The sequence below is a fragment of the Pan troglodytes genome, chromosome 7 (genome assembly GCF_028858775.2).
Source record: "Pan troglodytes isolate AG18354 chromosome 7, NHGRI_mPanTro3-v2.0_pri, whole genome shotgun sequence".
NCBI classification, from domain to species: Eukaryota; Metazoa; Chordata; class Mammalia; order Primates; family Hominidae; genus Pan; species Pan troglodytes.
In genome coordinates, this window is record NC_072405.2 from 35,590,262 (window position 1) to 35,835,597 (window position 245,336).

The 245,336-nt window shown below is 46.8% G+C and overlaps 4 protein-coding genes across 11 annotated transcripts in view; 1 reads left to right on the plus strand and 3 right to left on the minus strand.

The window, feature by feature from the left end:
• Positions 1-12,854, minus strand: part of STMN4 (stathmin 4) — a 21,941-nt gene extending 9,087 nt beyond the window's left edge. For all 5 annotated transcript variants that reach the window (XM_528096.5, XM_009455072.3, XM_016959259.3 and 2 more), the window contains exon 1: positions 12,740-12,854. The gene's annotated coding sequence lies outside the window, so the exon portion shown is untranslated. The remainder of the gene's footprint in view (positions 1-12,739) is intronic.
• A 26,498-nt stretch (positions 12,855-39,352) lies between these two features.
• Positions 39,353-65,872, minus strand: TRIM35 (tripartite motif containing 35). 2 transcript variants are annotated; one of them, XM_519674.9, is made up of 6 exons: positions 65,272-65,872; positions 52,923-53,018; positions 48,537-48,767; positions 44,620-44,642; positions 43,626-43,744; positions 39,353-42,591 (listed from the first exon to the last, which is right to left on the minus strand). In XM_519674.9, the coding sequence occupies exons 1-6, from the start codon at positions 65,704-65,706 to the stop codon at positions 42,014-42,016; spliced, it is 1,482 nt and encodes a 493-aa protein (XP_519674.2). In that variant the 5' UTR covers positions 65,707-65,872; the 3' UTR covers positions 39,353-42,013. The 2 variants fall into 2 exon arrangements, with proteins under 2 accessions (XP_519674.2, XP_016814756.1); XM_016959267.4 differs by lacking the exon at positions 44,620-44,642 and having other exon boundaries at positions 65,272-65,818.
• A 74-nt stretch (positions 65,873-65,946) lies between these two features.
• On the plus strand, positions 65,947-214,562 carry PTK2B (protein tyrosine kinase 2 beta). The gene is given in 36 exon segments (XM_009455073.5): positions 65,947-66,841; positions 67,659-67,741; positions 76,872-76,969; positions 77,730-77,889; positions 80,026-80,143; positions 152,051-152,291; positions 174,574-174,752; positions 175,336-175,423; positions 176,980-177,059; positions 184,729-184,791; positions 185,000-185,054; positions 185,505-185,555; positions 185,557-185,664; positions 186,042-186,116; positions 186,904-187,005; positions 188,081-188,198; positions 188,739-188,778; positions 189,159-189,205; positions 190,390-190,440; positions 190,898-190,995; positions 191,767-191,851; positions 192,041-192,141; positions 192,410-192,525; positions 194,222-194,322; positions 194,500-194,589; positions 195,427-195,631; positions 198,066-198,174; positions 199,415-199,480; positions 201,003-201,128; positions 205,952-206,098; positions 206,246-206,281; positions 206,666-206,690; positions 208,294-208,340; positions 209,332-209,469; positions 209,709-209,789; positions 213,470-214,562. Coding segments are annotated over 31 exon segments (3,048 nt in total). The 5' UTR covers positions 65,947-66,841; positions 67,659-67,741; positions 76,872-76,969; positions 77,730-77,889; positions 80,026-80,143; positions 152,051-152,087; the 3' UTR covers positions 213,686-214,562.
• Positions 214,563-214,931: 369 nt separating this feature from the next.
• CHRNA2 (cholinergic receptor nicotinic alpha 2 subunit) lies at positions 214,932-234,370 on the minus strand. Of its 3 annotated transcripts, none has more exons than XM_054656410.2 (7): positions 233,933-234,370; positions 226,138-226,325; positions 224,908-225,128; positions 224,498-224,542; positions 222,394-222,503; positions 218,154-219,163; positions 214,932-216,930 (listed from the first exon to the last, which is right to left on the minus strand). In XM_054656410.2, exons 6-7 carry the CDS (start codon positions 219,138-219,140, stop codon positions 216,805-216,807), a joined length of 1,113 nt encoding a protein of 370 aa, XP_054512385.1. In that variant the 5' UTR covers positions 219,141-219,163; positions 222,394-222,503; positions 224,498-224,542; positions 224,908-225,128; positions 226,138-226,325; positions 233,933-234,370; the 3' UTR covers positions 214,932-216,804.
• Positions 234,371-245,336: the final 10,966 nt, after the last annotated feature.

Here is a 245,336-nt window from a genome sequence, read left to right on the forward strand (position 1 = left end):
AGCTAGCAAGTTAGAGTGCCCATTTGAACCAAGGTCCAGCTGGACTTAAACTGCTTTGTTCTCCTTGTTCTTGTTGTTGTGCTTTGGAGCCAGAGGCCCCTGTCATTGCAGCACAATGGGTCTTCTCTCTGCAGAACTAAGCTGGTCCTGACGGCACCAGTGAGTCCCTGAACAGAGAGGCAGGCCTGGTGCCTGCATGCGACTTCCCTGGTCATGACACCCCATCCCACAGTCTCTGCTCATGGCCAGGCTGACTGACAAGTCACTGGCAGAGTGAGTAAGCCCTTGCCAGAGTGGCAGTGGCCTTGGACTTCTACCTGGGGAAAGGATCAGAAGTGGAAGCCCAAATAGGTGGAGGGGAGGCAGAGAGGGATGCCTGAGAAAGAAGGCAGATGGAGTAGGAGCAGGCAGTTGGAGTTATGGAATGTGCCTCCAGCCTGAGCTAGAAATGATGATAGGACCCTGTGCTCAGGGGGCACTCAACACCCACCACATTATCCTAGTCTAACTTTGCATGAAGCTGGCTTAGGCTGACAAGACAGGCATCATCAGCTTTGCTTTCAGATGAAGAACCTGGAGTTTGGAGAAGTTCAGACGCTTGCTTGAGGTCACACAGCTCTAAGGGTGCAGAGCTGGGTCTAGTCTCCAGGTCTCTCGACTTGTAAGCTCTTCCATTGTAACCAGTGGAAGAACTAGATACTCACTAATGCTTCCTCTATGGTCCTGAGGAATCACAGAAAGCCAGCCTGGCCTGGGGATATGAGTTAACTTTAAAATATGTGGTAAGTGCTTTCTACATGGAAGGAAATGGGCTAGGAGTTTTAGGAACACAGAGAAGGTCAGAAAGCCAGAAAAGGAAAACCAGGGCAGGAAACGAGATGTTGTAGAGATGGGCAGAGGTATGCATGGTCATGATCAAGGGATTTGCAATGGAGACCTCTCAGTGTTAAAAATGTGTGCTTACTGAGCAGCTGCTATGTGACAAACTCGCTTTAATTTTCATAATAGCCTCGTAAGGTAGGAATTACTATCCCCATTTTATAGAGAATGAAATCGAGGCTCAGGGAAGCTAAGTGCCTTTTCAAGGCCATTCAGTACAGTAGGTTAAATAATGTCCCCTACATGCATACATCCTCAGCCTAACCCCTACAACCTGTAAATGTGAGCTTATTTGGAAAGAAGGGCTTAATGAAGGATCTCAAGAAGAGATCATTCCTGCTTGCCTGAGAAAGCCTTAAACCCAATGGCAAGTGTCCTTATAAGAGAGACTGAGAGAAAAGGCCATGTGCAGATGGAGGCAGAGATGGGGGTAAGGCAGCCACAAGCCAAGGAACCTTTGGGTCCGCCAGAACCTGCAAGAGACAAGGACAGATCCTCCCCTGGAGTCTTCAGCAGAGTTCAGTCCATTGACATCTCAGCTTTGAACTTCCAGCCTCCCGGTTAGTGGTAAAGTGATGCAGTAGCCCCGGGGAAACTAATGTCCTCAGGAAGTGACAAAGCCAGGGCTCAAACCCATGGTTTTTTCCACCTCAGGTACCAGCATTCATACATGGGCTGATTTATTCCTCAAGATGATCTATGTGGCCAGGCGTGGTGCCTCATGCTGTAATCCCAGCACTTTGGGAGGCTGAGGTGGGCAGATCACTTTGAGGTCAGGAGTTTGAGACCAGCCTGGCCAACATGGTGAAACCCCATCTCTACTAAAAATACAAAAATTAGCCCGGTATGGTGGCGCATGCCTGTAATCTCAGCTGCTAGGGAAGCTGAGGTAGGAGAATCACTTGAGCCTGGCAGGCGAAGGTTGCAGTGAGCCGAGATCGTGCCACTGAACTCCGGCCTGGGTGAGAGAGCGAGACTTTGTCTCAAAAAAAAAAAAAAAAAAAAGATGATCTATTTACTTGTGCCTGTGGGTCCATAGGGCCCTTATAAATCCTCATGCCAACAGTCACATCATTTCTTTTGCACTCAAGACCCAAAAGATATGCCCAGGGGACATTCTGAGAAAGGACACAGAAGATAAAAAGGTGGGAAGCAGAGGGCACAGAGATGAAAGGAGTCTTTGCCACTGGGTGGCGCCAGCCATGGCAGGAAACCCAACTTCATCCCTAATAACCTATGGCATCTGCGCCCGGTGGGGCCGGTCACATGTGCCTCCCCAGCACCTGGCCTGGTTGTGTGATGCTAGGTTTTCTTGTGGGGTTTGTTAAATGGCCGTGATCATGTTATCATGCCACAGCAATATACAGCCTGCAAGAGAGCGAGGGCCACCAAACCTCTCCTGGAACTGTCAAAGAAGGACAGTAAAGGTGTTATGCCCAAGGTCAGAGCACACAGAGTGCCAGGGATTCAGGTGGCATGATGAAGATGCAGAGACAATAGAGGCCACAGGAAGCATAAGGCAAGGAGTGCAAATCCTCAATGGGAGATTCTATCCAAGACGTCAGCCAGCAGAGCAATGGAAGGCAAAACCCAGTGCAGAAGCAAACCTCCATCCCCATCCCTCAGAGGTTCCTTATGTGTTTTCTGTTAGGTGAGAGCCAATCCTAGCCCTTTGATTGCCCCTAAGGAAGACCAGGAAATTCATTGCACCCAGCAGCAACAAAGATCAAAGGAGCCCCAGACAGAAGGTCAATGTGGCAGTCATTCAGCCAATATCCAGAACCAGAGCTAGAGCTCAGGATGGCAGGCCCTCCAGCTCCTGCCTGGTGGTCACTGTCAAGCACTTCTGATGGACACAAACTGGTTGGTCAAGAGCCAAGGCCTCCCTGGGCAGCTGAGCCCCTGTGCTGGCAGGGATTGATCCAGTGGAGCAGGTACAGAGAGGACTCTATTTATTTATTTATTTATTTAGTATATAATTCTGTGCCAAGCCCTCTGCTAGATCTTCAGATGGCAAAGGTTCGAGTGTGGCCTCATCCCAGACTGTGATGAGGTTACTATGCAATTGAGGTTCTGCAGTGCCTATCACCTTGCAATGACTTTGAACCTGACTGTGTGCTGGGGATGTGGACTGGGTTTACTCAGGAACACAGGAGGCCCACTGGGCTGCATGCAGGGTGCAGTGGGACAGAATGCTAGAATAGGAACTGGAAAATTGCAGAGACCTCTGGACCAGTGAAGGACTTTGTGCTTTATCTCCCACCCAGTAGGAAGCCACTGACATCTTTTGAATGAGGGGAGAAGAGAACAGTGATGCTGATAATAATAGCAATAATAACAACTACCATTCTTGGGCAGGAAAAGCACAGCTGTTATCTCATTTTTCTATTAGGTTCTTTGAGAATGAGGACATTGAATCTCAGCAGTTAAGTAAATTATACCGTCGTCACACAGGTAGGTAGGGGCAGAGCTGGGATTTGAGTCCTCATGTGTTTCATTGGAAAGCCTCTCTGTCTTTAGGTTCTGCTGCGAGTGTAAAAAGATTCATCTGGCAGCATTCGTTTGGGGAAAAATTAGGAGGGATAGGCTGGAAGCCAAATAGCAATCTGGGTACAAAGTGTGGGTTGGACTTGCTGGATTGAGTTCCACTCTGAAGTTTTCACATCTCACCCAGCACTATTTTTCCATTTACAAACTCATCCATACATTTCCCCCAGCACCAGCATCTAAGAGTCTGTACAGAAAAGCAAGGAACCAGAGCTTTTTGTTGATGGCTTGAACCATTAGCATAATTGTTAAGAAATAAATTAGTGGGTGATAACCCCCCCAAGCACAGAGCCAGCCGTAAGGAAACACAGAATGAGTAAGTTTTGATTGGAGGCAGACGTGGCTGAGAGTGAAGTTGTAGGCTGTTGACTGAGGAGGGATCTCATGGTGGGACAGTGGGGAGAAAAAGGTGGTTAAAGTGAAGAGATCAGAGCCCTCGATTTCACCCAGAACATTTGAATGTCAGAGATGGAGAGAACAGGCAATCACAAGCCCATGGTTCTCGACTCAGTGCAGTCTCACTCCCGGGAACTACATGGGACTTTTCAATGGTCATGAGACTGAGGATGCTACAGGCATTTAGTGGGCAGAGGCTGGCGAGTCTAAATGTCTTGCATTGTATACATCAGTTCCACACGATAAACAACTGTCCCTTCCAAAATGCCAATAGCCTCCTACTTGGGGACCAAAGATTCTGAGGTCACGCAGAGAACTCCTGGCAGAGATGGGATGGATTCCAGTGTCAATGCCCTTCTCCTTTATACTTGCTCCTTCTCTGCCCCCAAACACCATCCTGGATGAGAGGGGACAGCCCACATGGTCACCAGAGCAGCTCTGAATGAGAAGATGGATACACAGAAGGGAGACCCCAGCAGGACACTTTCATGCAACCCACACTTCCAGGCTTTCCGTAATTCAGCTGATGTCCAGGGGGCAAACAGAAAAGCACCAAGTTCTCAGATGACACGTGGCCACCTACTGGGTGTATGCCAGACCTCTTAGTGCCTCTGACTGCCCATACGACAGAGTGAACAAGCATTTTATTGGTCACTGTAAGAAATGCCCCAAGAATGCTTGCAGGATGTGTCAAATTCCATCTGGACTATTTTTGAGGGATGAGCAGATAATGCATGTCCCAGTGGCTTGAATAGAGTTGTACCTGGCAAGGGTTTCAGAAGACAAATCTAGAAACTCTGGCCAAGAATCAGGATGAATACCTCATGGTTGTGGGGGCAATGAATTCTGACTGAGGTCCTTTAACCACAAGCAGTACAGGAAGGTGGTTCTTTAAGTCTGTGCCCTATTGCCAATCTTCTTCAAAATCCAGTTGAGGTCATATATTTACCCAAAATTAGCTGCATAAGCTATCTAAATGCCACATTTATTTTTTTTGCTTTGGGATGAATCATGTCAGCTCAGAACAGTGGCCCTGGTTACTTCATGCTGATCAAAAGGCTCTGATTGGCAGCCATGTGTCTTCTTTGGGTTTAAAATCAAAAGGAGATAAATTATTTTTTCATAAATGTGGTTTTCATTCTTTCTACAATATTTACTGAGTATTTAATTATGTGCCAAGCCCTCTGCTAGATCCTAAAATAACCACGGGAGTTTTTGTTGGTGGAAAAGTAAAACAGGTCCCTGGATGGGTATCTAGAGCCATTGGAGCCTTTGGAGGCTCTGCAGATGCTCTGCGGGCCTCAGCATGGTCTTCCGCGATAATGTGGACCATGCCATAAAGGGAGAAGGAGTGGGAATTAGAGTGCAGACCAAGAAGGAACCAGCGAGACCTACAGAGGGAAACTGGGCAAAACAGAACAGTGTGTGATTCACCGGGTCTGGGGAAACTGGCATTGTTTAATCACCTCTTAGGCTCTTGCTTCCAACAGCATCTAGAGGAAGAGATGATGGGGACCTGGACAAGGGCAACTCCCAGAGGGTGCCCAACAGGCTTAGGCTTCTAGGAAATAAGCACCTATGACAAAAGCAGAACTCTGAAGGCCTGAATCTGAGGAGTCCTTCTTAGCACTAACAGCTATGTTGAGAGGCAAGTCAGAGAAGGAAAATTAAACTGGAAAAGTGACAGCCCCAAATAATCCACAATGATGGGATTTTCTGGGCAATTTTTATTTCCAATTTAATATATGCAGAAGCGGCTGAGTGCGATGGCTCCTGCCTGTAATCCCAACACTTTGGGAGGCCGAGGCAGGCAAATCATGAGGTCAGGAGTTCGAGACCAGCCTGGCCAACATGGTGAAACCCCATCTCTACTAAAAATACAAAAATTAGCCCAGCATGGTGGTGCATGCCTGTAGTCCCAGTCCCAGCTACTCGGGAGGCTGTGGCAGGAGAATCACTTGAACACAGGAAGCGGAGGTTGCAGTGAGCTGAGATCATGCCACTGCACTTCAGCCTGGGTGAAAGAGTGAGACTTCATCTCAAAAAATAAATATATATATACGTATATACGTATATATATAATATATATACATATGCAGAAGAATCAGCATCACAGAAGTCAAGTTCAGGGGCATGGACTTCCATTCTGGGCTGCTGGAGAGTGTGCAAGGCATGTGACCCAGGAGTTCTGTGAGGGCCTTGGTTAAAAGCACATGAAGCCATCAATATACAGGGCAAGCCCTTTTAATCTTACTCCCAATAACAACAATGTGATTGAATATTGCTTTATGATTACATCTATAGGCATATGTGCATCTTATAAATAATGCTTTAATTACAAACATATTCACATTATATTTTGGAAATTCTATGTAACAGAAAAAAAGAAAATAAATCCTTGTAGTCTTGCTACTTTATGCTATTGGCATTTTCTTCTAGGTTTTTTCCCCTCTGTCTACTATTTTTACATAAGCCAGGAACCAGGGCTTTTACAAAAGCAAGGGAATCCACATTAAAAAAAAATTTTTTTTTGCCATCTTTTTTTTTTCTTTTTTTTTTTATTATTATACTTTAAGTTTTAGGGTACATGTGCACATTGTGCAGGTTAGTTACATATGTATACATGTGCCATGCTGGTGCACTGCACCCACTAACTCGTCATCTAGCATTAGGTATATCTCCCAATGCTATCCCTCCCCACTTCCCCCACGCCACAACAGTCCCCAGAGTGTGATATTCCCCTTCCTGCGTCCATGTGATCTCGTTGTTCAATTCCCACCTATGAGTGAGAATATGCAGTGTTTGGTTTTTTGTCCTTGTGATAGTTTACTGAGAATGATAATTTCCAATTTCATCCATGTCCCTACAAAGGACATGAACTCATCATTTTTTATGGCTGCATAGTATTCCATGGTGTATATGTGCCACATTTTCTTAATCCAGTCTATCATTATTGGACATTTGGGTTGGTTCCAAGTCTTTGCTATCGTGAATAATGCCGCAATAAACATACGTGTGCATGTGTCTTTATAGCAGCATGATTTATAGTCCTTTGGGTATATACCCAGTAATGGGATGGCTGGGTCAAATGGTATTTCCAGTTATAGATCCCTGAGGAATCGCCACAAAGGGCTAATATCCAGAATCTACAATGAACTCAAACAAATTTACAAGAAAAAAACAAACAACCCCATCAAAAAAAATTTTTTAAGGTAGAGATGGGGTCTCACTGTGTTGCCCAGGTTAGCCTCAAGCTCCTGTGCTTAAGTGATCCTCTGGCCTCAGTCTCCCAAAGTGCTAGAATGACAGGCATGAGCCACCATGCCTGGCCAGGGCATACATATTTTATCATTTTATTCCGCACACCAAATCTTATACACACTTAATAGATCATCAATTTAGGTAAGTGACTTGATTTGCCCAAAGTCATACAAGTAGAAAGTGGTAAACATGGGATTTGAATTGAAATCTTCTTATATCAAAGCCCATGCAATTTCTGATAAAGCTCCATGCTATGTCCTTATATCCAAGACTACCCTAGATGTAAGTGCAATGGATGATTGCTGATGGCATGTGATTGAAGGGCAGGCAAATACCCCATATCAGCCTCCCTTCTATGGGTGCATTCCATGCTTAAAATTCTCACCATTATATCTATCCTTCAGCTCAGGCATTGCCTCAGAGAGTCCCTGTTAAAATGCACACAACTGACCTATCAAGTGTACTAAATTAACTCATTTTCATATCAGCAGAGGACAACCAATGAACCTTGTAGAAATTCCCAGAGGTCAAGCTCTCTGCCCATTCTGCAGTCCCAGAGTTAGTAGCAGCCATGGAGCTCTCTAGAGTTTCCATTCCTACCTCTTTTCAGAGGAGGAGACAGGGAGCCCAAGAAGTGCCTTGCCTGAGGTCTCAGAGAGAACAGAGCCAAGCTTCTGGCCCACATTGAACTACGCTGAAAGAAATTCCTTATCTTTTGCAATATTGCTCTTGTTTTCTTTATTCTTTCATTCTCCAATGCTTTGTAAATTTTACATATTACTTTTAATTTTAGCTTTATGTTAAAATCTTTTATGTCTATATTTCACTACATTAAGAACATTAAGAATAAAAGAGTATCTAATGATTTTATTTGTGTGAGATGAGAGGTTTAGCAACAAACCTCTCTGTACAAACCTGGTTTTGTCAGAATGATCTGGATTTTCAGTTCTGGATTATCATTATTGAGTTCTTTCTTACATTATTCATTCAACAAATATTTATTGAGGATCTACTTTGTGCATTATGCAAAGCACTAGGGATCCAGTGATGATCTTACAAACACATCCCCTAGCCTCAAGATGTTTGACATTTGCATTTAGCTTTATAAATATGCCAATTATAACTAGACAATGGCTCTAAATTCTGGTGTTTTCTTTACTTATGACCATCATTGATACCATGTTTTTTTTTTGTATTTGATTTCTTTAATTTGATTTTTTTTTTTTTTTGATTAGCTAGAGTACTTCTTGGAGTAATTGTTTTTCAGAAAGGAATTGTTTTTTTTTTAAGACGGAGTCTTGCTCTGTCACCCAGGGTGGAGTTCAGTGGTGCAATCTTGGCTCACTGCAACCTCCGCCTCCCGGGTTCAAGCGATTCTCCTGCCTCAGCCTCCCGAGGAGCTGGAATTGCATGCGTGCACCACCATGCTCAGCTAACTTTTGCATTTGCAGTAGAGATGAAATTTCACCATATTGGCCAGGCTGGTCTTGAATTCCTGACCTCAAACGATTTGCCCACCTCAGCCTCACGAAGTGTTGGGATTACAGGTGTAAGCCATCGTGCCCGGCCCATGGTATGTTTCTTAAGTCCTTACACATCTGGTTTGATGGCAGGTGCAGATGCTAGACAACCCTCTCCAGGATCAATAGTTGAATTGTGTTTGTGTTGTGGGCCCACAGAGTCTGCCTGAAAGGTGCTACTCCCTGACCAACTCTTTCCGCATGCTCAGTGTGAACTTTTCTCCCTCTAGTCTGGCTGTCTAGGCACAGACTCCCACATGGTCCACTGACACTCTGCTCATCCTCCCACTCTGGGTCTTTCATCCTAGATCTGCGCTCAGCTCCTTTCTCTGGATTCATATTCTCCAGTTTGTTATCCAAACTCTCGAGTTGCCTAAAGCCCATCATGAATCAGGCCAACCAGCCCCAGGCTCCCGCCTTTTCTGATCTGTTCTGTTCTCCTGCCTCCCACCACCCGCCTCTGACAGCAGGACCCTAGGGGAGTGGACATGCAGCTCTCAGTTTTAATTGATGGAAAGGCCAGCAAGCTTTGGGCTTCGGTGGGGAGGGATAGGTATGCCTATGTGTGTGTAGGGGATGGAGTGGGAGCACTCACGTGTGTAGGGGGTGGGGTGGGAGTGTTCAGATGTGGGGGTTCATGTGTGTGTAGGGGATGGAGTGGGAGCATTCATATATGTGTGTGTAGGGGATGGAGTGGGAGCACTCACATGTGTGTGTAGGGGATGGAGTGGGAGTGTTCAGATGTGGGGGTTCATGTGTGTGCATGCATATGTAGGTGGGAAGGGCGCAGGTGTGCATGTATTCATTTGTCTTCCTAGAGGGACTTGAGATGTAAAACTCTGAAAAAAAAACAATTTTTAAATGGCAGGGAAGAATTTTTGGTATCAATCCCTCTCTAAAGAAAAACAGAAAAAGCAACCTTTCCCAGGCTGTCACATCTCTAAATATAGCAAATGCTAATTTAATAAGCAAATCGAATTATACATGATGTATGTTTATTTCTCAAGCTTAAAAGAAACGGATTTGTTCCCTGAGTGGCGTTACAAAAATTACACTTTACATGTTGTATAATTCCCCAAAATTTCTATCTCTCCTCCCACAAAAGCAGTTTCATTTCTCCCCATCTGTGTCTTCAAAATCTCCGGGAACTCTATGTTTCCAAATGAGAATCTCCAGGTAAGTATGAAATAATATAAAGATATCAGAGGGGGCAGGGGAGACAGTCTGAAGCGTTCTTGAAAAATTAAGCCTTTCTTTGATTATGATCTTGATACTTAAATATCCTATTATTTAAAAGCAAGAACACAAAATATCTGAATTTTTCCAATCCTTCTATACAGTTGGTTTAATATAGACACAATTCTCCTCCTTTCTTTATCTCTCTCTTACCTTCCTAATTTATTTGCCCCATGTTCCTTTTTCCTGCTCAAATACCCTATTCTCTGAACCTCAGTTTGTCAATCTTTGTTGCTCTATTTTAAAAGTTATCAATCAGCCCACATCCCCCTACAGGAAAAATGTGGTTAAAATGGCCTAGTCCAGTAAAAGAAGATAGCCACTTGGAATTTGGGTTTCTTTTATCGAACCAAAGTGAAATCTAGCTATTAAGCAGCCATCCAAGCAAAAATGCAGGACACTTTCACCGTCCCTCCACCTCTAGTCGACAACCTGGTCACTATGGACAATATGAGACCAAACTTCTCCGTCTTTGATAGGTCCTTTAGAATGAAGTAACTCACTAAAGAAGGACAGCTTCCCATAAAAAAAAAATTTAGATTTAATTACAACTTAAAGGCACTTATTTTTTACTTGGGAATAGGGACACACAGTGTACAACATGGATGAGCCTTGAGGACATTACACTCAGCGAAATAAGCCAATCATAAAAAGACAAGTACTGTATGATTCCACTTATCTGAGGTACCTAGAGGAGTTACATTTATAGAGAAAGAATGTAGGATGGGATTTTCCAGGGGCTGGGGCACAGGAGAATGGGAAGTTAGTGTTTAATGGGTATGGAGTTTCAGTTTTGCCAAATGAAAAGAGTTCTGAAGATTGCATGCACAGCAATGTAAATCTTAATACTACTGATTTGTACACGTAAAAATAGAATGGCAAATTTTATGTTATGTGTATTTACCGCAGTTAAAAATTTAAAAAAAAAGGTTGACTATCTATTGGGACTTTTTCATAGGCTTGTAGTCTTAGGGTTAGGAGAGGTAATTAGAAGTCACTTAGCCTAATGTTTCTCAAACTTTTTTGACTGAAGCTCACAAAAGGTGCTACATTTTATATTATGATCCAGTATGTATTTGTCATGATATGGACATATACACACATATATGATTACGGATACAGACATATATGTATATTTGTACACACAAATATACACATAACTGATATGTAACTAAAGACAGCATAGGAAGCATTAATTATCCCATTACATGAGATGTGCTCTAATTATTTTCTACTCTTATTTCATTTTATTAAAACAAAATACCATTTACAATCCATAAGTTGATTTCACAATGTACTAATGGGTCTCAGCCTTCAGTTAAAACACTAACCTAGACCAATCCCTAACATAATGCAAAAATCTCCTCCAAAGCCTCCCTGCTGGGTGGCCATCCAACTTCTGCTTGAATGCCTTCAGTGATAGGGAACTCACTCCCTACAGGGCAGCGTGCTCTATGGTAGACCCATCTAGCACTTGCAGATCCTGCTTACTCCAGAGCTGTTCCAGGAGTGGCCTGGGTGGAGCTGAGAATGCCAGGAGGGCTGGGACCAGCTGACAGGTGCTCGGTGGTTTCCAAGAGGGGTGAAAGCACAGCTCCTAGCAGCAAAGAGGAGCGTTGGGGTGAGCCAGAGACTAGAGCAGCATTGCTGGGAGACTCTGGCTTCCTTCTGTGGAGCTGCAGATCAGACCTTTTCCCCTCTGCCTTCTCACTGCTCCAGCACTATGATTATTTCCTCATCTGAAGGATGATCTCATTCCCCTAGCACCCGCCTGTGGGAGAGGTTTCCTCCCCCTGGGAGGCGGGGGCTCAGCCTCAGGTGGAGACAGATTCCCTCATATTCCCTCTCAACCTCCCACCCATCCCTCGAGCCTCAGCAGGCCACCTCTGGCCATCCCACCTTGTATTCTCTTGGTCTTAAGACAGGGGGTATCCCTTCCCAGGGTATTCAGATAAGGGTGCCTGAACATTCCTGACCTCTCCCTCCCACCCCCATACAAACACACACACACACACACACACACACACACACACACACACACACACACAGAGAGCATTCTGGAGACCTGTTCATGTTCAGGACAACAAGACTCCACCACACCTGATTGTGTCTTCCTGGGAGAAATAAAACAAAGACAGCACCACCACGTGGGGACAGCTGACTGCTGGACATCAAAACCCTGGGTCCCAGGATGAGAAATGAATGATGCCTAAACTCCTGGCGAGCGTGGTGGGCTGAATAAGGAGGGGGGCTGGCCAGGGCCCCAGTCAAGGACCAGGGCGTGGCAGTTCTGGGTGTCTGCAGTTTTCAGCTTTGGAGCCAGCCACCTCTGGCCAGGTAGCATTAGGCTGACCTCAGGGTGGGGTGGGGCCAAGAGGAGGTGATGATCTCATTGCATCCTTAGAACCAAAAGAAAAAAGTAACCCGTGCATAGAGCCGAAGGAAAAGATGGGTGATCAAAATGGGAATGGGAGACAAGAAAAGCTGTGTCTGAGGAAGAAAAGGTAAAAACACAGGAGAGCTTCCCACTTGAAAGGGATCTTCAGGTCACAGCCAGCTGCACGGGCAGCCAGACTCGGCACAAAACCTTTCTCCTTAAGCAACAAAACATTTTTATGCAGAAATAGCTCACCATAGCATCTGACAATTCCCACCCATCCTGCCTCTCCTGAGCTCTGGAATAAAAGTGGCACCCGGAGCCCACACTCACCCCTTGGCCGAGCGCCATTCTTTCTGCCTCACCCCCTTTCCCCCAAGATCTGACAAAGTTTAAATGATTGAGTAAAACCAAAGGTGACACAATAGGTGCTAGGCCCCTCGCTTCTCCCCACTGTAGCTGCTGTCTTGTTTTTTCTTTTGCCTGAAAAGCCTCAAATTAGTTGCATTTTATTTCTACTTACGTGCAGTCCAGTTAGAAGCGAGCTGCTCTCTTCCTCACTCCCTCAATTAGTGGTACCCTGGGCTTCTCTCAACATCAGCACCACTGCTCGCTCTCGCCATGACATCACCTCCAAGCTCTGTGATTGGCCAGCAGTGGGTTGCTTGGCAATTGGACAGTCTCCTCTGGTGGAGCAGGGATTGCCTGAGTGAGTAACTCTTAGCAGGCCAGGGAGTGAAAGATGATGTCAGACAAAGAGCCTGCTTTCTCCGCTGCCTGTGGAGCTGGAGAACCAGAGGAATGAGGGCGGAGAGGAAGAAAGAAAGAGGGAGTGGTACAGGGAAGGTTGGGGAGAAGCCACAGTTTGTGAGCTGGGGGTATAATGAATGATTTCCAGGATCTTTAGGTCCTTTAAATCTGGGGGTGAGAGAATATGGAATCCAGAGAAGAAATAAAAAAGAACAGATGAACCCTAAAAATAGCTTCCTGGAGGGCTTGGTGCCTGTTTCCAGCTCTGTCAGAAGGGCTGGTGGGTTTGAATGATGACTCAGAAGGCGGGGGGTTGCGGGGACTGCAAAAACCCCAGGATTGGGAGCTGATGAGGGCCCTGCACTGGAGTCTCTGGAGAATAAGGCTTCCCTCTGGCCACCTTTGCAAAGGTATCAGCCACATCTCTGCTGACACTAGTGGGTCCTCACTGCCCCTCCCATCCAGCCCTCCTGGGCCTTCCAGAGGGAGCCACAGGTAGGAAGATGGACTGGTCATTACACTGGTGATTCCCAAATATGGTGGATTTTTTAAAATTTTCAATAAGTTTTTGGGAAACAGGTGGTGTTTGGTTACATGAATAAGTTCTTTAGTGGTGATTTCTGAGATTTTGGTGCACCATCACCCGAGCAGTGTACACTGTCCCCAGTGAGTAGTCTTTTATCCCTCACTCTCCTCCCACTCTTTCCCCCAAGTCTCCTAAGTCCCTTGTATCATTCTTATGCCTTCGTGCCCTCATAGCTTAGCTCCCACTTATGAGTGAGAACATGTGATGTTTGGTTTTCCATTCCTGAGTTACTTCACTTAGAATAATGGTCTCCAATTCCACCCAGGTTGCTGCAAATGCCATTATTTCATTGCTTTTTATGGCTGAGTAGTATTCCATGGTGTGTGTGTGTGTGTGTGTGTGTGTGTGTGTGTGTGTGTGTGTATTACATTTTCTTTATCCACTTGTTAATTGGTGGGCATTTGGGCTGGTTCTATATTTTTGCAATTGCGAATCATGCCGCTATAAGCATGCATGTGCAAGTATCTTTTTTGTACAATAACTTCTTTTTCTCTGGGTAGATACCCAGGAGTAGGATTGGTGGATCAAATGGTAGATTTACTTTTAGTTCTTTAAAAATTTTTCACACTGTTTTCCATAGTGACTGTACTAGTTTACATTTCCATATGGTGGAATCTTGAGAGGGGGTGATGGGTCAGCGATGGTGGCTTCTGTAGTTCCCTCAGGGAATGAGGGAGCCACTAACATAACCTTCACAGGCTGCTGCCCTCAGCCAGTGAGCTGGAGAGGGCAGGGTGAGGCAGGAGAGGAGCCAGGCAGCTGTGGAGTGAGACCCCCTCCTCCAGAACACCTCTCCAGATTAAATCCCCCCAAGATGTGTCCATCATCCCCACATTCCACCGTCCAGCCTTGCCTCATGTGTTCTTCTTGGTGGGGAGGGGTAATTTTTTTTTCTTTTTTTTTTTGAGACAGAGTCTCGCTCTGTCACCCAGGGTGGAGTGCAATGGCGTGATCTCGGCTCACTGCAACCTCCACCTCCCGAATTCAAGAGATTCTCCCGCCTCAGCCTCCTGAGTCACTGGAACTACAGGCACGCACGACCACACCTGGCTAATTTTTGTATTTTTAGTAGAGATGGGGTTTCACCATATTGGTCAGTCTGGACTTGAACTCCTGACCTCGTGATCTGCCTGCCTCAGCCTCCCAAAGTGCTGGGATTATAGGCATGAGCCACCACGCCCAGCAGGGGAGGGGTAATTTTATTGTGGCTGAACATGTCCAACATAATGCTCACTATTTTCACTATTTTGAAGTGTACAGCTCACTGGCCTCATGTGCACACACATTGCTGTGTAACCATCACAGCTTTCCATCTCCAGAACTTTGGCATCTTCCCCAATATTCATATGTAACCAGTAAGCAATAACACTCCTTTCCAGCTAACCCCAAACTACTTTCTGTCTCTATGAATTTGCCTATTCTAGGCACCTCGTATCAGTGAAATCAAATAGTATTGTCCTTTTGTATCTGGCTTCATTCTCTTGGCATGTCTTCAAGGAGCATCCATGTTGTAGCATGTGTGATAATTCCATCACCTTGCTCCCCCCTCCTTTTTTTTTTTTTTTTTTTTTACAAAGTCTTGCTTTGTCATTGAGGCTGGAGTGCAGTGATGTGATCATGGCTTACTGCAACCTCTGCCTCCCAGACTCAAGTGATACTCCCACCTCAGCCTCCCCAGTAGCTGGGACTACAGGCATGTGCTAATTTTTTACAGGCTGACTACACCCAGCTAATTTTTTTTGTAGAATCAGGTTTTCACCATGTTGCCCAGGCTGGTCTCAAACTCCTGGGCTCCCACCTGCCTTGGCCTCCCAAAGTGCTGGGATTATAGGCATGAACCACCACGCCTGGCACCTCACCCTATTTTAGAGGGTTTGTTCACCCTCTACCACCACGCCCCTATTGACTGAGAACACGAATAATGACAAAAGTTGCCTTGAATTCAGCCCATGCTTTGAAGTTATTATTTTTAAACTACAGTAGCATCAATGAGCATTTGAAAATCATAGTTAATGCATGGATGTCACGTGCTCACCCTGCAGACTGTGCTGGGGATTAAGTAGATTCTCAAGCCCTGGCATGAACCCCTGACCTGCACCCCACTGCCAGGACCTGCAAGCTGGCATCTCACCACAGCACCCCGTGTCGTTCTCCAGGAGGCCCCATGTAGACACACATCTCCAAGCCCCCACTTCACATCAGGAGGGGAGGGCTCCAGTTAGGCTGCCAGCCCCTGGCCAAGGGGTGGCCAGGATGAGGAATGAGCCCTGACAGCCTTTGGGGTTTTCAAAGCACACCAGGGCTGAATCTATGGTGTAATCCCTTCAGCAGGGCTGCAAGGACGGCAGGACGAACACTGTGCTGTTTGACATTCAGTGAGTATCATTGAACAACATACTTATCATTCATGCCACATGCCACCAACCCAGGACCCTCAGCCATCAAGCTGAGCCTTTTCAGAGGGAATCAGGACAACTAAGGATATCAGAAAGTCATTCCCTCAACATGTGGAGACAGGAGAGGCCACACTGCATACCAGGCTGGAATTTGGAGTCCAAGCAAACCCCAAATGCATGGCTATCCTAGCTGTGAAGGGGGCCTCTCTGTCCTCCCCTAGTATCTTCCCTCCCAGCCCTGAGAAGTCTGGAACTCCACAAATCTGCTGGCTCTGGAAAGTGAGGGATGGGGAGAGAAGGCAGTGGGTTGCCATGGTGATGGCAGCCAATCAGAGATCCTCTGCTGCTAGGGGAGGAGCAAGTTCGGTCTGAGTCCCCCTCACTGACTGTGAAGGAGGGTGGAGCTGGAACAGGGGGAGAAAGAGACAGGACATCACTGCCTGACAGCAGAGACCAAGGTCGGGGAGAAGGGTCATGGGGAGGGTGGCTCTATTTCTAGGATTACCTAGTTTCCATTTGGTACTAGGTTGTGATGGTTACACACACACACACACACACACACACACTCAGTACATCTCACAATTGCCCTGTGAGAAAGGGATTACCCACCCCATTTATAAAAGAAACAGACTCCAATAGGAAAGGTAACCTCAAACAGCCTACCTGTTATGCAGCGAGGCCTGGATTTGAACTCTGGGGAACGGGATGCGGGAGACACTGGCGAGAGAGTGAGTAAGGTAAGCAGGGTAGAGCCACGGCCCCAAAGACCTACTGGGTGGGAGAGTCCCTGGGACTTCCCTGAGATGGCATAAAGCAATATGTTGATAAAACAAGAAACACAGTGATGGTAAGAAAATGTACCAAACACCAAGTCCATAGAACAAAGGGCGAGGAGAGACCAAAATCAGAAAAGAAATCAGCAAGGTCAAAACTAGGAGGCTCAGAAGGACAGGATGGCGATCAGGGAGCAGGTGGAGGGGAAGGCAAGGTGGGCGCTCTGTTCCTCACACCGCAATATGGAAAGTCCCTGTGAGCCTTGTTGAGAAATATGGGCTGGCCCTGGACCTGCCAAGTCAACTTTGGGTTAGACCTGTTGCTTGTGATCAATCTACCCAAATGCTGGACTTTAGCCAAAGGGGCATGGGGCCCACAACGCCCCTCTGCAGACACCACCTCTCACAGCCCAAGTTGCACTACAGCAACAATACTAGGATGGAGTGTGTGTGGCCATTCCCTGAATCCCCATGCATTGCCTGGCTGCACCATGCGGACCCGATTCCTATATCTCTGCCCAGGAATCCCAGGGCAGCCACTGCTTGGTGACTTGACTCACCATACAATAACTCACACTCACAGCCTCTCAGGCACAAAGGAAGGGGCCCCTGCCCTTCTCAGAGGTAGTTCTATCATAGGACCAGCTGGGAAGTCACCCTGGAGACCCTCATGGAGCCTGGGATCTCTTCCCAACCCTCGGAAAAAGTGGACCTAGTCTCACATGGGAATTCAGAATATCTAATCCATACATGTGTGTCTCTTCCACTCACACCAATGTGGTTTGTAAAAACTATAGAACATCAATGGGAATTTATCAATGGGAAATTGCAGTTTGTGGGATTTTCTTCTGTAGAATTTGTTGAATTGAACATTATCAGTTATTGACTTGAAACAAGTAAAAACATGTTTGCACTATGTCATTTTAAAAATGTGAACTCTGTTATTTCACCTGAAGAGTGGCTGTCCTGACTCACATGCTCTGGAGTCACTAGTGGCTTAGATTTTCCTTCAACCAATTAAAACACAAATCAATTCAATCGATTTGAATCCAAGCAAAGCCGGATTGCTAGAGCTGTTTGTTTATGCCCCTGATTAGATTTGTTAACTAAATTGTAATGGTGGTTAATATTTATAACCACAACATATGATGTTTATAAAAGCAATATTTATCAAGTGAGCTAAAACCTGTAAATCACTTAGAACATTGCCTGGCACAAAGTATGGGCTCAGTAAATGTTAGCTATTATTATGATGTCATTAAATACAAGAGCAGACTGTGAATGAGTCTTAGGTTTGCAAGTAACAGAAGCACATTCCAAGGTTGTTTATTTAAAAAAAAAGACAATTTATATTAAAATCTAAGAGTAAGACAAATTTTAAATACTCACTAGGCTCTCACCTATAATCCAAGCACTTTGGGAGGCCAAAGCGGGAGGACTGCTGAGCCCAGGAGTTCAAGACCAGCCTGGGCAACATAGCAAGGACCCCATCTCAACAACAACAAAAATATTCGACAAAAAAAAAATTTTTTTAAATTTGGTTCACAAAAACAAACAAACAAACAAAACCTACTCAATCCAATTAGAAAAGGGACAAAAGATATGAAGAGATGTTTCACCAATGAGGATATACAGATAGCAAACATATGCATGACAAAATATTCAACATTACTATGATAAGGCAAGTGCAATTTAAGACCATGATGAGGCCTTAGCACACACCTGTGAAAAAAGCTAAACTAAAAAACAGTAGGCCAGGCGCAGTGAACTCACACCTGTAATCCCAGCACTTTGGGAGGTCAAGGTGGGCTGGATCACTTGAGGTCAGGAGTATGAGACCAGCCTGGCCAACATGGCAAAACCCCATCTCTACTAAAAATAAAAAAGTAACCAGGTGTGGTGGCACGTGCCTATAACCTCAGCTGATTGGGAGGCTGAGGCAGGAGAATCGCTTGAAACTAGGAGTCAGAGGTTGCAGTGAGCCAACATCATGCCACTGCACTCCAGCCTGAGAGACAGACAAGACTCAGTCTCAAAGAAAACAAAAAAAAACCAACCAAACAAACAAACAAAAAAACAGTAGGCCAAGTGCGGTGGTTCACACCTGTCATCCTGTCATCCCAGCACTTTGGGAGGCCTAGGCAGGCGGATCATTTGATCTCAGGAGTTCAAGACCAGCCTGGGCAACATAGTGAGACCCCTGTCTCTATTCATTAAAAGAAAAAACAATAGTGACAATACCAAATGCTGGTGAGAATGCACAGAAACTAGATAGCTCCTGCATTGCTGGTGGCAATGGAAAATGGTACAACCATTCTGGAAAGTCATTTGGGGGTTTCTTAACTAAACATATACTTGCCAGATCACCAAGCAATTGCATTCCTGGGCATGATTCCAAGAGAAATGAAAATGTATTCACACAAAAATCTTGTACACAAATATTCATCACAGTTTTATTCATAATAACCCCAAACTGGAAATAACCAACATGTCCCTCAATAGGTGAATGGATAAACAAACTGTGGTTCATCCGTACCATGGAATGCTATTGGGTAATAAAAAAGGATGAACTGCTGATACACACAGCAACTTGAGTGGATCTCAAGGGAATCACGCTGAGAAAAAAAAAAGCCAGTCTCAAAAGGTCACAAAGTGTATGATTCCATTGATAGAATATTCACAAAAGGACAAGACTATAGAGATGAGAACAGACTGCTAGTTGCCAGGAGCTAAGAGTGGTGGAAAGAAGGAAGGATGACTCTAAAAGGGGTAGCAAAAAGAAAATCTTTGTGGGATGGAACAGTTGTGTGTCTTGATTGTGGTGGTAGTTACACCAGTCTACACATGGGATAAAATGACATAGAACTATAGACACACATTGCACCCATTTCCTGGTTTGATATAGTACCACAGTTATGTAAAGTGTAACCATGGGAGGAACTGAGTAGAGGGTAGGTGGGACCTCTCTATTATACTATCTTTGCAACTTCTGAATCTGTAATTATTTCAAAATAAACAGTTACTAGAAAAGAAAAAGGGAGAAAAGAGGAGTTGGGAATTCTTTATTTAACCCAAAATGGAGGGTTCCTCCCAAAAAAGAAGAGTCAGGAAAGCAATCACGAGTCAGGTCTTTCTTTCTCTCTCCCTCTTTTGTTCTCTCTCACTCTTTCTCTCTCCCTCCCTTTCTTTCTCACCCTCTTTCTCCCTCTCCCTTTCTCTTTCCCTCTTTCTCTCTCTCCCTTTCTTTCTCTCTCTCCCACTTTCTCTCTTGCTCTTTCTCTTTCTCTCCCTCTTTCTCTCTCCCTCTTTCTTTCTTTCTCTCCCTCTTTCTCTTTCTCTCCCTCTTTCTCTCTCCCTCTTTCTCTCTCCCTCTTTCTCTTTCTTTCTCTCTCTCCCTCTCTTTCTCTCTCTCCCTCTTTCTCTCTCCCTTTCTCTCTCTCTCTTTCTCTCTCCCTTTCTCTCTCTCCCTTTTTCTCTCTCCCTCTCTTTCTCTCTCTCCCTCTTTCTCTCTTCCTCTCTTTCTCTCTCTGCCTATCTCTCCCTCTCTTTCTCTCTCTTCCTCTCTTTCTCTCTCTGCCTCTCTTTCTCTCTCTGCCTATCTCTCCCTCTCTTTCTCTCTCTCCCTCTTTCTCTCTCCCTCTTTCTCTCTCTCCCTCTTTCTCTCTCCCTCTCTTTCTCTCTCTCCCTCTTTTTTTCTCTCTCTCTGTTTCTCTCTCTCCCTCTTTCTCTCTCCCTCTTTCTCTCTTTCCCTCTCTCTCTCCCTCTTTCTCTCTCTCCCTCTTTCTCTCTCTCCCTCTTTCTCTCTCTCTCCATTTCTTTCTCTTTCTCCTTCTCTCTCTCTCTCCCTCTTTATTTCTCTGTGTCTCTCTCCTCTCTCTGCAGAGCTGCGTCATTCATCTTTGCAGACCACCTTCTGTGCTGCTCATGCATGTGGCTGCCTCACAGCCATGAAGGATGCCAGTGCTTTTTGGTGGTGCTAGTGTTCATTGTAGTTGGGCCACACAGAGAAACCCATTAGCCCTCTCTTAGATTCAGTTTAAAGCTCTCAGGAAAACAAAATCCACTAACCCTGCCTGAGCCTGGAGTCCATGCCTCTTCCCATGGCAGTGGGGTCGCACAGTACAGATGTAACTGCCTCCGGGAATATGGACACTTCCTCCTTTCTACACAGAGGTGAGGTCCTGATCCCAGGAAATGCCCCTTTCTCCTCCAGGTCAGTCCCAGATGGATGGGTCTATAAAGCAGATGACAAAAACCCACCATCTATAGCCCACCTGATATAGAACACTGGGAGAAAGGCTGGCCAGTAGCCATAAAGCTTTCCCACTTAAACACAAAGAAGGAAGGACCCTCAAGACAGCAGCCCCTGGGCAGGCTACTGGTGTTGAAACCACCTTTCCAAAAATTACACACTGAGAAAATGATGGCAGTGGGAGAGATCTGATCTAGCCAAACCCCATCTTGCCTTTGGCCTTCAAGCTGCCCTTAATTATTTCTGGGTTTAGGACAAGCTAACTTTAGGAGAGATTTAATTTATAGTTTAAATAATAATCAATAAATAATAAATAAAGTTTAATAATAGCCCTTCCCCAAAGCTTTAGCCTTTGTAAAGTTAATGAGAGCTCGCCAGGCTAGGAGGAGGAGAGGAGGCTGAATTCGGCTAAGGTGCAGACATAAACAACTGCCAGCCATTATTTTGGAGGTCACACGATATGCAATGTCCCCAGTCACTCCTGCAAGTAACATCACTATTGAAGAACCTAAGATTGGCCATTTGAGATATCTCTTCAGGTTTTTTGCATGTTTGATGACCAGTGGCTCCATCTGGGCCCTCCAACTGCTCCTGTGGCCCCACCCAGAAGCAACTCAGTGTGCAGGAGGAACACTTCCCATGCCCCATGATTGCGCCCCCAACCAATCAGCAGCAACCACCCATTGCCTCGCTACCTCCACCCCTTCCTTCAAACTGTCTTTGATAAACCCTAGCCTCTAAATGCTCAGGAAGATTGATTTGAGTAATAACTCTGTCTCCCCCATGGCATGACAGGCCTCATGTCAATTAAACTCCACGGTCTCCATCAATTGGTTTTGTCTGTGCATTGGGAAGGAAGAACTCATCAGGCGGTTACAGTGTAAAGTGTGGACTGCCTCCCATGGGACACACGACGAAGCTTGTGGCCCCCTGCATGGTGACTCCAGCTGACACCCAAGAGAGTTCCTTGGTGAGCCAGTAAACCACTTTAGGCTCTGCCCACAGGGATATTGCCCTTGTCCAGGGTCCTCCCGGCCCACCTCGGAAGGAGCCTGAGAAGAAACTGACTGTGGTCATGTGACGTCTTCTGAAGGCAGCTGGCAGTCTTCTGGCTTGGCCCACAGCTTGCCTGAGGGATGAAGATGCCCTGTGTGTGGTTGGTTTGTGTTGATCTAAAGACCCTGTTCTCCAGGCTTGAGGTTTTTTTTGGCAGCACAGCACCTATAAAACCTTAACTGGCAGCCTGTCGATTTAATTTAGGGAGACTGCATTTGTTGAAAGCTGTTTCTAGACAGCTTGTGAAGCTGAGCAGCTGAGCTGGGCCCTGCCTGTGGGGCTGCAGTTTCTTAGAAGGAAGCCCGAGGGCTCCGGTTCTCTGCTTAACGGATTTCGCCTTAGGGTGCGCAGGGCAGTTGAGAAAGTCCACCTTCACCTTGTTAATTTGTAGATCATCCCAAACCTGGTTCCAAAGGGTGCTTCACAGTGGGAGGCACCCCCCATCTTGTCCAGCAAGAGGGTGCAGAAAAATGGACCGGAAGAAGTTTGGAAGATTCAGGGTTTCCCAGCTCCCCTGGCCTTTCCTGAATGTCCTTATTCCAAGTGCCAGAACCTCGCTGTTTCATAATTGGTGCATCAAATTTAGTTCTCGATGTAGGTTGCTGCAGAGTGTAACTGCTGCAGCTCTGTAAGTCCTGTGATTAACTTCAAGAATTGACTCTAAGTGGTCTCAGATCCTATACTATGAGCAGAAAGGACTTCAGGAGCAGGGTTTGCATAACTGACCTAGTTTTCCTGTTTTTCCCATCCACTTTAAGCCCAACAGCCTCAGACTTGACCCCATGCACTTTACTGAAATCCCAGAGAGTCAACAGCATGGCCTGACATCCTTCAAGATGGCCTTACAATCCCCTAAAGCCTCAGTCTCAGTAGAAAAATTGTCCAAGTTCCAAAAACCAGCAACACTGATTTCACCAGCTGTTTCTGTTTGTATATCACTGACAGGCAGCCAGCTTCCCCAATCCCAGAATGATGGGATCCCATTGTCTCCATGCCCTGAAACGGGTGAGTTATGTGGTTATGTGTGGCTTCATTTCCTAGTACCAGGTTGCATCTTATTTAGAGTTCATTTGGCTGCAAATTAACAGGAATCTACTCCAGATTACCATAAGCAAAAACAGGAAATTCATTCAAGTTTAGAAAGATATCACAAAGAAACCAACACAAAAAGACAGCTGGCTGGAACCAGGAATCAGCAGCAGCAGCACCTGGGAAGTCTGTCTCTCTCTCTCTCTCTCTTTCTCTCGCCCCCACCTTATTCTGCATCTGCATCTCCCATCTCCAAGACAGACCCCCTCTCTGCTTCCAAGCAGTGGCCAGCCCACGATTCTTGGGGTGACAGAGAGACAGACTAGCCTTCTGTCCATCCTGATTTCAGAATATCCAGGCAAGAGAATCCGTCTGGCTCACTTCAGGTCAGGTGTGTGTGTCTGGTGCCAAGGATTTTGACCAGAGGGTGGACTGCATTGTGCAAATCTGTATGGGGTAGGGGTCCTCTTCTGGGGGGAGGTTAATGGAGAGCCCAGCAGACACCCCACATGTGTGCTCCATCAGGGTCAGCAAGTAACAAGCAAAAAATAATATTGTGTTCATTACAAAAATGCCTGAACCTAAGTTCATTGCCAGTGGTGGAACATTTTAATTGGGTTAGGCAAGCTGGGGATGGGAAAACGATTTGCCTTATGAGTATCCTGACCTCTAGCACTACAGCTGCCTCTCCCTACTGCAGAATCCCCAGGGGCTGAACATCCCTAGAGATGTCAGAGCAGGGTGTGAACAAATGAGTCTTTTAACATGGGTTATCAAAAGGGCCAGAGACTGGGAGGGAAGGAAAGGGGGCCACCTCTTCCCCAGCTGTCCAGTTCTATCTGCTGCATGCTTTTGTGTGCCGAAGGTGCTGGAAACAGGGAGCTGGAATCAGCTCTGGAGTCACCCTGCACATTCCCTCCCTGCTGCACTCAGGAGCACACAGAGATTGATGAGGAAGGGGCCGGACTGGCCCACCTTCCCCAGCCCCCTAGAATTTCGATTTAAGGACAGTAGGGACTTGGAAAATCATAAAGTAGGTTTTAAAAAGGGGTGGAATAGGAAGAAATGCATACAGTCCTCTGCGGCTGCTAAGAAAACGCTGCTGTGACTCCCATGCCTCTTCCTTTGTAGTTTAGGGTCAGCCTCATTCTACTCGATGGGTTCAAAACCAATTTCAGACATACATACACCAAATTCAAGCACAGCAACTTTTTTTTTTTTTTTTTTTTTTGAGACAGAGTCTCTTGCTCTGTTGCCCAGGCTGAAGTGCAGTGGCAGGATCACACTCATTGCAGTCTCGACCTCCTGGGCTCAGGCAAACCTCCTGCCTCGGTCTCTCAAGTAGCTGGGACTACAAGTGCACACCACCATGCCCAGCTAATTTTTGTATTTTTTTTTTTAGACAGAGTCTCGCTCTGTCTCCCAGGCTAGAGTGCAGTGGCGCAATCTCGGCTCACTGCAAGCTTGGCCTCCCGGGTTCACGCCATTCTCCTGCCTCAGCCTCCTGAGTAGCTGGTACTACAGGTGCCCGCCACCACGCCCGGCTAATTTTTTGTATTTTTAGTAGAGACGGGGTTTCATCCTGTTAGCCAGGATGATCTTGATCTCCTGACCTCTTGATCCGCCCGCCTCGGCCTCGCAAAGCGCTGGGATTACAGGCGTGAGCCACCGCGCCCGGCCAATTTTTGTATTTTTTGTAGAGACAGGGTCCCACTTAGTTGCCTAGGCTAGTCTTCAACTCCTGGGTTAAAGCAATCCTCCTGCCTTGGCCTCCCAGAATGTTGGGACTATAGGGGTGAGCCACCATGCCTGGCCTGCCTGACTCTTCTTGTTTCACTCAGATAATAGAATATCCTTTTTTCAGTCCCCCAGACAGCTTCAGTTCAATGATTGATATGTCCCCATGGAAATTTTCCACTTTGATATTACCACTCTGGCCCCCCTCCAGCCTGGGTATGTTTGGGGCTGGGGTCAGCTCCTTTTTTCTGCCCCTCCTGCCCAATCTGCCAGAATGGGGATACAGGAGAAAGGGAGGAAAGTGAGGGAAAGAAAGGTCGTCTAAGGCTGTGATGGTCATGATGATGACCCCTTGGCGTTCTCTGGGCCTTGTAGGTGTTTAGAGCTTACTTTTCCCCTTGTAGCACTTTGGAGAGTTCTTCAAAGAGCCTCCCTCCACCTGCCACCCATTTCTTATTTTTATTTACTTAAAAAAATTTTTTTAGAGACAGGGTCTCGCACTATCATGCAGGCTAGAGTGCAGTGGTGTGATCACCACTCACTGTAGCGTCGAACTCCTGGGCTCAAGTGATCCTCCCACCTCAACCTCCCAAAGTGCTGGGATTACACACAAGCCACATCTGGTCCTCAGGGCATTGTCACATGCCCTTTGTGGCAGACTGGCAGACTGTCCCTGATGCAGCAGCCTCCCTTTCCTCTGCCATCAGAGCAGTCAGCCAAGCGTGGACGCTCTCTGTTGATTTCCTCAAGCAATGGTCAGATGGTGGCCCACTGTGACCTCCCAGCTCCAGGGGTCACTTAGCAAGTATTCTGGTAGTTCATTCATGTTGGAGGAAGAGAAAGACATGTCCTTCATTCTCCATGGCTGTGGAAGCTTGGGCTTGGGGTGGGAAGGAATTGGAATGGTGAGATTGGGAAGAAGGGTGGGATCACAGCATACCAACAACACCCTTGCCGGGCACAGTGGCTCACGCCTATAATCCCAGCACTTTGGAAGACCGAAGCAGGCAGATCACCTGAGGTCAGGAGTTCAAGACCAGCCTGGCCAACATGATGAAACCCCAACTCTACTAAAAATACAAAAATTAGCTGGGCTTGGTGGTATGTGCCTATAATCCCAGCTACTCAGGAGGCTGAAGTAGGAGAATTGCTTGAACACTGTAGGCAGAGGTTGCAGTGAGCCAAGATCACACCATTGCACTCCAGCCTGGGAGACAGAGTGAGACTCCATCTCAAAAAAACAGAAAAGAAAAGAAATCTGCCCTCTAACCTCAACTCTGCCTTTGATTTTCCAACTTCTTATAGGCTGAAGGAGGAAAGTCCACTGAGGTTTGCAAAACAGGCTGTCAGCTTCCTTGGATACCCTGCTTTGGGTTCCCACTCCTCACTTTAGACTGTAGGAGAGGTGGGTCCTGTTTTCTTAGAATCTTAGCCTGAAACAATAACAACAATAGCTGTTAGACACCGATTCTTGCACAGGCCAGGTCCTCTGGTAAGTTCTTGACAAAGATTTTCCACAATAAACCTATCTGGTGGGAATGACTATTACCAGTTTACAGATGAGGAAGCTGAGCCTCAGGGAGGTTAACTAACTTGGCCAAGGTCACATGGCTATATGGTGGGGGCGAATGATGAACTGGAGTTTTCTGACTGCAAGACTCTATGTTGCGCTGGACCCAGGAGCAAATACTTTACGTCGGTTGATATCATGAAAGTAAAATCCACGGTTTTGTTCAGCCTTCAAGGAGTGTACAGTCTAGATGGGGCAGACGTTACCCCATGCTCCTTCTCTTCTACTCATCCTGCCTTCCTCCTCACAGGAAGCCCCGACTTCCCCACCCCACCCCATTGCTCCTTTCAGTTCTTGAACTGAATGTTGTCCTTGCACTTGCACAATATATTTTACTCCCATTAGACGATGAGCTTCTCAAGTTCGAGGACCATGTCCTGTTATCCTCTTATCCTCTGCATGTATCTCAGTGCCTTGCAGAGGCTCAAACACAGTGAAATGTGAGAAGTCATGAAAAAAGAAAAAAACACAAACAAACAGATAAATAAACAGGAAACAGACTGCCCTTGGCTATCCCAACCTGGGCCTGAGGATTTGGGTGCAGAACTTGATGTCCTAGGTGTTGTCTGGGATGGAGAAAGGAAGTGGGTTTCATGCTCCCAGACTGTAAGATGACGGGGCTGATCATATCAAAGGCCCCTTTCAAGGACGATCACCATAGCTCTTCAAAAGTCCAAAGAGAAGAAGGAAGACAGTGCATTGTCTCTGTCTGCTTCAGTTTTTTCCTTGGACTGGGTGGAGCATTTCAACAGAAACCCATGTGCAGTGCAGGTATCGGGGATTCACCCAGCAGATTCTGAGCCCAGAATGTAGGAAACATCCCAGGAAGAAGGAAACAAAGAAGAGTACTCTTGGGGACAAAAGCTGTAGGTGGAGTTATTCTGCAGTAATATAGAATCAAACTTACTATTTCCTGGGTAATGCATTTCAAGTTTTGAACACTTATCCCCCAGATGAACTGTTAGAACCCAGACCACTGTAATTTAAGATCCACCTTCATGGACCCTGAGGGAGGTTATACAGGATTCTGTAGAGGAGGAGCCTACAGTGCTGAGGACCTATTTCATGTTGGGTCTCTGTTTCTTAGGGAGATTATGAAAATTGACCAGAATCAGAAAAAGGCATTGTCAAATTTCTTTCCCATCATGGTCCACTGACTTTGTTGTTGTGGGTTTATAACTTTACTAACATTGTTATGGTGTCTCAGAAAGAGGAGGGAAACCTGGGTGCAGTCTACCATCTTGGACAGAAGGGCCTATCATTTATTTTCATCTTTAACACAGGAGTTTTCTTTCTAGGAATTTATCGTAATTGAACAGGACTCCTAAAATACAATGTATATACAAGTGTGTAAGTGTGTCCATTGCAGTATTGCCTATAATAGTGACCTGGGGATTTTTTTTTTCTTTTTTTGAGATGGGATGTTGCTTTGTCACCCAGGCTGGAGTGCAGTAGCGCAATCTCAGCTCCCTGCCACCTCCACCTCCCAGGTTCAAGCGATTCTCCTGCCTCAGCTTCCCAAGGAGCTGGGATTACAGGCACATGTCACCATGCCCAGCTAATTTTTGTATTTTTAGTAGAGATGGGGTTTCACCATGTTGGCCAGGCTAGTCTCAAACTCCTGCCCTCAAGTGATCCACCTGCCTCAGCCTCCCAAAGTGCTGGGATTACAGGTGTGAGCCACTGTACCCAGACTTGTCCTGGAAATTTTAGAAGTCAATTATGATATACTCAGCACAAATCATTGGAGCCAGTAAAACTGATGCCATAGATTTCCATAAAGGAAAATCGTACACTTATGGAATGTCTATTTAGTTGAAAAGGTTTACAGCCGCTAAATCCTATACATTTGAAGATATTTAATAGCAAAGAAAACAGTAAGTGAATAAAAAGGGCTACAAAAATGTAGTGTGATCTAATTTCTGTACAAATCTCACACTTTTGAGTTTAAACATATAAAAAGAAACTGCATAAAAATGTTTACTAGTATTAACTCTGGATGGTGGAATTCTGGGTGATTCCTTATACATATTTCTGAATCAACATACATTATGTATAAATATATGGTCTATATTATATATGGTATATTATGATGTATGTATGGTATATGGTATATTTTTTATATATGGTTTATATAGTATGTATATTTAACAATACTCATATAGTTAAATATATTTATAGAAATTATATGTAAATTTATATATGGCATACGTAAATATATATTTATATAAATTATATATAAATTTATATATGTATATATGTAAATATATTTATGTACACCATGTAAAAATACATTTATATAGATTTAAGGTATATATATGTATATATGTGCACATATACACACGTGTGTGTGTGTGTGTGTGTATATATATATATATATACCTATATCTATAAAACCTGCCCGTCTGCTCTTACTCAGTTTATTTCCATTTCCACCTTCTTACTCCTCTGTCCGGCAAAGCATAGCGAAAGAGTTGAGGAGGGTTGTTTTTGTTGCCCCTATGGCTTAGGAAGAGTTAATTAACTCCTAATTAACGCATTAGACTAGGAGGAGCAACTGAGTTCAGATTGGATGACAGTGACATCATGCCAGTCGTGGGAGCCAATAGCAGCGCCCCTGCCGCTGAAGTTTCTTAAGCCCCGGATGCCTTAATGAGCCTCCTGCACCCGCTGGGTAGTAGTAGTTGCCGTTCTGTACGCAGCCGGCTGAGCTCCTCGGGCGCCCGTCCTGCATACCCGGACCTTCTGGGCTGTGCCTAGCGAGGGCCCCTTCCCACTCTAGTTCCTCCCCCAGCCCCTCTCTTCCGGGGCGTCACCAGTTTCTCTCCGGGGAACTTCGCCACTTGTTTCTCAGGAGGTGACTGCGTCCTGCTAATGAGTCAAGGCAGCGACTTTCCTTTGTCCCCATATTTTTCTCTTCTTCTCTCTTGGGACTCTGCTCAGGGGTTACGCCCGCTCTCGCTTGTGGTGAGGCTTCCTCATAGCCTCGCAACTCTTAAAAGAAAACCCTGTGTCCAGGGCACCAAGAAGCACCTACTAAACCAAACCTAACAGACTGGCGTTTTCATACCGCGACCCTTTCTCACTATAAATGTCACGCTTCTCATTCTAGAAAACAGAGGAGTCGGAGTCTGGGGGTAGGGGTCAACAACCGTGCAAACAGCATCCAAAGATATCCATGGCTTACAATATCTAAAATATGATAGATTTACAAATTTGGCATCGCACTGACTATAGTTTTAGGTTTGGCTTTAGTCAAGTAAGCATTTCCTCCTCTCTTTAAATATTCTCGTTTTTTTTTTAATTTTTTTAAATTTTATTTTGTTTTTAAATTATTATTATACTTTAAGTTTTAGGGTACATGTGCACAATGTGCCGGTTGGTTACATATGTATACATGTGCCATGCTGGTGTGCTGCACCCATTAACTCGTCATTTAGCATTAGGTATATCTCCTAATGCCATCCCTCCCCCATCCCCCCACCCCACAACAGTCCCCAGAGTGTGATGTTCCCCTTCCTGTGTCCATGTGTTCTCGTTGTTCAACTCCCATCTATGAGTGAGAACATGCGGTGTTTGGTTTTTTGTCCTTGTGATAGTTTACTGAGAATGATGATTTCCAATTTCATCCATGTCCCTACAAAGGACATGAACTCATCATTTTTTATGGCTGCATAGTATTCCATGGTGTATATGTGCCACATTTTCTTAATCCAGTCTATCATTGTTGGACATCTGGGTTGGTTCCAAGTCTTTGCTATTGTGAATAGTGCTGCAATAAACATATGTGTGCATGTGTCTGTTTTTTAAGCGGCTTCGTAGCATTCCAGCATATGGAATAATGTACTGACCTCTTCCCCTATTGTTGTATATTTAGATTATGTTCAACTATTTTCTATTTTAAATAATTCCATGATGAACGATGGATCTTTTGTACATATTTTCTTGTCCTAATATCTGAATATTTCCTTAAGATAAATCTTAGTGAAATTATCATTTTGTTTTCCTAAAAATACCTTGCTTAACATTTTTCTTGTTATTCCAAATTAAATAAAAATCACTTTGTCTAATTTCAAAACCAGACCTCTAGGTATTTTGAGTTATAACTGTCTGCTTATTCTAATTAGTTTTTTAGATTTCAGTAAAGTTTCATAGTTCTGTTTTAAATTTTAACTCAAGGTAGTTTTATATTTCAGTTGCTATTATGAATGGAGTCTTATTTCCAGTATATTTTCTTCCTGGATATTACTGATATCAAGAGTGTTCCTATTTATAAATTAATGTCATTTGAATTCACTTCACCAAGTCTTTTATTATTTATCAGTTGATTCTTTTGAGTTTTTAGGTAATCATTATACCACCAAACTTTCAGTGTATGTCAAAGAACTTGCCTTATGTATTTGATGGCTTTTTTTTTTTTCCAGGAAAAAAAATCTCTTTATATCTCATTTTGCCCTTTTCCTTTGAATTCCTGCCTGAAATTATCACCATCCTGTTTTCTGTTTGGATCTGTTTTGTTAGAAACCAGACTCCTTGGTACTGTGATTCCGTTGGTCATTATTTTGAGATATTTTTTATCAGAAGCTGATTATCGGGTTTTTAAAATTTGAGAATCTTAGTTTTTAATAAGAATATTTAGATAATGTGTATCTGCTGGATAGCAATGATGACATTTTCTTTTGTGACTATTTCATTTGTTGTCATTCTTTCTGCATAGACTTTTTTCCTTCTCTATTTTTTCACATTTTGGAAGAAATGTATGTACGCTGTTTTAAAAGTCTCCTAGTGTTTTAGTGATCCCTGAAAGCAAGCTTTCAACATATACTTGTTTCAATATCAGAAATACATAATAAAACAGTATTTTAAAAAAGAATTCTGTTCCTTCCCACCTCTTTTCCTCCATATGGGGATTTAAGAAACTTTACTTCCCTTGCCTCCAAATTTTCTGGGTTTGGTTACTATAATCTGGAGTTATATAACATGATCACTGTTATTAAATTCTATTTAACATTATATATCATCTCTTCCAAGAACAACTTTTGACATTTGCAATATAACACATATTCAATCAACTTATTCCAAGTGGGGTTCATTTATGGCATATTTTCTGAATCCTTGCATTTTGAAAATGTCATTTATTTTACCTTTGCACAACTTGTCTGGATATAAAATTCCAGATGATTCACAATCTTTGCTCAAAATCCTGTACATATTTTCCCATTATTTGTCTTTTGGCAAAGCAGACTGATTTTTATTCCTTGGTAATTGCTAGGTTTTTATTGTGTTGTTTTGCTTTGTAGTCCTGATGTTATTACAATTTATTTTGTATCCTATAATTCAAAGTATTTGCCATGAATTTGTTTGGAATGTGACAAGCACTTCCAATCTTCAATTCTATCAGTCATTTCAGTTTTCATTTGTTATTTTTTTCTTATAATTTTTGTTAGACTTTAATCCTCCCCCTCCCCTCTCTCTCCTCCCCTTCCCTCCCCTCCTCTTTCTTTTTCCCCTCTCCCTGTCTTCTGGCAATGTTTCTCAAATTTGTCTTCCATGTTGCTTACTCCATTTTTCTCAATCTTGGTTACAGCTCTGTTCTTGACTCTCTCTTCTATGAGTTTCATGTCCACTGTGTTCTTCTCAGTTTCCTTGCAGTTTTGCTCTATCTCACTCACTCCCTTCTCATACTCAGCCTCCTGTCCTCTTCCTCCCTCTGTTCCTGCTTAAAGAGACGACTCCTTATTAAGGATGCCAAAGCTTCCTTCCAGGTACTGCAGATGGCCTTTTAAAGAGATTATTTTCTTCCACAGAATCTTCAGGATAATTCCTCCCCTTTGCTCTGTGGTATTTTGTCATGCCCCCATGTTGTTTTTATTTTATTTATGTTAAGAGACAGAGTCTCACTGTCACCCAGGCTGGAGTCCAGTGGTGTAATCACAGTTCACTGCAGCCTCGAACTCCTGGGCTCAAGAGATCCTCCCACCTCAGCCTCTCATGTAGCTGGGACTACAGACACACACCACCATGCCCAGCTAATTTTTTTTTTTTTTTTTTTTTTTGGAGACAGAGTGCAGTGGCGCGATCGTGGCTCACTGCAAGCTCCGCCTCCAGGGTTCACACCATTCTCCTGCCTCAGCCTCCCGAGTACCTGGGACTACAGGTGCCCGCCACCATGCCCAGCTAATTTTTTTGTATTTTTAGTAGGGACGGGGTTTCACCGTGTTAGCCAGGACGGTCTCGATCTCTTGACCTCGTGATCCGCCCACCTCGGCCTCCCAAAGTGCTGGGATTACAGGCATGAGCCACTGCACCCGGCCCATGCCCAGCTAATTTTTAAAAAATTTTTTGGAGAGATGGGGTCTCGCTTGTTGCCCAGGTTGGTCTGGAATGCCTGGGCTCAAGTGATCCTCCCTCCTCGGCCCTCCCAAGGTGTTGGCATTACAGTTGCGAGCCACTGCACCCAGCCTGTTGTTTTTAATGAATAGACTCAACACCAAAGGAGGTGAAATCTAAATCCTAGATTCCCTCAGCTCCACATAAAACTCACACAAGAGATGAGACGGGTACAATGAATAGCAGTTGGGGTAACCCAGCTGCCAGCACCCTCCCAGCCTCTCTCAGCATCAAAGCGGGTGGCTCTGCTGTCTGGAGGCAAAATCTTCTATGCCTATAGCACTCCTGAAACTATGAAAATGAGGACTGAGAAAAACACAGAACAATAAACTAAAAAACCCACATGCACACCGGAAAAGGTGCTTCCTATCCCTGCCGCACTGTCCTGTAGGAATTCCACCTCCCAGGATGCACCATGTTGCCACCAGTTCCCCCTTCTCTCTGCCCAGTTGCTTCCTGGAGCTTGCAGTCGCTAGAATGGTGCTGCAGGATGAAGGACAGAAGAAAACAGGATTCCTGGTCACTTCAAAAAGCAGCTGGAGAACAGTAAAGAGTTAGGACATGTCAGAAAACTCCCTTAATTAAAATAATGCCCTGATGCTCAGAATGGCTAGATCCCACAGCTCAATTTTTGTTTCTGTGAACCCCGAAAATCTGAGACAGGTCTCAGTTAATTTAAAAGCTTATTTTGCCAAGGTTGAGGATGTGCGCCTACGACACAGCCTCAAGAGGTCCTGACGACATGTGCCCAAGGTGGTCAGGGCACAGCTTGGTTTTATCCATTTTAGGGAGATATAAGACATCAATCAATGTATGTAAGGTGTACATTGGTTCTGTCCCAAAAGGCGGGACAACTCAAGCAGGGAGGGGGCTTCCAGGTCACGGGTAGATGAGAGACAAACAGCTGCATTCTTTTGAGTTTCTGACTAGCCTCTCCAAAGAAGGCAATCAGATACGCATTTATCTAAGTGAGCAGAGGGATGACTTTGAATGGAGTGTGAGGCAGGTTGGCCATAAGCAGTTCCCAGCTAGACTTTTCCCTTTAGCTTGGTGGTTTGGGGGCCCCAAGATTTATTTCCCTTTCACATTTCCCAAATTCACTTTCTCCCTGGGGGTTGATTCAATTGTTTAGGCATTCACTCAACAAATGTCAAGCTCAGTAAGTGCCCCTGTCACATGCTGCAGATGTTCCTGGAGCCCCAGAGTGGGAGTCCTCCCTTAATTCCTACAGCTGAGACCCAGCTCTCAGAGAGAAAAAGGGCATGCTGCAAGGAGTAACCCAGGAGCACGACTCTGCAGCACCCAGATCACCTCTTTGGACCCCAAAGGTCCAACATCGGAACCTCAGTGGCGTCTGATCCTCAGGGTGTAGACAGGGGAGAGGGAGGAAGGGACAAAGAAGCTTTCGATGTGTCTGGGTGGCTGCTGAAACTCAGGCTCCATGGGCTTTATAGGGGAAATCCTCCCCAATTTCTGCCAGTAGGCTGGTCATCCATCACTTTTTGTTGGTCATCGGTGTTTTCGTCTTTGCTTCTGTCTTCCCTGGTACTGGGCAAAGCCATGCTGGGGGCTGCAGGCTGTATGCCATCTTAAACGAGTCAATATGTTACTTTCCATCCCCCTTACATCTGAATTCGGGGTCTTTTGACACCACTGTTCAACGTATTTGTATTTGCATCTGCTACGCTGCCTTCCTTTGGTTGCAATTCTGCCTCTATTCACTCCTCATAAATCTTTAACCTGAATCTTCAGCCCCCCTCTAAAATGTGCCCGTGCCACACGACTCCGTATCTCCCGTGCAGATCCTGGACTCCAGAGCTCTCTAATGGCCTTGAGCTCTCTAATGGCCTTCCCTGTGCTTCCACCCAATGTCCTCAAACACTGCACTGACCTCACCACGCCGCAGTGACCAGCACCAGTCATTCAGGCCAAAAACCTGGCAGCCCCCTTTCTTCACCTGGTCCAGTCTGTACACAGTCTGCCTGGTAATCCCACCTCCTCCAGGATTTCTAATTGCCCACTTCTCCCCACACCCCCTGCCTTACCCCCACACCCCCATCTTAGTTCAGCCCCTCATCAACTGAACTGCCTGGATTATACCACATTTACTGCTGCAAACCCAGATGTTTTGAGATCTAGGGACAGTAACACCAGGAGACTAGGGTCTGAGGTTCAGCTCTGTCACTGATTAGTCCTGTGACCTTGAACAAGCCCCCTGACCTCTTTTTTAAGCCTATCTCACACAGTGCTCAGGTAGTAGGGATTAAAACAGAGCCTACATGAGGTGCTTTATTAAGTAAACAAGGGAGGTTTTGCACGCCTATAGCCAACTTAAGAGGGGATAGAGAGTAAAAAGCACCAATATTTGTTGAGCCCCAAGTATGTGCCATACCCTGGTTGGGGCACTTCTCACACACCACCTCCCTCCATCCTCAGGGCTCCACACTGCTGCCTATCCAGAGAGCAGGGGAAGATACGGATTCGTGTCCCTAGAAGGGGGCTGTATGCAACCCGGCTGCCCAGACCCTCCAACTCGTTTCCATGTGCATTTATGTTCCTCCTGGGTCCACATTGTTCCCAGACTGTCTGTTCTCTGAACTGTTATGCAAATCCCAGCTAGTCCAGTATCCATAGAAACCAGAATCTCCCATCTTCCTCAGCTTATTCCCTGGCAGGAGAATCCCACCCAGGTGACACCCACAAACAAGGACAAACAGCACCCCAGAGAAGGGGAGCTTCCCCCTGCCCTGGGCCATCAGACTTCAGTACTTATTGTTCAGTAGGTCCTGAAGGCATTTGTCAGGTTCTCCAGGCATGGCTGGGAGGAGGAGTGAGTGGCACAGGCCAGTGTAAGCAGCTGCATTTTCGTTTTGAAATCTGGAAGGGAGACGCTGTAATCTCAGCATCTCACATCGCTAACAATCATTTTTGTCCAACCCAAACAGCTCCACTGCTACTGGAAGTTAAGGTCACCTTCACAGTGGACATGAGTCAGTGTTTGTCATCATCTTTAATCTCATACATACGAGTACATATGTCATCTCTGGAACATAATGACATGATTTCATTGTGCATAATCAATTACTAATTTTATGAACATTTTTTAAAGATCTCACTCCTCTCCAGAATAACCTGTCTTATGCCTAAAACATTATGACTCATTAGTCTTTTTTTTTTTTTTGCTAGGGTCAAAACGTGAGACAAAAGTTTCTGCTCCCAATCCCAGGTTCTGGAATATTGGCCGGCAGCAGCACCCTGAGTCAGCAATCCCTACTCTGCACAAGACATAGGCTTTTGCTAGTGACATAAATTATGAATCACAGGATGCTAGAATTGGAATGACCTGGAAAACACATGCAAATGCCCAAGTTTCCCTGTTTACAGAAAAATACTTCAGTGGCTATATCCTGCAGCTATTTAAATAGCAGAGCCAGGGTAAGACAACAGTAAACTCTCAACTGTGCCAGATCCTCTTCTAAGTGTTTCACACATTTGCTCATTTAACCTCATATCCACCCTGTGAGGTAGGAACTCTTACTATCTTCATTTTCCTCACGATGAAACTAAGGCACAGAGAGGTTAAGTAACTCCCCCAAGGTCACACAGTGGTTCAGTCAGGGTTTAGGTCCAGGTTGTCCAATCTGGTATCCCAGCCTCTTATCCACTAGAAACCTTTGTAAGGGTTCTAATGAATTGAGATTTTAAAAATGCACATTGAGGCCGGGCACAGTGGCTCATGCCTGTAATCCCAGCACTTTGGGAAGCCAAGGCAGGCGGATCACCTGAGGTCAGGGATTTGAGATCAGCCTGGTGAAACCCCATCTCTACTAAAAATACAAAAAGTAGCCAAGTGTGGTGGCACATGCATCCCAGATACTCAGGAGGCTGAGACAGGAGAATTGCTCGAACCTGGGAGGCGGGGGTTGCAGTGAGCTGAGATCACACCATTGCACTTCAGCCTGGGTGACATGTATATTGAGGTCTCAGCTTTAAGGTTTCTGCTTGGCTTTTTCTCTTTGTTTTAAAACCTTAAGGTGAAATATTTAAACACGAACAAAAAGTAAAATCTATCCACTGAATGGACTGCATGAAAACATCGTACAAACCTCCCCCTTGAGAGAAAAGGATTTTAATAACATCTTTGGGGTTTTTGCCTCTTGGTTGGGTTGCTTAGGGATGAGAGCTAGAGTTGTCTGCTCTAAATTATAATGTATTGGGGTGAACAGAATATACCCATCAACAGGATATGTGCTATGCATAAAATATCTCTGGGAAGATTGAAAAAAACTAGTAATATATATTGCCTACCGGGGGGTTGCTGAGTGTTTGGGCAGAAAAAGGAGACAGACTGTTCTAGTACATTTTGTACCTTTGGAATTCACAGCCATGTAAACAGATTATCTAATCAAACAACACAAATTAAAGACAGGCTCCTGCTTGTCTTGTTGTGAGTACACTGCATGCCTGTACTTACTGCTTTGAATCCTATTTTTTTGGTTCTTACAACATAACCATTTTCTCATGCTACTGAAAGTTTTTCATGAACATGAGTTTTATGCAAACATTCTTGTTAAAAATCTGAAGAAATCGGAAGACTCCCAAAACAGGTAACTTCTATTTCTCAATCTCTCACTTTTCTTTGGGATTTGTCATTATTGGGAATCACAATTTATATATTCAGAATCTCCCATTTCTGAAGAATTCACCAATGTGTATTAATCCTATCCTAGGTTTAGAACACAATACTTGGCATTTTTACCGTCATTTTCCTCATCGAATCCCCACAAGTGCCTGAGGTAGATATTGTCATCTTCGTTCTGTGTGAGGGAGCAGAGGGTCAGAAGATTCAGGCAGCCCAGAAATCACAGGGCTTGCATCTGGATCCAGAATCTGGACTGTGGGCTTCATGCCACTTTCTCCTTACCAAAATGCCACCAGTTGGTCTGTGGCACTTTCAAAGGCAGCTTTCCTGCCCCACAGTGCACGTCTCTAACCATACATGCACTCAACAATCATTTATTTATTTTTTTATTATGATTTTTTATTGAGACGGAGTTTCACTCTTGTTGCCCAGGTTGGAGTGCAATGGCACAACCTTGGCTCACCGCAACCTCCACCTCCTGGGTTCAAGTGATTCTCCTTCCTCAGCCTCCCAAGTAGCTGGGATTACAGGCATGTGCCACCACGCATGGCTAACTTTGTATTTAGTAGAGACGGAGTTTCACCATGTTGGTCAGGCTGGCCTCAAACTCCCAACCTCAGGTGATCCACCCACCTCGGCCTCCCAAAGTGCTGGGATTACAGGCGTGAGCCACTGCACCCGGCCTCAACAATCATTTATTATGGTCCAGCAACATCCACAGATTTGAGGCCTGAAAGAGGAAGATGACATGCTTCCTGCACTCCCAGGTCTGCAAGCAGAAAAGACAGCGAGGTGCTCTTCCACAAAACAGGCGGCATGCAGTGGCAGCCCAGGGAGCCCCGGGCAGGTCTGGGAAGGCACCTCCGAGCTGAGAAGGGGGACTGAGCGACAATAAAGGGAGGGCGACAGGCGCTGCAGGCAGGAGGAACAATGGGACCCCGCACCCAGGAAGGCTGGGCAGGGTCTTTGTAAACAGTGGTGACCGTGGTAGCAGGAGTCAGCCGGGGAGGGGTCTCGAATGTCACTCTGGAGGTGGGAAAACTCCCGCCACTGCCCCATCACTCACCACAAGGGTCACGAAAGACTTCCACTATTGTGATATTGAGCAATCAAATACTGTTGAGAGAAATTTCATCCCCCACAAGCAAGAGGAAGCAAAAAAGGAAATGGCCCCTGTGCACCTAATTCTGACCAACTGATACCTGGTGGCTGACGTGGACATGACTGGGAGCCTGGAGGTTACTGAGGCTCTCGTGTGCTCTGAGACTCCAGTTTCTGAGGTGCTCACACTGCTCAGACATTCAGGAGGTGGGGAGGGGCCCCACTTCTACAGATGAGAAAATAAGATCAGGCAGGCAGTGTGTGCCCCAGGAGATATCACGTAAACGGCAGAGCCAATATGATCAGGAGAGCCAGAGCAACCAAGGTTAGGACATTCCAGTGACAACGGGCCCCTGGCGAGGGCAGGTGGCCTATTTCAAGGGTAAACAGGAGCCTGGTCCGGCTGGAGCCATGTGTGACGGGACTGAGAAGACTCCGGGTATAAAGGCAGAGTGCAGTGACAATGTGCCCTGAGAGCTGCCCTGGAGAAATGCACTGCAGCGGGTTGGAAATGGGGTCCCTCCAGGTGATGGGAACATGAACGATGGTGCATGTGGAATGGATGCAAAAGTGGGAGAAACTGGAGAACGGGGGCCTTCCCAGAGAGCTGCTGCTTTGAGCCTGGACACAGTAATGAGAAGGAGAGTGACAGGGGGTGAGTGGAAGGCAAGGGCAGGAGAGGGGCTTCAGGGAAGAATTAATGAACTCGTGGACTAGCGCTTCCTGCCAACAGAATAACTGCCCCATCCCTGAGCCAAAACCCCGAACTTACATGGACCTAAGTGCAGTATCAAAAGTGAGATTTCTAGGATACATGTACAACAAAAGAAAAAATAAATAAAAATTGGACATCATCAAAATTAAAAGCTTTAGTATTTGAAAGGACATCATCAAGGAAATGAAACAGCTCACGGCGAAAAATTTTATAATCATATACCAGTTAAAGGGACTTGTGCCAGGCTATAAAAGGACTCTTACAACTCAATAATAAAAAGACAAATAACCCAATTAAAAAATGAGCAAGTGATCTAAAGATAGCTGTCCTAAGAAGATATGCAAATGGCCAATAAGCTCATGAAAAGATGCTCAATATCATTCGCCATCAGGGAAATGCAAACCAAAATCACAATGAGATGCCACATTACCCCTACTAGGATGGCTAAGTTAAAAGATAGATAATAAAAAGCACTGAGGGATGTGGAGTCATCAGAACCCTCATGCCCTGTTGATGGGATATAAAATTGTGTCACCACATTGGAAAACAGTTTGGGAGTCCCTCAAGGGTTAAATAGAGTTTCATATGATCCAGCAAATCTGCTCCCAGGCATATACGAAAGAGAAATGAAAACATATGTCCACACAAAAACTCATACACAAAAGTTCCTAGCAGCATTATGTATAATAGTCAAGAAGTAGAAACGATCCAAATGTCCACCAATCGATGCATGATAAATAAAATGTAGTACTACCATTCCATACAATGGAATATTACCCGATGAAAAAATAAAGTTGAACACATGCTACAACATGGATGAACTTTGCTTATAAGAACATTGAAAAGAAAATGCCAAAAGAAAAATGAGTTTTAGCTCAAATATTTTTTTTAAGAGGCCTAGCCTGCTCAAGTTATCCTGTTAAAAAAAAAAAACAAAAACTCTTCCCATATCTAAGGTGAAAATGAAAAACATTTTTAAAAGTTTAATATAAAGAATGAAATAATTTCAGGTCAAGTTTATTATACAGAAATTATATTAATGGGTGGGATAAATACTTTATAGGAGAGGGTCACACTCTCAGACACTTTGGCTCCCAAAGGGCTTGGAGCTTTTGTGAGGCTGAGCATCTTCCAACCAGGTGCATACACTGGTTTGCCAACATCCTCACCACGCCCAATCCAGCCCCTTCACACACTGACATCGCCTACCTGGGCCCTCCTTGTGGCCATAAGTTTTATCTAACCAGTGTACACAACATATTTATAACCAATTAATACGTGTGAGTCATGATTTGTTTAAAATGTCAGCTTTTGTGAACTGAAGGGGATGGGCAGAAGGCAGGATGCTGTCCTTGGTCAGGAATGTGACCCAGATTTTAACACTGCTCCTAGGAAAAAAAAATATTTCCTTTTATGATGCCACTTCCTGGGACATGATGAGCTGATGATTAAAAACTCTTTAGAGATGTGCGAGAAAAAACAAGCCCAGGGAAAAGTCTGCAAGCATGGTGGAGGAAGAAATTAGGGATGAAATCGCAAGTGGCAGAGCAAGCATGACCAGGCTGAAGTCAGCAGAGACAAGAGGGCAGCGAGGCCCAGCCTCCTCTTCCCTCTCCCACAGCGTTTAGGGCCACGTCCATGGTGCCACCCCTCTCCTTTCTTCCCAACTGAAAAGGGTGCCCTCTTTCCTTCTTTTCTGCAGACGCTGATGAGAATTAACCAGAGGAACTTCCTCCACAGCAACTATAACACGACATCCTCATCCAGTCCTCCTATCTCATTTCCTGGTGGGGAAACGGGCCTGGCAAGGAAATAGGCCGAAACCACGATTTAAAAAATGTTGTGTTTAAGTACTCTGGAACCCTGTGTTCAGAGGAAATCGTGCAAGAATAGATCAATCAGAGCTGATCTGATGGAGACGGAGGATCCAGCCACACAGAGGCCCTGCATTAACTGTATTTCCTGTACTCTTGATGCTCTGGTATCTGCGGCCTCGCTGACCTGGACAGACTGATCCTCCCAGGCAGGCCAATCCCCCAATCCCTAGAGATGGCAAGCATCTGGCTGAAAGCATGCCTTTCCTATGGAAACCAACTAATCCGGAGTGATGGCACCAGCTGCCTCCTTCAAGTGGCTCTCCCAGGGCTGTCACACCCCAGGCCAACATTCACCTGTCCTGACTATCCCGGGGCCAGGTATCAGACAAAAAGGGCAGCCCCTATCCTGAGAGCCACTGAAATTACTCAAGCCAGCTACCCTTAAACCTGTCTCCCCTGCTTACTCTGCCTTGCCCATTTCCTCCTGAGGAAACCAGAGGAAGTCTCTTGCCCACACGTTCCCCTCCCTCCTTCCGCCTTCTGACCCACCGTGGGGCTTTCCTATGTGGCCCCTCCTCTCAGAACCGTAAGTAACAAACTCTCCTTTCCATGGCAGTCCCCTCCTCATCCAATGGCTTTACCACACCTGGATGAGATGGTTTACAACAGGCCCATTCTAGAAGTAAACATTATTCCCAGAAATCCTGGAATAGGGATTCAGAAAATTCACATTGTGGAGGTGCCACGACTCGGGAGAGCCTGGCCAGCGAGGTGCCACCCGAATAGCTCCTGACCATGGGCACAGAAGGGACCAAACATGGAGAGAGGCACAGCCTGGAGTCATGGAAAAGGACCAGGCGGGACAGGAGGAAGAGCCTGGCAAAGAGGCAGGGGCGCAATAGTGCCCAAGCAGTGTGGGCATTAGGAAGAGGGCAGAAAGAAAACAGTGCTGTGGCACAAGACCGGGGCAGCCCCGGGCCAGCTCAGCCATCCAGTTCTTCCTTGACACTGATGTGCAAGGGGCAGATGCGCAAAGGCTCTGGAGGCCCGGCGCCCCGTGCACCCCCCAGGTAGAAGTAGGGGCGAACCTCCCCAAAGCGGGCGTGGAAGGTGTACAGGTGGCAGTGGCGCTCCGCGTCATAGAAAGACAGCTCGCCCTCCTCACACTCCAGCTCCACACGCAGGCGGCGTGGGATGGCCAGGACCAGGGGCGACGTGGCTGGGTCCGAGGTCACGCAGTGGTCCCCCTCCACGCCCTGCGTGCGGCAGACATACCAGAAGCCCGAGCGTGTGTCGTGGTAGCAGCTGTGTGAGTGGCCCTCAGCGCCCGAGTCCTGGCGCACACGTACCACGCCCACCCTCCAGCTCTGCAGCCCCCCAAGGGCCACCTCCCAGGCGTGCGAGCCCTGTGAGAAGACACGGGAGCCCAGCAGGCAGGGCGCCGAGGAGAAGCGCTCCGGGTTCTCCACCTGCACGCGGTAGCCGTGGTTGGTGACGCTGGTGAGGTCGTCAGACACGGAGAGCCAGCCAGCTGCGGTGTTGGGGTCAAAGCTGAAGGGTACTGCAAGCAGAGGTGGAAATGGGGAATCAGCAAACCTGAGGTCCCTTAGGCCACACGTGGATATCTCCAGCCCCACAAACCAACCACTGTGTCACACCTGGCCCCAAGTCCATGCAAGGAGTGGCCCAGGGCTGGAGTGGTGGCAGGGGTCGGGCTGTATCCCCCAGAAGATATGCGGCAGTCCCAACCCCTGGTACCTCCGAGTGTGACCTTATTTGGGAATGGGGTGGTTGTACACATATTAGTTAAGATGAAGACTGGAGGAGGGTCCCCAATCCAATATGACCTGTGTCCTTATAATAAAGAGGAGACAGACACAGATACACAGGGGAGAATGCTGTGTGATGGCGGAGGTGAGGATCAAAGTGCTGAGGGGGAGCCAATAAGGCCAAGAATGGCCAGGAGACACCAGAAGACGGAAGAGGAAATGAAGACTCTCCTCTACAGGTTTCAGAGGGGGCCTGGTCCTTCCAACATCTGGATTTTGGATTTCTAGCCTCCAGAACTGTGAGAGAGTCAACTTCTGTCATTTTCTAGTTTGTGGTCCTTCGTTATGGCAGCCACAGGAACTCATACAGGCAGAGACTCTTAACACTCACACGACCAAGGGATGTTAGGACAGCATAGCCCATTCCCTGAGTCAGTGATATTCCTCCCCGTAAAACCAGGACACCGTGGCTCATGTGGGCTGCAGTCACCTTGGGAGAGGCAAGCCCAGATGCAGGAGGTCTTTTATCATACAAAACACAGTTCTGAATAAACAAGAAAGCCAGTTTCCCTCTCTGAAGACGGGACCAAGTGTCAGGACCCTGAGAGAAGGCATTCTACCAGGAGGGTTGGAGGTGTTGGGCAGAGTGGAAAAGACCAGGGTACAGGAACCTGCCTGCGAGGGACTGGCAGAGGGATCAGCTGAGAGAGGAGGGGAGCTCTGAGGAGGTGGGAGGTGGGCCCAGCAGAGACCAGCCCCGGTGCCTCTTTGCTAACATGAAGGGCTTCCACCCATGCTTGGGACACCTGCCGGCACCCCCGCTCACCAGATTCCACAGATGCAAGCATCTTCTTCCAGACGCGGTACTGCAGGGAGCCCAGGTACTTGCAGACATCGATAAGCATGCCGGGCTGGACTGGCTCTGGCTCCATGGTGCAGAAGAGTCTGGAAAAGTACAATGGGTACGGTGGGCAGGGCCAGAGCCATGCAACCTGGGCCGAACTGGGCCAACTGGAAACCAGCAACAGGACTTGTTCCCTTCCCTCAGGCCCAAGTTTCCTGGCCACCTTCCCCAAGACAAGATTGGACTGGGCTATGATGGGAGATGGGCCAAGGCCAACAGGGCTGCCATCTCCCTTCAGCATTCAATCCAAGGGCTCACCCTGCCCCAACTAGGAGAAATACAAACAGGAGGTTCTCCAACATGGCTGCCATCCTTGCAGGCAGAAATCACACTTACACATCTGGCTCATGGGATGTCTGAGTTGGAAGGGACCCTAAGGATGCTCTAGTCCAACAATCCCAAGGTGTCCTCCAGCCTTTGCTTGCACACTGCCAGTGGGAAGTGAGCACAGGGAACTCACTCCCTCCAAAAGCACTCTATTCCATCTTTGCACAGCTCTGACTGGGACACAGCTCTTCCTCATTCATCCCTGTGAACCCAACAACCATCAACACAAACCACCATGGCCTAAGGCTCTCAGAGGGAGGGGGCTGATCAAGAAACAAGCCTGACATTGACTGGCCCCGAGAAATGCAAGCCACATGCAGGATAGTGTTCTCCTTCCCTGCACGGCAGGTGGGGACCCTCCACACTCAGGAGAACAACACTGCCCCAGAGCCAACTGGAACTGGATGCTGTGAGAGGGCTCTCTCCACCTGGCTATTGTCCACCTCTCCCTCTAAAACCAGGGCCAGTAGCTCATGTGTGCTGGTGCACCCAGCTGGTTGTTACCTGCTTGCCCCGGGGCCACTGGAGTTTGCACCCCTGGTATTTCTGCCCACTCTTCCCCTCCCCTCCACCAGCTTTGGCAACTTACCGGCGTTTTCGGCTCTTGTGTTTCTGAAAAAATAAAAATAAAAAAATAACACAGAGACACAGATGTAGAGGAAATGTATATGTTTCTGACCTCAAAAGAAGTCATGCATTCCATGGATCATAAGTCTTAATATTGTCAAGATGTTAACAATAACATCCCTGCTATGATTTGAACATATTATCCAAAAGTTCACGTGTTGAACACTGAATCCCCAATGCAACAGTGTTGGGAGGAAAGGCCTAAAAGGAGGTGATTGGGTCATGAGGGCAGAGCCCTCACAAATGGATTAATACCGTTATTGTGAAGTGGTTTAGTTGTCATGAGACTGGGTTGCTATAAAGCAATGAGCAACTACTCTGTCTTGCACTCATTTCCTCCTTCTGCCATGAGATGACCCACACCAAATGCCAGAGCCATCATGCTCCTGGACTTCCTGGCCTCACCCAGAACACTGAGCTGAATAAACTTGTATTGTTTTATAATTTACCCAGTCTGTGATATTCTGTCATAGCAACAGAAAACATAAGAAGAGACTCCTTAAGTTGATCTACTGATTCAGTGCAATCCCTTATCCTAGCTGGCTTCTTTGCAGAAACTAAAAAACTGATCCTAAAATTCACACAAAATTTCAAGGGACCCAGAATAGCCAAAACCATCTTGAAAAAGAAGAACATTGGAAGACTCATAATCTCCAATTTCAAGACTTACTACAAATCAACAGTAATCAAGATAGTATGGTACTAATATAAAAACAGGCACTAAGATCAATGGAATAGAATTGAAAGTCCAGAAATAAACCCTCATATTTACCATCAATCAATTATTTACAATAGTGCCAAGATGATTTAATGGAGGAATAGTCTTTCCAACAAATGGTACTGGGAAAACTGTATGTTGACATGCAAAAAAAAAAAAAGTGAAGTTGGACTAACCCTTACTATACCATATACAAAAAAAAAAAAAACTCAAAATGCATCAAAGACCTACATGAAGAGCTAAAACCGATAAAAAAAACTTGTATCTAGACGATATAAAGAACTCTTACAACTCAACAATAAAAAGACAACCCACATTAAAAATGGGCAAAGGATCTGAATAGACATTTGTCCAAGGAAGATCTACTAATGATCAAAAAGCCCATGAAAAGATGTTCCAAGTCATTAGCCATCAGGGATGTGATGACATGCAATACACAAGGAGATACCACTTCACACCTACAAGGATGGTTATAATTTTTAAAAAACAAATTTTGGCAAAAATATGGAGAAACTGGAATCCACATACACTCCTGATGGGAATATAAAATGATACAGTTGCTCTGAATAATGGCCTAGCAGTTCTTCCAATAGTTAAACCTAGAGTTACCATTTGATCCAGCAAATCTACTCCCAGACATATTTCCAAGAAAAATGAAAACATGTCCACATAAAAATTGCTACCTGAATGTTTATAGTCATATTATTCATAATAGCCAAAATAGAAACAACCCAAATGACCACTGTCTTCGTTCATTTTGTGTTGCTGTAACAAAATACCACAGACTGGGTAATTTATAAACAATAGTTTATTTCACTCGTGGTTCTGAAGCTGGAAAGTCCAAGAGCATGGCACCAGCATCTGATGAGAGCCCTCATGCTGTGTCATCCCATGGCAGAAGGAAGAAGGGCAAGAGACTACACATAAGACCAAGAGCAAGAGAGCAAGAGGGGCCCAAACTCACTTTTATAACAAGCCCACTCTCTCAATAACTAACCCACTCTGCCAGTAACAACATTAACCCATTCATGAGGGCTCTCATGACCCAATCACTTCTTATTAGGCTCCACCACCCAACACTGTTGCATTGGGGATTAAGTTTGTAACACATAAATTTTGGGGAACATATTTAAACCACAGCAACCACCAATTGATAAATCAATCAATGAAATATAATATAGCCATGTGCAACGTAACGATGTTTCAGTCAACAAGGAACCACATATATGACTATGGTCCCATGAGATTATATCACTGTTTTTTACTGTACTTTTTCTATGTTTAGATATACAAATACTTAACAGTGGGCTCCAGTTGCCTACAGTATTCAGTACAGCAACGTGCTGTACAGGTTTGTAGCCTAGGAGCAAAAGGCTATTCCATATAATCTAGGTGTGCAGTAGGCTACACCATGTAGGCTTGTGTAAGCACACTCCATGACACTTGCATAATGAAGAAACTGCCTAATAATACATTTCTCAGAACATATCCCCATCACTAAGCAGTGCATGATTATATATCTATGCCATGGAATATTATTCAGCCATAAAAAAGAATGAAGTACTGATAGATGCTACAACATGAATGATGTTTCAAAATATGCTGACTGAAAGAAGGCAGTCACAAAAGGTTACATGTTATATAATTCCATGCATTTGAAATGTCTACAATAGGTAAATCTATATAGATAGTATGTAGACTAGTGGTTGCCAGGGGCTGCTAATTCTAGTAATTACCACTCTGTTAGACTCAATTTCGGTAGCAGTTTTTATGTGGGAGGAGGAACTGGGGAGTGACAGCTAAAGCAGGGCTGCTTTTGGAGGCATGAAATGTTCTAAAATTGTCGTGATGGTTGCACAACTCTGTATATACTAAAAATCACTGAGTGGTACATTTTAAATGGGTGAATTGTTTAGCATGTAAATTATATCTCAATAAAGTTGTTAATAAAAAATAAAAAAGAGTCACAAACCAAAATCATCCCTGAAAGCACTCTGAGTACTGGGCAGACAATACTCCCAATTCCCTAAACAGAATCCTCGAGACACACAGCTTTTAGATCCCACAAAATGATTTTTCTTTTTCTTTTTCTTTTTTCTTCATTTTTCTTTTTAGAGAGAGCTCTGAACACAGAACGATTTCATAATCAGGGACATTTTTGAGACAGGAGACTTCATGGTTCCAGGCTTTGAGTGAGGTGGAGAACTCCTAAAGGACCCACCCAGGAGATGACACTGCCTGAACAGATAACTGTCCCTGTCACCTCCCACTCCACTCTACAGCGACACCCCTTCCACAGCAGTCAGCTGTTTTCCAGGTACAAGAGACACCTCACCACCCTGGCCAGTTTACAGACCAGCTTTCGAGCCCAGAAATTTCCCTGTAGGAAATTTGTAAGGACCACTGGCTCATGGGGAGGAAATAAATCAATAAAAGGCAGAAAAAATGAATAATACTGTTTTTTTAAAGAGAGAATGGAATCATCCTTTTCTTAAGAAGACAGAAAGCCAAGGCATTATATTTAAATAAAAAATTTAAATAATTGAATGATTTTAAAAGAATTCATTTTATTAAAAGGTAGAGACCGGAAAAAAAATGAGAGTAAGAGAGAGGGCAAGAGAAAGGAAGAAAGAAGAGACAGGAGCTGGGCACAGTGGTGCGCCAGTAGTCCAACTACCTGGGAGGCCAAGGTGGAAGCATCACTTGAGGCCAGGGATTCAAGACCAGCTTGGGCAACATAGTGAGACCCCCCTCACCCCTACCTGACTGGTAAAAAATGAAAAAAATTAGTTGGGCATGGTGGCTCGTGCCTGTAGTCCCAGCTACTCAGGAGGCTAAGGAGAGAGGATCACTTGAGCCCATGAGTTTGAGGTTACACTGAGCTATAATCACCCACTGTACTCCAGCCTGGGTGATACAGCAAGACCCTGTCTCTAAAAAAAAGAAGAGCGAGGAAGAAATAAGAGGGTTTCAAGGAACTCCGCCCTGATAAGTCTTTTTAGTTTCATGACACAAGCAGAGCAGGTCACTTGTGAGCTCCTCCAGGCCAGTACCCAGGAAGCTCCAGGAAGATGACATTGGCCAGGGCTGGTGGGCTATGGCTCCCAACTGGTCCTGGAACATGTGGCCCTGTCACTGAATCCAGACGCTGAGCTCCTTACCATGAGAAAAGAAACGTCGTCCTCCTTCATCTCCATCTGCAGCCGCTCGATCTCATGTGCCAGCACCTCCGTCTCCTCTGTGAGCTGCTTCATCTTCTCATCGGCCAGAAGTTGCTTCTGCCTTGTCTCCTCGGCCATGGCATCCAGAATGGCCTGCTCCTCCACTCTCAAGAACTCACGAAGCTTATCAAACTCCTGCCGGATCCGGCCTTCCAGCCATGCAGCCTCCACCTACAGAAGACAGCAGGAGGAGTCAGGGGTCAGATGTGGAGAGGACATCCATAGCCCAGCAACTTTCCCATTTTTAGCAAAGGAACTTTATGTTCAAATAAATCATGTATAGAACCCCTACAGATAAAATATCAACATAATAGTTTATAAGCACAAATTTCTAAGTTCAGATTTCAAATGGGAAAGTCCAACAACCTAATATTAGATTGTTTTGACAGGGTTTTTAAAAATAAAATCACAGCTTATATAGATGGCAACTGTAGTACTATAACCTCATCTACATACAATGTTCAGTTCCTTCTTTAGGTTGCACCATAACAAGGGAAGTCCTGAATCATAGAAATGAATGGCTGCGAATAGCAATGATTTTTTTTTAAGTATTTACCTTCCAATCTTAGGACTTAAAATTTGTCTGATCCAGAGGCTTTACCAAAAGAGCAGTAGGAAGCATTCATTTTAAAACAATCATTAAAATAATATACACACTCCAAATCACAACCACAAAAAGTTTGTTTTTTTTTTTCTTTTTGAGACTAAGTCTCGCTCTTTCACCTAGGCTGGAGTGCAGTGGTGTGATCTTGGCTCACTGCAACCTCTGCCTCCTGGGTTCAAGCAATTTTCCCTGCCTCAGCCTCCTGAGTAGCTGGGACTACAGGCACACGCCACCACGCCCAGCTAATTTTTGTATTTTTTAGTAGAGATGGGGTTTTGCCACGTTGGTCAGGCTGGTCTCAAGCTCCTGACTTAAGGTGATCTGCCCGCCTCGGCCTCCCAAAGTGCTGGGATTACAAGCGTGAGCCACTGTGCCCAGCCTCACAAAAAGTTTTTTAAAAGGGAAGATAAAACCATAAATGTAATGAAAGAAAAAGCAAATAAATATTTCTCAGCTTGGAATAAGAAAGACATTCCTCGGCACAGTATGAAACTGAGAAGCCTTGAAGAAAGAATGAGATAACTGAATACACAGAAAAATAAGAGGTGTGTATGGCAAGAGACTATCATAAAGTTAAAGACAAAAATACAATTCCATGACAACTGTTAGAAAAACCATTCAAAATGTGTGCTGTGGCAATGGCAGGTTAGTAAACTCATCTTTGGACTGAAAGTTAAATATAGATGCTCCTCAAGTTATGATGGGGTTACATCCCAATAAACCCATCATAAGTTGAAAAATAGTTAAGTCAAAGCAATGAATACACCTAAACTACTAAAAACATCATAGGTTAGCCTAGCCTACCTTAAACGTGCCCAGGACACTCACATTAGCCTACACTTGGGCAGAATCATCCAACACAAAGCCTATGTCATAATAAAGCACTGAGTGTCTCATGTAATTTATTGAATACTGTACTGAAGGGGAAAAACAGAATGGTTGTATGGGTACTCAAAGTACAGTTTCTACTGAATGCATATTGCTTTCATACCACAGTAAAGTCAAAAAATCATAAGCCAGGGACTGTGTGTATGTTTACAGCTCTGAAAATATATGAAAAGGATTCACTGAAAAAATGAAAATGGCCAAAAAAATTGAGAATGATCCACTCAAAAAGAAATGACAAACTAGGAAATATATTTGCAACATTTATGACAAATGGCTATTATTCTTAATGTACAAAGCACTCTTACAAATCCACTAAGAGAAAAGACAAATATTCCAAGGGAAAAAAAGAATGTGAATTAGCATTCACAGAAGAAGCATAAATGACTATTATGCTTGTGAAAAGATGTACAAACTTACCAATAATCAAAGAAATGCAAATGAGGACAAACAGCATGGTTAACCTATCAGGCTGAAAAGACTGATAATGTCTGTATTGGAGAGAGTAGAATCCAGGGTGATTCTCTTTTTTTTTTTTTTTTTTTTTTACATTTAAGTTCCAGGATACATGTGCAGGACATGCAGGTTTGTTACATAGGTAAATGTGCGCCATGGTGGTCTGCTGCACCTGTCAACCCATCACCTAGGTATTAAGCCCCGCATGCATTAGCTATTTATCCTGATGCTCTCCCTCTCCCCAATAATTCTTATCACACAAAAACATCAAGAACACAGCATGGCAGGAAAAACCAGCAAGTGCAAGGTCACCTCCTGCCCACTCACCGTGGGCAATGACGGCCTCACTGTAAAGGAACAAACACCAGAACTTTCACCTTCCTCATCGGCCTGATAACTGAATTTAATAGAAAAAGTACTATCAGGCTGGAATTCTAGGGGCTTCCCATGTGACCTCATTACCCTTAGCCTCAGCAAAAAGCTCAGGACTCCTACACTCCCTGGGATGGGCAGGCAGTGCCACCACACAGACAGACAGATGCTCCCTAAGTATCCCCAACCCAGTCCTGTACAAGGCAAGCCAGTCATATGGCTTTAGCCACAGAAGGAAACCAAGTAAGAGAACAATGATAAAGCTACATGACTCCACGATGACTACTGGAAAAACAACTCAACAAACTCCAGCAACAGCAGGTTCGTAATCGCTATTTGGAGTTGGAATTTCAACATGTATTTATGGCTCTGACATCGGATGACAAAATAATCTACTGAACAAAGTGAAAACTCTCTCCCACCAGTTTGTTGGTCTATTAGACATCAGAAATGTTAAGGACTTGTCTCTGTTGGGCACTTGTATGCATTATCTTATCTAAATTTTTTTTTAAAAACCCTAGTAAAAGGGAATTGCCCTCTTTTTACAGAGGAGGGGATTAGCTTGGAGGGGGTTGAGGGATTTGCTGGGGAACTGGGCTTAGATTTGGAAATAGGTCTGCTTTGCGGTTACTGCCCTGGCACCCAGTATGTCACATAATCCTTTCTTCCACACTGTTCCACCAGCTCTGTGGCTCAGGGTAAACTCCACAGCCAGATGTTAATGAGGCTCTTTCCTGGGACTAATCCTCACCTATGGACACATGGTGGAGGGGACCGCAGGCTCCTGAGGACAGCGCCCAGCAACCTGGACCAGGCATGGCTCAGCTGTGGCTAAGATGAGTCTAACAGAGTGGTAATTACTAGAAGCAACCACTTCAGAAAGCCAAAGACCAGAGCCAAGATCAACAGTCAGAAACAAGGTTGCCAATCCACACAGGACCTGGAGGAAGAGAGGGTGCCAGGCAGAACAACCAGAATGGGGACAGAGGGAGCCCACTCATTCATTTGATTAACAGTTATTGGTCACCTACCCACTTCACTCATTCAATCAACAATTTTTATTGGTCACCTATTGTGTGCCAAGAACTCCTCTAGATAACTGGCAATAGTGTGCCCTGTTTTCATTATATTTTGACAGGAGGGGATAAAAAGCAAATAGAAAACAAAAGGTAATTACAGGTAATGAAGTGTCATCAAGAAAATAAACCAGGAAATTATGCCATCGAGTAAAAGAGGAGGATGATCAGGAAAAGCTTCTTTAAGAGAACATCTGAGCTGAGATTTTAATGGCAAAGATGCTGGGCATGTGTTCTGGGGAGAAGACTTAGTTTGCTTAAGGGACAGAAAGAAGGTGAGGCAGAGAAGTAAATGAGGTTGAGGATAGGCAGGGTCAGGCGATGGCCTTGGAGGCCATGGTAAGGAATCTGGGTGGTACTGAGGGTGACTGGAAGCCACTGGCAGTTTTAAGCAGAGGAGGGGCACGGCTGGTGTTTTTTTCTAAACGATCACCCCAGTCCATGGAAAGGAGAATGCACAAGAATGAAAGCATGAGGCCCCAGGCAGGAGGCCCAGTGAGAGATGATGATGACCTGGACCAAAAGGTGGAGGGTTTTACAGAAATAACATACTTTGGAGATAGGGGAATAGGATTGCTGATGGAGTGGATGTGGGAACTGAAAGAAAACAAGAAAGTACATGAGTCCCAGGTCATCATTGAACACACAGGTGGCAGTGATATGATGCATGTGCCATAGTGCAGATGGTGCTGGCAGCTTTTTAAGTCACTCCTGTGGCTGCTGGCATGACCACGCCTGGGTCTTTAGAGGGGCCAAGGCAGAGAAGCCACAGTCAGCATCCAGGACGTGGCTGCACAGGACCATCAGAGGTAAGGCAGCCGACATCTACCCAGCGGGTTATGTGAGCCAAAGCCACGGCTGACACATCTTCACTCCTCCCCAGACTGCCCTGAGTGGACCCAATCTTCCCACTTGGCCCCATCGTTCGCTCACCTGATTGTGCTTGGCGATGGCCTCATAGGAGCGCCGCATGGCCCAGAAGGCCTTGGCCTTCTCCCGCAGTGCATGCTCCATGTTCCTGCACTTGGCCTGACGTGGGAATGAGAGAGAGGGAGGAAGACAGGTTAGGGCTGGAGGCTGGGCAGAGAGGGCAGACACATCACATTTACAACTGGGACTCCACTTCAACACAAGTGTAACTCAACTGCATTTGCCTAACCCCATCCATGCCAAGTGCTCTGGGCACAAATGGTAAGTAAGGTCCTGATCCTGAATCAGACGTCCATGGGATAAAGAGCCCTCAGACATCCTGTAGCCCAGCCTGGTACAGACTGGGAGATGGGGCTGAGAAGAAGCAAGCTGCTCTCTCTCATGTTGGTCACAGCACAGGCCAGAAGAGTGTCCCATGTGGGCCAAAAGCTGGTTCATGCTGGGTCTGAATCCCTGAGCTGTGTGGACAACTGCAGACAGTGTGGTCATAGGTTCCCTCTGCAATTTCCTAAACTGAATGGGTCTGCAATCTCTAACGTGAGGTGACTGACAATGGGGGTGGAGCCAGTCATTTCCCACGGGGTTCAGTTACTTCCCATGAGGCCTCACCTCAACATGCCCAACATGCCCCTCCATACCCCTCCTGCATCCTGATATTCTAACACTGCTTGTATCGCACGGAATACTTTAATCAGCAGGCACAAATACTTTTGGTTTAGTAGTTTTTGTTTCTCAAACTTTAATGATTGTTTCTGATGTCCTTGGACAACTTGAAGAACCACTAGAGTGTTTTAGGTTGGATTCCTGCCTCTTGTATCTTAGGCCTATCATTTTTTCTCCCTCATTATCCTTTTCGATCTACATTCTCAGAAAGCTTCTCAAGTTTTTTCTTAAGAAAAATAATTCAAATAATTATAAATGGTTATCATTTATTCAGCACTTACTCTGTGCCAGGGACAACACCAATTACTTGAGAAATTATGTCATTTAATCATTACTTCTCCCTAGTAGATAAGTAATATTATTGGCCCCATTTATAGATGAGAAAGTGAGGCACAGAAGGGAAATGACCAGCCCAAGGGCACACAGCTAGTATGTGGAAGGACGTGAACCTGGACAGCTATGGAGGCAGCTGCTGAGACAGCACCCAGTGATCCCTCCCTCCTGTGAGATGAGAGTGTTTTAAGCTGCTAAATGTCGGGGTGACTGGATATGCAGCAATAAATTATACAGATGTGTCACCCAAAGCCTCATTCCCATCTGGACCTGATTTAGATGACAAATCTGGACTTTGGGCTGATGCTGTAAAGGGATGAGATGTTTGGGGAGCTTGGGAGAGGGCCAGTGCATTTTGCATGTGGGAGGGACATGACTCCTTATGGGGCAAAGGACAGATTCAGGCAGGCAGCCTCTAAAGTGGCCCCAGTGACCCTCACCTCCCGGTACTCATGCTCTTGTGAAATCCCCTCCTCTGTGGGTGACTTGTTTCTAACCAAAAGAATGTGGCAAATGATACTAAGTCACCTCTGAGGTTAGGTGACAAAGGCTGTGTACACCCTGCCTTGCTCTCTCTAGCTTGCTCACTGGGATGGTAGCCAGCTGCCCATGTGGTAATTTGCCCTGGGAGTGACTGCTGGGGCAAGAAACTGAGAGTGGCTTCTGACCTACAGCCAGTGAGGGACTCAGGCTCTCAGGCCAACAGCCCGTGAAGACCTGAATCCTGCCAACAACTACACATGTGAATGTAAATAAGGATCCTGCCCTAGCTGAGCCTTCAGATGAGACCACAGCTCCATACCTACAGCCCCTCATGACAGACCTTGAGGCAGAGGCACCCAGAGCTAAGGCAGGCCCAATTCCTGACCCACAGAAACTCAAAGATAATAAATGTTTGTTTTAAGGCACTAAGTTTTGGGCAATTTGCTAGGAAATAGAGAACTAGCCCATTGGTTAGAACTAGCCCACAGAACCCTGACTGCAATCCCTCATGAGACACCTTGAGGCAGAGGCACCCAGAGCTAAGGCAGGCCCAATTCCTGACCCAAAGACACTCAAAGATAATTAATGTTTGTTTTAAGGCACTAAGTTTTGGGGCAATTTGCGAGGAAACAGAGAACTAGCCCATTTGTCCCACTCAGTAGCCCATTCCTTTAAGTCTTTCACTACAGAAAACAAAACGGTTACTGATTTCATTTTCTGCAGTTCTGTTTTATTTTCAACTCATTTTGATCTTTTAATCTTAAGTGACAATATTTAAGATTTTTAAACTTTGTTTTCTGTAGTATATCATCTCTAATTTGCATGAGTGCCCCCACAAAACCACTGAAATGTCATTCCAATGTTTTATTTTATAGAATGAGATTTTTGATACAAAATCATGTAATAGAGTTCAAAAGGAAAATTTAGTGATTTGCCAAATTAGTTAAGTGACAGGAGTGAAGCAGCTGTCCATACGCATTACCCAAAGGTGTGCAGGCCCCAAAACAACACAGTTCAGCCCCTGCCCTTCAACCCTGGCCCTTAGGAATTTATGGGACAATAAGGATGGGAAGGGGATAGTCCCTTGATCTTCTCAAACTTTTCAATCACTTAGAGAGTTCTGGTTTCCTTCAGAAAAGACCAATCCTAAAATGGCCCTTCTCTGAGATGTCAGCTGATGAGACTAACCAACGATTATATTACTATTGCTAGCAAGCAGTTACTATTAAGCATGTACTAGACACAAGGCACTAAATTATGCACTTTACAAACATTCTATTTAATTCAATTATTTAATTCGAATTCTCCCTATAAGGTTAAGCACTGTGAGTCCCATTATACAGAGGATCAAGTTAAACCCAGAGGAGGTAACCTTCTTGTACATGTCTCCTGGGGACACATGGGAACTCGTTTCTTCATAATATATTCCTGGGGATAAAACTGCTGGGCCACCATATGTGTCTTCACTTTAGTGAGTAATGCCAAATTGTTTTCCAAAGCAGTGGTACCAATTTTTACAGCAAGAGCAATGTTAGTAGAAAATGTTTATTGACCACTTCAATGTTTATTTTTAAGTACTCAGTAAAGTATTGTCCATTTTTCCATTGCGTTGCCTGCCATTTTCCTAACTGGTTTGTGGGAATTTATTATATATACACAGTGTATGTCCTTGATTAGTTAGAGGTGTAATGAATATTTTCTACTTCATCATTTATCTTTCTTAATTGAAATATGGCCAAATTTATTAGTCTTTTCCTTTAGGATTAGTATACTAGTTTTAAGAAACACCTCCCTACACTGAGATCACAAAAACAATCGTATTATTTCCTCAAAGCTTTATAGCTTTGCATTATTATTGTATAGCTCTGTAGTATTTTCTCAAAGCTTTACAGCTTTCCTTTCACATTTAGGTCTGATGTGGATAACTGGAGTTTATTTTTGTACATGGTGTGACCAGGTAGCTCATTGTCTCAGCACCATTATTTAAAAAGACCATTACTGCTCACTGGGCTGCAGAGCCACCTCTGTCTTAAATCAGACACAGATCTGTTTTTTGGTTCTCTCCATCTGTTTCTCTGGCCCATCTGTTTATCCTTGTGCCGACATCACACAGCCATAATTTCTGTAGCTGTAAAAAAGAGAGGATTTCTGATAGGTTTCTCTTCAAGAATGTCTTGGCAATTTTTGGCCCTTTGAGGGTCACATAAATTTTAGAATCTGTGAAGTTGCATAAAAATAATCATGTTGAGATTTAGATTAGTACAATATTGTCTCTATAGATCAATTTGGGGAAAACTGAAAGGCTTAAGTACTGACTCTACTAATCCACGAACATAATATATCACACCAGTTACTTAATGTTCTTTGATAGCTCTCAATGAAGTATATTTTTCCCTATCAGAGTTTTGCATATCTTTTATTAATTTCTTCCTAGTTATCTTATTTTTTATATTATTGTAAACATATTTTTAAATTTAAAAAACCCAAAACAGGGTCCCCCTCTGTCACCCAGGCTGCAGTGCAGTAGTAGCGCAATCATAGCTCACTGCAGCCTCCTGTGCTCAAGTGATCCTCCCACCACCTCAGCCTCCCAAGTAGCTGGGACTACAAGCATGCACCACCACACCTGGCTAATTTGTTTTAACTTTTTGTAGAGACAGGCTGGACTATGTTGTGCAAGCTGGTCTGAAACTCCTTGGCTCAAGCGATCCTCCTGCTTCAGCCTCCCAAAGTGCTGGGATTACAGGTGTAAAACTCCCTGCCTATATTTTATTTTCTATTTGCTAGTGATACATAGAAATACAACTGGTTTTGCATCTTGATTTTGGATTCAGCATTCACCTCAACTTATTAATACTCATGATTTAACTGTAGAATCTTTATTTTCTACACACAGAAATCTCAGTGCAAAAATATGCAACCATATTATCTACACATGCCAGTTTTGCTTCCCTTCTTTCTAAACCTTACATCTTTTATTTGTAATTATTGGCTTACTTCATTGACAAGGCTATCCCACACAAAACTGAATAGAGTTGGTCATAATGGGCATTCCTGTCTTTTTCTTGATCTCAATAAGAAAGTTTTCAATGTTTTGCCATTAAATGTGATATTTGCTGTAAGTTTTTTTGCTAGATATCCTTAATCAAACTAATAAAATTCCTTCCATTTCTAGTTTCCTGTTTTTTTAATCACAAAAAGATGGTAAATTTTATCAAATGTTTTTTCACTGAGATAATTATATTAAGCAACACAGAATTAGGTTTCATTTTCTTATCCAGTCAGATCAACATTTTCATTTAACTGGAGTATTTAACACATAAGTACCGATATGTTTGCATTTAAATCTGCCACCTTGTTCTGAGCTATTTGTCTTGCTTATTCTATTTTTCTTTTTCTTCCTTTCCTTTTTAAAAATTTACTACACATTTTTTATTCCATTTTCCCCTTCTGTGCATCTAGTGGTTAACCTAGGAAATATGACATGTAAGAAGTGTGAATTTGAATGCATCTAAACAATATTATTTTGTTTGCTTTTGGTATTAATTTTAACCCTAAATATGCTTAGATTACAAATAGAACTACCACTCAAGGGGCCTGCCTGTAGCCCAAGGAGCACATGAATGAGCAGAGATGGGCAGTAGCAGGGGCCCACAACAGATCTGGAGCATCCCCCAGCCCAAGCTCAGGAAAGCAAACAAGCTTCGATGTTAGCATCACATTATAACATTAAGATTTTAATTTTTTTTATTTTTTATTATTTTTTTTATTTTTTACTTTTTTGAGATGGAGTCTCACTCTTCTTGTCCAGGCTAGAGTGCAGTGGCACAATCTCGGCTCACTGCAACCTCTGTCTCCCAGATTCAAGCAATTATCTTGCCTCAGCCTCCCAAGTAGCTGGGATTACAAGTGCCTGCCGCCATGCCCAACTAATTTTTGTATTTTTAGTAGAGACAGGGTTTCACCATGTTGGCCAGGCTGGTCTTGAACTCCTGATCTCAGGTGATCCGCCCGCCTCGGCGTCCCAAAATGCTGGGATTACAGGCATGAGCCACCGCGTCCAGCCTACGTTAAAGATTAGTTATAAACACACACAAAATAGGTTTTTATTCATACTAAAGGATCCAGAATGTGATCATATAGACTACATGATTTCCCAAAAATGACAAGTTGATTCCTTAAGCAACAAATTTCAATTGCATATTGAAGATCTTAAGCACTTTACAAAATCACGTTACCCACAATTTTCATTAACAGGACAGGTGCTCTGTGGTATAGCTGGAAGCAGGAAGGTAGGGGCGAGGGAAAGAATGAATTTCATTGCACAAGGTCTTCACAGCCCCTTTGCAAGGACTTACCAAAGTGCTAGAGTTGCATTTGAAATCAGCTCTGTCTGGCCTGAGCCAGGTTTTCTGTCTTGTGAGACTCGATACACACTGTTGCTCTGCCTGGTTCCCACCTGCTTCCCCCAACTAACCCAACATCACCTTGAAAACTCGGCTCTAGTACCCCTCATTTCCTCCAGGAAGCCCCTTGATCTTCAGCTCAGGTTCCATTCCAGGGCGTCACAGCACCCTGGCCACCTCTGTCTCGGCACTCACTATCCAGGGTAATAGCTTCTCTTTCCTGAGGGCAGGTCTTAACCTCCAGGTCCTCTCTACCTTGCAAAGTGGTGCTCGGTACACTTCTGCAGAAGGAATGCTTGCTCTGCAAGGTTAGAGACTTTGTTTTGTCCCCTGCATGTCCAAGTCCCTGCACAAAGTAGATGTTCAGTTAACCACCTGCCCAGTCAATGAGTACATGGAATGCCTGTGTTTTTTCTGCTATATACCTTGCCTCCTGGACTGAAGGTTAGGAGGGCTGGTTTGGAGCCTTGTCTCTGTCACTATCCACTGGTGAGTTGGTAAAAAGTTCCTTCTCTCTTCAGCTATCAGGCTCCTCACCTTAAAAATGAAAGCAGAGAAGTCTCTACAGTCTCTCAAATTTCACGATTTGTTTTCAGGCAGATTGATGTAGCAGCCAAGAGTTCTGGCACCTGGCCGACCAGGTTCAAATCCCAGCACCTCCACCTAGTAGCAGGTGATCTTGAACATGTTCCTTCCCTTCTCTGCACCTCCATTTCCTCATCTGGATAAGAGGGATAAAAAATACTACCAAGCTCAAAGGACTGCTGTGAGGACTCCACAAATCAATCCCTGTAAGATGCTTACATGAGAGTGGCAGGCACATGCTGTGCATTCGGCATAGCTCTTAAGTGCCACCTGCATGCCAGGTAACCTAACTCTCCTGCTGGATATGGTCCAGGTTTCTTAAATGAACAGCAAAAATGCATGGAGCTTTCTTATGCAACTCCAAATCAGTCTCCCAGATCTGTCTTTCCCCTTTGTGTTCAGACCTCGTTCCAAAGCAAGTGTCTGCCATGGAGCCCACTGCTGGAGGCCATCACTCAGGAGCCTCAGTGTGCAGGGTCTAGTGAGACACCCCCCACTCCCAATACCACTGGGCACAGGCCTGGACAAGCAAGCAACAAACAATGTCCTCTGGTGCAACCAAAGAGCTGGTAAGTCCTCACCTAGAAGCTGGGGATCAGGATGGGGGTGAGTGGTTAGGAAATGGGGAAAAGCATTGGAAGGGGGAAGACCTGGAATGTGGCTTAAGAGGTATCAAGAGTAACCTCGGGTTAGATCCAGCCAGATGGACTCTAACATGTTGACGCCAGAAGGGGAGAGAGGGCTGGAGCTGGGACAGGGAGAGGCTGGTGGCAAAGAATGGTCATCATGCCAGTCCTGCAAGATGGATAAGACAAGGGTCTGCACAAGGCAGCTCAGCACAGGGCTGCTGTAGAAGATGCAAGCTGGAGAGTGCTGGACTGGGAGGCAGGAAACCTGAGTTCTGATCCTAGAACTTTATTTATTCATTTATGTAAGAGACAGGGTCTCACACTGTTGCCCAGGCTGGAGTGCAGTGGCCCAGTCATAGCTCACTGCACCCTCGAATGCCTGGCCTCAAGCAATCCTCCCATCTCAGTCCCTCGAGTAGCTGGAACTACAGGTATGTGCCACCACACCCGGCTAATTTTTTTCTGCTTTGGTGCAGGATCTTGAACTACTGGCCTTAAGCAATCCTCCTGCTTCAGCCTCCCCAAGCACTGGGATTACAGGCATGAAACACACTGGCCTTGATCCACTTCTCATTACTTAGATGTAACCACTTCCTCACAAGATGTAACCATTCCGTCACAATAGAATGACGCACGGTCTGTGTCTGAGGATGTTTTCATTTAATGGTAACCTAAACCAAACCTAAGACAATCCTACTCCAAGCCACGACATAAACAGCGCTGACACATGCTTTCAGTTCACAACATCACCAGCATTCGTATTTTCTTTTTTCTTTTTCTTTTTTTTTTTTTTTTGAGACAGAGTCTTGCTCTGTCGTCCAGGCTGGAGGGCAGTGGCACGATCTCGGCTCACTGCAACCTCCATCTCCCGGGTTTAAGCGATTCTCCTGCCTCAGCCTCCCAAGTAGCTGGGACTACAGGTACCTGCCACCATGCCTGGTTAATTTTTGCATTTTTAGTAGAGATGGGGTTTCACCATACTGGCCAGGCTGGTCTCGAACTCCTGACCTCGTGATCTGCCCGCCTCGGCCTCCCAAAGTGCTGGGATTACAGGTATGAGCCACCACGCCCGGCCACCATTCATATTTTCTTAACAGCTTACTTGATATCAAGACGTGACTTTCATCGTCTTGTCCTGATAAGGAAAGAAGAGAAATACACATAGCAGGTAAAGAATGTGCCGGACCCAAATGAAGGCCAATCCCGTAACAAGAAAGCTCCAGAGCTCTTCACAGAAATTTGGGCGGATTAAGTAGTCACTTGGAACAGAGTAATGGGAGAATCAGAAGTATCGTGGCCAGGAGTAGAGATTTTGTTCCAGCAAAATAAAACTTTAGAATTAATATTTTAAGTGGAATGTTATTGATTATAGTTTTGTATTCAATCTGTTCACTTCCTTTGGTTTTATTGCTTATATGTAGCGTGAGCAAGTGCTATTTATACCAGGTTTGCATTTGTATGCATGTAAATAATAACATAATTTAACTTTCACTGGCTAGACTATTTTTTCCATTAAGAAGAATGCATACTTGTTCAAGTTTGAGAAACGCCACACTAGGATTTCTGAAGGTCCTTCTAAGCACTGTTCCTTGCTACAGCTCTGCTGTAAACATGATGCCAGGCTCCCAAATCTCATCAGTCCTTCCATCATGCGCCACTGCACCTACGATAAAAATCCCAGCTCCTAAGCAGGGCCCTCTGTGTCCTGTGGGATCTGTCCTGCAGTCCCTCATCCCCACGTGAACCATCTCTCAGTCACTGCACACCCCCACGCTGTGCCCCGCCGCCACACCCCCGCCACACACACACACTGCTCGCCGCCCCTCAATCAGCTCCTCTCAGCGAAATCACTTCCTTGGAGACTCCTTCCCACACCCCACCAAACAAGAGCAGCCTCCCCCTTACAATCTCCCACCACATCCTGTACTGTCCTTCACAGGAATGTCGAGCTGAAACTATGTAATTATTAGTGAGATGATACAACCATGCCCACAAAGGCAAGGTCTAGGACTGTCCGGTCCTGTCCTGGACACAGTACTGGCACACAACCAGTACCTTCTGCCAGCCCTGACAATGGTCAACAGCCACTCCAACCCCTAACACACAGTCAGCTGCCCGCTGAAGTCTGAGATGAGAGAAACCTCTCTCAAAGTCCAGGACCAGTGTGTGAACTGAACAAGGCTCCAGGTGATCTTTAGAGCTACTTGCTCTGTGACTTTGGACAAGTTTTTTACCCTCTCTATGATTCTATAATTGTCTATAAAATGGGGATAATAGCACCTAACTGTAGCAAGCTGAATAATTATTTCCCCGAAAAGATGTCCCCATTCTAATCCCCAGAATCTTGTATGGCAAAAGGGACTGTGCAGATGATTAAATTAAGGATCTTGCTGTGGGGAGGTTATTCTGGATTACCTGGGTGGGCCCAATGTCATCACAGGGTCCTTATGAGAGGGAGGTAGTAGAACTGGTCAAAGAAGTCAAAGTGACAACAGATGCAGAACAGAATGACACACTTCAGAGCTGGAAGAAGGGGCCTCTGCAAGCTGGAGAAGGCAAGGAAATAAATTCTCCCTGGAGCCTCCAAAAGGAATGTAGCCCTGCAGACACCTCGATTTTAGGACTTCCAACCTCCAGAACCATAAGAGAACAAACTTGTGCTATTTTAAACCACCACATTTATTACGCAGTAACAGGAAACACAGGACCTGAAAATACGTTTTTGTGAGCATTAAATTTGTCGACGTGTGAACACTGAAAAGCATCTAGCACACAGTGAGCAATGAAATGTGTTAGCTGGGATGATTTTGACTTTGCTGTTCCTCACATAGATAGTTGGCAAAGTAATCTTTCTCTAAAACACACATCCCATCACAAACTCCCCTGTTTAGAATCTTTCAGAGCTTCCCACAGCACAAAATGGAAAACCCCCTCAGCGAGGCACACAGCTTCTTACCCAGTCCCTTCTTACCAAGTGGTGGAGGGCATCTTCCCATACCACTCCCCCACAACCACCTACCTTGAATCACACAGAACTACATCTTGTCTATTGACTGTCTATGCCCCCTGCTCAAATGAGAATTCCATGAAGCTAAGAAGAGGCCACAGCACACAACAGCCATCAGTACCCATTTGTCTAGTAAATGAGTGATTTACACCCTGCATCAGGCTGACCACACCTGGTTCTCATTCTTCTCAGATCCATTTGGGACTAGACTACTCAGCCCCTGACATCATCCTGAGTGTCCACTGACTTGACACCATCATTCTTCTGCTAAAACCCCCAGCTGCTGTTCACAGCAAGGGTGAGCCACTGGCCTCCTGGATCCTCCTGCACGTCCCTCCTCATTCTAACTACCCTTAAATTCCCTCAGTGCCTAGAAAGTCAGGCTTTCCCACTTCTGGACCCTTCCAAATGCTGCTGCCTCTATCTGAAATACCCTCTTTCACCTGGCTAACACCTCCTCTTCCCTCGGGTCTCTGCTGGAAGCTCCTTGAGGCTGGAAATGGTCTATCTTGTCTCCTGCAGTATCCCTGGGACCTTGCAGTACCAGGCATCTGCTGGTGCATGGCTCTCTGCTCTTGAATCCTGGCTTGGCCTCAGCCTGGGGGCTCTGCCTGGGTGTTCTCAGCCCTGACCCCAGCATCTCCTGATCAGCACCTCGGCCAGCCAAATAGGGATCAGTCATGACCTGAACCATGATCCCTCCTTTACCTGGGCCCCAGAACCCTGGCTGGCCAGCACTTATTCCAGCTGTCCCAAATCAGGATCTGTCACTTCTGCCAGTGGAAACAGGAAAAGCATTGACATGGACCCATGTTAAACAAAAAAGATGACAGGAGCAACAGGGTTACTCATTGAGACATGCGTACTGACAGCATCCCTACATTCCCCTTCAATTAAACTTTGTCAAATGCATTTGGAGCGGAACAGACTTCCGTATTTAAAAAGGTATTGCAAAAAAAGAAAGCAGGGCCACAGAGGGGGCCAGAAACCAGGCACAGGGGACTCGGGCAGCTCCTCCTCTCCAGTCCATGCAGCTTTGGGCCAGCAGTGTTCTCCCAATTGGGGCTCTGACTCATGCATTAGCAGGTGATGAAATAAATTCAATGTTTCACATTCTGGGTAATTTTTAAAAGTAACAGAGGCCAGGCGGAGTGGCTCACGCCTGTAATCCCAGTAGTTTGGGAGGCAGAGGAGGGCAGATCACTTGAGGCCAGGAGTTCCAGACCAGCCTGGCCAACATGGTGAAACCCTGCCTCTACTAGAAATTAAAAAAAAAAAAAAAAAATTAGCCAGGCATGTTGGTACATGCCTGTAATCTCAGCTACTCGGGAGGCTGAGGCACCAGAATCGCTTGAACCCAGGAGGCGGAGGTTGCAGTAAGCTAAGAGCACGCCACTGCACTCTAACCTGGGCGACAGAGGTCTCAAAAAAAAAAAAAAAAAAAAAACAAAGGGAAGTAACAGAAAATATCAGAGTGCCATGAACATGTTCAGAAAACTTTTGTTTCAACTGATACATATGTTCTGGGTCACAAGGGAAAATGCATTGCTTCCTATGGGCTAAGATTAAACGTTTTGGAAAATGCTGAGTTAGGCTAACCCTTATCTTCTATTCATTTTTCCTTCCTATATCAAAGAATTCTCCATGTTAGTTTTGCCCTGTAAGTTGCTCCTGGGTTTATGTATAGTCACTAGAACTCTAGATATGGAGATGCTGCTTTATAAACCAGAATAGGCCAGCCAGGGTCAGAGACCTCTCACCCAGATAATACAAACCGCGGGATCAGCTTGGCAAGTAGGTGACTGGTTTGGGGGAAATCTTAAGACTCCACACCCCTGGCCAGGTCTGTGGCTCCTCCTCCACTTCTAAATTGAGTGTGCCAAGCTACAGGGCTCGTGGGCTGCACCCACATCCGTGCCGCTTAAAGGGACCTGGGCCACACCCGGCTGGCACAAGGGGTGCATGGCCTGGGCCCTTCAGAAGCAAGTGTCGCTGTCTTGGGAACATCATATAACCTCATCTGTCACTTTCCGTTCGCATTCTCTTCTCCCAGCACGGGCCCCTGGGCCGACCTTGAAGACGCAGCCAGCCCTGGGAACCTGGGTCGGAGAGGTGGGGTCCTGCATGCTGGGAGCGAGACGCGGGCACACTGGGCTCTGGCAGGCAGGAGGGGCGGGAGCCGCAGAGCCAAGGGATTCCGGGTTCCAGACCCGGCTCGGCCGCCTCGTGCAAATCGCTGCTCTTACCCGAAAGTCGTGGGCAGTGTCCTTCACCGGCTGCACGCGGTGCCCCTGGTGTCGGGGGTCGGCCTGGCAGGAGCAGCACAGCAGCTCCTTGTCCTCCAGGCAGAAGAGGCTGAGCTGTCCGCGGTGCAGGCGGCAGACACGCGAGAAGCGGTAGCTGGTCCAGCGCGCGCCCTCGGCCTCCTCGCGCAGCAGCTTCTCCACCAGGTTGTTGAGGGTGTGGTTGGTGCGCAGGTCGGCGGGTGACGCGCGGTCTTTGCACACCGGGCAGGTGGGCGACACCTGCACCTCCCAGCAGCGGCTCACGCACCCGCGGCAGAAGTTGTGGCCGCAGCGCAGAGTGACTGCGTCGCGGAAGGGGTCGTAGCAGACGGCGCAGAGCAACTCCTCCTTGAAGGAGCGGGAAGGCCCGGGGGACACGTCGGGGCTCCGCTCCATGGCACGAGCAGCCGGCTCGGGCGCCCGGAACTTTTGCTCCGGCCCCTCCCACCCGCCCGGCTGCCAACGCCTGCGACCCGAGTGCTGGGAATCGCCCAGTCCCTTCCCCTGAAACGCTGAGAGACAGCGGCGCTGGCCAATCGTGCGGGGGGGATGGCGAGGGGGGGAGGGGGCGCTCGGAGGAGCCCCACCCACTTCCGGTGTGCACGGGAAATCTTGGGAGAGCGGGGCGGGCCTTCTGCCCGCAGTTCCCGCCTCCTCAGGTCCGGGCGGGTCCCTGGCCGGGGTAGCACGGAAGGGTCTCCCAGGCGGCGTAGTAGGGCTTCCGTGTTACTGGAAACCTACTTCCGGCTGCAAATGGAAAAAGGAGCCTCTTCCTTAACCAATCCCCGGGAACCTCAGGCCCGCGGATGGGAGAAACCAGAGATGCCAACTTCCTGCTTCCGAAGTAGTGGCTGGGTCTTAAAGCACCGTGAGTGCAATCACCACTTAAGTTTGCAGCGCCTTTTTGAGGACCTATGCCACTCTTGCATTAGTCGTTTACTTATTTTGGCCAGTCTTCTTCTGGCCCGCCGCGGTAAGGAGAAACAAGAGAGGGGTGGCGGCAGAAGAGCTCCGAGAAAACCTGATTCTTGTCCTGTGGTTGAAAAAGTGAACAGGTCATCATGTTTCAAAGTCCATTTACTCATGAGTACAATGGCTGTAATAGCTCTGTTTCCATGAAGTGTGAGGATAAAGTGAAATAAATGTGGAAAGTGCTCATGACAACCACTTGCCCATTAAAACAGTGAAATTGAGGACTTCTGCAAAGTTTAGCTGAGATAACTAGAGTTCATGCTCAATTCTTGCCAGGTACAGTAGGCCTGGATGGTTCCTTCAAATCTTCATTCCTGCTTCAGTTTGATCACTTTACAGCCTCCAGATGCAGAATACTTTTCACACGATGCACTTTCATTCCTTTTCTATTGGGAGACAATTCACATGTGTCATGTTCCTGCATGTCTTGAGAGAGCAGAGGCACTGACTGCCTTTTTCCGACTATCTTTTCAAGGATGTTTCTGCATTGAATAGCCCTGGAAGACAGAATTCTTGTCTCTCCAAAGATCTGGCAGACTTATTCCCAATTATAAGAGATGTGAGTTTCCTAAACTTGGGGCCCCTCTCCTGTAATGCAACCTACTGTGGCCTTCATCACATAGTCTTGCAAGAATTAGGGCTCAGAAACTGGCCCAATGACAATACTGTGACTACTATTACTGCTGTTAGTATTATCCTTTGTCTCTGACCCAGGAGTTTCATCTTTTAGCAGTATTCATGAAATTTTGGCATGCAAACTTGTTAGTGTTGAAACTCAGAAAACAATACCCCAAAATGGCCTCAAAAGCAGAAATTTTTCTCTGCCCTCCTATCTCTCAGTCCCCCAAGGATAGCCATAGAAATTAGAATTCCTTTTCCCCAAGGCAGGTCATAGAAACCAGAACCCCTTTTTCCTAAAGCCAGTCTTGAAACCTTAAAAGATTACTCTTTCTCTCTGCCTTTCTGTGGAATAACTGGCCATAAAGAAATTATCTGACCTACCTTGTTTGACTGTAGGCCATAAGAGCCCGATTCCAGAGAGGGTCCTACCCCATACCTGTTAGGGGTAGCAGGTGTCTGAGTTAACAGCAGTGAATCTGTATGGGTCTGCAGCAACCTCAATTCTTGCCTCCTTAGAAGAAAGAATTAGACTGAGGGGCATGATATGGTTTGGCTGTGTCCCCACCCCAAATCTCATCTTGAATTGTAATCCCCATAATTCCCACGTGTCAAGGGAGAGACCAGGTGGAGGTAATTGAATCACAGGGGTGGTTTTCCCCCCATGCTGTTCTCCTGATAGTGAGTGAGTTCTCACGAGATCTGATGGTTTTATAAGTGTTTGGTAATTCCTCCTGTGTTCATTCTCCTTCCTGCAGCCTTGCAAAGGAGGTGTCTTGCTTCACCTTCACCTTCCACTGTGATTGTAAGTTTTCTGAGGCCTCGCCAGCCATGCGGAACTGTGAGTCAATTAAACCTCTTTCCTTTATAAATTACCCAGTCAGTCTAAGGCAGTTCTTTATAGCAATGTGAAAATGGACTAATACAGGGCATAAGGCAGAAAAAGCAACTGAGGCAAGTTTCAGAGCAAGAGTGGAAGTTTTTTAAAAAGTTTGGGACAGAAAAGAAAGTACACTTGGAAGAGACCCAAGCGGGCAACTTGAGGGACAAGTGTGGCATTTAACCCTGATCCTGGGACTTCATATGCTGGCCCACTTCTGGAGTCTTGCTGCCCTCTCCCTTCATTCTTCCCTCAGTGTGAGCTGCCCGAATGCACAGTGCCCTCCCTATGCTTGGGAGGTGAGCATGCACCATGTGCTTAGGAATTTGTACACATGCCCATCTGAGGCTTTCTTCCCTTTTCCAGTGGAATGCCCCCGGAAGGTCATACTCCACTATTTTGTCTCTTAATGTGCATGCCCAAGCTCACTCAACCAATTTCTGAAATTTTATTGGAAGCTGATTACCAATCTCAGGTGTTTTTCTCTGTTTGGGAAATTGCCTATGCCTGGCACCTGCTTTAATATCAATTAACATCAAGTAACACTTTAGTGACAGCTGTGGACCATCAGGGAATTGTCTCTCTCCCTCTCTCTGGCCCATCTGCCAAATTATCCATTTTAGAAAGGCAGTGTGATAACTGCGAAACCATCACCTGGCATTCTTGCTTGAGGGGATTGGGGAGGGTAGAGTCCTCTCCTGCCCTGCTCATGCCTGTCTAACTACCTGTAACATACCTGGAAGGAAGAAATGCATGTTCGTAGAGGCCAAGAAAAATCTAGACAGACAGGCCTAGGTTCCCCACTCAGTTTATTAACATTAGCTCATACCCTTTTGTTCAATTATATTTCTACACAGCTACTCATACTTTGCTGAACCTAAGCATGAAAATGAGCCATTTCCAGTCTATCTTTAGGTCTTCATTCTGAAGGCTCCCATGTCACATAAAACTATGATCAGGCCAGGCATGGCGGATCGGGCCAGGTGCCAGTGGTGGCTCACACCTGTAACCCCAGCACTTTGGGAGGTCGAAGAAGGCCTTGAGCTCACAAGTTCAAAACCAGCCTGGGCAACATAGCAAAACCCCGTCTCTACAAAAAATACAATGGGCGCGTGTGGTGGTGTGTACCTATAGCCTGAGGCAGGAAAATAGGGTCTGGAGGCAGGGAACATAAGGCCAATTCACACTTCAGCTGCGACAGCAAATATCCTCCCCATAGGGCGTAGGCCAAGTAAATAACTTTGTAACTTTACTTCATCCTCTCCATTTACATAGGGCGTACCCCAAGTAACCAATGGAGTCCTCCAGAGGGTATTTAAACCCCCAAAAGTTCTGTAATGGGGCCTTTGAGCCCCTATGCTCAGGCCGGTTCCCACACTGTGGAGTGTATCATTTTCCATAAAACCCTTCATGCCTTCCCTGCTTAGTTTGTGCGTTTTTTCCAATTCTTTGTTCAAGATGCCAATAACCTGGACACCCTCCACCGTTACTCTGGAGGCTGAGGTGGGAGAATCGCTTGAATCCGGGAGGTGGCAGTGAGTCGAGATTGTGCCAGTGCACTCCAGCCCAGGTGACAGAGCCAGACCCTGTCTCAAAAAAATAAATAAACTTCTATCCCTTTCCTCTTCTTAACCTTTTTGTCAGTGATTTGCAGTGAAACTTCAAGGGGCGAAGGAGACGTTTTCCCTTGGCCCACACATTAGCTTGCAAGTAGGGTAAAATCTCAGACCTTTAAAGTTCTTAACAATTTCCTTCCACACTTTTCCTCAGCATAGTCCTTTCCTCACAATGACAAGGGATGAATACCACTAACTCTAATTGCCTTCAGTGTTTCTTAAATGTGGTTCATGATTCTCCTGCAATTACCTGGGGAGTTTTCTAAAAGCAGTTTCCTGGGCCCACTTTAATCTACTCATCTCTCTTGTGGAAAGTGAGGCCCAGGAATCTTCATTTTCACTTGCATGCTAGGTGATTCTGAGGTGCAAGAAAGTTTGAAAGCAATTATCCTAGATCTATTCACCCAACAAGTTGTTGGGTCTCCAGCTATGGTTGGTTAGTGGTTCAAAAATTAACCTTAGAGGCAATATCCAAAAAAGCCACAAGATGGGGCTAACAACGCTACACTCCAGATAGCCCTCTCCCCTCCCCCCAACGCAGAGACTCTTACGTCGTCTCATTCTCTTTCATTGTGTTCTCTTATCTATGTGTCCCAGTTGTGTTGTGAATCGATATGTGTTGCTGTCTATGTGTTTCATTCTGTTCTTACCTGATCTTCCTTATTTTGTTGGGTCTTTTTTTTTTCTCATATTCTGAATGGGGCCACAAATCGAAAACAAGAAGGAAGAGTAGAAATTGTATCTTTTAAAGTACAATACAAAGGTTAACATTAAACCAATAAGGCTCTTCAATCATTCTGGAAATCCAGAAAGGACTTAGTTCTAGTCCAAGCTCTACCACTACCCAGGGGCAGGACCTGGGGCATATTATTTCACTTCTCTAACTTGCTTTTCCTCCACTATAAAAGAAAAGATGGAACTAATTGCTCCAAGTTCTGACCAACTTAGATGCTCTGAAATTGTTTTATTCTTTGCATATGGTGGGGGGGGGGTGGGTAAGGGTGACTAAGACTTAGCCAGAGACCAGGAAAGAGAAATCTTGGTGACTAGAACCAATCTGTCACCAATTTATATTTCTCCTTTCAATACAAAGGACCTTATTCAGAGGTCCTTATTGATGTTCAAGTCCTATGTATACTAGCTAATCTTCTGCAAGAGCTTACTCAAAAGTTCTCATAATCTCTAATTTCCTGCATCCCACCTCCCAAATGCCCTGCCAAGCACTGCCAGATTTCCAAACCCCTTGCCATCACCATGTAAATTTGTGTAAGGAATAACTTTTTAAATTGTTAAGAAAATAAATTCCCAGGTGCAGAGAGTAAAGGAGGAAATTGCCTTGTTTTTTTTTTTTTTTCTGAAACAGTGAACTAGAAAGTGGCTACTGCAAATAAAGGCAGAGATTGTTAGATTATATAAAAAGGCAAGACTCAACTATATGCTGGCTATAAGGAACTTACTTTAAATGTAAGCATACAGATTGAACTAACAGGATGGAAGAAGATATACCACACTAATGCTAATAAAAAGAAAGCTGGTTTGACTATGTTAATATCAGACAAAGCAGATTTCAGATAACAAAATATTGGGATAAGGACAACAGTTGCTAAATAAAGTCAGCCGCAGGGCTGGCAGCAGCATCTTCAGAAACAGGCATCCTGGCACTGCAGACATAATCGACCTTGTTCATCAGAGTTACCAAGTAAATCTTTGAGGAAATCACTGTAGTCCGATGGACCTTTACTGAGGCCTAAACTACAGAAACAAGGAGGGTGGGAGCTCTCAGTTGATCTGAATAATGTAGGGAGAACTTCTGTGAGAAATAGTGTTTAATCCAAGTAACTAGGGAAACACTGAGGGTGGTAAACTGCCTGCCTCTGGGTCATATTTGACTGCAAACATCTTTTATTTGACCTATACTTTTTTCTGTCTGTATCATTTATGATCTTTTAAGCTACATATAGATAAAATGCAACATAAAATGATTTAAGCCATAAGGGGGTGTATTATCTCACATACCAGGAAATCTGGAGGCAAAAGGCATCCACTGTTGGTTATGTCAGTGACTTTAGATTCATCCTCTCTCTGGTCAGCCTCTGGCTTCCTTTTGGTTGGAAAATGACTGCAGCAACTCCAGCATCTTATCCTAATATGAACCAATGTCCAGAAATGAAATAAGGCCATTTCTCCCTGTATGTCTCATTTTCAGAGCTAAGAAACCTTTCTTAAAACCTTCCAGAATACTCCCTTGCATCTTATTGGCCAGAACTGGATCACATGTTCACTTCTAAATTCATTACTGGCAAGGGGAATAAGACCATCATGATTGATTTGAGCTAATCAGAATTTACCTGAATCATGTGATGAAGGTGATTACCTGAGATACATTAGGGGCTCTGCTATTTATTATAAAAGGGAGAAAATTTTCCATTCGATAGGCAGTGACCTAGGCAATATTATGTCTTCCAATCCATGAACACAGGATGTCTTTTCCATTTCCTTATGCCTTCTATTATTTCTTTCACCAATGTTTTGTAGTTCTCATCATGCAGGACTTTTGCCTCCTTGGTTAAGTTTATTTCCAAGTATCTTATTTTTGCTGTCGTTGTAAATGGAATTGTTTTTTCTTAACTTCCTTTGCAGATAGTTCACTGTCTGCCTTTGCGTTTTGAAAAAAGGAGGATCTGGCTTCATTAAGCTTACTTTTCTGCATGGCAATAGACTTTTGAGCTGAATAGCAGCTGCTCCCTGTAGGAGGGACATTTGTTCTCCCATTTGCCACAGTTCCTATCCAGCCAGCTTCCCTCACGTTCCCTGCTCGGCCCCTGTAGGCATTTTGGCTTTCGACCTCTTGTTTAGATCATCCGCATGAAGTTACACATTGCTGCAATTCATTATAAAGACACTGGAGTGGTACAGGAATAGACAGCCAACTTGGCAACTGGACACAACACAAAGCTGATTTTCCATGTTCCTGAAATTTATATTGAAGCACTCAATTATTTTATTGGAAACATTTTGAATGGGAATATTTCAGAAATATATTTTGTGGTTTTTTTTCTCTAAAGCATGTAGAACGTAATATAAATCATACCTCATGATGCACCAAAACAGACAATAATACTCTACTGTGCTGGCTAATAAAGTAATAGGAGTTAATGAAGTATGCAGGGTTATTTGTCTCTGTCCTGTAAATGGCCACAGATGCTTGTGTTTTGAGGGCTCTTGCACATGCTAGGCATTTTTTTCCTGTCTAGAAGTTCTTCTTGTTCCTAACAATGCATTTGCCTGCAGCAATCTGCTTTCACTTCCTAGTTGATGTTTCCTGCACACGGTGGGCTGGGACCAGATCACCACGCTTGTTAAAATTATGGAATTCGACACTGGCAAGCAAGGTTTGGGCAGTCACTCAATGCTTCAGAGCTTATCCATGGGATGTCGGGGACCAGATGAGCCCACTCACAGATGGGGGTTAGGGGTTCAGAGCCAAGAAGACCAAAGTCATAGAGCTGATTCAGAGTCGGCAGGGCATCAGGGAAGTCTCCTTTTCCAGGCAGCCACTCTTTCTAGGAGCAGCCTGCAGGCCAGCCCTGCAGCGACCTGGGGAGTTATGGAAATCCTGAAGCGTGCCCAATAGCTGCGGAAACCATGTGTCCTCTGTGGCAACCATGTGTCCTCTGTGGCATTGAGGCTTTCTCTGCATGGTTTTGTTTGTTTGTTTTTGAGACAGAGTATTGCTCTATTGCCCAGGCTGGAGTATAGTGGCATGACCGCGGCTCACTGCAACCTCCGCCTCCAGGGTTCAAGCAATTCTTCTGCCTCAGCCTCCGGAGTAGCTGGAATTACAGGTATGCACCATCACGCCCAGCTAATTTTTGTATTTTTAGTAGACATGGGGTTTCACCATGTCGGCCAGGCTGGTCTCAAACTCCTGACCTGAAGTGATCTGCCCACCTTAGCCTCCCAAAGTGCTGGGATTACAGGCGTGAGCCACTGCGCCTGGCCTTGCGTGTTGTTCTTTAATGGAACAATTAAAAATGCTCTTCAGTGTTTTCCATCCTTCCAAAAATTGACCCAAATCAATTTTTCAATGGTTTAACTATGTCTTTATTTTTCCCAAAGAGATTCACATTGGATTATTTCCAGGAGCCCTTTTTTATCCTCTGTGGAAAGATCTTATTTTGTTCATTTTTTTTAACTTTTTCATTATGTGCAGTTTCAAATGCACTCAATATTTTAGAGAGAACAGTATAATTAACCCCCACATACCCATCATTCAGCTTGCATTATTATCAACTTTGCTATTTTCGTTTTATCTCTCCCCTCTACAGATTTTTTTTTTGATGGGGGAGGTGGAATATTTTAAAGCAACCTTTTTTTTTTTTTTCAGGAACCCGTTTTAAAAAGTTACAACAGGGTGGGGCATGGTGGCTCATGCCTGTAATCCCAGCACTTTGGGAGGCCAAGGCAGGAGGATCACGAGGTCAGGAGATCGAGACTGTCCGGGCTAACATGGTGAAACCCCGTCTCTACTAAAAATACAAAAAAAATTAGCCGGGCCCAGTGGCGGGCGCCTGTAGTCCCAGCTACTTGGGAGGCTGAGACAGGAGAATGGCATGAACCTGGGAGGTGGAGCTTGCAGTAAGCCAAGATTGCACCACTGCCCTCTAGCTTGGGTGACAGAGCAAGACTCTGTCTCAAAAAAAAAAAAAAAAAAAAAAAAAAAAAAAAAAAAATTACAACAGGACATAATATCCATTAATGGTCAGTTATGAGCTATAGCAATAGCAAGGAAATGCACATGTACTTCTAGTTTTTCTAACATCCCATAAGGTAAATTAATCCCATTTTATACATGAGAAAATTGAGGTTCTGCCTTAACTTATATCTATCTAAAAGAAAATAGGATAAATGGTGGTGTATTAGCTAGGATGCTCTGAAGAAAAGAAAAACGCTGCATATTTCTCTGTACTCTTCTGTACCACCCAACAGTCACGTCTGATGCTGGATGTGCAGGAGTTTCTTCCCACCAACAACTGATTGCCAGTGAACACCAGCTGGTGAGACAGCCGGGTGGGAAGGGTCCCCAGAGAAACTCTAGCCAGCCTGTATACTGGGAGGAGTGCGCATTGGGGTGGAGCCACAGGAGTTCCTGCTGTTTGCAGTGGGGAGGAGCCTGGCCCCTCCTTTTCCTGGGTGGTACCTGCGATTCAAACAGTGAGGTAGGAAGCACATAGGGACTCTGGCTTTGTGAAGGGTCCCTGTTGCCATTTTTTTCCCTCTTCACCCAATAAAACCCTGCCTTACTCACCCTTCAAATTGTCTGTGAGCCTAATCTTTCATGGCCATGAGACAAGGACCCCGTCTTTAGCTAAACTAAGGAAAAGTCCCACAACACTGAGCGTCCCATAATTCAGCTCAATTCAGACACTATCTACCTGGAGATAGCATCAGATCCCACAGGCTAAGGGCTCAGTCCCACAGGACTGCCCCAACTCCCCACCCTGCCACCCCGCTCCAGCTTCAGATGCCAGTAGCAAGTCCCGGGTTGTGGCCTGTGCTTCCGACTGACTGGCTATACATCGGGGTTCCCATGACCCCTCCTTAGGTTTGATTAATCTGCTAGAGTGGCTCACAAAGCTCAGAGAAACACTTTTCTTTCTTTTGTCCTTTATTTAAAAAGATATTTTGAAAGATACAGGTGAGCAGCCAAAGGGAAGAGATGCACAGGGTGAGGTCTGTGGGAAGGGGCATGGAGCTTCATGCCTTCCCTTAAAGTGCCACCCTTTGAGAACCTCTGCAACTTCAGCTCTGAACCATGTTCTTTTGGGTTTTTAGAAAGGCTTCTTTATGTAGGCATGACTGATTACAGTATTGGCCATGGGTGATCAACTCAACCTTCAGCCCCTTTCCTTCCCCAAGTTTTAGGGATAGCGCTGAAAGTTCAGCCTTCTCATCATACCTCAGTTTTTCTGATGACCAGCCCTCATCCTGAAGCTATCTAAGGGATCTAAGATACCTAAGCCACCAGGCATCTCATTGGCATACAAAAGGCTTTTTTTTTTTTTTTTTTTTTTTTTTTTTTTTTTTTGAGACAGGGTGTTGCTCTGTTGCCCAAGCTAAATTCATCCAGTGGTGCAATCATAGCTCATTGCATCCTCAGTCTCCTGGGCTCAAGCAATCCTCGTGCGTCAGCCTCCCAAGCAGCTAAAACTACAGGTGCATACCACCATGCCCAGCTAATTTTTGTATTTTTTTGTACAGATGAAGTCTTGCCACGTTGGCCAGGCTGGCCTCGAACTCCTGGCCTCAAGCAATCCTCCCACCTCAGCCTCCCAAAGTGTTTGGATTATAGGCATGAGCCACCATGCCTGGCCTCAAAAAAACATTCTTAACACTCCAGAAATTCCAAGGGTTTTAGAAGTTGTGTGCACGGTCAGAGACCAAATATATATTTCTTATTATGTCATAGTATCACCGATGCAGTTCAGGCTATGGTAACAGAAAGGCCAAAATGAAGTAACCCAAGCAACTTAAATTTCTTTCTCATGTAAAAGTTAAACTAGGTTCAGACTATGTCCAGGGTAAGCATGGTGGCTGGACGGCATTAGGTACCCGGATTCTTAACATCATAGACCGGATGGCTGCTCCAGGTTTCATTGTCAGGTGGAGGTGGAAAAGATAAAGTGGAAAATATTGGAGGATGTGCTCATTCCCTTGAGGGGCATGATGGAGTTGCGTGCATAGCTTCTACTCTTCAACCATTGCGGAGAACTTAATCACATGGTCGCACCTGGTCACACATGCAAGGGAGACTGGGAAATGTAGCCTTCATTTTGGGCAGGCTGTGACCATCTGAAAGTCAGGGATTCCATTATTAAGGAAAGAAAAGAGAAAGTTCTTTTTAGGTTGAGGGCATGATTTTGAGTTCTATTCAAGCCATACTCAACTTATTTTGGCCTCAACTGTGGCCCACTTCATAAACATAGTGATGTCTGGTTAAATTAGAGGTAGACATCCCTTGGTGATGAAGTACTTTTTTTAGTACTTGTACCCATAAGTTTTTCTTTGTCCCTTTTTTTTTTTTAAATGGACTATCACTCTGTCGCCCCGGCTGGAGTGCAGTGGCATGATTATAGCTCACTGTAACCTCTGCCTCCCAGGTTCAAGCGATTCTCCTGCCTCAGCCCCACCAAGGAGCTGGGACTACAGGCATACACCACTATGCCCAGCTAGTTTTTGTATTTATCCATTTTTTTTTAGAATACTTATAACCATACTGTTCTTTTAAAATAAAATTTATTCTACATAATAGTAAATTTACATGATGTAATTTAAATTCCATCATTTACAATGGAGAGATGCCAGTTACATAATGTCGCAGCCCTGCCAATGATGGGTTTTGCTCTTTACCACCTGGGAGCCTGTGAATAATTTATTTACCTTATCCAAGCTTCCTTTTCCTTTCCGCAAACCAGGAATAGGACTAGCAACTTCATAGACGGTTGTGAAGACAAGCTAGACGGCAGATGAAAGTTCTTGGCACAGAGTGAACACTTGATAAATTATATGGCAGGTATGTATGTACTGTCTCCCCATAAAGCTTACTTTAATTGCTATCATTTCTAAAAATTATAGCTATAGAATTTTTCATAGCATTTGTACACCTATCACTTAATTTGGGCTTCACAATACCCTGGGAAACAGGTAGAACAGATAATACTTATTTTTCTACTTTTCTAGATTAGGAAATAAAAGCTCAGAAAGATGGATTCGCATGTCCAAAGTCACAACCTCTTCCCTCTTGACTGGATCCTTCCTATGAGCATTGAAACCTGCTCTACTGGCTATCATCCTAAATGACAAATCAGTCCTCTTTCAACCCACGACCCCCTCCAATATCCCCTGGTCTCAATTGCCCTTGGCAGTCAAGCTTTCCAGGACTCATCAGCGGGTGCCGCCTCTGTGTCTTCACTTTCAGTTTACTTATCAGCCCACCCCACTTGACCTTTGGCTCTTCATTCATTTGCTCCTGGTAAGAGCTTCACTTGAAGTCCTCTGCTGTCTCTGACTCTTGCCTTAGACAAATTTATCCATTCTTGTGGTTTCAAATGCCATCCCAAAAGTTAACCACCAGCTCAACCACCTTTGTGATCTCCAGTTAGTGAAAAGATAAGAGAACCTGAACCAGATGGTCAATAGGACAGGAAAGAAAACGAGGAATAGGAAAAAAGTTTGTGGGACTCCCAGGACTTAGAGATTGGAGATTACATGGCTGCAGGGTAAGGAGGGAGAGGGAGAGTCAAAGGTGACTTCTCTTTTGTTGACATTCACAGGGAGGGCTGGAACGGGACTTGTTTGAAGAGCAATATGAGCCAGGGTTATAGACCTGAGTTTGGGGTAAGAGTGGAACATCCAAATGGAAGAGTCCAGCAGCTGAAAGGACATTTGTTCAAAGGCTTTTTTCATTACAGTTTTCTCCTTCTTCTGATCCAGGTACGCATCCCCCCAACACCCCCACAATTAGGGCCTCCCACATGGCACTTGGTCAGCTTGAGATACAGAAGTAGAAGGGAAATATTTTTCTTTTCTAACTGGGGTAGATCATTATTGCAACCTATGCCATATGGACAGCATCACCATGGATAGTGTCTTTTAGGGATTTCCATGGAATTTGAGGGCTCCTGAGGCATTTCTGATGGGTTTTTTTTTAAAGGCAATAACAGGCAGAAATGCATGACCTTGTCACCTGAGTTGCTTGTACATGACACTGGACAGAACCTAGGGAGACCTGATGGCGGAGTTGGCCACCCCAGAGAGTTTCTCAATGTCTTTTTCATTTAAAAAGCTATGGGTTTATGATTCTGTGAGGTAGATTTGGGAGATTCTTTTTTTAAAGTGCTGAAGAATTCAACAACCTCTGAAAACTCACCTTTCCCAGAATTGGTCCCAGCAAGATAAGATTGTAGTTCATTTATGTGGCCACACAGGGGCAGCACACACAAACTCACCTTTTCTTAAACAGGTCTTGATTGTCTTTGCTTTTAGTTCCCACTGCCACCTCCTAGTACAGACTCTCAACAACTCACCCAGGTATCTAACTTTCGTGCCACTCAGCCTTCATCACTTCATTTCCAAGCGCAAGAATACAGAGGGGACACCCACTGCCAGATGCCCTCTGACCATGTCCTTGCCATGTAGTCAATTACCTGCCTCCTCATCCCCACACCTTCCCTGCTAACTTCAGTGTACCTCTGTCTGACTTGCCTCTCCCATCCCTGGCCAAGTTCTCCCACCTGACCACCTTCTGACCTGCTGACCGCTGTGTAGTCACCAAGATTACCTCCAAAACGCTGAGTGCTGGGAACGTGACAAATCTGTGAATAGCACAAATGGGAAGGGGTGGGGGGCTCCAGCTGTCAAGGCTGGCAGTGCCCATCAATGGGTTGTGAGCCCTATGCTGGGCAGGTGGGCCCTAGCTGCAGAGAGTCTGATCTTCATCGGACCCAGAGTGGCATCCAGCCAATAGCTATGGGTAGTCCACTAATTATACTTTGAGAAACATTGACTTCCTAGCTTTGTTAACTTATCTAAGTCTCCAGTTTCTTTTCAGAAATGGGAAGGAGTCAGTGCAATCTTGGAAACTGAGTGCTTCCTCAGCACAACTCCAGGGGGCGCCATTCTCAGAAAGTACATTGTGAATAGCATCCTCTAGAATTGTGCAACAGGGTAGCTCTGGGAATCAGATTCCAATCCTGCACAGGACACAGAATAAAGAAGCTTGCCACAGGGGCTCTGGAGAGGACATTGTAGGATGAGGATGATGCTGAGTACACTCCACCTTTTTCACTTTATGCCAAGTCCAGGTCACTTCCTCCTCCTACTCAGGAGCAAGTCTGGAGTTTTCCTAGGGATAGGGAAGAAGTGTTGCTAAGTGCCCTTGAGTGCCTGCTCACATATCACCGGCCTGAGGAAAGAGGGGACCAGCCTCTGGGCGGGGCCCCTGGAAGGGGCTGTCCAGCATCTCTAACTATTCTTGTGCTGTCCTCAGACCCTACTTAGTCACAGCTCAGGGACCTGGTCTTCTGTGTTCAGGGACCTGGACCGGTTCTCCCAAAATCCCTGGTGGTATTTATGATTTTTCATGCCTGCAAAGGGACTGGGGCCACTTTAGGACATGGAGAGATTAGGACACAAGTGCTCAGTACCATGTAGATAACATCTCCCACTGCGGGGGGTCTTGGGAGAACCAGCCCGAGAAGTTGGTTTCCTCCGCCCGCCCTGCGCCCCCACCCCCCTCACACACACCTTTTGGCCTCCAAAAGGCTGCAGGTGGAGTGGACAGAGGATGGAGGGGTGTTAGGAATTGGGGAGTTAACTGCTCACAAGGGGCATATAACATCCGAGGATCCCATTTGCGGCCGGGGGAATGGCAGAGATCGCCCCCCAGGTCTGCCCGGCGCTCAGGGAATTGGTGGCAGCGTCTATTTCAGAGTTTATGGTAAGAGGCTGGAGCCGGCACACACAGACAACACACCCCACCCTTTAAGGAAGTGGGGAGGAGAGCAGCAGGGGTGTGGTTAACAACTCAGAGGAGGAGGGAGAATCTAACCTGTCAGCCCTTTTACTCAGCCACAGCCTCCGGAGCCTTTGCACACCTACCTGCCCGGCCGACTTACCTGTACTTGCCGCCGTCCCGGCTCACCTGGCGGGGCCCGAGGAGTAGTCGCTGGAGTCCGCGCCTCCCTGGGTGAGTCCCTCCCGCGAGCCAGGGCTGAGCGCTGCGCCCGGCAGAAGTTGGAGGCTTGACCGGGTGGCAGGGGTTGGGGACGACAATTCCGGGATCCTGGGCACCTGAGCTGGGAGTTCCCGGAGAAACGGCCAGACCCAGGAAATCGGAGCCGTGGGTGCTGTGCACACGCCCGGAGCTCGCCAGCCTTCCGCGGGGAAGAGGGGTTCTATTTTTGGAGTAAATTTGACACTATAGGGTGTTTCTCCCTCTTTGTCCTCTCAACATATTCAGACAGGGGAGGCTGGGGGAGGCTAGGGGTGACGGTGTGAAGGCACAGCCAGGCTGCTGCCTCTAAAGCTCAGGTTAGGGAGCCACGGGGTTTCAGCTCCTGCCCCCACTGCCCGCTCCCTCCCGGGCCCTTCCGCAGCCCCAGGGATTATAGTCTCACCCCCAGCCCACCCTGACTCTCCTGCAGCCACTCCTTGCACCTGAGAGGTCATCTTCTGAATCAAGCCCTGGCTGGAGGAAAGCAGGGGTGTTCTGGGGCACAGGGGAGCTCGTGTGTGTGTGTGTGTGTGTGTGTGTGTGTGTAGTTAACACTGGCCACTCTGGTATCTTGAGAAGCCGCCTCCTGAGTGCCACTCAAGGGTTAAGTTCAGAGCTGCCTCTGCCTGCTGTCAGGCTGCGCGTGGGCACCGCTTTGGGTGGGTGAGCGTAGAGCGGCATATGGGTGATGTTCTGCAAGCCCTGCCACCTGCCCTAAGCCTCGACCACATGACACTGGCATCTCCCTATACCCCAAACTGGGAGCAAAATCCACGTCTGCTCATTTAAGGAGCCAGCAGAAGGACAAGAGCAGAAAGTTGTGCCTAGAGGTGGCTTTAGCCAGGAGGAACTCGGAAGCTGCGCTGTGGCTGGGTCTGAGCCCACTGGGGCAGTGCACGTGCCGTGACGTGGTGGTGGGTGCTGGGAGGCCCCTCTACGTGGGATGCTCTCTGTTCACCCCAAGTGCTGTTGCTGAAGGCCCTGTCTTTCCCAACCACTCTGGGGGAGGGGGAGGAGGACACTGATGAAAAAGTGACTAAAGACAGAAGGGAGGAAGGAAGTAGTCACACTGGAGAGCCCCAGCATTGGTGGGACAGTCTGCAGTCATTCATTCAGGAGGCACTCACTGGCTTCCCACCTGCGGCCAGGTGCAAGGTGTGGGGACAAGGTGAGTGTGGCATGGCCTCTGCTCACCAGGGCAGTGTGGGATACGGGGTGGTTGAGGGAGGGCTGCCAGGGGAAGGTGCAGGGTACTATCCAACCCTGCACTAGAGGGCTGTTGGGGGAGCCAGTCAGCAATGGCCAGGAGGGCGTCCTGGCAGAAGTGACTCCAAATTGAGAGCTGAAGGATGACTAGAAATTAGCACAAGAGAAGAGGGGAAAGAACAGCAAGTGCAGAGACTGGAGGCTAAAAGCAGCAGGAGGCTGGAAGCAGCGGGCGGCATCCAGGAAAATGAAAGTAGCTGGGCTTGTTGGGAACCTAGAGCGTGCAGGGGCGAGGGGAAGCTGCAGGGGTGAGTGGAGACTGCTCTAGAAGGCTTTGGAAGGCCTGCCAGGCTGCCATGGCAACTTCTGTTGGAGCAACACTTGGGACCTGGAGCCAGGCAGGAGACTTCCCAGCAGGAAGAGATTGCCAGATTTAGCCAATAAAAGCACGGGACACTCAGATTTGAATTTCAGATAAGCACTCGATGGTTTTTTTTTTCACTACAAACATGTCTCATGAACTACATGGAACATACTTATACTCAAACATTATTCACTGTTTCTCTGAAATTCACATTTAACTGAGTGTCCTGTATTTATCTGGCAACCCTACTCTAGGAGAAGCTGAGGTTGGCGCAATGCTGTGAAGTAAAGGCTGGAAACTGCCCAGGCACTCTGAGAACAGTCTCAGGTCTATCTTGTAACCATTCCTCCTGGATTTTATTATGAGCTCATTTAAAAAACAAAAAATCAATTCCTTGGTCAGTTTATTCATCTATACAGGTGAAGGAGTATGGTACCTCAGAAAAAAACGACATTAAATCCAGACAGATCTGGGTTCAAATCCATGTAGACCGGTGAGCTTCTCTGACCCTCAGAATCCTCTTTTCTGAAATGAGGGCAGGAGTATCTGTTTGTGCAGGTGGTTGGGAGGATCCCTGATAATGTATGTAAATTGCGTAGTGAGTACTAAAGGAAACACGGTACATATTGAATTTTGCAACACCTTCACAGGGTTGAGCAAAGCAACAGCCACAGAGTGCTTGGGTTCATTTACTTCCACAAGTGAGCACTTGGAGGTCTCAGGTGAAATACATAGTAGGGTTCATGCTTCCAGTGAGAACTCGTGGGGTTAGCCCTTGGGTTGGGGACAGAGTCTGCATTATGTTTTTAGCTTTGCTACTCCCTTCCCATATGACCTGCTTCAAGGGGTGGAGATACAACACTCTTCTTGAGGGATGGTGGGTGGGCAGAGAGTGACTCAAAGTAGAATTAACTGAAGGGAAATGTGAATGAATTAAAGTAGAGAATCCAGATAAAATATTCAGCACAGACAAATGCGCCATGAAATTTGGCTGTCATGATTCCCAGTTTTAGGATGAGTTCCTTATTAGAAAAGTAGCGCTAAGAGATAGAGGAAGTGAAGGTGCCTTGTGAACTGGATTTTGACTTTAATGGGAGCATTCGTAACAACAAATTAGGGTCCTCCTAAAAGGGAACCTAGAGGAAGTTAAGAATTCGTTAAGAGAAAGAGGAAATGGAAAGTGTGTTTCCCTTGTGGGAACGGCTAGGTTAAAAATGGTCCTTCTTTCCAGTGGCTAAATCTCCCCATCCCCCTGTGATAAACATTTTGTCCCCAGGCCCTTGGATTGTTTGCCCAGGTGGTGTTGAGAGAGACCCTATGGCGTGAGATGGATAGAGGTGTTCCACTGATGAAACGTTCAAATGAGCCTGCACTTGGACATGTGTCTTGAATATTTGCAAGATCAGGGTTATGATAAGTCCTGCATAAAAAGACACGTGTCATTCCCTGAGGATGGCTGTAGAGCCCATGCACATTCTCAGGGAAACAGCATTCCACATTGAGTGAACCTTGATGTGAGGGCAGTTTGGGGACCAAGGAGGTCGTTCAGAAGGCATAGCCCTTCTCATAACTCTAGCCAGGATGGACCTAATTCATTCTAGACTAGGCAGTGTCCAACTTAGAGAAGATCTTCAATGAAGGAGCCCTTGTGTGCAACCTTTTTTTTTTTTTTTTCTTTTGAGATGGAGTCTCACTCTGTTGCCCAGGCTGGAGTGCAGTGGCGCGATCTCAGCTCACTGCAACCTCTGCCTCCTGGGTTCAAGTGATTCTCCTGCCTCAGCCTCCCGAGTAGCTAGGACTACAGGCACGCACCACCACGTCCAGCTAATTTTTGTATTTTTAGTAGAGACGGGGTTTCACCATGTTGGCCAGGAGGATCTCAATTTCTTGACCTCATGATCTGCCTGCCTCAGCCTCCCAAAGTGCTGGGATTACAGGTGTGAGCCACCGCGTCTGGCTGTATTCAATCTTTCTAGCATCATGCATCCTTCAGAGACACAAACTCCCACCTGTATCAGCCTGAGTCTTCCCATTGCAGATCCGGCCATGTTTCATCGTGCAGAGGACCCTGGAGAAAGTCCAAGTCCCTTGGCACTTAGCTCTCCATAGTGACGACAGTAGCTCCATGTGCCCCAAATACTGCTAGGACAAAGGAAACTGATGGTGAGGCTAGGGAGGGGAGGGAGGCTACCCTGGGGCTACCCTGCATGGTAGGTCACTCAGTCTCTAGTTTCCCCTGCCTGGGACCCATATGTCTCAGGACCATGTGACCCTGGCCTCCCAGGTAAATGGCCACATTGGGGGTTGGAGTAGAGGTGCAGAGCTGCGACATGCCCGGGGCTGAGAGTGTGGTGATGAAGATAAGTTTTGCTGGCTTGAGGATGAAGAGTTTCCTTGTAGAGTACGGGTCAGTTCCAGGGTTAAGGTGAAAGAGCAGGGATAATGGTGACTCTGCAACACTGATATGCCTTATCTGTCCAAGCAGTCGGATGGTCAAGAGCTCAGGCTCAGTCAGTCTGCCTGAGTTCCAGCCCAGGTTTGGTACCCCCTGAGTGACGTTAGGTAGGTGAGTTAGCCCTAGCTTCCTATTTGCAAGATGGAGACAATAACAGGGCTTTGGGTGAGGGTGGCATGAGATAGTGTACATTAGAGAGATATTCAAAATACAGCTACTAAAACCTGAGTACAGATCAAACAGAACAGACACCACCATTACTCTGAGCAGCGTCAGAGAGGCCCCCTTCCATGCCAGGCTCACCTCGTCAGTGCATCTTGTGGAGTCTGGGGGTGGAAGAAACAGGCCTTTGGAGGGCTGTAGCGTGGACATATCCAACGAGGATGGACTGTTTCGATATTTCAACAACCCAGATGCACCCGCTTAATAATAGCATTTTATGCACCCACTTAATAATAATAGCGTCGAAGTACAATAAAACATTCAGTCCCATAATTAGGCAGATGATATGCATCCAATAAGTATGAGCTCTCCGGTATCTTTACACGTATGGCCATATCTGAGCTGGCGGGGCAGCACCATTTATTTTTCCAGAGGTTATAGGTCCTCTTCTGCGAGGCATCAGGCAGCTTCCCCTGAGCACTCTCTCACAAGCATACATCAGGTATTCAATGATGTTTGTTTCTGCCTAATCCCACTCTCAGTACACTGTGTTTTGGGAACAGCCAGCCCTCATTAACTCTTTAGACAGCGAAGAGACTGTCTACGAATGCCCAGCCGGCACTGAAGTCTAGATGGTCATTTAAAGCGTTCAGAGAGCTGACAGGTAGGAGAAAATGGTGGCTTCACTTTCTGGGCCTCCTAACTCTGTGTACAAAGCTGCGAGCTGTGCAAGGGGGCGGCAGAGAGGGAGGGGATAGCTTTTTGAGTCACTCTGCTATTTCTCAAGGGATAATTATTACTCATGGTGACAGTTTATTAAGAAGAGCAGACTTGAGGCTGCATGTTCCGACACACTTTTCACCCAGATGCAGCGGGCAGGTTGGTGTGAATGCAGAGTTTAATTTTCAGGAGACCCTCCAGGTAGGCCACAGGGGGCCTGCAGGGGTGGACGCTGCTCTGAGTTTCGTGGTCTTCGTGGCCTCTTACCTTTTCCCAGCACTAAGGTGGTTGCTGCTTTTATGAGGCAGCCAGTTAGTGTGACTAAAACCAAGATCAGCAATGGCCAATACCTGCGGGAGGCAAGCCTTCCCGTTTCCTAGCTTGGCTATGTTCGCTAACATCTTCCCCCTCTCCAGTTCTCTCTCTTCCTTTTATGTTCTGAAATCCACCCACACAGAATCTGGTAAGATCACTCACTAGAGACAGGGGGGCTCAAAGAATCCACCTCGCCCAGGGTTTAGAGCTCGGTACCAGGTTTAATTCGCATCTCCTGCATTTGTCTTCCTTTAAATTGGACCAATTCTCCCAATAATTGTGGGGGCAGACCCCCTTTTAATGCCCTTTCTTTCTTGAGGGCCTTGCACCTGATTCTGTGAGAACCTGCCCCCCACAAGCCATAGCAGTCCCACTGGTGCATATGGGGGTGATTGATGGGGAGGGGTGTACTGGGAATTCTGACCTGAGTTTGGGTTTTGCCCTTCTGGGGGTTCCCTTCTCACCTTTCTCACCTGGGACGGAATGGCCCCTGTGGTGGTTCTGACCACTTGGAGCACCATCATTTTCTGGTTTCTTTTTTTCATTTCTTTTTTTGAGACAAAGTCTCACTTGGGTGCAGGGGCATGAGCCAAGACTACAGGCACATGCCACCACACCTGGCTTATTTTCTTTCTACAACCTCTACCTCCTGGGTTCAAGAGATTCTCCTGCCTCAGCTTCCTGAGTAGCTGAGATTACAGGCACCCACCACCATCCCTGGCTAATTCTTTTATTTTTAGTAGAAACGGGGTTTCACCATATTAGCCAGGCTGGTCTCAAACTCCTGACCTCAGGTGATCCACTCCCCTCAGCCTCCCAAAGTGCTGGGATTACTGGTGTGAGCCACCACACCCTAAATTAATGTACTGATTTAGGGTTTCTGATTTCTAAATTAATGTACTATGTCCATCCCACTGCTCTGGGAACCTCAAGTGCTTTTCTATGTTCTCCGGCAGTATTTGGAGTCAAAACCCAACCCCTCTCACCCAGCTCCATGTACCCAGTCCCCGCCCCCAGGTCCCACCCCAGGTAGGTTATGAGAGATCTGATGCTGCTGCACTTTGCACCTCTGCAGAGGCTCTTGGCAACATCCGGTCACATCCCCTCCGCTATTTAGGCAGATGTTTGGTGCTGGCAGACAGCGGTGCCAACCAAGAGAGCTGCAAGTGGCTCACTGCAAGTTTGAATCCCAGCCCCTAGCTCATTACAGGCAGAAACTCAGGCAGTTTTTCAGCCCGGGCAAGAGGAAAGAGAGTCAGAGGGCAGGAGGCCTGAGCTTTGGTGTAGATTCTCTCACCTGTTAACTGGGGTACATTGGCTAAATCTCTTTCCTCTTCAAGCCTTCCTTTTCTCATTTGAAGATGAAGAATTGGTACTGCCTCCCTAATAGGGTAATGGAGAGAAATACTTGACTGTGTGAAAATCCCCCATAAAACATCACAGGCATTGTCCCAGGAAAAGTGATGAATTTGGGATCAGAACGTGGTGAGTTTGACTCTCGACTCTGTCATACTCTGCCTGTCTGACATCGCCAAGTGATAGAACCTCTCTGAGCCTTACTTTGCTAATTTGTAATTTGTTCTAGGCACTTGTTGAATGTTTCTCCCCATCACCCCCTTTACTCTCAGGGTATAGTTTTTCTTCCCCCAATTTTTTTTTTATCTCATTTCGAGACAGAATCTCACTCTGTTGCTCAGGCTGGAGTACAGTGGTGCGATCACACCTCACTGCAACCTTGACCTCTCAGGCTCAAGCAATCCTCCGGCCTCAGCCTCCTGAGTAGCTGGGGCCACAGGCACATGCCACCACACCCGGCTAATTTTTAAAATTTTTGTAGAGACGATGTCTTGCTATGTTGGCCAGGCTGGTGTTGAACACCTGGACTCAAGCAATTCTGCTTCGGCCTCCCAGAGTGTTGGGATCACAGGCATGAACCACCACTTCTTACCCCTAATTTGAGGAATTATATCTGTCCTCACAAAGTTTATAGTATGGTAGGGGAGGCAATACATGAAGATAAAGAACTGTAAGATATTTATTTAACTCTAAGTTACTTAAAGATAAATAATGTGCCATAAAAGAGGCACGAAGTGCTATGAGATTGCAGGGCAGAGATTCCTTCTGTCTATGGACTCTGGGAATGCTTCCTGGAGGAGACGGCATTTGGCAAAGCTCTGAAAGGATAGACAGGATACACTGTGGAAACTTGAGATGGTGGCTGTAGTCAAAGAAGAGTATAAATAACAGCAGAGAGATGGAGAGGTGTGGTTTGAGTGACTCATTTTGGGTGGAACCAAGAGTGGCAAAAGGCAATCAGAGTTGGGGGTGGAACGGAAGATAAGGCTTGGACAGGGAGGCCAATGTGTTTGGGAGTTATCCTGGAAGTCCCAGACAGCCATGGGGCTTTATTCTGAAGGCAGTAGGAGCTGTTGACCATGCTGACTTCGGTGGAGGTGCGAGGGTCAGATTCTGGTGTGTAGAGTGGATGAGAGTGAAGAGAGCTTGAATTCGCAAGGGAGCAGATAAGAGAGTGTTGTAATATTTCAGGCCTCACACATCTGAATAAATTGCGTAACTCGGATACTTTGTGGTCCTGTGGAGCATGCAGGCATCCCCCGGAGGCTTCTACTTTCTCTGAGCTGAAATTGGTTCTTTGATGAATTTGAGAGATATAGAACTTATGAGAACATCCATGAGAAACCCACCATTCCTCTTCACCTCTGTCTTCCATATTCTTGATTCCCAGCCTGGCCGCTTCCCCCTGGGCCTCCCCTCTGCTAGGAGTGTGTTAAATGCCAAGCCTGTCTCAACCTCTATCTGGCAGCACCTTGAAGTATCAAGTCAGGAATATGCACTTAGATCCACAGGCCCCTTCTCCATCATGTCTCCGGTGACCATCCAGATGTGATGATTCCCAGGACCCTCCCTCCCTCCCTTAGCCCTCACTTCTAAGAGTCTGTAAGATATTCCCACTTGAGGAGCTTGTCTTCTTCAATGCTGTATCTCAGAAATTAAACTCCTCCTTTTCTCACGCCAAACCATCTCTCCTCCTGGCTTCTCTCCTCTTCATGGGGTTGTTCATCTCCCACACACTCAGGTCAGAAACCTTGCTATCGCCTCCCCTCTTTCCACGCCCCCACTTTTTTCTGCTCATATCTTGCCCATCACTCAATCCTGCAGATTCTTTCTTCATGCCTTTCATTCCTTCCTTCCCGTTTCTATGGCCCCTACTCTAACCCAAATCATATTACCTAATATTGCTTCATATTTTTACCCAAGAGCTTCGTCCTATCTCTGGTTCCCTTGGAAGCTCCCCAATGCCCGCAGGCAAATCCAGCCCCCTTAAATTTACCATTCAGTGCCTCCCATAATCCAACCTTGATCTGCTCTTCTAACTAAACTTTCCCCATACCCAAATGAAGCCCCAGGCAGCCTGGTGTGCTCCCCAGTCTCTGGCAAGCCTCTGCTCAAGTCCTGTGTCCTGTTTGGAATGCCAGCCCCATGCACTTCACCAGTCCTACTTACTCCTTTAAGGCTCAGTAGGTGACCCACCCTTTTGGAGGACATCTGAGCTCCCCATGGCAGCTTCTGGGCTTCTTTGCATCCTGGGATCTCCCAGAATCTATTTTTCAACCTGATGCTACATTCCTCCACAGCAGGGAGATGCCTTTTATTTTGTTCTTCTTCCTTATACCGTCAAATTCCAAGGATAGAAAATTGCATTTCCCTGGGCCTGTGAAAAGGGATCCCTCCCTCCCTGCACACTCATGCCTGGCTCACACGGAGTGAGCCAGACAGCGCTTCCTCATTCCCCGCAGTGGGTGTCGCAACAGCCAATTGCAACTAGAATAGGGGCCACATCCCAAGTCTCTTGAATTCTTGCCCTGTAGTTAGGATGCCCTTCTTGCCTGTCCTGAAGGTGGAGATTTCCTACAGCCGAGAGAGAGGGAGTCAGCAGTGTAGGGCAGGAACTCCATCATTTCTTTATTAAACCACTCCTAACTCTCTCTAATCTCTGTGAGTCTTGCCTTTCCCTTTTCTCTCCTCCTCCTACTGCTGAGTACAACTAGGCCAGGCTGAATGAGAGGAGAAAGATGGGGAGGAGGAAAGAAGTTAGGCAGCCTTGGCAGAGGGTGCAATGCTCCGGGAAAATGGGAGAGATTTACAAGGCAGAGATTGACAGTTTTTAGTAACTTGACTTTGACCTCCGGTGTACACAGACATAGCCTTGGCTGCTGGACTCTGAGCTTTCTGGCCCTGGGAAGCTCGAGATTTGCAAACACTTGTTCGACAATCACCTCGTTTATCTGCATTGTCACCAGTGCAGCCTCTGAGCCCTCTCCCTGTCTTTACTTGACCCTGTATAGATAAATGCTTTCAGGGCCAATTGCAGTGACTCATGCCTGTAATCCCAGCACTCTGGGAGGCCGAGGCGGGCAGATCACCTGAAGTTGGGAGTTTGAGACCAGCCTGACCAACATGGAGAAACCCCATCTGTAATAAAAATAAAAAATTAGCCGGATATTGTGGCGCAGGCCTGTAATCCCAGCTACCCGGGAAGCTGAGGCAGGAGAATGGCTTGAATCCAGTAGGCGGAGGTTGCAGTGAGCCAAGATCATGCCATTACACTCCAGCCTAGCTGGGCAAAAGAGCAAAACACTGTCTCAAAAAAAAAAAAAAAAAAAAAAAGAGAAAAGAAAAATGCTTTCTGCACCCAACACTGAACACTCAGCCCCAGCCTGTGTTCATGCCCTGGGGGTCCCTGGAAGAGGGCACAGGAGCTGCCCTGAGCCTAGGAGCCCGGGGCTAGTCACTGCCTCCTTCATATGCCACCACATGCTATGGGGTGAGTCCCCTGGGTAAGCCTGTTCAAGCCTCCTGTTTTTTATTTGTATGTGCAATCAGGGGGTGTGGGGACTTTTTAGCAAAGCTTTCTTCAAAGCAGATCTTAGGCAAGAGCCCAATATAAACCAGGCAAAAATATTCCTATCCAGGGTTGAAGTGAGAAGGCGAGGTACCTACCAGGCCCTTGAGTCCCCTCCATGGATCTCCTGGGGTGCAGGTCATCTGGAATTCTTTCCAGGTCTCAGGCTCATGAGGTGCTCGTTGTGTATGTGTCATGGGAGCTAGAGAATGGCTGTAGGTGCAAATGGACTTGGAAAAGAACAATCTCAAAGTCGTAAGTCCAGCCTGGGGCATGGCAGGTTTATGTATGTGTGAGTGGCGGGAGGGGCTGTAGATTTGAACTCCCTGAAAGAAGATATGTGTAATTCTCACCAAAGAGCAAATGCATATGTTTATGAAAGAAAGTTCATTGCTATCATCTGGCTCTCCAAGGCACCTGTGACCCCAAAAGATTAAGAATATCTCTTATAAGATATTATCATCCGTTCTACAAACCTTTCATAAAAATGACCTCAAACTTGAGCTCCTTTTTAATTCAGACAAACTAGGCCATAAGCCCTGTTGAGGAAAGAACCATATCTGTATGGAGAGTCACTGTTACATCCCAAGGACACAGCCTGGTACCTGACACACAGCTGGCATTGGGTACGTACAATGTGTGCCTGATATAAGGCAGCTCTGTTCTCCCAATAAGGAGGGCTGCTAAAAAAAAATTAAAAAGCTTATTTTCATATGTAAACTTTGTAGGATAATGTTGAATAGATTATTTTAGCGATACATTTTCAATCACATGCTAATAACAATACATTAACTTAAATACTGCTTTCCCCCAACTCTCCCAGTTTAGGAAACATTGTAACTGTTCACTCCCATCTCTGACATCAGTGTCCTTCTTGTCACCAGAACCCTTTCTGCATCAGCTCTTCATGTTCTGTGGGCATCATAGTCCCTGTGGTCTAAAGAGAGTTAGCTGTTTCAAATTGATCCAAAAGGAGTTTATTTACTTATTTATTTTTTATTTTTGAGACGGAGTCTCTCTCTGTCACCCAGGCTGGAGTGCAGTGGCACAATCTCGGCTCACTGCACCCTCTGCCTTCTGGATTCAAGCGATTCTCCTGCCTCAGCCCCGCGTCCCCACGACCCGTCCCCCCTCCCCCCGCCGCCGCCAGTTTTTTAATAACCGCTAATTAATACTTATTGATGAATAGTAGTTTTTTGAGATACAATTCACATACCGTAAAATTCACCTTTTAAAAATGTGCAATTCAATGAGTTTTAGTACGTTCACAGAGTTGTGCAACCATCACCGCTTTTTTTCTTTTTTTGACAAGAGTCTTGTTCTGTTGCCCAGGCTGGAGTGAATGGCATGGTATCAGCTCACTGCAACCTCTCCCTCCTGGGTTCAAGTGATTCTCCTGCCTCAGCCTCCCAAGTAGCTGGGATTACAGGCACCTGCCATCATGCCTGGCTAGTTTTTGTATTTTTTAGTAGAGATGGGGTTTCACCATGTTGGCCAGGCTAGTCTTGAACTCCTAGCTCAAGTGATCCACCCGCGTTGGCCTCCTAAAGTACCGAGATTACAGGCGTGAGCTACTGCGCCTGGCCCTCCATCACTGCTATCTAATTGCAGAACATTCTCATCACTCCAAAAAGAAACCCCCGTACCATAAGCAGTCACACCGTGTTCTCCACTCCCCCGTCCCCTGGCAAGACTAATCTACTTTCTATTTTTATGGATCTGCCTTTTCTGGTCATTCCATATAAGTGGAATTGTACAACACTGTGGCCTTTCGCGACGGCTGCTTTCACTTAGCACAATGTTTTGAAACTTCCTCCATGTTGTAACATCTATTAGTACTTCGTTTCGTTTTGATTGATATTTATTGATGAGTAACATTTTGTTGTGTGGATATGCCATATTTTGTTTATCTCTTCATTAGTAAACATTTGGATTGTTTCTACTTTTTGACCATTGTAAGTACTGCTGCTATAAACATTCACATACAAGTTTTTTTGTGGACATATGTTTTCATTTCTCTGAGCTATAGACTTAAGAGTGGAGTTGCCGGGTCCTGTGATAACTCTGTTTAACATTTTGAGGAACTGCTGAATGGTTTTTCACAGCAGCTGCCTCACTTTTTATTCCCATCAGCAGTACTTCTTGGTTCTAATACCTCCACGTTCTCGTCAACACTTGTTGTTGTCTGTAATTTTGATGTTAGCCATCCCAGTGGGGATGAAGTAGTATCTTACTGTGGTTTTCGGTTGCGTTTCCCTGATAATTAATGATGGTGAACATCTTTTCATGTTCTTGTTGGCCATTTGTATGTCTTCTGGGGAAAAAAATGTCTGTTCAAATTCTTTACAAAGTATTTATTTTTTATGTCAACAATATAACCACTCAGTACACTGCTTTTTAGACAATGATCTTTTAAAGGTTTGTTTACAACATTTAGCACTTGAAATTTTAAGGTTATGCCCTCAAAAAAAAATTACTGAGGGAGCTAAGCTATGAAGATGCAAAGGCATAAGAATTATACAATGGACTTTGGGGGAATCGAGGGAAAGGGTGGGAAGGGGGTGAGGGATAAAAGACAAATTGGATACAATATATACTGCTCCAGTGGTGTGAGTCCATCAAAATCTCAGAAATGACCACTAAAGAACTTATTTATGTAACCAAACACCACCCGTTCCCCAAAAACCTATGGAAAGAAAGAAAGAAAAAATTTTAAAAAGAAAAATTGCTGAATCTATATTATAGTATGGTGGTTGCTTTTCATAAAAACCAATTCTTTTAAGTAACCTTTGTAAGCATCCCAAACTAGCCTTGATTGGAGTGCTAATACTTTTCCCAAACAGTATATTGTTGTTCAAAATAAGATAATTGAGAAAGCAACCCATAACATGAAAGATTCTGTAAGGGCTTGGATATAAACTTTCTCCTTTCCGACAGATAATTTGGGAAGGTAGAGAGCTTTACCTCCTATTCAAGCAAATGTGATATTTAAAAATAAGTAGATGGATGAATGGACAATGGACTCATGAATGAATGAACAAAAGAAGAAATGCAAGCAAGTAAACCAATCAAGCAACCACACCAATCTTTCCCTCTTTATTTAGGATTTTCTAATCCCCACTTAGTAAATCAGCCTTGGTCTTTAATTTACATTTTATGGAACCATATATAAAATTGTTTAAAAAACAAGTTTACAGTTACAGATTAGAAACAAGACACTGTATTTTCTGTCGCCTGGAATATCTTTATCATCTTCCTTTAAAAATGGGAAGAAACTAAGGCTGCGCAGGGTCCTGGAGGCAATTGAGAAACTCAGACATCAAGTGATGTGATTGCAGGCCTTGGTCCAGAGTTGTAAGTCACCAGAGTGGGACCTTTAGGCTTGTGACATGATAACAAGGATTTTCTTGGGTGGGCCCCCCAGCTCTTCATTGCTCTTTCCATCAGCACAAAGGCTTCTGGGTTGCTGGTGTTTTGTGTGGTGGCCCTGGAGGTCTCTCCTTCTACCTTCTCTGGGGTGAGACAGTCTGATCCATCTCAGAGGCCACACTCACCACCTACTGCACAGAGACACAGCCCCCTCCCCATCCTTTACCATTGGTCCTTTCTTAAGAAAATGTGTCAGCTGGCAAATGGTACTCTGGAGTTTGGGATAAGAGAGAGAAAGAGGAAGAATACCGGGCAAGAAGGTAAGAAAGGAAGCTGTGGCCTGACATGGGCACAGAGACATGGGCGAAAGCTTGAGAGATGACCTTTAAAGGCTCAGACCCCGGAAAGGGAAGAAGTTGGGACAATGGAAAGACTGGCAGGGTGGTAACATAGCAGGCAGGCTCTGGCGTAGTTGACTCTGGAGTGTGTATGGTTGGAGTTGGGGATCAGGGGGTCAGGGACAGTGCACAGCAATGTGGACATACATGGCCTGGACTCCTTTCCTTTACTGATGGTGGTTGGCAGGTTCAGAATTAGGAGTTCAGGTCAGCATCTTTCAGAGAAGCATTCAGATCCCTTCTGTAGAATTTTAGTCCATTCCTGGGCAGGATCCCAGTGTTTCCAGTGACAGTGACACCTAGTCCTTTCTTCTGTGCCTGTCGGTCAGGACGGAGTCTCACCTATCCTAGCAGGTGGCTGTTTTCCTTTCGGTTTTAAACATCTGCAAGGAATGAGTCTATGTGCTTCCTTGAAGCCATGTTTCCTATTTTTGAGAATGTAGAATTGGTGGCTTTGACATGGTGAATCTAAAGCCCAGCTCCACATCACTTAGCACCTGCTGTGGGCCAGGTACCATGCAAGGCATGAGTGGTTTCAGAGGTGAACAAGGGGTACTATTCTCAAGATGAAACAGTAATTCAGGCAGCCACAGTGAGACCAGATGTTCTGCATGACAGTGGAGCAGAAGCCATGGAGGCAGGAAGGCCAGAGCTACCAACTTTACCAAGAGGTGGCCCAAAAGGTGGTGCTGGGAAGGATTTTGAAGAAGATATGTGTGTGCCAGGCAAAGGGTGGTTAGGTGAGGTGCTTTACAGGTTGAGAGCACAGCATATGCAAAGATAAGAAGGCACTGAAGAAATGGGGCCTGTTTTGGAAGCTGGGAACATCTCAGGGTGTCTGGATCTAGCAGGAGCACGGTGGAGATAAGGCGGGAATGCTATAGAGACCCTTGATCTGAGTGGCTTAGTGTTGGACATCATTCTCCGGTGACAGGAAGCAATAGGATAGATAGGATAGGATAGGCAGTTGCAAGAATTTTTAAGCAGGGAAGAGAGTCAGATTTTTGTTTGAAGAGGACTTTGGCCCCAGGCCACAGGAGCTCTTGCACCAAGCATGGAGAAGCCTTGGCTGGGCATGGGCAGACAGGCATTTCTGGGGAGTGGCCAGGGCTGCAGGCAGGGCTGAGCTGGTGCAGCAAGTGGGAGGTGCCAGCCCTCCAGGGGCATGGCCCAGGCTGCCAACTGCTGCTTGGGCATTGAAGCTGTCCATGCTGGCCGCTGGCCAGCAGGGCTGGTGAAGGAAGAACCCACTTCCTGCCTCTTGCTGCTGTTTGCGTATGTGCAGTGGGGAGGGGGGCAGACAGAACAGACAGGGCTTGGCCAGGCGGGTAAGAACCAGCCAGCTGTCAGCAAGAGGTGCAGTGGGAGAGACGGATGAAGGGGATACCTACCTGGAGAGCAAGGGGGTGGCCTGGCAGCTATTTTTGCCCCAACAGTTGGGCTCAGCTATTCCATCGGGATGATGACACACAGAGGATGTTCAGGAGTAGAAGGTGCTGTGGTGGAGGGAAGGGCATTCTCATGTTCTACCTCCCCGGGTGCCCCTCCTCCCAGAGCTCTTGGCTGTACCATCCATTTGTGCCTGGCACATGTTTTCTTGAGATAAAATTATTTTTCACAAGTACATGCATTGCTAAATGGGATGAAGGAAAGGCGGGCCCCCGTCTTGTGCCCCTTTGTCTCCCAATCATAATCTAGCAAATGTCAGGATACGGAGCTCACACTCCGGAAACATTTGTTCAGATGCGGAGAAGTTTTAGGGAAAAGATTATCAAGGAAAAAGTGCTTGTTTTGGGATGGTCTCTGATACCTGTGGAAATGAGGGGCATCAGAGAGATTCAGATAAGAACAAGATGCACAAAAGCTCATCCACTCCCAAAAGAGCTGAGTGAGTGGAGGACTCCCTGGCCCCAGGATGCGGCCACTTCAGTGGAGGGTGTTCTGAGGGGAGATGTGTGTCATGACCAAGGCGGGCAGTCCTTGGACTCACTGCAGGCCTTCAGCATAGCTTGGAGTCAGTGGCATCAGAATCACTTGCAGGGCTGTGGGGGTTTTTTGTGTGTTTTTTGTTTCTGACAGGGTCTTGCTCTGTTGCCCAGCCTCCAGTACAATAGCGTAGTTATACCTCAATGCAGCTTCTACCTCCCAGGCTAAGCAACCCCCTCCACCTCAGCCTCCCTAGTAGCTGGGACTACAGGCACCCACCATCACACTCAGCTAATTTTAAAATATTTTTTGTAGAGATGGAGTCTTGCTCTGTTGCCCAGGCTGGTCTTGAACCCCTGGGGTCAAGTGATCCTCCTGTCTTATCCTCCCGAAGTGCTGGGATTACACAGGTATGATCCACCCCACCTGGCTGCAGGGCTTTCAAACTGGGCTCCAACTCCATAGTTTCTGCCACAGTGCATCTGGGGAGAGCAAGAATTGTACTTCCCACAGGGTTGCAAGTGATGTGGACGCCGCTGGCCTGGGAACCCCACTTTGAGAACCACTGCAGTGGAGGTCCCCCACAGGGATGTACCCTCAAGCACCTTTGCAATTCCATTCCTTAGGGGTGTGTATCAGAACCCCCTACTCCACGGGTGAGATTTTGAGACACTTCTGTGCCTGTCTGCTGTTGTGCCCAGGCAGTCATTTCTTCTTCTCTTTGGTTTTGCTTTACTTTGTTCCTTTTTTTTTTTTTTCTTGAGACAGGGTCTCACTCTCTTGCCCATGCCAGAGTGCAGCAGTGTAATTATAGCTCACTGCAGTCTCAACCTCCCAGGCCCAAGTGATCCTCTCACCTCAGCCTCCCGAGAAGCCACTGAGCCCAGCCTGCTTTGTTCTTAATGCTTCAAAAATAGTTTTGGTGCCCACCCTGGTTGAAACAACGACTATGTTTCCTTTCCTGCCCACAGCGCCCTGACGACTTCGTTGGCTTCCCCAGTTTTTTGTCTTCGTTCCCGGTGTTCTCGAAGGCAAGACTGCCTCTCCCAGGCTTCCTAAATTCCCACCTCTCAGATTCCTTCGAACCCTCCCCCTGTGTCACCTCTGCCGTGTGCTTCTCCCAGCACCCCCGGTTCATCCCGTCTGTGCTCCTCTGATCCCACAGTCTTCTTCCTGACTCTGTTAGGACTTTCCTTCTGCCTTATTTTATCATTCATTGGACGTGTGCCTTCCCCACTTACACTATAGTCCTGAGGATGGAGTCCTGGCTCCTGTATCCCCGCTCAGTGGGTCACATAGAAGATGTATTCCATCCATATCTGCTGAATTGCAGTGAGAAGGGCCTGAGAAACAAACCAAAGCAAACTGAGACCTGTTTACATTGGCCCTTGCTGGACACCAGCTCTCGAAACGCACCTACCAAGGCCTGGGTGATGGGGAGGAGGAGGCGTTTGTGAAGCCACCCCTGAGCTGATGTGGCCGAGTGCCAGGGTCCGATGTGCTCATCAACCTTGAAAATAATTTGATTACTAATCTGCATCGCTCAGGGATCTACCACCCCCAGAGCTGCATTAAGAATGTTTTCCTCAGGCAACAAATATGCGGGCTTTGACATCCAAGTCAGCCTCAGGAATTTCATTTTATGATTGATCCTTCTTTGTTTGTTTGTTGTTTGTTTGTTTATTTTTTGCTCATTCTTGTACATCTTCCAGATCCACCTTCTTCTTCTGGATCTCTCAGTTGACATACAGCCAAGCCCTCCCACTGCTCCCTTCCCCTCTCAAATCATTTCCAAACATGGTTCCTCTTCCTCAAGCCTGACTCAAGGTCTTGCTCTTTTACTTTGTTACGAAAGTCACAAATGACTTTGAAATGAAGCCACTGGTGTTTTCCAGGCAGATGGAGTCCCCTAACCTGGGGACCCCATGTAGTCCCCAAAGCTCTGGAGTGTTCCAGATAACTATCTGGGAATGACTGCCCTTTTATGCTTTTTTATACCTGTCTAATGACACATCACCCCGGAGGGGATGCCCAGCTCACAGAATGCACCTTCAGCCAGTCTCAGCCCAATGCCACAGAGGTGCCCTTGACAACCCCATTCAACCTTTACCTTATTCATTCACTGTTACCATGTCGCCTGCCTTCTGACCTTTCTCCTTTAAAAAAATTTCTTTCGCCAGGCGTGCTGGCTCATGCCTGTAATCCCAGCACTTTTGGAGGCTGAGGCAGGTGGATCACGAGGTCCACTCTCAGATTGAGAGCATCCTGGTTAACATGGTGAAACCCTGTCTCTACTAAAAATACAAAAAATTAGCCAGGTGTGGTGGTGGGCACCTGTAGTCCCAGCTACTTGGGAGGCTGAGGCAGGAGAATGGTGTGAACCCAGGAGGCGGAGCTTGCAGTGAGCCGAGATCATGCCACTGCACTCCAGCCTAGGTGACAGAGCGAGAATCCGTCTCAAAAAAATAAATAAATAAAAAATAAAAAAATAATTTTTTCATCAGTGCTGTAACTAAAGGAAAATGCACAAAGTTTGGAGAAAGGACTCCTAGACTCAGTTCCTGCCTATATTTTACTCTTCAGGGAAATGGCACACCCCTCAGCCCATGTATTTGTGCGCCCTCTCCCACTTCTCTCTCCCCAAGACCTCCCCTCCCCAGCATGAGGTTGGAACTGATATTATTGCTCTTTTAAACTTGGAGCAATATGTCTCCCCATGGAGAAGGACGAATATCTGGTTTGCACACAATTATTCACACTATATCAGCAAGGCAGGTCCCAAGGGTTAGAAGCGAGGGCTTCTCAAGGTGTGGCCCCTCTACTTCCCAGCCATGTGACCTCAGCACCTTCTGACCCCTCCCATCCTCAGCTTTCCTGCATGCTGAAGGGTGACAACCCCAGTGTTTTCCTTAAGGGATATTGCAAAGATTAAAAGGAGATCATACACGTACGTATATAAAGCACTTAGCATTCATTGGTGTGCTACATGTAATAAGTATTCAATCCATGTAGCTGTTACTTGTATTGATGGCATATATTACTAGAAGACAGAAATATAGATAACTAAGGTCACCCAGGACCCCACCCCTCGTCCGCTTGATGGCACTTGGCAGGAACTTCAGCCCCTCAGCCTGGGGCTATCTTGGTCTGTCTACACCAGGTGTAAACTCACTTCCTTGTGCTTCTGCCACCTCTGTACTGTTGCGTCTTGTTTGGCCACATTACTCCAGGACACACAACTCAGCCCCTTCACCAATGATGCCAAGAAGTCTCAGACCATACAGAACACTTACAATTTTTCTTGGAGGAAGGAAGGAGGGAGGAAGAAGAGTATTAGGGAGAGAGGCCGGGCATGGTGGCTCATACCTGTAATCCCAGCACTTTGGGAGGCCAAGGCGGGTGGATCACTTGAGATCAGGAGTTTGAGGCCAGCATGGCAAAACCTCGTCTCTACTAAAAATATAAAAATTAGCCAGACATGGTGGTGGGCACCTGTAATCCCAGCTACTCAGGAGGCTGAGGCAGGAGAATCGCTTGAACCCAGGAGCCAAAGGTTGCACTAAGCCAAGATGGCACCACTGCACTCCAGCATGGGAGACAGTGAGACTCTGTCTCAAAAAGTGTTAGGGAGAGGGTCAGATCATGGGGGCATTCCCATTCCACTACTTCTTTGGCTTCCTCCTTGCTTTTATTTCTCCCTCTTTTCCCAGAGCAATGAACAAATTATACCACCCCAGCTTCCTCGGGCCTCATCTTCTAACTGCAATGATTTAGTGAGCACATGTTTCTAAATAGTTTTCTTCTTAGGAGGACTTCTGTTACCATCTCCTCTTCATCTTTTATACGTTTAAACACATGCCACATCCTTGGGGCAGAGCTGCCCATGTTGACATCTGGGCCACAGCGAGGACCTGCCTATCCCTGGGGAATGGTGGGGCTGCTCTGAGTGAGGGGCTTAGCAGCCTGGAGAACAACCTCTGTTGGAGAATCCCCCTGATTGCCCTGTAAAGGCAAGCTGAGCCAGGAGTGGGGTGTGGATGATTCTGTTTGTGAATCCTGGGAAGTACTTGCCTTCCCCAGCCTGCAGATATGACATTTGGATGATGGGACCCAGTAACCTATTTGTGCAGAACTTCTATGCTGACTTTCTGATCAAAGGAGGAGATGAGAGGTAGGCAGCTTCTATGACACATGGGTGATTCCAGGCATGGAAAACATACGAAACCTATAACATTAATGGGAAGGCGAGTCAGGTGAAAATGTGTATACGTGCCCCAGATCCAGTAGCTGCCATGGAGGAAACCAGGACCTCATGATCCTGGAGGCCACAGTGAGGGGTTGGGGCCATGGTGAGGAACTTAGAGGAGCAGGAGATGCTCACACCACTGGCTACAAAGTGACTGAGCCTGTCTGAGACACCAGACCAAAGGTGTCCAAACTCCTTGCTCCCCAAAAAAAGATTCATGTCTCACCCCTCTGCCAGAAGAGCTGTTTCTCCTACTCAGATGTTCCTCATTCCCTCTTGCAATTTTGAAGTTAAGGAGAAGCTGATTCAGCTACAAGTCTGGTTGCTCAGGACTATGGCATATGTTACAGGTAGTTTGCCCTCTTTGAGCTACAGTTTTCCATTTGCAGACAGGGAAGAGCTCATAAAAGAGGTTATGTGGATTCATGTTTTCACTCTGTTTTCTTAAAAGTACTTGCTTTCTTTGCGGGGTGCTGTGGCTCATGCCTGTAATCCTAGCACTTGGGAGGCTGAGGTAGGCAGATCGTTTGAACCAGGAGTTCAAGACTAGCCTGGGCAACATGACGAGACCCTGTCTCCACATAAAAAAAAATACAAAATACGAAAATTAGCCTGGTGTGGGGGCACACGCCTGTAGTCCCAGCTACTCAGGGGGCTGAAGTGGGAGAATTTCTTGAGCCCTGGAGGTTGAGGCTACAGTGAGCCGTGATTGTGCAGCTGCACTCCAGCCTGGGCAACAGAGCCAGACACTGTCTTGAAAGAGAAATAAAAGTTGCTTTCTGCTCTTCATGCTGCTGTGAGTGATGGAGGAAGTGACGAGCAGTCTCCTTTCATCACAGAAAAATGGAACATCACAAAGGACCAGAAATATCCCCATTGAACAACAAATTATTTGGGGGAAAAGTGGGGCAGACCACTAAAAGTCATCCAGCCCAAACTCCTCCTCATGGAGAAAGGTATCTTTTCCTTGAGCACCTGTTGGGAATGTTTCGTCCCAACACCTCATTCCAATTGTTGGATAACTCATGGCTGGAAAGTTCTTTCTTTCACTGAGCCAAACTGTCTGAAGCTCACGCTCCTTTGGTGCTGAACTGCACTTGGCAATAGCCCAGAATGATGACTGTTTTGCAGTTTGACAGCCCTCAGTGATAGGGAGCTACCCACCGCATTATCCCCTTATCTAGGCTTAACATCAAGAGTTACTTCTCCTCTTCTTTGCATGAGGTGGGTTTTCAGATGTCGTGCCTTTCTGGCTCTCCACTTCTGGATCAATGATTCTGTTGCCATCTTAAAAAGTCATGGCTAGGCTGGACACTATGGCTTATGCCTGTAATCCAAGCACTTTGGGAGGCCGAAGCGGGTGGATCACTTGAGGACAGGAGTTCGAGACCAGCCTGGCCAACATGGTGAAACCCCATCTCTACTAAAAAAAAAAAAAAAATTAACCAAGCATGGGGGCATGCGCCTGTAATCCCAGCTACTTGGGAGGCTGAGGCAGGAGAATCACTTGAATCCAGGAGGCAGAGGTTGCAGGGAGCCGAGATCCACCCGCCTCGGCCTCCCAAAATGTTGGGATTACAGGAATGAGCCACTGTACCTGGCCATTCTTATGTTAGTTTGCTCAACTGTCATCAGAAAGTACCACAGACTGGGCAGCTTCAACAACGGAGATTTATTTTCTCCCAGTACTGGAGGCTGGAAGTCCAACATCAAGGTGTCAGCAGGGCTGGTTTCTTCTGAGGCCTCTCTATTTGGCTTGCAAATGCCATCTGTTGCCTGTGTCCTCACATGGTCATCCCTCTATGTGTGTCTGTGTCTTAGTCTCCTCCTCTTATAAAGGCACCAGCCATACTGGATTAGGGCCCACCCTAATGGTCCCATTATAATCACCACTTTAAAGACCCCATCTCTAAATACAGTCCCATTGTGAAGTGCTGGGGGTTAGGACCTCAACATAGGAATTTTGGGGGACACAATTCAGCCAGAACATTCTATCTTAGCATCATCTAGCCAAGCTGACTTTACCTAGTCTCTGCAATCACTATATTTCTACCTCTCATGCATTTGACCCCACTACCTCTTGCCTTCCTCCCCTGCTTCTCTTTCAAAGCTGCTCTTCCAAGAAGCTCTCATGCCAAGCAGGTGTCCAGTCTGTTTAAACACCCACAGAGATGGGGAGCTCCTTCTCTCTGAAGCAGCCCATTCTTCTGGCTTCAACAGCATCATACCCTAGCAATGTGGACCTGGAGAGGCCTCACGTTTCACAAACCCAAGGTACTTTTCAATTCAGATAAAACAATCTCCAGATAAATAAAACAACCTCCAGATAAAATGAGAACTGAGTAACATATGGGAAAAAAACAGAAATATCCCCAAAGTTGAAAACCAGTGAAACTGGATGCCTAAAGTCTGTCTACTCTGAGATACTCTTCTTGGGGAGCAGCTTTAAGCCAAATCTGGCCCTTTTCCTATGTTACGAATACTCAAATGTTTCTTTGCTTGTTTCCAGCCGTGCGGGAGTACCGTGGTCTCTGCCCTGTTTCCTCTGCATGACAGGACTCTCCTAAATTTCACTTGCCAAGACCCCTCTGTCAAAGTAAAATCAACAGAACCCCCTTTTCTTCCCACTCTGCTTTCCAGCTCTTCCCGGCGTGCACACACACCTCCTGGAACTCCAGCCTTGTGCATCATCTTGATGCCGTCGCCTAGTAACGATATGCTTAGCAACCGGTAAGGGAAGTGCGATCGCACCTCCCAGCACTGTATGTGAAGCACTGCAGACAATACAAACAGTTCCCTGGTTCTCTTTGCAGCTAGAGGAAGGTAATTGTCAGAGGTGGCCAGCATTATGCTCCAGAGATAGTGGCTCATCATCCGGGGGCCCAAATTGGTTGTTGCTTGGCTTCTACTTGGCATTGGGCAATATCTTTATGGGGGCGGCTGGGTAGGTGGTTCTTGAAGGGCCGGATCTCTCTGCTTGCACTTGTTCTCAGGATGCCAGTGATGCAGGCTGGGCAGCCTGCAGAATCCTCTCTACTCCCACGCAGCCCTGCCCTGTACCAAGCCACATCCCTCTGCATCCCAAGCCATTCCCCGCTGCCTCTTCCATTTGGAGGCTGTTCTTCTATGCCCTGGCACTGCACAGGCCTCCACCTTGCAGCTGACCTGTCCTCCCAGTACCCATGCCTCTGTCTTTCCAACACCCCATCAGGCATGTTTCTCCCTCATCACTATCTCTCACGTTCCTGTGCATCCCAGCCTCAGACCACTGGGTCTGATGCCAAACAGAGGGGACTGAGGCCCACCTCCTGTTCTCTTCTGGTGTCCTTATTAGAAATTGGATCATTGTGACTTAACTAAAGTTTCCAAGGTGTCATGTTGCACTGAGAAAACAACAGAGAAGGCCAGAGAGTCTAGAGTCTAAAAGTGTATTTCCAATCCCAGATCCCTTTTTCTGTTTGTTTTTTGGTCTTAACTGTATGACTTAGGTCAAGTTTCTTTAACCTCTTTAAGTCTTAATTTTCTAGAGGGGTTGGAATATTTGCCTCACATGGCTAGGATGACAATTACATAAGGTACAAATAGAACCCCGTAATAAACCACATGGCATACAGTCAGAGAACCCGTTAAATATCCTCTTCCTGTCCTTCCATCTCTGCCTCTTTGTTCTTCCTTTCAAACTTCAAGCTAAAGCCAGTTTTGGAGTTGGATTCTCAGAAGGCAGCACAGTGCATTGGCAGGAATGCGGGGCAGGGGGTGAAGACCTCAGCTCTGATCCTGGGCCCCACCCCCAACAGCCCCGAGATTCCTTTCATTCCCCTGTAAAATGGAGCGAAGAGCACCTGGCATGTCTCATGCAAAGAGCTGCTATAAAACTCAAAGGAAATAATATTCATCAATATCCTGTACACATTTTGAGATGTTTTACAAATTTTAGAATAATTTTCTCGGACAAACCTGGTCTCATTTTTGCACCTGTAAAATGAAATGAGATTCCAACATGCCTAAAACCCCCTTAAATCCTAATATTGTGACAAACTGAGAGGTGATGGTTGCTTGCCCATCAAGGGCCACCCTAGACAGGACAGACTCCTTCATCACAGGCAGTCTTTGTCCTAAAGTTGTCAGGATAGATTGCAGCAATACTTCCACTCTCTGTTCACAGGGTCCCCTTGACCAAGGTGGCTGGTTATCACCCAGTCAAGACTTCAGCCCAGTAACATTCTGCAGGCTTCTCATCCTAGCATGGAAATGTATATAACTCTGTTCTTTCAGTAAGCAAAACAAATGAGTCAGAGCATACTCAAAGCATGATAAAGGTACGGGGAAGCAATCGCTGGTGTAGGTGTTTGAAGTTTATGTCATGGATACTTCCATGGTGGCTGTGTATTTAGTAGCAGCCTAAAAGACAGTGGAATTTGCAAATGGAGGATACATTAAGCAAGAAATTTAAAAAGGCGTAACGTAAGTCACAGTAAGTCAAACAGCAGAGGGACAAACAAATAGAATTTGGATGTTATTGAAACCTTGAAGGTTGGGAGTCTGGCCAAGGATGAGCCAGAGACATTTGCATTCTCTTCTGAGAGACTTCCCCCAGGCAATTATAGGGTCTCCAAATAACAGAGCATCTCAGCAGATAAGATAGGAGATTCAGAGCTCTCAAAGCTCTGGATTTGTCTGGAATATCTATTTCAATAACCTTTGGGGAGAGGGGTGCAACCCCACTCAGGGACCTTGCTGTTATACATTCTCCAGTCCCGTGACTTCAGGGCAAAGATCAGTAGAGCCTCCTGTTAATAAGTGGGGAACTCCTGCTTCGTAATAAAGTTGCAAGAGGTCGGACATAACACAAGTGCGAACTGTTAACCCCAGTTGTAACTAACTTTTTAAAAGTATAGGTATTTGGGGCTGGGCAAGGTGGCTGATGCCTGTAATCCCAGCACTTTGGGAGGCCGAGGCAGGTCATCACCTGAGGTTAGGAGTTCAAGACCACTCTGGCCAACATGGTGAAACCCCATCTCTACTAAAAATACAAAAATTAGGGTGTTGGTGGCACATGCCTGTAATCCCAGCCACTTGAGAGGCTGAGGCGGGAGAATTGCTTGAACCCGGGAGGCAAAGGTTGCAGTGAGCTGAGATCACACCAGTGCATTCCAGCCTGGGGGACAGAGAAAGTCTCCATCTCAAAAAAAAAAAATATATATACATATATATATATATATATATATATATATATATATATATGTGCTTGGAGCAGGCACAGTGGTGCACACCTGTAGTCTGTAGTCCCAGCTACTCAGGAGGCTAAGGTGGGAGGATCACTTGAGCCCAGAAGTTCCAGGTAGCAATGAGCTATAATTATACCATTGCACTCCAGTCTGGGTGACAGAGCAAGACCCTGTCTCTAAAAATGAAATATATATATATATATATATATATATATATTTCACAAGGAGCAGTGGGATTTAATCTATGTTCTTCCTGGACCCATAGAATAGAAAGTCATGGAATCAAAGAATATTAAGCCGATAGGAACTGTAATAATCACCTGGTCCAATCCCTTTAATCACGGGTGAGAAAATGGTCTCCAAGATGTTAGAAGTGATTAATCTGGGATTGTAGAAATGTTCCATTTGCCTTTAAAATAAAAATACAAAAATAAGAAAGCATAAAAGTGACTTACCTAACGTTCCACAGCCACACAGACAAAGAATTTGTCTAGACCCTGAATCTGTTGACTTCCATCCCTCTACTGGTCCTAATGGATTCCATCTGAGGCTAGAACTGAGTTTCCAAAAATATCCTTTACCAAAAAAATAAATAAATTAATAAATAAATAAAAGTGTACTAATGCCTCCAACTAGTCTTTGCAATGTAAAACTTTCCATTTTCAACATTTCACAATCTCCAGGATAATTTCATCAACATTATCTTTTGAATAAAACATAGACTTATCTATGGGGAAACGTTACACCTAAAATGTCAGCAGTCAGCAAATCTCTCAAAAGACACCTGGTTATGTAGGGTTAAAACCACCCGTTGAAGGGCAATGTGAAAATGGAACCTCTGTTTGACTTTCGTAACCCACTTCCCACGTAGCCCATCCACTGGAGGGAAAGAGAAACTGCTAATGGGATGGTAAAAGCAGTTTGAATGCCATCCCCCGCAGAAGCTCCTGTCTACAGCTTTTGTTCCCATGGTCTCTTCAATAAATATGACTCAGGCTGCTGTTTGGGCTTCACTTCCTCTGGGCAGGGAGCTGACAGCAGCAGCTCTGCTGTGCCCATCATGGTTGACTCAGGGGACCCACGGCGGGGGGGCTGCCTGTCCTCTCCCCAGCTGACCAAACACCCTTCTGCTCTTCCAAGCACTGCTGTCCCTGACTCTTCCAGCTTTCAAAGTTCTCACCAATTCATAAGGCTGGTGGCTCCCCATCACCCCATTACTTTTTCTAAAGCAGTGCTGTGCACGTATCTTGATAAGCTGCCAAAGTGCTTTTTTCACCCACCTACTCACCTATAGAATTCATAGTCTCCAGTGTAGGCATGACGCATGGAAGGCCAAGGAAAGGCCAACATGTGTTCCTGCAAAAAACAAAAGCAAAAGACAGGAAAAGCCTCCCAACCATCTCACCTCTTCTAAATGCTTGTTGGAGCAAGACCACAATCTACTTAACGTCTTCAGGGGTGGAGGGGGGCGGTCATCTGGGCCAGCCTACACTTGTAAACTTCTTTTTGCTATAGAATCAGCTATGAAAGGAGCTTTCACTTATTTGGATGCACATTATTTGATATGGTTTGGCTGTGTCCCCACCCAAATCTCATCTTGAATTCTCATGTGTTGTGGGAGGGACCCGGTGGGAGGTAATTGAATCATGCGGGTAGGTCTTTCCAACACTGTTCTCATGATGGTGAATATGTCTCGTGAGATCTGATGGTTTTGAAAAACGGAAGTCTCCCTGCACAAGCTCTTTTTGCTGTTGCCATCCATGTAAGACGTGACTTGCTCCTCCTTGCCTTCTGCCATAATTGTGAGGCTTCCCTAGCCATGTGGAACTGTAAGTTCAATTAAACCCCTTTCTTTTGTAAATTGCCCAGTCTCAGTTATGTCTTTATCAGCAGTGTGAAAATGGACTAATACATTATTATTCTAAACTCAAGGGGATGGATTCTAGAACAAGAACTGTAGCATTTTACATAACAAGAACAGTTACAAAGGATTGAATAAAGAGTATGGGGGTCTCCTTCACCTAAGCCAGCCCAGGCTACAGTCACCTAAAGGATACAGAGAAGTGGAGAACCACATTTTCGCGGGACTGCTCATCTAGTCTTGGGATTAAAGGGGATTAATTGCAAAAATATTTAGTTAGCAATCCAAAAATATTTAGCGTCCACTACAGAAGAGACCCAGAAGATTTACGGTATAAGTTTGCCATAAGCTACATATCAGTTGGGCTGTTAATGTTGGGAGCTGTGTTTTTCTCCAATACTCAAGGGCAGTAGGGAGTGGATGGGGAGATACCACATCAGGCTAGTCAGTCACCCTTGGCTTTGGGATGGCACTCCTTGTCCAAGAAAGTGCTGTTTTTTGCTAGGACATCTCAGATGCAGGGTGCATTGCTTACCAATCTGCTGTGAAATTTTCTCCTCCTTGTCCTTTCTTCATATGGGATAGGAAAGGCCCAGCTTGGCCTAACTATGCCCTCACACGCTGATCTGTGAGTGTGAGTAAACACAGCTCCTAACTCATTCACTCATGCGTGCTCGCTCTCTCTTTAACACACACACACATTGATCCTGCGGTCACCATAGCACAGCCCTGTATCTACCTAGTAATGGCAGACCAAGACAGCACTTGAACAGATGAGGCAACTAGGGTAGGGCTGTTCCCAGGGGAGGCTGTTCAGGAGGCACGATTTCTACTGCTCAGCTGCATGAAGGTTAATAGCCTGGAGCGCCAACTCCGTAAACCTTATCAGTCACTTAGACCTGACTATGGGTGGCTCTGTAAGATATTTCCCAAGAGCAGGGGGAAAAGAGCCTCAGCAGAAATGGGCCTGCTATTGAAGATGAAGCAGGGAAAGGCAGGTGTCACACCCCTGTTTATTGTCCCAGCACTCTTTTAGTTGCAGATGACAGAAACCCAAAAGAGAGGATTCACCTTGGCTCCCATACCCAAATTAAGGGAAGATTCAGGAAGCAGCTGAACTCAGGTGTGGTGGGAACCAGGACCTCATCCCAGAACCTCAGGCATCTCTGGGTCTGCCCCTCTGCTTCTGTCTGTCACATCTCTGGCTGTCATTACATGTTGGCTTAATTCTTTCAGAACAACTTGTGCCAAAAGAAAGGAACTTGGTGGCTAATGGTGTCTGAGCTCCCAGCCATAGCCCCATCACCCAGAGAAAAGCCCTTTTCCCCAAGCTAAAGTAAAAATGCCAAAGAACTCTGATTAGTTTGGCTAAAATCGTGTGTCCATTTCTGGACTAACCCCCACAGCCAAAAGGGTGGGGTACTGTGTTTGCTTCCTCTTGATTAATGTGCCCCATCCTGTGGTCCAGGCCAGGACAGGGAGGAAGAGGAGATGGTGTTCTGTGATGAGCCGTCTCCACTAGCACACAAGGCTGGCCTGGGAGGAGGAACAGTCTCACAAAGAAAGCCAGTGAAATTCTCCCAAGCAGGGAAAGGAGACGTTGCAGACAGATGAAACAATTGAGGTCACCTGCAATCTATGTGCAAGCAGTTTGTGATTTGCGGCCGGCAGGTATGTTGACTGTTGGGAGGACTGTTAAACTTGGAAAACAGAGGAAAATAGTGACATCCGAAGTGCTTGAAAAATGGCAGCGTGTAATTATAGCTGGGAACAAAATAAAACTTTGCAGAAAGAACAGGTAGTGAGGGTGTGAAATATATGTCAATAAATCATTTACATACCGCTGGGCTGTTTGATGATTGTTATTCTATGAAGGTAACTGAGCTTGCCTTCCTTGTCTCATTGGCCTGCTTGTAGGATCTCACCAACCAATTTGTGTGTTTGCTCCTTGTTCTGTCTCTCCTGGGCTGGAACCCAATGTCAATATTAGGGATGGTCTTCCGACGGAATCATCCCTGATTTTCAAGGATGATATTTTTATTATACTGCTTATGTCTAGAGCTGAAAAACCACCTTGCTCTTCAGTCTTGAGGGAATGATGTTCTTACAGTAAACGACTCTTTTTGATTCTGCCTCTTAACTCCCCAGACTATACTTTGTTCTTATTCAAAAGGAGCATTAGCTCTAATACTCTGCTACAGGCTGTCTAATAACAACCTCCCAAAGATGTCCGCGTCCTAATCCCAGAACCTGTGCGTGTGCTACCTTACATGCCAAAGAGACTTTGCAGATGCAATTAAGTTAAGGATAGTGGAATGGGGAGATTATCTTGGATTATCCGGTTGGACCTAATGTTATCACAAGGGTCCTTTTAAGAGAGAGGCAGGAAGGTCAGAGTAAGAGAAGGCAGTGCAACAACAGAAGCAGAAGTCAGAAAGAGGGAGGGAAGAGAGAGAGAAGAGAGACAAGAGAGAGATTGTAAGGCACTATGCTGCTGGTTTTGAAGATGGAGGAAGGAACCACAAGCCAAATAATGTAGCCTCTAGGAGGCTAGACAAGAAGAAGGATTCTCCCCTAGCACCCCAGAAAGAAGTCAACCCTGCTGGCACCTTGGTTTTAGGACTTCTGACCACCAGAATGGTAAGATAAATTAGTGTTGTTTTAAGCCACTAAATCGGTGGTAATTTGTTACAGCAATAGTAGGCAACCAATACAGCTACCTTTCTGGAGAGCAACTTGGCAGCATGTACTAAGAAATATGAGTGTATTCCTTCTGACTCAGTAATTCTAGCTCTAGGCTTCTCTCCTAGCAAAATAATCAGATCTGTAGAAATACACTTATATATTTAGAAGTTTGAGGCCACGCATGGTGGCTCATGCCTGTAATCCCAGCACTTTGGGAGGCCGAGGCCAGTGAATCACAAGGTCAGGAGTTTGAGACCAGCCTGGCCAACATAGTGAAACCCTGTCTCTACTAAAAATACAAACAATTAGCTGGGCATGGTGGCAGGCACCTGTAATCTCAGCTACTTGGGAGGCTGAGGCCCGAGAATTGCTTGAACCCAGGAGGCAGAGGTAGCAGTGAGCCAAGATCACGCCATTGTACTCCAGCCCAGGCGACAGTGCAAGACTGTCTCAAAAAAAAAAAAAAGTTCCAGTATTATCTAGAATACTAGAATAGTAACACCTTGGAGCCATCTGAGAGCCCTACTGGTGGCTCTATCTCTATTATAATTATAACACTGTTCAAGTAAGAAAACATGGCCCCCTTAGTGATGACAGTCCCTCTCTATGTGGCTTCCAGCAATGTGTTATGATCGCAGGTTGGGGTGGCCTGTATTAGGAAAAGACTGTGATGACAGCTTTGCTGTTGATCTATTGATTCAACAAATGCTTACTGACCATATTGGGCCCTGGGCCAGAGCTGAGGGCAAAGAGTAAAGGACATCTATGGGATTGTAAGGAAGCTGCAAGAGTCTGGCCAGGGAGATGGTTATCGACACAAAGACTTCACAGAATACTTGGTGTTTTACTTAAAACTTGAAGGATTGATAAGAATGAACTGCAGCTGAAAAGCCAATGAATTCATGGAATGCAGTATAGATCCTCACTGCTCACGAGGAATTCTGAAGGCTCTGATGAACTGCAGCTGAAAAGCCAGTGAATTCATGGAATGCAGTATAGATCCTCACTGCTCACCAGGAATTCTGAAGGCTCTGCAGCCTGAAGCAGGACTAGCCCTCTTATCAAAGAGCTGCAGTCAATAGCGGAAAATCGTAAACAATGCAAATGTCCTTTAATGGGAGACTGGTATATTCACACCATGAAATACTACTCAGCAATGAAAATGAACAAACTATTGACACGGGCAACGACCTGGATGGATCTCAAGGGTATTATGCTGAATGAAGAAAATGTTCATCTCAAAAAGTCACATACTGTATGATTCCATTGACATCACATCCTTTAAGAGATAAAACTGTAGAGATGGAGAGCAAACTAGGGGTTGTGGAGATGGGTGGTGGCATGAATGTGTCTAAAAGGGGTAACCCAAGGAAGTCTTTTCACGGTGATGAAACAGTTCTGTATCTTGACTGTGGCGATGGTCTCATGAGTGTGTTCACAGGATGAAATTGCATAGAACTACATACATACCACACACACCCACACATACGAATGAATCCATGTAAAAAAAAATAATGAAAATGGGATCAGGTCTGTAATTCAGTCACAGTATTATATGAATGTCAGTTTCCTGGTTTTGATATTATTATTCTACAAGGTGTTCCCATTAGGGGAAGATGAGTCAAGGGTACTCAGGACTCTATGTGCTATTTGTACAACTTCCTGTGAGTCTATAATTCTTTCAAAATAAAAGGTACAAAAAATACTGACAAATTAAAATTCCTCTGACACTTCTTCTCTCTCCAAGAATTTTCTCACCACTTGTATGGTTCCAGAGCCACTTCAGTTGGTGTTTAAATATTAATCCCTCATGGTCCTCACATCATTTCCAGGGGTCTTCTCATGATCTTGTAGGATAGGGAGGTAACCAGCAACTGACAGCAGAGGAGAATGGGAAGTTCATTTTCTTGCAAATCTCCAGTGCAGGGGGCCACCCCGTGCCTGCCATCTCCCTTAACCGCTATCAGGAGCATCATTTCCCAACCACCAGCTTTGAAGGAAATTGGGTCTCTTGTTGTGAAACTGGGCTTTCTTCTCTCTCCTTTGTCAACTCTGAATGAGAGAGGGGAAATGGGTCAGGTTAGAGAGAGGAGATGCCTTTTTTGAAGAGGAGATCTGAGTGAGATAAAGATATAGATAGCCAAGAGTAAGTGAGATAACAGAGTAGGTGCTCTGGTATAATAGAAAATGCACAGGCTTGGAATTACAGCTGCATTCATTCATTCATCTGATATTTATCAAGTGCCTAATCTGTGCCAGGCATAGTTTTACATACTACGGATATGGAGTGAAAATATGGTCCCTAGCCTCATGGAGATTATGTCAGATGACTGCAATTTAGACTCTATAGCTCCCCAGTCATGTGACCTCTGAAAAGTCACTTAATATCTTTGAAGCTCGGTTTCTACTCTGTAAATTGGGGTTACTAGTAGTAATTGGGGTAACCAAGCCAACCTCATTGGATTTCTATGAGGTTGCATAAGAAGGTTTACTTAGTTCTTAGCACAATGTCTTAAACATAGTAGACGTTCCCTTTTTCTCATTAGTTCTCTTCATCCTCACTCTTTGCTCCCCTCCTTGGTAGATTGGTTAGAACCATCTAAATTCCCCCAGGGCAGCACAGGGCTGTGGATATAGCTCTGCACTGTAGGTTCAGCTGAGTTAAGCCATCCTCAGTTGAGTTGACTGCTACACAGTTTTGTAGCACTCAGGCCAAATGAAACCATGAAGAAGAAAAGAAGCAATACTTTTTGCATTTCTGTCCATTTTTGCTTTATATTTTTAATTCTCTGTGTTTTGGTGCATATAAGCTTATGATTGTAACTTCTTGGCAAATTTTTCCTTTTTAACATGATTCCTCATAATCATATTTTTAATGTTTTTCTTCAAATCTTATTTGCTATTTTATATATCAATATCAACTTTCACTTAGTAACTGGTTTATATTTTTCTGTCTCTTTATTTTTAACTTTTGATGTCTTAATGTTTTTAGGTTTGCTTCTTGTAAACTACAGATAGCTGGATTTTTAAAAAATTAAGTCTAAGTGTCTTTGTCTTTTAACAGGCAATTTAAGCTTCTTTATTTATTAAGACTTCTAATATATTTAGTATATGTATACTACATTATTTTGTTTGCCATGCTTCATCTTTGCCTTTTCTCACCTCTTGCCTTTCACTGTATTGATTATGTGTTTATTATTTTCTCCTCTTGTAGCTTATTGGTTTAGAAGTTATATATTAGGTTTCTATTATTTTAATGGAAAAATAGGTTAAAAATAAAACCTAATTTAGGTTTCTATTATTTTAATTTTTTAACACATACTTGAATTTAAGGTCTAACATTAATCAATATCATTATCCTCCTCACCAAATTGGAAGGATTTTATGGCACTTTGACTCTAATCTTTCTCTTCTCATGTCCCAAACTGTTGTCCACTGGTATTATAGTGTTATCTTCTTTTCAACATCTCCCCTCCCCATTTTAGCCATTAGGATTATTATCTTGGACTTTGCATACCTTCTTTTTTTCTATTTAGATATTGCAAATATATATATTTTTGAAACATAGTCTTGCTCTGTCACCCAGGCTGGAGTGCAGTGGCGCGATCTCAGCTCACTGAAACCTCCACCTCCCAGGTTCAAGTAATTCTCCTGCCACAGCCTCCCGAGTAGCTGGGACTACAGGCATGCGCCACAATGCCTGGTTAATTTTTTGTATTTTTAGTAGAGAAGGGGTTTCACCATATTGGCCAGGCTGGTCTCAAACTCCTGACCTCAAGCGATCTGCCTGCCTCAGCCTCCCAAAGTGCCGGGATTACAGGCGTGAGCCACTGCACCTGGCCTTGCAAATATACTTTTTATTGTCTTAAGTTATTCCATTTACTTCAGTTCTTGATTTTCTAATCTATAACGTGCATCTGCTTCCCCTTTCTCAAGGTGGGTTGTTTGGTTGTATGGATCGTCACTGTGAATTGGGGCAGGAGGAGCAGGGTATTTATGTGTTTTTGCTTATGGAAATGCCCTCCAGAGTTCTGCTTTTTCCTCTGCTTGAATCACTTGTCACCATCTCTGGATTTGTTTTTATTTTAATTACTTGGATTAGAATTCCCACTGCATGTAAGTAGAGTGACACAGGTTTTGGGTTTTACCTTCTCTCTTTCTTTCTCTCTCCCTATCTTTCTTTCTTTCTTTCCTGGGACCCAGACAGAGGTCAAGCTTCTTCATGCCCAGGGCTGGTGAACAGTGTTTCTGGTGCCCACCTTGTAGTCAGGATGGTATTTGTTGAGTTAATCCCTGCCTCACAAGGGTCTGGAGCCTGAAGACATCACCCTGCACAAACATTAAACCCCCGGCCCCAGCTCCTGGGCCAACATCCTCTGATACCCAGGTGGCCTCCATAGCTTTAGTGCCCACACACTGCTTTAGATTTTTCCGGATATTTCTGACACCTGAGAATTTCTTCTTTACCACTCGGATGTGATTAAGATGTCTTTGTTATGGTTTATTCAGCATGCCATGCATATGAAGGGGGAAGGGCCCAGTCGACATTAGGTCTGTCTATTACAGCGACTGAAAAATCATACATCCCCATGTTCTCACATTGGCAAAAGCTCACTTTCATTTATTCAGTCAACAAATGTCACTGAGTCAACTAGAATCTAGGGCTAGGGTGACGCATAAAGAGACACAGTCCTCCCTGAGCTCCCAGAACTTAACACCCAGAATGGGAGATGGGCTGGAATCAGACAGCCCAAGGAATCCATGCGCGATGCCGGCAAGCGCCGCAGAGAAGGAAAGTCATGCTGATGCTGATGGGAGACGGCTGATGCTCAGAGGAGGCCTGGCCTGGGCAGGGGTCAGGGAGGGATAGAGACAGGGAGCTGTCACAGAGGCCAGAGGACAGCCCAAGAGCATTCAGTGTTTCTGGTGCCCTTCCTCCTTCCAGGTCCCTCCCTCCTTCCAGCCCCGTTCCTCCACCATGGAAGCCAATGTGACTTGTGAGCTAGCTGGCTCCTGAACCGGTGGCAGAACCCCATGGCGATGCAATCATAAAGGGGTGGGGGTGGGTGAGAGGGCAGGATTTCCTGGGGTACGATGCCCCAATACACTGTGAACTACCAAATGACACGTATATTCTGTGAACTTTCAAAAAAGGATGTGAAAGACTTCTGTGCAAACATTGCACCTGGGATCTTTTCACTAGCAAGATGGGGAGAAAAAGCCAAAACTGCATTTCTCTCGCCCTCTGGGTCTAGATGTGGGGATTTCTTCTCCTTCCAGATGACAGCCAGGAAGGGCCGGCCCCCAATTATTCTCTAAATAAAACGTGTCGGTCTTTCGAAATGGTCAGTGGGGTGATGTCTGGGTCCCAGGAAAGAAAGAAACATAGGATTTGTGCTTTTTGTTGATATAAAGTTAAGGGGTACAAGTGAGAGTGATTTTGTTACATGGGATACATTGCATAGTAGTAAAGTCTGGGCTTGTAGTGCAACCATCACCCGAATACTGTTTATTGTACCCATTAAATAATTTCTTATCCCTCACCCACTTCCCACCCTCCTGAGTCTCCAATGTCTATTATTCCACACTCTATGTCCATATGTACAAATTATTTAGCTCCAGATTTAGCTTTTTATTTCTTTTTTGTTTCCTTTTTGTTTATTTGATATAGGGTCTTGCTCTGTTGCCCAGGCTGGAGTGCAGTGGTGCAATCATAGCTCACTACAGCCTCAAACTGCTGGGCTCAGGTGATCCTCCCATCTTAGCCTCCTGAGTAGCTGGGACCACAGGCATGCACCACCATGCCTGGCTAATTTTTTATTTTACTTTTTGTACAGATGGGGGTCTCACTTTGTTGCTCCAGCTGTTCTTGAACTCCTGGCCTCAAGCGATGCTCCCACTTTAGCCTCCCAAAGTGCTGGGATTACAGGCATGAGCCACCGCAGCCGGCCTGGATTTGGCTCTTTAAAGGAAAGAGTGAGCCCTGGACTGGGCAGGGTGGGAAAATGGTCCCAGCAATCCCTCTGACTTCAGGGAGGGAACTTGGATAGGGGGCTCATGGGCTCCAGGCACCTTCTCTGTAAAATTAGGTCATACTAAGGGAGCTGGAGGGCCCTTCTCTTTCTGGTATCCCAGGTGGTCTCCCCAGGGGTGGTGGTTGTGGCTGAGGCCCACTGCCTGCTTTTCTGGTGCTCTCAATGAAGTACGGTCCTGGGGTCCTCTGTATGTGGATGGACGAGGCTGTGAAGTCTATCTTCCCCCCTGCTCCCCTCCACACCCACACACTACTCTTCACTGATAACCCCGATGATGCAGACAGCCTCCCTTGGGAATTTTTCTCATCCTCCTAGTCATCATTTCAGTCAGCCCTGCCCCATGTGCCAGGCAAGCACACTCTATGTGTTCGAAGGTGATGCGCCGAGCGTTCCCTGTCTGATGTTTACTAACCAACCTGACTGGGTCTGTGGGTGACAAGGGCAGGCCCCGTTTCCCTAGGATTTTCCTTTTATGGACACAAATCGCTGACCTGTCTGGGCAGGCCTGCTCTAATCCAGGTCTGGCCCTGAGCCTCCTGTCATTTTGCTGACCCAGTTCGTCATCCTGGAGGCAGGGCTTGAGTTGAAAAGTTAGAGCCTCAGGGCAGCACCAGGAGCCTGCACTTTCCGGGGCCTCCCCTTCTCCCTCCCCTAGGCTGACCTGTCCTCCCCTCTCCACTTCCTGGGCGTGACTCACAGGCAGGCCCTATCGGCATGGCAGGTATGTGTCATTTCCTTATGCTGGTGAGACCCAGACTTTCAGTGTTAGCACCCCCACACTGTGGCTCTTCTAGCCCAATGGAGAAGGGCTAAGGGTTTCTAAAGTCGTCGACCTAGGGATTTACTGTTGGGATGAATTTCTCACCTAGGGGAGGTGTTCTGTTTTTGCTGAGAGATGACTGTGGGGAGCAGGGTTCTCTGCTCCTCTGACACTACTCATCCTCCTTCCCGACACCTGTGGGCCTTTAGCAAAGCAACACCCCACCCCCACCTTCACCCTGACTCCAGCAGTGTTTTCTTTCCCCCCACCAAGACTTCCTTGGGGCCCTCTGGCCTTGCCAAACCCCCTTTGTAGCAGCCTCCCCTTCCAGCAGAGACAGGAGGGGCCCAGCCTCGGGAGCCTGTCTCTGAGAGACAGGTGCAGGCAAAGAGCCGTTACCATGCAAAATCTAGAACTGTTCCCACGTGAAATCTAGAACTTCTCCCACACGAAATCTAGAACTGCTGCCACGTGAAATCTAGAACTGTTCCCACGCGAAATCTAGAACTGCTCCCACGCGAAATCTAGAACCACTCCCATGCGAAATCTTGAACCGCTGGGTGGAAATGAGGTTCAGTAGGTGCGGCAGTGTCACCTCTCTGGAGCATCTTACCAAGTCTTTATGACAAACAGGGATACCCTCATGGCCAGAGTCAGCGGGGAATTTTTGTGGAAGCAGCTCCTTGGATAGCATCACTCCTGTTCTCGTCATGGTGGAAAATGAGTAAAAACTCAGGATATCCCACTGGCCCTGGGCAAATTCCCTCATTGGAGTAGGGACTAGGACAAGGGCCAGCCCATCCTGTCAGGCCAGAGCACTTCTGTGGTCTTCAGCCCAGTTCTGAGGGCCCCTCTTGAACCAGCTTTTGGGAAGCTTTGAGGGAGAGAGGGGAGCCAGAGATGACGTCTCGTGAGAAGTGTTTGGAGGAACTGAGGCAGGTCCAGGGAAGGCCTGGGAGAGCAGAGGAGCTGTTTTCCACTAGTGAAAGGTCAGGAGGTGGAAGTGAGATGGGTTTTGTTCTGTGCATCTCCGTGAGCAGGCCCAGGAAGTTACAGAAAAGTAGATTTGGGATGAATATAAAGGAAGCCTTTTTAATAATTAGAGCTCCGAGCAATGGGACAGGTTGCAGAAATGTTGAGAGAGTGAGTTTCTCATCACTAGAAGAATTCAAGCAGGAAGTGGGCAAGAGGGAGTGCCCGCATGGTCTGGGATGCAGGGCATGGACTCTGACTGCCCTTGCTGCTCTGAGCCTCTTGATTCTGATTTGGGTCTACCCCTGCCCTTCTTGCAAGTCCTCATTTTTCTCATCATGGACCTCCTCCCCGGAGCCAGGCAGAGGCTCAGGGGCTCTCCCGTGTCCTGTCTGAGTAGGCTGCATGATGACTATTGATTGGCTGAAGCCCCAGAAATACCTGCTACGTGCTGGGCTGTGACAGTCACTTGACGTTCCTGGGACATGTTCATGTGAATTCTCACCGGTGGCTTCACCCACCCCCAGTCCTGTGGGCCACGATTACTCTCCCACGTGCTGGAGATGAGGAAGTGAGGAAATACCCAGGGCGCTGCAGGGCTAAGATTAGACTAGGGCCCGGCCGCCTGTCTTGACACATGTGCACAAGCAGCTCCCCCAAGTTAAGAGCCTGTGTATCAGCTGAGCCCCAGGGCCGGGGGCTCTCCACACACTCTACATACAAACACCTGGCAAGGAGTCCTCACAACAGCGCTGAAACAGCTGCATCAGCGTCCCCGTTTTACAGAGAAAGAAGCCAGGGTTCAGGATAGTTGGAAATAAGTCTGTGCATGACTAGCAAGGGATAGAGCTGTGGCTTGTGCTCAGCTCTGCCCTCTGTGCCACTGACTGCCACCAGCGGCTGTAAGCTGCCTTCCATGTGATGCACCTCAGGCAGCTCAGAGAATGCACCTCAGGGGCTTCAGCCAGGGCAGTTCATTTCCATACTCCTGGGTGAATGATGGCCTCCTCCAAGAATTCCATGTCCTATGCTAAATACAACTGGGAAAGAAGTGTGTAACGCATTATTTCCAGCTTACCAGAAACCTGGAGCCCCAAAGGGTAAACATAGCACATTTACAATAAGCCAGATGTGCTGAAAAGGGAACAGCAGCCGTGAAGAAAAGCTTCCTGACGGAGGTGAAACTTGAGGTGGGCTTTACCAAGAGGAGTCTTAGATAGGCAGAGATATGGAGGTGTGAGGCGGGGAGACATTCGCTCAGCACTGCAGGGACTGAACAGAATTTTGCCATGAATTCTTGAGCTACAGTTAAGCAAGCATTATTGACTTTCCCACTTTGTCTACCTGCATATGAGTGATCCCAGAACCTTCCAGCCCCACCTTCTCATCCTGACTTGATGAGTGGCCTCACTGACGTCCAATTGACGGGAGAAGATTGTAGGCAATATTCGCTCTTCTTCTAACTGGCTGTCAATTCCTGTGGATTCCACCTTGGGACATCTTCCTTCATCTACTCCTTTTTCCTCATTATCGCCCCCATCTTGAGTAAGACACTACTTCTTCTTGCCAAAATCAATGCATTTGTCACTCGATTGCTGCCCCAGGGTTTCTTCCTGCAAATCTGTCCTATGCATAGCTGTGGGTAGTCACCTCTGTAAACCTTGACACTTCTGATGACATCTTCAGCAAGCCTCAGGCTTTCCTGCAGTTTTGCCCATATACATTCTAAGTTTTTCTGACAGCTTTCAACCCACGTCTTCTTGTTTGCAAACCTATCCAGCCTGGAAGGTCCAACTCATATCCTGCCTTTCCCATGAGGTGAAATTAACTTTCTTCACCCATGCTGCTCCCCAGACATAATTTCATGTCCCCTTCGCTTGCGCTAACCACACTGTGCTGCGTGGTATTATTTGATGGCGATATCTGTCTCCCCAACTTGGCTCTAAGTCCCTGGATCACTACTTACTCCTTTTGTACTCTCTCTCGTCTGCCAACCTGGTGGGTACTCAAAGGTGTTTGTTGAATTGATTGTAGTCACAATTCCCGCAGTTCATCCCTAGCCCGAGGGAAGGCAGGAGACCCATGACACCTTAATCTTGTCCTCTTTCTTTGGAAAAAGAAAGAATTTAGCAAGACAGGGACCTGCCTAAGCCTTGGTTTCTTTCCTCTGCAATATGGCAAAGTCCTGTATGTTTCTTTGAGAGACAGTGTGGTGTACTGGTTAAGGAAATAGGAAACAGATCTGCCATTTCCTACCTCTGTGGCACTGAGAGAGTTCCTTTAATCTCCTATGCCTCAGTTTCCCCATATGTAACATGGTAGAAGAATGATAATACCAACTTCTTTGTTTTGCGGATTAAATGAGTTAACATTTGTCATCACTCATTAAAAATACCCCAAAGATATTTATTATTTTAAGGTTATTATGAGTAGTAGCCTGTGCTCCCTCCTAGAGGGCAAAATGCACACAACTTAAAGCTAGGAGGGCCTGAGATGACCCTGGTGATGGGGACTGTTCCAGCCAGACATTGCTGGTAATTTGCCTTCCTTTCAAGGGCTGTAAAACTGCTCCTCAGTTATTAAATAAACCAATTAAGGACTTCGGACTTAGCCAGTCCTGACAGAAGCATTTCAAACAGAACCACTAATCATACCTGATGTTTTTATTGTTTTCTGTTGACACTGCCCCAGAAACATGAGGCTTCTGGCAGCCAGCCCTGGCACACCTGCCTCATCTCTTCATGACACCATGTTTCAAAGAAGCTTCCTTGTCAAATAGGAGAAGGACCCACCTGTGCTACTTCCTGTGATTGACAGGAAGTTCTGAAACCCAAAGAAGCAAATCATGGCTCTTGGGTCTTGGGGTGGCACAAGTCACTAGAAAATCTCACTCCCTTGCTGATCCTAGAATTAGTTCAGGCTCCCTGAGGACAGATCCACCCCAGTACCTCCCACCCCTTCCATCTCTTCATCCCCCAGGGGGAGGCTGTCTACTTCTTTTGGGACTTTGGACTAATCCCCCCAGTTCCCATCTTCTGAGGTTTTGTGCTAATCTTGTTTGTCTCCTATGTGTACAAAGCAATCACCCAGGCGACATCCAGCTTCTAGATTTGGGTGCCCAGGGTTCATGTGGTGCCATGTTGGCCTTTGCCTAATTAATTTTAGGAAGTCTTTCCACCAGCCGGATCATGGTCTTCCAAAAATCCTATGGAGTCAGTTCTAGGCAGAAGCTGAGCAGGCATCTGGGCATGGCAACAACTTCTAGCCTCTTCCTCTTACCACTTGGCGTCTTGCTCCCAGGCAGGTATTTCCTGAGCCAGGGTTCCTGTGCAGGTCAGTCTTTACAATATGCAAATTTCTTGTGACCCAGCCCATTTCATCCCAGGGAGGCAGGAAGTCCCTTTTGAAATTTCTGAGCACACACAACAGGCTGGGAGAGGACCAGCTCTGAGACTCCCACTCAAGCATGTCAAGGGGTGTTTGTGGCTGTGTGGCTGTGTGTGGAGAGCAGAGGGCAATGCTGGGCTGGGGCAGGGGAGGGTGCAGAGGAGAGGGTGTGGGGGAGGGAGGAGCTGCAGCCTCAGACACAGAATTGGACTGAGAAAACAGGATGCAGCAGAGGAGGAGGCTGAGTGTGGTGGCTCGGCTGGCACTGGAATGCTCAATGTGAGGAGGTAGAAGGTGCCTGAGACCAGGGTCTCTGGAGTTCTAGAAAAGCCTGGGCCTCTTCCATGTTTGGAGTCTCTCTGGATTAAGAAAGAAGAAGAAGAGACAGAAATAGCCAAATAGGGCAGCAAACATTATGATGTTGTTTAAATGTTTACTTTCACCAATTAATAGTTTTAAACACACACGCACACATGCCACACACACACTGACTACATGAATGGACTCATTTGGAAATAATGTCAAGGGCTCTTTGTCCTGTGAGGCCTGAGCCCAGTGGCCATCCTGGTTTTGGGAGCACCCCTACCTGAGAGACCCTCCTGTGGGCATGGTGGCAGCTGGAGGGTGTTCCGGGCTGTTGAACAAAAAGTCCAGAAAGTCCATCTGGACGGTCCTGCTGGGGATGGTGAGGGACTGAACAGCCCAGGTGCGGGGTGTCTGGGCTTGCCCACCTGTCCATGTTTAGCCAAGTGTCCATTTCAACAAGGAGGAAGGTGACAGGCCCCCAGGACGATGGCCTCTCTCCTCAGTCACCCCAGGTCAGTCCCCAGCAAATGCAGTGGGGCCTTGATGGGGAAAGTCCTTTCAGGGTTTGTATCAATTTCTTTGCATTGTTGTAGCAGAATATCAGAGGCTGGGTAATTCATAAAGAAAAGAGGCTTAATTGGCTCATGGTTCTGCAGGCTGTGCAAGCATGGCACCAACATCAGCTTGGCTTCTGGTGAGGCCTCCGGAAGCTTCCAATCATGGCAGAAGGGAAGAGGAGCTGGCATCTCAAATGGCAAGATAGAAGCAGGGGAGGTGCCTGCTTTTTAAACAATCAGATCTCACATGAACTCATTAAACTCATTACATGGGGAAGGCACCATGCCATTCATAAAGGATCCACCGCATGACCCAAACACCTCCCACCAGGCCCCACCTCCCACACTGGGAATCACATTTCAACATAAAATTGGAGGGAACAAACATCTAAACCGTATCAGGGTCTCTGATTCCACAAGAGCCAGGGGACAAAGCAGGCCCCACGGAATAGGGTGCTGTAGAGTCAGGCCCAGGCTGGCCTGCTCTGGGGATGGGATGGGCCTCTGTGGGCCCAAACCCATGCTGCCCTTGTTAGCAGACGCCAGATGGCCTAGGACCGTCCTTTCTCTCTGCCATGGAGTGAGTGCGGGACGGACGGGTGGCTCCTGTTAGAGCTGATGCTTACATGGGTGAGGGAGGGGAACAGCTATGTCCCCAAATATCCTGCTCTCTTTGCTTTCCTTCCACTGACGAGGACTCCCTCCTTGACCGAACCTTAGGCAGGCTCCTCTGAGCCCTCTTTTTGGCTCCCCCGCCCTGCTCCTTGGCCTGCTAAGCTCCAGGAAGTCCAGCAAGAACTACCCCCTCACCCCCTACCCCGCCACCATCACTACCTCACCAAATTCCCCTTGGTATTCATCCCTCCACTGACTCCCTCACCTTGCCCACTGGCTGTGAATCCCCAGCTGTTCCCCTTGTGGTAGGAATTGAGTTCAATCTCCCTCCCCTATTGGAATAGTCTTGGCCCTATTGCAATAAACTGGAAACAAGGCTTCCTGCCTGATTAACTTCACCTGGTGTGATTTTGCTCCTGCTTACATGTGCAATCACACACAAGCTCTTAACACAGACACTTAGCAAACCCTCTGGTTCCATCCCATTATCTCATTGTCTCTTCTGCTCCCAGCAACATTGCTTGAAAAGGGTATTCAGGTCCAGGGAGAAGGAAGCCACCTGTCCCACTTGGCCATGGAGCTTCTGTCCAGGAACACTGACCACTCTTGCTGGGGCCTGGAGTGACGGCAGGGCCACACTCTGCTCTGTCATGTGCCTGCCCTGGGCCCCGGAGACCCTGGAAAGAAGAACTAGGGCTGCCTTGGGCTAGGAAGGAGGAAGCAGGGGCGGGCAGGGCGGAAGTGGAAAGAGATCCAGGAGTGTCTCCCCTCTCAGGACCTCTCTCACTCCAGCCCTTGTGAAGGGCTGTTCTAACCTTGTTCCCTCAGCAGCAGTCTCTGTCATCAGAGGCGTTTCTCAGCATCTCTATTTTGGAGCTGCAGCTGGTTGCTTCTCAGAATAAACAGAGCTGTGATATTATGTTGAAAGCAGAATGGAATAACATCTCTTCCTTATGCCCTTCCTCTTCCCCGTGTTTTCCAACCTCCACTTCCCTCTTCTTAAAGGCCTTGCCCTAAGACCTCTTCCTCCACACCCCCTGCCCTACAGCTTACCTTCTACCCTCTTATAATCACAGGATCCCTTCACTGGCATGTAGGGGGACCTGAGATGACCAGGCCCTGTGCTGGGCCTGGGGGCTCCAGGGGTTTCTATCTGCAAAGAACCCAATGCCAAGTGACACAGGAGTTCATGTATTAAGAACTTAAGGCTTAGTGTGGTGACTCACGCCTATAATTCCAGCACTTTGGGAGGCCGAGGAGGGTGGATCACCTGAGGTCAGGAGTTCAAGACCAGCCTGGCCAACATGGTAAAACCCCATCTCTACTAAAAATACAAAAATTAGCCAGGCGTGGTGGTGGGTGCCTTTTGTCCCAGCTACTGGGGAGGCTGAGGCTGGAGAACTGCTTGAATCCAAGAGGCAGAGGCTGCAGTGAGCCGAGATCGCGCCACTGTACTTCAGCCTGGGTGACAGAGTGAGACTCCATCTCAAAAACAAAAGAACTTAAGTCAAGGCTGAGTGTGGTAGCTCATGCCCGTAATCCCAGCACTTTGAGAGGCCAAGGCAGGTGTATCACCTGAGGGCAGGAGTTTGAGACCAGCCTGGCCAACATGGCAAAACCCCCTCTCTACTAAAAATATAGAAAAACTAGCAAAGCATGGTGGCATGTGCCTGTAATCCCAGCTACTCGGGAGGCTGAGGCAGGAGAATAGCTTGAGCTCAGGAGGCGGAGGTTGCAGTGAGCCGAGATCACACCACTGCACTCCAGCCTGGGTGACAGAGTGAGACTCCATCTCAAAAAAGAAAGAAAGAACTTAAGTCAGAGATTATCAGAGCTGGTCCAGCATTCTGCTTCAATGAGGCAACTGAGGTCTCCATTGAAGATGTGTTGGGCTCAGGGTCTCAGAGCTCTTGGGAGTTCAGGTAGGAGCCATAACACTCTGTGCAGTTTTCCTCGTACCTGGCTATATCATTATCAGAACAGCTGTGTTGTATTGAAATCAGTGAAAGGGAGCTCGATGCTGCAAGAGACAGAGAAATCAGACCATTGTTTGTCTTGGACAAAGCAGATGTGCACTACCCAGTGGATTTATGGACTGAGATGGCTTCTAGGAAGAACAGGGCAATCAGAGATGCTTTCCGGATACCAGAGGGTGGGAAGGTTTAATCATTAAGGAGCAAATGAAGAGACATGTATATGTGGCCACATTCAAGACCACGTTATTAGCTTACTCTTTTGTAAACCAGTAAGTCTGACAGTGTGTGAAGGCCCAGGCATATCACTCACCTCCTCTGTGGTCTATCCAGATCCCTTCCGTTAACGGCCTTCATCCTTTCCCTCTCTTGTCCCTTACCTGTGGTTGGTATGATTTCCCTTTTGTAAAATATGCCTAACTCCACTCACCACCCATCCTCTATCTGCTGATCTGCTGTGTAGCTTCATCCACATGAGACTCAAGAGCAATGCAGAATGCAAGGACAGGGAGTTCCTGGAAACTGGGTATGTTGCCTCACGACCGTCTACCCAGGCCCAAGTGTGGTCAGCCTCATCTTGCTCCGTGGTCTCACTTCTCAGCCTGTGCATCAGACCTTTTTCCCCTGTTACCTGAAAGCAACTCTATGATGAAAAGAGGATGATCTGAGACTTCAGTGGGTTTCCTCTCTTGGTTTTCTCTTATTTTTAAAGAGAAAACTGTGGTGAAACTCTCGAGTTAGTCTTTTTAGTTTATTTTTATTTTTTTTTTGAGGCAGAGTTGCCCAGGCTGGAGAGCAGTGGTGCAGTCTCGGCTTACTGCAGCCTCTGCCTCCTGGGTTCAAACGATCCTTCCACCTCAGCCTCCCAAGCAGATGGGGCTACAGGTGCTCGCCACCACACCTAGCTAATTTTTATATTTTTAGTAGAGACCGGGTTTTGCTATGTTGGCCAGTTGGTCTCAAACTCCTGGCCTCAAGTGATACACCCGCCTCAGCCTCCCAAACGCTGGGATTACAGGCATGAGCCAACATATCTGGCCCCAAGTTAGTCTTTATAAGCCCCAGTGGAATGTCCAGGAGTAAAGCTGTCAGCCTGGGGGTAGCTTGGGCTTGCTGAGCATTGAGGGAGCTACACAGAGGGCATTCTTGCCGGCTGAGAGAGTTGTGTTGTGAATGCCAAGGTCGGCGGCTGGAGGTGGGCCTGGTTCTTCCATGCACACTGGGAATGGGCATAGCGTGAAGAATGTGAGTTTTGAACTCAAGGGACTTGGAGGTATGTCTCAGCTCTACCATTTCTTAGCTCTATTACCTTGGGCTGGTTATTTATTGTTCTTGAGATTCCATTTTCTCATCTGTAATATGGGAATATAAACAGAATCTATTTTTATTTTATATATATATATATATATATATATATATATATATATATATATATATATATATATTTTGAGACAGAGTCTCACTCTGTCATCCAGGCTGGAGTGCAGTGGCACAGTCTTGGCTCACTGCAACCTCCGCCCTCTGAGTTCAAGCAATTCTCCTGCCTCGGCATCCCAAGTAGCTGGTATTACAGGCATGCACCACCATGCCCTGCTAATTTTTGTATTTTTAGTAGAGATAGGATTTCACCATGTTGGCCAGGCTGGTCTCGAACTCCTGACCTCAGGTGGTCTGCCTACCTTGGCCCTTCAAAGTGCTGAGATTTCAGGCATTAGCCACCATGCCTGGCCAACAGAATCTATTTTAAAGAAGAGTTCACTTCCTGATTTCAGGAATAATCTACTGAGCACCTCGTGTGTGCCAGGCACCAATCCAGGCAGAGGCGCATGGCCTGGGAAGTACCAATATGACGCTTGAGCTAGGGACACTCATATGTTCTGCAAGGGGAACAGGGTGTTATGTGGATTGCATAAGAAAGCATATATGCATTGCTTAACCCCATGCCTGATACATACAAAGCACTTGATAAACAGTAGTTGCTATTGTGACTATATTCAACACTAGAAATATGATATAAATGTGGTCAGTGAGCCAGAAGAGGAGTTTCATTTGATAAAATTTTCAGTTTCTTCCTCAAAGACGTAACTGTCTTTTAATTAAAGGGAGTGTATTAGTCCAAGTTCCCCAGAGAAACAGAACAGACAAGATGTAGAGATGTCTATAAAGAGATTTATTATAAGGAATTGGCACACAGGAGTATGGAGACTGGCTAGTCCCAAGATCTGCAGTCGGCAGGCTCAAGACCCAGGAAGAGTTAATGTTTCAGTTTGATTCTGAAGGCAAGAAGAAGCTGGTGTCCCAGTTGGAGGGTCCTCAGGCAGGAGGAATTCCTTCTTACTCAGCAGGGGGGTCGGCCTTTTGTTCTATTTAGGCCTTCAACTGATTGTATGAGGCCCATTCTCGTTAGGGAGGTCGATCCACTTTACTCAGTCTACCAACTCCAAAGCTAATCTCATGCAAAAGCACCCTGACAGACTCACCCAGAATAATGTTCAACCAAATATCTGGGTACTCCATAGCCCAGTCAAGTTGATACAGAAAATTAACCATGACAGGGAGCAATGGCCAGAGGACATCATAGTTGAGATAGCCTAGAGGAGAGCTGAGGACACCTGGGCTGTGCTGGCAACCACCCTGTTCTGGAGGGAAGGGTAACCCTAGCTGAGGTTGGCACAGAGGATGCAAACTAGTGGTCCTGGAACTTGATCCAGTCCAAAGATGTGTTTTTGTTAGCTTATACTGTTTTGTAAATCTGCACTAGCATTTAAAGATTAGAGAGTTCATATACAAAGTCTAAATTTCCACATAGACATTTCCAAAGTCTATGTGGCCACTTCAAGTCTTCTCTTGAAAGACTAGAAGTGGCCACATAGAGGTCAAGCATCCATTCTCATAAGGCAAGCATCAGCTGAACCCAAGCCACAGCTGCCCCCTTAGCCCGGATACCCACTGGCCTATCGGCTTAGGCTCCACCAGCCATGCCTGATGGGCTTCACTCATGCAAGTTACCACTGCTGCTGCTTTTGGAGAAAAGACACCCAGGCCTAAACATCAGGGCCCTGCCCCTGCCAGAGTGGGGAGCCCATGGCAGCAGCATGCTGTGTTCTCTCTGTGGGAGCACAGCAGGGAGGCAGCATGAGTCTGTGTTCAAAGCACACATCAGACATCTTACTCCCTAGTCCCCGCACAGACTTCTCCAACAAGCTGCTGTCTAAAGTGTTCTACGTGACCAGAGTCTTCACATAGTTCTTTGCCTGGGGAGGGGACTTGGGTAGTGGTGGGAAAACTCTGCCCCCTCCAACTAGAAAGTAGCTAAACAACTGGAGAGAATTGGCCTTGGGCAAGCAGCTAGGAGAGGACTCGTTGCTCCTCCCTGCCTCTATATTGTGTAAGTTTATCCCGACATTTAAAACTTAGAGCTGGGTGTGGTGGCACACACCTATAGTTCTAGCTGCTTGGGGGGCTGAGGCAGGAGAATCACTTGAGGCCAGAAGTTGGAGGTTACAATGAGCTATGATCACACTACTGCACTCTAGCCTGGGTGACACAGCAAGACTCTGTTTCTAAAATAAATTTTTTAAAAAAAAATTGGAGATTTCACATTAAAACTCTCATGAAAAACCAGCAGTGGTCATATGGAGGTCAGGCATCTTTTCAGGGCAGGGTGTCTTCTCCTTCTGGTTTAAAGCAGGAGAGGCCCTGAGAGAAGAGCCTTGGGATGGGATCTTCTAGAGCCACAGAATAGTGAAAAATACGCCTCTTGAACAGGAGGTGTTTGGTGGGAGAAGAAAAGCCTCTAGGGAACCCAGAGCTGCTGCTTGTAAAAAGCTGAGGAGACATTGCAAGGAGGAGGGATCGAACCAACCCTGCATGTCCCCAGAGGGCAGAAGTCCAAGCAGAGACCAAAGCAGTGAGAAAGCAGGCTTGCAGTGAGTATAATGTAGGCTTTACCACCAAGGAGAACTCCTTGGAAGTGGGAACGCTGATACATAGGTGGTAAATCCTGAGGCTGAGGGGCAGCAGGGGCTGCACGTTGGGGCTTCTAAGTCTTTTTCATGTGCAGTGCACATAGACAATAGAAGTATTTGCAGGCCACACAAAGTAGACTGGCAGGGATTTGAAACCCCAAAGGGGACTGCATTTAAGCCTAAAGGTTCAAACCATGACTGGCCTGTTTTGAGGATACTTGGGATCTGTTTTAATCCAGTATGGTAAGACATGCAGATGCAGAGATGACTGTCATGAAGGAAGAAGTTCGCATTCACAGACCCCTCACAACAGGAGTCCCAGCACACCATATAGGGCCCCGTGGGGCAGCACGGGTGGGTCAGGAGGCAGAGAGAGTAAGAAAAAATGTAAGCAGGAGCATTTATTGTGATTTCCGTGGGAAGGAACATGAAACAGCATAGCAGGTTTAGGATTGGCTTATGTGAATAATTTCAGCAGGCTCTGGGCTCTCACATAGGCACTGTCCCCAGTTACCTGGTACCTACTCTGGGGTGATTAGGACAGATGGATAGTGGCCTCCAGTGTGAGTGTGACAGGAGGCAGTTGCGAGTGTGGGCTCTAGATGGGTTGGTTTGCATATATGAAAGGCAGCTGTCAGAAACTAGCTGGCTCTGGGGGAAGCAGTCCCTCCAGGGTCAGTGGGGCCCCATGTCAAAGCATCAAATGTAGAAACCAGAAAACGTGGTTATTACAAAGCCTGGCCCACGTGCCCTTGAGAGCTGAGGGGATCAGTTTGCCCAAGTGCACCAGATGCAAAGCACTGCACTATGTGATGTCTGCAATTCCTTTCAGCCTTGAGATGCTGTAAATCTAATAGCATAGTGAGCTGGAAATGACTTGGGAGTCCAGCCTTATCTTCTCTTTGAACAGAAGGGACCTGAGTCCAAAGAGCTGAACCAACTTGATTAGTCTCATGATGGATTATAAAGTGGGGACTGGAACTCAAGGCTTTCCCACCATCCTGTGAGGCTGGAAGGGGCTGATGGGAGTGGCATGACATCTTCATCCATGTGATCTTACAATCATGAGGAGGACATGGGCTCAGGAGTGCCAAGGCTGCAGCATAGGGAGTTTCTGGGGCAGAAGGAAGATGTGGGCAGTAGCACAGTCCCTGCCAGACCAGTGAGGCCCTCCTGAGTCCCCTTACCCTGTCCTTGACATGTAGGGAACTCAGAGCCTAAGGTCTTAGGGCCAGGATGTAGCCTGGGATGAGGAGACCTCAATCTGGTCTCAGCTTTGCCCTGAACCAAGTGTCTGACTTGGGCAGTTGAGTTTTCCTCTCTGGTATCACCCTTCCCAACGGTCATCCAGTCATTTCCAAAGCATGCCATCATCATTTCTGTTCAAATAAAGATCCCTTTGCCCCACCCACTAGTTCTGACCTGTAGGTCCAGGGCAGAACATATGTGTTTCCCTCGAGGAACATCCAGGTCCTAGAATCCACCAGACCCTTCCAGTGTTAAATCCTACAATGCTCTCATTGACTGCCTCCTGGTCATAAGCTACTAGGTAGTGAAGGGCTGAGAACCAGACCCCACGTCTCCTGCCTCCGGGGGCCATGTTCTTTCCCTGTCCCATGTGCCTCTCCCCGAGTGGGCACCTCCCTCCTCCCCAGTTATGCACGGGTGCCCCCAGCTATATAGAAGCGTGCCATGTCCACTTATGTCTGGTTTAGTATTCTGCCTGTACGACCTGTTTGTTCTCAGAAGAGCCGTGGGCTGCACTGGTGAGCAGGGTACCCTGTGTTCTGGAGCCTTCATTCCCCTCACCAGGCACACGGCCATGCAATTAGGCACTTGACACATGATGCCAATGTTGACAGCCGAGAATAGAACCCAAGAGTGGGAGGTTAGTCTGCTCAGCCGTGCTGTGGGATGAAGAGGTTTGTGGTTGCCACCTCAGCTTGAGGCTGAGCAGAGACCAGAGCTCAGAGTGGACGAAGCATCAGACAGGAGCCCCAGGTGTGGGCTGTAAAGCCATGGCAGAGAGTCCAGGGGTGCTTGACCTTCAAAGCCCATTCAGGTCTAAAGTCCTCAGAACCCAAGACCTAGACCCAGACAACAGGGAGCTGTAGAGTGGGTTCAGGCCAGGCCTATCTGGGCAGGACCAATAGGCTTGGCTGCCCCCACCCCAACTAGTGCCATTGGCCGTTCTGGGAGGGAGCAGTCTTTGGAGACTTCTGGTGATCATCACTGGTGTCAGCAGATCTTGTCCAAATTGATTCCTGTGGGCTTCTTGAGGTTGGGACTAAAATGTGTCTGAGCAGCAGGTGGGCCTGGACTGGAATGATCTTGAACCACACAAACCCTCATGTTTCTTTTTGTCAGAGGCATGTGAACCAGAGCAACTCCATCTTAAAAAGGAGCTAGGTAAAATGAGGCTGAGACCTATTGTGTTGCATTCCCAGATGATGAAGGCATTCTAAGTCACAGGGTGAGATAGGAAGTCAGCACAAGATACAGGTCATAAAGACCTTGCTGATAAAACAGGTTACAGTAAAGAAGCCGGCCAAAACCTACCAAAATCAAGATGGCGATGAGAGTGTCCTCTGGTCATCCTCACTGCTACACTCCCACCAGTGCCACGACAGTTTACAAATGCCATAGAAATGTCAGGAAATTACCCTGATCTAAAATTTCTGGTCTAAAAAGGGGAGGCATGAATAATCCACCCTTTGTTTAGCATGTCATCAAGAAATAACTATAAAAATGGGCAAACAGCAGCCTTCAAGACTGCTGTGTCTATGGAGTAGCCATTCTCTTATTCCTTTACTTTCTTAATAAACTTGCTTTCACTTTATGGACTCACCCTCAATTCTTTCTTGTGTGAGATTCAAGAAACTTCTCTTGGGGTCCGGATCGGGACCCCTTTCCTATAACATTTTCACTCCTGCGTTTAGAACTGGAGACTCGCTGTGCAAAGTGGGAGTGAGGAGGGTGCAACTTGTGTCTCACAGCTCCAGAGGCAGAGCTGCCCCCTGCGGGTAAAAGGTGTAGAAAAACTCCTTTAACATATCTTAGGAAACACCTCTTTGGTACTGAAAACCAACCAGAAATGGAATAGATAGGTTGTTTTTGCCAAAAGGGGCGCCTGTCATTGAAATATGCAGATGCTTGAAGGAACCAGAGGAACTTGGGTGATCTGTGATCACGGCCAACACTCAGTGTTGGGTATGTGTAGTTTACCACGTACATGATGGATATTATTTTTATTCATGTTCACAACAGTTCTGGGAAAGATAGTTGCTAACATGCCCAATTTTATGGGCACGTACACTGAGATTCAGGGAGGTAACAGGATTTGTCCCAGATGATTAGACTGGGCCATGACAGAGCTCCAGAAATGTGCTTGTTTCATGCCAGTGTGATAAGAACTTTGCGCACCTGGCATCCTTCTTTGGCTGCCATGGGGAGGTCTTAGTTCTAGTCCTGATTCTGTCTCCGGCTGAGTGTGGTCTTAACCCTTTCTGAGCCAGTGTCTCCTTCCTGTAAAGGGGCCAGGGCCACCTCCGGAGGCAGGAGAGAAGACAAAGAGCTAGTACACTGTGAGCTCTCTGTCACATGCACTGCCTGTGTCACGGGAGGGTATTTTTACTGAAGGGTGCCATTACATTAAAATGGAGACTCCATTTCTAAACAGGTGGGCACATTATCTCTAGCTGGAAGGAGCCTCTCCCAAGAGCACAGTTCACAGGTAAAGATTAGGAGGTGTTGAGTACAGGTGGAGAAGGTTCTGGAAAATGTAAACCTCCTCCCCTACTTAACACTATTCCTGGCATCACCTGCATAGTCAGTCCTCAAGGGATTACTTGAAAGCTAGCACACCCCAGGGCATTTACTTTGGGGAAGGGAACATCCCTACCTTTGGTTCCCTCACTTGTAAAAACGAGGGAAGTAAAAACAAATTATCTGACATTCCCTTTAGCTTTGGTTCCTGCCATTGGTGAGTTTACAATCTTAGTTGTTACTTTTCTCTTTTATCAATATCTCCTTCTATCTTTTTCTTTCTTTCTGCTTTTCTCTCCCTCACCTTTTCTTCCCTCCACTGTCTCATATCTCCCTCAACAACCAAGGTCTCTCCTTGTAGCTAACGAGTTTAGCTCCCAGAATTATAGACCAAGACAATGATCCTGGAAGCATCAAATCTAGTCCAGGGGCTTTAGCCCAGACCTTAAGGAATCCTGGGCTATGGTGAGGGATTCAGGGGGGTTCTGCAAATATGGAAGTATTTTCAGCCAAACAATGAAGAAATAAACCACTTCAGGAGCTGAACGATCACTTTAAACAGTATGAAATATTCATATGCAAGACTGTTGGAAGAACGTCCCTCTCACCTAATCCCCTCACCTAATCCCCTCACTTTTTAGATGAGAAAAGCTGAGGTCAGATAGATAAGGTGATGTCTCCAAGTTATCCGAGTGTCGCTCTGGGGTTTAAGTTGCACATGATTCAAGAGTATAAAATCTTACAGCTTATCCGTGTGTGTGTGTGTGTGTGTGTGTGTGTGTGTACACAAGGCAATCAGAATATTCTGTCAATAGAAGCAGAAAAGTAGAACTTGGTTCCTTCTGGGGCTCCTGAAAACTGGGGTGTAGACAACCCCCACACTCTACTCCCACCTGCTTCATCTTATCCCCCACCCCAAGTGGAGCTAGGGGAGAGCAGCACACAGTTCCCCTCCTCACTGGCTGTCTCCTCCCTGCTGCCTCTTGTCTGCGGTGAGGCTGTGGAGAAGTGGGTTGCTGTTCTTTTTTCTGACTTCCTGTGTGCTTCAGAAACCTCAATGAACAAAGAGCTAAAGGAAGAAAGGGCCCTGGCACCGTTATGCCAAACATAGACTCACATCCGACATGGGGGAGCTGGATGCCCGATTTTTATAGAGATGAAACCCAGGATTCAGGATTGTGACTGCCCTGTTCCCAACGTGGCTGCATGGGGAATGTCAGTGCTTGGGAGCTGGAAGTAGGTCGCAGGCTTCTCATTCTTTTCAGGCTTAGGTCTAATGTATTTAAAGAGGTAGCCGAAGTGAGTCTTTAGATGTATCATGGAAATCAAACCAACATTAAAAGGGAACATTTAATTTCCTCTCTGCAACCACTGTTTTTTGTTTGCTTTTGGAGACAGGGTCTCATTCTGTCGCCCAGGCTGGAGTGCAATGGCACAGTCATAGCTCACTGAGCTTTGAACTCCTAGGCCACCTCACCCACCTGGGTAGCTGGGACTACAGGCACATGCCACCATGCCGGGGTCTTTTTAAAAATTTTTTGTAGAGATAGGAGTCTTGCCTGTGGCCCAGGCTGGTCTCAAACTTCTGGGCTCAAGTGATCTACCTACCTCGGCCTCCCAAAGTGCTAGGATTACAGGCGTGAGCCACCACACCCGGCCTACCACAACTGTTTTAATTTCTCTGTTTTCCTTCAGTGTACAACTCAGCTGTAACCATAGGAGCACATTTCCATAGATAATTTGCATATAATCTCTGGAATCTTCATATTCCCTTAATTGAATATGCCTAAGTAGTCTCCTCATTACTTACCTTTTAGCACACGCAAGTTAATTTACGAGTGAGTCTCTCCATCCAGGTGAGAACAGCATCGCAGGGAAAAATCTGTGCATTTTATTTTTGAGATGGTATCTAAAAAAACTGGACCGCAATGGCGTGATCTTGGCTCACTGCAACCTCTGCCTCCTGGGCTCAAGCGATTCTCCCACCTCAGCCTCTTGAGTAACTGGGATTATAGGCTCCCGTCACCATGCCCAGCTAATTTTTTTGTATTTTAGTAGAGATGGGGTTTCACCATGTTGCCCAGGGTGGTTTCAAACTCCTGAGTTCAGGCAATCTGCCCGCCTTGGCATCCCAAAGTGCTGGGATTACAGGCATGAGCCACTGCACCTGGCCCTGTGCTTTTTTGATGTTGTTTTTGTTTTTGTTGTTTATTATTGTTTGGACGACACATTGCTGAGCTTTCTGTCCATAAGCTCCTATTCTCAGGGACTTGCTACTCACATCATGATCCACAGGAGACTCTCGGGGTCACGTCTTTCTCTGCCCAGCCCTGGCTTCCTGGTGCTGTGTTCATGTCTGATTTTGGATCCCTGAGACCTTTTTCTCCTACCTTTCTTCTGAAAGGATAGCAGTCATTTTGTGACCTTGCTCAGGAAATTTTCAGCTGGGTTTTCCCTTTGTATTTTATTTGATGTTTTTCACCAGGGAGGAAAACTCCTGCTACCATGTGAGTTGTGCTGGGGGAGACTTGCCAGAAAAGAGCTGCCTGCAGGGGGATTTCTCGCTACCGCATGCAGGGTTTCCCTACTTTGGAAGCCTCGTGGCTGGAGTTTTAAAGGCCAAAGTTCCCCCAAATTTTCTGAACGCTGAATGATTGAAAACACCTATTTTTTTTTTCTCTTTTTACCCAAGCGCCTTTTTTCCCAATAAAGGGCTTGGGTAACGACAAGAAACTAAAACTGAAACCACAACTCTGCTCTAAAATAAGAGACTCAGAGACACCCAGGAAGGGCCTGCCTTTGAGACTTGTCACTCCCTGAGATCCATCGTGGCACCAAATGTTTGCCGAGCTCCGCCCTGGGAGGGAGGCCTGCAGCCTGGGAACTGGGAGACCTGGGTCCCAGTGGAGAGGCCTCACCATGTAGTGAGTCTCTCTCGATTCAGTTCTCACAGTGAGTTGAGGGCCAAGCCAGCCATTCTTCAGCCTCACCGGGTGGGTACCAGAATCACCTGAGATGTTAGGAGGGTGGGGAAAGAGGGAGGTGTTGGTCAAAGGGGACAAAGTTATTTACGTAGAATGAGTAAGTCCCAGAGATCTAATGCACAGCATGGTGACTGTACCTAAGTATGCTGTATTAGATACTTCAGATTGGCTAAGAGAGTTGATTTTTTTAATTTTAGTAATTTTTTTAATTTATGCATAATAACTGTACATATTTATGGGGTACAGAATGATATTTGAATACATGTATACTCTGTGTAATAATCAAATCAGAGTAATTACCATATTCATCATGGAAAGCATTTATCATTTCTTTGTGTTGGGAACATCCAGAATCCTCTCTTCTATTTAAAAATATGCAATAAATTATTGACTCTAGTCACCCTACAGGGCTACAGAACATTAGCACTTAGTCCTCCTATCTAGCTTTAATTTGGTGTCCATTAACCAACCTCTCTCCATCCACCTTCCACCCTGCCCTTCCCAGCCTATTATAACCACGATTCTGTCTACTTCTGTGAGCTCAACTTTTTTAGCTCCCACCTATGGGTGAGAAAATATAGTATTTCTCTTTCTGTGCCTGACTTATTTCACTTAACATAACATCCTCCAGGCTCATCCATGTTGTTGTGAATGACAAGATTTTATTCTTTTTCATGGCTAAATAGCACTCCATCTGTTGATGGGCACTTCGGTTGATTTCCTGTTTTAGCTATTGTGAGTAGTGCTGCAATCAATGTGGACGTGCAGATATCTCTTCGACATAATGATTTAATTTCCTCTGGAAAAAATCCCTAGTAGTGAGATTGCTAGATCATATGGTAGTTCTAGTTCTATTTGTAGTTTTTTTGAGGAATCTCCATACGGTTCTCCGTAATGGTTATACTAATTTACATTCCCACCAATAGCGTTTAGGAGTTCTCTTTTCTCAACATCCTCACCAGCATTTGTTATTTTTTGTCTTTTTGATAATAGCCATTCTAACTGGGTGAGATGCTATCTCATTGTAGTTTTGATTCATATTTCCCTTATGATTAGTGATATCGAGCATATTTTCATTTATCTGTTGGCCATTTCTATGTCTTCTTTGTTTTTCTGAGACGGAGTCTCACTCTGTTGCCCAGGCTGGAATGCAGTGGCATGATCTCGGCTCACTGCAACCTTTGCCTCCTGGGTTCCAATGATTCTCGTGCCTCGGCCATTGGAGTAGCTAGGATTACAGGTGCACCACCATGCCCAGCTAATTTTTGAATTTTTAATAGGGGCTTTCCCCATGTTGGCCAGGCTGGTCTTGAACTCCTGTCCTCAAGTCATCCATCCACCTTGGCCTTCCAAAGTGCTGGGATTATAGGTGTGAGCCACCACGCCTGGTTATATGTCTTCTTTTGAGAAATGTCCTTTCAGATACTTTGCTCATTAAAAAAAATTATTATTATTTACCATTGAGTTGTTTGAGTTCCTCATGTATCCTGGATATCAGTCCCTTGTTGGATGAACGGTTTTCACATATTTTCTCCCATTCTACAGGTTGCCTGGTCCACTCTGTCAGTTGTTTCCTTTGCTGTGCAGAAGCTTATAGCTTGATACAATCCCGTTTGTCATTGGGAGGTCAAGACAGGAGGATTGCTTGAAGCCAGGAGTTCAAGATAAGCCTGGGCAACATAGTGAGATGCTGTCTCTATTTTTTTTTTTAATCCCATGTGCCTATTTTTGCTTCTGTTACCTGTGTTTTTGAAGTCTTACCTGCAAAATATTTGCCCAGACCAATGTCCTGAAGGATTTACCCTGCTTTCTTCTAGTAGTTTTATAGTTTTGAATCTCACATTTTAGTCCTTATTCTGAGTTGACTTCATGTATAGTGAGAGATAGGGATCTAGTTTCATTCTTCTGCATATGGTTATTCAGATTTTTCAGCACCATTTATTGAAAACACTGTCTTTTTCCCAGTGTATGTTCTTGGCATCTTTGTTGAAAATCAGTTAGCTATAAATATGTGGATGTATTTCTGGGTTCTCTCTTCTGTTTCATTTGTCTGTATGTCTGTTTTTATATCAGTACCATGCTATTTTGGTTACTTTAGCTTTGTAGTATTTTTGAAATCAGGTAGTGTGATGCCTCCAGCTTTGCTCTTTTTGCTCAGAATTGCTTTGGCTATTTGGGGTCTTTTTTGATTCTACATGAACTTTAAGATTGTCTTTTCTATCATATTTCTGTGAAGAATATCATTGGTCTTTTGATGGGGGTTGCATGGAATTCATAGAGCACTTTAGGTAGTATGGTCATTTTAACAATATTAATTCTTCCAATCCATGAACATGGAACATTTTTCCATTTTGTGTGTGTGTCCTCTTCTAATTCTTCCCACCCCCCCACTCTCCCAACACACACCGAGATGGAGTCTTGTTCTGTCACCCAAGCTGGAGTGCTGTGGTGCAATCTTGGCTCACTGCAACTTCTGCCTCCTGGTTCAAGCAATTCTCCTGTCTCAGCCTCCCAAGTATCTGGGATTACAGGCGCGTGCCACCAGGCCTGGATAATTTTTGTATTTTTAGTAGAGACGGGGTGTCACCACGTTGGCCAGGCTGGTCTCGAAATGGCTGGTCTCGAGCTCCTGACCTCGTGATCTGCCCACCTCGACCTCCCAAAGTGCTGGGATTACAGGTGTGAGCCACCGCGCCTGGCCTCCTCTATTTCTTTCATCAGTGTTTTATAGTTTCCATCATAAAGGTCTTTCTTGGTTAAAAAATATCCTCTCTTATTAAATTTATTCCCAGTTATTTTATTATGATTTTTGTAGTTATTATAAATGAGATTGTTTAGTTTTGTTTTAGATAAGGTCTCACTCTGTTGCCCAGGCTGGAGTACATTGGCACCATCATAGCTCACTGCAGTCTTGACCTCCTGGGCTCAACTGATCCTCCCACCTCAACCTTCTGAGTAGCTGGGGCCACAGGTGTGCATCACCACACCTGGCTAATTTTTTTTTTTTTTTTTTTTTTTTTTGAGACAGAGTTTCACTCCTGTTGCCCAGGCTGGAGTGCAATGGTGTGATCTCGGCTCACCACAACCTTCGCCTCCCAGGTTCAAGCGATTCTCCTGCCTCAGCCTCCCGAGTAGCTGGGATTACAGGCATGAGCCACCATGCCCAGCTAATTTTTTGTGTTTTTAGTAGAGACAGGGTTTCTCCATGTTGGTCAGGCTGATCTCGAACTCCCGACCTCAGGTGATCCTCCTGCCTCGGCCTCCCAAAGTGCTGGGATTACAGGCATGAGCCACCATGACCGGCCCAACACCTGGCAAATTTTTTAATGTTTTGTAGAAACATGGTCTCCCTATTTGTGCAGGCTGGTCTCAAACTCCTGGACTCAAGCAATCCTCCTGCCTCAGCCTTGCAAAATGTTGGGATGACAGGCATGAGCCACTGTGTCCAGCCAAGATTACTTTTTCTATTTCTTTTTTAGCTAGTTGGTTATAAGTATACAGAACTGGTTTTTATATGTTGATTTTACATCCTGCAACTTTATCAAATTTGTTTATCAACTCTAAACAATTTTTGGTGGAGTCTTTAGGTGTTTCTTTATATAAAATCATGTCATCTGCAAAGAGGAACAATTTGACTTCCTCTTTTCCAAATTGAATGCCTTTCATTTCTTTCTCTTGCCTAATTGCACTGATTAGGGCTTCCTAGAGAATAGATCTTAAGTGTTTTCACTACAAACACAAGAAAAGGTAACTGTGTGGAGATGAATATGCTAATTAGCTTGACTATAATAATCAACTTGCTATACAGCTCAAATATATACAATTTCAGTTAAAAATATTTTATAAAGAATCACCTGAGATGTTATGGAGAAATACAGATGGCTAGGCCCCAACCCCATGGTCTCCATGCACTAGGTCAGGTTAAGGCTTAGAGATATTTACACTATATATTCCAGCGATGCCAACATGCATGTAAACAGGGTGAAGAACCCAGGGACCAAGCGCTGTCTGAGGTTGTTTCTCATCTAACAGCAACGTTTTACCATTAGAACCCAGAGCCCCAGAGGACCTTACTCTGGGGGTGTCTATGGAATGAGGCCTCCTTCTTAGGTAGGTCTGTACTCTGAATTATAGCCAGAATCTTCATCACTGCAGGGCATAGCGGTAAAGAGCCCACACCTGTAGCCCCTTCTGACTCCACTCAAATCACAGTTCTGCTCTCGACTTGCTGTGTGGCCTTTGGGAAGTTACTCTGCTCAACCTCAGAGACCTCACCCATGAGACAGGGGGTAATGGTACCTAGCTTTTGGGTTTTTCTTAGGATGGACTGGGCTCATTGTGCATGGAAAGTGCTAGCCCAGGGTTGGGCTACGGAAGCACTCTGTTACCTGCTGCTGTTTCTCAGAAGTGAGCCCTTTGGCATGGAGAGCTGGAGGAAGAGGACGAATGCTCAAGGTCTCAGGGCTGGAGAGGAAATCATGATCATGGGGTGGCAAAGGACCTCAAGGCACTGCCAGATACTCTGGGCTCTTGGAGAACTGTTCAGAGTTGGCGATAACTTTCTGTAATCCTAGGCATCTCTTCTCTTGTCACATTTCATTGAGATATCTGTCTATCCTATTTAACCCAAGCCTGATTTTGGATAGGATCCAGAAATCTAGGTGAATTTCAGGGGCCTGGTTGCTTCCTCATCTAGCTTGGTGGTAAGAAGCTCAGCCCCTCTCTGTGGGCCATGTGGAGAGTACAGAAAATAAAACTGTATCAGGGCCGGGCGTGATGGCCCATGCCTGTAATCCCAGCACTTTGAGAGGCTGAGGTGGGCTGATCACTTGAGGCCAGGAGTTCAAGACCAGCCTGGCCAACATGGTGAAACCTCCTCTCTACTAAAAATACAAAAAGTAGCTGGGTATGGGGGCGGGCACCTATAATCCCAGCTACTTGGGAGGCTGAGGCATGAGAATCACTTGAACCCGGGAGGCAGAGTTTGCAGTGAGCCAAGATCATGTCACTGCACTCCAGCCTGGGTGACAAAGTGAGATTCCGTCTCAAAAAAAAAAAAAAAAAAAAAAAAGACAGTATCTGAGGAGGAGCTAGAGATTGATGCATAGGAGAGAGGTCCAGTTTTTATCCTTGTGCAATAGACTTTACACATTTCTAAAATATATTTAACCAAAGTAACAATATTATAACTGATGTAACTTAAGATCTTTAACTGCATGCAGTTCTAAATGTGGATTGTGTTTTTATGTAGTTCTAATCAGTATGTAAATTTCATTCTCTGTCACTTAACATTTTTATATAAATCTTTTCATGCACTACTCATATTTTTATCATAGTTTTTCATTATTGCTAGTGCTCCGACTTCCCCCTGAGCATTTTGTTTTGATTCTCATTATTTCACTACTATAAATAGTACAGCTAGGAACATCTTTGTGCAAATGCTTCACACCCCTCGCCTTGGATAGATGCGGTATGTTTCCCAACGTTGGGTAGCAAGATCAACACATGTGAGTTATTTTGTATTTAACTTCCTTGCTTCAGAAAGCCAGTTCTGAGTAATTGGCAATTGTACTAGTTCATTTCAAGTCCATGAACATAAGTTTTTCTTTTTTTTCCCTAGGTAACTTGGCTTGTTTAATAGGTTTATGGTGGTTCCTTAAAGTTGTTTTTATTAGCATTTTCAACTGCTGAGGGCTTTTCCGTCTATTTTTAATTTTCTCAAGTCTTTTCACACACAGGTGGCATCCTGTTTGCTTGAAGGGGCATTAAAATTGCTGTTTTATCCAATTTGCATTAAAATGAAAACTAAATACATCTACAGATTGGGGCTCGGTCATGTTGAATGGTTTTGAGGTCTGTTTACATAAAGCAAATGTTTGGCGTATACTAGGTTTGCAAAGAGTGGCAGACTAGGGGGTTGGCAGGTGAAGCTTGTTCAAGAGGATGGTTTTGTTGGTTTTAAGGTGGTGAGAGATGGTGGGCTACATCTGTACTGTTAGACTTGGGTTTATACTTTCTAGTTAAAAAAAGTACCTGAGGTTTTTTTTTTTTTAATCACCTACTTTTTTTTCTGTTTATTACATGTATCATAAAATATACCTTAATCAAGTCCTACATATCCATGACTATATACATATTAACATGTCAAAAGTCTGCATTCCTTTCCATACATGTATGAGGAATTTGTGTTTGAGCAGAATTCTGGGGGCTACATCAGAAAAGCAGGTTCATCTGGGCTGTACTCTTTGGCACAGAAATAAGCTTGATGTATGGAGACCAAGCTCAGATCAGGGGTGGAGGGAAGGTTGGGGGTCACTCACTGCTGGGATGTAGGCTGTGGACTGTGTTGGGGTACAGTGGGAAATCTGAGCTCTGGTCTTATCTCTGCCACTGAAGAAAGGGGACCCCAGGCAAGCTGCTCAGTCAGTCGCTTTTCCTCATCCTCAAAATGGGAGAGCAGCCTGCCTTGGGAGATATCAGTGAGGTAGCAAGAGTGCAAATGCTATGAAGGGAGATTCAGCATGTGATATGCAAATGTGAAGCTCCTCTTCCTCTGGCTGTTACATTTCTTCTTAACATTGATTTGGATGAAGGAGTCAGATCCATCTTTCACGGGACAGTCCTACAACCGTTCAAAACCAGCAATCCATCCTGCGTTCCCATGACTCATTCTCTCTTTGGTTTTAGGGGTCTGCACCATGTGATAGGGCTTTGTTGAATGCCCTTGCCCTAGAAGACGGCCTCTCAAACCCCAGGCCCTCAGCTTTCACTGCTGAGGTGGGATCGTGTGTGCAGAGCCCAGAGGGAAATCACCATAGTTTCTTAGGGGTTTTCTGGTAATCCCAACACTACATTAACTTTTTTTGGCAGCCACATCATAGTGACTAACAGTGAATTTACAGTTAGCCTAAATCCTATTTTTTAATCCATCCACTGCTAAACCACATCTTTCTCATCCTAGACTGGGGAAGGCTTTTTTTTTTTTTTAAATCTACATGAAGAATGGCTCATTTATCCCACTTCACAAGTTGCGTTTTGTTAAACTTGGCATGACTTACCAGCCTGTGAGGATTTCAAGAACTTTTTTTGATCCTCTGTTAAAGCCATAATCTCTCCCAATCCTGTGCTCAACTTGATGCTTCTTGTTTAATAACCACAAGCTCCTTCATACCCAATTAAAAGGCGTGAACAGGAACAATTAAAACAACAGTCTGCCATCCAGGTTAATGCAGACATTTGATTAGCAGTCTTTAGAAGAAACCATTTGACCAACTAGGAATTCACCTGCTATCATCTGACCTCCTTGTTAACCTCTCAAGAAAATGGGGAAGAACTCAGACAAATTGAAGCATTGATTCATCATGGTACCAAATTTCTCTGCTCAGCAACCAACTTTGTGACCCACTCAGAGGGGGACATGAGATTTGCAGGAGTTGGAGGTTGAGAGAGAAGGAAAAAGCTGAGATCATGATTTGAAGAGGAGAAGTTGGAGGATAACTTGGTTTGGGGTTAAAGATGACGAAGAGTGTGGTTTTGAGAATAACAACTTTCAGAGGACTGGAGAGTAAGAGAAAAGAAGCTCTTGGGAGGAAGGGGCACATGGTAAGATGCTATGCCCCCATGCACCTTGTACATTGTTGTCTTGAAGTGCTGGGTGGTGCCACCACTACAGGCAACAAGTGGAACATCAACTGTCAGGTGGCTTGAGGCCAGGGACCCTGAGATCTGCCCTTTTTGCCCAGTCTGTCACTGTTCAGACAGTGGTGTGCTGGAACCAACTCTCACAAGCCAATGGCGTCCATTTCTCCCCAACTCCCCTTTCAGTGCCATCATGCTGGTGGCTTGGAATCAGCCACAATGAAAGTATTTACACCAGAGAAATTGGCAAGTGCTACAAATCAAGGCATCCTTCTCTCAGATTGCCAGTGGCCACACACACACCAGGCACTTATTTTCGCTGCCCCTGTGGCCTCCCAGCTCGCACCTGTGCTGTATCCTTGTGCCAGATTTATATTTTTAAAATGAAAATCTGCTTTTCCATGGATGATGTTCAAAAATTTCTTAGCAGATTGCCACCTTCTGGTCTCATTTCCCAATGACCCCTCACCCACCCTCTTCACCAGCCCTACAGGCAGCATGTCATGGGGTTTCCTGATCTTTCTGGGTCACTTTTTCCTAAGATCCTGAGGCCCAGTAGGCAGGTACTCTTCTGTGATCATCTGGTCCCATGCTTAGAGTTCTATTAGAGACCGTAGCAGGCTGTGGCTGTTTTTGTGTGTTTTGTTCCGTTTTATCTTTTTTCTTTTTACTGGATTATGATCTAATAGATGGGGACCTTCTTCCCTCTTCTGTTTATCTTCATAGCTCCAGGTCTGCTATGGTTCCTGAAACATAGGAAGGCAGAGAGAGGAGGGAAGGAAGGAAAGAAGAAAGGAGGGAGGGAGGGAAGGAAGGAAAGAAGGAAGGAAGACAGGAGGGAAGACAGGAAGACACTCCAGCCAAAAGGCATTCATGACCTGGCAAGTAAGGAGCACAATGAGTATAATTTTTGAAGAACTAAGAGAAGAATGGAGCCCAGAAGTCAAATAGGAGATAAGAAAAATCTGGCTAGCTGCAGGGATCAAAGGCTTTGAGGGGAGGAGAGGTTCCCTTAGCAAGAAAGCCCAGGGTAATGCATCCCTGTTGCTCCCCTCCTGCCCCGCAAGACCCCCCCAAGCCAGCTGGCCTCTGAGCTGGCAGGAGCTGGCAACAGGGGGACTCCCAGTGGGTAATGGGTGCGGGGGTGGGGAGCTGAAAACGTGGTAAAGTCTCAACAAATGCGTTTTGTATTACATTCAATTATAGCTGGCAATAATCACAACCTTTCTGGTTCTTTCCTCCGCAAGGTAATGGGGAGAAAGGCTTGGAGAGGAGGGAGGTGATTTAGCAAATGCTGGACTGGAGGGCCCTGGAGCAGGCAGAATGCTGGCCCTGCGGGAACTGAGGGCTGAGAGGGCTCTGGTTGGGGAGGGGGCACTGTGAGGAGCCAGCAGGGCACAGCCTTGCCCAGAAACCTAGGACCAGCTCCCTGAGACTGCAGGGTCATTGCCAATTAGTTAAGTGGCTGCACTCAGCAGGCCTTTGGGATAGGAAAGGGCTGCGTTCTCCATCTTGTTGATGTGGAAACAGCAAGGGGAAGTGATTCAGAGGCAGAGTGGAAATAAAGTGTGTGTCTCGTGACATTGTGACTTCTGCTAGATCCAAAGGGCTGCACTTGACTGTCTCCTGGGAAGCTTCCTTCCACGGACAGGCGCCTGTGGTGCTTTCGGGACAGGCAATGGGGCTGTGCAGGAGCAGAGGAGAGGGAGGCATGATCTGTGGAGGTGGGGCAGGTGCATGGAGGAAGGCAGGGCTGGGTGAAAAGGCAGCCTTAGTGCACGGAGCACTGGAGGTAGAAGGGGCTGCCACAGCCACCTGATCCTGCACTTAGGAGGTCAGTTTAGATTTTTTAAAAGTAAGGTTTAAAGGCCAGGCATGGTGGCTCATACCTGTAATCCCAGCACTTTGGGAGGTTGAGGAGGAAGGATCACTTGAGGCCGGGAGTTCAAGACCAGCCTGGGCAACATAGAGAATCCCTATCTCTATACAAAATAAAAATAAAAAATTGAACTAGGCATGGTGGCATGTACCTGTAGTCCCAGCTACTTGGGAGGCCAAGGCAGGAGGATCACCTGAGTCCAGGAGTTTGAGGCTGTAGTAAGATATGATCACATCCCTGAACTCCAGCCTGAACAACAGAGCAAGCCCCTATCTCTAAAAAATAATAATAATTAAAATTAAATTTCAGAATTAAAAAGTGGGTCTTAGTATTATGTTTCTAATTCTCTCTTCTTCCAAGTCACAGACACTTAAAAAATGTATGTGCCAAGGAGTTTGCAGAAGTAATGGAAGTAACCTCTGATACTCCAGAAAATTCTGCAGGATAAGTAATAGTGACCTCATGCCCCAATGGAGGAAACTGAGGCCTACAGAGATTATCTTGTCCAGATCACACAACGGGTCCATGGCAGAGACTTAAGGCTGCCATGTTGCCACACTCACATAATGGCCCAGTTGTATGGCTTACCAGCCCTGAAGAAAGTGGTTTAAATCCAGGTTTGAATGAGTTAAATGTACGCGCCTTCTCCCTGACATCATACGGCCTTTCTGACTAATGGTCCCCTTTCCACACTCTCTCAAATCAGGAACAGAACCTTTTTTTTTTTTTCTTGAGGTGAAGTTTCACTCTTTTCCCCCAGTCTGGAGTGCAATGGTGCAATCTCGGTTCGGTGCAATCTCGGCTCACTGCAAGCTCCGTCTCCCGGGTTCAAGGGATTCTTTTGCCTCAGCCTCCCGAGTAGCTGGGATTACAGGCATGCGCCACCACACCCAACTAATTTTTGTATTTTTAGTAGAGAAGGGGTTTCACCATGTTGATCAGGCTGATCTCGAACTCCTGACTTCAAGTGATCTGCCCACCTCAGCCTCCCAAAATGCTAGGAATACAGTCGTGAGCCACTGCACCCGGCCAGGAACAGAACTTTCAGTCCTCAAGACCATGCATTTTATGTTTGGGACTCTCAGCATCCCCTCTGGTGTCTGCCTCCCCAAGAGGCTAAGCTGTTTACTGAACACAACATGTGTAACATTACCCTACAATGTCTTCAAAGGCAAGAGTTAAGTTTTCCTGTGATATTTATTCCTGTAACCCTAGCATCTCCCCTGTGCCAGGGGCACAGTACTAGGTGCAGTTACAACCTGGTGCATCTGGAGGGGATGTAAATGCTGCTTCAGTTCCCCCTCCTGCAGTCAGGTCAATGTCTTGCCATTCAGGAAGAGCATAATTTATTTTCTTCCTGAAGATCTTAAGAACTCAGAGATTGTCCATCCTCCTGTAGTACCCTTTGCAGACTTTGGCCAAGAAGTTCTTACAGACAATCAGAACTTTTCCTGTTTTAATTTGAGCCCATTTCTTGTGTTTGTTATTCTTTGACTTTGATTGTGGCAGATTTGGGGGCCAGGAGGCAAACCGAAGCCCAGGATGGCTCAGAGCCAGGGTTTTCACTGGTGCCACGGGATGTAGTCTCCTCTGACTCTGCTCCAACGGTCTGGGGCAGACCAGGAAGCAGGGAGGACAGAATGCCAGGGCTTGGAGAGCCAGGAAGGTCTGGAGAAAGGGGCAGAGTTTTTGGCTCATGAGTTGAGCATCAGAGGATTTTGTGATCATTAAAGGCCAGAGATAGACTATTGACGAGTAGTTCAAATAATCAGACAATATTTAGAGGCGTGAACAAGTTCTGTCATCAAGAAGAAGAGCTGGAGTCAGCAGATTGTTCTCATCTCTTCCCAACTCAGCATTCAGTGGTGATGTGCATTGGTACCTGAAGGTCAGTCATGGTGGGAATTTTTACACTACGGAAATTGGCAAGTTCTACAAAGCGAGCTTTTTTTTTTTTTTTTTTCTGGAGCACTACTGACAGGAGGAGCAAGATACAGGGAATACAGGTCATCAGACAAGATTTTGGAAAAAAGGCAAGTGAAAATACTCATGATGATAGAGCCTTTCACTGGTGTCCCGCTTTATTGCTTACGAGGAACTCTCACTTATGTTTTCTCACTTCATCTTCACCACCCTTCTATGAGGAAAACAGGGTAGGCAGCATTACCCTACTTTATAGGGGAGGAAAATGAGGCTGGGATAGGTAAAGTTACTTGCACAAGATTTTAGAGCCAGTCAGAAAATGAGCTGGGAGCAGAACACAGGCAGGGTGAGCGCAAGGGAAGATGGCATGGAATTGAGAGCTATGTTCTCTCAAGAACCTGAAGAGGGGTGGCAGATGCCTTCCTTTCATGGAACCGTTCATTTACTTTGCTTCAAAGAGTTCTGAGTGTTCATTACAGATCTGTGTCTACAGCTCAGAGTTTTGGGTGCACTTGAGGAAGTTGCCATGTGTCAATAGAGACATGGGCACCACCTTCCTGGGCCTGAGGCTTTTGATCAAACCTATATTCTAGTGTTGAGTCTGTCTAGGACCTCTCAAGACAAAGTCCTGGCACAAGAAGGGTGATTATCTCTAAGCCAGGAGAGGTTCTGGATTCTTCACTGACTGGGAATATTCGATGCTAATTGTCATCTTTATCTTTCGTGGAGTTTGTGCTGCCCTTAGGGGATTTCACCTTCTTCCAAGGCAGCTGGGGAAGTGGGAGAAATTGTGGGTTTTGATTAAAACCTGGTTTGGGATCTAAGTTTGCTACTTAGCAGGCATGAATCCTTGACCAAATGGCTTAGACCTTTTTGAGTGTGTCACCATCTGTAAAATGGCCATCTTCACTCCTGCCCACCTCCCAGGATTGGGCAGCAGATTGTTGTGCAAAGAACTTGTGTTTCTGTATAGATTTTTAAATTGTAATTACTTTTGGAATGAGCATCCACAGCAGACGTTTCTGCTGCAAAGGGCTAAAGGGAGAACTGAGGAATTTGCATCAGGCTGAAGGTAGAGGTAGATTCTGGGTGACAGAAATGACTGCTGAAATATTTCTCCTGAGCTATGTTGGTGACTGCAGTTAGTGGCTCTTGAATCAGGGGCCAAGGGAGAGTGATGAAGATAAGACACCAGAGTCCTCCAAGCACGCTGATGATGTGTCTGGGTGGGCTGCATTGGGTCTGATGTACAGTGTGAATCTTTCTCTTTGGTCAGGACTGTTATGGGAGTTGGCTCCTGAGTAGGCTAGACCCTGCCCAGCCAGGCTGCGGAATGGGAGGACAACTATCAGGGTGTGGTTTCTCATTGCTACATTTTTTTCTTAATAGACTATTTTTAGAGAAGTTTTTGTTTCACAGCAAAATTGAGCCGAAAGTGCAGAGTGTTCCCACATGTACCCTGCCCTGACATAAGCACCGCTTCCCCCACTATCAACATCCCTCACCCCCCAGAGTGGCGCATTTGTCACAGTCCATGAACCTGCATGGACACATCATGATCGCCAAAGATGTCCAGGGGCCTCAGGGCCATAGGCTCACTAGATACAGTATATCCTGAAGCTGGGACCTGCTGTATGTGTGGTGCCTCCATAGCTGCATATACAGTCACCTGTCACTTAAGGGTAAGGCTGCATTCTCAGAAATGCATCATTAGGCAGTTGTGTGAACATCAGAGTACTTACAGAAACCCAGATGCTACAGTCTACTACACACCTGGACTATTGCTCCTACAGACCTGTACAGCAGATTACTGTACTGAATACTGCAGGTAATTATAACACAATTGAGGGTATAAATACCCTAGATCCCTCACTCTCTGGGTTGGGTACATTCTGTCCTGGTTCCTAGAGTTTCCAGCAGAATTAAATGGCAGTTGCCCAAGTGATCACTTACTTGATCACTCTTTTTGACTGTTTTCCCTTCCCTATCATCATTTCTCTGGTTTACTTACACAAACCTAGATGGTACAGCCTAGACTATATGGTATAGCACATGGCTCCTACAACCCTATACAGCAAGTTACTGTACTGAATGCTGTAGGCAATTGTAACACAATGGTAGGTATTTGTGTATCTAAACATAGGAAAGGTACAGTAAAAATACAGTGTAAAAGATAAAATTTGGTGCACCGGTCTAGGGCACTTACAGTGAATGGAGCTTGCAGAACCGAAAGTTGCTCTCGGAATCTGCGAGTGAGTGTGAGTGAATGTGATGGCACAGGACATTGCTATGCACTACTGTAGACTTTATAAACACGGTGTACTTAGGCTACACTAAATTTATTTTTTAAAACTGTATTTGTTTAGTAATAGATTAACCTTAGCTTACTGTAATGTTCTTACTTTATAAACTTTTTTAAAGCTTGTTGATGCTTTTGTATAATACTTAGCTTAAAACACATGCGCATTGTACAACTGTACAAAAATATTTTCTTTCTTTATACCCTTATTCTATAAGCTTTCCATTTCTAAAGATTTTTATTTTTTATTTTTTTTACTTTTTAAACGTTTTTATTAAAAACAAAGACACAAACACACACATTAGCATAACCCTACACAAGATCAGGACCATCAGTATCACTGTCTTCTGCCTCCACATCTCGTCCCACTGGAAGCTCTTCAGGGGCAGTAACAGACATGGAGCTGTCATCACGTATGAGAGTAATGTCTTCTTCTGGATACCTCCTGAAGGACCTGGCTGAGGCTGTTTTACAGTTAACTTTTTTTTTTATAAGTAGAAGGAGTATACTCTAAAATAATGATAAAAACTATAGTAGAGGAAGTACATAAACCAGTCACATAATCTTTATTATCATTATCAAGTGTTATGTACCACCCATAATTGTATGTGCTAGACTTCTCTATTCCTGGCAGTGTGGCGGGTTTGTTTATACCAGTGTCATCACTAACACATGAGTCATGCGTTGTGCTCTGACCTTGCCACTGTTATGATGTCACTAGGTGAGAGGAATTTTTCAGCTCCATTCCACTCTTTGGGGACCACCATCTTATATGCGGTCCACCATTGCCTGAAACATGATTAGATATGCCATATTGTGCTGTGTGAGTATATTTGCCTGTTGTCTCTCTGACTAGAGTGTGTGCTCTTTAGGGAAAGGCATGCTTTTCTCATCTTCATACCCTGTAGCAGGGCTGCCACTGTTCCCTCCTGTGTCCCCTGGGCCCTGCCATTTCAGTACAATCCTCTCTTCTACCCACCTGCTGCCAGCTCTGCACCTCTGTGCCTGAGGACTTTCTCAGCTCTCCCTTGTGCAGAACTGGCTGGATATGCTGGAACAATGACTGTAAGAGTGGTGTATAAATACCCCAGATCCCTCCCTCTCTGGGTGGGGTCCATTCTTTTCTGGCTCCTAGAGTTCCCAGCAGGATTAAACTGTGGTTGTGCAAGCGATAACTCACTTGATCACTCTTTTTAGCTGTTTTCCCCTCCCTGTCATCATTTCTCTGATGTTTCCTGGGGTTACCTCTCAAACGACTTCCCCCTGGATTCCTTGTTGAAGGTCAGGGGATCCGGGTTACATCTTCACTACATAGCAGAGTATTGACACACAGGACATGTCCAGCAGATGTTTGTTGGAAAATGGTATGGATACCTCTAGAATAGACAGATACTTCCAGAATATATATATATCTTTTAGATAAGAATATATATCTCTTAAAGCAGATTGCATATTCTTCTCTCCATAGGTCTCATGCCACATTTTGCTGCCCTTGTGGACTCTGAGCTTGGTGCTGCCTGTTGTCTGCCTGCCCCTGACCTGAAGGACATGCCCAGCTCCTTCTCTCATCCTTGCCTCTCTTTTGCATCTTCATAATACATATTCACTTTTTAAAAAAGGAATGGCTCTTTGAAGCTAATGGCTATCTAAATCTTTCTTTTCTATTGTCCAGCACAGTGTGAATAAATACATACAGGCTATGATTCCACTTTTCAAATGTGTGACTCCATGTTCGTGTTTTAACATTGTCAACTCCATCATTTTGCCCCCAACTCCTGGTCAAGGAATTTCCCTCCCTCTAAAATCACAGTCTCTTCTTAGAAAGGGGATATTTTTCTTTAAGAAGGGGTTTCAGGATAAGAGCTAAGCTCGTTCTAGAACAGTGGTTTCCAACCCAGGCCAAACGTTAGAAAAGTCCTGGGAAACGAATATGTCAATGCTCAGCCCAGACCAATTTGACAGCAGTGTCTGAGGATAGGGCTTGGTTTAGGGTTTCTGAAAGCTTCCCGAGTGATTATGTGGAGCTAAGGCTGACGCCACCCATCTAGAGCTAGAATATCCACTTCTTCCTTTGGGCATTCCCTGCTTTAGATCAGTGGGAGATAAACCCTACTCTACTGAGTTGTATTGGACCTAGAGGCCAGGACCAATGTTGCTGATTCAAGGTGAACTACAGATTCCTAGGATTCTTATCATCTACATCTGTGTCAACCCAGGCTGTCTGCAGAACTGGGCTGGGTTTTCTAGAGTCCCAGCTCAGCTCCTTCCCACGTGCAGCATGCCCTTCCCTGCGGGGCTGCTGGGCAGAGCGCTGTTCCTCTTGAATCCTCCTGCATGTGATCAGTGATGTCTATGTGATGAGCTCCTGTCGGACGGAAGCCTCCCACCCTGAAAGTTTTTGTTGGCAGCTGAGGATGGGGGTGGACAGCATCAGTTGACAGCCTGGCCCTCCACCTGGGCCCTTTCCTGCCTTCTCCATTCCCATTCCCTCGGGGCCACTTCTTCTCCAATCTGTTTCTTCTCAGATTTTCCGCCTTGTCCCTGTTCCTCTCCTGCTATTTTCTACTGTCTCGCTCTTTGCTTTTTCTGCTCAGCTGTGCCTTGGAACCAAGCTGTGACCGCCTTCTCTCACAGCTGCCTTTGCTAAGGGTGGGCCCCTTGCCTGGGTGCCAGGGTGGAGGGAGGAATGGGTCAGAGAGAGGGGCTTCCAGGAGACAGAGCTCATACCCCTGGGAGCCCCAAGTCTGGGTTTCATACCTGGATGCTTCTGCAACTTGCCCCTTTCTGCTGCATCTTTCCCAGTCAAGAGAGCCAGGTGCCTTGCAGGGGAGCTTTTGGGAATGGGAGAATATATAGCATTTGTGTCTGTCTTGGAGCTCGGTGGGTGCTGTCCCTGGGGGCATGAGGTATGTGGGCCTGTGTGGGGCTCTTTCAGGGCTGACCCTCTGCTGTCTCTGCAGGACTGCAATGTGCCGGTCTTAGCTGCTGCCTGAGAGGATGTCTGGGGTGTCCGAGCCCCTGAGCCGAGTAAAGTTGGGCACGTTACGCCGGCCTGAAGGCCCTGCAGAGCCCATGGTGGTGGTACCAGTAGATGTGGAAAAGGAGGACGTGCGTATCCTCAAGGTCTGCTTCTATAGCAACAGCTTCAATCCTGGGAAGAACTTCAAACTGGTCAAATGCACTGTCCAGACGGAGATCCGGGTAAGTGTGAAGTGTCTGCTCTGTCCATCTGTCTGTCCCTCTGTCTTCTTCCTGGGCAGCTGAGCAGCTCTCCTGCAGCCTCGCAGCTCTCCCATATCCACCTCTGGGTGGAAGAGGTGAGGTGGCATCAGAGAGATGTGCTCAGCCTGCATCACCAGGCCTTCTCTCCAGATGTTCGCATACTACTTCTCTAGGAGCCTGGGAAACACATGTTGTAGCCTTTGCTTGAACCCCAGATAATTTGTTTGGCCTCTGATTCAATTCATTTCAACTTATTAATTATTTATGATACTTGAAGCTCTGCAAGGGACTTAAAAGCTGCTATCCTCAAAGAGTTTACACTCTGATGAAATAGGAATTAGAGATACACAAGTGATTGCATTAAAAATAGAACAAAACTGGTATAAGCCTTGTGTGCTGAGCATGTACAGGAAGGCACTGGTGGGGCACTTAGAGGATGATAATGAAGTAGAGGTGCTTTGAGCCAGGTGGAGCGTTAACAGGTGCCCTGCCTGGCAACACGTCCTTTTGCTCACTCCTACCCAGAATCACAACATCTGTTTTGCAGGTCCAGGTACCCACCTTCATCAGGGCATCTGGACACCAGGATGCCAGTTCACCTTAACCAAATGTATATGAGATTGTCATCATAAGCAGAGCTCCAACATGCTGAACTAATTTCAGTCATATACATTTATTGAACAATTACTGTGTGGAGCCTGGGCCAATCCCTCTACACACATTATTCCATTAAATCTTCCCAGCATCCCCATGAGTAGATACACTGAGGACATACCTTTCCTCTGCCCAGAGCACCCCTTTCTGATGATGGGAGGGAAATCCAGATTGGTTCTCAGGTTGCTTAGTGGGTAATTTGAACAAGGGAAGCAGGAACTTTTGGGAAAGCTAATCAGGTCTGAGGACATGGGATGAGCCATCTCCAGCTCATAGCCAACCCTTCCCATGTCCTGAAAGCCAGTGTCCCTAAACTCCATGAATGTTTCCTTTGGTTAGTACTGCTGTGCCCTGGCCACATCATCCTGGCTGCCTTCCGTCTGCTATAGCACACGCTGTGCTTCCACACGCCAGAGCAGAGTGTAATTGATTATGTCACTGTCATGGCCAGTTATCACCACTGATTACAGTTTGATTGGCTCTCCCTGTTTCCTGTAACTGATTTGATTAGGGCCTTGTTTGCTCATCTGTCTGATATAAACGCACAATTGTGTCCTGAGAGTAAGCCCTGGTCATCGTCCTCCAGGAGGATGTTTTCCTCTCTCTTTATCCACTTCGTGAGTCTTCCTTTGGGTATATCATTTTTGCAAAGAGCTCATGCCATCCACTGTGAATTTTACTAGTTTAATTTTCAGAAGTTAACCTGATTTCCAAGTTTAGGGAGGAGCACCTCATTGTTCTTTTGTGCTGAAAAACAGAGAGCAGCAGGTTCATATTAGGACATGTTCCATAGAGTCAGCAGTGAAAAGGGTCCTGAAAAAGAGGTAGGATTTAAAGCAGTGACACTGGGGACAGGAAGAGGCTTTCCAAGAGTGGGGAACAGCATGTCAAAAGGCAGGGAGGCCTCTGAACAGTAAGTAGTTCAGTTTGACTGGAGTATGGATTATATTTAGAAAAGTATCTAAAATCAAGATCAAAAAGGAAAGTTGACAGCAGAGAATGAAGGGCCTAGAATATCAGGCAGAGAAATTTGGAAATGGACAGGCACTAGGGAACAACACATATTTTTAAGCAGGGGCAAGATATTCCTGGAGTTGTACGATATACCCTGCTGGGTGTTTAAGGGATGAAAGTAACACAACAGGCCTATGGAGAAGGCAATGAGACCCAGGCTTAAGAAGAATGGCTTGAGGCATTATCTGGGGTCGGTGGGGAACAGAGGTGGAGAACAGAAGTGACTGACTTCCAGGAATATGTCCAAGCCTTCTGATTTTTCCTGCTTCCAATGTCTCCTGCAGGCAAAATGCCACCTGCTTATTGCAAATAGCTGAGGGTTTAAAGCCACTTAGACTTCTAGCCAAGTCCTGCTCCATCCTTACTGGTTGTGTGGCCTGGGACCTAATGATTAACTGATCTGGGCTTCAGTCTCTTCACCCGGGGATCATGCTGTAAGGATTGGAGATGGTGGAGGAGAAGCACAAAGCACACAGCAGTGCCCATAACTGGAGGCTATTGACTGTGTGGGTATTAGGTTATTACCCAGCTCAGGAATCTCCAAGGGCCTCTAATTGCCCAGAGAATAAAGTGCAAATTGTCTTCTTTTGGTGTCTATCCAGGTATCTGTCTTATTTTCAAATAAAGAAGTAATATGATCAGATTTGTGTTCTAAAACAACAACATGGTGTTCTGCAAGATGTTAAGAAGTGTGCCCTCGGGAAGGGAATGTGTGGTCAAAAAGATTGGGAAATGTTTGGTTAAACAATTCTGAACAGATTCTTTTGCAATAAGACTTCTCAGAACCTTAAATAGGCTGATATGCCTGGTAAATCACTAAGAAGGGCCACAGAGGTGATATTTTCATAAATAAACAATTTCTTATTTGCCTAAAAAACCCTCCTTTTAAACCACTAGATCTCTGGCCAATCATTTAGGGAACTTTTTCCCCTAAACTCTGACAGCAGAGAAAAAAGGATTGAATTAAAAAAAAAAAAAAAAAACCTGGCGAATGGGAGATGGGTTAGGAGGCTGTGGTCATACTGCAAAAGGAAAATGATGAGGACCTGGACTAAGAGAATGGTGTTGGGAATAGAGATAAATCAACATAATTGAGTACATCTAAGGAGACAGAGTCAATAGAATTTGATGATTAACTAGATATAGGGAGGGAAAGAAAGGAAGGAGAAAAGGATGACTCAAGCTTTTGCTTGGGCGACTAAATGGGTGTTGGTACTATTCATTGAGATCCAGACAGAGAAAGGGAGGGCGTTCTGAGATTTCAGCTTTACATGTGTTGTGTTTAAAGTGTTTATGAAACACCCCCACGGAGGAACGTGGGTCTGGAGCTCAGGAGGGAGAAAGAATCTAGAGACAAGATTCGGGTGTCATTATGCAATGGATGCCATGCAAATGGGTAGGCTTACCCACAAGGAATGAGTAGAACAGAAGAAAAACAGATCCAGCACGAGGTCAGGCGTTCGAGACCAGCCTGGCCAACATAGTGAAACCCCATCTCTACCAAAAGTCCAAAAAATTAGCTGGGTATGGTGGTGTGCACCTGTAATCCCAGCTACTCAGGAGGCTGAGGCAAGACAATCACTTGAACCTGGGAGGTGGAGGTTGCAGTGAGCCGAGATCGTGCCATTGCACTCCAGCCCAGGCGACAGTGTGAGACTCCATCTCAAAAAACAAACAAAGAGATCCAAGTGGGAAACCTGGGGAAATCGACTTCTAAAAGGCCGATACAGAAAGAGCAGCCAATGAAGGAAAAACAAGAATCAGTCAAGAGAACCAGGAGAACAAGAGCAAGAGAACCAGGAGAACCAGGAGAACAGAATCTGAGGAGCCCAAGGCAGAGGGGGCTTTAAGGAAATAGTGGCTGGTAGTGTCAGATGCTCAGAAAGGATCCCAGATAAGGTTAGAAATAAGTGCGTGGCTTTAGCAGCAGGTGCCAGGAATCATCTTTGTTTGGGCAATTTTAGTGGCAAGATGGGGGCAGAACACATTGTGCAATGAATTATAGTGGAGACAGTGAGTATAAGTAACATTTAAGAGAGGTTTTGACCAAGAAGGAAAAGAAAGAAGGGAAAGCTAAAGGAACAGTGTTCACTGCAGAGGGAACAGCATGTGTAAAAGTCCTGAAGTGGGAAGGCACATAGCAGGTTTTAGACTAAGAATTGCTTAAGTTTGGCTATTTAAACCATGTTAACCATTTTGGTTTTTCATTCCATCTCTTATGGGAAGCCACTGATATAATTTAAACCTATGAGTGACATGAGATTGTGCTTTTTAAAGATCACTTGGGTTACATAATGGAAAATGCATTGGAGGAAGGCAGGAATGGATGTGGGGAAATGTTATGTGGCTATTACATTGAATCAAATGAGAGACGACAGTAGCTTAAATTAAGATTATAGCCATGGAGATAGCGATGGTGATGATGATGGTGATGGTGACAGTAGTGGTGATGGTAGTGATGATGATGGCAGTAGTGGTGATTGCAGCTAGCACTTTGGAAAGCAATAATATGCATCATCATATTGACTTCTCAAAAGAACCCAATAAAGCACAAACTATTATTATTTCCACTTCATATATAAGGAAACTAAGCACAGAGAATTTAAGCAAATTGCCAGTAAGGGATGAAGCCTATTTTTAAACCTAGGCAATGCCCTTCCAAAGCCTGCACTCTTAACCACCGTGATCAATGGAGAGAAGTGATTATAATCCATAGAATTGAGGAGATGAAAGGCTTTTGTAATGACAGGAGATTCACGAATGAGGAAGAGGGAGGTGTGAAGAATGGCAGCCCTGGTCTGGGTGGTCAGGGTCCCATTGCCTAAGATGAAAAACACTGGAGGAGAAATCCACTGCAGAGTGGGGAGTTCACATGCCCAGTTTTGGACCTGTGGAGTACAATTGAGACACATTAACATCTTCACATGGAAATGCTGAGTAGATCCTTGGATACATAATTCTGGAGGAGGGAGCCAGGTTGGTCGTAGACACTTGAGTGAGGTCAGTCCAACCATCTGGTGGTTGAAGCATGGCTGTGAATGAGATCATTTGGGAAAGGGTTCTGAATTACTCCATCATCCACTCCACAAATGTTTGTTGGATCCTCCCATGTGCCTGGCACCACGGTAGCATGGCCTAGGGTATTAGCATATCCCAAAACACAGGTGTACTCCCTGCTTTCGTAGGGCTTCCTGGCCAAGAGTGAGACTGACATGGACTCACACTAATGAATGAACCTTCTCAATCTGAAGCATATGCTCCTACAGGAAGACATAGGTCTTGTGAGAACAGGTCACCATCATCATCTCCATGGCTACAACCTTCATTTAAGCTACTGTCATCACTCATTTGATTCACTGTAATAGCCACATAACATCTTCCCACATCCATTCTTGCCTTTCTCCAAAGTATTTTCCATTGTGTATCCCAAGTTATCTCTAAAAAGCACAATCTTATGTCACTCCTAGGTTGTGAGAGCAAGACTGGGTTTACATGCAGAGGAGCAGCTTTGCTGTGTAGTGCCTGTGTGGGGATGCAGTGTCCAGGTGGGAGTCTAAGCCCAACTTCCTTGTCTGGGACCCTCTTGGAGCAGCCCTTCTTCTCTCTGCTTCCTGACTTCTTTTTGCAGTCTCCTTTCCTAGCTTGGCTTTATCCTTTGATGGATTTTTCTACTTCCATCTTTGTATCTTCCTTTCCTCATTTTCCCAGTACTCAGAATGCTGCCAGCCCTTTCAAATTTGCCAAGCACATGTCCTTCCCCAAGAACACTTCTGAGATCCTGACACCCCCACATAGGAGTGTCTGATCAAATGGAAGTAGTCGCGAATCGCCCTAAACAGTCCACATGGCAACACATTTCCAAAACATAGTTACTCCATGCATATTTGCTGATTTCATGTTTTGGTCTTTATTCTCTACTTCTTTTTCTGCAGATGTAGTAGCTTCATTGTGATTTCTCCATGTTGTAAAAAGCTTTGTGAATAAGCGCTGGCCCCTGTGCCTAGGACCTGAAAGAAATTAGGCAGGTGTTGCAGAGAACAATGAGAAATTGATTTTGCTCTTCTGGATTTTCTATTTCCTTTTTGTTTGATATTCATAGGAAATTGTGTTTGTTTAGGAGCTCTGAATTTCTGGAGCAAGCAGAGGCTCATATCATTATATTTTTCTCTACAGTGCTAATTTGCTTGTCTGGGAAAAGGGGTAAGATGACACTCTGAAAACAACTGGCAGAGCGGCACCCAGACGTGCCCACACAGGGCGGCTCTCTTTGGCTCTTGCTGCTGCTGCTGCTGCTCCTCCTCCTCCTCCTCCTCTTCTTCTTTCTTTGTTCTTCTTTCTTCTGTCTTCTTTCTTTTTTCTTCTTTCTTCTCTCTTCTGTCTTTTTTCTTCTTCTTTCTCCCTTCTTTCTTCCTTTTCTTCTCTTCCTCCTCCTCCTCTTTCTCCTTCTCCTTCTCTGCCTCCTCTTCCTCCTACTTCTCCTCCTCCTCTCTCTGTCTGTCTCTCCTTCCTTTCCCTCTCCTTTCTCTTCTTCTCAAGCCATATGTCCTGATTTGTCTCATCCCCAGTTTCTATACATTGCCCAGGGATGACTATCCACAGTGCCCCTGTCCTGCCAGTCTCAAATGTATCATGATATGGGTGATAATGACATGGTCACCTTCGTCTAAGGCCCTGCTCTCTCCTCTCCCTGCCTGGCACACTGACCGGCTGGCTCATGGCGTTTTCTCCCTCCAGCTTCCTCCAGTTGACCCACTCTTTTCATGTGCTCATCTCTGCCTATCACAAGACCATCTTTTCTCACCCAGGAAGGCATTGAGCAGAAGCAGAGATATTCATCTGGGGTATGGTGTTGTTCAGAGGTGCCGATGGAGCCCTCTCTCTCAGCCAGTTTCTACCAAGCTGGAAACCTAGGTTCAAGATTCATCCTTGTTTTGTCCTGAAGCATCACCCCACTCAGAATTCACATTCACATCCTCAGGAGGGGCAGAGGCTGCAACCATCCTGTGCCCTCCCCATCCAGTCTGGATGCATCCCTCCCACCCGCAGCAGGGACTCCAGGTTGCAGGGGTGGCCTTGGGCATTGCTTGCCTGGTGCATGAGGAAGGCTGTCCAGTTCCGAATGCAGCCTGGTCCACACACACCTGTCCTCACCACCACCCGTGTGCATTCAGTGATCATACAATCCCTTCTAGAAATCCCCAGAGGCAGACTGCAGATGTCAGAACCCATTGACTTTCCCCTTCGCTCCTTACACCCATCACACACTCATCCCAGTTAGCTTTGAGTTTAATCTATTGTTACTCAACCAGACACGAGGTGCACAGGGTGTTATGGACCGGATATTTATGTCCCCTCACCCCCAAATCCATATGCTGATGCCCTAACACCCAGTGTAATGGTATTTGAAGGTAGGGGTATTGAAAGGTAATTGGGCTTAGGTGAGGTCATGAGAGTGGGGGCCCTATAATGGGATTAGTGTCCTTATAAAAGAGGAAGAGGCTAGATTCCTCTCCCTCTCCCCCTCCCTCCCTTCCTCTCTTTCTCTTCCTCTCTCTCTCTCTCTCTCTCTCTCTTAGCCATGTGAGGACAGAAGGAGAAGGTGTACTTCTGTAAATGAGGAAGCTCACACCAGGAACCAAATCTGCTGTACCTTGATCTTAGACTCCCAGCTCTAGAGCTGTTTAGAAATAAATGCTTCTTGTTTAAGGCACCCAGTCAGGGTGATTTGTTAGAGCAGCTCAAGATGACCGGGACACAGGCCAGCAGTTCCCTGTGCCTGGAAGAGCAGTCTCAGGCACACAGGCCATTGGCTCAGGTTCTCTGTATCTGGAACAATCTCTGTCACCCTCCTTCAGATGCTGCTAGAGTAGGGCCCAAGGTCACAGTGCAAGAGGTAGGGAGGAGGAGGTTACTTGTCCTGGTAAGTTGCCATTTTTGAAAGAAAAGTTACCCTAGAGAGAATAAAATGGAAGCACACAAGGCTGGTCTCCCATGCATGAAAATAGTCCCTGAAAAAGAGGAAAGGGTTCATCCAGGAAACCACAACCCAGTGCCGCGGTATTTAAAAAGGTATATTCACAAGGACCTTCTGCACCCCCTCCCTGTTTCCTGTGTGTGCTCTGCAGGCCAGCCCGCCCCCACACAGACACCTACAGAGGCCAGCACAAGGTAGACACGCAGGTTCCGGGCCTTTGTGGATCTCCACGCCCACATTCATTGCATCCACAAATTGGCAGTCAGGTGCCTGGGCTTTCATTTCTATTTTTAATCTGGTAGTTGCATTGCTGAATGTCCTTGTTAGAGACTTTTATCACCTCAAAATGAATGCTTTCAGGGTGTTAAGTTATGCTCACTTGTATTATTTTGTTCTTCAATCACTTATTTTAGAATGATCCCTTACATGTGTTGCAAACTCAGAATGTATATAACCAGTGTATCAGTTTTCTATGGCTGCCACTGCAAATTATCACAAACCTGGTGGCTTACAATAGAAATGATTCTCTCACATTTCTGGAGGCTAGAAGTCCTAAATCAAGGTGTCAGCAGGGACTCAGTTCTCCTGAAGGCTCTAGGGGAGGATCTCTCCTTGCCTGTCCCAGCTTCTGGTAGCTCTAGGCATTCGCAGCTTATGGATACTTCACTCCAACTTCTGCTTCCATCTTCACATGGCCTTCTCCTCTCTCTGTGTCTCTTTTCTGTATCTTTTACAAGGATGCTTATCATTGGATTTGGGGCCACTCAGTCCAGAGTGATCTCATCTTGAGATCCTTAACTTAATTACATTTGCAAAGCCCCCCATTTTTTTTTCCAAATGAGGTGACATTCACAGATTCTGGGGTTAGGACATGGACATATCTTTTGGGGGCCACCATTCAACCCATTATGACCTTCAATTCAGATCATAGTATCTGCCACTGGTACCTCCATTCAGGCACACACAGACCAGTATACCCAGATGTACAGCAGTGAGTGGGCCTTTTGTCCATTTAAAAGCTTTAATTATGTCATTTTGGGGTATGTGCAGAAGAAAATAGAGGCTCACCGAATGTGTGAGTCAGCTCTTCTCCCCAGGAGCCGTTCCACACCTCCTGGAAGTCGGCAGCGGGAAATGTGTAGGGGCCCTTTATAGTTGGCACATTGTCATGGTTCTCACGATGATTGGGGCTGGGGCTTGGCATTTGGTGGGTGGGCTGTTGCCATGGGTGAACAGTCCCATACAACAAAGAATCCTCCTGCCCCAAGTGCCAGTGGTACCCTGTTGAGATTCACTGATGTGAATTAGGAAGCATTATGGTACCATGAATGCTCTGAACCCAGTCCCCATGTGAAAAATAAAACTTTACCTGTCATGTTGAAGCGACACCTGCCCCTCCTGCTCTGAGGCAGACACTGCATGTCACCAGAAAGAATGGTATAGTAACTGCTTTAAAAGATATTTTAGTAGGGGGACTTTGGGGGGAAAAATCTGTGAAAGCCACCTGGTACTCTCCCAACTGATCTTTATTGTTCTTCATCCCTCCTCAATCTCAGCGTGGCATCAAGAACGCTTCATACGGTTTATCGGTAAATCAGAATTTTTGACAGAACGGTCTCATTTTTAACAGAACATTTTTATTTTTCAGAGACACTTATATTCTGCTCAATACAGTGAGCAGAAAGAAAAGGCCTTTTAAAGAAAAGGCCTTTTGTTAACCTTTTCAGCCTTTTTTCTGCCTTCTCAGAACTCTACTTCCCGTCTTCACACACAGCAGAAGGTGCAAGGGAAGAGCCTGCTATCCAGGCCCTGGGAACATAAAACCCTTCATGATTCTCTTGCTCCAAACAGGAGGAAGTCATTTTTCTTTGCCCTGGGAACATAAAACCCTTCATGATTCTCTTGCTTGAAGCAGAAGGAAGTCATTTTTCTTTGCATTGTTCATCCCGGTCACTGGCATGGCCGGATCAGCTGTGGTCATGACCTGATCATCCTATGAGGCTCCTTGACTGCACTTCACCCACCTGCTGCTGGTGCTGGCTCCAGCTCACAAAGGGCCTCATATCCCTTTCTTCAGGGATTGCTTCCTTCAACCACCTGTACCCCTCTATAGGGCTCAGCCTTTGGAAGCCTTTAGAGCCACTACTGGACAGTTGCTCCCGGGAGGTGGGTCTCCCCAGGTGCCAGTTCCCACCCAGTCAGGGGAGTCAGAGGAACCTCTGGCCCAAGGACCCCGGACTCCATTTCCAGCTCACATCTTCATGTCTTAATTCTAGACTTCTTGGGTTAATCAACTCCTCAGGTTGACTTGACCCTTGAGCCATATTCATCCTTCCCCCCTTGCCCATCACAATGCTAGCTACCATTTTTTGAGCACCTGCTCTGCACCTACCATTGTGCTAAGCTCTTACGTGTCTGTAACCCACATAAAGCCAGCCAGTTGTTCTGACCTTGAAGCCAGTCTCAGTACAGCATCACATTCCAACATATATTAGTCTGCCATCTAAAAATAACTGGAAATCCATTTAAATCTTTACTGTAATCTCTTTGAGGGAGAGAACTGTTGGGGCTCAGAAAACAATATCCCCAAATGAAGGCCTCAGCAGCAGCCTCAGAAGCAAAAGTTTTTCTCTGACTTTCTCCTGCCCCCTGTCTCTCAGCCCCACTCTCCCCCGAGGTGCCATAGAAACTAGGATTGTCTTCCCCAAGGTGGGTCATAGAAACCAGAACCTCTTTTCCCCCACAGAAATCCGGCCATAAAACCTAAAAGTATTCCATGTAAAAACAGGCCATAAAGAAATTATCTGACCTACATTGTTGGACTATAGGTCATAAGGCCTTGATTCCAGAGAGGGCCTGCCCTGCACCCAGCAGGAAGGAACACTGCTCAGAGAGGCCCAGAAGAATCTAGACAGACAGGCCTGTCTGGGTTTCCCCACTCAGCCTGTTAACATTAGATCAGACCCTTCTCCTCCAATCATATTTCTACATGACTGTCCATTGTTTGCTAAACCTAAGCATAAAAATGGACAATTTCTCCTCTATTTTTGGGTCTTCATTCTGAAGGTACCTGTGTATGCATATTAAGTAAATTTGTATGCCTTTTCTCCTTTAATCAATCTGCCTCATTTCAGTGATTTTTTTCAGTGAACCTTTAGGAAGCCAAAAGCCTTGGCCCCCACAGGGGATATCACTGGGGGATCGCTGTCCAGATAGGTAGTAAAATTTATTAAAATTCTCATAACTGTATACCAATTAAAAGTAAAACAACTGTCTGTGTCTGTCTAACCCAAGGTCAGACATGGAGCATTGTTTTAGCTCTAACTGGTCAATGTCTGTATTAGTCTCCTAGGTCTGCTTTAACAAAGCACCACAAACAGAGTGATGTGAAACAACAGAAAGGTATTGTGTCACAGTTCTGGAGGCTAGAAATTAAAGATCAAGGTGTCAGCAGGGCCCTGCTCCCTCTGAAGTCCATAGGGGAACCCGTCCTTTCCTCTCCCTGGCTGGTGATTCGCCAATGGTCTTTGACACTCCTTGGCCTGCAGCTGCATCACTCAAACCTTGCACCATCTCCCCATGTGCATGTCTCTCTCTGCGTTCACACTTCCCCCTTTTTTAAGGACACCAGTCATTTTAGATGACAGCCCACCCGAATGACCTCATTTTAACTCGATTAGTCTGTAAACACTCTATAAAGTCCCGCGCTAAGGCACTAGAGGTTAAGATTTCAACATATCCTTTTGGGGAACCACAATTCAACCCATATGGTATCTTACTAGATACATGTATAAAGTTTTTTGGAATCCAGGGGAAGAAACAAAAACCTTATCACAGGGAGTCAGGGAAGGCTTCCCAGGGGCCCTCATAGTGCTCTCTGGGCCTTAAAGCATAACGGAGCTCACCAGGAGGAAAGGACAAGGGGGAGAGGGGAGCCAGGGGTCCCCCAGGCAGGAAGAATTAAATGTGTTCAGCACAGAGGAAAGCAAGAGCATGCTGTGTTGGGGGCGAAGAAAGAGAGCAACTTTGGAGACCAGGCACAGAGCACATTGTGGGTACAGAGGGGATGGGACTGGAAAGAACATGTGGGAAAAAAACCCAAAGGGAGATTTACGCCTTGTGTTCATTAGTTTGGGTCTTATCTGATTGTACAGAAAATGAGGAACCAATGAGAGATTTTCCACCAAAATCACCTGCATTGATTTTGTCCTCAACCTCAGAGTGACACCTTCTTAAATAAAATGTAAGCAAGACTTATTTTTATTTTTGAGACAGTTTTACTCTTGTGGCCCAGGCTGAAGTGCAATGGTGCGATATCAGCTCACTGCAACCTCTGCCTCCCAGGTTCAAGTGATTGGCCTTCCTCAGCCTCCCAAGTAGCTGGGTTTTATAGGCATGCACCATCATGCCAGGCTAATTTTTGTATTTTTAGTAGAGGCAGGGTTTCACCATGTTGGCCAGGCTAGTCTCGAACTCCTGACCTCAGGTGATCCTCCTGCCTCGGCCTCCCAAAGGGCTGGGATTACAAGTGTGAGCCACCATGCCTGGCCTAAGACTTTTTTTCAACAAAAGCTTAAGTGTAGTTTATTTATTAAAATGTTAAGTATAGTCATCTTACTAAAACAAACAAACAAAAAAGAATACTTTGAAAAGAGTAAGGAGGGTGAATTGAATTAAGCCTGGGAAGCAGTTTGCAAGCCACTGTCCCAGGTGGGGTTCCTGGGAAGCAGACCTGGGTGGGAGGCTTGCATTGGAGGAAGCGTGTTGATGGGAGCTCCCAAGGCACACAGCTAGTGGGAGGGAAGAAAGCAGGATGGGGCAGAGGAAAAAGTTGGGCTGCGATGCAGCCACAGCAAAGGCCTCAGCCCATTCCACTGGAGCCTTAGAGCCCAGAAGAGCTGTCCCAAATCAGGATGAAAGGACATAGGTATTATGTGTGTTCACCAGTCACTCAATATGGATGGCCCCTAGGAAAGGTGTGACCTTAGGCAAGGGCCACTCTTTGAGTGAGAGCAATCCTGGTGGAGGACAGTGGGGGACTCAGCTGTCATGTTGTTTTCAAAAACCCAGCCACTAACATCAAACATGTTTAATAAGCTTATTAAGAAAAAAGCCAAAAAGATTAGGTATTTTATTAGAAATAGGTGAGCCTGAGAAAATAGTGAGACAATAGAGATCACTGAAGAAAGTTATAAATGGATGAGCACTGACAAAAGAGAAGGAAAGTGAGCTGAGTAATTAATTCATTCAACCACCTTTTCCTTTTTGGAAGTAGATTATCCAGAGCACAGAGACAAGCCATCCGGTCCTGTTGCTTCTTTGTTTCTGACCTATAGGAAGAAAGGCCAGAGAATAGGGAGAGAGGCAAAGGTAGTTTGAAGTCTTTACACTATTTGATAAAGCAACTAAATCAGTGTTAGCCAAGCAGGAGGAAAAGCTATAGACATTTTAATGTTTGCAAGAAAGCATTCAAAGGTTCTTAATAACCAGGCTGTGAGCCATGGGCAGTCGGAGAGCCTGGAAGCCCTCCTGTGGGAAGAAGCAAAGGTCTTCCTGTAGCATAAAACAGTCCTAGGCTTACCTAAATAGCAACTGATAAAATTAAGACAGTTTTTAAAAATCATGGCACATACGGCAATCTAGTGAATAGATAATCATTATATACTGTCATTTTTTAAAAGTGATTTATTAATAGAGAAAGAAATATTGACTCAGTGGTAGCGGTCAAGGAGCTCTGGGTGGAGTGCTGATCTTGCTGCCCCCACTGTTTGCTTGAGAAGCTGTTTACATATTAGAATGATAAAGAAGAGGATTCAGGCTGAGGAAGGCAGGGCTCGTGCAAGAGCCAATGCAGGTGAGAGCATGTCAAATCTCAGCACTTACCTTTCTGTTACCCCAATCTGGCCACCCCCCTGAATTCACACCATACCTTTCCTCCTACCTATGAAATGTAAGAAGTTCCTTGAGGCAAGGGCCTATGTGTGTGCACGAGAGCCCCTAGCTCTGTTTTGCATAGTGAGTATGTCATAGACAGTTGCTGATGGTTTGAATGAAGAAGCCATTCTGCAGCTTAACATGATGAGGCTGGAGGGCTGCAGAGAGGGGACTGTGGCTCAGGGAGCTTGCCATCCTATTGGAAGTACGTGTCAAAATTGGGTTCTCACCCTCGTTTGTATGACTCCAAAGTTAGAGCTCTATCTGTGTCACTCATGGTCAAAAACCTTGTTTCCCCCACCTTCTGTGTGCCTAAAGGATTGGCACACTTTGCAAGGCAGTCCTGCCACAATGCACTTCTAGAGTTAGCTCAGACTTCACAGGCTGAGGGTGCATCCTCCACAAGACTCCCTCCCCTCACATCCCAATTGCAAGCTCCAGGATTCCTAGGCCATTCACACTTCTGACCAATTGGCTACAAGTTTGGGGTTTTCCGCTATCCCAGCAGGTTCAACAGTTTCCTAAAACAACTCACAGAATGCAGGAAAGTGCTATCCTTACAGTTTTATCATATAAATGAGAGCCAGCCAAATGAAGAAACATAGAGGACAGGTCTGAGGGACCCCAAACAGGAAGGTTTCATATCCTCAGAAGGCTTTGCCCTCCAGACACACGAACAAGATGTGCATCACCAACCAGGAAGTTCACCTGAGCTTTGGTGCCCAAGAATTTATTAGGCCTTATTATACAGGCATCGTTGATTGATTGGTTGGTTGATGGAATCACTGGCCACATAATTGGACTCAATCTCCAGGTCCCCTTCCCTCCCTGGAGGTCAGGCTGCTACCATGTGGCTCAAAGCTTCAACTCTCTGATTACCCGGTTGGTCTTTCCAGCATTGCAGCCCCCATCCTGAGGCTAGCAGGGACCCACCATGAATCACCTCATGAGTGTAGATTCAGGTGTAGTCTGAGGAACCCACAGTGAAGGACAAAGGCCATCCTAACTCTTGGGAAATTCCAAGGGTTTAAACACCCCCTCTGCAGAACCAAGGACAAAAACTCATCAAATTCTTTATGATACACCATCAGTAACCAGCAGTGGTGACATTGGTGGCAGGTGCTCCCTGTCCCCCAAGAACTTCAGGTTTGCCCCCAAGGAAAGAATGCACCACTGGTAAGAATCTGCCCAGCACCAGGCACCTCCCAAATAGCACATTTCATGCTTAGAAAGCTCCCAAGGTCTTCCTTACCTGAAGCTGAAATGTATCTTCCTATGAAGATATGTTGGGTGAAGAGTCTCTTAATGAATTTCAACCCCAAGGACCTCGAGTTAAATTTTCCTCCACCATGTCTACAACAGAAATTGGTTGCTTCTTAGAAGGAAATCTGAAAAAAAATTTTTGTGCAAGCAGAGTCCTGGAGAGTTTCACCAACTAGAATCATTAGCTGGATTTAGTCTGACCCCTCTCAGAGACTATGGTTAGGGGAGAAGCTGCACGGCCGTGTCTGGCCTGATACAAATCTTATTCAACCCCTTGATATGGTGCCTTTACTTCTCATGTGGCTGGGAATCTCCCTCACCAGAGTCTCTTCTTTTTATTTTGAAATTATTTCATACTATTTAAAAAGTTGGAAAAAAAAAAAAACCAGGGCTAAGGACTCCCATATAGCTTTCTCCCAGATCCTCAATGGTTTAAATTTATCATTTTCTGTATTGCCAGCTCAGTCTCTTCATAAGCAGGCATACATGCATACACATACACAAATATGCCCATTATCATTATTCTTTTTTCTGAACTATTTGAGAGCAAGTTGCAGCATTGCTGCCCCATCACCGGAATGCTCCAGGGTTTATCTCCCCAAACAGGGACATTCTCCTACAGAAGATGTGCTGCATGCATCTAAATCAGGAAGTCAGCGTTGCTATAACACTACCTTCCACACCATAGACGCCATCCAGATTTTACCAACTGTCCCAGCAGTGTCTGTTTTTCCTGTCTGATCCAGGAGCACACATTGCACTTAGCTGTCATATCCCTTTAGTCTCCTCCAATCTGGGAGAGTTCCTAAATCCAAAAGAGTACAGGCCTTTTGTTCTATAGGTCCCTGAGGAGGCTCCTCATCCTGGGTCTCTGGTCTCATGACTAGATCAGGCCACAGACTCATGGCAGGAAGATCTCAGCAACCTTGCTGCTCTCTTCTTGGTGCATCGAGACAGGAAGCCCGCTGTGCTTACCTGTTCCACCACTAGGGATGTAAACCATGGTGATCAGTTGTTTGTGTCTGCCAGGTTTTTTGTGCATTTGCTTAGTACATTCTGAGGCTGAATGCCCTGAGACCATGTCAATATCCTATTCATCATCAAACCTCCACCCTCCAGCTTCATCACCCATTGATGAATCCTGCCTGAATCAACCAACACTGAGTTTGTTGCCAAATGGTGACTTTCTATTTCCATCCTTTCTTCTACATTTATTTCTTGGCATTCTACACAAGGAAGAGTATTTTCTTCTTCCCCAATTATTTATCTGTCTTAGATTCTATTTTATTTGGCAGGATGTAACTCATTCCTATCATATATTTTAATACTTAAGTAATCCTAGATGTGGCCGATGTGAGTTCCTTCAGGCTAATCCTGATTTGTGGTTATGTGTCCCCAATGTTCTCTCAACACTTTGTTTTTATATGGCACAAAATAACATTCCAGGCGCATCTTGTACTTTTCCCCCTAGCCCTGGAATCAGCCATTTCTGCAAGGAGCTTTGGATTCTTTAAGTGGAGAAGGATATTTGAAAACTGCAACTTGGTGCTGGGGTGTGCAGTCACTATCGGCTGTCACTGCTTCTTCTTTTTTTTTTTGAGACAGTCTCACTCTGTTGCCCAGGCTGGAGTTCAGTGGCGCAATCTCTGCTCACTGCAAGCTCCACCTCCTGGGTTCACACCATTCTCCTGCCTCAGCCTCCCAAGTAGCTGGGACTACAGGCATCCACCACCACACCCGGCTAATTTTTTTGTATTTTTTAGTAGAGACGGGGTTTCACCATGTTAATCAGGATGGCCTTGATCTCCTGACCTCGTGATCCGCCCGCCTCAGCCTCCCAAAGTGTTGGGATTACAGGCATGAGCCACTGCGCCCGGCCGGGCTGTCACTGCTTCTAAGTCCTTTCCATAAATGAAGCTCAGTTTCTCTCTCTCTCTCTCTCTCTCTCTCTCTCTCTCTCTCTCTCTCTCTGTCTCTGTGTGTGTGTGTGTGTATGTGTGTGTGTTTGTGTGTGTGTTTATCTCTTTCTATCTATAAAACCATGAGCCACACCTGTACTTCCAATTCCAATCCTTCACCTCCAAAGATTTCAAAAACGATGAGATAGGTTGGCTAGACTCTCTAGGCTCCCCATCTCCATAAGAGTTTCCCATTATCCTCAATACATTTACTTCTTTGCTCACTCCCCCTGTTTGGTTACTTCTTTGCTCACTCCCCCTGTTTGGTTCTTTGCTCACTCCCCCTGTTTGGTTACAATCTCCTAATCACTCCAACCATCTCTCTTGGCCCAACCCCTTTGACCCCTGACCCTGCCACCACCTCCAAAGGAAGGAAAAAGAAAAGAAGATAGAAAGGTAGAGAAAGAGAAAAATAGAATGAATTTTGCTTTGTTTTCCCAGTCTGGTTTACAGAGCACCAGTCTGCGTAGGAGATTGCTGTGTCAAAATAAGGCTAATATTTTGTTGTTTGGGGGGCTATTTTTTTGTTTGTTTGTTTTTTAGTATTTACCTTGGGCCAAGCACCGTTCTATGGAGTTTTATCTAATTTAATCCTCATAAAAGCATTCCAAATTGGTACTATTATTTTGTCCATATTCTAGATGAGAAAACCAAATCCAGAGAAGTTTAGTATGTACCCAAGCATCTCCAGCTGGGTGGTGGTGGTGGGTGGATGGGGCACTGCTGCAGCCTGGCACCAGGGCTTGTACTCCTGGCTATTGCTAGTCTGCATTTCAGTTATCCATACCTTAAAAGGTATTCTCTGCTCCCCAACCCTCTCCCATTTGCAGAGAACACAGATTTGTTAATAAAATAGCACAAATATTTCAAAAATGATGGGATAGCTTGGCTAGACTAATCTTTCTCCAGATAACAATGATAAAATCTGGACAAAATATAAAAGGGAACTCTCTGCAAGCACTGGTGAGTGCCCATAGCAAGCACAAACTAAAAGGAAACCTGCTCTTGAGAGCTAAACTGTGATGAATGAGATCTGCAAGTTTGTGGCTTTTTGCCTGAGAGAACTTTCCAGTCTGGAAGGGGGCTGGCTCCAGGGGCAAAAATCTGCAGCCTTACTAGCTTAAAGTGTCAGAAGATACAATATGAGATTGGCAGAGCAGCAAGAAGATTAGCAGAAAATCATGGAGAGAGTAAGCCCCAAAATAAAACATTAATTTTTAAAAATAATTTATAGAAGCAAATTTATAAACTTTATAAATTTGAAATTTATACTTTACAAATTTGAAATTTATGAAGTTTATAAATTTGAAATTTATGAAGTTTATAAATTTGAAATTTATGAAGTTTATAAATTTGAAATTTATAAACTACTTAGAAATAAATTTAACAAAAGACCTGTACAATATATATGTTGAAAATGATAAAACATTACTAAAAGAAAATAAAGAAGACCTAAATAAATAGAGAGATATGCCATGTTCATGTATTACAGGCATCAATGCTGTTAAGACGCCAATTCTGGCCAGGTGCAGTGGTTCATGCCTATAATCCCAACACTTTGCGAAGCCAAGGTGGGAGGATCACTTGAGGCCCAAGAGTTCAAGTCCAGCCTGGTCAACATAGCATGACCCAAACTCTATAAAAATTTAAACATTAAAAAAAAAATGCCAGTTCTCTCCCATTAAGCTATAGATTTAACACAGTCTCACTCATAATGCAGCAGACTTTTTAAAAAGAAAGTGGCCAGCTGATTCTAACATTTATGTGGACATGCAAAGACCTAGCCCAATAATCTAGGGGATGGGGAACAGCAGAAGACTTAACCCTATTTGACTTCAAGATCTCATGTAAAGCTACAGTAATGCAGACAGTGTGGTTGACATTGGTACAGTATAGACAAAGATCAATAGAAAAGAAATGAGAGTTCAGAAATAAACCTAGATGGCCAAATGATTTTTGACAAAGAAAAGCAATTCATTTGGGAAGGGAAAGTCAACAACCAATGCTGAACAACCGTAGATCTATATTTTTGAAAATGAATACCATATACAAAAATTAATTCACAATAGATCACAAAACTAAAAATTAAAACTATGAAGTTTATAAAAGAAAACATAGAATATCTTCATGACCTGGAGGCAGGCAAAGATTTCTTAGGATACAGAAAACGCTAACCATGAAAGAAAATGTTGACAAGTTAGACTCTGTCAGAAGACACTGATTAGGCAATGCAGAATGGGCACACTACAGACCTGAAGAAAATATTCATAAAATACATCATACAAAATACTTTTACCTAGAATGTATAAAAGTCTCCTACAACTCTCCTGCAAATGAAAACACAACAGAAAAAATGGGGAAAAGATTCAAACAACCACTTTACAAAGGAAGGTATATGAATGGCCTATAAACACATGAAAACATGTTCAATATCATTAGTCATCAGAGAGATGCAAATTACAAGCACAATGAGACACTACGCACCCACTGAGATGGCTAATATTAAAAAGACTGACAACACCAAATGTTAGTGAAGATGTGGTGTAACAGAAGTCTCATGTCACAGGAGAAATATAAAATGGAATAATCCTGACAGTTGCTCATAAAGTCAGACATACATCTCTCTTTGATCCAGTAATTCCTCTTCTCAGCATTTATCCACAGGAAATCACAATGTATATTCACAAAAATACTTGCACATTAATGTTCATAGTAGTTCAATTCACAATAGCCAAAAATTAGAAATAGTCCAGGTGTTCGGAAGCAGAGGACCGAATCAACATATTGTGATTCATTTACAAAGCAGAACATTACCGATCGATAAATAGGAATGGATTTCTGATATATGCAACAACATGATGGATCTCAGACATTATGCTGAGTGAAAAAAGACACCAAAAAAGTGTATGCTAAATGATTCCATTTATACGAAGTTCTAGAACAGGCAAAACCAATTGAAAGTGGTGGGGGTAGGGTAAGGTTGACTGGAGAGGCGGGAGGTAGTGGGGCCATGAGGGTGGACTGAGAAGGGATATGGGGGAGTTTTCTGGGGATCTGGAAAGTTCTATACCTTAATTGATATGTGGGTTACACAGTTGTATTCATGTGTCAAAATTGTATAGCTACAATTTATGCATTTTAATGTATAAAAATTTTACATTTAAAGAAGAACTGTAAAAAAATAATAGTTGAGTCACAGTTGGGGAGTGGGTGGTGATATCGATGAAGCAAGAAGGCAGAAGGTTGGTAATTGTTGAGGCTGGGTGATGCGTACATGGGGGTTTATTATACTCTTCTGTTTACTTTGTATATGTTTGAGATTTTTGATAATCAACAGCACAGGGGTTCTAGCCCTGAGGAAATTAGATATTAGCCAAGTAGGTTTCAGCTGGAGCAGGAGAGGACTGTAAGTTCAAAAGCACCAGTGGTGGGGGCTCCAGGAGGGACTTGGGAGTGACATGGGGGCTCTGAGTAATGCATTATTCAGGATGACAGGGGACAGAGCAGGGCAGAAGGTCAGGGACAGGAGAAATGGGTAGAGAGGATGACAAAATGGTTGACTTCACGGGCTTGCACTCCTCCCCCAAACAGATGTCCCTCTCACTGTAGGAGTGCCACTGATCCCAGTCTTCATCCCCTCCAGGGCCTCAATTCTGATTCCTGCACTGGTTGTTACTACTGCTCACAAGTGCATTCTGTGCCTCTGTTTCCCCATCTATCTCATAGAGCAGTCGTCACCCTCTGTGATGGGCATTTTCTTTCCTAATGGGGAAGGGATTTTTCAGGCTGAGGGTCTTCTAGTTTCACATCTCCCTGGAGTCCAGAAGGGCTAGCAAGAGGCAGTTAGCCCGAGACAGATGGGTTCCCAGGCAAGCAAATAACTGGGCATTCCTTCAAACCAGGATTATCTAAATATTAGTATGACATTTTCCTAGTGGAGAGAGAAAGAAATTTATTTACTTCTGAGAAAAATAATATGCCTCCTTCTTTTCATTCCAATTAAGGAACTGATTACAGTTGATTGACTAAATTAGAAACTGTCTTGGGAGGCATGTTAAGAAAATGTAAAATCTAAATAATCAAATGCCCCTCCTCTTTTTGGTTTGACAGCAACCTATTATGCATTATTTGGTCTTTAGGCTGATGTAGGCTTGGTGGCATGCACATTGCAGACATATCCAACAGAGATACGTCGGTGCCTTCGGGTTTTTAAATTTATATCCCAGAGGACACTCTGCTCTGTCAGGAGTGAGCTCAATTCACCAACAATATGTGGAACTACATGAGAAACCTAAGTTAAAATGGCACCAAAGTCCGGGCGCGGTGGCTCACGCCTGTAATCCCAGCACTTTGGGAGGCCGAGGCAGGCAGATCACTTGAGGTCAGGAGTTTGAGACCAGCCTGGCCAACATGATAAAACCCCATCTCTACTAAAAATATAAAAATTATCCAGGCGTGGTGGTGCCTACCTGTAGTCCCAGCTACTCAGGAGGATGAGGCAGGAGAATGGCTTGAACCTGGGAGGCAGAGGTTGCAGTGAGCCGAGATCACATCACTGCACTCCAGCCTGGGTGACAGAGCAAGACTCCATCTCAAGAAAAAAAAAAATGGCACCAAAGTGATTGCAGAACTAGGCAGGGCCTTACAGATGGACTTCTAGGCAGCTGCCCGGTTGGCCCACCTGTTAATCCATCTCTGGCTCTAGGCCAGGAAGCTGTGGCATCAGGCTGGGAGACAGGCAGTCTATTAACCTCCGGTTAACAAGAAAGCAGGAACAAGAGGGCACGTGGTTTCTTGCCAGCACTCATTTCTTGTGTCCCTGCTCATGTGGGGATTGTGGCACTTAATCCTTCCAAGTGAATCTTGTCCTTATCTTTTCCAGCCCCACCACTCCATGAATCAGCTTGGCCTAGTAGAAATCCTCAGAGTCTAGTGTCCCAGGATTCCAAATCCCAGTTCCATTCCGTGGGTTGTGGGACATATATTAGTTTCTCCATCAGCCACACGGGATGGTAACACCTGCTTCCCTGTGTTGTGTGGATTCAATGAAATCATGTCTGCAAAGGGCCTAGCAGTGCCTGGTGCAGGAGCTCAGTGATGCTGGCTAAATTGCAAACCACTCAGAAGGTCTGCTGTTCACATAGTGGATGTTCCGTAATTATTAATTGGTTAGATTGTAATGAGGTGCAGAAGCAAATTTTTGTTATTCTCTGCCTCTTTGCATTTTCTCCTTCACTTCTGCTCTCTCAGTTCCTCTGTGTCTGCCTCATTTCACCCATTTGTCAATTTATCAGATAGAGCCCATTGTGTACAAATCTTCCCCTAAATGCTAGAGAATCAGAGACAAATCGAACATGAAGACAGAATCCCACCCTAGAGAATCACACTTTTCGGGTCTGTGTGAGAATTATGGGAGCTCAAAGGTGGGCACCCCTGAGTCATGCCTCTCTCTTCTCCTCTGCAGGAGATCATCACCTCCATCCTGCTGAGCGGGCGGATCGGGCCCAACATCCAGTTGGCTGAGTGCTATGGTCTGAGGCTGAAGCACATGAAGTCCGATGAGATCCACTGGCTACACCCACAGATGACGGTGGGTGAGGTGCAGGACAAGTATGAGTGTCTGCACGTGGAAGCCGAGTGGAGGTAGGAGTGGATTCCTGGGCTCTGGAAGTGGGAAGGAGAGGAATTTAGGGTGGGGAGGCCCTGGGAGTTTCTCCCTTAGAGCACTCCCCTGCCTCAGAAACTTCTAGCAAACCTGAGTGGCATTCTAGGCTTAGTCTTCCTCCAGTATCAAATGCATGTATTTTCCAGGACCTAACCTGGGCTTCATAGACTATCCCCATCCCAGAGCCAACACCTAAAGGTAACCCTAAACGGGATGCTGACAGTGCTAGGGGAAAAGAGAGACAGAAGGGTGGGGAGGATGGAAAGCCCAGGTCCAGGGCTAGCCTGTGAACCTAAGAGAAACAGCTGCCATGAGGGAGAAAGGTGGAGAGTCAGGGATAGCTCAGACCACCACCTGCCAGCCACCTCCCTGTTTATGGTCTCCAGCCCAACCGCAGAGGAGGGAAAGAGAAAAACGAGCCCTGAATGAGTGACCACAAGACTCATGGGTAGCCCTTCCCTTTGCACTAGGGGATGGGCTTGCTTCTGCCCTTGGGGTCCTACTCCTTTCTTCAGGCACCAGCTTCTCTGTGTCAACCAGAGCCTGAATGTCTTGTTGCAGGTATGACCTTCAAATCCGCTACTTGCCAGAAGACTTCATGGAGAGCCTGAAGGAGGACAGGACCACGCTGCTCTATTTTTACCAACAGGTAAAAAGTACTTTATCTTCTTGCCCCGAGGCTCCCATTGCACCTCAAATGCCAAGCATGAACCGTTCTCTCCTAGGGAGATGGAAAGACAAAGCCCAGATTATGGAGGGCCCAGGCTAGGAAGCTTCTCTTGAAGAAGGTCCTTGGTCTGTGGTCCGTGGCTCCAACCTTGCTTTTCTCTCAGTATTTAAGCACTGGCTAAACTGCCCCATGTGCTCCCAGCTCCTCTTGGACTTTTCTGGTGGCCCAGGAGACCTGGCTAGTGAAACAGCAAGAGCAGGTCCAAGATGAATCCTGCAGTGCTTACTACACAGCTCTGCAGACTGTTGTCCACTAATCTAGCTCTGCCATTCACTAATCTGATAGCCTGGGGGACCTCATTTACTTGCATGAAGCTGTTTCCTCTGCTGTAAAATTATTATGGGCATCATAATAATAATACCTACTGTATAGGGTTGTTGTAGGGACCAGATGATATCATTGGCTGCTAAATTGACTCTCCAAAGAAAAATTCCCTTACACGTAGCACTTACCTATTTATTTATTTATTTATTTATTTATTTACTTTATTTATTTATTTCAATGGATTTTTTGGGGGAACAGGTGGTGTTGGTTACATGAATAATTTCTTTAATGGTGATTTCTGAGATGTTGGTGCACCTATCACCCAAGCAGTGTACACTGTACCCAATGTGTAGTCTTTTATCACTCACCCCTTCCCACTCTTTCCCCAGAGTCCCCAAAGTCATTCTTATGCCTTTGCATCATCATGGTTAGCTCCCCCTTATGAGTGAGAACATACAATGTTGGTTTTCCATTCTGGAGTTAATTCACTTAGAATAATGGTCTCCAACTCCATCCAGGTTGCTGTAAATGCCATTATTTCATTCATTTTTATGGCACTTGCCAATTTATATGGTGTAAATACCACCCCCCTCCTCAGCCTATTTCAAGCTACCAATAGGATACCTACTTGGCTTACAAAACTTCTGAAAACTTAATAACCAGCTCTCAGCAGCTATTTTGAGCATCTCAAACTTCCTGGACAGAATGCGTATGGAGTGCCAAGCCCAGCACCAGGTGCAGAGCAAAGCGCAGCATCAGCAGGAGTGGCCATTGCTGTTTTCTGTCTGGTCTTAGTTCCTTCCAAGATCTCCCTCCTGGTTTGCCAGAGACTGAGCTAGACTTTTCTTGGCCTGTGAATGACATTTATCACTACTTACCAACAGAGCTTTGGATAAATTACTGACTTCTTGCAAAATCTCAGTTTCCTTCTATCCAAAATGGGGGGCAGGGTAGGGGAATCTGAACTTCCTGTGTATGGAGCAGGGAGAGAGTGCCTGTAAAAGCACCTCAAAAACCTCACAGGCTCGGCCTGTGGAGGCACAAGCACCCCTTCCCCTCGTGCTCTCCATCCCTGCTCCATGTTTGTTTGTGGTGGGGTGGGTGGCTGGCACTCAGGGAGGCAGAATGAGGCCCTTCATCTTCTGAGGCCTCTGTGCAGGGAAGTGGGAGGTGAGGGTGCAAGCCTGATGCTTGACCTTTCTCCCCACCAGCTCCGGAACGACTACATGCAGCGCTACGCCAGCAAGGTCAGCGAGGGCATGGCCCTGCAGCTGGGCTGCCTGGAGCTCAGGTATGTGGCCTTGAGGCCTCTGCTGGGAGGGTGCTGTGCTGAGCTCTGGGCAGGCCCGACCTTCCCCCATGTCCAAGATGGGAAGCAGGAATGAGTGTGTGGGAGCCAGGAAGGGGAGAGGTGGTGACTGGCAGCAGGTGAGGCTCTGAGGGGCTGGGTGTTGGGCCTTCAGGATGGCAGGGGTAGAGGGGCCAGCCCCCTCCCTAGTCTCACTCTCCTGGCTTCCATTGCTGCCACTGCTCTTGCCTGCAGGCTGCTGGCTTCTTCCATCTGTCAACCACCTTTGCTGCTGTTCAAGCGATTCATCAGATGTTTCTTGAGCACCAGACTAGGATCTGGGGGACATTCGAGCCTAGAGATGTCTATCTGTGTTGCCCATTGCTGTATCCCCATCTCCAGTAGGCACTTGATCAATATGTGTGATATTAGTACATCATCCAGAGAGGCCCTCACACTTCCATGTTGGGGAGGTGACAGATGTGTATACAATTAATCATAATACGAGGCAGAATGAGGATGGCACCAACTTCCATGTAGGAGCCATTCATCCTGCCTGAGAGCATCAGCAAGAGGGTATCTGAATTGCCACTGGAAGGAGGAGAAAGATTTCAATCAGCAGAGAACAGGGGTCAGGGGAGATACACTCCAGGCTCAGGGATCAGTGGAAGGAAAAGCATAGACTGGAGAATCGTGAGCTTGGAGGGATAAGTTGGGGCTGATGGTGGAAGACACCATCGAGACAATGGCAGTCCAATGATATCATTAGAATGACATTGTTAGAATGACAGTCTAAAAAAATAGGCCTTATTCTTAGCTGCCAGGGGGTCATTGCCATTCGGGACTGAGGAGGGTGATATGGCTGACCTGTGTTCTAGCCCTGTCTTGACCAGGGCAGCACCATTGAGTTTCACCATCCCCTGCCTTTTCACCCTCTCCTTCCCTTCTCTCTACCCCTTCTCTGTCTTAGAGCAGTGGTTTTAACATCTGCTTGCAAATCATAATCACCTGGGAGCTTAATAAACTGGAGACGTCCTAGCCCTACCCTTGGGAGATTTGATTTGGCAGGCCTGGGTGGGACCTTATCCTAGGCGTTTTTGACCAGCCCCCCAGGTGACTTGAATGCCATTAGATATATGGGTTGATGGGATGACTTTCAGGATGACTGCCAAGGAAATCGTTGGCCAAGGATTACTTCCTGTTTTCTGGAACTGCATTTCTGGAGCCTTATCTGTGACCTCATGGTTAATAGAGAGTAGAACTCTGCTGCTGCTTCTACGGAGCCAGCTGAGGGGCACTGGGGAACTCTGGCCCCATTGTGATTCTCAGAGAGAATGCTGGGTAGTCCTCCAGTGGGGGCAGTGGGATGGGAAAGGGAGAGTCCCACTTTGATTTCAGCATCTGAGGCTGTTGGTATTAGCGACAGAATAGGTCAAGGGCAGCTTCGAGGGCTTCACATTTCGTGACTTTGTCTCAAGAAGCAAGGGAGCATTCGAGTCCTCTGTACAGAGGAGGCCTGTGGTCCCTGCAGCTGCTTAGAAGGCAGCCCAGCTCACTGCCATTAGTAATAATCATGATAGCTCAGTGCTGGCAGACCAGTGGCAGTCTGCAAAGTTTATTTTATTATCTGTGCCTTTCATCCCTTCTCAGACTGCTCGGCTCCTATGACTTGCATTACATCCTGTACTGTCTCATCTTCCCCTCTAAAATTAGACAAGTCGAAAAAGCTTATCTTTACCTTTTTATTTATGGATCTCATACCTGGGATGCTAGCATCACTTTGAGACACCTATCACTTGTCACCTGTCAAACAGTCATCACTTAGTTGTAAAACAGCACCACAAAGACCCATTAACATTCTATTTTATTTTATTTTATTATATCCTCCAATCATCCCCAAACTATTACTGGTGGTGGCCTAAGCTCCAGGCACTGCACTAATGTATTGGAGGACAGGGCGAGGCATCCGACATGACTCCTGTAGGTAGTATTGTCAAGAGTGTGACTGCTGATATCTGCTATAACCAATGCAGGATGATTCTAAAAGCCACACTTGTTTTGTGCAAGAGATGTATTGTTTCACATCTCCTGAGTGTAAGGAACAGAGTCAGAGAGATGTTCCTATTCTTACTGGTTGACCACTGAAATGCCGGGTGTATGATATCAGGGTGAGGATATGGAAAACACCTATTTTGTAAACCAAATAGAAGATTTGCAGGTCTAATAATTTTTAAAGTTGAATGCAGTTATTTGTTACGATGAGCCATTTTAAAGTCAAGTTACAACTATTTCTCACCCAGAGAGAATTGGACACACTTCGGAAAATCAGGCCATAAGGCAGAATTTTCTAGGGCTGTGGCTCTTGCCTAAAAATGTCCCAGAGTGTGGGGCTACCTACAAATCATGGGCAATAATCCCTTGTCCTGTTAACATCATTGATTAGGTCACCTGCCTATAGATATACAACATCTCCAGGAAAAAAAAAAATTGTATCATTTCCTAGCTTAAAAAAGAGGTATGATGTATGCCTGAGATATGAGATTAGTGAAATGAATCCTCCATGGAGTCATGTGTTTCCTGTGTAACTCTGGGCAAGTCGATTACCCTCTCTCTGCCCAGATTCCTTCATCTGTAAAATAGGAATGATAATAGTAACATTATAGTAACGTTGTGTTACTATAAAACACGTTATGTTTCTATATAACATTTGTTATACTATATAACATATATCTGTTAGTATATAACATATATATGCTACTATATAACATATATATGCTAGTATATAATATGTATGTTACGTTACTATTGTATAGTATTGCATAGTATACTATAGTATACTATTGTATAGTATTATATGGTATCACATGCTATACAATAGTAACATAACAAACCTTGCAGGGTTGTTACAAAGAATAAATGAGTTAATATATTTAAAGTACTTAGAGCAATGACAGGGACCAAAGTATTCAATAATTACTTATTATATTTTACTTACTTTTTTCTCTTTACCCTTCGTTTGTTTATTTTGAATAGACTTTATTTTTTAGAGAAGTTTTAGGTTCTCAGCAAAATTGAGCAGAAGGTACAGGGTTCCTATATACCCCCTTCCCCACACATGCACAGCTTCCCCCACTATCAACATTCTCCACCAGAATTCCCCACCAAAGTGGTGCATTTGTTACAATTGATGAGCCTACATTGACACATCATTATTACCTAAAACCTGTAGTTTACATTAGGGTTCACTCTTGGTATTGTATGTTCTATGGGTTTGGCGAAATGAATAATGACCTATATCTACCATTATAGTATTACGCAGAGTAGTTTCACTGCCCTAAAATTTGTCCGTACTCCACCTATCCAGCCCTCCTTCCCTCTAACCCTGGCAACCATTGATCATTTTATTGTTGCCATAGTTTTGCCTTTTCCAGAATCTCATATAGTTGGAATGATACCTAGTTGATTTTATTCATTTATTGGAGGTGCTTTATAAATGCCAAATGTTTGATCTAAATAATGCTTCTAAATGAAAGTTTGAAATTCAGGGCCTCTATGCTAGAAATCAGTACCTGCCCAGTTTGAGGAACCAAATAACTTCTCCCCCTTGATCTGAGACACCTAGGACCATTGTCCGCCCCCAGCAGAGCCCTAAAACAACAACAACAACAACTACAACAAAGCAGAGAATATGTAACCCCAGATTAGTTAAGTAACTGATAATAAATAAAGATTAGAGAAACGACACACAGCTTGCTTTGCTTCAAAAGGCATCTTGGTTTGTAGTTAATTTCTATTGATGTTTAGAAGAAAAAAGTAACCAACTGGATTTGGTTTAGTTATTTCCTTATTTTCTGCTGTCCTTACCTGGGTATCAGTCGTAGGCCTGTATCTGATTATAGACTCCACCGCTGTCCACCTGGTGTTAGCTACTCAAAATTGCAGGCTTGAGCTGGAAGGACCAGTCAGGCACTAGAGGGCACTCCAGGTAGGCACAGCCTCACTCAGTGATGGCGGTCCAGGCATATTTGGGAGACGTGGGTGCCCCTGGAGAGCAGCTGAGATGGGACTCAACACAGAAAATTGGGAAGCTACCTTGCTGGGGAGAGCAGCGTCTCCCTTGAGTGATGGTTACTAGTTCTCCCAGACATTCCCAAGATGTTCAGTTGCTCCAAGACATTCCCAAGATGTTCAGTTGCTCCAAATGTTAGAAACACCCAGATTGTGGCACATCTGAGTGATTGGACAGTTTTGTCAATGGTGACTATATAAATGATCTTCGATGCCTGAGAGAAGGGCCATTTGGGACACAGGGAGTGGCCTAAGCAAGCTGGATTCAGGAGATTCGGGTGACCTTGATGTGCTAGCTGAGCTTCCTTTACCCTAATAAAACATTTTTCCATTCACTACCACCTTGATCATGCTAAAATGCTCTTATTTTTTTATGTGACTTAATTGTTCAGTGTTAATTTCAAAATGTGTTTACCCTTTCATTTAGCTAACCCTGTTTTTAAAAATTTAATATTTAAATATCCCAGTCTTCCAAATTCTTTCTTCACAAGTCTCGAAGTTCATTTATTCATTCAACAACAGATCATAAGCCTGGAGTGGCTTTAGGAGACCACTCTCCTTCGTGGCTGGGAAGCAGATCTCACCCCGTGGGTGGGTGATGCATCCTCCTGCTTGGCACAGTCTTCTCATTTCCCTTTTCAGCGTAGTAAACTCTTCTATCTTCTGGCACCTTTAGAAAACATACTGAGCCCGTGTTACCTGCTTGTCCTCTACATACATAGGAAACCTCAGCGTGAGCCTATGAGGTGTCAATTACAAGCAGTGTGACCATCTGCTCTTCCCATCAAGCCAGCCTAAGGGTCTCTTCATCTTGAAGCCTTTTCTGCCCCATCCTGAATCCCTCCAGCCTCCTTTGCAAAACCACTGTACTTGCACACAGCTCTGTGAGGCAATGACATGTCCCCGTGCACCAGATTGTGAAAATCTGTCAAATCCTTAGAGTCAGAATGGGTGCTGCCTTTGCCTGGCACATAGGAGCTCAATACACAGTTGAATAAATGGATAACTGAAAGAACTGAAATCTTCCTCAGTGGACCTTTGCCAACATTTATTCTGTTAGAATTAAATAGTTGTGTACAGCAAGCCAATGTGTTCAGTTACCTAGGAGTATATTTTATGGCTCACTCAACCCAGGGGAACTGTAGATGACCAAGCTGCCTATAATCACCCTGAGGTGTCTTATTAATGTGGAGGCTGAGCAGGTAACACTGGCTTGAAATGTTTTCTGAAGCTGCCGTGGTCAATCGCATGGAATTTTGGGATCTTAACTGCAGGCACTCTTCAGGTGGGAGGAGGAAGAGGAGGAGGAGCTTCCATCCAGGGGAGAATCCTGGGTAGGCTTCTCATGTCCTATACCTCAGAGGCCCCCAACCTTTTGGGCACCAGGGACCAGTTTCGTGGAAGACAATTTTTCCATGCACCCTGGTTGGGGTGGGGGATGGTTTCAGGATGATTCAAGCACATTACATTTATTGTGTACTTTATTTCTATTATTATTACATTATAATATATGATAAAATAAATATACAACTCACCATTATGTAGAATCAGTGGAAGCCCTAAGCTTGTTTTCCTGCAACTAGACAATCCATCTGGATGTGATAGGAGACAGTGACTGATCATCAAGCATTAGATTCTCATAAGGAGCATGAAACCTAGATCCCTCACATACATGGTTCACACTCCTATGAGCATCTAATGTCACCACTGATCTGACAGGAGATGGAGCTCAGGCAATATAGCAAGTGATGGGAGACAGCTGTAAATACAGATGAAACTTCAGTCACTCACCCACTGCTCACATCCTGCTCTGTGGCCAGCTTCCTAACAGGCCAGGACCGGTCCATGGTCCAGGGGTTGGGGACCTTTGCTACACCTGAATGTCATTCCTATCTGCCAGTCTTCTGGTTTCCAATACCGCACATCTGCCCTTAGCAAGAACATCCCATCTCAGGCACCATTGCTTACCTCCCTCTGTCAGACACTCAGTACAGAGAAGTAAGGGTAGGGAAGAACCCATCTTCTTAGTGTTCTAAGTTCTCTTCTTGGATCAAATTCCCAGGGTTTTCTAGCCTCACTACTGCTGACATTTGGGGCTGGATACTTCTTTGTTAGGGAGGATTGGGGGTGGACTTCCTGTGCATTGAAGGATGTTTAGCAGTATCCCTGGTCTCTACTCACTTGATGCTGGTAGCACCACCAACCCCCTACTCCAACTAGGTGTGATAACCAAAACTATCTGCAGACATTGCCCAGTGTTTCAGGCTGGGGCACAGAGTGCAAAATTGGGACCATATTTCTTAAGAGGTAATTACTTATTTTGCTTGACAGTATATTCAAAGATACCATTTATTAAAAATTATTAAGGATATAGCATTTTACATTTTATATTTGTATTAGATATTTCCTCTATGATTTCATGCCTTGAGTGTCTTCTTTTTAATTCTTTTGCGATGGAGTTTCACTCTTGTCACCCATGCTGGAGTGCAATGGTGCAATCTCGGCTCACTGCAACCTCCGCCTCCTGGGTTCAAGTGATTCTCCTGCCTCAGCCTCCCGAGTAGTGCGTGCCACCATGCCTGGCTAACTTTTGTGTTTTTAGTAGAGACAAGTTTCACCATGTTGGCCAGGATGGTCTCAATCTCTTGACGTTGTGATTTGCCCACCTCGGCCTCCCTAAGTGCTGGGATTACAGTCATGAGCCACCACACTCGGCCTAACCTTCCTATTTTCTAAAGACAGTGAACTGTCTAAAAGTCATTGCTTTTGAATCATAAGTTACTTCCCTCACTCTGCTTATATTATTAGTTGCACAAAACTTTTACCAGATATTTATAAGGATGCCCGAATTAAAGGAACACTGAATGACTTTAATATAAGATCAGGAGTAGGATAATGTCTGCAGCAGTCAATGAAATTACTAGACACAGTGGCCCAGACAGGGAAGGGAGGCTGGCACATGTGAGAACATTAGCTATTTGGTCTCAGCTTAAGCCACAATTGCATAAAAGTATTTATCAAGGCATACATTTTTAGGGGAAATGAGACTTAAATAATATGAGTAAAATATTAATAGCTGCCTCCTCTGGTAAGACTATGATAATTTTATTTTCTTCTGTAAGTCCTAAAGTTTGTATATGTACAGTGGTACATTTAACAAGTGTCTAAATGAACACACAAACATACACACATATAATATCTCAGAGATAGCAAATAAGTGAAAAGGAAATCACAAGAGCCCCCCAGGACCTGCAGGTGAAGGTCAGTGTTCCTAGGCTGATCATTCAAGCATTGGCTGCCTTGGGCCTTTGTTCTTAGAGGCCACAGATGGAGCCACCATCTTCCTCCTCAGCCCAGTATCTGCCCATTCCTAAAGTGAGTTTCCTAGGATGCAAGGCTGGAGTCTTTTCTTGGAATGACATTTGTGGGGTTTCCTTTTCCTCACAGGTCAAAATACTAAATTTTATGACTCTCCTAACTTCCTTTCTCCTGATGATTCCCACGTATGGCAGGGGAAGGGGGCTTCTGGTGGCATGAGGTGCCCTGGGTCTGACTGCCTCATTCTCCAGCCTTCAGCCTCCCTCTCCACCACCTATTTCTCCAGGCGGTTCTTCAAGGATATGCCCCACAATGCACTTGACAAGAAGTCCAACTTCGAGCTCCTAGAGTAAGTTCTGGGATCACCCATCTCCCCTCCCTTCCTGTCCTTCCATGTGTACTTTTCCTCCTCACCCTCTCCTCCACCCCTCCCCAGACCAGAGCCACACAGGGCCGTCTCTAGGTCCCAAAGCCCTCTCACCTCTTCCTGATTGGCCCGCAGTCCTGTGGTGGGGGTGAGGGGGAGTCACATGCTGCCTTTTTCTTCCTTCTTGCAGAAAGGAAGTGGGGCTGGACTTGTTTTTCCCAAAGCAGATGCAGGAGAACTTAAAGGTGAGGAAACCAGTGGGCGAGGACCTCTTCGTGCTGATTCCCGAGACTAGAGTGTAAGGGATGAGGCTGGGGCTGGGGATACTCAGAGAAGCCAGGGCATCTGCGCGGCCTTAGGCATTTGGACACAGGACCACTAAATGCACCCAGGGGTCCTCTCTGGGGCTGGCGATCCAACTGTTACATGCCTGGGCTCCGGCTCCGTATCGAGGCCGTATCAGCTCTGCGGCCCCAGTACTGGGAAGCTACCCCTTGCCCCCTCCACCTCCTTCGTAGGGTTACGGGGAGTCTCCCTTGAGACATGTGTTTTAGGTCATAGATCACAGCTGCTTTTGGAGCAAAGGCCCTGGGGATCATTTTCGAGCAGTGGGCAGTCTCTCAGCGAGACCCTAAGGGAAGGAGTGAGACCTGGGAGGAGCAGGCATTGTTCACACGGCCCATCCCCTCCCCCAGCCCAAACAGTTCCGGAAGATGATCCAGCAGACCTTCCAGCAGTACGCCTCGCTCAGGGAGGAGGAGTGCGCTCAGGGAGGAGGAGTGCGTCATGAAGTTCTTCAACACTCTCGCCGGCTTCGCCAACATCGACCAGGAGACCTACCGCTGTGAACTCATTGTAATGGCGGGCTCTCTTGATCCTCTCCCTGACCCGGATTCCAGGCCTCTCGGGAAAGGGGGCCAGGAGGGGGCAGGGAGAGGCTGCAATCGCTGCAGATTCTCAGGCAGCAGGACCTCGCTGGCCTGCCGTCGGTGGAAGTCACAAGCATCCCCTTGCCTGAAGCAGGCACTGAAATGTTGGCCTCCAGCTCTGGGAGGTGGGCAGGACAGGCAAGGTGTCAGGAGGGGAAAATCCATATGGCCAGGGTTTCGGTGAGAAGGAGCTGGAGACCCAGGAAACAGTGGCTTGTGTCTAGCTTAGGGAGCTTTTCTTCAAGTTTCTGAAGAATGGGGAGGACAGCTCTGGAACAACAGTCCACTCTCCTTTTATTCCAGCAAGGATGGAACATTACTGTGGACCTGGTCATTGGCCCTAAAGGGATCCGCCAGCTGACTAGTCAGGACGCAAAGGTAGAGAGACCAGGGGCAGCCCCGCCCAGCCCCAGGCGGGGAGGTCTTCCCCCCTCTGCTGCCTCCCACCCTGTCTGCCCCTTCAGTTCTTCTTGCCCCTGTTGCTGAAAGCAGAGTTCTTCTAAGGCCATGCCCTGGCGTGAGCAGCAGTGGAGAGCATTTAGAGATGGCAGCATGGGGCAGATGGCCCTTTACATCCCTGTGACTGTCATCTGCACAGAGGTGGTGGGAGGGGGAGACAAGGCCTCAATGATTACTCGCAGAGCTCAGCAGTGTTGCTCTTTCAGTGACAATATAAGGCATGATTGCCTTGGAAGTCAGGGGACCTGGGTCCAGTCCTGGCTCCACTGCCAGCTTGGCACATGATGTTGAGCAAGTCCTGGCTTTCTCTAGACCTCATTTTCTCCTTGGCATAGGGAGGGGCTTGGTCTAGATCAAGCCTGTGGTCCCAGGATGGCTTTGAATGCAGCCCACCACAAATTCGTAAACTTTCTTAAAATATGTTGAGATTTTTTGTGCGATTTTTTTTTTTTACCTTCATCAAGTAGTGTTAATGTATTTTATGTGTGGCCCAAGACAATTCTTCTTCCAATGTGGCCCAGGGAAGCCAAAAGATTGGACACCCCTGTACTAGAGGATCCTTCTAGCCTTAATAGTGTTTGATTCTCTCTTCATCTCCCAGAGAAACTCCCAGTTCCTCCTCACCCCGGCTCCCCCATACTGACCAATCTGCATGGCCCAGTCCTGGTAGTGGGATGGTCTGAAGCTCCCCCTTCTTTTCCCACAGCCCACCTGCCTGGCCGAGTTCAAGCAGATCAGGTCCATCAGGTGCCTCCCGCTGGAGGAGGGCCAGGCAGTACTTCAGCTGGGCATTGAAGGTGCCCCCCAGGTGAGTGTCTCTGGGCACCTGGCAGCTCTGCAGGGGGTATAGTGGCAGACTGGGAGCTCTTGCTCAGACCAAAAGTCCGTGATACGCAGGAAGCCAGGAGCTTCCCGGCTTTGGGGATCGTGTTAAGAAAACTGCACCAAGTTCTTAGACAAAAGGTACCAGGATGAAGATAAATTGTAGGAAAATTCGGGAAACAATTTTTTTAATGTCAGGAGAAGAAATTGGGAAGGTTTTCAGGTAGTGGAATGTTCAAGGTGACCAGAAATCAGGTATAAATCACAGGCCTAAGTTATACCAAGAGAACAAGGATGCGGACATCAAGACCTCAAAAACATGGGTTTGTTTGTTTGTTTGTTTGTTTGTTTTTTACAGTAAAACACCCAGAGAGACCTCAGGCTGCAGAGTGTTCATCTCTCTCTCCTTTCACCCATCTGTGCCCTGCCCCATTGCCTCCCCTTCCTCTTTCTTTCTTTCTTTCTTTTTTTTAGACAAAGTCTCACTCTGTCACCCAGGCTACAGTGCAGTGGTGCAATCTCAGCTCACTGTAACCTCCACCTCCACAGTTCAAGAGATTCTCCTGCCTCAGCCTCCTGAGTAGCTGGGACTACAGGTGCATGCCACAAGGCCCAACTAATTTTTGTACTTTTAGTAGACACAGGGTTTCACCATGTTGGCCAGGCTGGTCTCAAACTCCTGACCTCAGGTGATCTGCCTGCCTCGGCCTCCTAAAGTGCTGGGATTATAGGCATGAGCCACTGTGCCCAGCCCCCTCTTCCATTTTCTCAGTTTCTGCTTCTATTTATTGAGCACCTACTAGGTACCAGGCATCGTGCTATGTGCTCAGAGGCCAAAATAAGTGAGGCCTGGGACTGGCCTTTGGAGAGCATGGGCGTACAGGTGAAAGGGGTGACAGAGTGCAGTCTGGACTCCAGGGCAGGGCCCCAGGAGAGGTGCAGACAGCATTGGCATCCAGGCAAGGGTTGTGGCAGGGGTCCTGCCATCTCTTCTCCAGCCCTGGGGGTGGTCTCTAGCCAAGGCTCTGGGGTCTCACCCTTGGCTGGTCTCTGCTCCGCAGGCCTTGTCCATCAAAACCTCATCCCTAGCAGAGGCTGAGAACATGGCTGACCTCATAGACGGCTACTGCCGGCTGCAGGGGGAGCACCAAGGCTCTCTCATCATCCATCTTAGGAAAGGTGGGTTCCATTTAAAGGTAAAGTGGCTGGACCACGGGTGGCAGCACACCCGAGTCCCCAGAGGCAGAGTGGCAGAAGCTAAGCCACTGATGGATAAGTGAATGAGGATTCTTCCCCCACAGCCCAGCGGGAAGCTTCCAGTGGGCCCATCTTAGGCTTTAAGCCCTGGCCGGTCCACCTACCCACAGCCCTGCTAATCAAGGTTCCCATAGAGGCAGCTTCTGGAGGAGAGGCGTTTTAGCCCCAGCAAGCTCAAAGCCATTGCTAGAAGAAGGCTGGTCCTGCCTGTGTGTGTCTCCGTCTTGGGTCAGATTCAGGAAGCAGGGGTCACAGCTGGAGCACGTGAAATCTGGCCTGAGGCAGCCTCCAAGGAGGATTCCACTATTGGCCCAAGGCCTCACTAGCTCCCAGGCTAGGAGAGAATGGAATTAGGGGCTGGGATGGGAGGAGAGTCCCTTGTAGGAATAGTGAGGAGGTCAGTCACCCACCCAGGTCCCTGTGTCCCCAGCTCCAACCTCCTCCTTCCTCCTCTCTTCCTAGATGGTGAGAAGCGGAACAGCCTGCCCCAGATCCCCATGCTGTGAGTACAATGGGGTGCAGAGGACAGGGCCCTGAGCTCAGTCTGTGCTGCTGAGAGGAATAAGAATAAACTGGGAGTCCCCACCTCCATAGTTTCTTGCTTTCAGGCCCAGGAAAACCCTGAAAAAAGATGATCTTTCCCTCCCAATAAATACCTGCAGGAATATTCCTATGCCTTCATGCCACCTGGTATTATCCTGGGGGGTTGCTGCTGTCCCCCAACTCCAGCCCCCAGCAGCCTGGGCTGTGCTCCCGGGTCATTGCTAATTTGGACAGACTACTTCTCCACAGGGGGCAGGAGGAGAGGGCGGGCCGAGGCTGCCCAGGGGAACATTACCGGCCTCTGAGCTCACCTGGCTTCTGCTCTCTCACCTCCTACAGAAACCTGGAGGCCCGGCGGTCCCACCTCTCAGAGAGCTGCAGCATAGGTGAGCTGCCCGCTGCATCCTCCACCTGCTCCACTTGCCTCCCGTCTGCTTGCTCCCCACTGCTTGCTCTCATGACATTGCCGAGGGTTTCCTCCAAGTGACAGAAAAATGATCCTCTCCCATAACTTCTCAATGATGGCTTTAAAATATCGTGAATTATGGCTGGGTGCAGTGGCTCATGCCTGTAATCCCAGCACTTTGGGAGGCCAAGGTGGGTGGATCATGAGGTCAAGAAATCAAGATCATCCTGACCAACATGGTGACACCCCATTTCTACTAAAAATACAAAAATTGGATGGGCATGGTGACATGCGCCTGTAGTCCCAGCTACTTGGGAGGCTGAGGCAGGAAAATAGCTTGAACCTGGAAGGCGGAGGTTGCAGTGAGCTGAGATGGCACCACTGCACTCCAGCCTGTCAACCCAGCAAGACTCCATCTCAAAAAAAAAAAAATCATGAATAGTAATCGCTAGTGTGTATTGAGTACTTAGTACATGGCTTAAGCAGCTTGGGCTGCCATAACAAAATACTATAGACTGGGTGGCTTAAAACCAGATACTTTATTGCTCACAGTTCTAGAGGCTGGAAGTCCAAGATCAAGGTGCTGGCTGAGTCTGCATCTGGTGAGGGCTTTCATCCTCATTTGCAGATAGCTATCCTTTCACTGTGGGCTTACGTGATGAAGAGAGAGTTCTGGCCTCTCTTATTCTGTGTACATGAGCACAGATCCCATTATGGGGGCTCCACACTCAGGACTGCACCACCTCCCAAAGGCCCCACCTCCTAATCCCATCGCATTGGGAGTTAGGGCTTCAACAAAGGAATTTGGGAGGTGCACAAACATCCAGTCCTTAATGGTATTAAACATGCAACAGGTATTATTTGATTCAATTTTTATAGCATCCCCCAATACTCATTTCATAAAAGGGAAAACTGAGATTAAGGGAGATTAACCAACTTGCCCTAAATAATGCAAGTTGGGAAGCAGAGAGCAGGGAGTTCAGCCAAGGTGCCCTGGGCTCTGTGGCCATTCTAAAACCTGGGCTGGGAGCCCGGGACATGCCTGGCTTCTCCTCCTACCCCCTTGGGCTCCACTGGCCTCCAGCGGGGAGCCCCACACCTGATTGCTGGCGGTGCCCACCAAGGGCATCTTGTCCACGGCTGAGCCTCTTCTTGTTGTTCCAGAGTCAGACATCTACGCAGAGATTCCCGACGAAACCCTGCGAAGGCCCGGAGGTAGGTTCTCGACCCCGCCACAGCGACCGTAGTCAAGGCCCTGTGAAATGACATGGCAAGGACTCTGGTGACACCACAGGGAACATTCTTTTCCTCCTTTATCCTCCCTTCTTGCTAGACTTAGACAATGGCAAACCTGAGATGCCTTGGATTTGAAAGCTGAGATTTTTTTTTCTCTCCCTATACTGATTGACCTTTTGTGTGCCCATGGAGCTGTGTGGGAATTCTAGTAACGTGGACCTGGGACCCAGCCTTCAGAGGCAGCAGGGTGATGGCTCTTCCCTGGGTCTGAGACAGTGGAACATTCTAGACCCCCATTTCCCCAGCCCAGTCCCTGGATCTTGGCTGAGGTGTTACAGATCTGGTGACGCCTGGCTTTAGAGCCTGCAGACACTCAGCTTCCCTAGGGGATACCACCGATCTCTGTGATCTGCGACCGTTTTCTCTGTCTGTGCAGGTCCACAGTATGGCATTGCCCGTGAAGATGTGGTCCTGAATTGTATTCTTGGGGAAGGCTTTTTTGGGGAGGTCTATGAAGGTGTCTACACAAATCACGTGAGTTCCAGGATCTTCCCTTACACTCCTCTTCCACATGTCTGTAGGGTGAGACAGAGCTCGAATCTGAGCAGGTTGGAGTTGGCACAGACTTCATCCACTTGGGGCCCCTTGTCCCTAAGGGCCTCTTGTCCACTGGGCATGGTGGTATTTATTAAATACTCAAAGAGTGGTGGAGACGAGTCATTTCCAAGAAGGGTAGCAAAATACCAGGGGTAGAGATATAGGCAGAACTTGGAGAAGGGTCAGTATTCTTGGTGGGAGAATACAAAGGGGGATGCAGGATAAAGACAGTTCTGAGAAAAGGTGAGGCAGGATCTGGAGTTAGTGTCAAGGCCAGTGATGGGGCAGGGCAAGGCTGACCGCTGTGGTCACGCTTCTAGCAGGCCCAGGGGAAGAAAGAAAGAGGCAGTAAGAATGAAAAATCCAATGATAGAGAAAGGCCCAGCCCCCAGGCATGATAATGGCCTGCAGGTGCCTCTGGCTTTGGGCAGGTCACACGGCCCCTCAGTCTCAGTGTCCTCATCTGGATGGCCAGGGGCTTGACTCATTTGACCACTACAGCCCTTTTCAGTTCTAACAGACCCTGATCAAGAAGAAGGGGAGTGGAGAAGGAGAGGAGAGGAAGACAAAGGGGAGAAGAAGAGAGACATGGGAGAAAGGGGCCTTTCCTGGCAGCAAAATCTGCAGGAGGCCATGGGGAGGCCAGGAGGGAACATTCTGCTGAGTGCTGGGCTGGACCAAGGGGTCCTGAACACACTCTTGTTACAGAAAGGGGAGAAAATCAATGTAGCTGTCAAGACCTGCAAGAAAGACTGCACTCTGGACAACAAGGAGAAGTTCATGAGCGAGGCAGGTAGGGACCCCTGAGACCAACCAGGCCTCCAAGATGGGAGGGGCTTCAGCCTGGGAAGAGAGGGGTGAACAGTGCAGGGACCCATGTTGGAGGAGGGGTCCCCGTCCTCCCAGCTAGAAGAGCAAAGGCCTTTTCTGAATTGGACCTTTGAGCCGCTCCACCTGTCCCTCTTGCCCCACCACACTGCAGTGATCATGAAGAACCTCGACCACCCGCACATCGTGAAGCTGATCGGCATCATTGAAGAGGAGCCCACCTGGATCATCATGGAATTGTATCCCTATGGGGAGGTGAGCTGGAGGACCCTGCGATGACAACTGGGCTGCAGCATGGGGGGCATTCAGAGCACAGCCCATTCCTCCCAGCTTCCTGACTTCTGTGTTCCGCTGAAATAAGCCAGAGGCCCTGTTTGTCAAGGAAATTGCTGGAACATTTTGCCAGCTTTGGGTTTGTCTCCCACCGCCCCCAGGGAAGGGTCAGGGGTTGCCAGCACCCTGGTCCCCTGGCTCCATACTGGGACCAACCAGGGGTCTTGATGGCACCTCCCCATTCCTGCAGCTGGGCCACTACCTGGAGCGGAACAAGAACTCCCTGAAGGTGCTCACCCTCGTGCTGTACTCACTGCAGATATGCAAAGCCATGGCCTACCTGGAGAGCATCAACTGCGTGCACAGGTAGGGGTGGAGGGAGTGGCCAGCGGTATGGAAGCCAGGCCTTCACCAGATCCTCAAGGCCTCTGGGTAGAAGCAGGGCTTGTGGGTGACACAGAGCAGTGTTGGAATCCCAGCAATTGGCCCAGCAGCTTTGAGCACTTGAGCAACCTCTCTGACCCTGTGTCCTCATCTGTAAAGTTGCAGGCACTGTATGTACCTCATGGGGTTGTTACGAGTAACTCTGAAGTCCGAGGTGTCTGTCTATATATCAAGACCTTCTAGCCCCTCCCCTGTGAGTGCCAGGAAATCGCCCCCAACCTTGCTCAGAGCTTGCTCACCTCCAGCTCCCTGGCTTGGTGGCACATGGCCCAGGAAGAAGGGACTGGGCTGGAGCAGGGCCAGGAAGATCCTGGGGTCCTAGCCCAGACATCACCCTGGTTGCCGACACCCCTGGGCTGCCAAATCCAAGTCTCCCTGTGGCTGTGGAGTTGGCCCCTGCTCTACCTGGCTTTGTTCCCATTCCCTGCCATGGGAACCTGACCCCCAAGGGAGTCAGTGGTTGGGCATTACCCACCATTGACATTGGCTCTGTGGCCTTGTGCCTGATTCTATGGAAAGCCACATCAGGGGATAAAACCCTGCATTCATTCATTCATTCATTCATTCATCCAACAAATACTATGGAACACCTCTCAGTGCCAGGCAGTGACCTAGGCTCTGGGACAAAGTCGTGAAGAAAACAAGCAGAACTCCTTTTCCTCGTGAAGCTTACTTTCTAGCATGAGAGTCAAACTGGAGACATCAATTGTCAGGACAAAGGTGGTGGGAGGATAGATTTGTTTCTTTTGTTTGTTTATTTGAAGTGGCCATGCTTTTAAGTCATCATTTCAACTATAAAAACAAACACTAGAGAGTGGAGCCTGCCTGTGAGAAGCAAGCAGGCAAACTAGTTTGGGGTTGGGAGTGATGGCAAGAACACAGGGTAAACTGAGTCAGCAGTGTGTCTCCTGGGAGGAATGAGAGCTCAGCTCTGGAGTAGCCTACCTGGGTGACACCCTTTTCCACTGGTGAGCTGCTGGGCAAGTTCCTTCAGCTCTCTGGGTCCGGTCTCCTACCCTGCACCAGGGGGGTCTGAGGGTCTCTATGTCATGACTCAGGGTGTGTGAAGCTCTCGTGCGATCCTGGTATCCTAAGTGCCCCATCAGAGTTAGCTGTGCTGCCGCTGCCACTCCTGCTATACCAAAGACCTAACCAGTCCTGTGGAAATGCAGATGAGAGAGAATACCTGTGTTCAGGGAAGTGGTTGGAGTTTATCCTTGAAGAATCACCAGGTGACAGCCTCCCTGGCATGGGGGACAGTGTAGGCAACAGCACAGAAGTGGAGTGTAGCAGATGCCAGGAATCCGAGCCAGGCTTCAAGCTGGAGATGCATGAAGGGGTGATGGGAGACAGAGCCCAACAGCAAGAGGGAAGGAGATGGCAAAGCACCTGTGCATGTTGGGGTGCAGAGGGGCCAGCTGGGCTCCCACCTGAGCTGTGCTGTGGCAAGACCACTCGGTGGGGGCAGTGACCCACAGAAGCTGCCCGATTCTGCTCTGGAGTCCGAGTCCCTGGCTTAGATTCTTGGTCTCTTTTTCCATCTGTCTATCCATCTCTCTGTTCCTGCTCCCATGGGGGTGGGCAGTGCCTCATCCTGGTCTTGATGCCCTTCTTCCAGGGACATTGCTGTCCGGAACATCCTGGTGGCCTCCCCTGAGTGTGTGAAGCTGGGGGACTTTGGTCTTTCCCGGTACATTGAGGACGAGGACTATTACAAAGGTGAGGGGGCTTCCCAGCCTCTGCATTGGCCTTGGAGGGGTCGCTGAAGCCAAAAATTCCAGAAGAAGGAAGTCTACAGTTGGACAGCCCAGGCTAAGGGTCTTCAGAAAGTAGGATGTATTTCTGGATAATTCTGATCTTTCTTCCCTAAAAATCAACCTCTTTGCCCACCCAAAGCCTCTGTGACTCGTCTCCCCATCAAATGGATGTCCCCAGAGTCCATTAACTTCCGACGCTTCACGACAGCCAGTGACGTCTGGATGTTCGGTGAGTGCTGATTTGGGAGGGCATGAAAAAGTGTTCAGATTCTCACTTCTGAACCAGGCTAAGGGGGTGGGTGCAGGGAGCAGGAGTCTGACCTCCACCCTCCGTTCCCAGGGTTCTATTTTGCTGTGGCCACTGAGAAGTCTCAGAGGTGGGGAGGCCAGTAGGGGTAGGAAGGGGAGTGACCCAGGCTAAGGACTGGCCTGGGCTGTGCAGGCTCATCTTCCTGGAAGAGGCTCTTGTGACATGTGTGCTCCACCTACCAGCCCCAGAAACTAAGACGAAACTCTGTGACTTATTCTGAGAGAGGTACAGGAAGGAGAGAGAGCAAAGGAGGTGTAGAGAGACAGCCCCTTACGGAACACCTCCTGCAAACCATCTCACTTAGTGCTCCCACAGTCAACCCTGTAGAACATTATTATTACTCTCATTTTCCTGTTACGAAAACTGAGGCTCAGATGAGTCAGGAGCCTGCCCGCAATCACACAGGCACCAAGTGTTGGTGCGAGGCTTCCAATTCCAGCTTTACTAAGGAGTGGCTCCCCTCCCTCCTAAGAGAAGACACTTGTGGTCCCAATGACATGCCATGACTGCCACCTCTTGATCCTGCAGCACCCTGACAGGGGTCTAGCGAGCAAGGCCTTAGGTCACTTACTGCAGATGTAGGTCACTTGTCCCTCAGGCAGACCACCATGGTAGGCAGGACCCCAGGGTGCTGGAGGGGGAGGAAGGACCGCAGGAGCTGCTCCTGGTGGAGACTGAGTGCTAATGGCGATGGTACTCCTGGGTGGGAGGGACTGGTCTCCCCTACCCAGGGCCTGACGCTCCCTTACACTCCAGCCGTGTGCATGTGGGAGATCCTGAGCTTTGGGAAGCAGCCCTTCTTCTGGCTGGAGAACAAGGATGTCATCGGGGTGCTGGAGAAAGGAGACCGGCTGCCCAAGCCTGATCTCTGTCCACCGGTCCTTTATACCCTCATGACCCGCTGCTGGGACTACGACCCCAGTGACCGGCCCCGCTTCACCGAGCTGGTGTGCAGCCTCAGGTGAGCATGGAGTGTGGGCTGTGGGCTGGGGGCCCACCCGGCTGCACCAGGGAGCAAGACCAGCACACAGAGAGGTTTGCACCACATCTCCCTAAAGAAGACGGGCCAGGGTCAAGGACGGGAGGCTGAAGCCAGGTTCACTGTCAGATATGAGCTCAGAGATAAGGCAGCCATGGGGAAGCCTGACTCATCTGGGCATCTGTCAACACAGAGCACAGAGCCTTGTTCAAAGGATGTGCTCAGAAAATATTTTCTAGGTTAGACTCAAAAGCCTGAGCCAGACTCTCATCGAAGTGCCTGTGCTCTTTATGATGTTGAGGCATCCTACCTGCTTTCCTCTCGCCTTGTCTCTCGACTTTGATCTTTCCTCCCAGATAGCAAGGAAGGGAGTGATCTTTGACCTGTTTTCAAGACTATGACCCAGGGGCCACCTCTCCCTTCTGAATGGGGGATAAGGGACCTGAGGGCCCGTCGGTGCCCAGGAGCCATGATTCCCTAGGTCTGGGGAGGTCACTGGGGAAGAAGGTCATCTGTTTCAGAGGTTCAGGGTCCTCCAGTTTTCTTGGTGGCAAGCCTGCCATTAGTCCTCCTGTGGGAGATCTGACTTCTTTTGGTTTCCTCTGGGGTGGGAGTCAGTAAGCATTTTCTGTAAAGGGCCAAATAGTAAATATTTGGGGCTTTGCTGTTTATGCAAGTCTCTGCCAAAACTGCTAACTCTCTTAGCTCAAAAACAGCCACAGACAATGCATGGATGAATGGGTGTAGGTGGGCTCCAGTGAAACACCATTTTGGATGCTGAAATTTGAATTTCAAATAATTTTCATGTGTCATGAAATATTTTTTGTCTTTTAATTTTTTTCAGTCATTGAAACAATGTGAAAACCATTCTTCATTTGGGTCCATACAAAAATAGATGAAAGGCCAGATTTTCCCTCTGGGCGCTTATTTGCTGAACCCTACTTTAGGGAGTCTGGAACTTAATTGACTTGAAAAATATTTTTAATACTGTACTTTAATACTGATTTTAAATACTGTAGTCAACATGTTGCCTTGTTTGATTTTAGGGCAAGTAAACAGTCCCTGAAAACTGCCTGGTGGGGAGGCACCCCGGGGGATGCCAGCAATGCCCAGGCCAGGGGCACTGGGGGTGACCCTGCATGTTTTCTGTGGGGCAGGGCCTTCAACATCATCTGTAAAACCTCTGGCTTAAAAGGCATCTCTGTTCCTCTCTATCCCTTCAGTGAGCCTCCCAGTTAATTCTAGACTGCTGTGTTGGTCCCTTGTATGGGAGGTTTGAGAAGCCAAAAGGCTGCAGGATAAAAGTATGTGAAGGATGTAATTTGGGAGGTTAAAAGCCCTGGGGGGATGGAGCTGGGAGTCCTGATTCACTCTGAGGCCTTGAGAGCCACAGGGAGCTGTGCAGGTGTCTCTCCTGGGCTGAGAGGTGTTCCCATCATCTCCTGGGCTGAGAGGTGTTCCCGTCAGAGGCATCGACCAGGCCTCTGCCACAAGTGAAGGTGGGAGCAGGTTTCTGATGTGATCTGGAAAACACTGAAAGACTCAGAAGACCCCAGGTTGCTTCCTCAGACCACCACCTGACACTTCCTCCTTAGAGTTCAGAAGGGATTTGATCAGTGTTTCCTAACCGTTCCAGGGAGGAAAGGCCCTTCTAATGTCAAATTTTGAGTGTCTCTGTGTTACAATAGTTATATTTTAAAAATCTTTTGCTGAACAAAATGTAGTGGGCTATATAATGCATTTTTATTATACATAATAAAATACATACACACTTGAAAATATAGTATCAAGTGTCACATATTCAGTAGTATATAATACTTGCTACCCATATGAACATGTGGATTCATGGGCAGTAATAATTCCAGAGTCCTCTGGGGTCTGTGATTCCAGGTTAGGAGCACTGGACTGGGTAAGAAAGGTGAGAGGCGCGCACATGGCTAGCCTGGGAGTGAACCCACATGCCTCATTAGCACATACCAGGGATGCGTTGGGGGATGTTTCATGAGAAATAGGAGATGTAGATTCTAGGCCAGGGCCATGAAGTTGGCTGGGACTTTGGAAATCTACATAGGGGTTTGGTGCCAATCACAAGCCCAGGAGGGCAAAAGGCCTGAGGAGTGGGGCTGCAGTCAGGCTCCTGCTGCGTGTTTGGGCTGGGACTGGCTCACCAAGGACGCTTTTCCACCTTGGATCCATTCCTGTGATCCTCCCAACCTCAGTGTGGCCTCAGGGCCCATATCCAAGCCTCTCTCAGGGGGGCTCTCCCCAGGCCACTCTGCAGTGGAGATCGAAACGGAAATGGGACCTAGCAACCTTGCCCAGGCCTCTCTGGGCCTCCACGAAGTACAAACAGGAGCCCCAAGGAGCGTCTCACTTTGACCTTGTTTCTCTCCTTATCTGACCTGACTCCCTGCAGTGACGTTTATCAGATGGAGAAGGACATTGCCATGGAGCAAGAGAGGAATGCTCGCTACCGAACCCCCAAAATCTTGGAGCCCACAGCCTTCCAGGAACCCCCACCCAAGGTAAGCCAAGCCATGGCCTCATAAGTCCTGTGAGTCAAAGCAAAGCCAGGTCCCTGTCTGATCCATGTCCCCCTTACTGCACAGGCAGGATGCCCCCTACAGCCCTTTCTCAGTCCTTCACCCAGCATCCACCATCACTGTCAGCGTGTCACATCAGTGCCCTGGCAGGTGGACTTGGAGATAGCAGCCACCTTGTGGGATAGCTGGGTCAAGAATCATTCCTCAAAAGTGTCCCCTGAGGGGCTGGGCTTCTCTTCTAGGTGTTTTCTTAGGAACAAATGAGATCCCCCTGAGGACACATAGGTGGGAAGTATCCTGGGTCTTTTAGGTCCAGTCCCTACATCTGTACCCCCCATGGCCACCCTGAGCTCAGGAGCCAGGGCCCTGCTGCCATTAGGTGGGTGGGTCTGAGAGGCCATGCCTGTCTTAGTCAACTGGAGCTGCTGCAACAAAAGACCACAGACCAAGTGGCTTAAACAGCAGATGTTTATCTCTCACAGTTCTGGAGGCTGGGAAGTCCAAGATCAAGGTGTTGGTGTCTTGTGAGGGCTCTCTGCCTGGCTTACAGACAACCACCTTCTCACTGTGTTTTTACCTGGCAGACACAGAGTGGTCTTTCTTTCTCTTCTTATAAGGGCACTAATCCCATCATGGGCTCCATCCTCATAACCTCATCTGACCCTAATTACCTCCAAAAACCTGCACTTCCTTAATGCTATCACATTGGGGGTTCAGGCTTCAACATGCAAATTGAAAAGGGGGACAAATATTCAGTCCATAACAATGTCTGATCCCATCTAAGGCCTTTTCTCACTTGTCCCTCTTGCCTGGCATGTCCCACCCCTCCCCGCGGGCCTGGCTCAGTGTTCATCTCCTCCATGCAGCTTCTGTGAATGCCCAAGCCCCTGGTGAGCTCCTACCTCTGCATGCCTGTGGCTCTGGAGCTCTGACTTGGTGGGTGCTCCCACGTGTAGGGAGGCGACACATGCACCAATCATTAACCCTCCAATTAGCCATAACCCCGGGAGGGCAGTGAGGTGGCTTCTTTGTACCTTCCACCACTCAGTAGATAATCAGTGCTCAATAAATGGATGCAAAATGAGTTTCATGACAGCTTTGTCCCTCAACTTTCCTTCCTTCGGAACAAGCCTGAGGTGTCTTTGACCTGATGTTCCCCTTGGTGAGTTGTGTTCGCTCAAGGAGAGGGACAGAGACTGACCCATCTGTGTTCTCTCTCCAGCCCAGCCGACCTAAGTACAGACCCCCTCCACAAACCAACCTCCTGGCTCCAAAGCTGCAGTTCCAGGTAAAGATAGAACCAGAGGACGGGAACTTCAGGTCTACCTCTCATCCAGGTCCTGAAACTCCATTCTTGTGCCTTAGAGGAGTAGCAGTCACCCACTTGGGTGATGGAGATGGCCTAGGTTGACTCTTCTTTGGCACCCAGAACAGAATGCAGACTCAGATCACAAGAATTAAAATGCAGTTCTCCCAGGCTGTGCTCAGCTAAGACCTGCCTTAAGCCCCATCCCTCTGTCTACATCATCTGCTGCTTTGTGTGCCTGCCTGCTGCTCTCTCCCCACATGTAAGGCCTCCCTGGCCTCCTTACCAGAAGGAATCCCAGGGAATATTTCCCAGCAAATGGAGTAGCTCCATGGGACTCCCCAAAGAGGCCCCATCCAGAACCTGGGTGGCCATTGAAGAGACAGCAGGGTTTTACCTGAGCTTTCTCCCAGCTCCATTATCCCCAACCATGACTCTTTCCCAGGCTGTGTGTCCCTGACCCTGAACGTCTCTGTTCTGTGTCTCTCTTGCCTCTAGGAGAGAGGGAGTCCAGTCTCCTCTTATTTCTTCTCTTGCATCCCCCAGCTCAGAGCCACTGCTCAAAAATTGATCCCCTCAACCACCAGAAATAATGTCCATTTAGTTGGTGCCCTTTATAGAAAGGCGGTGTCCCGTGGTCCTATGTTTGTTCTCAAGGAAATGCCTGAGTGCCAAAACAAGACCATCTAAGGACTAATAGATAAATCCTCTTCATGTGAAGAGAAAGCCTGATTCAGAAGATGGAAAAATCATTCTGAAAAAAAAGAGATATACCCATATGCAATATTTAAAACAGGGAGTTAGGTAGGGTGGAACACACCTGTAGTCCCAGCTACTAAAGAGGGTGAGATGGGAGGATTCATTGAGCTCAGGAGTTTGAGACCAGCCTGGGCAATATAGTGAGACCCCATCTCTAAAAACAAAGAGTAATACAATAAAATTGTGATATACTTATTTTTTAATTAAAAAAAATTCAAGGCAGGCATGGTGGCATGCATCTGTAGTCCCAGCTATGTGGGAGGCTGAGGCAAGAGGATCGCTTGAGGCCGAGAGTTTAAGGCTGCAGTGAGCTGTGATCATACCACTGCATCCCAGCCTGGGCAACAGAGCAAAAGCCTATCTGAATTTTTAAAAAACAATTCATACATATCTGTATAAATTGGTGTGTTAACCATATCAGTCAGTCTGTAATGCAACTGAAACAACTATTTTTTGAAGAGTCCTGAAGGAAGAGCCCTGGTCTCAGTGGGTCAGTAACCAGCGTGGACCCCACTGTGTGCAGAGCATCTTGGGGGAATGTTGGATGAATGAGAGGCTGCGCTGCTCCACCATCTCTCTCGGAGCAATGGAAGGCCCACGTTTTGTTCTTTGTTAACTCCTGGAGAGCAAGCCCCATCCCCAGTGGTGCTCATGCATAGTTTCTTTGTGCTCGTGTTTGTAGCAGCTAATTGTCTACCTTCTCGCTTTGTCCCGTGCCTTGTGCTTCTTTGCTTTTCCTGAATAGGTTCCCGAGGGTCTGTGTGCCAGCTCTCCTACGCTCACCAGCCCTATGGAGTATCCATCTCCCGTTAACTCACTGCACACCCCACCTCTCCACCGGCACAATGTCTTCAAACGCCACAGCATGCGGGTAAGAGGGCTCTGCATGCTGGTCCCTGCCCAGACTGAGGAGGCTGCTGGAGGGAGGTGGCCGGAGACACTGGAAACCCCACGTCCTCAGCTCAGGAGGGCCCTTCCTGCTCCCATGCACCAGTCAGGCCACTGAGGTGGCACTCTGTGACTTCTTTCCCTTTGCAAACACATCAGAGGCTGGCAGCCACACCAGGCCCTGCTCTGGAGGACACCAGCTGGACCTAACCTGCCCTTGGCCATGCTGGTGCTATGGCTAGAGATGTACAAATCTCTCCCTCTCCTGAGCCCCAGGGGTAGGGGGATCTGTGGCAGCATGGAGGCTCCTAGGCAGGGCACAGCACAGCTTAGTGGTGCTGGAGAGTATCCTTCCTAAATGATGGCTTTGGGTGTGAAATCTCTCCTCAGTCAAAGGAAAGGCTTTCTTGTGGCTGCTCCCCTTTCTGCTTTTGTTCAGGCTGCTGCTGGGTGAGAAGGAGTTTAGGGCTAGTGGGAATACAGCCTCATTAACTGGCTAGAGCAGGGACCTACGCCACCTCCCTTGTCAGCTCTTTGTCACGGGGGGTTGTTAACTGCTGGTGAAGCCCGGAGTGCTTCATGGCTGGCTTCTGATTGTCAGGTCTTGTGTGAAAAAGACACTTTTGCTTATAACCAGATGCCCACTGGTCACCAACCACCTTCTTCCACACAAATGGCCCCTAGTGGTCAGTTGCCACGAACACTTGATCTATTTTACTAAACCAACTAAAACACTTATTTTAGCCCTAACTCTGCATGCATGCACAATATTTCAGGCTCACTAAACATGACTAAAATATTTTTTGAAAAAAATTAGATGTTTATCATAATATATTTGGAAGTTGTAGGCAAGTATGCTGATATTACTTTCATGCCATTATGCTTAATTTAGTAGAATTTTGAAATGAGCATGATAACTTAGAATTCCAGACACTAAGATTTTTTGTGAAATCAGTTTTCCTCTGACCTACCTTGTTTTTCTCTTTTATATTAATTTAACCAATTTCTGTCTTTGCGTGTGCTTAACAATAATAAACTACATTTTTAGGCATGTGCTATAATTTAGGCTGTGTTCGGTTCCTCCACCCTCCTGCCTTTGACTCTCTATTCATAAATGATTGTTTTAGTAAGTTTTGCTTTAAATTGTGTTATTTTAGAAAGAAGCTATTTTGCACATTTGAGGGGTAGCATTGCCTTCGTCCAATTTCCTGCTTCTCCACAAGGACCTTCTTCAATTGCATAAAGAGATTGTGCAGTAGGAAAAAAGACCTTTTGTATCAGGGCTTTAGAAGTAATTGCCATAAGGAAAATCTGCCTAAAAGAACATAATGAGCATGTCTTTAAATAAACAAACCCAAAAAAGTTAAAAATATAAGCTCCATTTTATGACACAGATCAGAAACACTGAGAAAGTCTCTTCCAGGTAGAATGCTGAGAAGGTATAATAGGCTCCTCACAAAGCATTTGGAAGCATTTAACAAAAATACAGAGGTGGTGTTCCCAGAAAAACAGTTTTTCTACCGAGTGGCTCTATAGCCTGACTCATCAGGGAGTCTGTGGGATGCCATACCAGCATTGGGATGGCAGCAGTCTCTCTCCTGAAGACCTCACAATTGAGCTTTAAAAATAATACAATTCAAGGCCAGGCGTGGTGGCTCACACCTGTAATCCCAGCATTTTGGGAGGCCAAGGTGGTGGATCACTTGATGTCAGGAGTCTGAGACCAGCCTGGCCATCATGGCAAAACCCCATCTCTACTAAAAATACAAAAAATTAGTCAGGCATGGTAGTGTGCACCTGTAATCCCAGCTACTCAGGAGGCTGAGGCAGGAGATCACTTGAACCTGGGAGGCAGAGGTTGCAGTGAGCTGAGATCATGCCACTGCACTCCAACCTGGGCAACAGAGCAAAACCCTGTCTCAAAAATAAATAAAAATAAATAAAATAAAAATAATACAATTCAGTAAACAGTAGGGCTTGCTGTGATTGCTGGATGCTGTCCTCGGTGCTGAAGGGGGGAGGCACTGCTTTCAAAGCGCTTACAGTCGACCAGAAGGATCAGACCAGGTGCACACTTACCTGTAATGCAAGCCAGAAGGTCGTGGGTACCACAAAGTGGGAGTTCAGAGAGGAGGATAACCCTTTCCAGCTTCTATTTAAAAGCTGGGCCTTGAAAGATGGGAAAGATGTGGACAGGAGGAAACTGAGATTCAGGGAATGGAAGAGGCAGGGGCTTCAGTAGGAGGCAAGACTGAGTGGTGGGAAACCACAGGGCAAGTGCAAGAACTGTTGGACTACAGCAGGAAGGGTACTTGTGGATGTGGAAATAAAGCCAACAGATGGGTCATAGCCAGATTATGGAAGGTGTCACAACTTACGAGAGTCATTTTGAAACACCATGAGTACCCAATTCCTTTTAAGAATAGAATGTAATGAGCAATGTAAGTATCCATTACCTAATAAGAATATTGGAGGCACATTTCAGCAAAACCAACCTCAAAGAGATTCCATTTTTTTGAGTGTTCATTTTTCTCCTTGAGTTTTATTATGAAATTGGAAGGCATCAGGATGTCTCCTAATCTGTGTTTGTTAGAATATGTGGTACGATCAGGCCTGGGGCATGCTAGGCATTTTAGTGGTGGAATCTTCTGTCAACACTTATAAACTTACAAATACTTGTAGAATTTTCTAGATTCTAGTAGCTCATCCAACTGGTACTTACCATACTCTTCCTTAACCCATACATTTGTCTCACATCCAGAAATCCCTAACTCTATATTTAGAACTTTTGACACTTAGTTCCTGTTTGTCACTATTTGTCAACAGCCTGGGGCAGCCATGCCATTGTGTCTGCAGGTGTTGACATTTAACTGGGGATTTTTATGGCCTTAAAATGTCGTCATTTTTGAGTATCAGACTCTGATCAACAAAACCTATTTTATTTTTATCAATTCCATGATTATAAAATACTCTTATATGCTGGAATTTGTTTTCCTAAAATAAGGTCTAGCTCAGTGGTTCTCAGCTAAGTTATTTTCCCTCTGAGAGGACGTTTGACAATGTCTGGCGGCATTTTTGTTACAACTGGGGTGGTGCTATAGGCATATATTGTGGGGAGGCCAGAGATGCTGCTAAGCATCCTACAATGCACAGGAAATTGCCCTGGAAATAAGGACTTGTCTGGCTCCAAATGTCAATAGTGCTGAGGTTGAGGAGCCCTGGACTAACTAGTATTTACTTAACCCCCATGAGAATAAGAACATCGTATAGTTTAACATCACTGTCCTCCCAGCACCCAGCCCTGCCACATAGTAGTTGCTTAATAAATAATTGTTGAATAGATTAATGAATAAAGAATATTTCAGCAAGAAACCTAACTCATGGGGAAACGTGTGATTAGAAATTGAGGTTAGTAATTGAAGCTCAGTGTGCACTAAGTAAAACATCCCAATATAACCACTTTTAAACCATATTGTAATATTCAAGTGTGTTTTGTAGGGCTTAGTGAGGAAACTCTTTTAAGAGGCTTGGTAGGAATTATTGCTTGCTAAAAGTAGATAGAGATAATTGTTAGAATCTTCTGCAAGTGACCTGTATGCAAATGGCCACTTCAAAGGCAAGGAACTGAGGGACCTGCCAGCTTAGATGTCACAGAAGAATCCTGCCCTAGCAAAGGCAACTCCTGGGCTTTGTGCAATCAAGAGGATGCCAATAATATTCCTCCTCCATCTGTCCAGGAGGCCAAGGTCCCCATGTGCAGCACAACAAGAGCAAAATAGTTTAGAGGCACTGAGCAGATATTTATACAAATGAACCGTTGGGGGGAGACTGAAGGAAAATAGGAAGACATGCAATACTTTCTGTTTAGGAACTAGCAGCTAAAATTATGAATAGGTCCAAAGCCCCAGAGGTAAGTTAAAGCAAGAGTTAGATTACTAGATCTAGGGAGAGGAAGCATATATCTTCTATCAAACTATATTTCTTTGAATTTTGTTTTTCATTTTATCTATTAGTTCATGAATTTCTTCTAATCATTGGTTAAATAACTCAAGCTATGATTGCATTTATCTTATCTCTATAGAGCTGTATTTCATGAAATTTTGTTCCTTATTTTATCTCTTAGCTCATGCATTTTTCCTAACATTTAGTTAAATAACCCAAGCTATTATCTTAATAAAGAATATGTCTTAATAGGAAGGCATGGTTGGTGGGTGCATGCTGTTGCTTGTTCTGTCAGGCTCTGCTCATTCATGGACACACGTGGGACTGCACACCGTGAGGCTAGAGGCAGCACCCCTGTCTCTCAAAGCTTCCAGACCTGCCACCTTGGTCCTTAGGTGGAGATAGCATCAGAAGGGTGTGATGCTCTCCAACTAAGCAAAGCCAGCCCCTTGGAAACCCTTTGGATGCTTTTAGTAGATTTTAAAATAGATTTTAATAGACTTTAATAGATTTTCTTTTTAAAATATATTAAATGACAACAACCATCACAAACACTGAGATAATAGTAGGGCAGTCACTTGATAAAATATCAAGAGCAGATCGTGTAATCATTTGAATACAGCGCAGGTTGAGCAGTGGGTTCTCGGGTTTGGTATCACATTGCAACGTAGATACATGCTCGGGGCTGATACCGGGTAGCTGTCTGCACATATAGCTCTGGGTTTAAGAACAAACTTATGAGAAAAAAGCAGCTGGCCAGGCCAAGGCTTGCAGCTGCCATGAGGTTCTTCAGAGGACTGTCCCTCCCTGAGTCTGAGAGCAGGGCTCATTGCATCCTCTCCCTTCTCTCTGCCGTCCTCCCAGGAGGAGGACTTCATCCGACCCAGCAGCCGAGAAGAGGCCCAGCAGCTGTGGGAGGCTGAAAAGGTCAAAATGCGGCAAATCCTGGACAAACAGCAGAAGCAGATGGTGGAGGACTACCAGTGGCTCAGGCAGGAGGAGAAGTCCCTGGTGAGCACCCCAGGAAGGATGTCGGTGCCCTGCACCCATCTGTGTCCTCTTCCACCTCCCCAGGTGGCTGGGGCAAGGGTCCCCTGCATTCTTGGTGCTTTCAGCTCCAGAATTCTTAGTCCTTCGCTCTTGTTTCTTCCTCTGCAGGACCCCATGGTTTATATGAATGATAAGTCCCCATTGGTGAGTTGCCAGGAGAGGCCGCCTCCTTCATGCCAAGGCCTGGGAAGGCCTCGCCCACCATAGGACCCCCCGCCCAACTTGCTCCTACCCCCAGGCCTGCCCAGCTCCTCCTCAATGGCTTTCCTTTTCTGCCAATCCCTGCATGGCCCTTTTCCTGAACTCTCCTGTGATCGTGCCCTTATTGCTGTCTGTGGCCCTCCCCAGGGCCCCTCGGCCTCCCAGAAAGGTCACGTTGGGTCACGAGCTGCTCCCAGAAGCACCCCCGACCCCATGGCTGTAATCTCTAAACACACAGTGGAGGGACTGGGGAATGGGTAACCAGGGAGGGGGTTGTCTCCAGAGCCGCATGAGTGACGTTCCTGTTCTCTTTCCTCCTTCCTCCAGACGCCAGAGAAGGAGGTCGGCTACCGTGAGTGTTCCCGCCCTTCTTCGGGGGGTTTCCTCTTGGCACCTTGTGCAGAGCCACCATCCTTGCCCACCGCCCAGGGCAGGGAGCAGCGGAGTCTGTCTGCATTCCCTGCAGCATCGGCCATGATTTAATTCAGAGCATGTGGGGCAGGCCAGCTTCCCCTCCGCTCCCTCCACCCCATTCCTCTCCCTGCCTAGCACCCTGCCCTTCTTTCTCTCAGTGGCCACATCCTTAGGTCCCTCCTCAGATCATCCCCCTCCTGCATTAGTTTGGAGGAGCTGGAAATTCTCTCTTCCTCATTTCCTGCTCTGTCGGAAGCTCCCGTGGGAAAAGTTAAGCAGTGCCACCTGCCCGTCCCAGTTCAGATTCATCTTCTGTAGGCCTGAGGGACAGAGGAGAGAAAGTGGGAGGGGCAGCTGAGCCCTCAGGCTCTCTCCAGAAGACCCTGTTGCAGGCAGGGAGGGAAGAGCCAGCAGTAAGCCCGGGGCCTGGAGGGGTGGCATTGAGGAGGAGGATGATGACAGCCGTCACAGAGAACTGGACACAAGTCAGGCATGGGCCTGGGACCATTTATTATCTTCTGAGGCACAGGGTGATTAGGTAACTTGTCCAAATTCACACAGCTAATAATTGGCAAAGTTCAGATTTGAACCCAAGCCTTCTGACTTTAGGGTCCCTTCTGAGCTCACCCTCTTATCTTACAAATGAAAATTAAGGCTCGGAATGTGAGCTGCCTAGAGTGGTCACAGAGCTCTTTGGTGGCAGAGGTGAGAATAGAAGGCCAGGTGTGATGGCTCACACCTGTAATCCCAGCACTTTGGGAGGCTGAGGTGGGAGGGTCACTTGATCCCAGGAGTTTGAGACTGGCTTGGGCAACATAGCAAGACCCCATCTCTACAAAAGATTAAGAAAATTAGGCCTGGTGATGCATGCCTGCAAGCCCAGCGGCTCAGGAGGCCGAGGCAGGAGGATTGCCTGAGCCTAGAAGGTGAGGCTACAGTGAGCTGTGATCACGCCACTGTGCTCCAGCCTCGGTGCAAGCCCTGCCTCAAAAAAAAAAAAAAAAGAACAAAGTGTGCTGAGTGGACTTTTATGTGTCTTTGCTCTTCAAAGTGGGAGTGAATAGCATGTTTCTGCTGCAATTTTGCTTCCTTCAGCCCCAAACACTCTGGGAAAACCATTAGAGAATCCACACAAATTTACCCCATGAGCTGCTGTCTCCCCAGGTCGGGGGCACCACAGACACCTGCTGGCATCAGAGAGAGAGGTTTCTTCCTTTCAGATCACCCAGTACTGTTCCTTAGGCCTGGTGTCCATCAGGCAGGAAGCCCAAGCCAGAGCTGGGGCACCACTGCAATCCCCCCATCTTGCTGGGACTTTGCCTTTTTATTCCTATAAAAGGGACAACAGTGTTGTCCCTGACTACTGCAAAACCAGGGAGACCAGGAGGTTCCTTCCCCTGCCCGCTTCCTGGATTCAGAGTTAATTTCCCTGAAGTCTCCTGGTGGTAGAGGGGAGGGGGCTCATTTGGTGTCAGCAGGTACGAAGGGAAGGGTTGGAGTGCTGAGAACTGCCCCCCCACTCGCTGTTCTTTTTATTGCAGTGGAGTTCACAGGGCCCCCACAGAAGCCCCCGAGGCTGGGCGCACAGGTATGTGTTGGCTCTGCTGAAACTGATAAATGAGAGTGAGTTGCACAAAACTGAAGACCATGGTCTATGAAAGCTTCACAGTTCTCAGATAGAATCCAGTTCAGTGTCCTCATGATAGAGATGAAGCCCGGGGTTAGGGGGCGGGTGGCGGGGTGCCTTGCCTAAGGCCACACAGCTAATTCATGAAAAAGCAAGAGGAAGAACCAATCTCCCACTCTCCATCCCCCTCCCAGACTTGGAGTAGAGCTCCCTGGTCCAGCTTCAGGGAAAGTGGTGTGGGCTGCTTCCCTCTTCTGAGCCTCCTCACTTGGTTTCCAGCATCCATTGTCCTTACAGCCATCTGGGGTGGTGCTGGCTTTCTTTCCTCTGGAACAGTGGTTCTCAGCCTTGGCTGTCCATTAAAATCACCCAAGGAGCTTTGAAACTCTCTGCACAGGCCAGGTGCAGTGGCTCACACCTGTAATCCCAGCACTCTGGGAGGCCACAGCAGGAGGATCGCTTGAGCCCAGGAATTCAAGACCAGCCTGGGCAATATAGCAAGAACCCATCTTTACTAAATTTTTTTTTAAAAGATTAGCTGGACTTGGTGGCACGCCTGCTACTCAGGAGACTGAGGCAGGAGGATTGCTTGAGCCCAGGAGGTCAAGGCATCAGTGAGCTATGACTGTGCCATTATACTCCAGCCTGGGCAACAGAGTGAGATCCTGTCTCTTCAAAGAAAAAAAGCCTGCCTGCACCCTATGTCCAGGTGGTTGTTCTAATAGTCTGTTGTGAGGCTACCACTAGTATTCCGTTAAGGCTCCCTGGCTGGAAACTGCCCCAGAAGTGGACAGAGGCAATGCACCCCGGGACAGGGCACAATTATTCTAAAGAAGAGTCCTTTCAAATCGGGCTGGTGGTGGAGTTGGCCACAGTGGTGCCTGCCCAGGAAAGAATCATTCCGTGCCCCTGGCTCTCCCCAACTCACTGGCCACCTGCGTCTTCCCCTCAGTCCATCCAGCCCACAGCTAACCTGGACCGGACCGATGACCTGGTGTACCTCAATGTCATGGAGCTGGTGCGGGCCGTGCTGGAGCTCAAGAATGAGCTCTGTCAGCTGCCCCCCGAGGGCTACGTGGTGGTGGTGAAGGTGAGAGCAGGGCTGGGTTGGGGAGGTGGAGGCGGCTCAAGTCCGCCCTGGAAGGAAAGGGGACTGCGCTTCCTGTTGGCTGGCCCAGCAGATCCTCTTAGAGCAAGCTGGGCCAGGGGAATTGAGTCCCAGGCCACTCGCGGGGTACAAGCACCACCCCAGGAGAGCTCTTCCCAGGGGAAACTTGGCTCTCTCCAATAGCTAGGAGTGGCAGCCATCCTGCCCCTTTCTCTCCCCAGAATGTGGGGCTGACCCTGCGGAAGCTCATCGGGAGTGTGGATGATCTCCTGCCTTCCTTGCCGTCATCTTCACGGACAGAGGTGAGCGTCCCATTCCAGACAGCACCATAGGCTGTTGCTTTGCTCCTGCTTATGAGCCTCATCAGAGGCTCATGAGGGCTGCCTGGGCAACCTCATGTCTGTCCACTGAGTCCCCACCAGGTGGGTTCTATGTGGCTTATCCATCAGCTACCACCAGAGGGCTGAGAGGGCACCCAGGGACCTGACCAGAGGCTAGCGGGGATTTCCTAGTTCAGGTCTCCAGATGATGGCAGTGAATTCTTTCTGAGTTTATGCTAAAGGGATCACACCTTCCTTTCCCCCCTCCTATTATTGTTTGTCTGGTTGCCTTGCCGTCTGTGTTAAGATTAACATGGATGTGTCATAGAAATATCACTTAAGGTTTCTTTAATTATTTAATCTGATTTTCTTTATTTAAATGAGAAACAATCACTGAAAATCAAAACAAGAGTCTTGGTGCTCCATGAGATGGTTCCTGTAGTAGGGAGAGTAAAGGCCCCCAAAGATGTCCACATCCTAAGCCCTGGCACCTGAAAACATGCCACCTTCCATGGCAAAAGAGACTTTGCAAATGTGATAAAGTTAAGGACCTTGAGATTGGGAGATTGTTCTCAGTTATCAGACTGAGCCCAGTGTTGTCACAGGGATCCCAGGATCAGGGGTCCTGATCTTACAGGGATCCCTGTGACAACACTGGCTGGGTGTGGAAACTCACATCTATAATGCCAACCATTTGGGAGGCCAAGGCAGGTGAATTGCTTGAGCTCAGGAGTTTGAGACCAGCCTGGTCAACATGGCAAAACCATACAAAAATTAGCTGGGCGTGGTGGCCTGTGCCTATAGTCCCAGCTGCTCAGAAGGCTGAGGTGAGAGGATAGACTGAGCCTGGGAGGTGGAGGCTGCAATGAGCCATGGTCATACCACTGCACTCCAGCCTGGGTAACAGCAACACCCTATCTCAAAATAATAAATAAAACAAAAGGGAGGCAGTGTGTGACAAGAGACACATGGTCAGGGTGACAGATGTGATGGATGAAGGAGGCCACAGGCCAAGGAAGGCAGCAGCCTGTCAGAGCTGGAGAAGGCAAGGAACAGGTCTCCTCTGTAGCCTCCAGGGAGAACAAGCCCTGTGGCCACCTTGACTTTAGCCCAGTTGGACCCACTTCAGACTTTTGCCCTTCAGAACTATAAGACAATAAATCTGTGTTGTTTTGCGCCACTAAATTTCTGGTAATTTGTTGCCAAAGCCATAGGCACACAATACAGTGCCATGGGACGTTTGTTGGTTCTCCGTCTGGAGCCCTTTGATCCCCTGCCTCCCAGCAGCCAGCCCTGCGGCACAGATGACTACCACATCCCACCACTGTCCCCACTGTCAGTGGCCACCCAAGGAAGGAGAAGGCAGGAGAGTTTGGGCCAATTTCTGGCCTCTCTCTCAGGGGCAGTGACAACACATACAGGAGCCCTAGGTGGGGCTGTGGGGCTGTCTTGTCTCATTTAAGAGCTCCTTACCCTTGGGATGCCAACCCATTCATTCATTCATTCATTCATCTACTTCATTTGTAAATACCTCTTGAGCACCAGCTATGAACAGGCACACCTCATTTTATTGCACTTTGCTTTAATTGCACTTCCCAGATATTTCGTTTTTTACAAATTGAACATTTGTGGCAACCCTACAATGAGCAAGCCTATTGGTGCCATTTTTCTAACAGCACGTGCTCACTTTGTGTCTCTGTCACATTTTGGTAATTCTCACAATATTTCAAACTTTTTCATTATGATTATAACTGCTATGGTTGGTGATTGGTGATTGGTGATCAGCGATATTAGTATTGTAATCGTTTTGAGGGGCCATCATAAACTGTGCCCACATAAGACGTATCAATAAATGTTGTGTGTGTTCTGACTGCTCCTCCGACCATGCATTTCCCTATCCTCTCCTTGGGCCTCCCTTTTCCCTGGGACACAACAATATTGAAATTAGGCCAATTAAGAACCCTACAGTGGTCTCTGCATGTTCAAGTAAAAGGAAGGGTCACCCACCTCTCACTTTAAATCAAAAGCTAGAAATGGTTAAGCTGAGTGAGGAAGGCATGTTGAAAACCAAGACAGGCCAAAAGATAGGCCTCTTCTGCCAGTTAGCCACGTTGTGAATGCAAAGGAAAAGTTAGCTGCTCCAGTGAACACATGAATGATAAGAAAGTGAAACAGCCTTATGGCTGATATGGAGAAAGTTGGAGTGGTCTGGATAGAAGACCAAGCCAGCCACAACATCCCCTTATGCCAAAGCCTAATCCAGAGCAAGGCCTTCAATTCTATGAAGGCTGAGAGAGGTTCAGGAAGTTGCAGAAGAAAAGTTGGAAGCTAGCAGAGGTTGGTTCATGAGGCTCAAGGAAAGAAATCACCTCTGTAACATAAAAGTGAAGGTGAAGGAGCAAGTGCTGATGGAGAAGCTGCAGCAAGTTCTCTAGAAGACCCAGCTAAGATCATTGATGAAGATGGTTCCACTAAACCACAGATTTTTCACTGTAGATGAACAACTTTCTATTGGAAGCAGATGCCATCTAGGACTTTCATAGCTAGAGGAGAAGTCAATGCCTGTCTTCAAAGCTTCAAAGGACAGGCTGACTCTCTTGTTAGGGGCTAATGCCGGTTGAAGCCAGTGCTCATTGGCCATTCTGAAAATTTTAGGGCCCTTAGGAATTAGGCTAAATCTACTGTTGAGGTTTACTACTCAGAAAAAAAAGATTATCTTCAAATATTACTACTCATTGACAGTGCATCTACTCAAGAGCTCAGATGGAGATATAGAAGGAGATTAATGTTTTCACTGCATCCATTCTGCAGCCCGTGGATCAAGGAGTAGTTTCTACTTTCAACTTCTATTATTTAAGAAATACATTTCTAAGGCCATAGCTGCCATAGATAGTGATTTCTCTTATGGATGTGGCCAAAGTTCACGGAAAATATTTTGGAAAGGATTTACCATTCTAGATAATATTAGGAACATTTGTGATTCATGGGAAGAGGTCAAAATATCATTAACCATTTGAAAGAAGTTGATTCCAACCCTCATGGATGATTTTGAGGGGTTCAAGCCTTCAGTGGACGGCTGGGTGCGGTGGCTCATGCCTATAATCTCAGCACTATGGGAGGCCAAGGTCGGAGGACCACCTGAGGTCAGGAGTTCAAGACCAGCCTGGCCAACATGGTGAAACCCCATCTCTACTAAAAATACAAAAATTAGCCAGGCGTAGTGGCAGGTGCCTGTAATCCCAGCTACTCGGGAGGCTGAGGCAGGAGAATTGTTTGAACCCAGGAGGCGGGCATTGCAGTGAGTTGAAATTATACCACTGCACTCCATCCTGGGCAACAGGAGCAAAACTCAGTCTCAAAAAAAAAAAAAAAAAAAGATCAGATTCGCATTTTAGAAAGTATGAGGGGATGTTTCCATGAAGGGACGATCAGGCTGGGCTTACACAGGGTCGGCTGGGTTCTGAGATGTCTGTGATGTCAGTCCTTGCAGACCTGACTCAACCCTGCACGGGGTGTTGCATTCAGCCCACTCCTAGGTCTGATTTGCTTCCAGGGAACTTCTGATTGCTTTGGCCAGCACGCAGGTGGACACCTCTGTGGCTTCCCTATCCTCCAAGCAGACTTTGTGGCCTCTCAACCTGTCCTGTGTGATCTTCCTACAGATCGAGGGCACCCAGAAACTGCTCAACAAAGACCTGGCAGAGCTCATCAACAAGATGCGGCTGGCTCAGCAGAACGCCGTGACATCCCTGAGTGAGGAGTGCAAGAGGCAGATGCTGACGGCTTCACACACCCTGGCTGTGGACGCCAAGAACCTGCTCGACGCTGTGGACCAGGCCAAGGTTCTGGCCAATCTGGCCCACCCACCTGCAGAGTGACGGAGGGTGGGGGCCACCTGCCTGTGTCTTCCGCCCCTGCCTGCCATGTACCTCCCCTGCCTTGCTGTTGGTCATGTGGGTCTTCCAGGGGGAAGGCCAAGGGGAGTCACCTTCCCTTGCCACTTTGCACGACCCCCTCTCCCCACCCCTACCCCCGGCTGTACTGCTCAGGCTGCAGCTGGACAGAGGGGACTCTGGGCTATGGACACAGAGGACGGTGACAAAGATGGCTCAGAGGGGGCACTGCTGCTGCCTGGCCACTGCTCCCTAAGCCAGCCTGGTCCGTGCAGGGGGCTCCTGGCGGTGGGGGGGTGTCACATGGTGCCCCTAGCTTTATATATGGACATGGCAGGCCGATTTGGGAACCAAGCTATTCCTTTCCCTTCCTTTTCGGCCCTCAGATGTCCCTTGATGCACAGAGAAGCTGGGGAGGAGCTTTGTTTTGGGGGTCAGGCAGCCAGTGAGATGAGGGATGGGCCTGGCATTCTTGTACAGTGTATATTGAAATTTATTTAATGTGAGTTTGGTCTGGACTGACAGCATGTGCCCTCCTGAGGGAGGATCTGGGGCACAGTCCAGGAACAAGCTAATTGGGAGTCCAGGCACAGGATGCTGTGTTGTCAACAAACCAAGCATCAGAGGGAAGAAGCAGAGAGATGCGGCCAAGATAGGACCTTGGGCCAAATCCACTCTCTTCCTGCCCCTCTTTCTCTTTCTTCCTTTACTTTCCCTTTCTTTTCCCTCTTTTCTTACTCCTCCTCTTTCTCTCCCCGACCCCCATTCTCATCTGCACCCTTCTTTTCTCACGTGTTTGCATAAACATTCTTTTAACTTCTTTCTATTTGACTTGTGGTTGAATTAAAATTGTCCCATTTGCTTTGCGGTTTGTTTTGTTTGTTTGACCTGCCCTTTGGAGGATAATGGGGACTGTGAGCCAAGTCCTGGAAGAAACCGATTGTGTTCATGTTGGACAGAGATCAAGGGCTGTCCAGTGCTGGTCATTGGCCAAGGAGGTTCGAATGGTGATACCCGGCAGTGGGTCAGGGGTGTGCGCTGGCCCCTTTGCCCTTGCAGGGACAGTGGGGGGCAACTTTCCAGGGGGGACCCAGAGCAGTCCCCTCCATGGCCACATGAGGAATGCCATGTCATTTCTCTCTTAGTGGGCCCCCAAACCACCCAGGCTCTGGAGGGGCTTGGGTGACACTGGCGATGTTGAAGTGCAGCTGGCGAGGAGGGGGTCGCACAGTTGAGTGAGCAGTAGGTGCAGCTTTATTTAATCTCTTTATTCACATGCAAGATGGATAGGAGACGTGGATAACAGAAGTGAACATCACTGTCTCAGGAGAGTGGGTGTGGGAGCCTGGATCTGAGAGCTCCGAGGCCTCTGGAGAGCAAGTGGGAGGAGAGGGAGCGCTGGGAGCTGCATGCACACGAGTAGACAGGAGCCAGAGACCAGATGTGCCATGAGCAGGGGAGTTGTGGGAGAGAAGTGGGGCGTGGCAGGGCCTGGGCCAGGGCGTCACAGCCAGGCTGGTTTCCCCTGGGAGTGTCAGGGAGAGACATTTTGGAGTTTGGAAGGAGGGGACCCCTAGGACCAAAAGGAAACTGGAAGCTCGCCCTGCTCGGCTTCCTGCCTGGAGCCTCCATGCTGTCCCGAGAACCCAATGCCCACATCCGTTAGCTGCCAAGGTCCCACCCTCCAGTCTGGACAGAGTTGGGGAGAGGTCTGGTGCCCGATCCCAGGAGCAGCAGCTCGGCCTGGGATCCTGGGTGCAGCCTCAGACTTTGGGGTGGTGCATTGCGTTCCAAGGTGCACACACAGGCTGCTCTGAAGGGTCCAGAGCAGGTCAACACACCTCGGGGCTCTGGGAGAGACGAGGCAGGCTGATAAGGGACGGGACCAGAGCTTTGCCATCTACACAACAGTCCTAGGGCCCAAACAATCCAGCTTGCTCCCCTCAACCACTCAGAACAAACGCCTTAAGTGCTGACCCACTCACCCAGCGCTGTGCTAGGTGCTGGGGGTGGGAAAAATAACGGGCAGAGTCCCTGCCTTTGAGAAGTTCAGAATCAAAGGAACTAAAGGCAAAGATCTTCAACTCCCAAGTGAGGCCTCCTCCTGATGGAGCCAGGCACAGGGAACAGGGTTCCTGGGGAGGGAAGGAGGGGTGAAGGGAGGGAGGACAGGCCGAATGAGATGAGTTTGAGGTGGGTCAGGAGCGGCTCAGGATGGTCTTTCTTGTTTGCCGGCTGCACGTGTAGGGACATATGGAGCCCCTGCAGGCCATGGCTCTCAGCTCTGCCAGACCTCCTGGGGGCCTGCTGGTGCAGAGCCATTTTCCAGCAAGGAAGGGAGAGGAATGACGTCAAGGAGAAGCCTGGAGGCTCAAATGTGCTTCCAGATGGATGGAATAGCCCAGCCACCTGTATCCAAACATCCGTCCCTCCCCGGTAGGGAAGATCTGCCCTGTACCTCCACCTCAGGTGCAGGCCCTGCCTCCCGCTTCCTCCCCTTCCGGAAGAGCCCTTATTACTCCCCTGCTGGACCGTACAGCTCAGCACCCTGCAAACTCGGACAGACTCCAAACTTCAACCCCAGCCTGGCTTAGAGAGACCCCACCTGGCTCTCCAACCTCCCACCTCACCTGGCTGTTCTCCCTGGCACTTTGGGCTCATCTCCAAATCTAAACATTGTTCAGAGCCCTTCCACCTCCAAGAACCCTCCCCTTTGCCCCCACGGCCCCTCCTTTGAGGTCTGCATTCCCTTCCTCGTCACCCTGGCCCCACTGTCCCCCTGGTTGACCCTTCTGTCACTTAGGGTCTGCACTGCTCCTCCAGGAGAATCTTACTCTGCCCTACTTGGTCACCACACTACTGTGACCTTCTGCAGAGCTTCCCCAGCTCCTCCGTATCCAAAACAGGGCTTTGCACCCAGCAGGCTCTCAGCCCTGGTACAATAACGTTAAGCTGGATGGAAGCCTGCAATGCCTGGGTCAGTGTCCAGACTCCGTGGAGAGGCACCTGCTCACCCCAAAGGGGACACCAGAGGCAGCTGTAGCAGAGATGGTCAAAAGATGGTCAGCGGGGGTGCCCTGGGAGCCAGCTGGAGGGAGGTGCAGTTAGATCATTCCAGCTAGGAATGGAGGCAGAAAGAGGCCGATGGTCCCCAGGAAGCAGACGATGATAAACAGCCAGAGGAAGATCCTGTCGATGACCATGGCAACATACTTCCAGTCCTCCTTCACCTGTGGGGAAGACAGCACACAGTGACAGGGGCCAGGCCTGGGAAAGGGATGTGTTCCCCCCATTCACAGCCCCTGCACAGACGGCCACTGGGGGCAGCAGCAACTGCCCCACAGAGACCTTGGGGAGCAAAGGTCAGCGCAGGGAGCGGGGTGGGTGGAAGGGAGGGCTGTTTCAAGGCTCCAGTAAGCTCCACTGATGATTCCCCTCCCATCCCAGCCCCTCCACATGCCCAGACCTGTCCATATTATGCTCCCAGACTATAGGTAAAGGAGGCTAGAGGGACACAAGGAGGCGGCAGGAACACCCAGGAGCATGGGCCCTTCTAGGGGGCCTGCAGACTTCAATGCAACACCAGACTTTGCTGCTCCAGGTTGCCTCCTCACCCACCTGCTGGAGCTGGGGAGAGGGAAACAGGCAAAGGTGGCTGGGACCCCAGGCAGGCTGGGGGTGGGGCGGGGGCTTTGTAGAACTTGGGCTCACAGCCCAGACAAGGGAGCCTGGATTCTCCACTGCTCCTGGATGACGTCATGATTAATTTTCTTGTCTGTTCATCAAGGCCACTCAGTAATAACCCCCCGGCCTTTCATCATTCTCTAGGCTGATAAGAATTTTGTGCTAGAGTAGTGGCCTGCTCACATAACAATGGCAGACAGGAGCTGGGGCAGGGGTCAGGGTGGGGCCAATGTCATGGCAGGGGCGGGGGAGTGGAGTCCACCTGGCACAACCAAGAATCTGCAGGGTTTGTGGTTGAAGAGTGAAGTTTGCAAGATCCTCAGGAGCCCATGAACAAGGAGGCGGAGGAAGAGACCATCCAAGACAAACGACAAAGGCTGACACTGCAGCAGCTGACTTTCTGGGTCTCTCCTGAAATGCTCCCCCTGCCTGCCGCCACCTCCAAGGCAATGGTGGGAGCTGGCGGCCTGAGGGAGGCACGGGGTTCAGCATCCGGGGTCCTCCCTCTCTGGCTCTCAGGATCCCTGTTAGTCTGAGCTGCTCATGCCTGACTCTGTGGTGTGTAACCTGCCACCTGCCAATAAATGTCCTCAAAGCGGCCAGCTACATGTGCTCTCTTGCTATTTATTCCATCTAAGGACCATGACTGAGGGAAGTGGGCCTTCACGAGAGGGGCCTGGGCTGCCCAAGCTCACACTCTGTGATGAGTTGGTTCCCTGCTAAGTTGGTGGGGCCACCCAGGCTGGCGCCTCTCCCAACCCCAACGCACCGAAGAGTCGGCATCCTCAGACCGCAGGTGGTCGGCAATGTAGTGCACACCTTCCAGTGCCTTCTGCATGTGGGGTGATAGCAGCAGCTCACCCTCCTGCAGCAGAGCCTCAGCCTTGGGACCTGAGGCCCCAGAGTGCAGGTGGCCGTGGCTGCAGAGGGTGCCCACAGAGGGGGCCACATGACCTGCACATGCCCATCTGTCCTCCTCCTCCACCACCACCTCCCTCTCCTCGGCATCCACGTTGCTCTCCAGCCAGTGATAAGAGGGGCTGAGCTTCAGGTGTAGGGGGTGGCAGAGCTCCAAGGGTGGTGGGGGCCGGTTCATCAGAAGCCACCGGGGCACACAGCCCAGAAGGGTCCCCCGCACCCAGTGGGGCATGGTGTGGGTGCTGGGGGAGCGGTGGTGCACATTGAGCACGAAGACGGTGATGACAATGGACAGGGTGACGAAGATCATGGTGAACAGCAGGTACTCGCCGATGAGCGGGATGACCAGCGAGGTGGACGGGATGATCTCAGTGATGAGCAGCAGGAAGACGGTGAGTGACAGCAGCACCGAAATGCACAGCGTGATCTTCTCGCCGCAGTTGGAGGGCAGGTAGAAGACCAGCACAGTGAGGCAGGAGATGAGCAGGCAGGGGATGATGAGGTTGATGGTGTAGAAGAGCGGCAGCCGCCGGATGATGAAGGCGTAGGTGACGTCGGGGTAGATCTCGGCGCAGCAGTCGTACTTCTTGCTGTTGTAGGTGCCCGTGGCATTGACGATGGCCCACTCGCCGCTCTCCCAGTAGTCCTTCAGGTCCACAGTCTGCTCCATCTGCTCCAGGTCGATCTTGGCCTTGTCATAAGTCCAGGAGCCAAACTTCATCTTGCAGTTCTGCTGGTCGAAGGGGAAGAAGGTGACGTCGATACTGCAGGAGCTCTTGTAGATGGCCGGGGGCACCCAGTGCACAGTGCCCGTGGAGAAGAGGTGGGCCTTGGTCATGTGGGTCACTGCAAACTCCCCATCTGCACTGGGAAGAGGAGAGGAGCTGGGGAGACCCCTGCACACCCACCTGCCTGAGCCAGGCTACTCAGAGAGCTGGCAGCAGGGGAACCCCAAGAATCAAGTCAGACCCGGCCACACTGGCGGGGTTTATTTATGCAAGTGTGTAAGTCTCCCCCGGCATGCACATGTATAGCCACTGAGCTGTCTTGTCAATTACTACCTTTTTAAATACAAAAGGAGGAATTGTGAGGAATAGAAGGCAGTACCAAGAATTCTAAAAACAACCACTAATAACATTTTGATGATATATATGTATATATATAAAATGTATAACGATTATATATACATAATCTATCAATATATGACAATCATATATATTTGTGATCATGGGGTATATGTTGTTTGCCTATTTTTATTCATTTAATATTTTATTTTATTTGCAGTAATGAAAGAGTTGAATAGACACAAGGCCAGCCACGCCACGGGGGAGAAGGAGATAGCATTCAAAGCATCTCTTCCAAGTTCGTGCGTGTTAGGGGTTTTTCAAAGGCAGTTTTGGGGAAGGGGTGGGTGTGGCCAGGTGCTTGCTGCTGATTGGCTGGGTGGGGATGACATCACAGGGGGTCAAAGCTGTCCTCCTGTGAGCTGAACATTTAATATATTAGAATGATATCTATGAGTCTGTTTTTCTTCCCTAGCAGATGATGAGTCGGCCCCTTAGGAGGGCGATCCCTTTCCACCTGGGATCATCCTTGCTCAGAAGAGACCTAACATCTTTGCAGGTGAAGATACTACCTTGAATGTATCCATTTAACATGCGTTTTTGAGCCCCTCATCCGCTAGGGCCTGTACCAGAGCTGTGCAGAAGAGGAATATGAGAAAGGTCCCTGCCTTTAAGGAGCCATGAGGAGATGAGACGTCTCCAGGAACCACTGCAACATCAGGGAGGCAGTTGGCAACGCTAGGAGGGCAGTCTGGGTGCTCCCTGGACTCTTTGGGGGAAAACTCCCTTCTGGGAGGTGAGCAGGGTCATCGATAAGCCTGCCGTTTGCAAAAGGCCTTGACTGATGGTAGGATTTGGCTGAGAAATGGGCAGAGAGCCTTCCAGTAGAGGGTCACACAGGGACAGAGAGTGTGAATCAGGGGTATCATGGGACTAGGCATCAAGGACCCACAAGGAGTCTGGGGACACTGGAATAGTGGTGACCAGTCAGATAGCACTTCCTGGAAGCCTCAGCCCCTGATTCCACCAGGAGTTGGCTCGGTGGGCTCCTGCTCTAGTCTTTAACCATCCTCCCTCCCCTTCTAATTCCCACAGTCAATCCTAAAATCCAGGAAATCAGAAGAGTACTTGGGAACAGGGGCTTTTTTCCCCCATGGAGTAGTTCCATGGTAGAGATATGGGCAGGCTGGAAATGGGAACTTTGAAAGGGAGTAACAAACACATTGAGACAAAAGTTAAAAAAAAATTTTTTTTTGAGGCGGAATCTCACTCTGTTATCAGGCTGGAGTGCAGGGGTGTGATCTTGGCTCACTACAACCTCTGCCTCCCAGGTTCAAGCAATTCTGCCTCAGCCTCCCAAGTAGCTGGGACTACAGGTGCACACCACCACGACCGGCTAATTATTGTATTTTAGTAGAGACGGGGTTTCACCATGTTGGCCAGGACGGTCTCAATCTCTTGACCGCGTGATCCGCCGGCCTCGGCCTCCCAAAGTACTGGGATTACAGGTGTGAGCCACCACGCCCAGGCAAAAACAAAAATTTTTTAAGCATTTTGTTTAATCACAAACAATGACCACTAGATGGCAACATGTGCTCACTTAGGGGAAGGAACCTTGCAAACTCTAAGATGCCTTCCTCTTAACCTTGAGTGGGGTATCTGGGTGGAGGGGATCCTTCTCTAAATGTCAGCAAGACTTCGGCTTGGAATTTTGTCCCCCACCAAAATTTCTTGTAATAAATCAGGTAACACCAGCTGAAGTCTTATTGGATAATTGTCAAGCTCGAAGTCATATTTGATGTAGGACTTTGCTCCTGACCTCTGCCACATGTACAGGAAGCGGAAACTAGAAGGACCCTGGGTGCCAGCTATGGGGCACAGAAATACGACAGGGTGGGGAGTTCATGAGTCCTGCAGCAGCTGCAAACACTAGGCACCTGCTGTGTGAGAGCTGCCAGTGTAAGAACCCAGGATGAACATGTGTTCACCAAAATGGCTTAGGTGAAAGGGTTTAGTTCTGACCAGAACTGGACAGTGTAAAAAAAAAATCTGACCCAACTGAAGACACAAAATCCAGAAATGGGTTGTTTTTCCTTTTATTTCATTCTTTAAAAATAGCATTTCCAAAGTAGGATCAAATGAATCGGGAAATGCTGGGCTAGGTGGGTGTCTTTGCTGCAGAACTTCTAATAACATTTTTTTAAATGCTATTGTGCTCTGCCATTTTCCAAAGGACTTGGGTGGGGATGGGGGTGGGTGTTATGACATACAATGTTATCCAAAATTACTTGACCACAGAACCCTTTTTCTACCTATTTATAACTCAAAGAAGCCATGCTCCTTACAGCCCCACCTTAGAAAACCTTTTTAGATGAACATAACACCAAATATCTTTTCATTTTAACTTCTTTACTTCTAAGGGAAGAATTGCCTGATACCAAACAGAAATGAAATTATAGATGTCTATTTATTCCATCAAAATATCTTTTATTGATTTATTTTTGTCCACTGGGGCTCTCTTTAGACTCCTCTGCCTTCTATTAACTTCTTGTCATTGTGGTCAAAGATTACTCCTTTTTAGTCTTGAAGACAACTACAAAACAACATGATTGGGAAAAAGGAAACTGCATACCAAGTGAGCACATGCCCTTTGAAGGTGCTGGCCCGATGCTGCCTGCCTGTCTGAACAACACTGCCACCCCTCACAACTCCAACCCCAAGGTATTGTTTTTTGAGCCTGCACCAAATTTTTCAAAGAATACTCAGTATGGACAAATCTCTGTCCCTCTAGCACAGTGCCAGGCACTGATACCTAAAAGGTGCTCAGCTGCCATTCATTTTGGTGTAGAGTGAGAACAAAAGGAAAGAAATGAAGGAATAAAGAGAGAGGTAGGGGAGACATGCTCAGCACAGCAGTCGAGAAGGAGGCGAGGAAGCTGACACCAGGGGTGCCCCTCCCAAGGCCATGGACCCGGCCCCTGCAAGTTGGCCTCCCCTCATCCCCCCAGGATCCCAATGGCTTCCTACTTGTTGTAGAGAACAATGTCAGGGATCCAGATCATCTCAGAAGGGACCCTGAGAGATGTGATGTTGCCAAAATCAGCGGGGTTCCAGCGCAGTTTGTAGTCGCTCCACTCCTGTGTGTGGGGAAGGAGTTGTGTCAACCTTGCTTCCAGGGAGCAGCCTAGGGCAAAGCTAGCACACCCCGGGGATGCCCAGAATTGGGCCAAGCAGCCCCCTTGGAGCAGCCAGGGCTCCCCACCCAGCCCAGAATAGTGGAGGGAGCTGCGGTGCTGGGAACGGGCTCTGAGCAAGTAACCAACCTTCTCGCTTTGCCTGGACTTTAGTAGTCAAGGTCCCGGGCACATGAAGTTCACCCTTGTCCTGCCTCTAGTCCTCGTTCTGCCAATCCCTGGCTGGACGACCTTGGTGGGCCACCTCACTCATCTCTAGTGAAATCTCTCATTTTTAGTGCATCACAGTTTATGGTTTGTTTTATGCTCTCCATCTAGGAAAAGCCTCCATGGGAGAGCCAAGCGGGGAATGCAGAACAGGTGAAAGTATCTCCCCATTTAGCAGATGAGCAAACTGAGGACCCAGAGACAGGAAAATCAACCAGCCAGAGGCATACAGTGAGGCAGGGGTGTTACCCGGGGACCTTCAAACTGCACTCTCAAGTGCCCCACAGGAGTCCCACCAGAGACGGGATGTCTGGCCCCCACCCCTGCCTCCACCGACGCAGGTCCAAATCAGTCCCCCTGCCTCCATCAGGTTCGTATTATCTCCGTAGTCCATCTGTCAAGTTTTCAGGTCCAACCAACATTTTGAGGCACCCACACCAAATTGGGGTACATTAATCCTCCCAGGCATGTGGCAGTAGGTTGTGTTATCCTCATTTTGCAGATGAGGAAACTGAGGCTCTGAGAGGTTACGTAGCTCATCCAGTATCACAAGCTAATCAGAGGCATTGCTGACTGGCCTCAAACTCCAGTACTCCTTCCTTGCCCTGCCACCCCAACCCTGAAGCCCAGGTGACCCGCCCATGGGGACAACTGTGGCAGCCCAGGTTCTAGGCCTGCCTCCCTGCACACATACACCGCATGACTGGGTAGCTTCCAAGTTCCTGCTTCCCTCTGGCCCTCAGCTGTCACATCTGTAAAGATGAGATGAGTGACCCCCTAATAGCTCCTGGGTTACAGCATCAGAGGGAGGGAAGCCTCCGACCTAAGCGGGATCTGTGTGCCCTTTCCTGAGTCTAACTGGGCTCTATGACTGTCTTGACCAGTAGTATACAACAAGATCAATGCTGGCCCAGTTTCTTTTACTCCCTGTCTCTTGGGACTGTCACTCTGGAATCCCTGAACCACCAGGCAGGATGTCTGACTCCCCTGCTGGAGAGACTCTGAGGGTGCCTGAAGGGGGCGAAGGGCCCATCTGAGTCCAGCCTTCCAGAACCTTCCAGCACCTTCCAGAGCCTTCCAGACATCCCTGCTAAGGGACAGATGTGTGAATTAAGCTGTCTCAGACCCTCCAGACCAGATGAACCCTCACTCAAATATCACAAAGTAACCCTAGTGGTCACCATGTGAAGCAGAAGAAACCACCCAAACTCCTGGCCATAAAGCCATGAGATACAGTGAGCTGGGAGCTGCTGTGAGCCTCTAAGTTTGGGGGTATTTGGGTGGCAGTATAGGTATTAAGCACTCAGCGTTCTCCCATAGAAGGAGCCTGGGACTCGGAGTCAGGCACAGCTGGGCCCCCTTTTCCAGCCCAGCTTCTCTCTGCTTCGTGATCTCCTGAGCTGTAAAATGGGCAGAATGAACCCCCCGTGGGGCTTTGGGGAGGATTCCGAAGTAGCAGGGATGAACAGACGCCTGTTCCCAGGAAAGCACCACTTGGCTTTCTAGTGCCTGAGGCTATGTTCTCAGGCACTAGACTCCAGTCTAGCCACCAAGAGCACAGGCCCTGTGGAAAAAGTCAGCTTTGGGAACATCCCATGTGGCATCTGCTTGGTAAACTAAGTTCAGGGTCTTGCTGTTCCTTGGTCTTTCACTAGCAAAGAAGTCCTGGAGGGGTCTGGGGTCCATGGATTCCCGGTACCCGCCGCCTGGACTGGAGGAGGGGCCCTCACCTGTTTTAGCCAGACGTTGGTGGTCATCATTTGGTTCTTCTCATCCTGGCCCAGAGAGAGACAGAGGAGCAATTAAAGGGGTGGGCCCAGCCCCAGAAGACAGGGTGGAGTGGGATGGGCTGTTTTCAGACCCTCTGATAGGACACCCCAAGCCCAGCCCGCCCACCACCCACTCTGAAACCTGCCACCCTTACTCAGATTCTCCAGGGTCACACAGGCACTGCTGCCAATCAATGCCCTCCTAGGAGGGAGCTCCAGAGCTGGGAGAGGGGAGAGTGTAGCCGCCCTGGGAAGAGCCATCCCCACCCCCACCCCAAGTCACTGCTGTGGGTAGAGGAAGGAGCAGGGGGAAAGCGGTGAGTGGTCTGGGATCTCCTTCCTCGGGGCCAGCGGTGGGAAGACAGGCGCACCACATCGATGAGCTGAGCGATGGACAGTCCGAAGCGCACAATCACCACGTCTGAAGTGTTGGGCACCGGGCGCGCCCAGCGGTTGTAGCCCCGGAAGAGGTGTTTGAAGAGCCGGTCCTCAGTCTCGGTATGCGAGCCTCCCTGCGGCAATGCCGTGGGGCTGGGAGAGGAGAGTGGGTCTCCAGGAGCCCTGGGAGGTGGGCGCTTAGCTTCCTCTCCACCTGCCATCAAATCAGAGCCACTCAGCCTCACTGAGCCTCAGTTTGCTCATCTGTAAAATGGAGATGCTTATCCAGAACCTATCTCTACACATTGTTGAAGATGGCAGATGATAATGTCTATCAGAGCTGAGCACAGCATGAGCAGGCTGCGGGGTCGGAGCTCAGGAAAGGTCAGCTGTTTGTTTTGTGATGTTAGAGAAGAAAAGAGTGAGAACTAGTGCTGCAGGTGGCGAGGGGCAGGGGCAGAGGCAGGGAAGTGGGGAAACTTGAATCTAGAGACAAGATTCAGCCCCATATGGAGGAGTGCCAGGGGGACAGGGAAGTGGAAGAGACGCCTGGTCTACGTGGGGGGCTGCAGGGAGAAGGGCTCTGGCATTGCAGTGAGCCTGGCCAGGGTAAGCAGTCTCCCGTTCCCACCCACTTATCCGATGAACCATTAATGCTAACAGGGAAATGGACCACTTTGAGAAGCTCCCCAATTTTTTCTTAAACCATGGGCATTTGCCACTTCCTATCAGATAAACAAAGCTTTTCAAAATGTTTCTATGGCATCGCTCATGTCAGTTTTCACTGTGTTCAGCAAACAGCTTCACCCCTTCAGGGCTCTGCTGTCCGAGCAAGTCGAGAACTACAGCTCCAAATCCCAGAAAAACGTGTCAGCACCATCTGGGACAGAAAGCGCTGTGTCCCGAGTGCCTCCTGTATCCCGGATTCTGGTCACAAACTTTCGTTTAATCCTCACAATAGGCCTGGGAGGTACACAACACTATTTGCGTTTTGCAGCTGAGGACATTGAAGCTTGGGGACATTTAAGGTGACACAGATGCTAACGTCAGAGCTGTGACTGCCCCTCCACCTCTCCCAGTGGAAACAGCCACCCGGCTGATAGCCTCTGAAGTCCCCTGCAGCTTTGACGGTTGCAACACACCCACCTGCAGACTCCTTCCTACAGTTTGTGAGCCCACAGGCATGAGATGAAGTCTTACAATGACAGGTGACAAACACTCACCTGCTGGGGTCAGAAGGAGCCACCACAGGCTGAGCTTTGTGAAGGACAGGAACACAGGACAGGAGGGGCCCATGGCTTCTCCTGAGCATCAAGAGGTCAGGTCAGGGCTTTGCTGTGGGTTGCACCATGGACCATGTCCCCAGCAGAGCTGCTGCTGGATTCTGCGAGGCTTCCTCTCACCACCGAATCTGAGCAAGCCCAAGAAAGGGCTCTTAGGGTCATGCATCCTTGACATAGGCATATTTCTGTTTCTCGTGCTCCACACAGGCATGAAATGAGAGCAAAAGGCCCTCAGCAGGCCTCTCAGCAGTTAAGTGCTCCTGGGCTCTCCCTGGCTTATTGAGGAATCGGCCTCTTCCTCTTTCTCCAGAGTCAGCCAGCGACTTTGCCCTGAGACCAGCCCTGACCTACTGGGCAAAGGAGGGCACAGGATGGGACTGAGGTCCCCATTGCTTTGCCTCAGTGGTCATCTATAAAATGGGGATAATCATACTGCAAAGAGTGGTCAATAAAAGAATCAGGGTACTATTCACAAGATCCAAAGAGTGGAAACAGCCTTTTGTCCAAACAAATGTCCATCAGCTGATGAATGGATGGACAAAGGGCAGTAAATCCTTACAACGGAACATGATGCCACCATAAAAAGGACTGAGGTGCTGACACTTGCTACAGCATGGAGGAACCTAGAAAGCATTGTGCAAAGTACCAGAAGCCAGTGGCAAAAAGCCACATACTGAAGGTGATATTGTAAAAAATATATTTGGTCTTCAATCCTATTTCCTGGAATACAACTCCTAAGATACTGGGAATCTCCAAAATGATATCTTTTTGCATGACTGGTGGCTGGCAGCCCCTAGGCAGCTGCAGGATGGGGCTGGTCACAGGAAGACAAAGACAGGCTTTAAAGGGTTGGGACTTTCAGCCCCACCCCTCAAACCTCCAGGGACAGGAGAGGAGATAAAGGTTAAGTTGATCGCCAATGGCCACTGGATTAATCAATCATGCTGCATAATGAGGCCTCCATAAAACCCTGAAAGGACAGGTTTTGAAGAGCTTCTAAATAGCAGAACGTTGGAGGTTCCTGAGGGGTGATGAGCCCAGCGAGGGCATGGAAGCTCCGTGCCCCTTCCCAAACCTTGCCGTATGCATCTCATCACCTGTATCTTACACTATCTCTTATAAGCTAGTAAACCAGTGTTTCCCTGAATTCTGTGAGCCACTCTAGCAAGTTAGTTGAACCCAGGGAGGGGGTCATGGGAACCCCAATTTATAGCCAGTGGGTTAGAAGCACAGGTAAAACAACCTAGGACTTGTGATCGGCATTGACATTGGGGGGCAGTGTTGGGGACTGAGCCCCCGATGTGTGGGATCTGAGCTGTCTCCAGATGGATGGTGTCTGAATTGAATTAGAAGGCACCCAGCTGATCTCTGCTGCAGAATTGACAGCTTGCTTGCGGGTGAGGAGAAATCCCCACATCTTTGGGGGGTCACAGAAGTCTTCCGTGTTGATTGTTGTGGGGTGAGAGCAGAGAAAAACAGTTTGTGGTTTTTCCTACACATTGTATGATCCCATTGATATGGAATATGCAAAATAGGCAAATCTATAGAGACAGAACGTAGATTAGTGGTTGCAGGGGCAGCGGGAAGGAGGGATGGGAAGTGACTGCTTAATGATCACTGAGTTTCCATTAGAGGGGATAAGAGAGCTCTGGAACTAGACGGTGTGATGTTACACAGATGTGTGAATATACTAAAATTCACCAAATTGCACACTTTAAATGGGGGAATTTTATGATATTTGAATTTATCTCAAACAAAGTTATTATTAAAAAATAAACAAACACCTCATGGATTAAGAAGCAGCAGCTACCCCTCTTGACTGTGGTGACAGTGATATTTGCCAAACATGGAGAATCAATACACAAAGGGTTCTAGTGACCAGAAGGACACAGATGTCAAAGATGGGGTAAATATAATGTTTCATATGAAATGAATGTTTCATAATTGAGAAAATTGGGAAAAGCAGTATTTTAAAATATTATTTTATAGAGTATTTGATTTAAAAAATATATATATATATCACTAAAATAACATTATTGCCTTAAAAGCTTACACATTCAAATTAGCGTTTTTTGAAGCAGCCCCCCTTATGGAGAGAAGAGCAAGGCCTCGTGTTCAGGGACACATCGTGTATGTGGCCTAGGGAGATAACAATGGCTCTCGGTACAGCTAGTGGGTGCAGGATTTCCTTTGGAAGGGTGAGAATGTTCTGGAACTAGATAGTGGTGATGGCTGCACACTGTTCGAATTGTACTAAATGCCAATAACGATCAATTTTATGTTATGTGTATTTAGCCACAACTTTTAAAGAAAGAATAAGGGTAAAAGTGGCTTTAAAAATATAAACCAAGGGCTGGGCACAGTAGCTCATGCCTGTAATTCCAGCTCTTTTGGAGGCCAAGATGGAAGGAGTGTTTGAGCTCAGCAGTTCAAAACCAGCCTGGGCAACATAGTGAGACCCCCCCACCCCGTCTCTACAAAAAATTCAAAAATTAGCTGGGCATAGTGGCGCGTGCCTGTGATCTCAGCTACTGGGGAGGCCAAGAAGGGAGGGTCGTGTGAGCCTGGGGAAGTCAAGGCTGCAATGAGCTATGATCTTGCCACTGCACTCCAGCCTGGGCAACAAGCAAGATCCCATCTCAAAAAGAAAATAAAAATAAAAGTAAACCACCGGGTATGAGAGAATCAGAATTATTATTCATGAAGTTGTGAAACGACTTCTATCTAGTCATTCTCATCCCCCCGTCCACCCTGACCCAGACTCTCAACAGTGTTTCCAGCATCACTAATCCTCCATCTCTCCCAGGGCCGGTTGCACCAGCCCATCCTAACCTCCTGGCAGGAGATGAGAGCAGGGCTGGCACTGGCAAATGTCGCTTTGAGTCCTGGCCCCACCACTGGCTGGTGATGATCTGTGAAAGGTCACTCAATCCCCCTGGGATTTTGTCTTAAGATAAAGATTGGACACTTTCTGCCCTGTGGGAGGAGTGACGGGAGCAAACGGGATCACTTGTGCCCATGAAAGTCCCCGGGGAACTGCAGAGGGCTGGCCAGGGAACAGGTTGCTCTTATGGTTGTCAGGGCCCATGACCCACAGTAGCATTGAACAATGACAGTTTGGGTCAAGTAGAAGAAGAGGAATGTGGGAAGGATTTGATGTGAATTTCAATGTGTTGGAATTGCTGGCATATACTGACTATAGCACAGACACCAGAGTGTTTTAGGGGAAAAGGGCCTTCCTGCATCAATTTCCCCAGAAGGTTTCAATTCAAAGACTTGTTGAAAATAGAGGATTACATTTTTCTTCTGTTCCCTTGGGAGAATATTGCCCCTGTCCCTAAGCTGCCCTTATCCTCCGTGCCACCCTACACCCCATCCTGCCCTGGGATTCCTCCCTTTGTCCCAGCTCTTAGAGGTTCCCGGTTCCTTCCTGACTCTGAAAATCCCCAGCTGGCAGGTGCAAAAGGTTGGTGGTTCCCAGTATATGGAATGAACTGCCCGAGAGAGCATCCCAAAGCTCTCCCAGAATGGTGCCTCCAGGGGGAGAAGCAGGGAGTCCTGGCAGTGGGAAGCTTCTCCACAGATAGGCCTGGTACACACAGCCCCACTGGAGCTGCTCTGTTCACACAGCAAACCCTGCAGCATAACTGTCAAGAGCTCTCATTCAGGAGTGCAGCTTTATATAATGTGTAAACTCACATCGCCCTGCAAATTATGCAGAATGTTTGTACAGCACCCACCCCAGCCTGGGCATCAGCAGCTTCTGTGGCTCAGGTGAACTGCAGTGGCAAGGTCTGGGATCTCTGGCCCTCGAAGGTGCAGAGACTTGTCCTCAGGGGACTTCCCCAAAGCAGACCATTGCAAAGGAAACAGCACAGCTAACTGATTTCCAGAGAGAGCTTTACCATCTTGCTCTTTTCTGTTTTAATCTCTTTTCTGCATACAAATAGATCACCTGTGTTATCTCTGGGCACAGGAATTAGAGGTGATTATTATTCTTTTTGACAGTTTTCTGCATTTTCCAAATTTCCCACTGTCAACATGTATCGGTCACTTAATATAAAAATAATTTTCAAGCAGGCAGCAATACCTGTGATGTGTTTTACAAGCCCTCCCCTCATCTCACAGCAGCAGGAGCTCACCCAAACTGTGTAGATTTGCCTCCACTCTTCCATCAGAATGCAGTGCAGTTCATCAATCAGCTGGGTAAAAAGTGGAAGCAACTCTGGTATCCAGCGACAGATGAATGGTTGAACAAATGTGGTCTATCCATACAGTGGAATATTATTTGTCCTTAAAAAGGACAGAAATTCTGACCCATGCTACAACATGGATGAAACTTGAGGGCATTATGCTATGTAAAATAAGCCGGTTACAAAAAGACAAAGACATTATGATTCCTTTTATAGGATGTTCCTAGAATAGTCAAATTCATAGAGACAGAAAGTAGAATGGTGGGTGCCAGGAACTAGGGGGAGGGGAGTGAGGAGTTATTGTTCAATGGGTACGGAGTTTCATTTGGGATGATGAAAAAAATCTACAGATGGACAGTGGTGATGTCTACACAACAATGTGAATGTTCTTAACACGATGAACTATATACAGTTAATAATGGTTACATTATTATGGTAAATTATGTTATGTATATTTTACCACAAAAATAGTCTTTTTAAAGGTCAGCTGTGTTCATCTGGAATCACCTTAGGGCTGAGGCCTAGGAAATGGGATTGCCACATTGATCTGAAAGGTCAAATGGGACTTTCAGAGAAAAGTGGAACTTCCTGTCGTGAGGTCACTCCTTAAGGGTGACCACTGTATCTTATTCACCTCTTCCCTCCAGCCCCAAGCACAGCCCCAGCTTACTTTGTGGGTTCCAGGTGTTCAGAGCTACCTGCAAAAGGTACCCAGGGCAGGAGGAGGGCTCCAAGAGCCTGAGGAAGGAGACCAAGGCTTGTCACTTAATTTGGGGAGCAGCACTGCATCAAACATTTGCATTTATAGTGTGATTGTTTATCCTTTTCTTTGTTTATATTTCCACTACCTCATTCATTTTGTTGTTGTTGTTGTTTCATGCTTGGACTGTAAGAGAATGTACTACCTCATTCTTCATCAGGGCCAACAGTGTGCCAGGCACCAGGAACAGGGAACTAAGTGAGCTTGAGTAGAGAAGAACCAAAAGGAAGGAAAATGCTAGAGTCTCATCCACTCGTCCACCCCTAATGTGGGGCATGACTTTATTCATTTAGCCCCATTGCTTCCAAAGCCATCCAGGGAGGCCCCAAGTTCCCTGAGGCATCCTTTCCAGGCTTTTTACAACTCTCCACATTGGGAAGCTCTTCCTTGAGTCTGAATCTGCATAAGCATCTGAGAGATGCTTGAGTTGCGTTGAGTTGAGTTTAGAGACCCTAGTGTTGTTATCCGAGATTAAATCTCGTTAATACCCAGGGGAAACTGCAGAGCAGGTGAAGTTTTTTTCTCTGCTCTCCGCAATCATTCAAACACCTGACAATCACAAAGCTGCCTTTCTGATTCCTTGTCTCTTGTCTCTTTCATCCTTTCTACCTGGAGGATTTAGGATCCTCAAAGATCCCACACCCTTCCCCATTTACCTGTGGCTCAGTGCCATCTAGAAGTTTCATTTGCTAGTTAAAATAAAAAAGAGTTGTGAAATTCCATTGCTTATGTCTACTTTCATACAGGCATGAAGTTTTTACTAGATATTAGAACACAGGGCTGATTTGGTGCAGGGAACGAGGATTTCAGAATCCCCCTTGATGTTAATTCCTAAAACGTCTTCCTAAGAACACTGTGCATTTATGTTGTTTTCAGGTTTACAAGGTACTTTTGCAGCTTTCACCTATTTGGGCCTCACGTGACCCCTAGGAGGGTGTGGGGAAGAGATATAATTATCCCTTTCATGTAAGTAAAAAAAAAAAAAAACTGATGTTCAGAGAAGTTGACCAAAGCCATAGAGATAAAAAGTGATAAAGCTGAGATTCAAGCTAAGATCTTTAGCTTCGAAACTAGAATGCGATAAATTATAACGTGGTGTTAACTAGGGGGGCGATTTCGTATTAGCAATTCAGCCAGTACTCACCTGTGTTCCGTAGACCCTAGCACTGTGTCTGTCATTGCTAAGCCACCATCAGGACTGAGGTCTGTTGAGGACAAGTGAGGAGAGGGGACAGGCACCTCACCCCAAAGCTAGGCCCACATGGATCCCAGATTCTAGCAGGTTCCTCTAGTGCAGATTCACTTTCTCATCCAGCCAACCAATATCATAGTCGCAAATTCCAAAGCTATCATCTGTTTCACCTTTTAACCAAGTGCATTTTTTAAAAAGGAGATTTTTTTTTCTCCATTAGTGAGAATAGGAATCCAGGCATGCTAATATTGCATCATTTAGAGATCCAAGGAGAGCCACCCGGGAACCCCCAGAAGAATGTGCAAATAAGATGCAGTGACTCTAGAGGATGTATTCCCAGCAAGATGCCTCAAACCTGCATCCCCTGTGATAAGCCCACTATATCATTTCATTTAATTTGTCACTGGAAACCAAAGGAGGAATTGTTCCAGGTGATTGACAGTAATTAGAGGGAACTTCCACCACTGGTTAGGAAGGTGTCAAAAAAAAAAAAGAGCTGCACACTTTGACCCTCTAAGTGGCTGGATTGGCAGATTTGGGGAAGGGGAGAGAGTGGGATGAGGTCCCTAATTGTAAAGTGGGTCTGGGTGAATGGGGTACACAGAGAAGCCTATGTAAAAGAGATTGCATACGTAAAGTGCTCGGACATCAGTGTCCCCACTGGGCTTGTGTCGCTGCTCACGTACACCAGTTCCAGGCCACCCCCACCCCACCCCCACACTCACTGCAGCATCTCTAGCCTGCCTGAATCCTGGTTCTGTGGAGGTCAAGGTGATTTGAGCTCACTTCCCTGTCCATGGTTCTACTAAGTCTGTTTTCAACTTCTCCTCTTTTTACTAACATTTCCTTCTCCCAAAAGGCTGCTTCCATCCCACCTGGTTCCTTTCTGCTGTCCAGAACCTCCCCAAGCATACAGGTCTCAGCTTTTTCACAACTGGCAACATTACACTCCCAAAGAAGCCCCTCCATTAGAGAAACCAGTACGATTTCTTCTTCCAAATAAATGCACTCAAGGTGCTTAGGGGCTAGAGAGTGTAATTCTAGCTTTTATATCTGTTTTGCTCAATCACAGAAGTTTAACACTCAAGGTTGGGTGGGATCTTGAAGGTCATCTGAACAACCACACCAGCTGATGGAGGAATCCACTTCACAAATGCCAGCCTTGGAACAAGCCCAGCTGTAAAGAACTTGAAGAACCTTGGAAGGTATTTACCTTCTAAGTCAGTAAATAGCATTGCTGTCTTTTAGCCCTTTTAAAGGACATAGACAATTTACAGAATGAGTAAATAAATGAACAAAAGAATGGACCGCAGTAGTAAAGACATAGGAGCAGATACAGTGTAACAAAGCCACTATTCCTGAGACTGGGCTAGCCATCCTAGCCAGGAGGTGTTCATCGTCACCTGGCTGTGGACAGCCCCAGCAGGGACAACCAGGAGACTAAAATATTTCTAGGAGCAGGTGACATCCAGCATTCAGACATAACCCCCTCCTGAGTACCCAGAAACTGCTAGTATTTCTTTGACCCCACATCCACAAGCTCTCCACATGCATGCCGCCCTCAACATAAGCCTTGGGTACCTTTCTTACCTGTGGTTACAGAAGAAAACAGGTCATTGAAAGGATGCAGAGAACCAGCCTGGCTTGGAGATTCTGGGCAGCTGACAAAAGTCACCCCAGAAATAGAGTGGCAGGTACAGAATAGAGCTCAGTCACTTCATTTCATGGTCAAACAGAGGCTGAAGAGTGAGGGTTTAGGAGACACCCCGTCGAGCAGAAGACTTACATGAGAGGCATTTGGCTTCCCGGGGACAGCTGGGCAAGCTCTGCAGAGAGGTGGGTTTTCCTGGGGCTGTCCAGCTCTGGCAGCCAGAACGGCTTCATGCAGGTGCCACTGAGGACAGCCCAGGCAGCCCAGCACAAGCGATTCTGCAGGTGAAACCCAAGCCTGGCCCCAGGAGGGGATGAGGGCTCAGCACACAAGCACACAGGCTCACGCTGTTCTCTCTCTCTCTCACACACACACACACATATACACACGCACACACACACACAGCCTCTCTGGAGGGGAAGGAGGAGGAGCCTGTGACTCTCCAGCCTATGTCCGGTGGGGACAGATGCAGCTCTGTCCTCCCTCTGTCCAGTCACCACGATGCTCCCTTCCCTGCTCTCTGGACCCCTGGGCTCCAGGATCACTGCCTGGGGCCCCTGAGTGCACCCACAGGTTCTGGGTCCTGGGTCCTGGGTCTGTCTGTCAATACAGCTTCACTGTATGTGAATCCACTTCACAAATTCCAGCCTTGGAACAAGCCCAGCTGTAAAGAACTTGAAGAACCTTGGAATGTATTTACCTTCTAAGTCAGTAAATAGCATCGGAAAAATTGGAGTAAGGACAGAGCTGCCAGCCAGCCCACGGTTCTCTCCTTGCCCTCCCCCCTGTGAGACCCCTCCCCCCACCACCCTAGAGGACCACCGGTCACTTGCGCGGCCACCCGGTGTGGCTGCTTCTCTGTCACCCCCTCAGCCTCCTTGCGGGTGACCTTGCCTTTGATTTTCCGGTGAAGCCTCCTTTTCTCTAGTATCAGATGAGGACTCCTGTCTCCTCCTGTGCATGGTGAATCCTGGCCCACTGTGATCTTGACATCACCCCATCTATTAACAGCCTGGGCTTTCTCAGATCCTCCCTCTCCTCCCCACTCGTTCCTTCCCTTCAGCCCCTAAATAAGCTCATCCCCCACCCTAAAACACTCTTTGCTTTCGGCCTTTCCCTGAAGCTACTTGCTAGCTCATCTCCCTTATTTTGTTAAAAGCAAAGGCCCTGGACATGACCCGGCCACAGACTGCTGAGGCTGAATTTCTAGCTCTGCTCTTGAACAGCTGCATAATCCTGGACAGGTCTCTTCAGCTTCCTATGCCTCAGTTTCCTCAGATGTAAAAAGAGGATGTGAACAATGGCTCCTGCCTCATAGGTTTACTATGAGGAGTCAATTAGCACAAATAAACACAAACACACATGTGCATTGTGTGTACACATGTGCATGCGATTGCTAGCATCATCTTTTGAGAGAATTAAAAGACATAAAATACCAAAAAACCATAAACACTCATATTTCCACTATTCATAATTAATAAATGTTAATATTTTACCATATTTACATATATATAAAGTTAGATGTATACATTTTTCATTTGGAGACTGAAGGAAGGAAGGAAGGGAAGGAGGGAAGAAATAAGAAAAAAGAAAAGAAAAGGAAAGGAAAGGAAAGAAAAGAAAAGAAAATCACAGCTTGTATCCATCAGCATTCTTGGTTGCAAGCAATAAAAACCTACCAATTACTGTAAGTGGAGAATGGTTTTATTGAGGAACAACGGGTGGTTCACAGAAGCACCTAGAAATCTGGAGGGGCTGCTTGGAGAGCAGGGAGAAGAGGGAAGCCTCTGCCCCGCGGCCAGCATGGTGGGTCCTGCTGCTACAGAGCTGCATGTGAACCTGGCACCGTCATGGGTGCCGCTGTCACCGCTGTCCCTGGAAGCAGCCATCCCTGCTGCTGCCACCACTGCCACAGTTAATTCTCCTCCAGCCCTGCTCCTTTGTGTCACTAGCTCTGCATACAAAGGTCGAAACAGATGCATCTGATTAAAGCATGTGCTCCCAAACCAGATGCCAGGAAGGCCAAGGAAGCAGGAATCTGAGGTTTTGAGCTTCTATGTGGAAGGTGGGCTCTGCCCACTTCAAGAGGGGGGACATTCCTGAAATATTTGAAAGTTGTTTCAATGCTGGAAAGCACCCCCCTCCCCGCCACCCGAAATCTAGCTCTTTGGCTCCTAACATCAGTGCACACTCAACTTTCCATCATCACACTTTGAAAAACAATGTTTACATCTAATTGTCCTAAAATTTGCACCCAGAATTTGTTTTAATCAGGTTTGGTAAGACATGCAGACACAGAAGTGACTGTCATAAAGGAAGGAGTTTATACTCACAGATCCCTAGAAACAGGAGGGGTGGCACATTCCCGCAGGGCCACACAGAGCAGCACCAGGGAGTGTCAGGAGGTGGAGGGCACAATGTGGGAAGCCTGGCCCCGAGCCTTTATGAGGTTTCCCCGGGAAAACCAGGGCAGTGCAAGGAAGCAGCTTGCGATGAGATAGTTGGAATAATCTTGGTGGGCTCTGAGCTATAAGGATGGTCTCTAATTGCCCAGTACCTAGCTCTGAGGTGATTTGGGGCAGGAGGAATACTGGCTCGGTGTGTGATAGTTAGACAAATGGTGCTGTTGGGGATCCTGAGTCAAGATTAGGCAGAGGGCTTGTACTATAACTGTAGTGCACCTGCAAAAGCTGATTGCAGGGGAGATGTAACAAAGTTGGCTGTTAGTTTGGCCGTGCATATAGTGGATGCCAAACATACAAATACAGAATCTAGCAGAATGCAACCATTCCTCACACAAGCAAAAAGCCTCCCGCTAACCCCACCCTAACTCCACAGGGATAGAACCCCAAGTCTCACCAGTGACCATCCAGCTCCAAGTCCAGCCTCCTGCTCTAATTCCTGACACATGTGCCACCTTGAAATTCTGTTTTCTATGGAATAAATCATAACGTTCACCCAAAACACACACATAGAAAGTAATGGGGTGGGCAGAATATGAAATAAATTAGCAAAGCCAGTAAGAAAATACAGACAGGTACAGTGCTGATTGTAGTAATAGATCATGAGGTTAGAGTGGGTATGTATTGGTTTCCTCTCCAGCCATTCTCCAGAATAAGCATCTACTGTATTCCACGAAAGCCAGATTGCTGCCTTCTCAAGCATATAAGGCATTCACTAAAATCAACTTGCCACCAAGTGAATAATTTGAACCTCTGGGCTCTGCCAGCACATCCAGAGACCAGGGTTTGCCACTGCTGCTGGGAAGATGAGCATTCGGGCCACATTGGGAACAGCTTCTGTAATCGGAATCACTTAAGTTTACAATGAACCACTGACATTCTATGAGACCCATCTACCTGAGGTAGCATTTGGAGGTCATCAAAATTACCACTTCTGCATCCTTACAGCCTTTGCTGGTGGCCCTAATCCTTGGGATTCCTCTGGAGACATTGTATTAATTGCATTTATGGTTTTGTTAGGTAGGGGGCACTACACAGCTTCCTCTTGCTTCCTCCTTCAGCAGACAGATGATGGGCATGTGCCATTGATAGGTTTGGATTTGTGTTGCCACCTAAATCTCGTGTCAAATTGTAATCCCCAATGTTGGAGGTGGGGTGTGGTGGAAGGTGACTGGATCGTAAGGGTGGATTTCTCCCTTGCTGTTCTCATGATAGTGAGTGAGTTCTTACAGGATCTGGTGTTTAAGAGAGTGTTGAATCTCCCCCTTCTCTCTTCTTCCTTCTGTTGTAGCAATGTGAAGACGTGCCTGCTTCCCCTTTGCTTTCTGCCATAACCGTAAGTTTCCTGAGGCCTCCCCAGCCATGCTTCCTGTACAGCCTGCAAACCGTGAGCCAATTAAGACTCTTTTCTTTATAAATTACCCAGTCTCAGGTATTTACAGCAATGTGAGGATGGACTAATACAGCCATGCACTGAGAAGTTTCCCTAACTCTAACCTTGGGACTGAAGGTTCAAACCACTTCCTGCACTTTCCTGTAATTGAGATGATGGTTCTTCCTCACCAATGCACCTCTCAAGGTCTTGGAAAAAGAGGTCTCTGATGAGTCCTTCCACATCAGGAGGAAGGCGAGCAGGTCATATATTAAGAAATCCATTCCAATATTCCTGTTCCTCCAAGTCTTCCATTACATTGAACTAATTTCTGGTATCTCATCTTCACTTTGCATGGACTACCAGTTGAGCAAACTGTGAGTACTTTCTCCAGCTGTTCGACTTTGTAGACGAAACCCAAATCTTTAGAAAGCACACCCCTGTCAGCCAAACTCCACTTCAACTTTCTGTCCTTGGTCTAGGACCTCAAGAGTCCATTCCTGTGTATATTCACCAGATTGTGACCACAAACAAGCAGAATCTTGCAGACTTGGGGTGTGTTTTATGTTTCTTCTCAGGTTTTCCCATGCCCCACCTGCCAGGACATGTAGGGATCTGACTCTAGTTGAAGTCTAGAGGCAGGGAGGGGGTGGATCATGAAGAAAACTGGTTTACCTGGGGTGTGTGGTATATCCTTCAGGCAAGGATGTGACAGGATTTTCAGCTTAGGCAGGAACAGGCTCGTCAGGCAGAGAAAGAGAAACATTTTTCATTGGTAAGGAAGGCTCCATGGCATTTATCATGGAAACCTTCCCAATTCATTTTGTTGTTGTTGCTGTTGCTGTTGAGATGGAGTTTCGCTCTTGCTGCCCAGGCTGGAGTGCCATGGTGCGATCTCGGCTCAGCACAACCTCTGCCTCCCGAGTTCAAGGAATTCTCCTGCCTCAGCCTCCCAAGTCTCTGGGATTACGGGCATGCGCCACAATATCCGGCTAATTTTGTATTTTTAGTAGAGATGGAGTTTCACCACGTTGGTCAGGCTGGTCTCAAACTCCCGATATCAGATGATCTGCCCGCCTTGACCTCCCAAAGTGCTGGGATTACAGGCATGAGCCACCGCGTCTGGCCCCCCAATTCTTAAAGTCTCATTTCTTCCAGTCAGTGCTATGAACTAAGTGATGCAATAATTGGGCACATCACAGGATTGAAATTTGAGCTTGAATTTTAGCCACCTGGGAAGTTATGAACTAGTTGCCTCACCTCTGAATGCACTTTCAATATATCTCTTTAAGCGTTTCTCCTTCAAAGTGTGCACGATGTTATGCTTTCTCAGTAGAGAACAATGTAGAGACATTGCAGGAGGATGAGAAGGGGGGTCATTGCCGTTTCTGACACAGGTAGGGCAGTGGGGCATTGCAGCCTCCCCATGGCTGTCACCTTTCTGAGGCCCTCTTGACATGGAAACAAGAGACCCACGTGATCTGCCTGCAATTGACTGTAGCCAGAGGCCACGCGTGGGGAAGACTACAAAAGAACTCATTTAGGAAAAAGAGACTGGCCAAGATCACCAAAAGGGTGATTGTAGATAAGAAGAAGAAGAGGTCCAAGGACCAACTTTTTATTTAGAGATTAGGACAATGATGAGCCTGCAAAGGAAATCAGGCAGGAGCAGCCTGGGGGAGAGGACGAAAGCCAAGCGAGAAAGGATCTCAGAAGCCAGGAAAGATGGCCTGCTAAGGAAGAGAGAGGAGCAGCTGGGCCAAAGGCTGCTGATAGGTCAGGTGCCACGAGGACTTCCATTGACCTTTGGATTTAGCCATGTAGAGGTTTTTTTGGGATGTCGGCAAGATGACTTTCAGCAAGGTATAAAGACAAAAGCATGATTTCAATGAGTTCAGGGGAGAATGGGCCAAGAAGGCTTAGTGATAAAAAGTAGGAACAATTCTCTCACAGACTTTCTCTTTAAAAGAGAGAAATACGATGGTAACTGGAGGGAAATGTGGGCTAAATATGTCATTTTTGTTGGTATGAGAATGAGATGATCCCATAGAGGAGTTAACCAACAATGTGGGAGATGTGGCATTGTTCTCTTGCCTACAGGCGCACCGAATCTAATGCCTCAGTAGAAAGCTGGCCTTGGCTAAGAGTGGTGGGGCCTGGACATTGTGGCAGCAGAGAATCTGCTTAGGTGCAGGTAGGGGGGTTGACAGGGGGCTGGGATCCAGTGGAAGTTTTCTGTTTGTCCCAATTTTCTCAAAGAAATAGGAAGAAAAGGTATTGGCTGAGAGTAAGGATAGGGGAGAGAGTATTGGAGATGCAAGCAGAGAAGGGAGCTTACATAGTCTTCTAGGAGATTAGGAGAGAAAACGGATTAGAGAAGAATAGTAGAATTAGTGGGTCTTCAGGGACAATTCAGGAGCTATGATGAGGACCAAGAAGGACAGCTGCCTGTCCTTGCCCAGCGGCACAGGCAAGGAGGGGAGAGAACACTGAGCATTTGCAAAGACTGCAGTGGGGGCCAGGCGTGCGGTGGGGGCCAGGCGTGCGGTGGGGGCAGGCATGGTGGTTCACACCTGTCATCCCAACACTTTAGGAAGCTGAGGCAGGAGCTTGAAGCCAGGAGTTTGAGACCAGCCTGAGCAACACAGCAAGACCCCATCTCTACAAAAAATTTAAAAATTAGCCAAGCACAATGGCATATGCTTGTAGTCTGAGCTATTCAGGAGGCTAAGGTGGGAGGATCGCTTAAGTTCAGGAGTTCGAGGTTACAGTGATGTGGGATTTTTCTTCTCAATCACTTTGCAAGCTGAGGACTTCTGGCCAGCAACACCCCACCCAGGCCCTGCTTGGCTAAGCTGGTGTGCCCCAGCTTGCCTGCGTTAGGGCTTGTACCCACGTTTGGTGGTTCCCAAGCTCTTGTACTGCACACAGAAAGAATGAAGATATGCTGGACATGGAAGGGTGAGCAGGGTGGAGAAGACTCTTATTGAGCGATGAAACAGCTTTCAGCAGAGAGGGGACACGGGGGTGGTCCCCCTACCCAAAGGTGGGAAAGTCCCTCATGTGGCTGGGTCCGGGGCCTTTTATGGACTCAGGATGGGGAGTGCATGCTGATTGGTTTGTGAGTATGCAAAAAAGGTTAAAGTGAAGACACCCCTCGAAGGCGGGCATGACAATGCAGAAAACAAATTAGGAAAGGTTAGGTATATGTCAAATAGGTGCAGGGTGGGAACAATCTGAGGAAAGTGTGCCAAACAGGAAGACGAATTCTCCATCCGATCTGGGGATTTAACTTGTAGTTTGGTGTTCAGGCTTTAAACTGTCTTTGGCTTGGAGGTGGGGCTTCACCAGGGACCTGCCCCTATTTGCCCAGGCATTTGGCTACCTCCTGCTGCTCTCAATAGTGAGCTAGGATCATGCCAGTGCACTCCAGCCTGGGCAACAGAGTGAGACCCCATCTCAAAAAAAAAAAGAAAAAAAAGAAAGCAGTTTCCTCAGGGGAGAGCCAGGTTTCGGGTACAGCAGGAGGGGAAGAGAATGGAAAAGAGGTTGAGGAAATGGTGAATTATGCTGATAATAAAACCAAGTTCCAGAAAGTTCCAGATGGCACAGTAGAAGGGTTTTTGGAGTTGGTGAAGAGTGAGAAGTGCCTACTCTGGCTGACTTAAGCACAGAATTTGAGGGCAGGATATCAGTGAGGGCCCTTGGGAGCTTGGAGAACTAAGCCTGGAAAACAAGAGCAAGGTCATTGCCAAACTCATAGCACAGAACTGGACTTGTGAAGACACCACTGCTGCAGTTGGGCGCTGAGGGCCTCGGGGCCTGCACCGTCCCTGCCAGCCAGGGACCCTGGCCGCTGCTGCTGCTGCCCTTGAAACTGCCGACCGACACCCTTCTCCTCTGGCCTGTTTCCTTCACCTGCTCCCACTGTAAAGGCTGGGTTGGTGCACCTGAGTTGCCGAATGGAGCTCACAGGCCTTCACTCTCACTTCCAGGCAGGCTGGGGAGTGGGCACAGGGCATTTCCAAATTCTGCAGTCAATGCGGTTCTTCCTTCTATCAACATTCATAAGGCCGGTATGCGTTATAGGGTTTTTATTACCAACTACAGAGCTTCCTCTCGGTCATATAAGCAGAAAGAGTCTTATTATAGGACATTAACAACACACAGAATCTCAGGGAGGACAAGAGATGCAGCTTTGGAAACTATATAGCCAAGAACAGCACAGTGACCGCAGGCCACCACTTGGTGCAATTTTAACAAAGCCACCACTCTGCCCCAGCGTGGGCACCAAGTACACTCAGGATCAGACCAGAGAAGCTCCATCACAGCCTCCCCAGAAAAACTAGATGCTGCTGCTTCTGCCTTCGCCAAAAGAAAGTTCCCGCTCACACAGCTGTGGCTTTGGGCTGCCCATCCCCATTCCCAAATCCCTGGCGAGTATGCCCAATTGGCAGAGCCCGTGCACCTGGCCAGCATTAAGGAAGCCTGGGCAACATGTTGTTTGTGGATTCTACTGTGAGAAGGTAGAACTCAAAACAGTAGTAGTTCTCAAACAGTGAGAACTATCAAAATAGAAGATGTTGAAAGGATGTTGTGTATCTCTGAAGCAGAACTTCATCACTGCCAGATGGAATTTTCTCTTCTTCTCTACTCTTCTCTTTTCTTCTCTTCTCTTCTCTTTTCTTTCTTTTGACAGAGTCTTGCTCTGTTGCCCAGGCTGCGAGTGCAGTGGCATGATCTTGGCTTACTGCAACCTCTGCCTCCCGGGTTCAAGCAATTCTCCTGCCTCAGCTTCCCAAGTAGCTGGGATTACAGGTGTGTGCCACCACGCCCAGATAAGTTTCGTATTTTTAATAGAGACGGGGTTTCCCCATGTTGGCCAGGCTGGTCTCCAACTCTTAACCTCGGGTGATCCACCCACCTCAACCTCCCAAAGTGCTGTGATTACAGGTGTCAGCCACCATGCCTGGCTGGAATTTTCTGTATGTAAGAAAAGGTTATAGATGTTAGGAAGCTGGAAAATGACAAATAAGAAAAACGGCAAGTAGCCACCACCACTATTCCCAATCTCATTCTTCTCACTGCTCCAGAAGCCACCAGCCACTACTATTGGAATTCATTATTCCGCTAAAATGGAAGATCCTTGACGGCCCCTATATTTGTCCGATTTATTTAACAATTGATCCCAAGTGCCTAGAACAGTGCCTGGCACATAGAATATGCTTGATACATATTTGTTGATGGAATGAAAGACGCTCGTTCATTTGCTGCATTGAAAAAAAGACAAAACTTCAAGTGGTTTGTAGGTTTAGAAAACTGCCAGAGGTAGCTTTACTTTGAACTCCATTAAAGTATCTACAGTAGAGAGAAGCAGCAGTGTAAAGTCCTCCTTCCCAACCCCTAGTAGTTAAACAGATTTTATAAAATAGGGTTTGACAATCAAGGACTAGCAGGAAGTTGCAGAAGGCACAGGAATGGCAGAAAACCGAAAATAAACCTTAATGAGGTCAGTGTACATTCATTATGAATTTAGTGATTGAAATCAGGTGTAATTTATAAATTTTCACTACTACATTAGCCATCTTTTATGATTCATGCTATCACCTAAAACATATTTCATAAATATTAAAATTAGAAGACATAGGGGTTAGGATTTACATTTCAAAAAGCCACCCAGTTCCCATAGCCCTGCTGGGTAAGCCCTTATCTCTCTGTACCTTAGTAGCAGAAAACACAGGAGAAGCACGACCATGAAAAAGGGCAAAGTGCAGTGAAATGCAATTGAGACCTTTAATCTTTGCCTAAGCAATTCAGCCAGAAAGTTCTGTAACTCACAAGGCATTGTAAAAATATTCCACACCAGAGCTATTTACAAGCTAACTGCTCCTGAATAAATAAAAGTCCATGTGATAGCTTCATGGCTTTCTCTTAACCAAAGAGGAAAGTAAAACTCATATTTCTATGTTTTTAAATTTTTCTTCTCAAAAGGGGGCTTTATGAAGTCTAGTTCTGTAGGTATGTCGTTCCTCTACACTTTACTGCTTGTATAAATATACTTACGTATTCATAAGCAATACTGTGCTAGATGCAGAATTCAGATGCAGGCAACAGAAATCACTGTAGTTATTTTGAATAGAAACAGAAGAAAGGGATTTAAGATGAGAGACTGCAAGCCTACACAATCTTTGAACGGAATGGACGAGTGAGCTCCAGACTGAGCCTTTAGGAAGGACTCCCAGAAAACACCACCATAGAACTAGAAGCTGCTATCTCTGCCTCAATCAGCGGGCCACCGCTAGAAACACGAACATATGGTTTGGCTGGGAGCCAGGGATCTGGAAGCAACTCCGTGATCTCGGGACTGAGCCACTGAGTCAATGGGGATGCCAGTTTGTAAGATAGGGAACACACTAGGAGGAACAGGCATGGGAAGTAGAAATGCAGAGAGAGTTCTGTTTTAGCCATGATAAATTTGAGATGCCTGTTAGACACTCAAGAGAAGATGTTCAGTAAGAAGTTGGATATTGACGTTGAGTAAGATGTTGAGTAAGAAGTTGGCAAGTCTGGAGCCCAAAGGAAACTCTAAGTTGGAGATTTAATTTCTTTCTTTTTTTTTTTGGAGGTAGAGTCTTGCTGTGTCACCCAGGCTGGAGTGCAGTGGCACAATCATGGCTCACTGCAGCCTCCACTTCCTGGGCTAAAGTGATCTTCCCACCTCAGCCTCCTGAATAGCAGAGACTACTGGCATGCAGCACCATGCCTAGCTAATATTTTATTTTTATTTTTTATAGAGAGAAGGTCTTGCTTTGTTGCCCAGGCTTGTCTCAAACTCCTGGCCTCAAGCAATTCTCCCACCTCAGCCCCAAAGTGCTGGGATTACAGGTGTGTGCCACCATGCCCAATCTGGAGATTTAACAGGTTTCATACTATATAGGTCAGGCTGCAATTTGCTTTCTATTTTTTAAAATTCAATTATACCTTTGAGATCAACTACCTTCATGAGAAACTAGCTTGCTGTACTCCCTTCTCTGCCTATCTTTCAGTCTTCAAATCCAGAGTAATCCAGTTTCTACCATAAAGGGCCCACAAAAAGTGTTCTGAAACATCCGGTGTCATCCAAGTCCAAAATTGGACAGCTTTTTTTCAGTTCTTCCTGTAACATTTGGCAGTGTTGGCCACTCTCTGCTTCTTTGGCAAGAATCTCAGAAAACACTAATAACTGCTCCAGGCAGGAGCCTGGAAGAGGTTACCAAGCTAGAGAAAGAAGCAACAGCATAGCTTGCTAAGGGCAAACAGCCCAGAGGAAACCCACGGCTCTGGTCAATCCTGTTGTTGATTGCTAGATCCAGAGACTGTTGTAGACCTCCCAGTTACAGTGAGGTATCTGACAATCCCTCACAAGGTTCTTGAAGCTCTGTGGTGGAGGGTATCTTGGATAAATCCACAGAGACACATTCAAGAGTAAATTCTCCACTGTTGGAGACCTCACTCACTCTGTTTGGTCTC

Coding starts and splice junctions, on each gene's coding strand:
- TRIM35 (XM_519674.9), bottom strand. CDS start 65,706: ATGGAGCGGAGCCCCGACGTGTCCCCCGGGCCTTCCCGCTCCTTCAAG. Junction 53,019..65,271: donor ACACTGCCCACGACTTTCGG/GTAAGAGCAGCG, acceptor TTCCCACGTCAG/GCCAAGTGCAGGAACATGGA. Junction 43,745..44,619: donor CACAAGAGCCGAAAACGCCG/GTAAGTTGCCAA, acceptor GTACTTTTCCAG/ACTCTTCTGCACCATGGAGC.
- CHRNA2 (XM_009455033.5), bottom strand. CDS start 226,210: ATGGGCCCCTCCTGTCCTGTGTTCCTGTCCTTCACAAAGCTCAGCCTG. Junction 222,504..224,497: donor CCAACGTCTGGCTAAAACAG/GTGAGGGCCCCT, acceptor CCCCACACACAG/GAGTGGAGCGACTACAAACT. Junction 216,931..218,153: donor CTGAGGATGCCGACTCTTCG/GTGCGTTGGGGT, acceptor TCTTCCCCACAG/GTGAAGGAGGACTGGAAGTA.